Source organism: Streptopelia decaocto, assembly GCF_964273445.1.
Source record: "Streptopelia decaocto genome assembly, chromosome: 4".
NCBI lineage: Eukaryota > Metazoa > Chordata > Aves > Columbiformes > Columbidae > Streptopelia > Streptopelia decaocto.
The window spans coordinates 30,875,727-31,123,680 of record NC_138658.1 but is presented as its reverse complement, the minus strand read 5'-3'; the positions used below and the strand labels follow the sequence as shown (position 1 = coordinate 31,123,680).

The 247,954-nt window shown below is 43.1% G+C and overlaps 3 protein-coding genes across 9 annotated transcripts in view; 1 reads left to right on the top strand and 2 right to left on the bottom strand.

Moving 5' to 3' along the window:
• The window catches only part of MFHAS1 (multifunctional ROCO family signaling regulator 1), a gene marked incomplete at its 3' end in the record, with an annotated part of 36,455 nt that extends 11,064 nt beyond the window's left edge, over nt 1-25,391 (bottom strand). For all 5 annotated transcript variants that reach the window (XR_014183966.1, XR_014183967.1, XR_014183968.1 and 2 more), the window contains exon 1: nt 22,062-25,391. Coding sequence is in view for 2 of the 5 variants with exons in the window: in XM_082051799.1 (XP_081907925.1) it covers nt 22,062-25,248 (3,187 nt within the window). The remainder of the gene's footprint in view (nt 1-22,061) is intronic.
• Nucleotides 25,392-32,412: 7,021 nt separating this feature from the next.
• TNKS (tankyrase) lies at nt 32,413-181,013 on the top strand. 3 transcript variants are annotated; one of them, XM_082051951.1, is made up of 27 exons: nt 32,413-32,954; nt 43,926-44,150; nt 74,159-74,254; nt 113,013-113,049; nt 113,891-113,966; nt 132,795-132,889; nt 135,730-135,796; nt 136,255-136,441; nt 138,479-138,600; nt 141,162-141,253; nt 141,348-141,426; nt 152,276-152,447; nt 156,220-156,299; nt 156,711-156,856; nt 157,852-158,017; nt 160,429-160,648; nt 160,923-161,032; nt 163,602-163,790; nt 165,166-165,403; nt 165,968-166,050; nt 168,544-168,664; nt 169,294-169,391; nt 170,757-170,831; nt 172,083-172,188; nt 173,037-173,223; nt 173,959-174,115; nt 175,933-181,013. In XM_082051951.1, the coding sequence occupies exons 1-27, from the start codon at nt 32,456-32,458 to the stop codon at nt 176,017-176,019; spliced, it is 3,810 nt and encodes a 1,269-aa protein (XP_081908077.1). In that variant the 5' UTR covers nt 32,413-32,455; the 3' UTR covers nt 176,020-181,013. The 3 variants fall into 3 exon arrangements, with proteins under 3 accessions (XP_081908077.1, XP_081908076.1, XP_081908078.1); XM_082051950.1 differs by having other exon boundaries at nt 165,166-165,439; XM_082051952.1 differs by lacking the exon at nt 163,602-163,790 and having other exon boundaries at nt 165,166-165,439.
• A 124-nt stretch (nt 181,014-181,137) lies between these two features.
• DUSP4 (dual specificity phosphatase 4) lies at nt 181,138-187,009 on the bottom strand. Its single transcript, XM_082051953.1, has 4 exons — nt 186,441-187,009; nt 183,410-183,546; nt 182,810-183,029; nt 181,138-182,583 (listed from the first exon to the last, which is right to left on the bottom strand). The coding sequence occupies exons 1-4, from the start codon at nt 186,835-186,837 to the stop codon at nt 182,198-182,200; spliced, it is 1,140 nt and encodes a 379-aa protein (XP_081908079.1). The 5' UTR covers nt 186,838-187,009; the 3' UTR covers nt 181,138-182,197.
• Nucleotides 187,010-247,954: the final 60,945 nt, after the last annotated feature.

The following is a 247,954-nucleotide window of genomic DNA, read 5'->3' as shown; positions in this document are numbered from 1 at the left end:
ACTGTTTTATCGCAGAACAGACACAGGCACGGCAAACTTTGAGCTACTTGTGCTGGGTTCCTGGGCCAGGCCAGTGCCTGTAGCCCACAAGGATAACTGCGTGTGCTGGAGAGAGCTCAATTGTGTATCATCACTCGGTGCACGAGGAACACATTTCTACTGCCATATATGCCCAGGAACACAGAAAAGCACAGGTGTACAATTTCTGTTCAAGTACAGAGCAAGGCACATTTTTCCTTCTGTCCCTGATTTACTGTGATTCGCGGAGGGATGCCTCCCTCAGAGCCCATGCCAGCCACCAGATCCATGCATGCTGCAAAGCACACTTCACTGGCCTTTAGAAAATACCCGTGAAATGCCAGATACCCATGACGAATCAGAGAGTTAGCAGGGAGGCTGACAGCAAGAAAAGCAAGAACTTGCAGGAGTGTTCGGTTACTCCATGTTGGCAACCAGACAAGCCCAGCTGTAAACCTACTTGGCTGTTTAACAGTGAGAAGACTTTTGCATGCAAGGAGGAAAATCCCCCCGGACCATTTGCCTTCACAGAGTTCCCACTGCCACGGCTGTGCTAAGTGGCACAAAGTTTCCTGTTCATATGTCAACAATCTGCAGCAAGGGCACAGGGGTGAGAGACTCTGCTCCAGACTGCCATGCCACCTCCTTTCTCTCAGAGCTCCCAGGAGAACACAATTGGTCAGTATGAGCCTGATGGCGTTTCTCATTTTCATGTTGTCATTCCTGGTGTCAGGATCTGGGCTCCACAGTGACAACCAGAAAGCAATGGATGAGCAGGACCCCGACCCTGCCTCTATGGTGCTGCTCCTCTCTCTTCAGCCTGCTTGGGACCTTGAAGACATTGCCCATGCTTCATAGCAGGGGCATGAGACAGCCAAAACCAAGCTGTTCCTACAGCATGCCCTGCCTCAGCACTGTCCTACTCCCTCCACCGCATGCTTCAGAGCTGCTCCAACCACATACCCACTGTTTTTTGCAGCCCCACTGCTCATTTGCGCTCCTACCTGAAATCCCTTCTCATTCTTCCACCTTGCTGAAGGCCTTCAGACACCAACCAATACAGGTGGGGTTGGCACAAGATAGACTTTACATCTCAGCCTCAACTGCTCTTCTGTCAAGCCTCCTTTGACTAAGCTGTGCTTGTGACATCTGTCTGCACAGCACTCAGCAGTCATGCCTCCAGAAAAGTAGAGACTAATACACCAACACTGTCTGTGTACCAAAACCATGTGTCCTGTGCTTGGTTTCCAACAGCAGTCAGAAGGTAGGGCTCACAAGACAGCTTTATGTTCCAGGACACCCTTTTGCTTCACAGGCAGTCCTACCTCCTTTTGTCCATACAACTGCAAAGAGACTGGGGTTGGAGAAGCTACAACTTCTTTGCCTGGCTGCTGGTTGTTTTGAAGTTCACCATCTGGAGCACTTACACAATCAGATCAAACCAGTCCCAGAGGCAGGAGGAATTGAATAGCCACGTGCACACATTTCCCTCTCTGCTGGAAGCACAGGCAATGCCTTCATACACCAAGACTTTGCAGCCAGCTCTACAGGAGATGAGAAATTTGCCTGGAGTCTTGGCAGAAGGAGAGGGAAAAGAGATGGTGTCTCACACCAAGCCTGCTTCTACCCCACACCATTTAAACCTCGCCTTCACCACCCTCTGCTTGGATGAAACAAATGAGTGGCTTCCTGCAAATGTTGCTGTGCATGATGCATCAGCTTATTCTCAAGCACTGCGCACTGAGAATACTGCTCTGTATTGGTATGAATTTTTAATATGCTCTTCACAGCACTGCCTGCATGTCACGCACAAAAATATTTCCCAGAAAGTTAGATCTCTGCACTTTCCATGTTTTATTTCTGGGGTCCTGAGTGACTTAATCTATCTGGCCTACTTGGAGCAGGGGAATGGGTAGAGAGAGACCTCCAAGTTAGGACTTCATTTTATTCTCAATGGAATCTAGTCTCCTGGCTGCAAACACAACAAAAAAAAGCAGCTGAAAGCAAGAGGCATCACAAAAGGGAGCAGAACAGGGTGAAACCCACACTATGAACAGAAAGTTTCAGGATCCTCACATTGCAGCCCTGGTTAAAGGCGACTAAAAATAGCAAACAAATACAACAACAAAAATCTCAGCCTGTGAAAGTGTCCCAGTGGGAGGGACAACTGTGGAAAAAAGCTATAGAGAAGAAAACTCTGTTGGTAAGCACTGAACACAACAGCAGGCTGGTGAGCAGAACCACCCATCAAGTACAGCACATGCTCAGGAACAAATCAGCCTCTGATTAAATATAGTTAAAAAAATTAAAGCTTGAAAACAAAAAGAAAAGCTTCCTCTGGAAATGCAGAGTGGGAAAGGTAGCCAGTCACAAGGCATAGCACCAACCTGCAAAGATGAGTCTCCAAAGACCAGAAGCTGAGAGCACAGAGGAAAGGATGTTGAGAGCAAAGAAGAGGGTTAGAGGTTTCCAAAATATGCAAAAGGAACTGATGGCAACTTGCCATTTTTCCTTTAAAAGGTCCAAGATCAAAAATGTCAGCAGAGACACCTTCCTCAAACACAGAGCACTCTCCTGTGGGTGCCCAGCTCCACTCCAGAGCATCACCGCTGCTAGAGGGGCAGGCTCAGCCTTGGGGCTGCTGGCTGACACAACCACCAGACAGCCTTCAGCTCTTGCACTCAGAGCACCAGCTGCCTCTCGAGCCAGCACCTCATCTCTAGGCCTCACAGCTCTGGGCTGTGAATGTGTATATGGCTCACCTTGAATATTTCCTCCAGCTCGCTGCACAGGAAAATGTTTTCCCAAGGCTCTTAATTCATGCCAGATGACAGAAACATGAAACAACCTCTGTGCCAGATCTCTGGAAACAGGCAGGAATGCTCTTCAGCTTGGACCCGATAGGTCTAGGTCAAGCTTTAGGACGTACATCCACAGTTTGCCATGCCGGTCACCCCAGACCCGCTGCAGACGCTGTCCTCTGCTCCATTCAAGCTCAAGCAGCTTCCCGCACCATCACCGAGGTTACCCTGCACTTCACCTCCTACCCAAGAAGCCACCAGACTACTCGCCCTGGTGGGAAGCCAGGGCCATGCCAAAGGGTAAGGTGCTCTGCAAGATCTGCCCAGGAGACAGATGCTGTACCTGGCAATGCTACCTCTAATTTTAGCCAGGCAGGGAAGGGGAGAGGACACACAAACACCAGATAGAGACTGGAAGGCTTTAGGGGTTAAATACCCTCCTCCTTTCCCAAGTCATGACAGGGTCACCTAGCTCTTAACCCCTTGCTGTCCCAGCAGAAGAGGACATTGACACACCTCAGCGCTTGCAGAAGCTCTTAGGAAGCCTTTGGCACTGGACCGAGCACACCTCTGGGTGAAGAACTTGTGTGGAAAGCATTTTGGATGCTCAACTCAGCAGCTAAAGGAGAGTAATTATTCAAAATGCTAGTTTATCTTTCATCCACTAGTTTCCCTAACATGAGATCATCCCTTATTGGTGTGGCAGTACAAGGTTTCCATGTATAAAAATTGGAAAACTTTATGTTTGTTCCAAAACATTAGTCAATTATCTTTTTCTCAGGAACGTAGAAATTAATTACAGTTAGAACTGGAATTCAATTAAAAGCAAAACAAAAACCCACACACACTCCTCAGACCACACAGCTCAGTACTTCCTGTCTCCATAGTTATAAAAACCAGAATGGAGAGAGCAGTAACAAATAATCAAAATAACTCCATCAAAATAACTCCAGCAGCAGTCATGAAGGTTTGCGCCCTTCTGACAGTATGAAAAGAGCAGCTCAGAGAAATAAAGGGTGGTTGACATCTACCTAATTCCCAAGCCAGTGCAGGTAGCTGTTTCACCATCAGTGTGGCTATACGATGCATGCAACATTTTTCTCCTCTTTCCATAACTCGTGAAATACTGAGCACAGAAAGCATTTATGCCAGGTAATTCTGTCGTCTCAGAAAGAGACTTGCCATAAGGAGCAAAGGCTGTAACTTTTGACACTACCACTCCCCTCCGAAAGAATGAAGAAGGATGAACATGATGCCATTTCTCTACTTTGTCCCATCAAATTAAATCTATTTCAAATAGTACTTCAGCAGGAGGAGTCTCCCTCATCTAGTTTCATCTCTGCCTATTCTGTTGAGCACTCCATCCTTCTTCTCCCTGTGGCGGAAGGTGGAAGCAAGGCACCTCTGCCCATGAGTGACCAGAGCAGACACTGGAGAAAGGAAGTGACCACAGGGGGCAAGTAAACAATACACTATAAAGGCTCAGGAAAGGGAGAGGGAGCATTAGGGAAAAGCTGAAACAGAAAACAAAGCATCCTCCAAACTGCTGAATATTTTACTGCCCTTTTAATATCTAAAAAGCTCCTTGAATTGTCAGGCCGCAACACAGCACTTTCAGACAACTGCAATACAAAGCCATGAAAAATTGATTTGCTTCATTAACATTTTAGGACCTTATTAGCTGGAACGAAATTGACTGTCAAGTCATTTTAAGGAAGAGTCGTGGTGTAATGAGCTCAGTGCAAATTATCCTCATCCCAGAATAGAAACAGGCCTGTCACTGAGTAACCAAGCCCAGGATCTACCTTTTGGTTATTTTTAATTCCACCTCTTCAGCCGTATCTGCCACGAGCACTTCCTCATTCTGCCAAGGCAAGGCACCAGCTGGAGATAAAGCTGCAGCCAGCCCCAACCAGTCTGCTCTCACCCAGAACAGCAAGGCACTACCGCAGGCAGAGCATCCACCTGAACACTGGACACCACCAGCTGCAGCCAGTCCAAACAGCAACAACTGGAGCTATAGTAAAGAGACAGATCCCTGTGAAGACACGCAAAGGCTGGGAGAACATCTGGGACAAGTTTTTTTCTCAGTTGCCTTGTTCCTTCTTCACAAGATGTCCATGCATGCCCCAGCTGAAGGTAAGGATCCTGGCTATGCAGCCCTTCCCTCTTCTGTTACAAGCATTCAGCAAAGTCCAGCTGGGGAGTAAAAGACCTGCAGTTTCCCTTGTAGTCGCCTTTTACATTCTGCCACAACAACCCTCCCCGTGCCCCGCGCCCCCCCCACCCCCGTTTACCTGACTTTCACCAGCCAAGAAAAACAACAAACCAAAACACACGTGCAAGACATGTGTGTACATGCACTGCCCAACAGTATTCCATGAGATTAAATGAACTCCTTCCTGAGTAAAAGCAACTTGGTTCCATGAATTGCTGCTGCCTTAGGGCCATTCCAAGGCTTCAGTGTATTCAGCAAACTGAATTGGGGGAACTGTATTTTCAAACCTGCATGGTAAGTATTATCTTTCAGATCATTTAAGGTGAAATGCATGTGCAATACTCCTCTGTGAAGCTATTTTGGTTACATTTAAACCCTTCCTGTTCAGCAGGACAACCACAGAGCCCACTTAAGCAGAGTAACATTATTTTTTTCCCTTCATTATCGACTGGCCTAAAGAGCAAAGTCTAAACACTGTAAGTCCCACTCAGGCTCACACATTAAATCAAGTAAATGTTTTACCTGTTGATTGAACCAGCTTGAACATATCCCTGTTTGAATCTACTAATGTGACTTTCTACTGAAGCCACTTCACTGTGGAATTTGATCTATGCGTGTGCATCACAGAATTTATTCTAGACTCGTGCTTAATTGGAGCAAAATGCCTCCTTGATGCTTCTCCTACAAAGCTATGCATTTCCTGCTAGTTAATAAGTAACACCACACTATACACGCTGACCACAGGTATGGCTTCAGCTGAGTAAGAACCTGCAAGATCACAGGAGTTTCCTTAATTATGGTGGTATCAGATCTAACCTGCTTCTCTGCATGTATTTCCTCCCTTTACACTGAAGTTTCACAAGTGCATCTTTAGGTCAAGTGTTTCTTCCTTGTGACACAGAGTGTGATGTAGATTTGGGTGAAGCCATACGGCTGAAATTAGAGAAGCAGAGCACTGAGGCATGCAGCCAACTCTTGGTCTCACAGGTAAGGCTGGTGTCTTCTATAAAAGCATTGTTGGTGCACATCACCGTACCCAAGCAGCACTCTGCAGAGCTCAGAGCCTGAGCTTCACTATGCCAACAGGGGTGGAGAATTGATTTTTGTTTCAAATCTTCTCCATTAGTTTGGTTTAAAGTATTTTTCTTATTACCAAAATTGACATGTTTTAAGTCTCAGCAGGCTGCTAGCTTTGCATTACTCAGTAGTCAGGAAAAAAGCTCTGTCCTTTTAAGATTAGGAGCTGTACAAAATCTTTTTCTACTTGTCCCCTTTTCCAGAGGGGATAAGAACTAACCTTTTATTATTATTTATTTTTTTTAAATTGTGGTGATTCCTCAGTACTTTCAATTATTTAACCATTCTTCTCTGAACCCTCTCATTCTCTAATATCCAAACAGGGAACAACCAACATCTGTAAATCAAGGCAATAACTAGCTTATCCTTACAAACACCTTTTCCCCATGGGAAAGTGCTTATTTATGGACTTAACATCATAGACTGTTTTAATACCTCTGCTGAAACCAATTCTTATTACTTTTTATTCTGCCACTGGAATGCCTTCCAAAATGATAAGTCATGCAAGTTCAGAAACAATAGTGTTGCTACTTAACTCCTGCAGTGTTCATTGCCTGCTAAATGCCATCTGCTCTGGGGTTCTCAGTACCCAAAAATAAACTGCAGCATCCGTCTCTGCTGTCTAAAAATCACTTCTATGGCAGTCATGTTTGCTACCAAAACAGGAAAGAGCTTTGGGGGCTGTAAAGAACTCATCAGCCTCCCAGGGAGGCAGCAGCATTGCCAGAGAACATTTCACTCCTTCACCACTTCCTCTACCCCCCTGCCCCTTCCCAGATGCTGCCTGTTCCACCATGGGACTTCAGGGCAGTGCTGAGCTCCTTCCTGGCCCCCTAACTATTTGCGCTGCAAATCTGTATTCCAGGTTTTCTCCAAGCAGCTTTCTACTAGGTGGATGATTCTGAAGTATTTATGCCCCAGTGTCATTGTAACACAGCCCTGGCCCCCTCTCCTTCAGGTGTTTCAACGTCCCATCGGAGCTGCAAGCTGGGTGGCTCTACTCTGGACTCGCCCAGCATCGATCCCCTCAGAGGGATCTGTCTTGGGAAGAAATAACCTTAAAACTTCCCAGACATTTACCTGTACTGATCAGAGAAGAGACTCGAGGAGGTCATAAGCATATAGCCAACAGACCCCAAGACCAAGGATTATTGGAACTAGAAAAGCAGGAGCCAGCAGGACACTCGCTCTCAAATGCTGTTCAGCACTGGAGTTCAGGCCCCACCAGGTTTGCTCTGAGGGGAGGTGCAACAGACGTGGCAGCTCAAAACATGGCTTCTGCCAGAAAAGTGGGCAAAATGCTGGCATACAGGAGGAAAAGACAGTACTTTTCAGAGATACTCAGAGATTATGTGTTATTTTAGACAGTGCACTTTGCACAACACAGTGGCAGGGCAACAACCAAAGAAATAAGGTCAATCGCACAAACTTTCACAAAAGGCCATTACAAGAGAGGCAAAGAGCATCCTCTCCTCTTCTGTGCTTTGTCCAGGATCACAGTTTGTTTGGAGATGCAGGAGGCCCTGGATGACCACCAATATTTTGGACATAAAGAGTTTAAACGGGAAGCATAAGCCAGACTAGACTAGAAAGAGCCTTTCCTTCCTTTGACAAGCACCAAAGGTTTGCTCTGTGAGGGAAAAATTCAGAGAAAGCACAGACCTACGGGCTGCTCCTACTTGCACATGTAAGGGTTTTTCATCCTTGGTGCTAGTGGAAACGTGTCCCACAGCTCTGGACTTCACCACCAGCACCCAAGGAGCCACACAGAGGCACTTGTGTCCCTTCTCCATGATCTGGTTCCCTCACACCCCACTCAGTCTCCTGCATTTTTTCTTAAACACACAAGCCAAGATAACAGTCCTCCAAGCAAGGGAAAGCTTTATTAAATATGACTCCGACTAAAAATGAGTTTTAAATCCTTTTGTAGTCATGACTGGATTATCTGCATCACACTGCATTATGCAACTGGGGATAAGGCAGCGCAGAGCAAGTTGCAAAAATGCTGTCTCTAGCAGAGCCACAACTTTGTTGGCAGCTCCCAGTCCCAACAGTCACTTGCAAGGCTCAGATGGCACTGGGCACACTTAGTATAGCCCAGAGAAAAAGAATCACATGTGAGACTTGCATGATACAGCAGCTGCAGAGCAGAGGCTCTTTTGCCACACGGCTTTCAACCAGAAGTGCTGTTTCAGGGGAATACTGACATTAAATACTTCAGGAAAGGCACGTAAGAATGACATATCTCTGACCTGGAGCCTGGCCACAGGTCTGCCATAAAACATGACAACTTGTCATGCCATATCAGCAATGAACTAGAGGCTGGGCAGGAACTGCACTGAAGGAGCCCAGCCTCCCTACAAGGGCCACGCAGTCAGCACATTTTTAGCACTTGCAAAGTGTTATGCCAGAAATCCAAGTCACAGATTCAGATCGAGCCTACTGTGCTCCCCAAACCAGCCCATCAAGCATCTCCTCTCATCACACCCTCTTCAACCTTTTTTTTTTTTTCACATCAGATCCCTGTGTGAATCACTAACTTGAGCATGGTGTTGCCTTGTTTGGCAACATTTTCTTAACATTGTGTTTGGCTTCACTGCAGGCTCTCAAAAAATGTGCATGTGTGTATGTACATAAAGTCTTAGTCTCTCTTTTGTCATAGAGGAAAGATGTGATTTATTTCAAAGAAGGACAAGGAACAAGCTAAAAATAACAGGAAGCTTCAAAAGCTTCATGGTAGCTTTCTGTTACAAAAGAGGACAGAGAAAGGTGTTGTGGTTTTGTTTGTTTGTTTATGTGGTGGTTGTTTTTTTGTTTTGTTTTTTGATCCCAAAGGAAGGTTCCCAGACTTTTCTTTCATCCAAGAAAATCTTTACTTTGGCTGAGCCTTTGAGACACAATTACATTGCTTGGGAAAAGACACACACAAGACTCAACTCTTGATCGTGTATTTCAGCATCTTACACTAGGAGGGCTCCAAGCTGACCACAGCAGCCACTTGCTAAACCGAATTACTTGCCCAAGCAAGCATCAGTTAAAATCTTGCCAAAATCCAGTAATGATCACTTCAGAGTCTGAAGAGCTCTCTCTGGGCACAAGCAAGCCCAATCACAAACTTCTCACTGATTAAAGCTGACATGAAAATGTCAGCAATATTAGCTCACAGGCTTCTGGGTCACCAGCATGAGCAAGACTCCCTGCTGAAAACCCCTGGCAGTACAGGTTCAGGTACACAGATCTGACTGCACTTGTTAGCAAGGACAAAGCACACAGGAGCTTCATTCCCCACATAGCCCTCTGGCACCATCACAGAGCTGGGCAAAAGTACCTGGAGATTACAACAGTTTTAGAACGAGGCTTGCATCACCTCTGTTTTCACCCACTGAATGTACCTGCACAACTGTCCACCACAAGCTTTAAAGAAAAAAGAGAGAGAAAAAAAAATAAATAAATTCTTGCTCAGCATATCTCTGGGATATTGCAGCCAGCAAGCAGTGGCATCTCTTCTCAACATCCCAGAGTTGTGTGGTTTTGCCCTCATCTCAATGTGAAAGCAGGCACAGGATGTCTGGAACCAGGTCAGCAGGCAGGTGAAGCAGAGCAATCTGATATATTAAAATATGAGCTCAAAGCTCCACAGAGCCAGCTTTAACAAAGAAGCTAGCTTAAAAAAGCCCAAACCAACAAACAAACAAACAAAAAACCAAAAGCAAAGCCAGTAATAAACTTTGAAAGCTTGAATTATATATTCCTGACACCAAGAGCTCAAGGTGTTTCAGTGGTGCCTGATTCCAGCAGTGTGTTTCATGCCTGGGATGGCTCAGTCCTGGTCTGTAATGGGGTACAGTGAAAGGAAGTCCATGTATTACAGAGATCTGTGAAACCAGAGGTATGACTGGTTCCGCACAAACTTCCATTGCATATGCAGTTGTGTCTCTACTTTGGTGACAATGAATCTTCCCTATGCTGTCCTCCTAGAACCTGGGATGATGGAGATTGTGTTAAAATATATCACCACTGCCAGGCACTACACCCCCAAGATGCTGAAAAAGTTAACCGCTATCAGAGCAAAGGGTTTATTTTTAAACAGAGCATTGAGCCCCAGAGAAGGTGGGGGGGCCCAGAGAGCCTCTGCAAAGCAGGCAGGGCTGGAGCAAGCCAGGCAGGACTGCCAGGAGGTCCCGACACGGCGCTGGCACAAGCTCCGTGTGAGCAGACTGCCCTGAGAGCCTGGAGCTGCAGCACGGCCGCCTTACTTCACGGAAACAAATGTCTTCTTTCACACTGTAGCCATCACTTAGTGCCCACCCAACACAGATTTAAGCTGTTCCATAGTAAAAATAACAGCAACCAAGAAATGTTATGTCAGATCACAGGAAGGGGAAGCTCTTTTTTGATAGATTACCTAAATTTAGCAACTTTGATAAACCAGAATCATTTGGACATGAGAATTTTCTATATCCAGTGTGTGCATCGTTATCTGAAATAAGAGCATAAAAATCTCTCTGAGAGAAAGAGACTGTTCAAAAGGAAGATTTAGAGAAATGCACAGGGATCTGAAAACTCATCTGGTTACGCAACGCATGTAAGTAGGCCTGGTGCTTGCTGCTGACTCCCTGGTTTGGAAACCTGCCACGAAGCACATTCAACCCCATCCAGCAGTTCTGCTATAAAATACAGTCGTCACAGCAAGTGGGCAAGAAGCACCACGCAGACCAGGAGAGAAAACACAGAGAAAACCCTTTGTGTGTCTCTTCCTCTCCTTGCAGCAGCACAGACATATCAACAGGGTAAGTCTGTGCCTCCCTCCCCACCTGCGATGCCCCAGCAGAATGGTGAGAGGTCTGCTTGCTTGCTCCTCTCTGGACACAGCATGATGGCTTCCTGAAAGATACAGCCCAGATGAGGCTTCCCCAGGAAAGCCAACCCACCCAAGAGATGAGGGGCCTGGAGCACAAGTCTTTGAGGAGTGGTTGAGGGAGCTTGGGCTGCTTAGCCTTGAGAAAAGGAGGCTGTGGGGAGACCTTATCACTGTCTACGACTACCTGAAAGGAGGCTGTAGCATGGAGGGTGTTGGTTTCTTCTCCCAAGTAGCAAGCCATAGGATGAGAGGAAGCGGCCTCAAGTTGCACCAGGAGAGGTTTATATTGGATATTAGGAAAAAATTCTTCACGGAAAGGGTTGTCAGGCATTGGAACAGGCTGCCCAGGGAAGTGGTGGAGTCACCATCCCTGAAGGGGTTTAAAAGGCTTTTAGATGAGGTTCTTAGGGACACAGTTTAGTGCTAGAGTTAGGTTAGGTTATGGTTGGACTTGATGAGGTGTCTTCCAATTGAAATGATTCTAAGATTACTTAAGGACTACTCTGGACCAGCACTGATCATCCCTGTTCTCACTGCTTGCTCCTGGTCCAGCTCCCCAGCAACGTGGTGGGGCAACATGGAGGCACTCAAAAGCGGTAATGGTGGGACAGAGGCTGGCTGCCCCAGAGACCATGTTAAGGCAATGCAGGCCAAGACAGGAGCTGTACCCTCAACCTACAGTGCTGTTCAAAACCAGTTTGCTCCCAGGAACAGCTTCCTGTCATTGAGTGAAAGTTTGGCACCACCCAGCTGTTGCTCAGTCTGACACCAGTTTGTCTGGATTTACAATTCCCTGTGCCCTTGGGCAACTCCCAGATGAGTGTGCAATTTGCAAGACACCTTCCATCATACAGACCTCCCTACGTGCTGAGCAGCCCAGCTGACTCCTTAACACCTCTTCTGCTCCAGCTGCTATGGGTCTCATCATGACTAAACCCCTCCAGCTAAGGAAGGTCATAGTTCCTGTGAGCCACTCCCCACTTCACACACAGAGGATGAAGAATTACAAAATGAAAGGGACATCTAATTCATGTAGCTGCCCCAAGTCCCCTTTGCTCTCATACAGACGAGGATCCAGCTGCTCAGACCTTTTTGAGGTAAAAACAAATGAATTGGACATAAATAGCTTGAAACATTCCTTATCACGTATTGCAATAAATACAGCTGCATCTCACTATCTGTTGAGGATGTAATCCTGAAAAGTGCAAAGGTTAGCAATCTGTCAAACAATTATGCTATTTTTCCCCATTATGTAGTAGAGGAAAAAGTGTGTACAGACTAGTGAGTTATACACACTATAAATACAGAGGGATGGTGGAAAGATACAAATGCAGGTATCAGGATGGTCAATACGAGATGACTGCTTTTCAGAATGGATCACTATCCCCAGCCGTTACCCCATGTTGGGGTCCTTCATTCTTGATTGATGTCGATTTATCCGAGAATTTTAATGAGCGCGATGAAAATGCAACCGTTCAGACACAGGCAACAGGAATACTTACAGTAAAAGGCTGATGTCAGGCAGCCAGTCTTAGACAGAGGTCCCCGCCTCTCCATCCTCCACACTGCACGTCCTGTACCTTTGCATTTCAGATCTGCACGTTGCTAAGTCCTTGCTTTCTAACATTATCTGCTCAGAGAATAACTGCTTGCTATCTATACCTGACTGCTGCATCTGAGAAATAGGCCACAGTGAGCGGAGAAAGGTATTAGATGGTCAGCAACAGAGGTCCACAACAGCTAGAGGCGCAGCAGGGCGATGCTGTACCATGCAGCACTCTATCTGTGCTGCAGGACAATTTTACAGTTCTGTTGTGTCCACCACAATGTTTCAGAGGCCAAGCAAAGACACATGTTTGTTCTGCTGCAGGAAGCTCACCCTCTGCTTGTTGACCGTGTAGCAAGGGGCCTAACTAGACGCAAGGACACTTGTTTTGAGGTAGGTTTGTGACAAATCAGTCCCTAGCAGTCCTCTGCATTGATACAAAGGCACCAAATGTGTTGCACGTCTCTCAAAGTCAAGCAAGATGCAATCACTGCGTTCACGTTCAACAGTTTTCCACAGTGTGGTTTCATGTGGCAGAAACAGCAGCCAGATACCTGGGAAGCAAATTAGGTCAAGCACCTCCATCTCAAGCCAAACCTCGCAGATTTTGGTGTTGTGGAAGCCATGGTCAATTCGTTTTTTAGAAAGTTCATCAAGAACCCTACCCTGCTACAGGGCAGGATCCATCCCTTATCATAGGCCACGGCTCACTCTGTATTGCTGGAAAACACCTGCAAAAAATGTGAAGAACATGCTCTGAGAGGAATTCAACACACACAAATTGTAGAGTTACTACACACAGATCATTCAAGTCTTAAGCAAAGTATGCCATAATCTGCATTATTAGGACAAAAACCTACAACATTAATTTTTATCATAAATCTCAGCATGAGTTCCAGAAATCCCTGTCCTACCATTGTTGTGCCTCTGTTATGCCATAACTAGGAGAGCCTGAAAACTCTACAGAAAGTGACAGGTACCAGATGAAGGAGGAGGGACATCTCCCAGAATGGTTTGGGAGGTCTGGGTTCCCTCGCATGTAACACAAATAACAATGCTTATCTACACTGGACACTTGGCAAGCATCACCCTACAACCGGGTAAAGGGGAAGATATCCTGGTATTGCTTTCATAAAGGGCCTTGGAGAGATGCACTTAGCCAAGTTTGCGAAAACACAGTACAAAAGCCCAGCAGAAGCCTCCCATCATCTCATCAGCACAATTCAGTGTAAACCTACACCAACAATACATCCCCTTCCTGGAGTATTAAAGCATCACCTCCAAGTCACCATGTGGCAAAACTGGGCAGGTGTGAACAGGATTTAAGATGCAGCTTTGTTTTGCTCTGAAGGTTACTTGCCTCCGCAGTTCAGTTTAGCCTGATTCTCACAAAGCGGTAGGTTTAATGGGCTTCCCTACAGAGTGCCTAGCTCATCTCAAAGCTGTTGTCTGGTTCATGCAGAGCTTGCCATGCTGAATTGTCAATTCAAAATTAATGTTACCTTGTAAAGTCCGTAGGTCTTAGGCCAGTTTCACACTCTTCCCCCGGGAGTCCCACCTAGCCACAACTAAAACTAGTAAGCAGGTGTACTTGGCACACCTTTGGGAGAAGTGCAGAGCTCTTGAAAACAACCACTGGGAAATATAGAGAAAAACACAAAAAATCCCAAACAAAAACCAAAACAACAACAATCAACCCACAACAAACAAACAAATCTGAAATTAAGGTTTTGCTTTAAACTACAGCCAACTCAAGCAGGCAAGCACTCCAGCAGTCACGGCTCAGTCTGCCTACAGTCTCCATCCACTGGCCACAGGCAAGTCACTCCTAACCATGGAGTCTGAATCACTCCTAAACCATACTGCCACTGACCATGTTGGCAACTCGATCAGCACATTCAAAACCAAGCGTTAGCCAGGAAAATAGCACAAATACAATATGGTTCAGCCTCCAGCAGCCTGCTGGGGCAGAACCATAAGCTCTCAAAGATGGTCCAGCTGAACCCCCAAACTAAGTTTCTCCCAACGCCAAACAGCCAGTTGTTTCACAGGTCTTGAACCTCACAACCCCAGTTCTTACACCTGGTTCCCAAGAAAGAAACCACTAGAGGACAGCTGCTCAGCTGGAACAAAGGCCACATCCACACAGGTAATCTACAGACTGCACCCACTCCACAGCTTCTAAACCCACCAGGGCCTCCTTGCTCTCTGTACAAGAGCTCCTTACTGTGGTCACCAGAACCCCATCAGCTCTCCTGCTGTAGGCAAGGACATCACTGTACAGCAGACCAAGGAGGCAGGCTGAGACTCCTACAACCCAGCTGCATTACTTTCTCAGACCCAGATACATTCTTAGCTAGCGAAAAGCACCAACACATTTTGTTTGCAGCAGCAGGAGGAGTTTGATTTGTTATAACTGACAGGGTACTTTAAGCACTCCCTCCCTACTCCTCATCCCTACAAGGCACTCCCTTAAATAGCACATTCTTACACTGGCATCCCACAAGCTCACCTGAGAAGAGGTGACCTCATTTGGCACCAGCCAGCCAGCTTATTCTCACAGTTGTCTGCATCTATACAGCAAGCACAAGTACCACAAGCAAGGAGAGGGAGATAAAAGGACATAACTGATCACCTTATATTCATCCCCAGACCACAGTTTTATTTACTTATCAGCAAGGTTATTCCTCCTCTACTCACAACAGGGGTGGTGGGGGGGAAAGGCAATAAATTTTTTTTTTTTACTCTGACTTCCAAGAATTCAAACACGACACAGAATTTTTCATTAAATACATTTTCTCCCTTCTCCCTTGGCAAATTACTTTCAAGAGCCAAACAACTAGTCTGCACTATTATTAGCAAATCACTAATTGGAGAGAATACTAGGCTACCACAGTTACCTGCTTAATACTGTCAATGCAACAAGACTCCACAGCATACAGGAGAATTACCTACCAGATGTACTAATATTTTACTTCTAAATTTACACTTGTTTTTTCACAGCTCTATCCCAATGTCACATAACATGTTCACAATGTCATCAAAAGGCAACAAAGATTCAGTGCTGTTGGTGATTTTCTACCATCTCAAGATGCAAAAGGAGTAGGAACTTACATCTGCATGTGGATCATGCACATGATACATCTCAACCAAACTTACATGGGAGAACTTTTCACACTGAAGTGTTTCTATGAAGAAAGAGTGCATGCACATAGCAAGCAGCAAAGCATGTTTTGTGACACCTCTGTCCACAGCATGCAGAAGGAGGGCACAAATCAGTCCTGATATAAACAACTGACTCTGGAGACAGGAAAACCTACATCAAAATTTTATCTCACTCCTGCAGTCAGTAGCTTTCAAATAGTTCTCATGCAATGAAACAAACAATCATCTGGTACTGAGCATCTCTTTCATAGGTCATTTCCTGCAAAGACAAATTTCGGCAACTGTAAAAGTAAAACACACAAACAAAAAAAAAAAAGTAATGCACTAAAGGCCAAAAACTCTGCTTTGCTTCACTAACCAAACCAAAAAGGTCCAGTCAACCAAATGTAGTGTTTCCCTAGTTCACTGACAGCAGCTCAAAGTCCAGAGGCCCAAAGCCCAGAGATGACTCCCACAGGGAATGGGGCAGGTGTGACAGGTGCACTCAACCCCTTGACCAGGCTGGCGATGGTTTGGTGCAGGCTCTGGAGCAGCAAAGGCAAAGGCCTGAGCCGTGGCTGGGCCATGAACTTCCCCAGCTCCCCACAAGAGGAGCAGAGTGGCACAGTGAGCATCGATGCCCGCGAGCTTGGAACACCCATCATGTGAGAGATGGATGAACAGCGGGCAGCTTTTCCAAGACTCATTTATCAACAAACAAAGTAAGTTGTGGGCACGAGGAGTCTCATGCATACCTTTCCCATCACATGTGATTTGACTACGAGCCAACTACTTTATTCCATAAATAGAACAGCCTGGGTGAGCCGCCTCTGAGCTCTCCCTGCTCAGCAGTGTGGTTGAACAGTGGTCACCTCCCCTTGAGCTGGGACACCTCTCAGGGTTACTCCTTGAGGCACAGAGACCTTTTACCAACAGCAGATCGTTGTTAAGTGACTGATATCGCATATAACCTTGTAGTATAGTAACGTTGAGCTTGCCTTGATAGTTTCAATTCAGCATGCAATTTAAGTTAACAAAACATTACCAATCCACTGCTATTCAGTATTACCCTTATTTCTTGTATCTCTACCCTTAGACATAAATCATTGACTAAGTCTGGATCCAGCCACACCTATACTCCTCTCTGAGGAGGAGTTTAGAAAGCAAGAGGGTCCATTCAGAACCTTGTGAATCAACAGGAGGGTCTCCCTTACTCTGTGTATTTATTCTCTACACTTATGTATAAACAGTTGACCAACTCTGGGATTAAGAAGGGACCTAGCTGAACCTAGGCTCCATAAGGAGTTTAGAAGGCAAGGGAGTCCATTCTGAACCTTGTGACTCAATGGGAGGGTTTACCTTACCATTTGCATCTCTGGTCTCTGTGTAAAACATTCTAACGAGGCTAGCTCAATTTTCCTGTGTATATTTCCTCCATGATGATGAATCTTGCCATTGAACATGTTGAACCTTGTCAAGCCACTGTTAACTTTGTTAAATTCCATCAAATTTACTAAACTCTGTCAAATTATTATTTTACCTCAATAAAACATATTGCTAAAGAGAGAACGTTAGAGTGAGGTGCATTGCATTCATCTGCAAAAGCAGGGCAAGACGAGCTGTGAAGGTACAAACCAGAAGGGTTTTCTTGTACCGGAGTTGACATACCAGAGAATCTTTCCTTTAGCAGAAACACGTAGGAACTTTGTGTGTAAGGACAAGGGTTCCTTCAAACAGTGTTAATCATGCACATCACGATCCTAATTTCAAGTAATTTTAGCAAGTTCCATATCTGTGTCCTGTGCTGAAGTCTCCCTTCAGTGTCTCTGATTATGCCATACTACTCTCCTGAAGCCACTACTTTCAGAGGAGGATGACAACAGCCACGAAACAGCTGCAGCACCTACTTTGGAAGTCACAAAATAAAGACTCCACCCTCAAATGGGGAAAATAAAAGGCTGTGAAATGCTAGCATCAGGCTCTATTACAAGTAGGTGTTGCTCTACTGCAATTGTCTGTGAAAAACACCCCAGCCGCTTACCATTTAATTACGAAGAACAATTAGACACCTGACATCAGCCTTTCATTGAGAGGCAGCCCAGATTTTGAAGCAACTTTTGAGCCTTTCTGACAAAACCAGTCCCACCTTCTCCCTCTTCACCTTGCACAGGACTTGACAGCATGACACATCATACGATCTCTCTATCTCCTGACTCCACTGCAGCCATCAAGAGAGTTCATGCTTGCTTTTGACTCCAATGCAGGGATGGTGAGCATGGTTCACTTTGAATTACATGAATAAGTTGGCCTAGAATTAGCTCTGTACTAGCCATGACAGAGAGTCTCATAGGGGAACTATGCTACGATACCTCCATCTGTACCCCTGAAGGTGACTGGCATACAATCCTTGCTTCTGCTCACATTTGATGTGGGAGATGGGCACAGTGGAGGCTCATGATCTCCTCCCTGTTCCGATACCCTGGGAAGCGGTCAGCAATTCAGACAGGAGATATATATTCCCTCTCCACAGGAGAGCTCTTGTCAGTCCCCCAGCTCTCTCAAAGCTCCCCAACCCCTTTTGGAGAGGGGCTGCTAGGCTCATACACAGTACCTTTGCCCGTGGCTTTGTCTGTTGTAACATTTTTAATCTCTGAAAACACAGATCACCTTGTCTTGCTCATGACAGCATTTTGCCCTTCTTCTGCAACAGAAAAAGTCTTTGGCCTTCTTATGTCTGCATTCTTACTAACTTCAGAGGCAGGAATAAAGGAAAACCACTGGTCAAGCACAATCCCTCCCCCCTGCAAAACACCTAAAGGATCACACATTGGGCATCAGGATACCTCGTGCAGACAGCAGCCTGGAAGAGCCCAGGGTGGCCTAGACCCGGCCTCGCACAGGGCAAGAGGAGACAGCAGCAGAGCAGTTAGCTGTGCACATCAAGGCAAGCTTGGAAAATCCAGTCATATCTGCCCAAACAAAGCACATATGTCTGCTATCAAATAGAGAGCAAACCACCCCCCCACCCCTGCAATGCCAAGTCACTTAAATAGTTGATGGGACATGAAGAACCTAAAAGCCCTTCAGTCCAGGGGCTAAAAGAACAACACACTAATAAATAAATAAAATCACACAATTTCCTAATGCCTGCAACAACCCAACTGAGGACTCATTGTCTTGGAGTGGTGAACATGCTTGGTCACTCCAAGCAGGGCTATGCTCTCCTTGGCCTGGCAGAGATACTTTTATTCAGATACAGTGCAAATATAAAAGAGAAAAAAAAAAACAGAACTCAACACACCACTTATCAGCCAAGCAGATAACTGCAGCCTCAAAGTGCACTGAGATTCCAGCTCAGATGCCAATTCATTTACTATTACACCCAGCTACAAAACTGTTTCAAATATGAAAACTTCCTCAAAAGGTCCCCATCAAGGCATTTTATAACACTTCTGTTCACTGTTTGTTTGCAATAAGCCCTCAGAAGACTGAATCCAGAATCTCAATTCTTATTTAATCATTTCTATAAACACTAGCTTGTTCTTAGAGAATTTCTGTGTGTATTATCAATGGAAGTTACAGAGTGTGTGCACACACAACTGAGAAGAAAAGGAAGGAGAAGAAAAGCAAGGATTAATCCTCAGTTCATGAACAACCAAGTCCCCTTTTGGAAGGGGATTCCAATGAAAATTTTGGACGATCAAAGAATGCACCATGGGTTTCATGAGTGATGACACAGATTGCACAACCAGACACACAGCCAGACTGCACTTCCATTTTTGAGCACAAATTTGGCAGTGTCTTCAGAGAACTATTTCCCTTATTAAGGTCAACAGGCTGCAAAGCAGTTCTTCAGTACAGCTCTAAAAAGACCACAGCCCTATTTAAGAATTAGGAGCATTGTAATTGCCAGGGATTTCCTCTGAAAAACCTTGGAAAGATACACAGACATCTCCCTCGCTACACATTTTCATAACATTAGACCCATCTCTTTCGTACATGCTGTCAAAAATGATGCCAACCACTCTTCACCTGCATGAGAGCAAGCCTGGCAGCATGACTTTAAACACATCTCCTGATTAACAAAATCAGGGGGGGGGGGGAAAAAAAGTCTTCAGTTTCACGATTGCCATTTTTGGGCTCCTAAACAGGCTTTTATTCACAGAGCAGATACACAGCAAAGAATACTAAGAATATTTTAGATTAAATGCAGGCATACAGGCCTCCACAAGCCAAATCATGGTTCACATTTTTCATACAATCCAGGTCATAGCTGGGTTAGATTCAAGCATAATCCAAGAAGACAAGCAGGTTTCTCGATAAACTGCAGCCTTTACTCACTCTTCAGCAGGTCCACAGATCAGACCTGCTGTTGAAACACATTTGTCTTCTCAACATTCTTTCCCCCAGCTAGACTCACATGGCATTCCTCTTAAGACAGTCACCCCCAACCCCAAGGCAGGGCCACTTGGGATGCTAAGTCTTGTGCTCCTAGCAGCAAGGCCTGGCTTCTCCCCTGGATGCTGCAGCCCCCTTTCCACAGGCAGCACCACTCAGGCAGGGTTTGGAGGTCTGGCACACGAGCCTCCACTCCTCCTATGCTCCACATGCGTGGCTGACCTGTGCCTCCCCTTTCCAGGTGAGAGCAATTCCTTCCCGGCTCTAAGGAAACACATATGGCACAGCCAAACCGAAGGGAAGCCCTTCAATTTCAATGCCACCCTTTTGCTTTAAAAAAAAAAAAAAAAAAAAAAAAAGGAGAGATATGTGCCTGCAGACCTGAATTATTCACAAGATAAACCTTCAGTAGCCACCATCACACCTGCACACACAGTTTGTTGTCTTGGCTAATTTTGGTGGAGTTTTGGTTGGTGTGTTTCATTTATTTTGTATGTTTGGGTTTGGTTTTGGTTTTGGTTGGTTGGGTTTTGTTTGGTTGGTTTTGTCTGTTTGTTTTAGGGGTTCTGTGTTTTATTTTTAGTTTTAGTGGTTTTTTTTTTTTTGTTTTGGAAAGCAGATCACATTGCGCATAGCACCATGTCAGGAGCAAGACCCAGCATGCAGATACCACTCAGCAACACACACAGCATGGGTTCACCCCGCCAGGCTAATGGCTCTTACATAAGCTAGCACAGTTAGAGGGAGACAATCAGTGGAGCCAGGATGCAGACTGAGGAGCAAACAGTATCTCATTCTCAAGGTCCAGAGGGGGAAAAAAAAAAAAAAAATCAAATCCCAAAACATACCTTATTATTCACATTTTCCTACAAACCAATTTAGCACCACTGTTTGCTTTAATCTAATCGTACTCCAGTTCCTGCACAATTTCAGGCTATGTGTAAATAAAGAATGATCCAACATACTTCCAAACATAGGTGCATGGTGTGTGTGTAAAAAAATGCACATTTCTAGAGTGCTGCTTACAGTCCAGGGTGTGTTTTTGTTTCACACAGATTTACACACCAAAGCACCTTTCCCATAGCAAACCCAAAGAAAGCAGGGAGGACACAGGCTAAGAGGCAGTACCTGCATATGTACAAAGTAAAATAGATGCTGCTGGAAAACACCACCGATAAAAACATGACTTCAGAGGCATCTGCTTTGAAAAAGCACCACGACTAGTCACGTTCCAGAGGAGAGAGATGATGCTTTTTTCATTAGATGAAGGGGGAGAGAGGAAGGAAAATAATTACTCTCAAAAATAGCTCCAAAAAGCACAGTCTGGGAATCACTTATAGGTGAGACACTTAAACAAAGAAGATGGAGTATCCTCTCTGTTCAAGGAGGAATTCTTCCTGCTAGAGACAGGGCTCAGATATGAGAAAGTGCTTTTTATATAGGGCTATGGAGACCAACACACCCATTGTCTACCAGCAGGAGCTTTCCTGCTTTCAGAGAGGCTGCAGCACAGGCCAGGTTTTGGGGGCAGAGGATGTGGGACACCTGCGGTGTTTTAAGCATCTCTCTCTGTGTTTACAAATAGCCGCAAGGAAGGGGGAGCTGCAGGGTAAAGTGAATTAGGAAAAAAAACCCAGTTCTATTCAAAGGAATCAAAACAAGCAGGGCAGGCCAGAACCTTTTCAACAATAGCACCATCAATGCTTTGGGCCAAAACCCAGAAAGCAGAGAGAAAAGGCACAGACAATGGGGGATGTAACACCCCCCTCATCTCAGAATAGGGTTATTTTAAGCCTGTCTCCTTGGAGCTACCCTAATATTTTCTCTCATGACTCAAGTCACCAGGGAAAGGAGGTAAAGCAGAGCAGGGAAAAAGGAAAAAAAAGAAAAAAAAAAAAGGAAAAAAAAGAGACAGAGCTACAACTAACACCGTAAGACCCCCATCTAGAAGGGACAAAGCCCCAGAAGAGACGAAAGGCAAGCGGGGCTGTGCCTTACCTGGAAAAGTGTGTGGGTTGGGTGACCCTCTTTTAAGGCACTTTGAACAGAGGACGTGCACAGTGTAGTACAGGCCCGGCCATTCCTGAAGCAGAACATTCAGTTCTTCCACTAAGGGGGTAATAGCTTGCCAAGCTGTCCAGATATTTGGTAGGGACGCATGACTAGCAATAGACAGAGTATCTGGCTGCAGAGATCCCCTGGCAGGCCGGTAACTCACCACCACGGGCACCTTTCCCCGGTAGGCATAGATCTGGTATTTGCCATCTGACCGCTGAACCACGTGGCTGTTAATCTGAACACTGTAGCGTGCAAACAAGCCGGGTGGGAAAATGAACGGAAAGCTATATTCAATCTGCAGCTGCTCCACCACGAAGGACTGTCCACTCAGGTTGGCACTGTTGATCCACGCCTCTGCATGGGGCACCTTATTTTTCACGTAGCAGGGAAACTTGTACCAAGCAGCTGCCCCATTTAGGGGCTTGCATTTGGGTTTGTTGACACAGTAACAGAGCCCCATCTTCTCCAGCAGCTCCAGGATGAGCTGCAGATCCTCCCGGCTCTGGATGTGGGGCTTAAGGAGGAGACGGATGACATGGGCAGGGAGGAGGCCGTGCAGCAAGAAGCCTTCCACATAATGATGGAGCTGAGTGGCCCTCAGTTCGTCAATGTGGGTGTCGCTGAGCAGTTTCTGGAGCAGCACAGTGGCATCCCGCTGGCAGAAGATGTTGAGGATGTCAATGAGCAGTGGCAGGTTGTGGAACACATACTCCCTCAAGGTGAGGTGCTCCTCGAAGTAAAGCAGCTTTCCACTCTCATGCAAGTAGGACAGGGCACTCTGGAGCCGATCCTCTGTCAGGCCTGCCTGCAAGCCCAACCGAGCGGAGTCCCACCAGCTAAGCCACAGCTGCTGAGCTTGTGGCTGGAAGTGCAGCTCCTCCAGCACTTGCCAGGACCTGGGCAACACCCGGTGCAGGTTCGGGAAGATATCCCGGTGCTCAGCCACCGAGAGTAGCTTGTCTCGCAGGCGACGCACCTGGCAACGGTCCCGGCAGCTGAAAGGCAGCACTGGAGAGAGGATCTGTGGGCGGTGGTTGAGAAGGTACTGAAACTGGGCTTTTTTTCGCCGCAGGTTCTTGTCCGAGACCCCATAAAAGGCAGCATGTGGGTTGGAGCAGCGCAGGTCAAAGTCCTGTCCCAGAGCCTCGTCCACCTGCTGGACCAAGCTCTGGAGGCCCTCAGCATCCCTCTTCTCCTGCTGAGCAATCTGATGATGGATGTCCAGGCACTTCTCTTCCAACTCCCGCTCCGCACAGAGGTCAGCATGGGTTCCCACCATGCACACCACAGCATGGGGCACCTTGGAACCGAGCCAGTGCAAGAAATAGCCCACAGAGGGGTAGAAGTGCTGAGGGACGTAGGCACTCAAATTCACCACCAGCACGTACAAGGCTCCAGGAGAGAGGAAGAAAGACTGGATCACATCATAGCTGCGGTCCCCTGCCAACTCATACACAATGAATGTCAGGCCCCTCTCTACATCTGCTGTCCAGTCCATTACCTCAATGCCCTTGCTGCCTCCTGACAGTCCCAGTCCTGATGGTATTTGTGGGGCATTCAGAGGTAGTGACAGCATAGGGCACGGTGTTTCCCCTTTCACTCGGTGAGAGGGCACATGAGAAGGGAAGTCCTGCTGCTCAATAGGGAGATGTTCCAGCTGCTGCATGGCAGGTACCTGGGCTGAAGAAGCACCCCGAGGCTCCAGGGAGGGGCAACACCCAACTGGCACTCTCCCAATGTCCTGCAGCTGCCTAGGGCTCTCTTTCAGCTGGATGCCCCCTGCCTCCAGACTTCCCACATCATCCCTCTGCCCATCCTCCTCCATGAGGCACCGTCTCAGCAGGGTCTTTCCTGCATCCTTCAGCCCCACAAGGACCAGCTTGAGGCGGGGTTTGAGGGCAGGCTGGGAGTGGGCCAGCTCCTGCTGGTAGGCTGCAATGTAGGGGATGCCTTTCATGCACACCTCATAGGGGGGCTGGATGAGGGGGTTGTCTTTGATCTTCCACAGGGTGACACGGGAAAGCTGCCCGAAGCCCTCTGGCAGGATGGCAATCTGGTTGCCTTGCAGGACCAGCTCCTCCAGGCTGTGGAGAAGCACAATGGAGTCAGGCAGGTAGCGGATGCGGTTGTTGTCCAGCCAGAGGGTGCGAAGCTGGTGGAGCTGACAGAGTCGAGGCGGCAGCAGGGTGAGCTGGTTGCGGCTCAGGTAGAGCTCCTCCAGACTGGGCAGCGCCAAGATGGCAGCAGGGAATTCCCCCAGCAGATTGGAGGAGAGGTTCAGCATCTTGAGCCGCTGGAGGCTGCCAAAGCCAGCGGGCAGGGCCTGCAGCCGGTTGCCATCCAGCATGAGGCTCTCAAGGGCGCTCAGCTGGCAGAGGCCCTCGGGCAGAGCTGCCAGCCCCGTGCCACTCAGCCAAAGGATCTTGAGGCGGCGGAGAGCAGAGATGCCCTCGGGCAGGGCCCCGAGGTGGCGGTTGCCAGAGCAGTCGAGCTCCTCCAGGGCGCCCAGCTCCAGCAGCAGGGTGGGGAAGGAGGGCAGCAAGTTGTGGTCGACGTCGAGGGCGCGGAGGTGCCGCAGGTGGCCCAGGCCCTCGGGGAGGTGGCGCAGGCGGTTGAAGCTGAGGTCGAGCTCCTCGAGGCAGCACAGCTCGGCGAGGCAGGGGGGCAGACCCGGGCCCTCGGCGCCCAGCTCGTTGTGGCTGAGGCTGAGCTTGCGCAGGCCCCGCAGCCCCGCCAGAGCCCCGCCGTCCCCCAGGCCCCGCAGCCGGTTGTGGCTGAGGTCCAGCTCGGCCAGGCGGCTCAGGTGGCGCAGGGCAGCGTCGGGCAGACGGCTCAGCCGGTTACGCCGCAGGCTGAGCACCCGCAGCCCGCTCAGGGCGGCGCCCACCTCCTCGGGCAGCTCCTCCAGCCCCCGCCCGCTCAGGTTCAGCGCCTCCAGTTCCCCCAGGGCCGCCGCCGGGGGTGAGCGGCGGGGCGCGGCAGCGGGGGGCGACGGCGGCCCCCCCGGCGGCCCCGCGTCCGGCTCTGGCTCGGACTCGGGCTCGCCGGAGCCGCCCCGCAGCTTCCGTGCGCGCAGGGCGGCGTCGCGCCACAGCCGCACCGCCTTTGGGGGCTCCGTCTGCGCCATGGCCGGGGGAGCGGGTTCCCGCCCCGCTCCGCCCTACCTGCCGCCGCCGCCGCCGCTCGCCATGGGCGCGGCCGCGCTGAGCGGCGCCGCCGCCGCCGCCACCACCGCGACGAGACCGGGGCTCCCCGCGGCTCCACGCCGGCACTACCAGCCGCGCCGCCCCGCGCACGTAACCGCCGCTACCGCCCCGCCGGGGGCGGGACGCGGACAACGGTCCGCCCCGCACCGCCCCCGGGGGCTCCTGCACCGCCCCCGCCGCGCCGGGGAGCGCCGGCCCTGCCGTGGGGGCGGGCGGCTCCGCGACTCCCCGCCCCGGCCTCTGCTCCCGGGGAGGAAGGGTCCCCATGTCCGGCCTGAGCCTCCCAGCTCCTGCCCCTTGCTCCGCCTGGCACGGCGCAGAGAGCGGCCCCGCCGCCTCCCTGGGGCCCCCCGGGTGCCCCCGGTGAGGTGAGCACGCCGGTGCCGGCGGTTCCCTGGATCCCCGGCGTGTGGCTGCAGCCGCTGCCGCGGGATCTCTCCCTGCCCTTGGTCTTGCTGCGAGGTTTGTGAACCGCTCGGGTGACTGAGCACAGCTCACCCCGTGGAGTAACAGCAAAAGCTGTTGTGGTGCTGATCCCCGCACCAGGCAAAGGGCGTTTTTTGATTTTTTTTTTTTTTTTTTTTTTTTAATCCAGCCCCGCATGAAACCGAGATTAACCTTAGTCGTATCAAATACGGGTGTTTCCGTGTTGGAGGGTGAGAAAGCCGGTGACCTTCTGATTAGTCAGAGCAACTCTGCCACCTTCCTGCCGTGCTTTGTTTCCGTTGCTGTGTACATCTGGCCAGACCCTAAACACTGCCTTCTTCACGATCCTCAGTCAAGCTTTGCTCCTAGGGCTCGAAGAAATATGCCCAGAAATGTCCACCATTGGGGAAACAGTGATGGAAATAGAAGGGAAAACAGGGTCGTTCTATAGCAGGGCGGTGAGGCAGGCTGACGGAGGCTGTGGACACTCCGATCTCTCGAGTAGTGTGACGTTATCCTTACAAATGCCAGTGATACACCATGCCCAAAGGTTCAGAGGTTTTAAAATGTCACTGTCTTTGTACAGCACTGAATAGACCAGCCTGCTTTGGGGGCTTGAGAACAGTGGCTTCCTCCCACTTTGTCATGTTGTAACAGCTACCATTAAAGCATCCTGTCAGCTATTACTTCAGAGCCACGAAGAGACAGCAAAGGATTTGAAATGAAGGGTGACCCATGGGGAAAACAGTTTCACAGCCTTTATTCTTTTTTTATTGTGGAGAGCCCTCTACAAGAATGACACCTTCTCTCTTGGACAGCCCTGCACATCTAACCACATTTCCCACTTGTGCAGAAGAAGAGAGCTGAACTGACACGGTGCAGAGCCATAGTTACTGCACCAAATTAGTAAATTTACTCACTACTAAAACTACAGATCACAAAGGCTCAGGTTCAGTTGCTGTCTTTGCCATCAGCAACAGACATGCAGGGGCAAAATCGTCTTTTCAGGCCCTTTGAATCTTAACAAACCTTGAGCAGGTTTCTGCCAAATGCTTTCCTGAGCATTAGGTCACTCCTGTGTAGGGAAAAAACTGCAGTGTTGGCTGCTAAAGCCAAACAAAGGATGCAAAGGAAACGGAGGAAAGCCCACGGGCCTGTGAGAAAGCATGGCTGTGTGAAGGTAAGACCCAGCTTCAAGCCGGGTTCAGGATCTGCCCAAAGCCAGCAGAGGCAGCCATGGGGTCTGGGACCATGGTTTGGTTCCATGGACACCACTTGGGCTCAGGGGGAACAGGTATGCAGGGAAACTCATGAACCAGGAGGCTCTACTGAGAGGGACTGAACCTGGGGATAAAACTCTTCCCATTCTTCCTGCTTGGCTGGTGTCTGATCCTGACACCAGGAAACAGATACTTCACGGCCTCTTGCTTAATTGTGCCCATTTAGAGCTAGTTTCCAGGCTTGCCTTCATTTATTTTCAGAGCATCCTGGCATTGGGTGAGTACATCTTTTATTTGGGCTAACCCAGTTTTTGTGTCTTTGCTTTTCCCAAAGATCGCTTGGGAAATAGAGCCCTCCTCTGTGTGCTGAAAGGAGCTGTCTCCTTCCACACTTCAAAAGTAGCACATTCAATTCCTCCTTGGGAAAGAGTAATTATCTTCTCACATCCTCTTCCCCAGTTGCTGTTGTGATAACAGGTCAGTCAATGGTTTCACTTCCAGCTCTCTACAGGCAAAGCCACTCAGCCTGTCACTATCAAAATCACATTTTAAAATCAAGATAATGCTTCTAGAAAAAAAAGATCTCTGCAGGGAAAATTGACTCCAGCATAAAACTTGCAGCTAATTTTCTTCCTCCCTGTGTCTTGTGAAAGACAAAGAAAGCAGCATTGGAGACCACTCACCCCATGACGTCCATGGGCACTGCAGATCCTCTCTGAAGCCAAGGCAGGCACTCAGTTGTTCTATGATCTGCAGCAAATGTAACCTGAAAGGCTGCCACTCTGCACTACCATGTGTTTCCCCTGGGAACACTGTACATACCCCTCCAGCAGGGACACTTTGAGCAGCTGCTTGACTCAGCCAGCTGAAAAATACCAGAGAGAGAAGCACTTATCTCTGTTTGCCTGCTACTAGAGGTCATGGCCTGTATTAAATACATCTTTCTGACAGCATGCAAGGACAGCCAGGGATCTGGTCTAAGCAGCAGAAGTTTTGCCTGTGAAAAACCCTATCACAAAATATGCAAAGCAGCAGGAGCTAAATGCCTCCCAAAGGTAATGAAGAGGGGAAGAAAAGTCATGCAGCACGAGTCAACCTTTGGTGAGCTCCTGTAGGTGGTGAAAGAAGCTACGCCAGAAAAAACATGATGAGCAGCATGCTGGCACAAAGACACTCCTGGTGCTGCTCGGAGGTTGTCCAAGGAGGAAAGCTCTGGTGCTTTACCAGGAACCTAACTTTTTAATCTACTATACCTGCATGGGTGTGCAAATCTGTGAGCAACTTCAAGCAGCCGCAGATGATGTCTCTCGGCTTCTTCAATCCATTCAACATGGCTAAAGCTGCCAGGTGTGATTGAGATACTTTCTGGAGAAAGGGAAGATTTTATTTCTCAGATAATGTATCTTCTGCTACAGATCTAGATGATCTTGTCTTTCTGTCTGTTAAGGCACGGGAGATGTGTTTCTCCAGTTTACTTCCTCACTTCCTTGATTTACTCATCAGTATTACTACAAGTCCATTAAACATGAGTACTAGCACTCTGGATGTTAGTTTTGGAGCCGTTTTCTATTTGCTGGAGCTTAAAAATATTCAGAAACCACCCCAAGCCTCTCTTCTAGCTGCCATCAGCTGGTGCTGATAGGCAGGTCACTGTAAAATTGGCAGCAATGCTATAAAGCACTTTGGTATTAAAAAAAAAAAAAAAAAAAAGAAAAAAAAGAAAGAAATAAATCCAAATTTAGTGCATTCCATTATATACCAGAGTTGCATTTGGAGTTATTCATTCTAAATAGTGGCCCTGGAAAGTCCTATTGACAGCATTCAATTATTCAGCTGAAGTCCGAGTTGTCTCCACTTTACTGAGCCCTGCAGCTGCATCATTAATGAGATTTCTATCTAAAGCACCTCCCCCCTGGGTCAGGTAAAAGACACTGAGTTATGAACGGCATTTTAGGGCCTGACTGGGGGTTTTGTGGGAGGAGAGTTGCAAATATAATCAGCCACTTGTGACAACACATCACAGTATCACAGTATCACAGTATGTTTGGGATTGGAAGGGACCTCAAAAGATCATCTAGTCCAATCCCCCTGCTGGAGCAGGAACACCTAGGTGAGGTTGCACAGGAACATGTCCAGGCGGGTTTTGAATGTCTCCAGAGAAGGAGACTCCACCACTTCCCTGGGCAGCCTGTTCCAGTGCTCTGTCACCCTCACTGAGAAGAAGTTTCTTCTCAAATTTAAGTGGAACCTCTTGTGTTCCAGCTTGATCCCATTACCCCTTGTCCTATCATTGTTTGCCACCGAGAAGAGCCTGGCTCCATCCCCATGGCACTCACCCTTTATATATTTATAAACATTAATAAGGTCCCCCCTTAGTCTCCTCTTCTCCAAACTAAAGAGACCCAGCTCCCTCAGCCTTTCTTCATAAGGGAGGTGCTCCACTCCCTTAATCATCTTGGTTGCCCTACGCTGGACCCTCTCCAGCAGTTCCCTGTCCTTCTTGAACTGAGGGGCCCAGAACTGGACACAATATTCCAGATGTGGTCTCACCAGGGCGGAGTAGAGGGGAAGGAGGACCTCTCTCGATCTACTAACCACCCCCCTTCTAATACACCCCAGGATGCCATTGGCCTTCCTGGCCACAAGGGCACAGTGCTGGCTCATGGTCATGGTTCCCGCTTCAGCAGCAATTGAAGAAGCCATATTTCCAAGGGCTCGGTGGCTGGCCAGGGAACAAGCAGTGGGTTGACTGAATGACTTTAAAGATCTCCCCCATGTTCCTCCTCAACCTTTAGTATAAAACCTATAAGAACGAGGAAATTTTGCCCAGAACTGCATTCCCTACACTGTTTTGCCCACCGTTTCTGCAGAAATTATGTGAATCTACCCCAAGGCACACCAAGCCATATACAAATGGAGATGGCAGCACTTGAAGGGGTCCTGGTCATACTTTGGGAAGGGGAAAGAAAAGGGTTGGGGTGGACAGCACTGCTGTTTGCTTCATCTCTCTTGAGGGGAGCAGTGATGCTATACATGTGGGGCAGGAAGGTGGAGGCTAGGGAAAATTTGAGCTGCAATGGGATAGGGACCTCCACCCGAAGGTGGGGGTCTGAACAGGAGGTACATCCCCAGAACTGCTTGGCATCACACTCTGTGAAACCCATGGCCAGGCCTCACTTCCCCACAGGCAGGTCTCATACTGTGCATCCTAATCCCTTTACTTGTTCCTTCCCAGGCACAGCTTTCATAAAATCACAGAAAGGTTTGGGTTGGAATGGACCTTTAAAGGTCATCTAGTCCAACCCTCCTGCCATGGGCAGGGACATCTTCAACTAGATCGGGTTGCTCAAAGCTCCATCCAACCTGACCTTGAAAAGTTCTGATGAAGGGGCATCCACAACTTCTCTGGGCAACCTGTTCCAGTGTCTCACCATCCTCATAGTAAAAAAAAATCCTACTTAAATCCACAGTAAATCTACCCTCTTTCAGTTTAAAACTGTTGTCCCTCGTCCTGTAACTACAGGCCCTGGTGAAAAGTTTCTCTCCATCTTTTTTGTAAGACCCATTTATATATTGAAAGGCCTTAATAAGGTCTCCCTGGAGCCTTCTCCAGGCTGAACAAGCCCAACTCTCTCAGTCTTTCCTCATAGGAGAGGTGTTCCACCCCTCTGATCATTTTTGTGGCTTACTCTGGCCCCTCTCCAACGGGTCCATGTCTTTTCAGTACTGAGAACTATAGAGCTGAACTCAGTTCTCCAGGTGAGGTCCCACCAGAGTGGAGTAGAGGGGCAGAATCACCCCCCTTGACCTGCTCGTCACGCTTCACTTTATGTAGCCCAGGACATGGTTGGCTTTCTGGCCTGCAAGTGCACATTGCCAGCTAATGTCCAATCTTTTATCCACCAGTACCCTCAAGTCCTTCTCTGCAGAGCTTTCAGGAAAGGCTGACCCAAAGTGTAGCATTTCTCATTTGGTCCTACAACCAACAATGAATTTTTAAGGCCACCATGAATCCCAAATCTCAAAAAATATTACTTGTATATTTTAAAATCTTTCAGGAAGTAGAACAAGTGCTTCCCTACCAATACACAGAAGTGATGCTGTCTGTAACCTTGGTTTACGGGAAATACAGAGAGGGGCAAATGGATGTGATTTGTTTGCCACTGATGTCACAAAAGCAACTGGCTGGTAAAATATAGGACTGCAGGAAGCCAGTGGTGAGCTGAACAAGTGCACACTGATGCTCTGACCTCTTAAATGTCTCGCAAAGCTCGGGCCTGACAAAGAGGCTGTTGTAATTAGCTTGCAAAGTCCTTTGGGGAGTCCTTTGGGGAGCAACTATCTACATTTGGGTGTCTGGGAAGTCTTGCCAAGCTCTCAGTGCCTGGTCAAGGCCGATGGCTTCAAAGTCATGACACAAGCAAGAGCTGAGCCAGGCACATTTAAGTGGATCTTCATGTGCTGTGCCACCAGTCAGGGCGAATGATTTCATGTCATCACTGGCAGATAGGTACTTATTAATAGTAGCACTAGACCAGATCCAAATTTCTTCTGAATCTCTGTTTTCTGATTTTCTGTGCACCTAGCATTAGACCTGGTCAGCACTTCTCCAGCACGTCACACGGTGCTACACAAACACTTCCCAAAGCCCTTCTGCAACCAAGCAACTCCAGCATATCTGTTTGCCAGGATGAGGCTGGCTGGCACCAGCCGCAGTCCCTCCCTTTCACTGGAATCCCCCATCGCTTTCCCCATTCCCTGACCTGTCACTGCTGCTCCACCAGCACTGGGAGCCCCAGTGCCTGCTGTATGGGAATTCTCCAGGAATTGTTGCTGTTGATATTATTCCTGTCACTGGAATCTCTCCCGTGCTCACGGATTAAAGTTATGGTAAGTGAACCAGAGATCTCTTGGTGACAGTTATTGGAGCTTCCCAACTTGAGCAGTTTATCTGTAACAAGTGTTCATGTCCCCCGTGGACATGAGTGATCCAGGAGCATTTTGGTCTCACCCTCCAAATCCAAATGACAAAACCCTTACGGGAACGGTGCTGCCCGTTTCCCTGCAGTTCACTCCCCGTGGGGCTTACCGGGCTCTGTCGGTCCCGGACGCCTGGGGTTCCTGTTTCTCACTCTCGGCGCTGGCAGGCGCTGTCCGCTGTGCCGCCCTTCGCCTCCCGCTTCATGCCCCACGCGGGGCTCGGGCGCGCTCCGGCAGCCGCGGCGGGAACTCGCGCCCCGCCCGCCCCGCGCCGGAGGGGCGCACCCGGCGGCCGCCAGGGGGCAGGCGCGAGCCGCTGCCCCGCCATGGGGCGGGTCCCGGTGAGGCCCCGCCCTTGCTCGCCCCGCCCCGCTGCCACGACGGGGGCGTCATGTCCGGGCGCCGTAGGTTGGGATTGGCCGGATGCGGGCGGAAGTGTGGGTGGAGGTTGCCGCGGTTGCTGCAGTGACAGGGGCCGGGAGGGGGGCGGAGGAGGGTGAAGATGGCGGCGCCGCCGCGTCGCTCCCAGCACCATCACCACCATCACCCGCCGCCACCGCCCGGACCGGCTTCGCCGCCGGCCGCCGCCTCGCCGCCGCGCAGCCCCAGCCTGGCACCGGCTGACCTCACCCCCGCCGCGCAGCGCCACAGCCTGGCCGGCCCCGAAGGCGAGGCTCCCCCCGACGCCGAGCGGCCTCCGGCCCCGGAGTGCTCGGAGGGTGCGGGCGCTGCCGCCCCGGCCCCGCCGCCGGGCTCGGGCAGCAGCTCCAGCAGTTCCTCCTCGTCCTCCTCCTCGTCTGCATCGTCGTCCCTCGCGTCCAGCCCGGCGGCGGAGAGTCCCGAGGCGGCGGGCCCGGGCGCGGCGAGCGGGGCGTTCCGCGAGCTGCTGGAGGCCTGCCGCAATGGGGACGTGACGCGCGTCAAGCGCCTGGTGGACACGGGCAACGTGAACGCCAAGGACATGGCGGGCCGCAAGTCCACGCCGCTCCACTTCGCCGCCGGTGGGTACCGGGGCTGGGGAGAGGCCGGGGCCCGTCCGGCCTCCTGTCCCTGGCGAGGGCAGTGCCGGCCAGTGTGTCGGGACAGGGAGGGCACAGCTCCCGACCTGGCTTCGGGGAGTGGATCTCCAGCATTTCGGGGGGTCGGGAGAGCTCGAGCCTAAGCTGAGAGGGCACAGTGGGCACAGTGCCCCGGCGGCATAGTGCTGGAGATGGTGGGGAGACAGCTGTTACATCGCTTTTGACTCAAAATGGAATAAGATCCTTCCTTTGGGTGAAACGAGTGGCAGAGGAGATCCTGGAGGCTTAAAGGAAACTGTGTGATCTAAAAGTAGATACTTTGTGTTTGACACATAGGTTGCAAACTTGTGCACATGTGCTTGGGAAGTGAGAAACCGGAATTCAGGATAAGCTTGGCTGGAAGGTAGGGTTTTCACTTGTAGTACTTTTTGAAAGTCAGGAACCCCTCTGATGCATGTAGACTTGGTAGGATCGTACTTAGTAAGTTTTTAGTTCTATTTGGGCATAGCTGCTGATCGATCTCTGCATCTCTGTGGTCTGAGTGGGCTGGGGAAAAGATTAGCGTAGTCCATAAGGAGAACATTTTGTACAGGGCATGGTCTTCACTGGAGGCACAAGACATGTAAAGTCTGTGATAAAAGTAAAATGAGGAAAATATTTTAAATGATCAGCCCTGGCTCAGGACTTGCATCAGGACTAGATCTGTGGTCTGGCTGAGGGCTTTCTGATGTGTGCCACAATGTTAGGGGACTGGACTTCATGTAAGTAAGGGACATAGATCATGTTTAAGTTGTGCACTGGTACACATAAATTAAGAAAATTAACAAGCCTGTGCTGAGCGGTCAATATTTAAATGCTTTAAAGCACCGTGATGAAATCTGTTATAAAAATGAACATTTTATGGCACAATGTTACTTGGAACTCTGAATAGTGATGTTCAGTTTATCAGTCAGATAATACTCTCTGAAATTGTGTGGGTTTGTTTTCATTTTCAAAGTACAAGTGTTCCCCTAAGGGAACTGTTGGTCACGAGCAGTTTCCTTTTCATTCTTCTCTGATCCCTGAGCTTTAGCACTTGCACAAGTGGCATTTAGAACACAGTGAACTCCTGGGGTATGGAGATGAACTTAATTTTAGTGAACTCTGGAACATAACACTGGTACAACTGCATGTGTCCGCTTGAAGTTATTAATATTTTGGAGGGCTCATGTGGAGTCTGCTCTGCTTGTTTTTGATTCAGACTTAAAATTAGTCCTTGCTGTTTACTTTTAAACTCTGAGATCTTAAGTTGTAACTTCAGTGCTAGTACAAATGGTACTGCTGAAGCTGCAGTGGTAACTTCTCTTTTGGTTAGAGAAGAAATGGACAGAACTTAAGGGGATAAGGCTTTGAAAGTTGATAGTGTCAATAAGATGTTACTGTGATAGCAATGGAAAGCGCTTCATTGTAGCATGAGGTTGGTCTGTGTAACAAACTCCTGTATCTATTTTTTTCTAGACTGAAAGACTTTCCTTAACTACTGTATATATTTTATCTCAAATCACTGCAATATATATGGTCCAAATGGATTTGATATGTTAATAGCATTAGGCAGATTTCTTATTACAGAAATCTTTGGGTCCTGGATTTTGGAAAGGTCTGTAAGCACATATTTTGAATGTAACTGATCTTGGCTAGTATATATCTGCCAGTGATGCAGTGTGTTGATTTGATCGCCTTCTTCTTTGTGGGCAAAAGGAGAAATAAAACTTGTTTGCTTATGAGCATAGACGTCTGCTGTGTATTTGAAGATGTGTTATGGATAATAATTCATGTTTTATGAGCCATACTTCAGTGTGAGTTATGTGGTCTTCACTAGGGGATCAGGAGTTGGAGAGTGCACTATGCAATGTTTTAAACATCTTTCACCCTTTGAAGCTAAACTTTGAAATGGTGACAGAGTTCTACTTCTGATCTTGTGATTTGTGATAGAGAAATTTGTCTCCTAATTTCTTCTTCTTCATTTCTTTCTAATTTCTTCTTCATTTCCCTAGCTCACTCTGGTTTTCTCAGATGACCCTTTTAGCAGCAATGCTGGGCGGTTAAGTTACTTTTACTTTTTTACTTTAATAAGGAAGAACAATTTCCATAGTTCTAGTTTCCTGTAAAAAGCATTAAGTTCAGTTTTCCATATGCTTTGTGAGGTTTCTAGTTTCAAAATTACCTTTATTTCCTTCTCATGACAGAGGAAAAAATAAAAGGAATGACTTCTGAGAGCATTCAGAATCCTTAGCACATATGTAAGCTTGGGATGAGGTGAGAACTGAAATCTCTGTAATCAATTACTTTAAAAGCTGGGAATAGATCTCAATCTGTTTCTGGAAGTTGGGGTCATCTGTCCATTATCCACTTCCAGATAAAATGTGCACAGCCACATGAAGTTGAAGCAACAGTGTGATCCAGATTTTCCTTATCTTGGTGTCTGAATTGTCAATTGATCTGAATGAAGACGAATCAGTTCTTCAGCTCTTTGGAATGTCAGCTAGTATGCTGAATAAATTTGACCTGCTTTGGTTAGCTATTAATAAGGCAGAAATTAATACTGAGGCCACATCAGGACCTCTCTTGTCAAGCAGAAAGAGGTCAAACAAAGAATCATTTTCCTTTCATCCTCCAACTTGACCATTATTCTAGCAGACCCTCTCTTGAAATTCTGAGTGTCTTTCAGGATATGTGGTGTTCAGCTTTCCCTTTGCAAGTGATTTGAAGAGTTCTTCTACAGAGGTGTACACATGCCTGGAAAGAAGAAAATTCAGTAGTGTCTTGACTGTAGTGTGGGTTGCAGGATATTTGGGTCCCTGGCACCAGTGCAGGCTTTGGATATTGTTCAGCAGCACCCAAGAGTCAGAGTAAGAAGCAGATTCTAAAGACTTGAGAGTGATTGAGTGACTTTAATATACAAAAAAGAAATTAAGTGGTGGTATTGATGTATTCATAGCTTTGCATTCAGATTTTTCAAATAAAACTAGCTTGCTTATAATTTAAAAAAGAATAAAAAAAACCCAAACAACTGTGCTAGGCACTAACAAAAGTATGTTTGGCTCAAGGTTTTATCCATGCTGGTGACCAAAAGCAGGTGTCTATGGAAGAGTTATACACTTGCCCTCTTTGTGTATGATACCTCTCAGAATGCTCTTCCTGCAGTTCATAGCTCAGCAACTATTTGAGCAGGACCCGTTTCTACATGTTAGTAGAAACTCATCCTGTGGTAAAGAGTGCCACTGAATAATTGGAGTGTTAACTGGTATTTAAAGTAACTTGCTGCTTCTTGTATTTTCTGCCTCCTTCACTGGAATATCCTGTGTTCTGCTTAATGGTTCTCTTCTTCAAACTGTATTGAATGAGACAAACTGTTCCACTCCCTTTCCTTTCTGTTGCACTCCTTCTTTGATCTAAAGATGTGTTACCTTTTTTTCCTTGAGAAAGATCTTAATGTTAATTTCACCAGATGATGAACACATTTACTGTGTTATGCCCCTTACTAGTTGAAAAATTTTGTTATGCATGTGCTGTATGTTCCTCTGTAAACTGGTTTTATAATCCTGCTTTTGGTGATGGTGTTGTTTTTAGCCAGCATAACCAAAAGAGCTGATTGTTCTGTGTGTATGTGAGAGGTAGATTTCCCCCACCCCCCTGCTTTGGGGAATGCTATTAACTTCTTTGACTTCTTTTTCCTTTTTTTTTTTTTTTTTAATGGTTTCATGATTTGAGTCTATGTGATAATGTGTCACTTTGCATGGGGTAGAGTGGGATTTGCTCTTGGCCTACATATTTCCTGTGAATCATTATCTGGTTCGTGGGGAGGGGATGCCTGTATTGGTCCACTGTGTTTGAAGCAGGTTGGCAGCAATACTTTCATGGCTCTTCTTTTGTGTGTCACCCTCCATTTGTAGCTCTTGCATACCAAGGTTGGCTTTCCAAGACTTTTCTGCCTTTAGTATGACTAGATGGGCAGGATTCCTGTGACCTTTTGTTTGAAATTCAAGTTTTTTCCAGAGCCAGCAAAAATTTGTAGGAGCCGGTTTGGTAATGGACTTGCTTCTTCCCTTCTGAAACAAGGTTTAGCCTCACAGAAGGATGTATATGTATTCGCTGATGGCGCTTTGATTCATATGTTTAGGCCTGGGCCTTGCTGGCAAATCGTTAGTAATAGCACCTCTTTCAGAAATAACTAGGTAGTTGGACCTGATAGAAATAAGCTGAGTCCTAGCTAATTTCTTCAAATAGCCACAGTCATAAGCTTGTCCAGTTCCACACCCATTTAATGAGAAGTTAGCCCCTCAAGTTCTTAAACAACACATTTTTTTTTAGCTTTACAGTCATTATCTCTCTAGTGTTTAACCCAAGGATGTAGAGAGTACTAATAGTAATTGCTGAACTGTGGCTTAATGCCCACTTCTGTACTGAGGAAGAGGTGGAGGTTTCCAGAGTGGCTTTGGGAACGTATGGAGTTGGAATCACAGGGTAAAGTGCTCTTGGTGGTATCAGCACAAACTCAGGCTTGGAGAAACCTGATCTAAGGTGTCTTGTTAGAGTATCAATGCTTTTCCTTCTTTTTTGTTCTGCTTGGGTCTACAGTAATGACAAAAAGCTGTTTGGGAAAGTAGTTTTCTGTAAGCATGCTAGTAATAACTAGCTAGTAATAACTTGTTGGAAGTCAAATCTTTTTATGAAGGATAACATATATAACTATTCTTTGGAAAATTTATAGAGTATACAACTTAAATCCTGAAGGCAAAGAGATCTCACTTGGGTTGGGAAATAGTCAGTGGTCAGAGTTTAAAAGAACTGATCACGTATATTCGTCAATTAGTGAACTCTTAGTCATAAAAATGTAAGCTGCTTCAACATGTGTGAGATAAGCAACTGAGAAGGCAAAACTAAGATAACTAGCTACCGAGTGTTCCTTGAGAGAGAGCCAGGAAAGGGCAAGAAGTATTTGGCAACTTATTACACATTTCTGCTCTATGCAGAAACACCTGAACTGACCACTCCACCTATGGTGCAATGTACAGTAGGTTAGCTTAAATTGCCCTGGAAAGCCTTGAGATACCATTCTTAAACTACTCTGACTCAATTTGTTGCAGTTGTCTGATATATCATTGCCATAGAAGAGATGTCTGACCTTACTCAAACAGTTGTTTGTAAAGCTGAGTCACTGATTAATTCTGCCTTGTGCAACTTAAAGCAGGAGTAATAACAATTTTCAGCTGGATTCTTGTAGACAGGATGAAAAGTGCAGATTGTGTAGTCAAGTAGGAAACATCCTGGCAGCCTTACATGATCAGAGCCTGTACAATGCAGGTTTTCTGATGTAAAAAGATTAATTGATAAATTAGTGGCCTTGACTTTGGAATTCTTGCTTTTATGTTTTTGTAGCACTTGTAGTACATGAACTCTGTTAGTGCAACAAGCGTATTACTTCCTAGGCAATTTCAGCTCACTTTCTTTGTGATTGGTAACTTGTCCTCTTGAATGGTCTTGCAATACTTCATACAACGTATTGTATCTCCTTGCCATTTAAACTCCTTTGATGGAATTTACAAGAGGATACAAATGCAAAATCTCAGTCCTTCAGTAATACTGAACCAGATGTCTTTTTTTTTTTTTTTTTTTCCCCAGCTTGAAGGCTCTGCAGGTTAGTTAAATCACTCAGTTTAACTATGTTCTGACTATTGAAGTGGCAGAAGTGCTGGTGGCTTTTGGAAGAGAACATTTTTGGGAAAAGTCTTGTCCCAGAATGTGCAGAAGAGACGTAAAATGACTTAGCTTGAACTTCTTCCACCCTTTACTTACAGTTTAAAACCTTTATCAAAAGGGTTATATGTCTCTAAGGTCTGTGTGTCTCCACTTCAAGGGCTTGTATTCTCATGAGATATGTTCAGTTCTCTTAACAAGTGGGATTACATTTAGTGAGAGCATCTTTCCTGCTTTGCCTAAGATCACAGTAAAACCTGCAGGTATGCTTAACATGTGGTTATATACTTTTGAAAAATTTAACTCCTTTTGGAGTGTTGTGTTCTTAAGAGCAAGCAGGAGGAAAAATGTCTACTGAAAGCTAGAAGTCTTCCATATGATAAGTTAAATTCTGTACATAACAGCAGTGTTGCGGAATCTGGAATTGGTGTTTGGAGGAGTTCATGCCATGTTGTGATCCAGTGATGTTAATTAGGTAGTGGAAGGAACAATACAGCTCTACTACAACTGATCAAACTGGCTACTTGATGTATTGTACTCACTGGGGAAAGCATTCTTCTAATTCTAGTGGGAAATCCATATATTTATTTGGTTGTTACTTTTTACCAAACTTTCTGAAAAGAGTCTTGAAATCAGGCAGTGAATTATGTGGCTTCTGGGAATGTTAGTGATTAAGTGTCTTTAAACAGTTGCCAAGAGAAAGCTTATGACTAACTGATCTCAGGTTTAACATGGAAGCATTAATCGAAGCATGTAACAGAAGGTATCAACTGGTGCTCCTGTTGCTTTACTTGCATCGTCTCCTTTATCAGTCATTCAACCTGCTCATCCTGTTGCCTCTTGTTACTTAGGTTCAATGCCACAAGAAGAGATGGGACAGGACAAGTTACTTGGGTTCAATGCCATGAGAAGGGATGGGACAGGACAAGCTTGCAGATTGGGAGCCGGGTGTGAAGAAGTAGGACAGATCTTCTTGGCAGTAGTAGTAAGCATTTGGTGGTGTCTCTGTGCTGCCTTGTTTGATGACTTTTAAAAGTTCTATTTAGCTTAATTTTCAAGCTTCCAGTTTACTACTTAAAGCTTTTTTTTTTTTCCCTCCCTCACTTTCAGTCTGAAGTGATATAAATTGGAAAATATGAGAATACAGCGTTGGCAAAGAATTAGTTAAGTGGTGTTTTCAATGAGTTGTCTGCTTGTCTCTTGATTTATGTAAAGCTATCATAGCTATCTCAATCTCTTGGCTTTTGTCAAGCCTTGGTTTTCAGTTGTTTCTGTGAGATGACTGGAGAAATGAAGAGCCTGTCAGTCACTCTGAATTTTTGCCTTTTCTTTGGTTTCACCCTTAAATTTCAGATGTCCTCTTGCTACTGCCTTTTTATAATGGGATTGCTGCTTCCCTTTTCTCCTGGACAATATATTTTCTGAGGTACTGTGACTTGTGTGAAACTGCTAAATTTTGTAAAGAAGCCTGTGCATTTTACTTGTGTGAAATAGCCCGAGCTAATAAGGGACCCTGCCCATGAGTGTCTTTGGAAGCTCGCAGGTGAATCTCATCAAAACAAGCTTCCATGCCAGGCCTTCAGATCTGCCTCTCCTCCATAGCTGTGCTGGTTTTGGATGTTTTCCATAGGAACCTTCTATTTTATTGTCTTTTGGGATCTTTGCTTGCAAGTCCTTTCTTAGGAACTCTTCCTTAAGATTTGTGAATTCAAGTTGCACAGGAAATGTACAAGAGTAGGATTTTTAAAGTAATATCAAACGGCATCACATCAGTTTCTTCAGTTTCTTACATACTAAATTGTATGTGCTTCATCTGTCACAAATGGCATGGCATGCATCTGTTGTTTTTCACAAAAAGTGACCATGACACTGCAGGAGTTTCAGTAATTACAAATGCTTTGTCAGATTGTGTTGTGTGATTGTTTTGAAGACTTCCTGGCACTTTGTCAATTCAAGTTTTTACAGGTTTGCCTGTGGTGGCAGTGGGGGAAGCTATTCCCGTAGTTGCTTACTTTTTCTCTGGAAGATGCGTCATCTGTTGGGTTAATATCACACAGTATCCTTTGCTATGTTTTTTGAGGACTGATCAGAAGAGCTAATTTTCACCAAAACCTCTGAAGTGTTTATTGCTGGCATTTCCAAAGATACCATTATCAATGACCTCGTGTCCAGCAGTACTTTGAAGAAGTATGTTTTTAGTCCTGAAAATCACAACACTGAATTGAATTTGAAAAGGAATCTGGGTTTTCAGGCACTGTCAGATTGTTTTTCCTCGAGAGACAAGAAGTACATGTAAAGCAAAAAGCTCATGCAGTTTCAGCATTGTTTTTAGTAGTTCAGTCTATAGAATTAAAGGCTAATAAAATCTGTTTACTGTTTAGTTGAAAGCATCCTTTTCTAATTCTTGTCTTGCTCAATTTTCCTTTGCCAGTCAAATGAACAATACAAACATGGGAACCTTGAGAGCTGTCTTCTTGGTATTTATGCCCCAGGCCAGTTAGCTTTGCTGTGGGACCAGGTACCCTTTGTTTGCAGTTGTACCCATTTAACCTGTCATTTTCTATTTGAAGAGTTACAGGTGATTTTCCTTGGCTGTTTTATAACCAAAATAAACAAATTTACAGTCGCAGTGGCCTTACTGACAGTTCAGTTAAGGAAAAAAGTGTCTTCTGGTAGCAGTTTTGTTGTGATAGATAAGCATTACTTTAAATAATACCAGTTTTAATTTGCATGCTTCTGTTTCTATAGTGTAAATTTTAACATGATCAGTGTATAATGTACCAGAAAGATTTGACTCATCTGCAGTGATGGACTAACATTGGATTCCTGAGTGAGGTGCCAGTCTGGTTGTGGGCCACTCCCTGCAGCTGGCGCGGCTCAGCAGCTTGGGAAGCAGCTGCTGAACTGCTGTCCAGCCTCATATATTAAAGAAAATTCCACTTTGGTATCTGCTCAGTGTGTTAATTTGTAATTTGTAGAGGTCCAGCATCTGTGCTGCAAGCAGCTAAGGGCACTGTGCAATGGGGATGGGGGAATCTTTACAGCTATCCAAAAAGAACCAGGCTGTACTTGTTAACTGCAGCCCTTGAGCTGCATTACCATACAGGATTGACTGAGGTGTAAACTGCTAGTCTATACTTCATGTGAGCATGTGTGTGTGCTTCCATGATGGCTTCCCCAGACTGTTCTTCCACCTGCTTGCTTGTGTCTCATAGAGCAATGCTTCTTTAGGCAGAAATAAAGGTGTTAAACTGTCATCAAAACTCTCAAACCATGATAAGCCTTGGTAAAGGAACTTTTTGTTTTGGCCCTGCCTGCCTTAACCATAGTATTAGTCACCTTCTGGAAAACTTGTTATCCTTCAGAAAGGGTGTTATGGACTCCAGGCTACACTGAGGAGACAGTGTAAGTTCCTATGGAATGGCTGGCCTGCAGCTTGACTGAAAGCTGGATGCTGAGCCTTAACTGGATAAGCTAGTGTAGATACAAAACTGCTAGATCTGGCTTAGAGATCTCACAGTATGGACTGTGGGCATGAAAGCATGTTAGTTCTGCACCTTAAGTCTATGTAGCTGTAACTAGTGTACTACTCTGGCAACAAGGGGGCTTAACTCATTGAAATAGAGGTCCTGTCCAGGGACTGCAACTCTGGGGTAAAGTCTTTTGATTTGTGAAGTCTTCACGCATAAGTTGTTGCCTTCCATAGGGTGTGCTAACTTTTGAGAATTGTTTCTGTCACTGTTCTAGCAGTATTTTGCTGTGGTTGTGTTACATGGTCACCTGGGGGAGAACTAACAGCTGCTTTGCTTCACTTGAGCTTTGTATTTGCCTTCTACAAGGAAAATGTCTTTAGTTATGTTTTTGATCAGTGATCTGTGGAGTAAATACAATCTATAAGCTGCCAGTTAGCACCACTGTGATGGTATTTCACTTGCTGCAGTGTTTAATTCAGGGTTTCATAAACATAGTTCATCTACATGGGATTCTTCATGCTTAAACTGGTTGGTATCCATGATAATCAGAAGACATAACAACTCTTAAAGTAACAGTCTTTTGAAAACTAGAGCCACAATTGCTTTTAACCCCAAGGTTTATAAGAAATGCAATCCAAATTTGAGATACAACCTAGTACAAAAATGAACACTTGTGTTTTAGTTCAAAGTGGCCCATCTGGAGCCTGATACCTGATTTTTGCTCCTGTCCTCTAAGGTAGGGATTTCCAAGGTGGAGTGTGCAAGATATTTCACTGGGGTGCAGGAAGAACCGCTAATAAATGTAATATAATTTTTTAAACCGTTTTTGTTTCATCTTTATCTCAGCCTTTTAGAATTTCTATTTCTGTGTATGCTTGTAATATACATGCACTACTGTAGTGTTATGTAGATGATATTTATAAACGTATTAGGGGCACATGCTTAAAATTTTTTTTGCTGATGGGGTGCACAATCAAAAAACTTTGAAGGCTGCTGCTCTAACACATTTGGGGCAATAGGAAGCACATGTAGGCACTTGAATCTTTCCAGGTTCATTGTGAACAACAAGCTAAAGGTGCAGGATTTTGATGTGTGTTATTTTAATGATGCTGGCTTTATGGTGATATTTTCCCTAGCCATAGCAGAGGTGGTGTTCCTAGGCTGGGACCTTCCTGAGGTATTATTTCCCAGCTGAGGTCTCAGTTCTACTTATCTGTAACTTCTTAGTCTCTCTGTCAATTGGAGGTAGTCAGACTTTTTGAAAAAGTTCAAAAATGTAGTTTGGGTTAAGGTAAGATGGCTCTCCTTGAGTACTGACAGTGTCCTTCAGTCTTTGTTAATATGAAGTCTCCTCCTAGATGAAAACTTGTATCAAGAGATAGTATGTAAGACACTTGCTTTAGGTACATACAGATTATATTAATTTTTTAAAATTAATACAAAGCTTTTCTTGAAAAAGAGTGGCAAGCCTATTGTAGAACTTCTTAGTGAGACAGAGTGGCAGCCAGTCTGGCTGATTATAATACAAGACACTTCGCCTCTGCCATGAGTGTAAGTGAATCTTCCAACTGTTGTTTGAGCAGGTGAAGAGAGTATCACTTTCTAGTGAAAAGAACTGAAAAGCGGAAGAGGGGCATGAATAAGATCATTTGACGTCGATATACCGGACTGAGAGAGAACAGTTTTAAATGTTAAATCATGTTGTTTTACCAGACAAATAAGCAGAAATAATGTTCTCTTGCAGGTTTTGGAAGGAAGGATGTTGTAGAGCACTTGCTACAGACAGGAGCCAACGTTCATGCTCGTGACGATGGAGGGCTGATACCCCTTCACAACGCCTGCTCTTTTGGTCATGCTGAAGTGGTGAGCCTGCTGCTGTGTCAAGGGGCAGACCCAAATGCTAGAGACAATTGGAACTACACTCCTTTGCATGAAGCTGCTATCAAGGGGAAGATAGATGTGTGTATTGGTAAGTGTCTGTTACTTCTTATATTGAAACTTTACCAGATCTATGTTTTGTGCAGTTGTAGTTGTTAATGTGCTGGACTTGAGAGGAAAGATACTGCTTGTTCTTAAAAACTAACTTATTGCAAACTAGCAAGTAAGTGTAGTGATAGTCATTTAAGGCTAAGTTTTTCACAGTATATAATGCAAACTTTACTGGACTTGCATCTGAAAAACTAACCCGGGAGGTTGGGTAAAGTTTCTTTGTCTGTTAAATTACAATATTCAAAATCTGAATATGGAAGTTTGTCTTTCTTTGTCACTGTCAAGAAGAATAGCTTTACTATGGAAAATCTTTGCTTTTTGGGCTGCTCTAGATGTTGTCTTAGTGTTTAGGAAGATGATTAAACTTTCATTGTATACAGTATGAGAAAACTTTGGAGCTTTCAGTTACAAATTACAGGACACCATTGTCCACAGTGATTATATATCTTCACTGTATGTGCTGTAGCCCGGAGCCAAAGCAATTTCAAATAAAATTGAACACTTCAATCATTTAAAATGTGTCTAGAACACATAAAGAGCTTTTCAGTCAGGATGTCTTCAACTTTTATGGGTTTTCTTTTTTTCTAAATGGGAACTTCTCTTTTTATTTTTTACACTCAGATCAGTTTCTTGAACTTATTTATCAATTCTAGTTCTTCTCACATCTAACCTGAATAAAATGTTCTGCTCAACATTCTGTTTTTTTTTGTCAAATGTGGAAAGGAAAGCTTGATTTTTAGCAACCACAGTTAAGACTATGAACATGAGATTTGTTCTACATGTTATCCAGGTAACAAGACACAATTGTCAGAATTTCAGATAATGTTTATTTACTTAAAGACTTACTACATAAAATTCCTGCAGAGAAAGCTGCAAAACTTATAGGGCAAGTTCTTGCATTAGCTTTCTTGCAATACTTACATAATTACTTCAAACAAACAAACAAAAAACAACAACAACAAAACAACAAACCAACCAATCCCCCAAAATACCTCAAAACCACCAAAAGAGCAACAACCACCAAACAAACAAAACCCAAAAACCAAAAAGAAGAAACAGAAAACCCCAAACAAACAAAACCACACCAAAAATTGAGGGAAAGAAAATGCGAGGAAATGCCAAAATATATTGTTTTAGTCTATTTCTTCTTTTTACAAGGGATGTGGTGGACTTAATTCATTTTATCTCTGTGGATGAAGTAAAACACATGGAGAATATTCTGCAGAAGTACTTAGTATAGCTGATTATGCAGCAGTACTGTGGGAACAGATCCAGTGATGTAGTAGGTCCCAGTAATAGTCTACTAATAGTGACAATGGCGAATGGAAAAGGAAGCTTAATTCCAGTCAGTAGCTGAAGTTTCGTATGTGATGTAAAGGAAGTAATTACTTTAGTCTGTTCAGTGCTGGAGTCTGCCTGGCTTTGGGAACTGCTGACTGAAAATACAAAGTAACTGGAGGAAGCTGACAGTGAGAGGCTGAGGGCTGACTTGTAAAGGAGGGCTGGATTTGTTTGCTTTGGATAAGATTTCTCTTAGTCTTAAATCCCTGTTATAAAGCAGAAGTGGGTGCAGCAACACACCTTTGTGTTCAGAGGTGATAGGATGAAAGATGGTTGCAACACAAAATTTTAGGATTTGGGAGGGGCAGCATGGGTAGTGTTGCTTTGGGTGGTTTGTCTAAAGACTCTTCAGTACTCTTTGGAGGAGATTTGGCAGGTCAGATCAAGCTGGCAGATAATGTGGTACATCAATTTTTATGTACAGCACTGGCAGTAATTTGAGATTATTTAGACCTGTTTTCCATAATCAAAGAATGGATGATAGCTTTAAGGTGTATTCTAATTCAGCAAGAAGTTGTGGGCTTGTTGAAAGAAGGTACAGAATCAAATTTATGGCTTGTATTACACAGAACTTCATTCTGTATTCCATGCGCAGGTTAGATCTGTGACTCTTACTGTTTAGCTATGGATATCCATATATGTCATACTTCAGTCAGATATTTGATCAGTGCAGGAGTTACTACTGAAGGCAGTGTCACCAGTCACCAGATTTAATATGTACCATAGTAAGATGTTGCTTTGGGCTTTAGTTGATTCCATAAAACTGTTAGGACATGAGTACAGACAAAGAAGTCTACTCTTTCTTGTTTGCAGTGAGTTTCTTTACAATTTATATCTGGTGGGAATGCATGTTTTGCTGTTTTTGGCAAGTTCCTGTTTCTTTTCAGAGGATTTATAAATAATTTTTATATTAAGGTCTTCAGCTTTTTTCTCAAAGTCCTTTGAAGGAACATATTATACACAGGGATAATGGAGCTATGGTTGCTTAGGGCATAAATTCTGATGAGGAATATTTGAATAGCTTTCTGGAATATATTTTACATTGCTGCTATTTACATCTTAAGTGTAGACTGTTACAGTAGATATGATGGAATAAATTGTTCTGTTTTAAACAAACAAACAAACAAAACCCACAACAACAAAAAAGCCACAAACAAAACCAAAAAACTCCCCACGTGCTTAGTGTTCCTTTTTGAACAAGCCTGCCACACTTTCTGAAAAGCATTAATTGAATATTAGTCTCTGGAAATCCTGGCATAACCTAGAATATATTGCCAAACTTAGATATCTGTCTGAAAAGCAATAGACTGTGTAGGAATTGGTCATCTAGCCTCATTTTTTGCGATCTGTTCTTGGCGTCTTCTTCCACCGATGTAATGGGAAACAATTTTCAGCTTATCTTCTTTCCTTCCCTTCTTCTATGCCACTCCAGTCTGCATATTTTCTTTATCATATCTAGTATAGAATACTGTTATTTTGGCTACTTTATGGGTCAAAAAGGGACAAAGTGATAATTAAACAAAGTGTGGAGATGCAGCATGTTGATGAATAGTGATTTTTTCAGAGGAATACTCAAGGCATTGAAGCAGAGTGAGAAGACCAGCAAAAGCTAGGTAGTGCTCTCACTACAGCTATAGAGTGCTCTTGTGTCTCGTGCTAGCCTTGGAATGGAGTAGACATATTTATGCTAAAAGTACCATGAGTGCTCAGCTGTACAGCTGTGTTTAGACTACTAGGTACAAACCCTGCCACTGGGATGCTTATGTGGAAATAAGAAGTGTACATGAACTGATGAAAATCCTCAGACTATGCACAAACTTCTATTTCAGGAGACTGTAGGGCAGCAGGTGACTGAGACAATTTCTTGTGCTTCTGTTTTACTGGTTGCATATTGTAATCATAGGACAGCGTAGGAACTTCAAGGGAGAGAATGCAAAGGTGCTGAGTTTGAGAGGAATATGGACTGTGGTTCTTTCAGGTGGCAGTCGCTTTTGTGTCCCAAGTCTGGAAGTGGAGGACATCCTGAGGATGATACTCAGCTGGTTTGGTGACCACCCTTTACAATATGTTTAAGTCACTGCAGATTTGTTTAGTTGCTAAGTAATTGAATCCATTTGAAAGTGTTGTTTCCTGTATGTAATCAATTTTTGGACAAAAGGTATTGAAGCATTAAAACCAATTGCTAGATAGTGTTCTCCATTATTTATGGCTTCTAAGATTGCTTTATCTGTCAGGAAGATGCATTTTCAATGTCTGTGGAGTGCTTCTAGAGATAATGAAAAGTACCTTTGTTCCTCAGTGTTGCATTTGCCCATGGAATAATGAATGAATGGTGAAATCTGCCAAGTGTGTTCAGAGGAATGGTGTGAAATCAGAGTAGTTACTGTTCTGCAGGTTGTGCTGGGGAGAAAGGACAATGTATTTCTTCATCTGAAAGTCCATACAGTGGTCAGACCAGAGTTACATGCAGCTCACTCTTCTCCAACTGTGACATGTGATAGATCCTCAGAGACTGTAATAAGTAAATGATCAAAATTGTTATTGTTGATCAAATCAAGTGGAACTCAGTTGTATTATGTATGTTGTGTTATATTATGCATATTGTTGTAAGCAGTAACTACGCTTGTGCAAGATTGATTATGTTTTGTAGAACTTTGTAATAGTAATTAAGCCAACATCTGGAGGAAACCGGATAACAGAGCGCCCGGATAGTGCAACTGATAACAGAGCGCCCGGATGGTGCACCGATAACAGAGCGCCCAGATGGTGCACCAGATAACAGAGCGCCCGGTAGCGCGTGGACATTGTCGACTAGCCAACCAGGAACTAATTCGTCAAAGTGTCCCAGCGCGTGAATGGGTGCATAACAAATATAAGCACACATGAAAAGTTGAGTTGGTGTGCCGTTGGCGGAACCGAGTTCCCCCGGTCACCCAGCGCTGTTTTGCCTAATTACCGCTTGCTTTAAATTCGCTTGCTTAATAAAATTAACTGATAAGCTCAAAAACTCGTCTTCATTTATAACAAATTTTGGTGCCGTGACTCGGATTAAGGACTTCTAGGAGGGCCTTCTAAACTTCGGGGAGGCGCCCCGTCCGTCCCGTTTTTAGACGGCCCTGGAGTGGACGAAGGATCGCCCTGAAACCTTAACCTCCGAACCCTAAATTCAGGTAATTAGGCAAAAGAATAAAAACCCCGTAAATTTTGTGCACAAAGAGCCGGACGAAGACCCGAGGGAGGGTAAGTATAGAAAGTGATTCCGTTCGGTTGGGGTGGGTTTCCTGGAGTGTGCTTGAACGAGACGCCCCCCCCTTGGGGAGGAAGCGAAGCGAGTGTGGACTCTGCCGTAAGGCAGAGCGGGACCTTCTAGTAGTGCGGTTCTCATTGCCCGCGAGGGCGTGAGCCACGAACGAGGGGTGCGTGTGTGTGTGTGAAAGAAGGCACTCCGGAAGATGGGACAGAGGAAGAGCAAGCCCTCTGATCTCATGGGGAAGGGACCCAAGGAGAGGTTTCCAGATATTCCCCGGGATTCCCCAATGGGCTTTATGCTCAAAAATTGGGAAGGTGCATCTTGCACGAGAAATAAGAGTAAAGAGAAAATGGTATATTATTGTATGTATGTCTGGGGTAACCAGCAGATTAGACCAGATCATTTATTTTGGCCAATTTTTGGTTCATTTGAAGATTGGATTTGTCAGGCCCTAAATCTTTATGTAAATGATAAGGAGCCCTTTAATCCTGAGGAGAGCGAATATGCGCGTTGTTGGTTACCTTCTGCCACTCGCGCTGGTATTTTCGCTTTAAGTGAAAAGAAATTTGGCCGCAAAAAGAGGGTTCCTGAGGAACCTCCACCCGCTCCCCCTCCTTATAATCCCCCGTCAGCAGCAAATCCAAGACCCCCCTCTCCCCCAATGCCTTCGGCCCCTGAGGAAGAGGAGACCGACTCTTCAGGGTCAACGGGAGATACCCGAAGACTCACAAGGAGTCAAGCTAGGCAGCGGATTACGTCAGAAATAGGACAACAGGCACCCTCAGAGACGGGGTTATATCCGTTGCGAGAAATAGCGATGGGAGGTCCACAACCCGGGGTAGGGTTTGTGTCAGTGCCTCTGAATTCGGGGGATGTGAGAGAATTTAAGAAGGAAATGGGGAGTTTACTAGAGGACCCCCTAGGAGTGTCGGAAAGGGTAGATCAGTTTTTGGGGCCCAATTTATATACTTGGGATGAGTTACAAGCAATTTTAGGGATATTGTTCACTGCAGAAGAGCGGGAAATGATCAGGAGGGCGGGAATGAGAGTCTGGGACCAGCAACACCAGCAAGGGCCGGGTGCTGACATTAAGTGGCCCCAGCAGCGCCCTAATTGGGACAATCAAAACCCGGAACACAGGGGCCATATGGGAGATCTCCGCACTATAATCGTACAAGGGATTAAAGAATCGGTCCCTCGGGGGCAGAACATAAATAAAGCTTTTAATGAACAACAAAAGAAAGATGAGACTCCCACAGAATGGTTAGAAAGATTAAGAAAGAGCTTGCAGCTTTACTCCGGGATAGACCCTGCGACACCGGTCGGGCAAGCTCTTCTAAAAACTCAGTTCGTGGCGAAGTCATGGCCGGATATTAGAAAGAAGTTAGAAAAGTTGGAAGACTGGCAAGAGAAAGGGTTGGACGAGTTGCTAAGGGAAGCGCAGAAGGTTTATGTGAGAAGGGAGGAAGAGACCCAGAGGAGACAAGCTAAAATTCTGGTAGCGGCAGTTCGAGAGGGACAGAGGACGGCTCCACAGAAGGGGGGGCCACCACGCCTAGGTGGGAACGGGCCGCCTCAGGGGAGCCAAGTCGGACCGAAGGATTTGAGAGAAATAGAATGTTTTTACTGCCAGAGGAAGGGACATATGCGTATGAATTGTAGGAAACGTATACAGGATGAAAGGATGTATCATGTGGAGTAGGGGTGTCAGGGGCTCTATCTGCTGGGGACTTCTAAAACAACAGAGCCCTTGATAAAATTGAAGTTAGGTCCCCAGCGTCAGGAAATAGAATTCCTGGTGGATTCAGGGGCAGAAAGATCTACTGTCCAAACTGTGCCCCGGGGATGCACCCCCTCCTCGGAGAAAATACAAGTAATAGGGGCAAAAGGAGAACCCTTTTTTGTACCCGTAATGAGAGGAGTAGAAATAGAATCCCCATCCCGGACAGGGGTAGGGTCCTTTTTATTAGTACCTGAAGCCGAATATAACCTATTAGGAAGGGATTTAATCGTTGAATTGGGAATTAATTTGGAGGTAAAAGATCAAGAATTGAAGGTAAAACTGTACGCTTTAACAACCGAAGACGAAGCTAAGATCAATCCTGAAGTATGGTACACTCCCGAGTCGGTTGGAAAATTAGATATTCCACCGATTACAGTGACAATAACGGATCCGGAAGTACCAATACGTGTTAAACAATACCCTATATCACAGGATGGGAGACACGGGCTGCAACCGGTAATTGATCGATTATTACAGCAGGGGTTGCTAGAACCATGCATGTCGCCCCATAATACCCCCATATTGCCCGTAAAGAAATCAGATGGGTCCTATCGTCTAGTACAAGACCTCCGTGAAGTAAATAAAAGAACGGTAACTAGATTTCCGGTAGTGGCCAACCCTTATAACCTATTAAGCCAAGTGTCCCCAGAATTGACCTGGTATAGTGTAATAGACCTAAAGGATGCCTTCTGGGCCTGTCCTTTGAGAGAAGAATGTCGTGACTATTTTGCCTTTGAGTGGGAGAACCCTGATACCCATCGGAAGCAACAACTTAGATGGACGGTTCTTCCACAGGGATTTACTGAATCGCCAAACCTCTTTGGGCAGGCCCTAGAACAAGTCCTGGAAGATTTTGAACTGGAACCTGGGGTAGTTTTGGTACAATATGTAGATGACCTATTAATAGCTGGCAAAAGCCAAGATAGTGTGCGAAGCACCAGCATTAAGTTATTAAATTTCTTGAGCCTAAAGGGTTTAAAGGTATCAAAATCTAAACTGCAATTTACTGAGGAAGAAGTAAAATATCTAGGGCACTGGCTGAGTAAAGGGACTAAGAGACTAGATCCAGAGCGAGTAAACGCTATTTTGTCCCTCCAGCCTCCCAAGAATAAAAGGCAAGTGCGACAACTTTTAGGTCTTTTCGGCTACTGTAGACAGTGGATTGAAAATTACAGCAACAAGGTTAAGTTCTTATATCAGAAGCTAGTGGGGGAAGGTCTGATGAAATGGAGTACAGAGGATGACAAGCAATTAGAAAACTTAAAAACTGAGTTAGTAAATGCCCCAGTACTGAGTCTGGTGGATACCCGGAGGCCTTTCTATCTATTTGTTAACACGGAGGGTGGAACGGCCTTCGGGGTCCTAACGCAAGAATGGGCTGGTAAAAGGAAACCCGTGGGGTATTATTCCAAGTTATTAGATCCAGTCAGTCGTGGTTGGCCTACCTGTTTACAGGCCATAGTTGCTACTGCCCTCCTAGTCGAAGAAGCTGGGAAAATAACTATGGGAGGAGAATTAAAAGTGTACACCCCTCATAATATACGAGGGGTATTACAGCAGAAAGCTGATAAATGGATTACGGATGCTAGGTTACTGAAATATGAAGGAATCCTGTTGCACTCTCCCAAGTTAGAGCTTGAAACTACTAATTTGCAGAACCCAGCTCAATTTCTATATGGAGAACCGAGCGAACCCCTTTCCCATGACTGTATCAGGGTAATAGAATATCAAACCAAGATAAGGGAGGATTTAGAGGAAGAGGAGTTGCTATGTGGAGAAAAACTGTTTGTAGATGGATCATCGCGGGTAGTGGACGGAAAAAGGAAATCAGGATATGCCATAATAGAAGGAAACAGCTGGACAACTAAGGAGTCGGGTCCCCTTAGCTCAGGATGGTCGGCGCAGGCTTGTGAGCTGTTCGCAGTATTGAGGGCATTACAATTGTTAAAAGATAAGAGAGGAACAATATTTACGGATTCTAAATATGCATTTGGGGTAGTTCACACATTCGGAAAAATTTGGGAAGAGAGGGGCCTAATGAATTCTCAAGGTAAGGGATTAATACATGAGACCTTAATAAAGCAAACTTTGGAGGCATTAAGAGGGCCCAAACAAATCGCGGTAGTTTATGTAAAGGGCCATCGGAAGGGAACCTCCACGCAAATAAGAGGGAATAATTTAGCAGATGAGGAAGCTAAGAAAGCTGCGTTACTGGTAATAAAAGCAGTGGAACAAGATCCTGTACAAACTAAGTATGCTATGAGATTTACAAATCAGGAAAAAGGAAAATTGGAACAAATGGGAGTAGTTGAACGAGAAGGAAAGTGGTGGCTACCTGATGAGAGGGAAATGCTCCCGAAAGGAGTAGCTTGGCGAGTTTTGAGAGAGTTTCATAGGCAAACCCATTGGGGAGTACAAGCTCTGGTAGATCAATTCGCTAATAAATACATGACCCTGGGGGTATACGATTTAGCAAAAAGAATCGTTGGAGAATGCTTAACATGTCAAAGAATAAATAAACAGCGTCTTAGAGAAAGAGTCCCTGGGGGGAGGCAAATAGCCAAAAAGCCATTCGAAAGGATTCAGGTAGACTTTACGGAGCTACCAAAGGTAGGCAGATATAAATACCTTCTAGTTATGGTAGACCACCTAACTCACTTCGTTGAAGCCTTTCCGGTAGCTCGGGCCACTGCAAGGACAGTAGTAAAAATATTATTAGAGCATATCATACCTAGATATGGGATCATGTTAGCTATCGATTCGGACAGAGGGCCCCATTTTACTTCCAAAATAATTAGAGAAACGTTAGAAGCTCTGGGAACCAGATGGGAGTATCACACTCCTTGGCACCCCCAGAGTTCAGGAAAAGTTGAAAGGATGAACGGAGAAATTAAAAAGCACCTGACCAAATTAATGATAGAAACCAAAATGAACTGGGTGAGGTGCCTCCCCTTAGCCCTCTTGAACATAAGGACACAACCGAGGGCCGATACAGGACTTTCCTCCTTTGAAATGTTATATGGAATGCCCTATGATTTGGAGAAACCAATTGAACACCCTAAAGTGGAAGAAAAGATGTTACAAGAATATCTTATAGAACTCATGAAAAGGAGGCAAGAACTGTTAAAGCGAGGCCTGGTGGTTCAAAGACCACCTTTAGATATAGCAATACATAGAATTAAACCAGGAGATCAAGTGCTCGTAAAAACCTGGAAAGAATCATCGTTAACCCCTCGCTGGGAGGGACCTTTCCTTGTTTTACTCACCACAGATACCGCAGTCCGCACCGCAGAAAGAGGATGGACACACGCTAGCCGAGTAAAAGGTCCTATCCTGCATACAGACTGGGAAGTCGCCGGGAACCCGGACGAGTTAAGGTTGACCTTCAGGAGGAAACAGACACGTGACGTATAACCATAGACACTAAGCTTCGTACGGAAGTCACATATCGCGTGTCCTGTATGCAAACAATGTGATCCTTGAGTATGTCGTGTGTGTAGAGGGTGCGGGGTACAGCAGTGGGAAAAGCTTTTCTCAGGTTGAACGATGGTATGATGAGTGTTTGAGAGAAACCATAAGGACTGTGGAAATATTGAGAATTACTGGACGGGAGGATTGGCCTAGATACGAACATTATAGAAGAGAATGGTACAAAACTGTTGCACAGTTAGGAGAGGAGCTTATAGTTAAGAACTTAGAGTGTAATAAAAATATTCAATACTTTTCGTATTATAACCCGTAAGTCCAGACCCTGTGAGGATTCGGGACAGTGGCCAAACCCTGGTATTCAAAATAGCCCTATTGGATTGAATATGGAAAGGTGAGTTGCGACAGAATAAGGAGAGAATTCAGGAGGCAATTCCCTGAAGACTACAACTGCTGCCGAGAAGATAACTTACCTGGCTATTCTGAAGCGACAGAATAGGCCTAGGGCAAGGCAGAGGGGTATCCTTGTGGGGATTGGTAAGTGCCTCTGAAAACTTCTGAAATAAAGCAACTCCGTTAAGTAAAACGACCTTCAACAAAATGAACCTCTACTGGCTGATTTCCAGCCGACCAGGGGCTGGGTCGCTCTCCCTAATCCTCTTTATCTTACCGGCAATAATAGCAATAGACCAGGGGAGTTCCCACCAACCTTTTAAATGGACCCTCTATCGATGGGAGGACCAAATGATAATACAACAACAGACCACATCAGGGTCACCCTCTTTTACTCCAATCTTATGCCAATTAGTTCGGGTTGAGCCATGCCTTGACAAAACGGGGTTCTATATGTGCCCCAGCACAGGGCCCTCGTATTGTAATATCCCAGGACACTATTACTGCGCTTACTGGGGGTGTGAAACAATTGCCTCAGACTGGCCAATTCCTCCGGCAAATACTGATAAATTCTTAAAGGTTGGATGGGGACCTGTAGGATGCACTCCTCCTTCAGTTACGAGCACTATGCAGCTGGGTTACCGTAGGGACCCCGACCCTGATGCCAAAAACAACTGTAAACATATATTCCTTAACGTAACAAATCCTGAACATGGTGGATGGCTTGTTGGGAAAACCTGGGGAATGCGGTATTATCAGGCAGGTAAGGACAGAGGAGGTATGTTCTTCATAAAGAAGGAGGAAGTTAAACCGACCCCTCGAGCAATAGGCCCCAATCCAGTAGTAAAATCCCCTCCCCCTCTAGGTAGGGAAATAAAGACAGTAGAAAAAGAGAATGTAATAGTAAGAGAAGAAACTGTCACTGAAACATTGAAATCTCTAAATACTGAAGCCCCGGAATCTTTAAATCCTTTATGGGAAATTATCCGGGCTACTTATCAAACCCTAAACTATACTCAACCCAACCTAACCACTGGTTGCTGGTTGTGTTATAACGTTAATCCACCCTTTTATGAAGCTATAGGGGATAATCGTCTGTATACCATAAGCAAGGAGTCTGCGCCTATCCAGTGTCTTTGGGAAAAGCAGAAAAGAGGGATAACTATGCAACATGTAACTGGGACAGGGACTTGTATAGGTAAAGTACCAAATTCCAAGAGGTCACTTTGTGGGAATATCATACCGAGCCTTAAAGAAACCACAGGATATGTTATTCCCCCGAATGGAACAAAATGGATATGTTCCAGGACGGGACTTACTCCATGTGTGTCTTCAAAGGTGTTTAACAGTTTCCGAGAGTATTGCATGTCAGTTATCATTATTCCAAAGATAGTATATCATCCAGAAGATGTGATGTATGATATTTGGGATACAGGGTTCCATCGTACCAAGCGAGAACCCATTACGGCAATTACTATAGCCACGTTGCTAGGGTTAGGGGCAGCCGGAGCAGGAACAGGGATAGCTTCACTTGTTCAACAAAATCAAGGATTCAATTCCTTGAAGATTGCGATAGATGAGGACCTAGAGAGAATTGAAAACTCCATAACCGCCTTAGAGAGATCTCTAACCTCACTATCCGAAGTGGTGTTACAAAACAGGAGAGGAATGGATCTCCTTTTCTTACAGCAAGGGGGACTATGTGCAGCCTTGAAGGAAGAGTGTTGTTTTTATGCAGATCACACAGGAGTAGTCCGAGACTCGATGGCAAAATTAAGGGAGAGATTGGAACAGAGAAAAAGGGAAAGAGAAGCTGCAAAAGGGTGGTACGAGTCTTGGTTTACTCAGTCCCCGTGGCTAACTACATTGCTATCCACAATAGCTGGACCCTTGATAATATTATTACTTACCCTAACCTTTGGACCCTGTATCCTAAATCGACTTATTGGACTAGTTAAAAGCCGTGTAGAGCAGGTACACCTTATGCTGCTACAGAAACAAGGTACTGATAAAGAAGCTGAAATTACCTTACTAGCCCGAGAAGCGGTAACTCGATTTGATCAACAAATAAATGAGTAAAAAGGAAAGGGGGGATTGTAATAAGTAAATGATCAAAATTGTTATTGTTGATCAAATCAAGTGGAACTCAGTTGTATTATGTATGTTGTGTTATATTATGCATATTGTTGTAAGCAGTAACTACGCTTGTGCAAGATTGATTATGTTTTGTAGAACTTTGTAATAGTAATTAAGCCAACATCTGGAGGAAACCGGATAACAGAGCGCCCGGATAGTGCAACTGATAACAGAGCGCCCGGATGGTGCACCGATAACAGAGCGCCCAGATGGTGCACCAGATAACAGAGCGCCCGGTAGCGCGTGGACATTGTCGACTAGCCAACCAGGAACTAATTCGTCAAAGTGTCCCAGCGCGTGAATGGGTGCATAACAAATATAAGCACACATGAAAAGTTGAGTTGGTGTGCCGTTGGCGGAACCGAGTTCCCCCGGTCACCCAGCGCTGTTTTGCCTAATTACCGCTTGCTTTAAATTCGCTTGCTTAATAAAATTAACTGATAAGCTCAAAAACTCGTCTTCATTTATAACAGAGACTGTGAATGGTTTGAGTGTATATTTCTTTCTCATGGCGATCAGCAATTTAGGAACTTGATGAAGTAGAGGCTGAAGCTGGACTGTGTTGTGTATCCATTGGCATACAAAATTTTTGAAAGATAGATCTAATCACTTTTTAAATGCTCCTGGACTTTTGGCTTTGAAAGTGGTTTGTGGCAAGAGAATTATGCAGTTTAATAGTCCTGCAGGAAGAAAACTGCCCTTCCTTTTCTTTAAATGTTTTTATTGATGACTTTTATTGCAAGCCATTCAGGACTTTTGTAGAGAAATATTGAACAGTCATTGCTATTAGTTCTCTGCATATCCTATTTTATAGGCCTTTATCTCTTCTCCCCTCAGATATCTCTTTTCCAAGCTGGAAAATCTAGTCTTCCATCATGTTATGTTGAATATTCTTGTATTTTTGTTTTTATTTTAAGGGTGAGGGGTTGGTGTGGAGGGTATAGATGTCAAAAGTGAGTGTAGTAGATTTATAGGGTAACTTAGTGTTCTTTCTGTTTTTGTTTTCTGGTTGCTGAGCACTGAATGGGAGTAGCTCCAAGGCATTTCCTGAGAAGTAACAGCACCTTTAAAACCTTACAGAAGCTGTGCTGCTGCAGTCTGTCCAAGCTTACTTTGCCCTCCACTGCTTTTTTTTCTCCTGCAGAGGCTGTAGCTCTTCCTGCAGTGAGGGTTTTTTCTGTTGTTGTTGTTGTATTTGTTTTTTTTTTCCAAGTGGATCTCCAGTTAAATGTTGTGAGAACTGTATGACTGCCAGCCTAAAGGTGATCTTGGGTGTCATGCACCTACCTAGTTTTTGAGGTCATCCTTCACAAATATGCAGACTATGAGCATCTTCTATGGTGATGCCCTGATTTATGAATCTGAACATATAGGATACTTCAGTAACTTTTAGGAAAAAAAAAAAAAGCTCCCTTTAACACTGTACAAAACTGTAAAAGTTTTTGAAAATTACTTTTAATCCATGCGGTGCTAAGGATCCATCGGGAATTACTTATTATGACATTAGACCACTGTTCTTACTGCCTTCCTCTGGCTAGCTAGAAAATTTACTGCAAAGATCCTGTGGCAAGATGAATTTACTGTATCAGTGCTATGAAGCAATCACGAATGGTAGTGTCAAGGTGCATTTGTGTCTCTTTTTTGACTAAAGAACTTCTATGGAAGTTGATGGTATTTTTCTGATTAGCTTTTTGCACTAAAACATTTTTAAGCTAGCAGGTTTTCCAACATACAGGGATTACTCTTATTTAGATGTCTCTTTGTTAACATGTCAAAACATTGCTCACCCTGCTGTTTCCTCATGACTGAGGAAGGAGAAGAATTCATCGGCTATTAGCTTCTGCTATTACATACCTTTAGGCTGAAACATGTGGAGGTAATATGATGTGACCTTTTCCTGCAGGGCAGATAAACCTTCTGTCAGGATTTAAAAAAAAAAAAAAAAAATCTACAAAAGGTAGTTTATGGGTAGAACTAGTGCCCAGTAAACCTTACAAGAATTGTAGAAATGGTAATTTGCCCAGTAGCTGATCTGCTCATTTGTTTGCACATGGCTTCTTTGCAAGGTGACCAACGAATAGTGAAGTTCTTACAGTTTACAATATTTTTGTCACTTGAGACTTCAGAATACTCAAAGCATTTTGCCTTCCAAGTAGAGGAACTGTATCACTCTAAAAGTTAGAGCTGTGTCTGATTTTACTACATGAAAATAAATAATTTTTAAAAATCACAGGAAGTGCTATCAAAGAACAAAATTGTGCAGCAGGCAGTTCATTTTGGGGGTGGGGAGTCAGGTGGGGTGAGGTGAGGGGGAGCAGCTTTAGCATCTTAACTGAAAAATGATTACAATGACTATAGATTTAGCTGCTGGATTGACAGAAGTCTGTCAGAGGACTAGTAGGTTCTTAATAAGTATTAGAAGGGGATATTGTTAAAGTACATTGAGACCTGTTTATGCATGTTGTTTGTTGGTGAGATGTACTGAATTCCCAAAGGCTCTCTTGGAGAGCTGGTGTTCTAGAAGGAGGCTGAGATTCAAAGTGGCATACTCAGGGACTTCTAACATCATTGGAAAATGCTCTCAAGTGAGTACTTCTAAATACTTTGTGTAAAATGTTTAAATTTTGCTGCTGTTTATATCAGACATTTTTTTGAGTATTGTTAATATTCCTGCTTTGACTTTTGAGCTACGGAGTTGGAGCCCTACTGATACTATGTATAATGTGCAGTGGGAAGATGGTGACTTGCATTTGGACTTCTTCAAGCTGCTGGACAGCCTAAAGAAGTTTAGACTGTTCTTGTGTACCAGAAATGTGGGATTTGTTCCATTAAGAGGACATGAATTAATCCGTTCAGTGAAGAAGGTATCCTGTCTGGTTGCAGTTAACATTGATGTACAGAGCAAAAGGAACCTTTTTATTCTATATGCTTAAGGCCAAGCAGTACTTGTTAATAGCAGCTATCTATTATCTGTCCAGATACACAAAATAAAAATCCTGGCTATTCTTAATAATATTTATTACTTGGATACTCACTGATCAAAGCCGAATCTGTTGTTGTGGAAGCAGGCTCATCAGACTGTTGAGGTTATGAATTCTTCTGGTATGTTTCTGCTGTGTGAGTGATGGTATGTGTGCGGAACGCTGCTTCTTTGAGTAGCAAATGGTTTTAAATCCTGTGCATACAAAGTGGTTCAAAGACCTAATATGCTTAAATCTACTCGTACTGTTTCTTCATGGGATCTTTCTCAAATGAACCTTGCGTGATAGCAACCATAGGATAAAAATTCTGTGTTTTAGGTTGAGTGGAAGAATGCTTTCTCACTGGAGTTCTTGTTCATAGTTGTAAGTAGTTTCATGTCCTCTAAGCTCTTATTTAAGCTATGTCAGCTTCTAAGCATTAGCATTTACCACAGAATTTAGTTTCTAGGGCTGAATCTTGCTACATTTCCCACTCTGTAAGTCTGTGGTACAGACTTCTCTGTCTGAACCTGAGAATAAGGGACTTGAGAATAAAGGTGCCTTCTCTGTGAGCTGGTGGGGGTGGAGGAACCCATGATTGAATCATACATTGGTAATTTGGAGGCATTATAATACTGTCATCCCAGTAACAATGAACTGTAGTGTGAGACAACAGGGCATTTGTCAAAAGTGTCTGCAGAAAATGGTTTGGGATGTTCTACCATGGCTTATACAATCAAAGTGCTCCCTGGTGGTATTCGGCAGAAGGACAGGAGGGCAGTGGATTATCACCTCCTGGATGTGAAGGACACCCCTTGAGTATATGTATGAGCAGGCAGGTCTGATAACGTAGTGCAGTCTACAGGAGTTACTGTTATGGGAAAAGCTGCCAAAATGAGATGGGATCGTTTGCTGTAAAGGCTCCAGGGAATCCCTTCTACTGGCATTTTGCATCTGTGCACATGTAGCTGTGATAGATGCTTTATGAAGAAAATCCCAGTGAGCAATGTCAGTCACCCATGTGTGTTGGACTGAGGTCTTGGGGTGCCAGGAACCTTGAAATGAATGGATCATTGGTGCAAGGTGGAAGTGCCCTACCACAACACTTTTTTGTGAGAGGACCAAGCATTGAGCTGGATTAATCCTGAGGTTAAATTCTTTGCAGAAATAAAATCAACAGTAAACTTGATAGCAGAAAAGATGATACTTTGTATGAATCAGGTGAAAATGAGCCTTACTTCTGGTGAGGAAGAGCTGTCTGCAGTTATACCAATAAAATAACTTATTGTTTTCCTATCTGGAGCTAGTGGTGCTGAAGGCTTGTGAAACTTGTCATGTTACTGTATTGCTTACAGTCCTTAAGGCTATTGTTTATATTATGGTATGTGTATTGCTAAAAGTTGATTGAAATTGAATTTCATGAGAAGGATTGCCTTGTCTGGGGTTTCATACACTGTGTATATTTTGGAAGCTGTCTGTCTTTTTGTTAGGTTTGAATTGTATGGAGAGTTAATAGGTTGAAACCTATCTGTTTGTTTTAGACTTTTTCCCAGCTCTATTTCTTCTTTCCTAAAATTCAAATGTCAAGAAAACTAGTCTTTTTGCCTTGTTTGGCTGCTTGGCATGGGAGAATCTGTGGAGGACAAGAAAAGTAATTTATTTTATGATGTTTCTTTACAAATGTTGATTAAATCAGAATCTGCTTACTTACTGCAAAGTAGTATGATCATATGCAAAACACTATTGGAAAACCTGCTGTAGGGCATTTACAGGAAGTAAGGTCTTTCAAAGTACTGATGTTAAATATTAGCAGATTGACTGGGAGGAGAAGAAGAAGTTGCATATTATCCAGAACAGAGTAATGGAACAGATACGGCACTTTCAGACACTGGAACTGCTTTCAGGTGTTCAATACTAGTTCACAGCGGCTTTCTAAATGTCTTGCAGAAATACTTAATCCTATGGGACTACAGTTCTGATTACTGTAGCAATATCCGCTTTTAGCTTTTCAGAGGAACCATGTGGTCTTAATGCAGTTCATATGTGGTTTAAAAACTATGTCTAGATATATGTCTAGCCTTTAAGGCATAAATGAGTGGGGCCAATTCTAGCAGAGTTCTTGGATGTTTGATTGGTCTAATGGAAAACATTGATTTAAGTACTACTGTAAGATATGAAGGTCTTACTTGTAAAAACGTGCAGCCGAATAAATATTTGTCATACAGTGAACAAAGGAAGGTATCTCTTTTTAGTCTTTCTGCAATGAAAAGCAAATGCACAAAATGAACTATGGGTGATTGAAACCTACTGAAAATACTGAGCACTCAGGTGTGACCCAGTAGAGGAGCCCACTCAGATTGATCTAACATTCATGCTTCCCTACTGTGAGACCCACAATAGTGATGATATCTTACCTGACAGGCTCTGAGATTTTGTGCAGTGTAGGATGTTTGCTTGTCAAGGACCTAATGCTAAATAGGATGAGACTTGCACTGCTCTGTATCGACAGGGCCTGGTGGTGAGCAGTTCTGGGACTGGAGAAAAAATGGATAGAGCTCTGTCCTTTAAGAACGGAAAGCAATTTGACTGTTTTACATAATAATATGATCTAAGTGGCTGGGGAAGGTTTTCAAGACTGATATATATAGTACTGCTAGCTAGTCAGTTGTTAGGAGTATTTGCTTGAACTTAATGTATTTTTAGCTTCCTGATGTTTACTTCAGAAAGGGCATTTTTTGAGAATGCCCATGTCTTCTGGCCAGTCTGTAGCTTTAGCCAAATTTTGTGGACTGATCAGTTTGGCACTCTTAATTTTGTGTACTTCTGGTATTTCTTAAATATTTGGTCACTATGCTGTGGACTAATGATGAGTTTACAAAACTGGCACAAGGTTCAAATTTTATGCAAAATATGTGAAAGTTTTTTGTCATGTTGGTGCTTCTTTAATTTTAAGAGTTTCAGCTCTTAGTAATGTTTTGATGTGATTGTGTGTGTTCCATTGGGTGTCTAAGATACCATCCCCAAGTTGTGTACTGTTGAAGGCTGGTAGGCACTGAAGTTCACTTCTGTAAAAGCCTGGATAAGGTTGTGTCTTGGATTCTGACAGTAGTTTTGTGCTTTGATTTTTTATTTGTTTTTCTTTTTTCTCTTTCCCTTCTTGTGCTCACCTCACTTAGTGGTGGGTGGAGAGCTGCTGCTAGGGTTTGAATCTCTTCAATGCATGTTTCTTCTGGTGCCAAAAAGAAAAACTAGTTTTGATTGTGCACGCCCCTACTGTTTCAGAAAAATGGTATATCCAAGACAGGTTCTAAGAAACTTTTAAGACTTTTCAGTCTGTTGCTTCCTGATTACTTTAGTGCACTGGCAAATAATGCATTCTGATAGCCACATAGCGAATTCTACATACTGTCAATCACCTGACTTCCACTAGGATTTTTTCTTTCCCCAAAACTTCACCTGGAAGAAATGGCTAGCATATGCAGTAGGAGATAGTAATTGGTCTTTTGTTTCTCTTAACACTTTTTCCTCTTAGGATGCTACTTGTTGACCTGATTTGCCTTCGTGGCTACTTTTGCTTTCCAAGGACACTGAAAGCAGGACTCTTAATCTGTCAAGTGGGATATCAGAATTACAGCTGACATTTATTTGAATAAAACTTGAAGTAGAAAGGTGAATTCATTCAGAGAAAAGTGAAATTGGGACAAAGCAATCAAAGCAGCTTTAAATTTGGGATATAGATGAAAACACGAATTGCTCAGACAGTAGGGCAGCAGTTAAGATTTCTAGATGTTCAATATATAGTTTCTAAGCATTCATTTTAGTTACTAAGTAGCTGCAGAATTGTTGCTTGCAAGGAAAAGGGGTGTGATTTAGTTGTGGTATAGTGAGACCTCAACCCATACCATCTACAAATGGGTTAAAAGTGTGGGGGGGTTGTTTGTTGTTTTGTTGTTTTTTTGCTTGGTTGTTTATTTTATTTTTTTTTTAAAGCTTGTTTGGTTAAAGGGTGTTCTATTCCATTTTGCATGCTAACAACATGCATGTTTCAGATGACTACTTGAACACAGTTGAGTGTGATTCTTAAGCCCCTGTGTGAAATGGGCACGAACTGACGTGTGGGTTTCCTCTCAACATCAGGAAACTTTTTTTCTTTTTTTTTTTTTTTTTACTGTGAAGGTGACAAATCTGGGCACAGGTTGCACAGAGTGATTGCAGAGTCTCTGTTCTTGGAGATTTGAAAAGCCATCTAGCCATAGTCCTGGGTTACTGAATGTCGGTGGTCTTCTTTCAGCAGGAGGGTTGTTCCAGATGATCTACAGAGGTCCCTTCAACCTCAACCATTCTGTGATTCTGTGAAAAAGGAGTGAAGGTTCATGGCTGCAAATAAATTAGATTAAATAATCACTAAGTGTATTGTCTTTAATTGCTACTAGCTCAAATAATTTTTTTTTTGGTAACTTAAGTGAAGCTCCTGGATGTCTTATATTTTGCACATTCATTGTGGAAAGCCCAAAGCTTCCTTTACGCAGCACAGCTTTTGGTGAGGATTGTGTACTTGGGGGTAGCATTCTGGAATGACAGAGCCATCTCTTGCATGATGCAAAAAAACCCCAGCAAACAGAAATCTGCAGTGACACTAAGATTTTTAAGGTTGCTGTCTAAAAGACTGCATTCTGCATATACTTTTGTTTTCTCACCATTAGCTGAAATGGAAAATTTTAAGTTAAAGTATTCTATCCAAAAAAGGAAACAGGAATATTTACTTAAGTCCAGGCAAGATGAAGGCTTTGAATTGCTGTTCATGTGGGCTGAACAATTGACCAACTCTAGCTCTTTCTCTAAGGGCAGAAGGATATTATCAGCCCACTGTGCTGCCTACAGGCTATGGAACTTTCTGCCTGTTCTCTCTCCCTGTGTGTGTTTAACCACCGGTAGGCAGAACTGGCACAGCAGGGAATGATTTTGTAGTGCTTCCTACATATAAAAAAACTAATCATAGTTAAGATGCACCTACTTATGGGGAAACACTTGTGAACAGTTACTGAGGGAGGAGGGAGCCTTTTTAAAAGGCATTATCTTGCCCTGCTGGAAGAGCTCTGGCTGTTGCAGTTATGCTTGTGGTTTTGGTTGTCTGGTTCAGATCCTTTCCCCCTACTTTACTTTGATTAGATAACTGTGATCTCTGGAACATCTAATGCAATCTTAACTCTAGAATACATGGAAGTATTTTGTAGTGTGTTGGGAAGTGAGGGGGGTGTGTGTATATATATATACAGACCAGGAGTCAGACTCTCTTGCTAAGAGGTTGAAATTTCAGTGAGCAAAGTCTAAAAGTACTTCTGGGGCAAACAATGAAGAAGTTGGTACAGGGAGACCTTGTTCATGCTGCTGCTTTGATTTCTTCTTGCTGCCTTGAAGCCTGTTTCTGTGAATTGTTCACCTAAGCTGAAGGAAAGTCTGACCTGTAAGCATTGTTTCCGTGTTTTACTGGGCCTCTGCTCAATTTAGTAGTTGCATCCTGTTACTGTAGGAACTGGTACAGTTTCTGCAGTTCATGAATGTGAGAGAACCTGCCTTTCATAGAGCAGATCTGTGTCAAGAAAGTGAGATGTTTGATATGGCTGTCCTTTGTCCCTGATGGACCAAGCAGTCACTTCAGCTGTAAAGCAAGAAGTGCCTCTTCTAGGAGCCATATTCCAAGGTATGTATAGCATGTATAGTCTCCTAGAATATATTAATGACCCCAGTAGTTGCTACCATTGCTTGCCTAATGACGAGGTAATAGAAACATGCAAGCAGGTGTGATGATTTAATCTAGGTTACATCACATTTGGCCGAAGTACCATTTCTTTACTAGAGGTAGCTTTCCTGTACTTAGAAATAACCATTTAAGACCATATGTCTGTATAAATTGTAAAACTCTGTATCTCCAGGAACTGACCTGCTGGATTAGTGTCATGGGATGGTTTGGATTGGAATGAACCTTTAAAGATCATGTAGTCCAACCCTCCTGCCATATGCAGGTTGTTTAAAGCCTCATCCAACCTGACCTTGAACACCTCCAGTGATGAGGCATCCACAACTTCTGTAAAGCTGGAACAGTTTTCCCAGAGAAGTTCAGGTAGATGACATCTGTAGCTTTTTTCCTTTGTCGACTGATGCAAACACTCCACCATAGAAATTTACCAAATTAATTAGACATGGTTTGCCCTTGATGTCTCTAATCAGCTCCATGTCTTCCTTGTGTTTTGATATTTCTTCCAGGAGGATGTGTTTCTTGATCTTGCTGGGCACAGAGGCAAGACCAACTGGTTGGTTGTTCTCAGGGTCCTCCTTCTTACCCATTTTAAAAATGAGTCCATGTTTCTCTTTTTCCAGTTGCTGGGGATTTGCCTGACTGCCATGACTTTTCAAATATGATTGACAATGGCTTGGCAACTACATCAGCCAATTTCCTCAGGACCCTGGGAATACATCTTACTGGGTCCCATGGATTTCAGTATGTTCAGGTTCCTCAGGTGGTCTTGAACCTGATCTTCACGTGAAATGGGAGGCACTTCATTCCATAGTCCCTGCCTTGAGGTTCAGGGGCTTGAGAGATATGAGAAGAGAAATTACTATTGCAAACTATGGCAAAAAAATTGGTGAGTACCTCAGCCTTCTCCATATCGGTTGTCACTAGTTTTCATGTCTTACTTATCAAGGGGGTTATGTTTTCTTTCATCTTCCTTTTCTAGCCAGCATTCCTGTAGAAGCCCTTATTATTTGTATCCCATGCCAAATTCAGTTTCAGCTGTGCCTTAGCTTTCCTGATTGCATCCCTATACATCTGGGCAGCATCCCTGTATTCTTCTGAGGATATGTCCCTTGTTTGACTGCCTGTCCACTTCCTTCTTACACTTCAGTTTGATCTTCATTACCCATGTTTGTCTCCTGCCTTCCTTGCCTGATATCTTACACGTGGGAATCAAGAGCTCTTGTGCTCTAAGAGAAGTGTCTTTAAAGCTCTGTTCAGCTGCTTTGCCCCTGAGGGTCCCATCCATTAATTCCTTAAAAAACTGAAAGTTTGTTGTCCTAAAATTCTTTGTGTAGCCCATATCCATCAAGGCTTTGAATTCCATCAGAACATGACCACTGCAGCTCAGGCTGCCACCAATCTTGACATCCCTAATTAGTTCATCTGTGGTGGTAGGCAACAGGTCTAGTAATGCTTCTGCCATGGTTGCGCTGTCACCTGGATTAAGACATTATCCTCAGTGCACTCCAAGAAATCTCCTGGACTGCTGACAGTTTGTGTCATTTTTCTGGCAGATGTCAGGGTGGTTGAAGTCCCTCAGCAGGATCAGAGCCTGTGAGTGTGATGCCTCGTGTAGCTGGAGTAAGAACTCTTCATCAACAAGCTTCCCTGGGTTGGGCAGCCTCGAGTAAACATCAACCATGAGGTTTCCTTTGTTGGCCTGCCTCCTGATTTTTACCCATGAGCTCTTAAGTTGTTCATTGCTGTTTTTCAAAGGCAGCTCTGTGGACTCAATCCATCTTTTTTACATAGAGGGCAACTGCCTGCTCCTCTTTCCTTGCCTGTCCCTTCTGAACAGTTTCTGGCTGTTGATTGCAGCACTCCAGTCGTGTGATCCTTCCCACCGTGTTTCAATGATAGTGATTAGATCATACCATTCCAGCTCCTCCTGTGTGCTACCTATGCTGTGTGTGTTGGTATAGAGACACTTCAGCTGGGTCATTGACTGTCACCTTTCTAGACCAATGCATCCTAATGTCTTTGAGCTATTTCACAGCTGTTTCCCTTTTGGTTTTTAGTGTATCAGCTGTCTCTGGCTTTTCTCTGTTGCTCAAAACTCCATCACTTTCCTCCACAACTTGTCTGCTGCTTTCTCTTCCTGTCAAAACTCTTGTTTCTGTCTATGCAGTTGGAGAGCACTGTTCTAGTTCCCTTTATAATTTTTTTTTTTTTTTCAGCATACCGAGGCCTGGCATTGCTTTTGTAAGCTTCTTTTCATCTACTTCGTACTACTGTGGTCAACTAATTTGTCTCTTGCTCTGTTTGTCCCCAACAAAGAACAAAACCAACATGCTGGTTTGTTGGGAATAAAACCGCTGTCTGGGGTAATGGGAAACTGGGATGCCCTGAACATGGGGACTAGGAAACATAAAATGATGGGAAGTGCTTGGAGCTGGCATTGACTTACCAGGACTTTGGCTAGGGATGTTAAATATACTCTTAACTGGAACAACAAAACGATCCTTTTCAACTCATGTCACTGGCACGTGTTCCTGTACTGTCATTTCTTGTGCCAACCGGAGCATGTAATGTCATCGCATGATGAACTGGAATGGGCGAGTTATCATTTTTCTAATCTGCCTTTTTGCCTGACTGAACACTTGCAGCAACCCAAAGCAGGGTGGGAAATACAGCGCTGGGGGCGGTGATTCTGCCAGCCTGGTTGGTCTAGGTGAAACTCTAGCCTGTGACAGTGCTTCTTTTGCTGTGGGGACCAGCTTTATAATTCTTTTTTAATTGAAAGGGGGAATAAAGGCTGCGTGTTCTTCTGCTCTCTACCTTGAAGTGTTGTCTGTTCTCATCCTACTAAAGATGTTCCTTATTGCCCTGTAGTTTGATGTTTGGACCCTTGCTTTTCCCCTTCAAGCTAAGCACTGTTCTGCACAGTCCATTTGACCCGGGGATGTTGAGACTAGCTGGATGTAATTTTTCAGCTTAGTGAGGTCCTTAGCCTTTGCCTCAGACAAAGCAACTCTCAGCCTGGAATAGTCTACTCTACTTGTCCATCTGAGCAATAGAAGCCTGTAAAGCAGCTGTGGTAATGCAGATCTTTGAAGTCTTCAGAAATAAACTGTTTGCAGATACTTTAGTTGCTGGAAATCCAGTGTTCTGCAACTTTTCCTTATGTGTCCTACCTGCACTCATGGGGTCTTCTATTGTATTTCTCCTTGAGTTCCCTTAGGGTTTAATTGCTCACCCTGCCATTATTCTTCCTCTTTGCTGCTTCTGCATGCTCTTCCTTTTCTTTTCTCTCTCGGTCTCTTCTACCAAATGTATTCCTGTCCTTCTATCCCAGAACTGCCACCTGGTTATCATCTCTTCTTACCAGTAAACCACCTGCAGTACTTCCAGATATTCCTGGTTATAGCCTCTAACCTACCCTGACTCTGAACTAAGTTCTTCTGTGTGCTTAGCCTCTCTGGTCCATAATCCTATCTAGATTCAGCTTTGATGGCTTTCACTGTAGAGGGCCAGTCAAGAGCATAGGACCTGCTCCTCTCCTTTTTTCCAACTCCTGGTAGCTGAGCTGGCAGTGGCATTTGAGGCCATGAATGTCATCAGCTTAAATAGTGATACTCAAACCTTTAGAGCGGTGTGCAGCCCCTGTAGTATTACGGCCCCTCTTGCTTTCACCTTGCAGTTCTGTTGGCTGGTGGATATAAACTTTTACTCATGCAGCCAAGATCAGGACTGCTCAGCGATTAAAGTTAATCAGTGATCTGTTATGGGGTTAGTTTTATTATCTGTATCTTGTATATTCGATCTTAGTGGTTTGATTTACATGTAGAAGTAGTTGAGGGAGAAGATGCATTTAGCATTGGCTGAAAACAATTAATAGTTTCGATTCCAGGGTGTTGTCTAGGTGTTTTCAGAATGTGGGGGTAAATGAGCACATTCTGTTTATTGTCTAGTATAACTTGGAAACATCCTGTATGGGACTAGTACTGAGGTATAGGTGTGTGTGTTCCTGGCACATAAAGTTAGTGAGAGACTGGCCAGCTTTAAAGGTTTCCTTTAGGGAGATGGAAGGTAGTGCATATGTTGTGAGTCAAAAGGAGGGCTTTTTCTTAAGCTGTTTTCTCTGTACCTTGATACTTTGGGAGTAAGTAGACACAGCTACAGTAATATGGTTTGGAAAGGACCTTTGGAGGTCATGTCCTAGAAGGTGAAGTTGAAAAAGGGGGAAGAAAGGAGATATACTGAAGCTAGGATAGCTGGAAGGGACCATGAGCACAAGGCAGTGGGACACAGGGATAAAAGAACTGGTAGAGAGAGAGGAGACAATGGTAGAGCTGTGAGGAACTGAATATTCTGGAAATGTAACTAAAAGCAGTAGGCAGCTTTAAGTACAGATACTTCTGGAAGGTTCACTCAACAGTCAAAGGCTTGGATGTACCTTTTTTGTACTTAATGTGCATCCTGTTTAAAAACAACTGTGAACTTTTCTATCAGCATTCCTGTAAATATACTCAAAGTTTGTGGATGTTGAGCCTAGACAAACAGCAACAGAAATACTCCAGCTTTTGATTGTGACTAATATTGGAGCAGCCAAATTGATTTTTTTTTTTTTTTTTAAATTCCTATTCTGTTTACATTATATTTCTGTCTTTCAATCAAAATGTTTTCCTTTGGTGGCCTTCTGAGGCAGTGTGAAGGAGGTAGGGCTAAGTATTTGGGTGATGATTTGTCTGTAGACAAACTCCCTCACCCCCCCCCCTTTTTTTTTTTTTTTTCTTTTAGTAAACCTTACTTCTCCCTTGTTGCTGTATAGCTGCTGGGGAAGGTATTGCCATACGTTGCTGTTGAAGATGTGAAGGCTGAAACTGCCAAAAGCAAAAACGTTTGTTCTTGGTGGGTTTATTATTTGACAGCCAAATGAGGTAGTGTTGGTTAGCTTCACAGTTCAAAAGCCCTATGCCAGAAGGCTGTAGGCCAGGAGTTTCATTTTAGCATTCATACTGCTGTAGCAAGTTGGCGGTAATCTGTAATGAATAGTTGTTGTAGTTCATGCTCTGTGCAGTACTGTAGCTTTTTTTTATTTGGTGGGAAGAATGTGGCCTTTCTTATTTCTAGTACTGATCTGGGTCTAATGGCAGTGTAATTAAATAAACCATTTCAGATGGTATGTGGAGGTCAGAAACTGATCTATTTTGTCAGTTGCAGTGAGGGTAAAAATATAATTTTGTACCAAGCACAGTCTAGAGCTTGTTTGAGAGTAAAGCTTACAGGACTTTGATGGCCATGTACAATATGAAGATTCAACTATAAGAAGGGCTTCTTTACACCATTAGTACAATATGGTCTGTAGGAAGGCAAGGATAGCCAAGTAATGGTATTGCTAGATTAAGGGCTCTGCCTGCAGTACAGGAAAAAAACACCCCCCAGTGTCCCCACTGTCTGGAAGAAACAAACCAGCATATCAAAATATGCTAATCAACAGGGTTCCAGGAGTGAATTTGTGTGTATGCTACCCTTATGCTTGCCTGTTAACAGTAGTCTCTTGATAGAAGCTATTGCCACATTTCTTTTCCAGGCTGCTCAGAAACCATCCTCTAAAATAATTGTGTAGTGTTTGAAATCCAAAATAGCTACGATTAGCTAGAATGGCTTATTCTGTTGTGCTTCATTAAAAAGGGAATGTTTTGCTCAAACAGGAGATATATCTTGACATTTTTACACCTTCTTGGTGCATTGAAAAGGAAATTTAGAGAGACACACTGTGTCTAGATCTCAAACACCCTGTGGTTAGAAGAGACTTTGTGTTGGGCTGAAGTGTTAAAGGTTTTGAACAAGCAAGGGAACATTCAATTAAAAGCTACCTGTGGTTTGCTGGGTATAAAAGTACAGCTGCATTACACTGATAGGCTAAACATCAAGTGCTGGATCTCTTTTGTTAATTCATGCTAATGACAACATTGCTCACTTGGATACCTTTTTGTAAGATTATGTGCTGAAAAAAGTATGGAGAGGGTAGAACCAAGTAGCCAATAGAGGAAATATAAGATTGCCTTTGTGACCTGAATTTACTTCCTTTATTCATCTGCATCCTAATACAGTCTTTATATGGTTGGTTTCTCCTCCCAAGATGCTACTGCATTGATTTCACAGGGTAGATCTGTCTAGGTCTGAATAAGGGACCTGTCTGCAGGATCATACCCTTGGCTGTTGGAGGGGCTGTATGGAGAGTAGGATGAGTGATTGCAGAGACAGGAAAGATAAGTCTCACGGTTACAGCAATTGAGTTCTGACAGGGTCTTCTTCTCAACCTAGTTTGGCCACTTCAGGTGCATGTTCCACAAGCAGTCACTAATTCAGGGCATTTGCAGGCAACCAACTTCAGCACTGTTAGTAAATTTTTAGTGTATTATTTCCCTAGGTTTTTAAAAACTAAGAACCTGACACAGAAATAGCATGTTTTAAGCCATGCCATAATTGTTCATGGTTCATTAGCATGACTGAACAGGTTAGATACGCTGCATTATCCTTTGTCATTTTAGCCTGGAGAGGAGCTGAAAGGAGTACTGTGTTGTCATCTTCTGTGTGTGCCAGCAGAAGTAGCAGAGGAGCGCTCTTGTTTGCTTTGCACAGGACTGAAGAATTAAGAGACTTGAAAAATCTATTATTCTGTTTTAGCCTTGAGCTCAGGCAGTTGCAGGTCCCTTTGACATCTCTACACCTGCTATCTCTCATTTTTCAAAATCACCTTTCGTGTACCCTAACCTGCCTCAGCTTTGCTTCACGTGATAGTCCAAACTTCCAGTTATTCCTTTCTACTGGTCGTTCTTCCTGGACTTTTTATCTGAGCTATCTTTTCCCCTGCCACGTCATCTTCTTCAGTTCTTTCCCCTAGCTCCTTGTCTCAAGGTTTTTGCCATGTGAGTCCTTCACTGTCTTCTCACCCAGCCTGTACCGTTTCATTGTGTTCTACCACCTGCTTTCTCTTGATAGACAGTTCCTGGTTCCCTCTTTTAGGGTCCTGCTTTTACCCTAATGCCTTTTGTGACAAATGGCTTCCCTCTCCTCCAGTATTTGGATTCTCTAGCATTCATCTAGCATAGTCCAAGAGAACAGAGACAGGATATACTGAACATGTCTTTCCATACTTACTTTCTGTACTGCCTGCTGTGTTTAAAAAATGGGCAAAAAGTCCTCCTGCTAGAGTGTGCTTGACTGGCTTGTGAGGCTGGCTCGGAGTCAAACCTGTCTGTGAGTAAGATCTCGACGGGGGTGGTAGCATATATAGCACAGATGGCATCTTCAGAAGTGTTCTTAACAAGCTTCTCTGAGCACGTGCTAGCTGATTATTTTTTTTTTCCCCATTTTGGTGTCTTTGTCTTGGCATAGGGAAAAAAACAACCACCAAACAAAAAACCTCCTAGGAAAATCCCAATCTGCCCATTTGAATCTTCTTTCAAAAATGTGGAACAACTGCACCTTCTTGGCAAAGCATAAAATAAGTCAATTTACTTCATTAAAGCATCAGACTTCGGGAAAAATTCAGCTTCGGACAAGCAGGTAGCATCATACCCTGTAAGGTGAAATATATGAAATTTAGCAATGTTAAAAGCATATCAAGTCAGAATTGTATAAGAAAAGAGATTTGAATAAATAATACTAACAGTTAAAATTTTAATTTTGAAAAAGTTTAGTTCAGCCTTTTGCTGATTAAAGTGATATGTGTAATATAATACTGGTAATTACTTTTGTTCTGGCTTGGGTTACGTTTTTTCTTGGAGAATCCTGTCTGTGAAGTGGTTTTTGTACCCTTAGTGACAAGGGTACAAAAGTGCAAGTGTTTCTTTGTCTTGACTCCTTCAGTCCCACTGTATCTCAACAGACATGGTTACATGAACAACCATAAATATCTGCTGCTCTTCATTATTTGTCTCCTTGACATTGAGTCTCTGCACCTCTGAACGCTGTCCTGGTATTCACACTTGTGCCAAGTGTGTAATTGTTGCTCTGAAATTGTGATATGTTCTGCTTATTTTGCACAACATTTGTGAAAATGGAGAACTGGAACCCTTTTTGTTAGGCCTCCAACCTTGCTGTGGATGTTGTTTTCCAGTTCTGTAGAAAATGCCTTGATCTAGGGAGGGGGTGGCCTGAATTGCATTGTTATTACATTGTTTCTGATCAAAAGAGTTTAGAGGTGAAATAGTGCTTTCCTTTTTTATAAGCTTTTCTAGATGGTAATTTACTGTATCAATGCCTTCCTATGCATTCTGAGTATTTTTATGTACTTGAATTTTTATGTGTTCATAGGCTTAGTAGAAAAAAGAAATACCAATGAGAATAATAGCTTCTGAACATCCAGACTGCAGGGTACCAGGTTACACATCTTACCCTATTTGTTACACTTCTTGAAGGCGAACTGGTATGCTGTGGTTATGATTTTGTGCACAAGTGATGAGCTGGAGTATTACTGATTTACAGAGGCGGAGTGACTGGGGATATTCAGCAGGAAAAGGAAGAGGAATGGTAACAAGCAGCAGTAGGGGTAGTAAAGGCAGGAGCAGGTTCCACAGCAGATTTCCCACTGTGAGGCAGTGAACGCACAGCTTCCCAGCTGGCTGTCAGCAGGAACCCAGAACTGAGTATTGCAAGAGATTTGGGGTGCATGTTTATCATGCGAAGTCATGTGATCTTACTATATCTTAACTTGCCAACTTAACCTTACTCTGGAGAACATCCTTTGCTGCAGTGCTTAAAAAGAAAAAAAAAAAAAAAGAAGATAAAAAAAAAAAAAGGAGGGAAAAAAGAGAAGGGAAAAAAAAAAGGCAGAAGGAAAAATAAAATTGTGCGATGTGTGTTTATGCCTACATCATGCCGAGGAGACACTTAACAGTAAATAATCTCTGTATCCCTGAGGTGAGATACTGTTTCTGCTTTCCCTGCACAGTGCTGCTGCAGCACGGAGCTGATCCAAACATTCGGAACACTGATGGGAAATCTGCGCTGGATCTGGCAGACCCTTCAGCAAAAGCTGTACTCACGGGTAAGAGGCATACATCTCTCAGTAGCATTACCTGTAGTTGATTTTGTGTGCATAAGTTTAGCATTGTTAGAGCCTTCTACCTTTTTGGATTTTCTGTTGTGTAAGAGCACTTTAAAACTGTCTTTTACCAGATTTCATATTGATGTAACTGTCATTTGTTTGCTATGCTGCTATAGGTTTGCTTATTCTACTTATGCTAATGCTATGATTTTTCTGTTATTATATCATTCATTGTTTACTGTGTTTCTGTGTTTTGTTTTTCTTTTTAATTGCTATCAAATATACAGATTGAACAGGAGCCCCAAACCCCTGCAAAAAAAAAAAAAAAAAGAAAAAAAAAAAGAAAAAAAAATCAGGTCGATTATTTTAAGACCTTCACTGTTGAGCAAGCAAGGACATTTGTATAACTACAGAAGTACCTGTGATCTGAAAGATGACCTGGTAATGATTGCAGAGATCAATAGTTACGTTATATTTTGCTGCAGATTCACATGCTACCCTTTCCTTCCTCTTCCTTGTTAGTCATTTTATGTAAAACTCTTTCTTGCCCACCATTCTTTTCCTTTTTAGGGTCATTAGCTGATGAACAGTATGTTTCATGAAAATATTCTACAGATACAACTTTGGGTTTACACAGCTTTTTAAAAAAAAAAAAAAAAAAATTAACTGTTGTAGCATACCAGTAAGCATTAAAAGTATAATATAATAGCCTGTCAAATCTGTATTGAGAAGTACATGGTCCTCTGTGCTGATTTTGACATCTAGGAAATAATGTTTAGAACAAAGTAATCTTTGATTTAAAAATATATACAATTAGATTTATAGAAAGGGTTTCAGCAGTTGAGGTTCATTTGAAGAAATAGCTATTTTTCTCCTTTGCCTTTATTTCTGATATTCTCTCTCTTTTTATTGACAGCTTAATTTATAGGTTATGTGCTATGCAACACCCATATTCTTTCTTCAGATTATGTTCAGAGCACACCAGCTCCCTTCACTTTGTCAGAAACATTTCCTCATCACCTTTTTCCAGTGTGCTGACTGCTCTACATAATTATCTACAGCTCTGCAGTGATTTGAGAGTGCCTTTGGAACAATGCACTTTAAATACATATGATTTTGTTTAATTACTCAGTGTCAAATTTAAACACGTTCCTACAGTAATGTTAGCTGTGCTAGGCACATTAATCTGACTTTCGGCTGTTAATGGGTACAGTTGTACAGATGCTGAGGCTGGAAAGGGCACCAGGGAATCAAGGTACCAGAAAGGTGTTAATGGGGTTCCAGGCTGGGAGCAGATCTTCAGGCTGCACCCTAAGGTCAGTTTCAGAGGATAGCAGGAGACTTGTGAAGTCACCATCACAGACCTTCCTCTCTGCTTCACTGGGTTCTCGGGGCACTAGATCTCCACCTTGTGCTTTGGGTGACAGAGAGGGCAATGTGTCACAGCAAACCAGCGGAGGCAGATTAGAAGCAGCCTGCTGAGAGTGTCCTGCCAAGTGCAGCAAGTGCCCTGTGTCCCTGGCCTTACTCTAATGCCTCGCACACGAGCACCCATTGAGTGGAAGCTTCTGCAGCTGGTGGATGTTACCAAGTTGCGCATATAAACATGCATGCACAGAGCCCCTTCGGCTGCTATTTGTTTTATTGTTCATAACAAGAGGTAGTGTTTGTATGTGCTTATTCCTCCCAGCAATAAAATCAGCTTTTGGTGTTATCAGCTTTGTCCTCAAGGTGGCTCTTGGCTACGCTGGGCTCTCTCTGTGCTGTGCACCTGAGCTCCAAGCTGTGTAAACAGGGTTTGATTCAGGCTTTAGCTGCTGTATGATTCAGAATAACTGAAAAAGCTGACACTAGATGCCATTTAAATGGAAGCTTTCTATTAAGAGCTTAATTTTTTTGGATGCTGCCCTGCTTTCTAGTATCACTGTTAGGCTGCTGCTTTCTCGTGCGTTTTCCATATGTTGTTACCTTCAGGTCTTGCTTCATCCCTCTGAAGAAAGGGGCTTAAGGGATTTCTTAGGATCTATCTGGCTTGGGATAATCTTTAGCTACAGCAATGCTTTGCAATTAGGTGCATCAGTACTTAAAGGTATTATTGGATTAAGGATGAGTAGGATGTATTAACTTAATTTGCAGTATTTAATGTTGAATGCTGGGATTTTAGAAACACCCATATTTAGAGCTTTTAAAACCAGAATGATTCTGAAAAAACAACCTATAGTTGTTGCTGTATTTGCATCTCTAGATGGCACGCATGTCAAGGCTGATCTCATGATATCATTTTGGGTTCCTTTTTCTATCAGTGTCTATGACCATAATAGACTTTTCCACATTGCTGCTGTTGGAGAACAAGGTTCCTCGTACTACTTTTTTGACCAAGTATTTGCATAAGTTCATGCACTGGTGTTAATCACTTTGCAAATGAACTGCAATTATAGTCTTTGACCTCCAACTTAGAAAAAGTGAACAGAACACTTGTTGGAAATTGATTTAGTTTTTTCAATTTGACAAAGAATTCTCTATGTGTTTTAAAAGGAACCTTCCTGCTGTGTAAAAAGCGTTTCTGGTGTTCTGGCAGCAAATGCGGAATCCACAGTAATTTGTTCTTTTCTGTCTGCCAGTCTAGAATAATGTAGAGTGTCTTTTTCTCCTGAATTACAGAAAGATATATCATGCAGTACTTTTTTGCATTACTTGCAGCCATTTCTTGCAACGTTTTCTTAAACAGTGTGTTTTATAAAGGATACATAATACAAGTGAAAGGCTAATATTTTTATGGAAATAGACTTTGGAAATTTCTTTGTAGGTTAAAGTGAATTTTATAGGAATTAAACACCCAGTTCCACCTTCTTAAAAAAACATGTATATAAAATTAGGGAATCTGCTTTTTACTACTTGAACAGGAGAGCGGTCTTTTTTTTTTCCCATTTTGCAAGATAAGCAGCACTCGTGTGAGCCAAACTCTTCATGACCGAGGGGGTGAATATTTTTTTCTTCTTCTTCCTTAGCATCCCTTGCTGTTCCTGAATCTGGTTGTCAGGAAGAAGATTGTAATTCTTTTTTTCTCTAGGCTGAAGTGGTAGTACAGACTCCAAAAACATATTGCATCTAAACCACAGAGCTGTTACACACATCAGATTAATATCCTAGTTAATTTTATTTTAGTTTAATTGCCTTGGGGGGTGTGGTTTCTGAGATGGGGACTCATCTTTATTGCCATACATAGCACTGTGGGACTCCCATCCAGAACAGGGCCTTTGGGAGCTTTTGCAGTCATATTAGTCTTCATTATTCTCCTACCCTGCTTATTGCCTATTTAAACATTAATATCCTTTTATATCTTTCCTGCACAGCATATGAAGAGCCAACAATATTGTTAATGATTTCTGTGAATGATTTGTTTTGATTTTTCATACAGTGATGCCTTTTTGGCAATTGCCCATATTATCTGCTATTTGGAAATGCTTTCTTTACGTGAATGGTCATTCTTTATACTTGAGCAGTTTCCAAAGCTGTTAGCAAGACTGAAGGCACTTTGGTTAGATAACGTCCTTGACAGCTCCATGCCACGGTTTTGCAAAATTGGTGTTGGTTGGTTTCAAGGATTACTTGCTTGAAACAGGTCAAAATGAAAAAAGTTTGGAAACTGCTGCATCTTCAGATTGAAGTAAGATTTTTGGGGTATGAAATAACGTCTTGTTACTAGAATCAATTTTCAAAGCTAAACAAGACTCTGATCTTTCCACTTAATATGGAAATAATGTCTTTTACAAACAAAGTGCTTGGGTCCTATTGAACATTTCTCACTTCTGTGTTTTGGATGTGAAGGACAGCTTGATGATTGAAGGTTCCAGAAGTGTTAATGAGGATTCATGTTTTCATCTGTTATGTCAATTTTTTGATTAAAATGGGGAGAGCATAGTCCATTTATTGAAATATATTTGCACAATTTTTTTAAAGTGAACTGCCATCTAGGCATAATTTACCTGCAAGGAAGGGAAAAATCTGATATTTCACTACAAAAAGTTTACTGAACTTTAGAGAATGAAGAATGGATCCTAGGTACAATTCATCCATTTCAAAATTAGCAGGAAGAGAATAAATTACTTTACTTTGGGTTATTTTTAGTGTGGCACCTTTACAACTTGACCATCTCAGATCCCAGACTCTTTCCTTCTGGGTTGGTGGTTTTTCCTTTCAGGTACTCTTAGGATTTTGAAGGCATTCTGGGTAGACACCAGCACTTCATTTTTGGGTGGTACCAACCTCCTCCCCACTTCCTTTTGTTGATCTAATATAGTGTACTCCAAAATCAGATCATTTGGACAAGGTGTAGCTTCTGTCTTCTAGAAATTGTATAATCAACATTAGTATAAAAGGAGTTTTAACGGTAAGGAGGGCAGATGCTGCTAGAATGGTTTGGACCATTTATCTGGGTCATTGTCCTTTCTGACAGTGCCACTGGGTTCTGCTGCCTTAGAGAGAAGTGCGAGAAACCCAGCAGCTGAGGAATATCCTTGCCTTGCAGAAACTCCCACCTGATTTCAAATAGGCTGTTGGTATATGTCCTGAAGCAGGAGGTCTGAAGAGCCTTCCCCAGCACTTGTTTGTGCTTTGAATATTGCGGGGGGAGGAGGGTGGGGCTGGTTGTGTTTGTTTGGTTTTGTTTTGTTTGTGATTCTTATTCGTTTAGCACCCAGGTATGTCTGCTCTCTTTTTTTTACCAAGGCCTTCTCAGGGGAAAGCAAGACGTCTGCTCTAGTTCACTGGTATTAGTCTCACGTGGTGCTTTTACGTTTGGAGTCTGTAGGGGTACTTTACGTCTACTCTCTGGAGAACTGTAAGGAGTATCAGTTTTCCTTCAGGAGTGCCAGGGCATTGCTCATCCAGCCTTTGGAAAGACGTGGGCAAAATGTACTTGTGGCACAGACCTAATGTGAAGTCTACCTTTTGGATGGCCCTCATCTAGGAGCTCTAACTATACAAATGTGTAAGTCTTGTCTCAAGTTCTTAGAGAATATTATAATTGTGGCTATCTTGTTATATTTGTAAATACATAATTAAAAAATCTTATTTAAACTGTGGTATAGTTCCCACTTTCCTCTTTGAAGGAAACGTGTTGGTTGCTTGGGAGGTCGGGAAGGAAATGCTTTCCTTTCTCAGTTCTGGCATGGTCACGTTTCAGTTTCATTTCACATTTCCTTGTTTTCACATTGAGAGGAAAGAGGAAGAAACAGTCCTCCTTTGTCCTAGATGCCATGCCATTCGTGCTTCTGTTATGTTGCCACCTCAGGGAAAGCAGTCCTTGTTCTTTAGACTGTCTGCATACGAAGTATCACTTTGGTGAAAATGAAGTTTCACTTCAGTGACACTACCAGTGTCACTGAGTCTCTTTCCACTTGCCAGCACTGCATTTTTCTTTCAAGATAGAATATCTTGAGTTGAACACAGTGCTCTGGTATAACATCCAGTTGACTTCCGTAGTGATGATTTAATAGCTTTCTTGGCGTTTTTTTATGCCAGGTTTTTTTCAGGTTAAGTTTGTTTTTTATTACCTCTGTGTTTGCAGAAGAGCTAGGAGTTTTATGGAAGCCTCCAAAGGAATTCTGAATTCTTAAGTTTGTGGCTTAGGTTCTAGTATAATTTCAGATGATGTATATTACATATGCAGTGCTTATTGTTTTAGTTTGGCAGTTCTCCTTTTGTCTACCCATTTTATTGCCCTTCAGTTTGTTGTAGTTCTTTCTAATTTCTTCAGTTTTCTCTGATAGCTGGATGATTTAGATGTTTCATTCAATGCAGTAGATTATTTAACAAAAGTTCCAGTGTGTTTTAGCACAAAGTAAACAAGTTATTCCTGCTTTTAAGTGTCTAATCCTTGAAACTACTGATTCTGATTCCATGACTACAAAATTTCATTAATCTCTTAGTGGAGGACTTATGCAAGGATTTATGTGAGCCAGTATGTAGTTCTACTGCCTAAATTTTCTGTTTCCATGCCTTAATGTGCTTGGATTTTGTCCTACTGTAACTTTAGCTCTGGATGCTCTTGTTTTGTAGGGCTTAGTTTTAGGATAATGAGCACTTCTCCTCTCCTTCCTCCTGCTCCCTGTTTTAGACATGAATGCTGTCATCCTCATCTTCTGTTTCTTGCTGTGTTGTATCTTGAAATAGCTTATTTGGAACGTGGCTGGTTAGATCAGACTGCGTCCTCCTTGTTTGTATCCTCTATTTAGGCAAGGAGTTAAAATCCTGTAGTCTGCTGTGGAAATCCTCAAGGAAGAAGGGGCCATGTGGGAGTCAGGACTTGTGCTTTTATGAAAAGCATGGGTTTGATTTACACCCTCCCTTTTGCCAGATTTTTCAGTCTCTCAGCTTTCCTTTTTACCATGATACCCATTTAGGAATATTTAGTAACAGCTCTTTGAATGGAGTCAAACTCTTAACTTGTCAAAGGAACAAATTATCCCTTCAAAGCTTTCATGAAGCACCTAACTGCAGTATTTCAGCTCTCTTGATTCTCAGCTCTGCTATTATATAGAGTTTTGGATGCTTTGAAAGCTTTCAGAAACCTATGTACACAAATTTATTTAGTTGATACTACACACTGAACTTAAAAAGAAAAGCTTCTTTTGACTTTGATGTTGTTAAAGACTTCTTGTTATTCAAATGGACAGAATAAGAAATAAGATAACTAAGCCTTGTAAGTGAAGAGCCCAAAATGTATTTCCATGCCCTAGGAAAAATAATTGCAGAAATGTGTAAGAAGTATTTCTGTTTCCATAGTGCATCAGAGCATTCATCTTCTTTTTGTTTCTTTGCCTTGAGCATGGACCAATCTTAAATAAAGCAGATGTCCTGCAATTAAGATTTAGTTTGTTGTGCCATCCTTATTCATATACTGAACACAGGCCATTGTTTTGCAGAGAGTGAGTCAGGGATCGTGCAAGAGGGGAAGTGTGGTATGATCATAGCGGAATGAACATATATGCAAGTTGAGTTTAGTGTGCACTGGAAATCAACCAGATATTGCAGGGGAATGTGTTTAATGTAAATAGACCCCTGTAGCATCACCTTTTTCAGACTTTGCCCAGCATTGATTTGCCTAGGTGTCTTCTTGCCTCTCCGCTGACCTGTCTAATTCAAGCTGCATTCTTCAGCAACCTACAGTTTGGACAGGTGGGCTTGGATTTTCCAGATTTGTCATACTAGGTGTTTATTCTAACTTTGGATGATGTTCTGTCACACTTCAAGTCTCTATTCTGAAACACCTAGATGCTAGAATTTCTTCTCAAAGTTAGGAGAGGATCTATATTTTGTTCAAATACACAAAACATTATATATTAGTTTTGTGGACAGCACAAACACTCTTTGTCTTGTAGATGTGGTGCAATTCTTTTAGTATCATCTTAAAAATTAGATGGAGATAGGCAAGAAGAGTTTCAGCCTGAAGGATTCAAAGTTGGCAGAATTACAATGGAAACGAGTCTTTAAATCATAGATGCTAAATAACTTTTAGTTTCCTAGCAGCTATCAGCATTGCTACCAGCTCTGTCTATGATGAGTATATTGAAGGGAGTCATATTTCTTGGATGCAGCTTGTTTTGCTTTCATGTGCTTCTGAGCTTAGACCACCTACATTGAAGTCTTTCGAAATGAATTTCAGGGTGTAGGGGATTTTTTTGTAGTTGTAGAAATATGTAATGGAAATGGAATTGACCCAACTTATTGGTTGAGGTGATCTGATTCAACAGGCTCAGATGCAGTTTACATTTCATGTGGCCATGGGTTAGTTCTTTGTTGTGCTGTACAAAACTTTCCAGAGGTGAACAAGGAGATATAAGCAGCTTATACTTAGTATCATGTAACTTACACCATCACTTCGCCTGGCCTGTATTGACAGGCCAAGTGCCACAGGTCTGATGTGGCTCATGTTCTGTGCCTTGACATGAGCCTGGTGTCCAAACAGTGAGACCATCCACCGCGCTTGTTCTGCTGAAGCGGCAGCACATTGAGGAGAGGAGAGAAGGGGAGGAAGGTGACCTGAAGCAAATACCTGTGACTTCTTCTCTGTTGGACAAGTTGCAAAGAATAATCTGAGCCTGTAACGGACTCAGTTTTCTTTCTACAAATATTCCATGTGTCCCTCTACAGTTGACTGTAGCACCATTTGGAGTCTGAACGTGGAGGCTTGGTGCATATATCTCAAAGAGTGCACTGTGCATGAGTTTGAAATAGAACTGAATTAATGTTGTTTAGATTGTTTAGGTAGCACTAAAAAAAAATATTAAAAAATCTTAGATTTGTTCAAGTAGCTGGACATTTCAGTTTTTAAATTTGTGTGGTGCCAGTATGTGGATCTATGACTGAAGAACATGGAAAGTTTAGTTTGAGATGGAGAAAATCAGTCTGAACTGTTTTTTGAAAACTTTGAGTACTTTTGTTTGTTGGAAATTTCAGACTCAACAGAAGATTTATTAGCTTCATTTCATGCTTTCTAACTGTTCATTGTGATAGTTAAATAACAATCAAGGCTGTTTCTGTGTGACGAGAGATCTCTTGTTATATTTTAATTTTCACAGAGAGGAATACGTATTAGCATTTAAATTGAAATTGCTAATTTCTCCTTGTGTATGTCCTTAGGGCTCGATCCTGCCAGATACTGAGCATTCTAGTTGTGATCCAGGAAAGATCTGATGTTAAACTGGGTTTTTTTCAGACATTTTAATGGCATTTGCTGAAGCAGGGCCACAATGTTCATCATCTCTGGTGTGAAGACAGAGACCTTTCCAATGAAGGTCTCACAGGGTGCTGCTCTGCTCTAGGGTACTATGAGTGACTTGAGGGCAGTGGCTGTTGTCTCCATCTTGTAGACAAAGCCTTGTTCCAGATTTTGTAAAATAAAGCAAATTACTTGTTTAAAGCATTTTTTTTCCCTGAATGCAGTTATTTTAGGAGAAACATAATATGTGGGTATAAAGGAATAATGCAGGTCAAAGCAGTATTTCACATCAGAGTAATAAGCAGGCAGACTCGTTATTTTGAACTTTCTATTTTTACTGTCTTCACGGACAAAGGAACACAGGCAGGTTTTTCTCTTTAAAAATTTAAGTTAAAGTTTATAAGCTGTGAGGAATGTGTCTTTAATGTGATGGTTGATGGCTCTTTTTGGAACTATTGTGTCCAGGTATGAAAAGGTGGGTCCTTCAGACCTCCTGTGTCTGTATGAGTCAGCCCTTTTTGTGCGTCTGTCCAACATAGTTCCTGGCTACAGGGTGTCTGTCTTGGCGCTCTACGTAAAAATGTGGCCTTTAGTTCAAAGGCCTTTAGTCCTGGGATTAACGTGGGATCTCTTTCCTCTTTAGCTTTCCCCCACAGCCTCTTGTCATCACTGCAGTGCAGTCTCTCCTGCTTTGGGGCTGTGGTTCTTGGTGGTGTTGGCAGGAACCTCTGATGGTTCAAGGGTGTACACCAAACCTTGGAAATCATCCTGCCTGGATTGCCCTTCACTGCATGCAGCACAAGGGATATGCACAACAATAACCTTCTCTGTCTGCATCTATATTTGGTCCTCTTTTGCAGAAATGAACGTTGTTGCTTTTTCTTCTTAAGAGTTCAACAGTTCTTCTGATTTCATGACTGGAGTTCATTTTTCTACAGGGCTGTCACTTTCTTCCCATACTTACTGTTCATCCAAGGCCCATCTAACAAAGCTAATGGCTGTGGGGGGAGGGTGTGTGTGTGTGGTTGTGGTTTGGGTTTGGGGTTTTTTGGTAGTGCTTTTCTGAGGGTAGGGGAGGAAGAGGGTTTTACTATGTGTTGAGGCTATTGTCAGTCTCTTGTGGATGTATTAATACTATGTGGAGACTCGGGGCTATAGTTTTCTCTGAAATTAGATTGAATTTGTCATTTGTATATGGCTCTTTATCAGGCTGTCATGAAGGTTCAAAGTTTAATTTATAATACAACAAAAACCAACTTTGTTAAGACTTATGCTAAACCTCTATGTAATCACGTTGGAGGTGATTTTAAAAAGTATGACCTCCTTGGGAGGTAAGAAGTCGTTTATGCCTTTGAAAATGCTTCAGTGATGGTCTTTCTTTATCGTTAGTTCTTTCATACATGAAAGAGAAACTGGCAACAAAGATTCAGCCTTTCAGGTCTCATGAGCCTGTTTGTTTCCAATATGCTTTAGAGATTTTTTTAAAAATTGTTTTTCTTTGTTCCTTATACCCAATTCAGTTGCATTTAATGATATGTTTTATAACTTTCCCCTGTAGTGCAGTGGGACTGTTCCTATGCTTAAAAGAACTATGTGATTAAGTACTTTACTTGGTGGCATTAAACAGTTTCTAATTTTAACGTAATAGTTAATATATTGTCATCCTTGCACCAAGACACAAAATTTTGAATTGTTACCACATTATTAATGGAAAATTTTTATGCATCTGGCAAGCTATAACATAAATTAAGCAAAATCTTTTGGTACTTTGGAAATGCACTGATAAATCATACTCAATTATGTTGCAATGCTTGGAGCACCAGAATTAAAAAACAGTAGAGCATAAGGTATGAATGTAGGTGTTCTATGCTGTTGATTATCTTCCATAAATAGTAAGCATCAGAAACCTTTGTTTTCACCAATGCTTTTTCTACTCCTATCCCACAAAGGTAGCTACATTTTTGTTCAGAGTAGAATAATAGCTTTTAGTGGTAATTTAGAGACCAAGTAGCTGAGACTTATAGACATACTATAGATATGATATATAGACATTGTTGTCACTTTATTTTTCCTTGGAACTGCTTAGAGGCCCAAAACTTTCAAGAGAGGGTTTATCCTCTGTTGTAATTCCAATAATCTATTTTCTTTTTAATAGCAAAAGCTGTGTCCTGATATTTTATTAGTCTTAAATGTTTTAAGGTTAGGTTTCCTTTTTTATGGATAATAAGCTTCTCTGCTGCTTTGTTAGACTCCACAGATCCTGCTGCTTTGAGTGATGAAAGTGTTTCCATAAATGTAAGGACTTATTAGGCCATACATGACTCATGTATTTTTCATTGTTGCATGTATTAGTCCTTTTAAAGAGCTTGAGAGATGATTTGTGGCAGCAGAAATCCCGTGCTTAGGTCCACTAAGTTGGATCTTTGAGGGCTGATCACAGGAAGCAAATGGCACAGTTAGGGTCTGCATTAGCAGTAAGAAACACAAGCGGTCTCAGTGGACAATAACTGTTTCATAAAACAAAGCCAAACAAATCAACTCCCTCACATTTATCAAGTAGATAAAAGGAGCACAAAATACTTTTTCTCTTTTTGAGGACATGGAAGAGAGCTTCTGAGTTAATTCATTTCCCTTGCTTATATGCAGGTATAGATATATTGCTGGTTGAAGAGGACTGTGTCAATGAGCAACCTGTTTTTAATTGTCTCCTTGTAGCACTTCATTGTGAAATTGTTTTCATATCCCCAAGCTTATTCCTTTGGAAATGGCAATTTATATAGCTGTGGCTGAGAGAGTTAGGACAGCTTGGTTGTGTGGGAGGAATGCCCTAGGCTCTACAGAACAAAGGGCAATAATGTCTGTGTTAAGTCTGGGCAAAGTCTTTAGAAATAGAAATAGAATGGCGTTGGTATTTATTTGACCCATAGATGTAATGGTCCACCTCCACTAATAAACTGGAACTTCACTTACTAAAACCTCAGGTCAATGATCATTTATATGGTTATTTCAAGCAAGTTTCTATGAAGCTCTCCTTGTTACTAGTTATTAAAAAGTTGCACCCTTAGTTAATAAGCGTATGTCCTGGTTTTGTTAAAAACAAGTTTCTTTTTTAGTGAATTTGCCTGTCAGCTAAAGCCTTCATATTAGCTGCATTTTCCTGGAGAACCAGACACATGTTTTGGTAAACCTAGCAATGGAATGCAAACTTATTGATAAGCACAGATGGACATCTCGCCAGAGGGGCAACCAGAAACAGGTGGCCAAGAAACTGACCAACTGTGTATAACATTCCATTCATGTGAATACTTCATATAAAAGTGGGAGATCACGAGGATCTCGTCCCTTTTTCCTTATGGCCGACATTAGGAGAGGACCTTGCTAGTCGTCCCTGCGAATTGAGGCCTAGTGAGAGACTGAATCCAGCTCCGGTTGGCTGCAGAGTCTAATCCAGGACTTTGGTTGCTGGCTCTGCAGTTGCTGAGACTTTCAAGATTGGTTTTGTATATTTTGTATTATTTTCTCTATTCTTATTAGTAGCATTAGTAAAACATTTTTAATTTTTCCAACTCTTCTCTCTGTCCTTCTTTCCCTCCCAATCGCCTGTCCTTAGTGAGAAGTGGGGAGAGGGAGGCAAAAAAGGGGGAAGGGGGTTGGGGGGGAGGTTAACAATACATCTGCCAGGGTTTTATTGTCACCCCGCAATCTAAACCGACGACAGCATAATAGAAAGTCCAGACCTTGGAAGACATGCGTGGCAGGCTCCATGCAAGCAGCAAATGGACAGCGAAGTTTATGTTGCCAGGTCTGTCCCCCTGCACCTTCCTCAGTTTCCTGCAGTGCCTTTATTGTTTGCAGAGACTTGGCTTGGTTAGCAAAGACAGGAGGACCCTGAGGCTATTCCCTGCCTTGCTTCTCCCTATTATCTCTTCACATTTCTACTTGATGCACCTTGTTTCTGGACAAGGTGCCTCCAAAAATTAGGTGCCTCTTTTGTCTTCAACAGACCATTTTACTTGCTGACACATGGAGAAGTCAGCCAGACCTGACAAGCTGGAAGATAACAATACAGGGCTTGCCTAAGATTTATGAAGTACCTGTTGTGATGAGCATATTATTTACAGCAAAGTAGCTGTAGATTTAATTAGAGTCGCTAGACAGTGCTGTTGTCTTGAAATTTCAGAAAAATACAGTTTTATGTAAAGTAACTAACTTTGTTTCTGGTAGATAGAAACAACACTCTTCTCCATGCTCCTAAAAACAGAGAAGGGAGCCATTGAGCAAAAGAAGCTGGTGATCTTCTGACCAATCCAAAAAAAGTCTATATTGCCTTGAATAATGATATTAACCAGTGCAGGAATTAATATATTCTGTGCTGTTTGTCAAAATGGTGAACCAAGAGTCTTTTGGGGAATAAACAGATGCAAATATGTAGACCCAAGGAAAGCCTACACAGTGCTAATGGACATGTTGATTTAAAAAAAATTTTTTTTTGCTTTGTACGGCCAGCTGTTTGAAGAATCTCACATATGTTTAATCCTGGAGATGTAGTAGATGGTGAACTCTTGAGGTGTTAATTAATCTTGAAGTTAAAAGAACCAGGCATGTTTCTTTTTAAGAAGAATTCTTAAACAGGTCCAGTAAACTCAGCTCACTTCATGTGTAAGTTATAGGATGATAGACATCTGAAAGATTGACCAAGACCTGTTACTCATCCCCTTAGTAACTTGTTTACTGCTCCACTGTGGGTTCCTTCCCCACAGGTTGCAGTCCTTCATGAACTTCTCCAGCATGGGCCCTTCCCACAGGGTGCAGCCCTTCAGGAACAGACTGCTCCAGCCTGGACCCCCCACAGGCCACAGCTGCCAGAAAACCTGTTTCTTGTGTGGGCTCTCCATGACCTACAGCTTCCTTCAGGGCCCATCCACCTGCTGTGGTGTGGACTTCTCCATGGGCTGCAGTGTGGATGTCTGCTCTGGCATGGTCTCCACAGGCCGCAGGGGAATCTCTGTTCCAGCACCTGGAGCACCTCCTTGCTCTTCTCTTCCTCTGACCTGGGTGTCTGCAGGGCTGTTCCTCTCACATTTTCTCACTCATCTCTCATAGCTGCTGCACAGCGTTTTTAAAAAATGTTACCACAGAAGTGCCACCAAGGATCTCTGATGGGCTCAGCTTTGACTGGTGGTAGTTCTGTTGGATGCAGCTGTAAGTGGCTGTGTCCAGCACAGGGCAACCGCTGGTCTTTTCTCAGAGAGGCCACCCCAGCACCACCTCCTGCTACCAAAACCCAGACACCCAGTACAACTTGAAAGCTAGATAGATGAAGTCTCCTTTTGGCCACATTGACACTCAAGTTTGCTAAAGGTGTTGTTAACTTCAGCTCACAAAATGAGCTTCAGCTGTAATGATTGATGTCTGCTGTGTACCATGTATTACATATACAGTGTCATCAGCCTAATTGGAAATACAACCATTTGGAGTTCAACCTCAGTTATTTAACTTTGCACATACCAGAAAGCCCCTTGGGTCCATGGCATGAATATATCAGTCATTCTCTTTCTATCCAGCATGTAATTTTGTCTGCAATATATTTGTGTCATTTTTTTTTTTAAATGATATTATTTATGTGAAGAATAGTTTAATCTCTTTCTCACTGTAAAACAGCCTAAATTTACAAGTGCCTTTTCTTTGTATTATCATAATTGGGGGCAGTGTAAAGATGGATACAGCTCCTCAGGTTCAAAACTGTGCAACTCACCTTTTCTTGTTTTGCATGTAGTTTTTTGGAAACATTTTTAAAATGGGGACATTGGATTTTCTCCTTTACATTGTTACCTATCCTGGAAAATATTTTGGCCCTGCAGAAGTTACACTAAAGATTATCTAAATATTTGTGATTTGAGCCCTCAAAAGAATTACTGGTGAATATGAGTAATGATACTATTTTCTCAAATCATATCTGTCCCTGGAAGAAATATATACTACTCTAAAGAAGTAAATATCTTACTTCTGCAGTAATTTGTAAGATTTCCCTGAGAGTTTTAGCTGTAATTAAACAGAAAGCCTTGACCATTACAAGTAGCATGATATTTCAGCTCCTCAATGATGACATAAATACAGAATGTAATAGTAATTTGTTACTGTGCACTAAGACCAGGTGTCGTTTTTGGAATAGTTGACTGCTGCAAACTTTAGCCGTTTGTGTTGCATTTTGCTTTATAGCGCCACCTGCAAGTCAGGTAAGTATTTTTTAAATGTACCTTGATTTCACTTGGCCTTGCAGCAGTGAGGGTGATCTAAACAACACTCTATCTAAACAAAAACCTCTATAATTTTGAAACCAACATTTAATGCTAATGAAGATAACGTTGTACTTTAAAGAAAGCATCTACTCCTTCATATGTATCTACATATAGAGAAAATGTAAATAAAACTGAGGATATGAAGTATTGCATTTAATAGGTAAGGAAAATGTCATGCTGTGCAACAACTTACCAGAAATTTTATTTCCTGGCATTTTTCCTGCCACAATAAGTGGCAGGAAACATTTTCCAAATGCTTCAGAGCAAGTACTTAAGCTAATTTTTTTTTTTTTTTTTTTGGCATCACAGCCAGAATAATGATTTAGAATTTCACAGGTATGCTTCTAAAATGCCTTCTACTCCCTCTTTCTCCATGGGAGATCCCTAGGAAGCACATAGTTTCCTGTCTATTATTGTGACTTTTCCATGTCCATTCTGGTCTCTAGGATAATAGGAGAGGGGTCTTTAAAGAGTTCTGTAGAACCATTCGTAATCTGTATATGCTGAGAGCATGGAGAAAGCTGCCTGTGGCTGCTTCTGGTGCAAGAAGAGAACCCCATTCTGGGACACAGAGGCCAACTTATTTGCCATGGAGGTGAGACTAGTTAATATATAGTTACCAGTGTGTCAAAACCTACTATGACCCAAGAAGCAGGTTGTCCTCTGAAGTACGTCAGGTACCATTGAGTGCTGAAAGAGAATTCTTTTCCAGGGCCAGCTCCCAGGGCTCAGGGTGGTGCTACCGCTTGTGTTTCCTTCCCTGTGTTGCCAGCATTATCTTGCGCTGCTTTCTGCAGAGCAGCATACTTCTACCAGGAGGCTGCCCCTGCTTGCCGTGTGCCAGTAGTATTCTATGCATCATGTATGCAGTCTGGTAAACTTACTTCAAAGGTATTGTAAAGTGTTAAGTCTGGGAAGATTTGTACAGAATAGGCTTTTAATCTCCCCTTGTTGTAGATACTTCAGCCTCACTAGGCCAGGTATGCAAGCAGGTCTAATTTGAATACTTGCTACAGGACAGTTGGTGTTGGTTTTTTAACCAGACTTTGGCCAACTAACTCTTGTCTGAGGTAGTCCTTCTGAAAACATCACAGGCATGTAAAAGATGTTATTTGGCATGAGGCTCTTGTATCAGATTCTTGTTAGTGTGCTGCATGATCTACGAAGATATATTTTTGAAAGGCTTCTGAAAAATGTCTTCTCTATTTGAGCCTCTATCTCTGCTGCAGTGTTCTTGTGGTGTTTTCTGATTTTTGGCTCCATAAATGCTTGTCCTGGTTTTCTCTACTTGATCGTTAAAACAAAGTGGTGTCATCAGGCCGTGCTGTTTAAATCAGAAATTGCTATGGGTCTGTTCAGACAAGTTTGCTTAAATATTATAGAAGTACTGAAATGATATAGTTCAACAATTCTGCTTGATCTCCTTTCTTCCTTCTTAGGTGTCTGTTGCTTTTTGGTTTAACAGAGAAATTGCCTGAGAACCAGAAACGTCTGAGATTCATTTATTGATGTTTGGTTTAAGCCTTCCATCAAAGTTAATTGATTTATTTCATTTTTGTACTTTATAGTTTGGAGACCTGAGATGTAAAAACTGGTTTCGTGTTAGAGAAATTCTCAGGGACCCCCAGAGATAGTCTAGTGCAACCCACCTGCTCAAAGCTTGGTCAGCTGGAGCAGATTGCCCAGGTTTTGAAAAGCTCCAAGGATGGAGACTCCACAATCTCTCTGGGCAGCCTGATCCAGTGTTTGATCACCCTTACAGTTAACATAAAAAAAAAAAAAAAAAAAAAAAAAAAGGCAGAAAAGTAGTTTTCTTGGTGTCTGAAACCAAGTATTTCTGTTGAATTGGTTTTTTTTGGAGTCGGAACTTGAAATTTGGCAGGTGTTCATAATGGGTTCAGAGGTGCGCCTTAGCCGCCCCTATGGAAGTCCACCTCAGTTTGGCTAAGCTGTTAAGTTTGTGAATATTTTCATTTGCAAAGTGTCCAAATAAGTTATTATCAACTGAAAGTTGGATATTTCATTGCCATAGTATTTGTTGCAGTTTACTTCCTTAAGCTACCAGAATATGCTACCAGGTGGGGAAATGGTGGGAGACTGAGGAAATAGTGCAAGTACAAATCAACAAGCTTTCAGTCTAAATAGTTTTTACCAAATTTTTGAAAGCAAATGACATTGGAATGCTTCAGCTTGGCCATGAGTTGCTAAAGACCTGTTCAAAATATGCATTCAATGTAAATAAGGGTGTATAGAGTTAACTAATATTTGGTGAAGTGCTTTGAGCAATAAAACGTTTAACAAGGATGATTTTTAAAGAATTCCTGTTGTCTGAGGGATATTCAGTTGAAATGAAAGAAGAAATAAACTTCAAATGAGTTTCACTCTCCTGTGTAGTCTCAGACAGGAGAAATGCCTTGCATTTCTTTCCTAGCAGCTTCTCTCTTGAAAAAAAAATAAGATGAGATATTTTTACCATTTCTTGATTTCTCCAGTTATCAAGGAAGAACACCAAACGTTGTGAATGACATTTGGTCAGTCACAGGATTTAGTAGCACTTCTCTGAGATTGCTACTTCTCGTTATACTTCTGCTCTGGAAAACATATGTAAACTGCTAGTAGGAAACTACATGATTAAAAATTTGTCTGCCTGTAGCTTTGCTTTAATTTAACCACGCTCAGAAGTGCATATAGTGGTGGGGGCAGCATAATTGTAGAACTACTTCAAGTCAGACGTGAACATGCTCAGAAATGTCAGAATTGAAGTTGCCCAGGCAACCTGGGCCCAGGTTTCTATGTTCTTCTCTATCCGGGCCAGTAACTGGGACATCTAATATACTGAGTGCTTCAGATCTAGTTGGGGTAGAAGGAATCAGGTCTAGAATAGAAGTCAGTTGGTGAATGGTAAGTTGTAGGATTTGCACTTTGATTTAAGATACACCAGGAGTAAAGAGGTAGGGTGGGAAGCATCAGCTCTATTTTTAAGTAACCAGGGTTTGTAAAGATGTTATTGACAAAGACTACTGCAATGGCAATACTCCTTTGTCCCAGGCATTTAATTTTCAAATGGTGATTTCAGCATTTGGAAGCATCGCTTTTTTTCTCATTGTTGCTCCAGGAAGCCTGTTGAACCGTATCAGAACGGGCAGGGAAGGGCAGCTAAATACTGTCAGACTTTGCAGTGATGTACTAAGTAGAAGTGCACCATGGAAGAACTTTGGATGAAGTTTAAGTTTCTTATTGCTAGGAGACAGCTTTGAAACAGTCCGTTAGCATGCTTTGCTGTTGGCCCTCTTGGGCATGTTAGAAGAACTGGCCTTGAGCAGACAATAGCATCCCTCTCCTGTACATACTGGTTAAATTTAGTTTCTGCCTCATCTCCTAATAAAGTGTCTATTTCTGCACTTTCTGTTTCTATTACAAGGTGAGATTATATAGAATACTGAAGAGCCTTTTCTGTCTTTTTTTTCTGCTTTGCCTGAAAGTTTCAAATGACAGCTCTTCCTTTGCGTCGAGTTGGTAATTTTTCTCATCTTAACATGCCTGGAATCTATTTTCTGTACTTTTTCCCTAATTCATGTTTCTTCTCCCATTTCCTCCTCTGTTATATTTGGTTGTTTAAAGTTAGGCTTTTGGTATAGTGAATTTGTGTATTGTCAAATAAGTCTTATCAAGAGTCAGGTTCAGTTCCCTGCTTTGGAAGTACAAAGCCTTAGAAGCTTTTGCTGACTCTCTTGTCAACAACTCTGATTTTTATTTTTTAAGTTGTTTTGGGTTGGTTTGTTTTTCAGTCCAGGGTAACTCTAGTCTGGCCCAGTCCTGTGGACTCAGCACCCGCTAGTGGTTGGAATGCATTAAGTAAGGGTCTGGAGTGCATCCTTTTGTGGATTTTCTGAATGGGGTGCACTTCTGGACTGCTACAGCATATGCACAAAACTGCAGTAAGTCAGGATGATGAAGTTTGCTTTGAAAGCATTTTATTCTAGATCTGGAGAGGGCTTACATTAAGTTCACCAGACTTCAGAAGTATCAGAGACACCTTGTCAGCCCTCATCTTACAGCCATCTGGTAAAACTCTTCCAGGTCATTGAGCTAACCCAGACTTTTATAGTAGTTTTACAGATTGCCATATCCTTTGGCAGAAATTAGGAGAGGTTTTTCTATGTGTAGCCAAAGGTACTTTCTTCTCATAGGATCAGCTTTTTTTCAATCACATTCATTTTCACTCTGTTAATGCCTGATTTATTGTCCCTAATTATTTTGATCCTGCCATGCTATTTTTAATACTATTCTATGTTACTGAAGCAGTAAAAGCTTTTTTAACAAGTTGAGGTGTGAATTTGCTGGCACTTGTGCATTCCATAAAGAATGCAGGTTGCAGTATTGCTATTGCTCTTATTCTCCCAGTCTTTGCAAGTGTTTGCTAAATATATATACAGGTGCTATGAATCTTGCTCTTGTTTAGAGGGGTGAAGATTTTGAAGAATGTCACTAGATCCTGAGTATATTCACCTTGTGATGTTGTCCTTGCCATTGAGCATATGCTTGCGGGTATCATAGCTGTCAGATCAATATGGTTTAAAAGTCTGGCTTCTCTGGTGTAGTTTGGTGAGAGAAAGGCTGCCTTGAGCAGTCTTACTATTGGTGAAGACATATAGAAGAACTTTACCTGTAACAATGCGCTTGTCAGTGGCCAGTGTTTTATGAGGGTGTCTTAGTGTTTTGAATAGGTTTGGATGCAAAGTCACTGGTTTTAATATTTTATTTTGTATATATGCCAACGGTATTCACTGAGGTTTGCTGCACACCAAAGAAATATTTGTACACCTTAATTGACTTGGAGGATTCTTAATATCTCTCTTGATTTTAAAATAATTCCTGTCTCTAACCCTACTTTTTCTTGTCCTGGCCAGCTCTGTCCTGTTCTGTTTCTTTTCCCTGCCTGTCATACTTCTTTCTAGCGTGGCTTCTTTCTAGGTTTCTGGGTACCTATGTACTTTGAGAAAGTTATGTCTGAAACAAGTAATTTTTTTTCCTGTTTTCCTCCTCCTTCAGTGGTCTCCAGAGGGTTAAAGTACACCTCTTCCCTGCCTGGCAAACAAAGAGAGGTTAGAGACGTTTGGAGTGAAAATGCCTGACAGAATAGAATCTGTATCATGCGGAAATTTGAAGAAGTGCTTGTCCTAGCTTGTCTGACATGAAGAAGATTTGGCACTCCATGCAATGCAGAAATAATCCAGATTTTCTTAATTCTGTACTCACAGTAGCTTATTATTCCTATAGAGTACCAAGTGCTTTAGAGAGACTGATAACTCTATTATTATTGTGATGCACCACCATTATACAATGCATGCATAAAGCATTTCCGGAAGGGAGGCTGGCTGTGGTAATGGCACCAGGTAGAGCAATTGATTATGTGGCTGCAGAGGTGTCTTTTACTTGGGGTTTGTGCTGCTCAGTGAGCCTTGCTGAAAAGGCAAAATGACATGAGTTCAACAGATTACTGAAGTAGCATGCAGATGTGGTTTCTGCATTCTGAAAAAAGCGACAGAGTAATGCAAAAAGAGGTCAACACATACTATAGTCTGGTAGTGCTGTCATCCTTGAGAGCAGAGATAATCTGACATTCACTGAAATAGGTATATGTTTGCAGTGGAGCATGGCAGCGCAGTGCAGGGCAGCAGGCCAGAATTCTTTCCAGTGCAGGTTAGAACTGAAGAGCTTTTTTTTTTTTCTTTTTTTTGCGGTAAAGAAACTTGATAGCCCTTCTTTGTAGCTGCAGTTCAACAAAGCACATTAGACGTGAGAATATCAAGGTCAGTCGGGCTGGTCACACTTACATGCTTGAAGTTAAACATACTTACTTTAGTGTGTTCCAGCCATACTATTTTTGGGACTTAGAATAGACATTTTATAATCTGCACCTTCTCAGTACTGGAAAACCATAAATAACATTTGAAAAGTTCAGATGAAAATGAAAAGAGCAGAATTAAGCTTGAAAAACTGAGGATAAAAGGTAAATTGTTTTTAATTAATTTGTTTAAAGTCATCTTGTTACTACTTTGGTGGCCTAAAGGATCATCTAATCTGACCTTCAGGATTCTTTCACACTGCCAGAGTAGAGTAAATGAGTCTTTGTACCTTTGAGGGTCAGATATATGAAAACCAGGGAAGCAGAGGCCCGTAGAGGAGGAGGTTGTACCCAATGGAACTTTCTGCATCATCCAGTCTTAAGACCCGTGTTCTTAGAGATGATCATGACATATAATCTGCTTAATAAATTGGCTATGCTCTAGCATGCCAGTATTGAGACTACTGGGGACAAAACATCTGCTGAGAGCGCAGTTCAGAAATCATTCCTGTGCTAGTTATGAACCTAGTAATTTCCAGCCTAAGAAGGTATTAATGACCATTTTATAGTTACTATAGTTCCAGTGCCAGCAATTACACTTAGCATACAGAGATCTTCTAGTCCTCTCTCTGTTCACTGATTTAGGGGGAGGCTTAAAAGCAGTTGTGGAGTAAAGACAGATAAGTGGCCTTGGGTCAAAGTAGTGGAGCATACAAAATACCTCACCGCATGATCTGAGCTTGAATGTTCAGCAAAATTTGTAAAAGCATATTATGAATGGTGTTTGTATTTTTTTTAAGTATGTGCAAATAATAGTCACGGAGTTAATGGCATAGTGCTATTGCAGAGACTTGAGCAGTTAATGATTAAAGTCCAGCAAGGAAAAAGGTGGCTCTTCAGTATAAATATGCCGAAGAGGTGAGGACTAATAGAAAGTTGTGATATGTGAAAGGCTTCCTGGCAGGCTGCACTGTTGAAAGAAAAATTATTGTTATAGTAGTGACCTATGGAGCAAAATCCCCTAACCTTGTCTGGCCTGGTTCAGTTCCTCCCATGCGGACAGACAACATTAATCTTGATCATTCTGGATTACTCGTCTTTCCTTTGTCGAATCACAGTTTTGTGAGGTTTGTTTGGGTTCATAATGAGTTTTTTTTTACTTTGCTGTTGTAATTCAATCTGTAATTCAGTCTAATGGCAGCCTTGACACTGCTGTGGCTAATGTAGTGAAAGAACCCTGCCAGACCACTGCATTAACTGAAGATATTCCCATGGGACTGAAGGTACTAGGAATAAATAATCCAAGCCATGGCATAGGCTGCTCTCATATTTTAGCCCAGTGGTTTGTATTTCAAGGATAACCTGATTTGTCTTCCCTTCAGATTCTTTAACGTTCCTGCAATACCTGTACTAATCCCCATCCAAACTGATAATTCCCCACTTATCTGCCTGGATAAGGTATCCTGTGTTTTCCTTTTAAGCATCAGTAATCGCATCAAAGGTTGGTTTGGGGGTAATTTACTGTTCTGATGCTGTCACATATTGTGTCTGTCATCTTTCCCTGAGAATTGTTTTTGACCAGTACATGTTGTTGAAGTCAAGCATGTGGATCTGAAGTTACTTGAATTGATCTCCCCTTAAAAGGAGGCACTGAACAAGCAATGTCATCCATCTTGGTAAATTTGTGACAGTTTCTTGCCAGGACTTCAATAAAAATGCTGTGCTGATTTCTTCATTGTTCTTGGATGGTGCACAGATAGGGATGCGTTTAACTCTGTTTTCCTTTTGTGATATTGTGTGGTTTCCGTTTCTGCATACTATTGCTATTTTTCTTTGTCTCTATGTTCTGTATTGCCATTCTGATTAAAAACTGAGGCAAAGCTGGTGTGAAAAAAAGAGAGTTCTGCCAAGTGGAGAAGAAGGATGTTCTGTCTTCAGCTGACATTCAAGGCAAGAATGAGTAAAATATTAAAAACACATAATTTCTTCACGAAGGAGCTTGTCTTTTATATCCATAAATTGCAGATAGTTGTCTGTAGCAATGAAATGTCTGTAGCGCTTCACAGATGAAGCATCTTTCAAGAGCGAAGATGGTGAGGTACCAATATAGAGTCAGTGAAGAAGCTAAAAGACTGACAGAAGAGCAAAGTGTTATATTCCAGAGACAACATCATCATTTTTCAGGTGTTGGGGAAAGGCAAGCATGGAGTTTTGCTCTGGAAAGAGTACAAGCATTGATTTGAGTCTTTTTGGAGGATGCAGGGAAGGAGGCTGGTGATATAAATGTCTCAATACATAAGGACAGTTGAAAATAATGTACAAACCAAAAAATGTACTAAAAGTTATCTCCGGGACACTACTGTTCATAGATGCCATTCTTTTTTGTCAAGTATCCTTTGAATAGAAGCTATATGCAGTCCAGTGCTGCACTGCATTGAGATAAGAGGACTGCTGCTATAGCATTTTCAAGTATATATTTTTAAATGTTGTAATCAGAACATATTTTGAAATAGTTACCTATTCTGTAGAGTGCAGATTTTTGAACGGGATGTTTCCTTTCTGTAGTCCTATATTTTTCCCTTGCTCACCTAAGTAAGCACTTCACTCTTTTGAGGGCATTCCCTTGTGTTTTGAAATGAAAACATCTGTATTTTTTGCTCTTTCGTTAACGTTTTTAGCAGATAAGTTCATATGATTATTTATTGACTATAGAGCATCATGTTCTATCTCCTTCTGTGCTCTGCAAATTTGTTTTTGCTTGCCTTTTAAGAAGACAATGTTCTTGTGTGTTTGAACTTTATTTTGTACAATGGCAAGAATATTTTGGTGTAGATTCAGAATTCAGTTTAGTCTTTCAGTTTGGGCAGGGAAGTAGCTCTATCCTTACACAAGTAGCAGACTTGTGGAATTGTAGCATTACTAGCAACATTGATCTGACTGCCATCTTCAACAAAGTCATCCACTCTTGCTATGCTTGTGTGTCTGATGTAAGCCAAGCCAGATGATGTAAATGGCTGATGAGGCTGCCAGCTGTTCTGGGGAATAGGCATAATATGACTGTAGGTAGAGGAGCTTGTCAGTATGACTCTTGTGAAGACAGCAGGGAAAAAAACAAAACAAAACAAAAAAACCCAACTATGATGTACATTGGTGTTTTTTTTAATAACTCTTGGATCCTCACGTATACCATTATCAGCCCTAAAGCAGCTGCTTCCCATGACAAATGGCTGATTCAGTGCAGAATCCCCCAAGTTTCTTTACACAGTCTGCTTTTGTTTGTGGGATTATAATGTGGGGAGGGGGTAGGTGTAACAAAACAAACATGAGGTGGTATAAAAATCCAGCTAAATAGGGCTATTCATTTTTTAAAAGCTTTTGATTTGTGAAAAGAGCTGGACTCAGTAAAATATGCACCGTGCTTCAGGAGCTCTGTTCCTACCAGCAGTGGAGAAAGAAGGCAGAGCCTTGGGAACCTCCCCTGTGAAGAGCTGAGAGCTGACTATATTTGAAACTATTTCTTTTAAATTAATTCTAGCCTTTACTAATAATTTTTGAAAGCCATTTCTTTATGGTCATATTATTCTTGCTACTTTATTATAGTAATAGTAGTAATAAAAATAATTATAATAATGATAATTACCACTCTAATATACTCTGCTTAGAGGATTAATCACCATGACTCCTATAGCTAAATATTACTTTCTTTTGCAGTCAGTGACATGCCCAAAGTCTTAAGGAGGTTGTGTGTGTTCTGCTCCTCTGAACTCCTTCTGCTGACTTCACTGGAATGGTGGGGTCTCCACTCCTGTCCCTGGCATGAGACAGGGTGTAGGCTGCCTCGGCGTCTTGATTTACATCCACTGTTAAACAGCCCAGTCAACGGCAGTCTGACTTCAATATATACTCAATCTGAATGAACTTTCTTCAGGAAGGACTTCCTTCTGTGGCCAGGCTATTGCAGAAAGGAATGCAGGAAGTAAAAATTTTAGCTATCCTTTGTCTGCATGGTAAATCTCACCTGTTAAAAGCAGTTAAAGCTGAACAGAAATGCTGGTGCCAAGAGACTGCTGTCCGTTAGCACAACCATCCAAAGACCTGAGCATCCATTTTGCACTTGTAGAGAAACAGTTTTTTGCCCTTGTTAGGCATTCTAAAAATATGGGGCAAAGCAGACCTGAGTGAAGAGACGTTATTTTCTCAGTGATGTACTATTTCATGTGTGGCTTTGCTGGTTGGTCTGTTGTCATCCATTGCCCTGGAAGGGAAAGATTTATTTTCTCTGACAGAACACAGAAAAATAACCTTTCTTTTGAAGGAAGGTGTGCAGATTCTAATTCATTTTTAGCAGCCATAGCGCAAAAAAAAAAAAAGTGACCAACTTTTCTAGTTTCCGGTAAGGCAACTAGTAAAAGGCAATCTTTTTTTTCTTTCTAATATGTTAAAAAAAAAAATAAAAAATAAAAAGCTTGATGATAAAACTAGAGGGGAAACAGCAAAGTAAGACATTTTTAAAAAATCAGCAGCATATTCATATATTACATCTGACACTTGTTTAAGAATGGAGAGAGTAACATTTCTGTGTTTGATTTGCAACTCATGCTGGTCTTCCCCGCAAATCTAAAAGGTATTTTAAGTGATTCCTTTTCAAATTATGCAATATCCTCAGGGAGCTGGATGAGAGCTCTCATCAGTGTTCTAGAAATTGTTGGTCTAGTTACCCATTAAATCTTGCCTTTCTTGGATCTTTTTTTTTTTTCTCCTCTTAAAGCCATGTTGAGCTATATAGAAACCTGTTCCTGATCACTGACAGGGAAAATGTAGCTTCATCTCAAGAATCCACCCACTTTTGTCTGTCTGCACTGTGGCAAGATGGTAGATGAGTGTTTTCCTACTGGAGAGCTAGCAAGTCAGAGGGAAAATAATCTATGACTTATGTGCCTTGTGGTTCTTACCATACGTGTCTGTACCTTCCCATATGGGGTATTCTCTGCTTGCTAAGGTAAGGAGCTGCATCTTGCAGAAAATGAGAAAAGGGGGAAGAAAAAGAGGAATGTGACTGTTTGCTGAGACCCTGCTTCTTAGCTGCTGGCTGGAAATACGTCCCTAAAACTTGGAAGTATAGTTCACATTGCCACAGAAACCACTGATTCTTAGAGGGAGATTTTTTCTTCCGAAGCACCATGTGTACGTTCAAGAAAGGGCTTCCATATCTAAGCATAGCCTTCTGTTTGGGCCAAAATGGTAAATATAAAAACTGTCTTGACAAAAACTAGAGGCAGACTTATGTTTTGCACTGATGACTCCTAGATAGCTCACAGCCAGGGGTTCAGACTGCTGGTGTGCCTGTTGAATGGAAAAGGGAAACTAGAAACTTGTAGTGCTTTCCCTCTCTGACTGTTTCCTTGCCTGTTCCTTTTCAGCCTTGTGTCCTTCATCCAAATCCAAAACCATTTTGATTTTGGTGAAGCAGGTTATGCTAGAACTGTTTTAATGGCACAATGTGATCCAGCAAGAGCTTCCCTTTCTCTGGGAGGTTGTTCTTCCTCACTGTGGTTTTCATAGTCCAGCTTTCTGAAGAGAGACCCAATTCCTCTATAACCTGTCTTTGCTGAGGTATGCTCAGTGGATGCCAAAAAGAAAGGTCAGTGTCAGGAAGAAAGATCTTTCACCACCAGATCCACCATCTCCTGCATTGGTAACTGGGCTCTAACAGAAAGGGATAGGCAGGAATCCTAAGCTGGTGGTGGGGAAGGTACAGTATTATTTCTCCTTGATGGTATGTACTTTCTGGAAGGAGTTGTAATACTGGGTTAGCTTATGCTGAACTAATAGGCTGAGGACACAGTAGAGAAAAGTTACGTTGACTCTTAAATGGTCCTTTTCATTTTAGGTCAAATGCATGCTTAAAATACCACTTTTTTGGAAGTTAAAAATGAAGCGTACATCAGAATAACTTTGAAATAAAGCCACTGGCAAAATAGTCTGGCTTAGGAGCTGCTGGTAATCCTCTTAGCTAATAAGAGGATCACTGAAATGTATTTTCTTGGGGATAATTAAGATCATTAATGGTTGTGATGAATGAGGAATGTAGGAATACTTTTCGGCCAATTATATTTTTAATTATTTGAGGTAAGCAGAGTCTTTAAATCTAGTGAGAATTATTTGAAGTAACTGAGAATGGAAAGCAGTATTTTTTCCTACTTCATGCAGAACATAATTAAACTACCTTTCACTGCAGGTCTGCAGAGAAACCTGCAGAGCTGTCATGCTGAGGGTACGTGCAGTTCATTTATTTCCTTTCTAGTGCACAATGAAGAGTGAACATTTGGTTTGGAGGATGCTTTATTCATGGATATACCTGTGACAGTGAAGTCCTGGTACTTGGTATTCCAGTGCAATAGAAATTAAGTGCACATGGTATATCAACAGTGTCAAGCTGGACATAACTGGTGACTGGTTTCCATGGAGTCATCTTGTGTAGTGTGTCGTGAACAGGCAGCCCTGTATTGCATCAAATGAAACTTTCTGTGCATAAATGAAAAGCTGAAGAACAAATGCTCTCCTTTGGAGGTGAAACATATAATTACAGCAGTCTGGTAAACCCTAAAGTTCTTGTATTTAATGAATTAATTGGTATCTCTTTCCTTCTATCAGTCTTTTTTCCTGTGGTGCAGTTTTATTTCCAGACTTTGTAGTGAACCCGATTGTCATTTAGGGCTACCAGTTATTTTTTTGAAGAAATTATGTGTGTTATACTGTTTTCTGTTAGAAGCAGCTAAGGAGTCTGGCTTTGTCTAGTTTGGAGACAAGGAGGCTGAGGGCCAACCTCATGGGTCCCTACAGCTTCCTGAGAAGGGGATGTGGAGAGAGAGATGCTAAGCTCTTCTCCCTGGTCTCTAGTGACAGGACACATGGAAATGGCACAAAGCCGTATCAGGAGAGGTGCAGACTGGAAGTTAGGAAGGATTTCTTTACTGAGAGGGTGGTCAAAACTGGAACAGACTTCCTCGAGAGGTGGTCGATGCCCCAAGCCTGTTAGTGTGTAAGTCATCTGGAGAATGCCTTTAATAACACACTTTTAACTTTTGATCAGCCCTGAATTGGTCAGGCAGTTGGACTAGGTGCTCATTGTAGGTCCCTTCCAACTGATCTATTCTATCAAACATTTGAGTTGCAAGGCATTTGAAACAATGATATTGGTACAAGGGACTGAAAATGTTTGCAAAACTTTAGTTGTATGTAATACTTAATTATTCTTGTGTTGACAGTAAATAGTGTAACCCTTCACTGCTAGACCTCCTGCATATTGACATTAGATATTATTATTGCTGCAGTTCTATCTTGTGGTATGGTATTCCAACAGACATAGCAAAAAGTGCCTGAAAGCAAAGAACAATTTCATTTTCCCCCAGCTGGTGTTTTAATAGACATTTTTTATTGAGGACAACAGTTTGCTGATTTAGATTCCAAATATTTTCCATAAATCCAAACTTGCTTTCCTTCCTCTTACAAAACATCCCAGTCTCATGCAGGGCACAGAGCAGCTCCTTGCCTGAGTTGAGTACCCGGAGACCACACCACTGCTCACAGCTGGCAAAGCTTGAGCTGAGTTACTGTGACTGACCACTGCTAGTGCAAATGTGTGTTCAGAAAAGGCATTAAAAGCAATTTTTAAAAAATCAGACAAAACAAAGGGAACCATCACTTTTAAGTATATGTTCCCTATATAATGAGATCTGATGGGATGGATAAGGGAAGGGAAGGATCTAAGTCAAGCACAGCTCTTCTTTACTCTGGGGTGCTAGCATAAGGCTTTCATATCAATCCACATATCTTGTTTGCAGTCATGCAGCAGTCTCCTCTCTCCCTCAAATTGTACCAAGCTTTTCCTTATTTTTCCATCTGTTTTAACTGACAATTAAAAACCCACAGGGAGGGGAAAATTGCCTGCAGCAGCAAGGAAAAATTATTTGAGTTATATGGCTTTAATATAAGTGGAAAAGCACTTGAATTATTTTGTTACTTTCTTTTTGTTTGGGGGAAATGAATATTTTTCAAAATATTTGAACTGTTGACAGTTTCCAGTTTTGCATGACAAAATTGTTCATTATAACAAAATCTATTACCTCTGTTTTGACATTCTTTTGGTAAGGATTTACTTGATGTACTTCACTTAATTGTTGCATAAAAATAAATTGACTCTTATTTTATTTTTTTTTATTCTTTCTCCTTTAATGATATCTCCGCTCTTGGCGATAATGTTGTGGCAGTGTTTTCTTTAACTTCCAAAATGCAGCTGGGTGGTTTCATTGCAGTATGTTCAACAGGTTTACTGTGTTTCCTCCAGTTACAAAGGAATTCCTTCCTTCTGCTTGCTACTCAGTGACCCAGCAGGCATAGGAAATGTTCTGTGTTTTCTGTCTAGGAGGTAGAGAAGTGATTTAACTGAATTTGAGTTCCTTCCAGGGATGTGCTGCATGACAAGCATGGCAACGCATGTGCATTTTTACAAGATGGAAGCTTCTGTTTTCTCAAGCTTGTAGAGTAAGTTTAGATACGTTGGGTAGCTTCAAATGTATAGAAGAAGGATTGTACTGTCCAGTAAAAAATTTAGTTGATAAAAAAATATTTTGGTACATATGTACGTTTTGTCTCAAATTTCTTAGCAAATGTTAAAAAAACAAAAAACACTTTTTAAAATCCGTACAAATTGTTAGTACAAAATCAGTCATGTTTGCTGTGTCTAAGAGACTGTAGTTTTTTTGGTTAAAATAAATGCTTCAATTTTGAATCTAGCTATAGATTTTTCAGACACAGTGTCCTCAGCTTGCTAGCATGTTTCATCTACAATGGGAAGATCAGAGAGATTGCAGAATGTAGTCTGCTCATATTCACTCTGAGTTCTTTTCAAAAGGCTAGACGATGGAACGGAATTTTGGAGCTTGCTTTCATACAGTATGTCTTTCCTGAGGGTTATAGGTGTAATTTTCTTGCTAGTAGTCTTCCATGCTTTTTGTCAATTATAAACAGGCATTTCTGTGGTTTCTCTTCAGATGATATTCTGAGGGATGATACAATTTCCGTGTTTGAGGAGATTGTTTGAAAGGACGGGGAGGGACCTGCCTTTTGAAAAGGACTCACTGATATGAAAGTGGCGCATTTCTCATGCTCAGTTCTGAGGCTACTACTTGGTATCTATCCACCTCTACTGTACTCAATTCTTCGTCAAAGAGTTTCTTAGTCCTTTGTCTTCCTTTGGAAAGATTTCCTAGAAATTCTGGAGAGAAAACACATACGCAGACATATTCCAGAAATGAGAAAGAAGTAGTTACTGGAAAAATGGAATAGCACAATGTAGTAGTTATTAATGTGGAGCATGGATGGAGTAGTGGGAATTAGAGTGGACGTTTGTTTTTGCTGATAGCTGGAATTAATACAAGAAATGATGAGGGAGAGCCGTGGGAATGTTGCCTTTGCATTAGGCATGAAGGAGTGGGTGATGGAAAAAAAAAAATAATCAAATTTCCTTTTCTATGTGTATTTCACATTATATCTCATGAGTACTGAACTTTGAAAAGATGACCCTCAGCCCCTTCAGGTTTTCCCTCTCACCAGTGTGTTTGAATTGCAAAAGGTTTGGTTGTTATTCCCAGTCTCCTGAAATTCTGCAGTTCTTTTTTTTCTTCCAATGTCAGTCTGATGACCTGACAGACAAGAGTGGTGGTGTGTCTTCAAGAATAGTACAGCATTCTAAAATAGCACAGTTGTATTGAAAATGATATATTTTTCACACTACAAATAAAAATGTGTGCATGGTGTTTGAGTGGCATGCACTCACATGAAGAAATTGAAACTACTTGTACAGGTCCACTAAAGAGAATGAGTTTTAGAAGATTAGTCAGATTTATTATTTCAAAAGAAATTAGATTGTAGGGCATGATAGCATTGTTGAAAGTAAGGTAATTATATGGATTACCACTTGATGGGTGGTTTTAAGGGGTTTTTTTGTTTCTTTGTTGGATTGTTGGTTTATTATTATTATGGTCCTGCAGTGTGATGTGTCCTTTCCCTGAACATTCAGGAAGGTTCCTCTGACTGCTGTGATTGACTTAGCTTTGTCTTTGTATCCTAAGAGTTGAGAAATTTGAAACCCCCTGTCAAAGGGACTTTCTCATCTTCCTGCCACTTTATGGTGAAGGAAATCTGATAGCATTTTTTAACAAATAGGTCAGCACCACTGAAAAGAGCTCCTCTGAGAAACAGAACTATGTTGTGTGCCAAATGTAAACTTAATGGTACTATAATTGCACGTGTACCAAAGACATGTTTTGACATACCACCTTGTCCTTCTTAGTGGCCAAACCTCATAACATACATGCAATTTATACTTGAATATCAAGATATCATCTAATAACTGCTGTAACTTATATATGCTTATGTAATATGTGCACTTTGATGGCATAATAGACAAGAGCTTCTTCCATCACTTAAGACCGCAGCAGAGGTTTTGCCAGTCTGTGCTGTACAAAGCTGCAGATTTCCCAACCTGCTGCTTCCTGACAAACCTTAGAAGAGATCCAGCTTTCTTTTTCTAGAAGACTAAATCAAGACTGCTCCAGATTCAGCCTCTGTCCACATAACTGGAAGTTATTCCAGGTAGGATGCTGCTAGCTCAGTGGTTTGGTAGAGTTGTGGCCAAAACCAAATGGTTATTTATTTTAATATCCATTCCCCATTTAAAACATGTCTCTAAAAGCACTTCCCTGTTAGCTGAGCCATTTTCCCTTTTAAAATTTCTATTACAAATGGCTAATTTCAATCTGCGTGCACAGTTCCTGCCTGATCTTCAACAGAAGAGGCAGAGTCAAGCTACCAAACCTTTCCTCCTTGGTAACATTCCCCTTGTCTGCAACTTGCTCTTGGAGATGTTGTCTCTCGAGTTGCTTTTCTGTCATTTGTGCGTATAGTAGACTTGCTAGGCATTTTTCATCTGTGACAAGATCTTAGTATTAGGGTTTTGCTGTGTTTGTGATCGAGCCTATTAGACAGCTTATAAAATCAGCCCATTTACTTGTAAGAAACAGCTGAGTGAGGAAATGCAGGAGGCATGAAGAAATTACCCCAAGCAAGTGGGAAGTAAAGGAGTATAACAAAATCTGAAATTATTATTTTTCTTCCTCTTCCTTCCCATATGTTTCTTGTACTACCCCAAAGGATGTTACTTCAATGTACCTCTCTTTATTGTTGAAGTTTTTTTGCTGTGTCAGGGAGTTATTCTCACAACCTTGTGCTTTTTGGGTGGTAGAAACACCTTGCTCTTGTTTAACTCCTTTAGTCTCACCTGTTGCTTTACTTAAAAGCAAAGTTAAATGCAGAAGAAGGAATTGATGAGTATTTTAATGGAGTGATTTAACCCTTCAAAAGCATCCACACTGAAAATAAAATGAGTATGCTAGGAAAATAGTGTTGAAAACAAAACACATACCAAACAGTGCCACACCGTCCCCCTGCCACATCTAGTAGTCTGTCACAGGCACTAAAAGCCTCCTGCTCTGATTATGTTGAATATTTGCTTAAATAATTACTCCAAAGATCAGAGTGGATTAAAAAGGATAGCCTACGTGGGTGTGTGAATATTGATTGCTCATGGATCTGTGAAGTCCGGGAGGGTCAGAAAAAAGGTAGATTTTAATTTATTTCTATGGTGTTTATTTCTTTGTTAAACTCTGGATTCTGATCTGTAGATTGCTTCCTTTGTAGCAATGCCAGCTCAAATGCAGAGCCTCCGTTTCCCCTCCCTCGTCTCTGCAGCATCTTGCCCAAGCTTTTCATTCTCAGGGACCTGTTTGGGTGGCCACAGGCTGTGCTGGGTAAAGAAACAAATCTGATGGGAAAACAAGTTCTCGGCCCCCCAGCTGCACTGGGACTCTGGGGCTGTTTCCTCAGCAGCCACATGCATTCCTCTGCTAGCAGAGTACCTGGTTGGAAAAGCACCAGAAACACTTAAATGAGGAAAAAGGAGAGATTCAGGTACCTGCTGTGTCTACTGCTGTGCCAGAGAGCCCACATCCACTGTGTTGCTGGATCATTATGAATGCTTATTTGAAAAAAATCTGCAGGGCTGTTCACAAGTATCTTGTCAATCTTAGCGTGGGACTTGTATTTTCAAAAGTGTTAGTTCAGGTTTTCAGGGTATGCAGCCAATAACAAGCTGAATTCTGCACATGGTCAAAGTCAAATGTAGAACTACCATGTTTGCTAGTGGAGCAAGATTTTATTCCCTGGCTTCCAGAGCTGCTAGGCCTGAAGCTGCCAAGAAAGAAATGGGAGGTTCTGAAGAGGTCACCACCTGGAAGGTTAATGAGTTGAGCTTGGTGGGACTGAGCATGGGCACAGGTTGCCCAGGGAGGTTGTGGGGTCTCCATCCTTGGAGATATTCAAAAGCCATCTGGACACTACCCTGTGCAGGCTGCTCTAGGATTGGACAAGAGGACCTCCAGAGGTCCCTTCAACCTCAACCACTCTATGATATTCATGAATCCTCTTTCCACAGGCTGTGGCCACAACTGCATATTCATCAGGCCCTTGTCCTTTTGTCAGATATCTCAGAAGCAGAGTACCATTGTCTAGTGTAAAATTTTTCACTGTTTATTGGTAGTCTGGGGACTTAAATTTGTAACTGTGATTCCATATGATGCTCAACTTGTTCATCCCTTTTAGTTTTTCAGTTTGGTTGAAAATATTTTCATCCAGTTTTCCCCCTGTTATTTTCTGCTGTTGAATAATGATGATGTGATTTAATCTGTGTTACATCAGTCTTTTTAGGAAAGTCCTTACTGTGGAAAACTGACACATGATAGTGTGATAATGCAAAAATTGCTTTATCCAGGTTGATATTTTGGCTCTGGCTGGGTTCTCTATTAGCTGATGTGTAGGTGAGGAGAGAGAGAGGAGAGGAGAGCAATTCACCTTGTTTCTTAGTGTAGATGCATTGAAAAAGCCCTGTTGGTTTATACCTTGTGTTCAGCTGGGTTTTTCAACTTGCACTAGTCAGATGAAATTTCAGCACTTTTGGGAGAGAGTAAAATAAAACTATATGTCTGTAAAGTATACTGTAGAACTGATTAATTATGGGTTTTTTTCCCAGAATTTGGGATTTTTTTCTTTTCTCTCAAACACATGCGTATATGATGGTCATGTTTCACAGGTTCATCTAGCAAGCTTAAAATTTAAAGGTTACTAGTGAATTAAAGCTAGAAGCGGATTGACTGATTATTCCTTGTAACTCTGTAATAACAGAATTTATTTATGCTGCACCTAGATTTTCAGTGTGACTTGGTGTAACACCACATGATATGTCGCACTAGTAACCACAAAAATAGGAAGATGGCACCCTGAAGGTGGGGAGCAGGAAGAAAGGGCTGATGGCAGAGGAGGGCTCATGGGGACTGGCTGCAACAGGCTGGCTGTGCTTTTCTGGCTGTGGCTTTTATCATGAAGCTGGAAGGCACAAATGGAGGGAATATATTAGGAGCTCATAAAGATTTCAGCCTGTCACCATTGGTGCACACCTGTCTTTTGTTCTCCCAAGTATGATGTTCCTACATCTGCCTGTGTATGTCTCCAGCTCAATACTCCACTCTGCTTTCAGTTACTTTCATCAGCTTCACTTGGGTTCAAAGTGGCTGCTGATCAGCATGTTGCCTCCTTGCAAGGAAAGGTCTGCTGTCTTCCACTGAAATCTCAATTGAGCTTCCAGCTACTGATGTGCTGAACCGCTGGGTGCAAGCAGTCGCTGATGTCTGAAAGTTAATAAGCACTTGCTGCTAATCAGCTACTGCAAAATGCAGCTGGGGTCAGGTACGGCAGTGGCTGCATAGCCTGTGTGGAGCTGTGGTCGCTGTAGTTTGCAGCAGCTGATCAGAGGTCTTTGAGATAACTGCTTTTCTCCTTGGAGGGAAGAGGGATAAGGGCTAGCTAGCTGCCTTGATGGTAGCTGGGTTTTGAAACACCAATTATCTGTGGTTACTAGTGGTGGCCTCCTAGTTCCAGCATAGATGGAGCAGCAGTGGTGCGATCTGGAGCTGGGAGCAAGAAGAGAACTTGCTGGTTTAAAGGATGCTGAGTGAGCTGTAAGTAATGAACTTGTTCAGATGCAGTGAACACCAAACACGGAGCAATTTCTGCTTGCCTACCAGCTTTTGTCTGATGAGATTTGACAGGGACACTGCTTTGGTATAGCACTCTCTGCCCCCCATTTCACTCCATTTCTGTACTCACCTTTAGAAATTCCCAGGCCAACTGTCTCTGGGCTACCCAGCATGCGGAGGTGAGCAAGTCCAGTACTCTCCCCATGGGCTGCAGCAGCCTCTCCGAGTTGTCATTCCAGGCTCTCCTGTACAGAGAAGAGAGGCAAACCTGGCAAGTTCTCACCCACCCATTGTGGCAGGATCTGTCTGGTGCTGTGGCCATGTGTTTTTTGGACTTGCCATGAAACACAGAAAAAACAGGTTGGACAGAGATATGGTGAAAGGGACAGATAACAAATAGATGAAAATTGTTTGCAGCCTTCTATTTCAATTTTGGTTTTCTGTAGCGAGGTCTAACAACGTTATCTTTCACACCTCTGGCAGACAAAGCTTTGTGCTATCCAAAATATTGCTGCCAAAAAATCCTCTGTGTTGATGCTGAGATTGGAAGGATGTTTTTCTCTCCAAGCTAGCAACTTAATGGTTGGACTTGATGGTCTTAAAGGTCTTTTCTAACCAATACGATTCTATGATTCTAACTGCTAAGAGATTTGGAAGAGTAATTCAGGGTGTTACCTGCATTTTTTTCTGCAGATGCCCTTCTGCAAAACTATAAATCCTAACCTGCCCAAAGGAGTTCTTTAAGTGATGTTGTTAGCTTGGTTCAAGTCAAACAGTTTGACGTTCTTTGATCAGAAGTAGTATGTGAGGCTGATGGTCAGTATTCCTGTACTTCAGCTTAGAACTTGAAATTCATCAGTGCCACAAGCACACATGGTTGGTTTTCAAATTCTTTGCAAATGCTTATTTTATTAGGCAGCTGTGGCCAAACACTGCAGGATGGCCTTTGATATGCTCTGTAGCCAAGCAGCTTTAACCATGTTGGCAAAGCCCTCTGAAGTGAACACCGCTGGGGCCAGCTGCAGCCGCTCCTGTGGGCAGCGCCACCACTTCCCTTGGGCCATCAGCCGCCTGCCCTCACTCAGGGACACCCATCAGCCATATGCATCAGTGGCCAAGGGCTTCCCCTTCACCCTCTTCCTAGCCAGCAGAGCAGAGCCCTGTGGAGCGCACTGGGCTTTTTTCTAACAAACTGGTGGCATGCTGTAAGCACCTGTGAAAATTTGGGTGTTGCTTTGCAAAATGCGATGGCTCTTTGAGAGTGGTAAAGTTAACTAAGTACAAGATAATATTTTCCGTATCCATATCACAGTGTGGAAGAGCTGTGACAAATTTCAATAATTGTTTTTATGAATTTCAGCAGTATCTGTAAATACCTTTTTTTAAAACATACCACTTAGTAGAAGTAATGGATTTATTTAGGCATACAGCAGGATATTTCTAAATCAAGACCCACAGCCTGCCATTTCGGTTGGTCAGTAAGGCTTTTGTTAAGGTATTTGACGAAAGGGCTTTTGTGTTTTAAGGTGCCAACTTACTGAGCATGAAGGTAAAAATGTTATCACACTTGTCTAACCTAATAGTATTCAAAAACCTGTTTAGGACTTCTAGGTGCACTGCCAAATCAAAATGTGCAAACAGGTCTTTTAATCTGATTAGGTCTCTAAAGTGTTGATATAATACAGGCCAATAACTCCTGCAGGAAATCCCGCTGTTTGAGATTGTTGCACAAGTAATGCAGTAGTAATAAAGTGTCTATCTTTTTTTTTTTTTCTTCATAACATGCTGGCCAGAGCTTTTCACTCACCATTGATTTGGAACACTCACAGCTGTGCCCAGTATTTTATCTTAATTAAAATAATAAAAGAGGAACATACACCATGGTTTGAAAATGCAATTGCCTGTGGTGGGCATGAACTCCCTCTGATGAAGTTGGAGAGTGGTGGCAAGACAAAGGCAATAGTATTTTTGTGTCATTTTACTTGTTTGATGATAGAGTTGTCATTAAGACAGACACATAAATTCTTCCAAAAGCTAGATTAACCTTCATGGCCTACATTTGAAATGCCAATTTAAGATCTTCACCTTTGTGTTGAACTTACCTGCTCCATCGCTGGGGTTCAGCAACACAGAACTGCTCAGTTAAGAGACTTATCATGCGAGAGGCACTCAGGTGGTTGAACTCCTTGCTGAAGGTTGTTGTGAATTTCCAAAGCTGAATATGTTTCAGAAAGCAATTAAACACGCTTGTGAAAGGAAGATTCACTAGTATGATGAGATGCAGGTACTGCCTTTGTCTGAGAATTCCCCAGCGAGGGGGATGGGCTGGGAGGTGCCTGGCTGTCTGTACTACTCCTCCTCGTCCTCTTGCTCCTTCCCTTTGAGTGGGAGCAAATGCTGAACTCAACGGGGCTCCTTAAGGCCCTGGAGAGGGCTGGGTTTGTTGTGCTTCTTGTCCCCTTCTGCTGATAACCAGAGGAGCTGTGATGGGGGAAACAACCAGGCTGTTTCTGATGGAAGAGGACTCTGACCCTCCTCCCGCAGCCGAGAGAAGTTCTTTGTTGAGGAATATTTTTTTCCAGAGGAACCTTCCTGTTTCCCTGCAGTCTGATCTGGCATTTCCCATGGTCCGATGGCTTTCCTCACGTGTAATGAGAGTTTCACTGGAGGCTTACTGCAAATACACATAGGAGGCAGCACAAAGGTTTTTTTTTTTTTTTTCTTTCTTGCATGGCAGTTGCATCTTCCCATTTTCTTATAGCGTTGTGGTTAGAGGCTTTAATTCTCTGGCAGGTGGTGTATGGTATGTTTTTCAAGCCCTGCGTCTTTTGACTCTTAGGATACTCTCTGCTCTGTGACTTTATGAAGCTGCTTAAAAACTGTTTCTAATTTCTGAATTGAAATTCCCTTAAAATTGTATTGTGCGATGTCATCATGATTCAGCTTTGTACAACACCATCCTACTTCCACAAGTCATCTTGTTCTGTGCCTTTTTTTTTTTTTTTAAGATATTCATGTGCAATTTTAATCCTGTGATACAATGACACTCCTGAGTTCTCTGTTGTAACTCAGAATTTCAAATGTAAATGTTGCTTTAACATTACTTTTGGTTCTGTCTAATCTCAGAGTCTCATAACAAAATCTCTTGGAGAGTTCATGTTCTTTTGTATGTGCTTTTTATTTCTAATGCATATTTTCTTGGAAAGTGGCTGATGATATAATATGTAGAATTTTTTAAATCTTCACTGCTCTCTCTTCTGAAGAACTTGGTGAAGTCTAATATTACCCTTCAAATAGGCAGGTGAGAGCTTTGGAGATGGGTAATTTGTACCTTTTAAAAAGCCGCACTGCCTCGCTTTTGTCTCAGAATTTATTATGCTTCCCAAGTATAATGTGACATACTGAATAGGGCAGGGGGTGGGGACATTGTCTTCAGCTGACACGCTGTTATCAGCGGGACTGTGTTTCTGGACATAAGGTTTCGCAGTCATTGGTCATCCGAAGAAAGCTTTTCCATCGGAGGATTGGACAAGAAGATGCGTCAGTTTGCTGCCCGTCTCCAAGGTACTGGTGATGCTGCCTCCCTCCACAAGCTGGCTCACGTCACAGCTCCATCACCCAGCGGGGTGTGGGCTTTTTTTCTCCTCTTCTCGGTTTTAATTCTGTATTTGCTTCCTACTGCATTTCTTAATCTGTCTTCTGCCAAATGCTAACAGCATGATATTTTGCAATCATTTAGGTGAATACAAGAAGGACGAACTCCTGGAAGCTGCTAGGTGAGTGCTGCTTAGAATATAAAGCATATTTTGTGGGTGGAAGCAGGAGAGGAAAAGGGATTTTTAAAACAGCGATGTTTTGTCATTGCCTTTCCATTAAATGATGCAAACAAACCACTTCATTAACATAAATCGCTTTGGACTTTATGGTCTGATACAAACGGAAAAGCCTGTTTATGTAATTGAAATCCCTCCCTATGGTAGTTATAAGGTTAATATTGAGTTTTTGTCTTAAGCTGCTTAAATCCTCTTTATCATTTCGTGACTGTTCTTTTTAGGAGCAAATTAAACATGAGAATTTTTCTTTTCTTTTGGTTTTTACTGCTATCTTAGGATAAATTTTGAAAATAGGCTTTATCAGAACAGAACATAAAGAAGCCTATACAAAAGGTGTAAAGTTCAGTCATATATTCCAAAGATGCTTTCATGCTTCCTTCTGACAGCACAAAACCATTTTATATAAACTGTTAACCCTTTTAAAAAATTTCTGGATATTGGTATGTGGTTGTTTCAAATGTTATGGGCTGTAGCCTATGAAAATGTATTTGATTTAGAGCATTTAATTCAGCAAATGGCTTTCAGAGGATCTGTAAAATTAGATGAAGGAAACATAGGATGAGGTTAAGGAGAGAATTGCATGATCTGTAAATTTAATATTATTTTCTGTATTTACCCTTTGTCTCGAAATGTTCATAAGATCCTTTAGCTAGCTGACATTCTACCTGGCAAAGTACAAATTTCAATATACTCTACTTTTATATCCAGCTTCTTAGCAAATGTTTTGCACAGGGCTCTGCCCCTTTTTCCCCCCTTTCAGTAATCCTCTCCTTTCCATTTACAGGAGTGGTAATGAAGAAAAACTGATGGCTTTATTGACTCCTTTAAATGTAAACTGCCATGCAAGTGATGGGCGTAAGGTAAGTTAATACCTGCTTTATATTTCTATTATTCAAGAAAGACCAATTTAACCTGTATAGATGTATAAACCAAGAGAGTGTATGGGGGAAAACCTGTAATGTCTTTTCACTATGAAATTAAATGCTGTTGTACTTGATGCTGGCCGTTGTGACAGATCAACAGTCAGCAGATGTGGATTTTGTGTGTCTTGTCTTTTACATGTCAGACCCAGGTGTACACATAAAGTGAATCCTTAAGACCTTTTATAAGAAAAACAAAATGTACTGTTTTAGATGAATAAAATAACTAAAGGAGGAAAGTTATTTGTATTTGAATATCATCTGGGTGAGGTGGTTGGTATTCAGCTTAGTTCCTAATGCCCTGCCACGTAGACTGGCACTGTATTGATACGTTTAACACCTTCTGCATTTCCTTAAATTTTACATTATTGCTTTGACTTTCTCTGGCAGGGATGTTTGAGTTATATTAAGGATTAGGCTGAAACTGGAGGAGGGAAGAACATACGGAGTGAGAAGTAGATCCTATGATTTTTTGATATTTTAGATATCAAGAGGATGGTCTGTCTAGACTGATTTACAAACGTTGGTTATTTTTTTTACCATGTACCAGAATGTTCTTAATCTGCATCTCTTAAAAACATCTCTCACGTTTAACAGTACATCTCACTCAAAGAATGGGAGTGTTTACCTTTATAGGTTTCTTTATTTTTTTGTGGAGTGTGTTGGAGTGTGCTATAAACCTCATTCTGAAGCTGTTGTGGAACAGCCCAGTTCCACTGAAATCTATGGCGATAATCCAGTTTATTCTGCCTTTGCATTAAGACATGTTATTGCTGTTTATAAAAATGTAGCTACATTGTGAAAACATTCCTATTTTTAATACACATTCTCAATTGTGATGTCTATGATACCTACTACGTGAAAGAAAAAACAGCCAGTTTTTCACTTGTTTACATTTATCACTGATGGAACATTTATGAATCATCCAGTTTTTTAAAACAATTTTATGATCTGAGGACAGGGAAATGAACAGGGGCTTTATTCAGTTGCGTTGGAACTGATGAAATACTCCCCCCATTTTTAAGGTTAAACATATTGCCCATAGTTCTTCGTTTTCCTTTTGTTTTTTTAAGACTCTACCACTCTAATGAGATTGTATTTAGGTATTAATAGCGCATTGTGTTGTAATAATTAAGGATGGTGGTATGCAGCAGTGCATTACTGAGTAACTGGGTCCCCTTCGCTATTGATTTAAGGTCAAAGGCCAAGAGTTGTGATTTCTGTCAATATGAAGGGGAATAAGCCCTTGCAGATATGTTATCTAGAATATTTATCACTATTTTTTTTTTTTTTTTAAATAAAGCTTTTAGAATTCATACTATGCTAGTGGCAAACATTTACGTATAATTGCAGTCTCTGAATTACTTTGAAAATGTATGCCCAGAGCTCAAAGCATATTGCAGTTAAAGCTAATCAACGTGGACACTTTGATAATTTGCTTGTCTGTTTGGTTGTTGGTAAATTCACTTATTATTAAAACTCCTTTTAAGATGGCTTGGCATTTATATTAATTATTTTTTTAATGATGTCTACTAGATATTTTTTCCCCCACCGTATGTGTGCAGACTATTTACAGTGAAGTAATTCTCTGTAGCAAGTGTGCTGTATAATTGTTAAGTCTTTCACTTGCAAGGCAAAGATTCCAGGTCCTGCAACCAGTGCAAGATCACTTTTGGGGTTTAATCATTCTAACCTGTCCTGCAAATTAAGTGAATTTTTCAGCCTACAGCACAGCATTCTTGTAAATGAAAGTCTTAGCTGGTGTAGCTGCCTCCTGATTGATGTATGGTGATTTACACTAGCTGAGAATTTGTCTATTTGGGAAGTTGGCTTTTGCATTTCTTGATGCTTTTCGTAGTTATTTTTTGCATATCCCTTGAGTTTTCAAGCCTCAAACTTACCACAGTGTGAGGCACCAGAGTCAATGCAGCAGTCAGGGCCAGGAAGTACAGACCCTGGAGTAGCCCGAGATTCTCAGCATCGTACTTACTCTGCAGTGCAGACATATCCACAAACTCTTGTGTACATCCTTCTCCAGTTTGTGCATTTCTCAGCTTTGCACATTTTTGAGATGCCCAGGATTACAGTGATAAGGGAAACATTTCCCCTTGTAGGGGAGGAAATTGAGTCCCAGTACTTAATGGGCAATTATTTTTCCTGTATAGCATGTGGTGATAGTGGCTTTTTTCATACTTTGGAGTGTGACTTTCCAGAAGTTGTCCTCTAATGCCCACTGCACTAGAACTGAAAAGCAGAATTGTCAGGATATTGTTAATCACACTATTATTTATTTCATTGCTGTATGCAGTTTACCTTTTTTTTTTTCCCTCTTCTGCGTCCCACATATGCTAACATCTGGCGTTCCTGGATTCCCTGAATACCATATCTGCTGTGAGGTTGTGCTTCATAGAATGGATAAAAGGGATGGAAAATGATGACAGTAGCTTGCTGTTTTGATGGCAGTTTGAGTTGGATATAACAAAAGCTTACTGCATTTTGTGTGCTGCTTGTAGCCTTTTTGAAAAGTATTGATAGCCAGAGTCTGATTCCTACAGGATAAGCATCCATGCTGCTAAAACAGCTGCAGCTGGTGCTGATAACCATCAGTCCATCTGCTTATTTAGCATAGAGGTCAAAGACTGAATAGGAGTGAAAACTGAACTTGCTTCTTCTCTCCCAAGTCACAGTTTAGATAGATCATGAGCATTGTAGAAGTGTCCACATTACTGAAGCTCTTCAGGTGATGCCTGAAGAGGGAATTCATTCTCTGTTGCTACTCTTGCAATTATTTTCTGGAGTGAAAAATGAAGGAGTGTGTGCAAAAAGAGCAATTTTATATATTGGCTAAAGCATTCCTGCATACCGAGGACCTATGTAATTTGTAGGATTTTGTTTTGATGACCAAGAAAAAACAACAATAATTTCTTGGAGAAACAACTATTTCATTGAGCTAGGTAACGATTAATTTTTGAGTAAGACTTATGTGCCTGTTGAATATATATGAGGGCACAAATAATAGTGCACAAGTACTGAGCCATGCAGTGCAGAGCTATATGGTACAGTGTATGCAAATAAGTGTTATGCAAGGGTAAAATTTCACTAGAACTTGTTTTTTTAAACTATCCCCTTTGTTTGCTTTTTAAAAAGCAATGCCCGAGCTGAAATATAATAGTAATTTTTCATAGCAATTGGTCTTGTTTTGTTTTTTGTTTGTTTTTTTTAAAGAAGAGATTGAAAAATCACAGAATCATTAGTATGTGGTGTGTGTAGTGTAAAATTTGCATGTTACATCACTTCTGTTTAGATAGCTTCCTAAAGTATTTGCTCTGTCAAAACAGAACTTAGCCAAAATGCACATCACCTGCATATTCCCAATCGATTTGGAATTTCACTGTGTCCAGCCTCTGAGCTCTGCCAAACCATTTGCTCCTTATGTAATCTATAGAAGTAATAACTTCTAGAAGATATGCTGTAGTATTGAAGTTAACAGGTGGTACCGAACTTTCACACTGTTAAAAAGCCAAGGCACCTATTTACATCTTTATCTACATAAAGCTATGTAGGCTCCAGAAACATGCTTTACAGCCCTCATTATTTTCCCTCAAATATTTTTTTTCTCTGGGGGCATCTTTTTTTAAGACTCACTTGTGGGCGAATTTTCAAAAGATGTTTTTGACTATTTTAAAACAACATGTTCCTATCTGCTACTGACAGCTAAAACTGTGTTATTTTGTCATGGGGGCTGGATTTCTGACTCGGTACTACAGTCACAGTTTACCTAAACCAGTAGTTAGTTGCGAGAGACAGGCTTAAAATAGAAATGTATCATGGTTGGAGGTTGAGTGGAAGCCATCTCTTAGCCCCCTCATTTCCTTTGGAAAGCTGTTGTGGACACTTGAAAGAAATTTATGTTGCCACCATTTTTAAAATAAAGAAGTATCTGAGCTAATATGGAAGCGCTGTTTTGTGCAATTCAGATGAGACCTCTTCTTTACACGGCAGGCTTCCCAGATCATCTCTTGACAGCTTTCCCAAGTGAACTGCATCTGGCAGACATGGTAGCTGTTAGCAATGGGAGGGCGATTTTTGTTTTGAAGTTTGATTTTTGCTGGTATATAAACTCCTGCCCCTGTATTGCGTTATGCATTCTCAGATCATGCTGGCACTAAAATACTGGGTTGTCAGTTGAATAAAACTTTCTCTTCATGCAAAGGAACCCAACTCCTCTGGTCAGACATTACTGAAAAAAAAAAGTTTGCTTTGCTCCTTTTCTCAAGGTTCATCTCTTTCAGAATAGAGCAGATATCTGAGATTTTGAGATCTTTGGAGCACACCACAAATATTTTTCTGTAGAATAAAATGTTTGCTTCCTATTTTGAAAGTATTGTTTCCATTGATCTGTTGCAGCTGCATTTTGCATTTGTGTTTTTGCATGAACCGTATGAGAAACAAAGAATACCATGGCATTACCTGTGAACAGCTTGCTCTCAGGTATTTTTTCAGTACGAGGCAGTAATTGCTACCAGAAGGCAGCACAGGATGCATTTCCTCCACAGCTGCATTGGTTTCCTTCCTTCACCTTCCCTTCCTGCCTCACTACTTGGAAACCAAAAATGTAGAAGGTCCTTTCCAATCCCTAACATTCCGTGATTCTGTGATTCTGTAGGGAGCCTGCAAACAATGCACCTCTGTTCTTTGAAAGGGCGAGACCATCCAGCACTGTGGATGAGGCAGTGATCCCATAGAAAAAAATAATAGGCAATTATTTACTAAGAGGACATTTCTAGCATGCACTCGGTCCTACTTCATTTTATTTCACTGTTGTCTTCTGGCTCCTAGTGCGCCTTTCTTTGCTTATTCCCACTTTTCAGTCCTTACCAGCTCCCAGTACCAGTCCTTAATGCTTGGTATTACGCCTCTGCCACACCATTGCATTTCCAAAACAGATGTCGGCAACCCTGGATCCGGAATACCAGTTACAGACCTTTGCATCAAACTTTGTGAGTCATAGGAAATGCACTTGCTTCTAGAGTTTGAGGCTGTTTCTTCAGGCCACTCCTTTCTGCCATACAGACATTAATTCTTCTTGTGCATGGCATCATCCAGGTTCATGGATGCAGGGTACAGATGTAAGAAATCCAACTCTAAGGAGGTCTGCAATGTGGTGCTGAGTACCAGCATCCTTGGCCTGAAGCAACCACTGCACAAGATGCGTGCATTTTTGGGGGAGGACAGAGTGCCCCGCAGCTCCTGCTATGAGACATCTCTGATACCAAGTAATGTTCTGTTGAATGGAGTTGCAAATTCTTTCTCTTGCCTTTTCTGCTCCTTTCTATCTGCAGCCAGCTTGATCAGCCTGTGAACAAAGGGCTGATAACTAGAAATTGAATTCTAACAAGATCAGGTGAAACACGTCTCCTCTTAGCAGGGAGTCTCCAATTTGCTGCTGGTAAATGGATTTGCTGGTCCCTGTTCCAGAATTCTGGTTGTTCTCAACCATTTTCATGAAAAATCCTGCAGTTCAAAAGAAAATTGGCTTGCCTTCCAATTTCTGAGTCTGTATGGAATGATCGATCCATGTTTTCACAAACTTATTCTTTACAGCTATTAAACCTACAGATCTGAGCAGAGGTTGAGATTCTCTTGGCTCTAGGAGCTGGGGATTGAAGAAGAATGTCGTGCGTTGCAAGACTTGTGAACAGATTGTGTGCTAGTGACACTATAAACCTTTATAATTGTGTGCATTTTTCTTGTGCTACAGTGACAAAAATGAAAATTAATACCACAAACCTACAGGTCTGTTTGTTCTATACATTTGTGGTGTACAGATTGTATTCAGATGAGCGTGGAACATCTTTTGGAAGAAATTTTCTTGCGTATAATAAAGATTGTTGTTTAAGTGTTGTGAAAATACACTTTATGCAAACAAAAGCTGCATATTTGAGCAAAAAACTTGTGAGCAGATACTTGATGCAAGGCATTTTTGTCATATACCCAGGGGTATTTAATAATCTGTCTCCTTGATTAGTCTAATAAAAAAAAAAATTTAAAAATAGATTTTAAAGTGTTTAACTAGAAAATCTCATTTTCTTCCAGAAAAAGACATCTCCATGTGGAGTAAAGCCAAAACAGTTATTCCAGAATAACTGGGTAGACAAGCATTTGCTGAATCTGCTCACTTGCTGCTTACTAGCATAAAGGGTCAGTCTGGTTTTGATGAAGTAGCATAAAAGAATTAAGGGATGATACAGAGCACGTCTATTTCTGTTTAAAACAAATCTATTATTCTGAAAGCATATTGTTTTAAAAATTGGGGATTTAAGATCCTTCTTTACTGTGGTCAATGACTGCTGTGTTCTGCAAGTGCTACAATTGTTCATGCTTCTTCTGCAGCCTCACCAGTGACCTGTATTGGGTATGAGCGTGTATAGAGTCATGGGAGAACTTGTCATCAAATGCCAGCTGCTCCATGGCAACTGGTGTGTATAAGCTCTTATGCCACCTCAGCTATGAAGTCATTCACAGTACCTGAGCAAACTCAGGGCAGCCGGGGGTTGGACTACAAGTTGGTATCCAGAGCTCATTTCCAAGCTCAGTTATTCTGTTATACCTGGGTGACCCACAGTAATGTATTTGTATGGTCCATACTCCCAACTTTGATTTTGGTGAAGGGCTTCATAACCTTAGAGCCTGTCCCTGTGTATGCTAGGTGGACTGAAGGAGGGAAGAAGATGGGCAGAAGTTCTAAGCAACTTTTAGTGAATATGTGCCTCAGTGGTGAAAATAAGTACTGTAGGTCAGATGCAGACATTTCTGTTTTCTTTTCAGTTATAGCTATACTTCCCCATAATTAAGTTAAATGTTTCAAATAAAAGTCTGCACTCAAAATTAAGGGTCTTTCCTGGGCCTAGGTACTGGAGCGCTGTGATAAAAGGTGGCATTTCCAACATTACAAAAAGGTTGCAAAGCAAATGCTATAATGTTTGTGATGTACCTGGGACAGAAGTACGCAATGCAGTACACACATAAAAACAACATTTTTTAAATGGCCACAACTGTATTTTGCCTTTAAAATACCATTTTGGTAGCTCTCAGGATTCCTGCATATCAGAAGTAGTGACAAGTTATGCTCTTTCTTATGCTGTGATCCCATCCTGTTTCATCAGCCAAGCATGGTAAAAGTGGATAACACAAGAATCTGTCCCCTGACTTCATGCAGTGTAGGTGATTGAGCTTAATTTCTCTCTGTGGTGTCACTTAAGACCTTCTATAGCCAAAGATTATATGTTTTGAATAAAATGTAAAACTGATCTACCTGCTCTAAGTTTCTGTTATGACACCTTAAATGTTTTCCCAAAAAAAAGTTTAAATTAGTTCATTCACCTTCACCTGTTTTCATTTTCTTCAGGACTTATTTGAAGTGTACTCTGTCATGTCCATAAATAGAAATTGTGCACTTGAAGGACTGGAAAGAAATTGTTTACTCCATAGCCATTCTCTCTATATTGATCTCTGAAAATTAGGAAGTCTCAATTGTTAGGTCTTAATCAATATGCTCTTCAGGAAATCTTCAAATGTATTAAAGGTGTGTTTGTCGAGGTTTTTTTTTTTTTTTATACCTGAATTGTTTCCCCTTGATTATTAGCGTCACACAGGGGACAGTTTCTTGCATTATGCTATTACACATCTGTATAGAAAAAGAGAAAATAAGTCAAACTTGCAGATTTGGGCAGAGCTGCCATTTACTATTTTATGCACATTAACTAAGTGCTGTGGTCTAGATTTAGCTCTGTCAGCTCTGTCGAGTACTGCTGGTTTTTCTTCTGTGATCTTGAGAGTGGGGTCCTTTCCTTCACAGGGCTTGCTGAGGTTATGTTTGAGTTGAAATGTAGCAGCTCAATCCGTGGACTGTATACCTTTGATTTCTGAATATGGTCAACTATAGTGAATACTGTAGGTGCCATTTCTATCCTTAGTGTCACTTGCCTCTCAAAATCCCTGCGTGTGAGCATGAGAGGTACTAAGAAGTAAACCATTTTGCTTTCTTGTTGCTTTTCACTTTTGAGTCTGACATTGGAGTACTTTATGACTCCCTCTATCATTAGACCTATCATTTAGCTGTACATAATGTTTTCCAACTCTGCATGCCTTCATGTAACCATCTCAGGACCTAACATCATCTTCCCTAAAAACTATTCATGAGAGTTCAGTTAAAACTCTGTTCAGCGCCCATGTAGACTGTATCAGTTGGTTTAGCCTTATGCACATGTTTGTTGACTGCTTCAGAAAACTCCAAGAGTTTTAAAGGTGGAACTTCCCTTAACACCATTTGACTCTTCTTAAGCAGATCATGTTTATCCAGGTGTCTGCTAATTCTAGCTGTTACTATATTGTATTTTTCCTGGTACAGACGTGAAGATTACAGGCCAGTAGTTCCACAAAACATGTTTTAATGATTGGTTTGTAACTTCCAGGTCTTCGTGTACCAAGACAGTCTTAAGTGAAGGTCATATACCACTAATAATTCACCTGTTTCATTCTCCAGTGCTCTCTTGGGTGAATGCAGTCCTGGCAGTTTGTTGATGTTCATTGTGATTATGGCTATCATTACCTTTTTTTATGCTTAATTTAGTTTCAGACAGAGCCTTTGCCAGGCTTTACCATGCTCCTAAATACACACACGCTCACTCATTAGGGTCCTGGTATGATAGTTACTTCTTCTCAGATGTATACCATGCAAGCAGTTCCTTTAGCTCCTCCACAACGACTTCTTGCCTGCAAGAGCTCCCTTTCTTGCCCTTGTATCACCTTGCCCCCCTGGACTGTCTGGTAGATTTTGTACCCCTGGTGGGCTGGAAGAAGGATTTATGGTTGGTTTTAATTCCTTTCAGTAGTCACTGCTTAAACTGTTTTTGCCTAATTGTATTCTTACCTTTAATCTGCTGAAGTTTATGGTCCTTGTGATTTTCTTCAGTTTGTAAATTCAGCTTTTTGGATGATGCCTGCTTAATTCTAGTAATCTCTTTTAGTTTGCTGGTAGTCACACTGGCTCTTTCAAGCCCTTCCTAATATGAGGTATGCATTAGCACGGCAGTTCCAGTATTCTCTCCATTAGTAGTCATTATGCTGTCTGTAAAGACTTAATTCTCTTAGCTACCACTTTTAGCTTATTGTTAACAAAACTTACAAATTTTTTATAACTCCACTTTCTGAAGGTTAGCACAGTCATACTGGATTATTTCAGCAAGCATTTCCCCTGTAGATAAGACATGTCTAAGTGTCACTCTGTAGTCACTGGTGAAGAGCAACTTCTACTGCAAGGTTTTGCACCAGCTGTCACTTGTTACTGGGTACCAGCTCAGCAATTGCATTTATTCCTGAGGCCTCTCTAGCCACCTTCTCTGTCAAACAGTCACTGGTAGCACCCAAAATTTTCACCTGTGCAGTCAACCAAAGCTTGTCTGTCTGCCCTTCCTACCCCTCTGATTTCTCTCAGCACATCACATATCACTTGCTGATACAACCCCATCATTTATTTCATAGCTTGTGTGGATAATTTAGAGTGATCAGTTTAGTTCTAAATGAAAAGAACTACAAATACTTATATGCAGGAAGAGGTGTATTTACATAACCATTTCTAAAACTGTTGTGTAAGCTGATTGAGCAGGCAGCGGGTGAACAATAAAAGGGGAGGAAAATGACAAAACAGGGCATTGTGGTTGCTGATAGGTGTGTCAGTGATGAACAAGAAAATTTAGGTTATTTGATTAGTCTTTTCTAAGTAATGTAATACACTTACAAAAGACACTTTTTTCTTACAGATTAAATTATTTAGAATACTCATATTCTAATAACCATAACTTTTCAATTTTTAAATGTACTAAAAGGAAGTACAAGATAAATTCTCTGCCTTTCTTCCTGTATTTTACAACACTCTTCTTCAAAGGAACAGTGAAGTCTACTTGGCTGGATTTATAAAGGCATTAAATTCTAAAATTTGCAAATTACCCCTATAATGCAAAAAGAGCTTTTTGTATATTTAATTTTGTGAATTATTTTATATTTTGTGTTTTAATTTAATTACAAAATATAATGCATAAATATTTCATACTGAGCACTGGAGCCGAAATGCAATCTGTTCTTAACAGAGTTCATTCTGACCCCACTTTCAATAAAATGAGTGAATTTCTGGTTTGAATGTCATTTTAACAGAGGGAACGGTTGAATTAATGTATTCTGAGAAGCTTTCTTCTTTCTTAATAGTGTGAAAATCGTATGAACTGAAGCCTGGAAACTTTCTAGGTGGAAAAAGGAGGAGAAGCAAAGTAAATATATAAAGGTGGAGTAAGATAAGTGATAAAAATAAGAGATATAAAAAGAAAAGGCAATACAGGATTGTTAACTGACTGTAATAAGAAAAATATTTTGATAGTAAGTGGAAAAAGAAGAGGCTGAAACAGCAAAAACCAACAGTTTTGGTTCTTTTACATTCTAGCATGCATCCTCTTCAGATGGTTTTAGTGTTATGTGCAGGCCTTCCCCAGTCACCCACCATGGCTGTTTGGAGGTGAGCCTCTTCTTAACACTTATTTGTGCTGCTGGAGCAACACCAAAAAAAAAAAAGATTAAAGAGAGAGAACAGCAACCTGAGCAAATAATTAAAGAACAGGGTTCCATAGCTTCTGACAATGGCTGACTAGACAGATAAAAATCTATGTATTTGTGCTGGAAGAAGGGAGAAAGTTGTGACATCCTCCCCTCTTGGAGCGATGAGCATTTGCAGCTTGCAGTTTGGCAAAACTGACAGGTTGAGACAGGCTGCAGACTGTGCTGGTTGGAGCTAAGATGCTTTCAGAAACTCCACAGAAACTTGGCTGTCCCTGCCCCTCTGCTCGTATCAGCAGCAGGAGCATCTGTTCTTCCCTATGCAACAAGCTGGAACCACAGCATCCGGTGCATGATTTAACAAATCAAAGTTCCATCTGTTGACATGGGACAGTCCTGCATGCCAGTGTGCTCGGTCTGCCAGCCCTGATGAGTTTGTTCCCCAGCTGGCAGAGGTTACCAGCTGCTCCTTAGAGTACTAGAGGTTTGGATACCCTCAGATGACTAGTTAATAACATCACAGGGGCAGTTTCTTCTTGCCCTTGCCTCTGCGAGAGCCAGGCATGCCTCAGTTGCCCCACTTTTGACTTGCATTTCTGGCAGGTTCTAGGTGGTGGAAAGAAACAACAAAAATGTCCACAATGATCCTGGAAGTAATTCCTGTGTAGTGTCCTGCCATATCTTTCAAGGCAGTATTCATCTCTGTTCAGTGTTAAATAGCATTAACAGTGTTCCCTTAGGAGAAGAGAGTGGGTCTTTACTGTCATTTCATCTTTAGGTAGCTCAGCAAGCCACTATTCCCTCAGGTGCCAGCATCTGTCACCAAAGAAACAATGTATACTCCCCTGCTTCCTTGACAAACCAACTCAAAGTCCATCTCAACCTGTCTTCAGTGCTGCCAAAGATCTGTTCAGTGCATCTGAATCTGGGAGAACTGCATATGCTACTTCAGAAACTCCAGAGTTTGTTTTTCATATTGCAGTTCCATCCCCAGCCAAAACTTATTCGTTCACATGAAAGAGATTCTTGTGAGGAAAAGTTTTCTGAGAATACCATGGGTTTGTAGGGATGTTGCTCTGTTTTTCTGACAGAACTCTGTGGAACTGTTTTACCAAATGGGTGGTAGGTTAAGATACATGCAAATACTCCGAAGGGGCTGCGGGGTGTGTGTGTGTGTGTGTTACATTTTAATTCTTACTTAGGAAGAGGTCAAGGATCACTAGTGCCCCATTTATGGTGGTGTTCCCATTTAAAGATTTAAGTCTCTCTCCCAGCACCTTACTGTTTCCCTCTATAGTCTCTGCTTCTAGACCAGTCTCTGAAAGTAATGACAGCAACTTAGTATGGAGTTGTTGGGAAACTAAGCTTCCTAATTAGTATTTGAGGAGCTGAGATCCCTTTTATCCATTTGCCATACCTGCTTTTTCTTGTGGATCAGACTGATCTTTGCTTTTAAAGTTCATTCCAAACATGGTTCGTGCCTTCTGTCTCACAATATATTTGTCTTCTGGCCTTTCTTTTAGCCCTTTTTCTGCCAGGTAACAATGCTCTGTCTGTTTGACTTTTTCTTTTCTCTGAAGTAATCAATTTGAATTATTTTCTTTTTTACATAGCTACTGTTAAGAGAATAGCTTTCAGAGCTATCTACCTGGATTAAGGATTTGCTTTCCTGTTGTCAAAGATAATGATCACCATAATTTTTAAAGTCAAGTGTCATTGTCTAGAGAAGCCTGCTGGGCAGGGAGACCAGGTTTTTCTTCTGGGATTTAATAAAGCTTTTATATGGTCATCTTTAATAATCCACCTTAAGCCTTCCTCTGCAGATGAAACTTTCCTTTGTTGTGTGGTCCTGCAGTTCTTGTATGTTTTATCTCCTGTCAGAAATCATATCTTTGCTCTTCACCCTCTTCTGCTTTTGGGCATATCTTCTTTGCCTCCAGGTCCCTACCTTCTCTGGGGGGGTGCTGTTTCTATGCCAACAGGAGGGGCTCCTGAGCAGAAAAGTAAAAGCACTCATTGCTTCTTCCTTCTTTTAACCTCCAAGAGACAGAGACACTTAATTTCTTTGTCTACGCCTGTGCAAGATGATGTTTGTTATCTTTTCTGTCCTTTCCTACCCCAGGAATCTATGTGATTGAAGATCTTCTCTCATAAATCTCCCACCCCTTACTTGTCAACACTTAGCCCAACTTGCAGTACAGCAGGGTCACTGTGTTAATGTGTACAACTGCTGCCAAGCCTTGTCACCTGGTCTTGAGGTTCAGAGGTACATTCAGAAACTTGTGTTGTCTCTCAAAGTTCAGATCTATTAGAAAAACAGTAGTCAGTAGTTTGGACATTACAGCCTTCTGAGAATTAATAGTCACTGGAAATCAGAAGAGTCCTGGTCTGTCACCCAAGTAAACCTTTTCCAAAGAAGGGCTTATTCTGCCAGTGTATTTGCATTATTTTTGTTCTGCTCTTCCTATGCATTTTAACTCTCCAGCCATTTAATTAATTCTTTCCATTTCAACTTTGTTATACATCCTTATCTCTTCTTCCAGTTTATGAACATCCGCCTGGTCTGGAGGTGTCCAACACTAATTTGAAAATAACATCCCGGCTGTGGTTTCTGCACAGTTGAAAATAGGAATGTTCCTTCAATCTGTGATCCATGACGCAATTCTTTGTAGCTGGCACACATTTCTAGATACTTCTAGGAGGTATGCCATTCCTGATATCTGACCGGCTCTGGGCTTTGTATGGTGACCTGGGTGGTACGATACCAAAATGAATTTCTGAAAGGTATTCAGTTGCAAGGAAGAATTTCTTTTTAATGGAGATGACTTATTTGTTCTCCTTCTACCAAGTGACAGGATGAAGAGGAATGCAAACATTTCTCTCTGTATGTAATCCTCATTTTTGCCCAGTGATGCTCTGCCCTAGCACTACTGTCTGTGTATGTGAAATCAAGCTGGTTTGGTCTTCAGTGGTTTACAGCTGAAAACAGTGAAACTTCCCCCTCCCCAAGAGATTGTCTGATATACTGGAGCTCTAAACTGAGTTACTGTGTGACTTACAGATTCTGAATTGGTGAGCTGTTCAGTTCATTTTCAGTCATTAGCTGTTACAAAGCACTGTGTGAAATTTCTGACTTGATGTTTGTCTGATTTTTACTGTACTAAGTCTGTCCTGTTCAACAGTCCAATTAAGCACTACTGGCTGTGTTCTAAAGATGAAGCAGTTAAATTACCACTGGAAGTGCAGTGGAGTGAGAAATGTCTTCTTACGCATCTTGTAACCTTGTCCTTAGGAAATGTTTTTTGTGGTTTGTATTTTTTTTTTCTTTTTTACATAAGAAAAGTAGTAGTAGTTTAAGTTCTTCATCCCTGTGCTTTTTTATCTGTAAAGTATAAACTTGTTGCAGCTAGCTCGTCTGCAGTCATCAGTCTGACATTACTTATTTTCCTGAGCAGCATCTGTAAGTTTGTTTCTAAAGCATAATTGCCAACCATGAAATTAAATATCTCAATGGTGCTATAAAATGACCAAGGAAATTGCACAATTGGGTGGCAGAAGGTGACAAGCCATGTGGCTGATTAACAGGAGCACAGGCCCTTTCCTGCTCAGGAAGAGTATCATTCTCTAGCTGAGGTTAGGGACCTTTACTTCTGTAGTACCTTGTGTGCAAGAGCATTTGTGGCATGAATATAAAATAATTATTTTGAGTTATTTGAAATATGTATTTCTAGAAGGATTTTTTTTTTGTATTGTATATGCTCAGCCTTGACACCAGGCAAACACATGTCAATGAGATATTTTCCCAAGAAAGCTTACAACTGAGTCCAAAAATGAAAAAATATAAGTTAGGCACACTGCGTAAAATTGGAATGCAAGTTAGTATCTCAGCAGCAAAGGAGAAGTCTTTCCACAGTGGAAAAGTTCAGGAATATCTCTTCAAGATTGTTATATTGTTGCAACTTGTTTTCTTACCCCATTAGTCAGAATGATAAAGTGGCGATAGGAGATATTCCATTCACATACAGGATGCCTTCCCGATGTACGCTCATGATTGATGCAGTTAATTTTAGAGAAGTCTGTAAGAGAACGGCATCAAGCAGACACAGACTATTGGAACTGGAAAGAAAGATTCTGTCATGAATTCTAACCCAGTGAAGCGACAGTTGTTTGCCTGCGCAGACGTTTTTCCGTAGTGTGCCAAATTCAAATAGTCATCTTGCCAGGAGTCAGGACATCTTTCAAACCAGTCACTTCTATGCAAAACTGTCAAACAAAGGTCCCTTCTGGGGTTGAAAACCTCTCTGCTCTTCCCTTAATTTAGTGGAGGTGAAACACTGTTTTGAAGGGAGCTTGTAAGACAAACTACGAAAGTTTAAGATACTATTTTTGTTGCCACTGCTCTCTACCAGCAGCTGGGCCTGATTAGAATAAAGGTTTCATTTGACAAAGGTTAGATGGGAGTTTGCTGCATACCTGCAATTTCCAGATCTCCCAAACCTGAAGATATTTAGAGAGAAGGTAAAAATGTCAGGTATCTGAAAGGTGTACTTGAAACATTTTAAAATCCCTCTTCCCTGTCTTCTTTTTTGACATCCTGAGTCAACAGGGTGTTGTAGAAGAGTTAACAATAAACATAGCAAGTGTCCTTTGGTATTTTCTGTCATACTTTTGTGTCTGTCTGTGTAAGAGCCTCCCTTACAGCTGCATGTCATGGGGACCTTCTGAACATGAGAGTAGACATAATATGTCAAGGCCAGAGCTGGATTTCAAAATCAGGGTGTAACCTCTTTATTGCAAGAATACCTTTCTTATGGAAGATTAAATTAAATTATGATAGTACTAAATTACAGTATAGTGTCATAAATTAGATTAATTATGAGAAATCATGTATGTGATAAGAAGACTGTTGATTTTAATAGCCTTCAGGATGACAGCTTGAGAATTAAACAGAGTGATTAAGATTGTTATCAGATAGTATTATGTAGAGGCTTTTGGCAGTAGAAAGCAAGAACGGGCAATATTAGTTCTCAATACAGTTCCTCCAGATGTTATTGATCATGCAGAGAATGCATGATGTAAGATCCTTACACAATATCCTTCTGTTGAAATTTGCCCATAAAATGGACGATTAATCATTTAAATCTGGGAATGCAGCTTTCTTCAGAGGCTGTGGCAGCATTATCATCAAAGAGTTGCTGAAGACTCTAGCAAGATAGCAAGAGAAACAGATGGTGCTTGGAACCAGCTCTCCCATGTTGCCTATGGACAATTTGTTGAAACCAGTTTTCTGATTTCAGTGGAAGCAGCTCAGCAGCCCCTTTTGTTTGATGCAGGTGAACAAGACAGCAAGTCCAAGGTGGCTGACCTTGAAAATAGGGGTCATCAAATTGGCTGTTGGTAACAAAGCAGTGGTAAAATACCTAAGGATCAATGAAAATAGTATCAAACTGCTGTATGTGCATTTTTTAAATCTAAAAAATGCATTTCTCATATTCCCAGGCAACACATTTTCAAAAGAACTGCAGGAAAAAATACCTGCTTTAGTATAAATTGTAGGTATATGGGTTGACAGTGATTGCCATCTTGTGTACAGTAATCTTCCTTGAAATGTACAGTACCTGCTTTGACTCAATTACAGCTGCCATAAAACTTTAAAGTAATGTGAGCATCTCACATGAGGGTCTACTTTACTTAATAAAAGTGGAGTTGTACTCTTTTTAATTACACTAGCAAGTAAGACAGTACGATTGGCTTGGTAACTGTGAATGTGAGTCTTGGAAGGTAAGTGCCCTCTAGGGATTCTTGTTAGTAAGTCTCTTGCCAGGTATTGAAAGACATGGGAGGAGGGGTTAATTGATAGCTCAATTAAATCTCTTAATATTGAGTTATTAATTTTTGGTTGGAAGGCTAATACTCCTGTAGTTCATGTAGTGTGACATTATCTTTTAGGTACTTAGTTTCTGTAATTAGCATCCAAGATCGTAATGCCAGAGTAGTATTTTTAACTATTAAATCTGTAACATGAATGTGTGTGCATTCAGTTGTGCTTGCCCCTCAGTCCAGCATTCACCCTGACACCAGGACAATGTCCCCTGCCCTGGCCGAAGAAGGGCTCATAGCTTGCCTGGCTGTGTCTCCAGCACTGTGTGGTTTGTGATTGCACAGTCAACACATGAAGAGTGGTGGAGATCTCGGCCCCATCTCTATGGATGGGTGCAGGGAGCACCAGTTGGCTGCTCCTGGGAGAGGCAGCTGCAGTGCGGCAAACATCAGGCACCTGGCTGCAGCCAAATAACTAATTCCTGGTGTGCTGGGAAAGATGTGGTGTTCTGTGATTAATCAGGGGACTGTGGTGTCTCTGTCACTTTGCCTAAGGAGATGGAAGTAGCTCGCCTTTCTGAAAGGCAGGGGTATAAGTTATCTGAAGATTTGGGATGATGCTGTTTTGCTTCATTTATGTAATTTGTCTTGCACATATAACCTTGAAATGTTTTGGTTTTTGTCTCTAATTAAGTTGTTTGGCAAAGGCAGGTCTGATAGCCCTAGAAATACAAAATGCACAGTCCCAGCTTGAGTCATAATAGATTTTCTTTTAATTTTAAGCAGTGAACAAGACTTCAGGGTTGATGTACCTTTATTGAGAATCTCCCTATTAATAATGCTTGATATGAGTAAAGCATCATCTTGGAAGTCTGCTGTCATTGTTTTAGAAGTAGCATGCAGACAAGAATGGATGTAGTTTAATTGTAGCGAGGTTAAAGGATCCTCCAGTGGTCCAAAGATTTAGTGTTTGCTTCAATTTCTTCTGGAGTTTAGGCCTTTCAATAGACCGGCTTTTCCGCAGTCCATTTCAAATTCCTTTCAGGTTTTCTGAGTTATTAATTCAGTTGATTTAGTAAACAAACCAATGCACTGTCAGAATTAACAATACTGAAGTATTCTGCTAATGTAAATAGTAGCATAATCTTTATCAACATTTTCATGAGTGTTTCTGATATGTGTAAGGATCTTTTAATGCTGACAGTAAATCTGTACTTGACTTAATACTGTGAAATATGTAAGTCTTTCCATGTGTTCAAGCTGGTTTATGTATGAGGTTTTACGGTAATAAAATTGTGTTCTTTCGGTTGTGTGCCACAAAATAAAGTGCAACAAGGATCCCTTTAAAATCCTCTGCTCCTCAGCCTTGGGAAGGAGGAAACAACATCACGCATTCGTGTAAGAAATCAGTTCCTTCAGATTGAGGCAGCACTTTTTTTTTTTTTTTTTTTTTTTCCATAACAAAAACCTTTTAAAATAAACTGTGAGGGGAATTAGTGTTGTCAACTTCAAAAGCTTTTGGTTAAAATTATTATGAATTAGCTGTGGAGAAGGTGCCACTATTACTCTGTTCGTATGCAGCAAAGTGCATTACTGCTGCAAATGTATGTTTTGCAAGAAACTGAAAACTGCATAGTTTGCTCCACTTTTCTTGGCACAGTACAGAACATGTACGACTGCTTGTTTGGTGCAGAGCTGAAGACAGATATTCCTGCTATGGGATAAATCCATTATTTCTTGTTCTGCAGTCTGCCTCTTGTGCACTTGTTGCAACAGGCAAACACACAAACCGTTTTGTAACCTGTGAGTGTGCAGCCTGAACTGCATAAATTTGCTTAGGAATTAAAAAAAAAATATAGCATTTAAAAAATTAATTGAATTCTAGCATTTAAAATAAACAAACAAAACCACACACCAACCAACCAACCAATCAATCTCACAAAAACCCACCAAAACAAAAAAACAACCAAAACCAAAATAACCAAAACCAAACCAAAACAAACCCCTGACACCCAAACAAAACAAAATTGGGCAATTATTTACATTAACTTTAAATTATGACCTTGTTATTGCCTTAGGAGATACCTGGATTCTTTGCCAACTTAAGGACTGTTTATTTGGTTTGACAACAGGAAGGGCAAGCTGTGCTGTGTATTTGTTGTTTTGGCTAATGACAGAAGGGAACCGTAACTTATCTTGATCCAATGTGTAAGAGAAGCTAAGATTATTCATTTATCTTCATCCAATGTGTAAGAGAAATGAAGATTACTTACATTTCAGGAGATGCAGGACTTGAAATTTATGTGCTTCCTTTTATTTATCTTGTTTTGTTTTACATTGCAGTCCACTCCTTTACACCTAGCAGCAGGCTACAACAGAGTTCGAATAGTCCAACTTCTGCTTCAGCATGGTGCAGATGTTCATGCAAAGGACAAAGGGTATGTAAAATGAATTTATTTATTTATTATATGTTCTCAGCAGTGGTTTTGTATTAATCAAGATGAATTATTTCTGTTTCGTGTTGCAGCATAATCTCAGATAGTTGGCTGAGAATGCAGTGTTTGCTTCCAAAATCTGAATGTGGTTCATCATAAATAAACTTTTGTTAGAGCCTCGATAACAAATTAGCTGTAATTGCTCTTGTTTTGAGCCTTCTATTACACCTTTAAACAATTTTTTTTTCCAAACCTTATTCTTTGCTTCCACGCACAGACTACACTGTTAAACCATACTCTTCTAGCATTATTTTAGGGAAGGTGATGTGGAGAAGGTACATGGGCTTAGTGGAAAAAGTGCATTCAAAAATTTCTCTATGGCATCATTATATTGTTAAATATGTATGGATGTAATTCCAAGTAATATTAATAATTTGCATGCTCACAACTAGTGGTCCTTGGAGACCTATCTTGATTGCTGTTGCCAGCAAAAATAAACAAACAGTAGAAGCTAAAGTGTCTATTTTTGCTGTAAGGTTAGTAGTTACATAAGACACCAACAAAAAGTGCATAGCAGTCAGAAATCTGGAACAATATATGTTGTACTTTGTTCTCAGACATATGTTTCTGAACTCTAAGGTGATGATTCTCATGGCAGTCTGATAGGAAGGCTTAGTCCTAACATTGCAGAAATTGGGTCCCTGGTTAAAGGCATTCATTTTGTATTTAGAGTCCATAGAGGTAAGATATTAATGAGCATGTGTTCTGTCTCCATCAGCAAACCTGAGGCACTTCCTATATTTTCATTTTCTGCTCAGTCCAACATAGTGTTAAAAGAGATTTTAAATTATGGTCTTAGGTGTTTGGGTATTTTTTTTCCTTTTTCTTTCCAAAACAAGCATACTTAAACTCTTGAAGATTAACTAATTGTAGTGCTTTTATTTGTACATTCACCCTTAATGACTTTTCGATCAGAATTATCATAGAATTATTTCGGTTAGAAGAGACCCTCAGGATCATCAAGTCCAACCATAACCTAACTCTAGCACTAAACCATGTCTCCAAGAACCTCATCTAAATGCCTTTTAATGCATGACGACACATTATGTTAGTCAAAAAACCCCAGAGTGAAACCGCATGTGCTGCCTATTCAGGTAGATCCAACACACTTAAGCAACTTTTAGGGATTTACACCTTTCTGAAATCTGAGTACCACTTGGTAGAAAATTTCAGCATAGATGCTTTAATAAGGTTTGAATGATCTACTTGAAAAGTATTAAAAGCATGAGAACTAATTAAGTCAAGCTTGAGTAGGGGCAGGGAGGGGATGGGGAAGAAAAATGAAGAAAATAAAATAAAAACAATACACTTACTTTTTATTAAACTTTTAAACTATGCAAACATACTTAAAAATGTCTCACAGTCTAGTAAGCTCCCTCTTTTTTTAGCGGCATCACACATTTACGCTCAGTGTGGTCTTTTGATTTTTCTTGCTGTTTCTTATTTATAAGTAAATGGGCTATAAATAAATGTCATTTATCATTTATAAGCTAAATTAGGTTACGTTGATTTTATAGATATTTTAGATTCTCTTCAATGGTGTCACTTTGGAGAGAGTCTTGAGGAACTGTGACACATCTTAAAAATGGTCATAACTTCTTGTTACTGTTGAAGAGGACCAGAGCCAAGGCAGCAGCTCTTTTTCAGCTCTTCCTTTCTTTGCCTTACTGCTGTTGTGCACAAAGTCACAATGTGCTAAAAAATAAAAGGGGAGGGTGTGCTGAAGTGCATGGCTGCAGTGATTGTCTTTGCTGATGACCATCATTTTGGAAGAGGGCAGGTTTTTTGAGTGCTCTGTGGACTGCATACTCTCCCTCTGTCTCAAACGTACACCCATAAGTTGTAATTAAGAAAAGTAACAATGGAAAATAACAGTTTGAAAAATTTACCCTGTTGTGTAGTACTTGCTGTTGCAATGCTCTTTGAGTTGATTTTGCAATTCAGGGAAACATCCCCTCTATTTTTCATAAATGATGAAGAGTTAATTATTGTTTTTCAGTGTATTATGCATCCTGATTTGTTGAGCCATAGCTAGCCTGTCTTGCTTGGCTTGAATTAAACTCATTTTGTCCTCTGTAATAACTGTCCTCTTTGTATCTCTCTTCCCATGCATTACTTTTTTTATTAAGTCTTGTGCTTCTGACTAGATCCCTCTTGTTTACTTTGCTAGTGTCATTTTTTAGTAGGGCCTCCAGTAACATAGCTGTACAAAAATTACAGGGACCCTCTTAGAAGTTTCTTGCACAGTTAAATAGGTTGTAGTGTAAAAAATGGAGTAAAATCAGGTCATTCCACAGCCTTCAACAGCAATTTCATTCTACTTTCTATGGATATTTGTGCATCTTCATAATATACCCAGAAGTTATGTTAGTGTTACCTGGGGAGTTTTGCCTTTCATGTGGCTTTTCAAATAAAGAGGAGTTCATACTTAGGCAGAAATGGAACACTGACTTCTCTTGAGCAAATTGAATGTGGAATGGGACTTTGCCCTCCGTTAATAGCTTCAAGAAAGATCATTTCAAAGCCAATTAATGCTAATTTTAGTGGTAGATTAAACCTCTGTGGGCTATTAGGACCAAAAAAACCCACATTTTAATGCCACTCTTAAGTAACGTGTTGTTTGGGAAGGTTAGATTTTTCCATTAGTTTGTGAATCTTAATTTTAAAATTTTTGTGTATTTAAACATTTTAGATTTGATTTCTGTTCATCTTTCAGTAAAGAAGAAATCTCCTTTAAAAATGCTGCTTAACTAAATTTGCCTTCATTTGCCTTTTTCATACAGTGGTCTTGTGCCTCTTCATAATGCATGTTCATATGGACACTATGAGGTTACAGAACTGCTGCTTAAGGTAAGCGGAAGGATGGAAAGCCTAAGTAGACTTAGATGTGTTAGGTGAAATACGAACTGTTTGTACCAGAGCTGAAAAGGAAGATTTTTTTTTTTTTTCTGTAGTAACAGGCTTCAAATATCCTGTATGTCATTTCAGAAGCCTGCAACTTCAGGCCTTTATGTGTGGGTTTTTCCACACCTAATTTCTTTGGACAGATAGTAGAGTTTCACTTATTTGAATTTTTCTGTGGAAAAATCTGTTCTACTGAAAAACTAGCTTACAGAAAATCCTCTTTTTTTTTTTTTTTTAAGAATTCAACAGTATTTTTGTATATACAGATACTTTTATAGTTTTGTTCGTATGTGTGTTTATATATGAAAGATTGGAACCAGTTTTCGTAACGAAATTAAAAAGTGTAAGCATTTAGTTGTTGAAGATGATTCCTTGCTGACATAAGGCTTCCTTTGCTGTGCCAGCATGGTGCCTGCGTGAACGCCATGGACCTCTGGCAGTTCACCCCCTTGCACGAGGCCGCCTCGAAGAACCGTGTGGAGGTCTGCTCCCTGCTCCTGAGCCATGGCGCGGACCCCACCTTGGTCAACTGCCACGGCAAGAGCGCAGTCGACATGGCCCCAACGCCCGAGCTGAGGGAGAGGCTGACCTGTGAGTGTGCGCAGACGGGGAATGGTGGTCGGTGGGTGAGAAAGGTGCTGGTTTCAAGCCATCTTCCTTGTGCTTTGCACCTGGATGCAAAGCCATGGAGTAACTGCAACTGTGCCTCTCACTTTGAACTGTGTTGGTACCTCTAATAAACCGTTCATGATATTGTCCAGTTTTCTTAGGTTTTAAAAGTTTAAGACACTGACCCAGTGACCATGGGGTTTTTTCATGCTTAAAGCACAGTTAAGTCATGCAGGAGCCTGGATATTGAGGCTCCATATCACACTTGAAGAGTAATGGCCAGAAGGTAGGTAGCTTTGGTGTGCAAACCTGGAGGTGGAAATTCCAGCACCTGCTTTTGTAGTCTTTGCAATCCATGTGCTATTTACAAAACAGTGTTTCAGCTCTAATTTGAATTTGTCGGCCTTTGTTTGCCCTCTTTTTGGGGATTTGTTTTCTCATGGTTATAAACTGTAAAACATTTAAATTAGACAAGTATGGAAACAAAAACAATATGAAGTTACAGAAAACTCCTTCTTGAGAAGCAGATTCTGAACTCAATTATAAATAAGCTTTTTGTTTTGTCTGTCACCTTTCCAGAAGCCCCATGACACACTAAGAATATGGTCCTGTACTACTCAGTCACAGCTAGTCAGGTTGTCTGTCACTATTCTTTGCATGTGAAGGTGGTAAGATCATGTGCAGCAGAAAACTTTGCTCCAGAAGAAAAGAAGAGGGAGTTAATATCTTTTAGCTACTTTGCTAGTCTCTATTCTGGGCTAACTTGGGAGATGCTTCTGGCTTTGAGGCAGCATAATTTACCATTTGTTTAAAATAGCAAGCAAAAACCAAAACAAAATAAACCAACTACATTTAAACTTTGTTTTATTCCTGTATTTATAATTCCTGGAGAGGGGCAGGAAAAGATTCGTGTCCATTAATATCCACTGAAATATGTACACAAACATGAATGTTACACCAAATTTGACAGCATCTTGGTGGGCCATCATGTATTTGCATACCCAAAACAACATGTTTAGTATATTCTTGAGTTCTTTGGTTTTCTGATTTAGGAATAATATTACATTTATTTATTATTTCAAGATTTATTTGTACCTGTGCTTTCAGTAGTGCTGTGTTTACAAAGAAGTTTGAAATGAAAACTGTAAAGTTACTGTATTTAATTTTATTTCTAAATGCACAAATGCACTAGATGTTAAAACAAATGTGGGAGAAGAAAGCCTTTCTTAACAAGCTTGGCATTTCAAGCTTGCTTATGAAAGAAAAATACTGATATTTTTACTGAGATTGTTGAGCTGCTTTTTTTTCTAGTTCTCAGGTTCAGACGTCATTCCTGCTAACCTGCCTTTCATTTGTGCAATTTAAGAGAAACACTTTTAGTTCTTCTTAAATTCAGAATGATTCAAAACTGAAATGAACTAGTTGCTGAACTGAACAAGATATGAAACTGAAAATACCATAATTACCTCTTCATACTTGCAAAGATACAGCTCCTATCAAAACCTGTTTCATTTTTGTAGCAGACTGGCTTCAAATGCTTAGCCGGTTAGCTTTCTTTAAGACAAATAATTTAATGTTTTATATTTAAATTATATATTATTTTTATATATTACTATATATGAAATATCTATTTATTCAGGCTTTACCTTGAATTATTTGTAGTTATAAATACAATAAGTTTTTTGAAAAGCAACTGTAATCCTTTTTTTCTGAAGAACATGTAACAGCATTGTGGTCACTTCAACACATACGTAATTCAGAAGTCACATATGCATTTATTGTGAAGTGTGTGGCAGATAAGAGGGAGAAAAGCTACAAGGATTTTACTCAAGGAATCACTTCCCCTCTCCTTTAGAATGTCCCTTTGGTTTCAGCAAATGTTTCACGTTCTATGTCCCAGGTCAGTTACTATCGGAAGATGTACAGAAAGACTCTTATTTCCTCTTAATTGAGTATAGCTGCCTTTCTCCAATGACGTTGATATATGTGACTATTAAATGCATCTTTTTCCTCTAACAGATGAATTCAAAGGACACTCTTTACTACAAGCAGCCAGAGAGGCAGACCTAGCCAAAGTGAAAAAGACACTTGCTTTGGAGATCATTAATTTTAAGCAGCCACAGTCCCATGAGACAGCACTGGTGAGATCATACAGTCAATCCATTTGTTTTATGATAAATGTGCTTGTAGTGCTAGCAGAGGTGTTTTGTTTCTACGCAATGAAAATATATTCATCATCTGAGATTGAGGATTTGCCATCAAACACTCTATATATGAAAATTAAATCACACTTACAGAAAAAGCACCATATAATTTTTTAGCATTTTTATTCTTCTTCCTGGTAGATTACAGCAGCTTTCCAGCAGCTCCTCACCTGTTCATTTTTTACCTCTCTTCTGCCCCTTTTCCCCATCACACTTTTTTTTTTACTGGTCAGTTGCTGTGTTTTTTCTGGGGTTAAATTCTATTTCAATGGCCTGGTGCTTCCTGAATGTTTTATGTGAGCAAACCTGGATTACAAATTTTCTTCACAGAGTATGTAAAATTGTGGTGAAAATAGATGGTAGGTGTATATCACAGGGTCTTAGAGGATTGGAATAGTACTGACAATACTGCAATAGCTATGTAAACAGGGGTCTTTGAGACTTTTCTGGCAGTATCCTGCTCTTATTTCATTGTTTGAAGAAGCAGTGGAGGCAAAGAACACAACCAGTATCCCAGATGCAGTGAAAATGTTTAAGTTGGGAGGGACTGATGGTATTATAGAAACCATTATAGTTATGATACTTTATTCCGATGGAACACTTTCTTCACAGTGGTAGGTCTCAGCTGCAGGCATACAACTGCACGTTTAGTGTTACAAACATTGCGATTGTGATCAGAACATTGTGTGCTGAGTACCAAGCATCCATACGCTCTCTTCTCTCTATGGAGGGCTCAGCATCCTCGCCTGAATTTAGAAGCAAGACAGAGAAGAGGTATTTAGAGGCTGAACATGAAGGCAGTAGGAAATTTGGAATGATGTTATCCTTTTCTTCCTGAGTATGTCAGCTGCTGGTATGCGGCATCTCTGTAGCTGTGTAATTAGGACTTTGTAGTCCTGTGGTGTTCTTTGCTCTTCTCTGCCTGCTCGTTCTGTAGAAAAAGCTTGGCAAAATGGCATATTTTAGCTCTGTTGATGTTTTTGGTTCACTGTTCAGTTGGTGTTTGACTGTCATTTCTCAATTTTTGTGTCCTATACTCAAGATTTCCAAGTGGTCTCACATCCAAGTGGCAGGACTTAGCTTCCAGAATCAGATGAGGTTTTGTGCAACCTAACTGAGCCATCCCTGTCCTAAGCATGGGATCTTTTATTACAGGGCACTGGGGTCTGTGCCCTATTACCCCACAAAGGCCAAAGCAAGGACCTGGTTTGTGCTTCAGTGTTACTCTGAGGTTTGGCAATATTTCAGCATGTGTGTTGCTTCTAGTGCTGGTTTATCACATTGTCTGGAAATACAGATAAGTTATTATCTGAAAAGCCTCAAAAATACTACCACTCTTCAAAGCAAAAGTTGATCCTAATGTTTATTTACAAAGCCTGCCTTTGCAGAACTTGGCCATGCTCTGCTGACTAAGAGCAGTGTGGAATCTTGAGCGACAGTTACTTCATAGTGAAGGCTGAAACTGGGCAAAATATGGTTATCAGTACTATTGCTACTTATTAGTAGTCTGTTTGGGGTCTATCTTATTGTGTAAAGGCTCTTGTTTCACTGTTGGAGAGTTTGAGAACTCTGCTCCAGAAGACTATCTGCTTTTTACAGTTTACTGATTTAAAACATGGGTAAACCTATAAACGAAAATATTCAAAATGATCTCATACTTTTCATAGTCTGTTGTCTTGAGACATCAATACTTGAGACTGAGAAAGCATTGATAGGACCACTGTTGAGGAAATGCCAGGATGAGTTGAGTCTGGTCTCTGTAGAGGATCAAAGGAAAAAGGGATGAACAAAGTGCTTGCTTCTTGGTGCCAAAGGCACAGGCAAGCCAACCAGCAGACCCCAGGCATATTCAGGAGAATGGTTATACCTAGCAGAGGGCTAGATGGTGTTCCCGCAAGGGCAGGCTTAAGCATTGAAAAGCCCTGTGTGAAAGAGAGATCTTTCTCACAGCGTGGAAAAGAAGATACTGTAAGAGAACGTTATTGCCTGTTTGCTTATTACAAAATTCGTAATTGGGTACATAACAGAATTTCCATTAGGTTAACAAGTTCGATACACATTGAAATAGAAGTAAAAACAAAGCAACATTCGAGTCATGTAAATCAACATGACAACAGCAGCTGAATCTTAATGAACCATTTTGGAGTCCCTCTGTAGAAAATTAGGCTGTTTCAAGCCCTTTTTCTTTACTTCCTTTGTGCATTGTGCTGGTTTTGTCCTGATACCTAGTTAATGTAGTTGGGAACATACTGCTTTTTTTCATAAGTGACAAATAGTTTTAAAGTGAAAATTGTTTTTCTGAGTAGAATAATATAGCATTGATCACTAGCTTGTATTTCGGTCAGTACATTATGTGTTTCAGCAGAAATGTGATGGATTCTGTTTGTAAATTTTGCAGTCTGATGTTTAGCGGAATAATTAAAGAGATGAAGTCATGGATCTTAAAGCTCTTTGTCTTCTGTGTAGTTGAAATATAATTTATATTTACTTTTTTGCAGCACTGCGCTGTGGCTGCCGTGCATCCGAAGCGGAAGCAAGTTACGGAACTATTGCTCAGGAAAGGAGCAAATGTTAATGAGAAAAACAAAGAGTAGGTTTCTGAAATTCTTGAGTTTTCCTAAGGACTCTGTCATACTAGGAATGTAAAACTTATATCTTCCTTTTTTTTTTTTTTTTTTACCTAGTTTCCTGACACCTTTGCATGTTGCAGCTGAAAAAGCTCATAATGATGTCATGGAAGTTCTGCATAAACACGGAGCAAAGGTAAATGTATTAAAATAAATGTAGGCAAAAGGCAAGAAGGGTTATATTGGTTAAATACAGTGTTAGTTTTTACGATAGTTGTTGCTTTTTCTTCTGTATGTTTTGTGTTCCTCATGTTAACCTTAATGTTCATCTTAAATCAGTACAGAATGTTCAGGAACCCCATTTGAAAATCACATCTTCTCTTCAAGCAACTGAATACAGGCTTTAGGAGTCTCGCTTGCTAATTTTTAATGAATCTTGCTACTAATTTCAAATAAATGTGGTCACCTAGGTGCCTCTTGTTGCATTATCTTATTGGTTTGAAAATATCCAATGTCCCAGTTTGCTGATGCTGAATTTAGTAGTCTAATGCTGGGCATCTCCCTTACCCTTTGCTTGCTTCCTGTTCTCTTGATCAGATTGCCTTCCCATGCCCTTTAGCTGACCAAAGTGATTTGTGAGCCTATGGTGAAGCTTGCTTAGAAACACATGGTTAAAGGCAGAGAGAAGTATAACTTTCCTTATTTAGGATGTGTTTTAAGCACCTTTCAGAAGAATTTCAGAATGATCTTTCTCTGAGTTTTAGCAGCAAACTTGACATTCATGGTCATGGTATACCTAGCTACTTAATTTTCTCAGAAATTCTTCTTAATGGGTACATTCTTCGTCTTGGTTAAAATATAAATGTTTTCCTTATTTTTGCTTTTGAGGGGGTCACACTACTCTCTTTGAGTCTTCATCTTCTTTCAGGTAGCTAGAAATGAAGAAATACACCCTGCAATAATAATCTGATGTGTCACTCTTGATGTGATACGATGTGCAAGTAATGTAATCATATGCATAGTTAATACTAAGTCTTTTTATTTTGAAACAAGTTGTAGTTTTTAAGCCTGTATGAGAGCTCATTGCCAGATTTCAGTATCTAATTCACTTCCATAGTACTTTAACGGCATCATAAAATAGCTTAACAACAATAACATGACAGAATTTATCACATTTGAGAATTCTGATTGGTAACATACCAAGATCTTCCCAGAGGGGGAAAGCAGAGGTTTCAGTTACAGTCATCAAAACCATTTATTATCATTTTCCTAGATTCACTCTTAGTAGCATACCTATGTATTGAAAGTGAAAAAAATTCATTTTCCCACAGGAATAGATACTTTGTGGCTTTATGGACCTGATTTTGTACAGCAATTCAGTACTGCTGGTATTTGGGTAGGCACTGAACTGAACAAGCTGGAGTTTCAAGTGTATTGATACCCAAGTACTACCTGCTTTGAAACACATGGAATTTCTGTGTGCTGAGGGTTTCTGGAAAGCCTGCTACTATATACTGTAGGTATTTAAATTAGTGCTCCCTTGAAAATCTAGCTCTGTGTAGCCAGGTTAAGAGTAAGCTCAAAGATGTCATCTTTTCTGGTATGGCTCAATTTTATTGTTTGTGTCAGCAGCACATTCTGATGATAGCTTGTAATTGCTTTATGTCTTGAAGCAGGGGTTCCTAAATCATGATCCCACTTGTGGACTGTGTGATGGTGGTGAGTGGCCCACAGTTATCTATAGAACCTTGCTGAGTGGTGTGTTCTGTTGTTTTTTCAATTGACAGTATGCAGATAGAGGTACATTGTGATGATTAAAACTCATTCTTTGTTCACATCCTGATGTATGCTTGCTATGTTATTTTGAGGATAGACAGTCATGTTTAAGATCTAGCAAAGCACTTTAAGTGCATGGCAGGAGACCATTCATTGTTAAAATTAAGCACATATTTCCATACTGCAATGGATCAGGCCCCTCGTTATTGGTGCCCAAAGTTCCTTAGCTCTAAAACGGTACATAATGTGATCATGGTTTTTCATGAGAGGTAGGTCATTAAGGCTTATGAAGCACTTTGAAGTTCCCAGATGGGATATGCTCTAGAGTATTAATTAGTTAACTAGGCATTTTTAATCACTGTAAAATGTTTGTCTTGCTTGTATATTATCATTTGACCTCTTCCTTGTGCTTTGACTGTAGGCATTCAGTCCATCAAACACTCTTAACATTGATATTTGTTTGTTTCTGATTGTTGGGACATGGCAGCTTTAATCCCTGAAGCATGATACAGGTTTTTGATTTTTTTTTTTTTCATTTGTTGTGTTTGAGGAAGCTTTTTCTTCCTGTTTACTTTTTTTGTGCCTTGAATTTCAATTACTTCATGAGATGTGGTCAGATGTACTAAGCTCTTTGATCCTGTCTAGTTGTATTTTTTACAAGAGCTGGTGAATCTCATCGTTCTGCAATAGCAGCCTCACAGTGGATATCCATTTGTTCCTTGAACAGCACGCTCGTGAGCAGTTTAAATACATCTCTGCCATTTTGATGCTTTTTTTGCTGAGGTATTTACAGTGAACAAATTGATTCTTAGCCTTTGTTTTTGTGGGCTAAAAGCCTTGAACACTTAGTCTTCCTTCCCTCATAAGGCAACATTGCCACTTCCTAATCTTCCCTATAACCCTTGTCTTTACCAGCACCAGAGGAAATCTTGGAGCTCAGGCAGCAAAAATGAAATTCATCCCCCCATGGCCTTACATGATGGCACTTCCATATCTTTAATATAAATGCTGGACTAATATCTACTGGGATCGTGTTTCCCTTTTTAATACACATGACACAGTAGTACTCAGACCCTTCATGTAGTCTTATGGTACACAAAGAATCTCTATTTTTTTTTCTTGCTATTTTTTTCTATTCGTGCCTTTCACACAATTCTCCTGTGCCAAGATCATTAATGAAAATATTAAAACAAAAGTATCCCATAACCAGTCACTGAGCAGAGCCCCCCTTTCAATGTGTTCAGTTCTTCAACCAATCTCTATTTTTCCATATGAAATAAATAAAAATTTCCAATGTGATCCCATTGCAAATCGGTGTGCTCGGCATACTCCCTGAAATGCCTGTACACTAATGCACGCAGCATGGGGAATAAGCAGGAGGAGTTAGAATCCTGTGTTCAATCAGAAGGTTATGATCTGGTGGCAATTACAGAAACATGGTGGGACAGCTCACAGGACTGGAATGTGGTCATGGATGGCTATGTCCTTTTCAGGAAAGACAGGCCAGCCAGGCGTGGTGGTGGAGTTGCTCTCTATGTTGGAGAGCAGCTACGATGTACTAAATTCTGCCCAGGAGCGGATGAGGAGCGAGTTGAGAGTGTATGGGTCAGAATTAAGGGGCAGGCTGGCAGGGGTGATACTGTTGTGGATGTCTATTACAGGCCACCAGATCAGGCTGAGGAAGTTGACGAGGCCTTCTATGGGCAGCTGAGAGTGGCCTCACAGTCTCAGGCCCTGGTTGATGTGGTGGATTTTAACTTCCCTGATGTTTGTTGGAAGGACCATTCAGCCAGCCAGCCACAGTCCAGGAGGTTCATCCAGTGCATTGATGATAACTTCCTCATGCAAATGGTGGAGGAGCCGACCAGGAGAGGAGTGCTGCTCAATCTCATCCGCACTAACAAGGAGGGTCTGGTCGAAGCGGTAAAGGTTGAGGGCTGCCTGGGTTGCAGTGACCATGAGATGGTGGAGTTCAGCATCTTGTGTGGTGGGACCAGGGCAATAAGTAGAATTGCAACCCTGGACTTTAGCAGGGCTAACTTTGGCCTTTTCAAGCAACTGCTGGGGGAAATCCCATGGGCAAGGCTGCTTGAAGGTTAAGGGGCCCAAGATAGCTGGGTGGCATTCAGGGATTGCTTCTTCCACGCTCAGGATCAGAGCATCCCCACATGCAGGAAGTCAAGGAAGGGAGCCAGGAGACCTGCATGGTTAAATAGGGATCTGTTGGGTATGTTCAAGCAGAAGAGGTGAGTTTACAGGTCATGGAAGCAGGGGCTGGCCACTTGGGAGGAATATAAGGCTGCTGTTAGAGGATGTAGGAAGGCAGCTAGGATAGCCAAGGCCTCCTTAGAATTAAACCTGGTGGAAGAGGTCAAGGACAGCAAAAAGAGCTTTTTCAAATACATAGCAGATAAAACTAACACCAGAGGTAATGTAGGCCCACTGATGAATGGGGTGGGTGCCCTGGTGACAGAAGATACAGAGAAGGCAGAATTACTGAATGCCTTCTTTCTCTGTCTACTCTGCCGGAGGCTGTCCTGGGGAGTCCTGTACCCCTGAGATCCCGGAGGAAGCCAGGTCAATGGAGGAGTTTGCTTTAGTCGATGAGGACTGGGTTAGGGAGCAATTAAATAGTCTGGACATACATAAATCCATGGGTCCAGATGGGATGCATCCGCGGGTGCTGAGGGAGCTGGCTGAAGTCATTGCTAGACCACTCTCCATCATCTTTGCCAAGTCTTGGGAAATGGGAGAGGTGCCCGAGGATTGGAGGAAAGCAAATGTTACTCCAGTCTACAAAAAGGGCAAGGAGGAGGACCTGGGTAATTACAGACTGGTCAGCCTCACCTCCGTCCCTGGGAAAGTAATGGAACGGCTTGTCCTTGGTGCCATCTCAAGGCATATCAAGGATAAGAGGGTTATTGGGGCAGTCAGCATGGCTTTACTAAGGGTAAGTCATGCTTGACCAACCTCATAGCCTTTTATGAGAATGTAACAAGGTGGATGGATGATGGCAGAGCAGTGGATGTGGTCTACCTTGACTTCAGCAAAGCGTTTGACACAGTCTCCCATAGCATCCTATTTGCTAAGTTGAGGAGGTGTGGTCTGGACAATAGAGTAGTGAGGTGGGTTGCAAACTGGCTTAAGGAGAGAAGCCAGAGAGTGGTAGTCAATGGTGCAGAGTCTAGTTGGAGGCCAGTATCTAGTGGAGTGCCTCAGGGGTCAGTACTGGGGCCAGTATTATGCAATATATTCATTAATGATTTAGACGAGGGAATAGAGTGTACTATCAGCAAATTTGCTGATGACACCAAGCTGGGAGGAGTGGCTGACATGCCAGAAGGCTGTGCTGCCATCCAGTGGGATCTGGACAGGCTGGAGAGTTGGGTGGGGAATAACCTGATGAAATTTAACAAGGGGAAGTGTAGAGTCCTGCATCTGGGCAGGAACAACCCCAGGTTCCAGTATAGGCTGGGGAATGACCTATTAGAAAGCAGTGTAGGGGAAAGGGACCTGGTGGTCCTGGTGGACAACAGTGTGACCATGAGCCAGCACTGTGCCCTTGTGGCCAGGAAGGCCAATGGCATCCTGGGGTGTAGTAGAAGAGGGGTGGTTAGTAGATCGAGAGAGGTTCTCCTTCCCCTCTACTCCGCCCTGGTGAGACCCCATCTGGAGTATTGTGTCCAGTTCTGGGCCCCTCAGTTCAAGAAGGACAAGGAACTGCTGGAGAGGGCAACAAAGATGATTAAGGGAGTGGAGCATCTCCCTTATGAAGAAAGGCTGAGAGAGCTGAGTCTCTTTAGTTTGGAGAAGAGGAGACTAAGGGGGGACCTTATTAATGTCTGTAAGTATATAAAAGGTGAGTGCCACGAGGATGGAGCCAGGCTCCTCTCGGTGGCAAACAGTGGTAGGACAAGGGGTAATGGGATCAAGCTGGAACACAGGAGGTTCCACTTAAATTTGAGAAAAAACTTCTTCTCAGTAAGGGTGACAGAGCACTGGAACAGGCTGCCCAGGGAGGTTGTGGAGTCTCCTTCCCTGGAGACATTCAAGACCCACCTGGACATGTTCCTGTGTGACCTCCTCTAGGCGTTCCTGCTCTGGCAGGGGGATTGGACTAGATGATCTTCTGAGGTCCCTTCCAATCCCAAACATACTGTGATACTGTGATACTGAAGTGTGGATGGAGGAGACTTACCATATTTCCTTCACGTTGCAACCGTTTCTTCTGTCAAAGGAAAGGTACTGTGTAAGTCAGCTTTAATCTACCTTCTCAAAACCACTGCTGATTACAGAGTAACAATTTGAAAAAGATGAGTAGCTGGGGCTTCAAAGAAAGTGGAACTTTCTTCTGAAATACAGCGCCAAAAGGCAGACAGCTGATCCACAAAAGATCCTCTAATAGTGGATTTAGGAGACAGAGTCATATAAAGTTTGTAGATTGAAGATCATTTGTGATTGTCTTAGTAATAGAGAGAAAGCTGCTGTTTTTATGAGGAGCAGCTGTGATCTGTGTCAGACAGCAAAAGTGAGATAATAGGATGTATGTCTGAGTAGGCTTTTCTTGTTTTGTGAAGTGGGCTGAAGCGTAGTAAAGACTAAGATTTAGGGATTTTGCTTGGGAGGAACAAGGAAGGGTTTGTGATCTTGATTTTGCAGAATTTGACTGTCAACTGTAAATCTAAAGCACAGGTGAGAATCCCTGGAATTTTTTTAAGAATGTTGGTCATAAATGTATATGGTTTTAAATGCCATACCCAGTTTTTACTTGTTTGCCTAAACTGCAGTGTGAAACAGCACTTCACACTGCTGCTTATTTGATATTGAATATCCTCAAAGTACCTTATGAAACAGAAATGCAGAGTATCTTTAAAGAATCCTCCAACATAAACTATTTTTATTAGACCTGTTAGCAAATCTTCAAGTGCATTGATTTTATCTTTGAGGATGGTTGAAATCCTTGGCTTAAAAATAAACTTATTTGGAGGTGATGATCTGATGAAAAAGTCACTTCCATCCTGTTTTGTTGTATTGCTAGATAGTTGGATACCTCTTATAACTAGCTCCTTGTCTGAATTTACAGATACATGGGAAATTTAATATGTTTAAAAAGACGTTTTACTTTCTAGCAGTGCAGAAGAAAAGGATTGAAGTCTTTTCTGAACTGGGATGATTGTTGGAAAGAAAGACCTGCAAGCATGCAAGTTCACTGGTGTCTTGGGCAAGTGTAGAGATGCCATGAATGCTATTGGTTTGACTGTGTTATGTTTCTAAAGGATACTGTTGAAACTGTTCTTCTGCAAGAAAAAAATGAGCCTTTCTAAGGTATATTAGGCAGATAGTGTCCTTATTCATGATGGTAGCAGAAATGGCTTCAATCTGCCCTGCTAGGAAGGTCTTGCTTTGTGGATCTTTGCATAATAAGTTATTTCTGTGCGTTGGAGTAGCAAGTTGCCAGCTTTTCATGGTCATGGATTTGAGAACAGTCACCATCTATCTAGACCCACACAAGAAAATTGAATGGTTTTGAATAATATTGTTGTGTAATACATTTGCTTCCAACATTTCAGTTAGAGGTGTGATTTTCTCAGGAAAGAATAAGCATTGAAAAATTAAATTTCCTTTCAGAAATGTGGCAGGTTCTGGACTATCTTGGTTATCAACATGAAGAACTGTGTCATCTGTTGTGATTGCATGGTTCAACTTTTCTCACTGCTTAGACATTCAAACTTAATTACATTAATCTTAAGCTTTTATGCAAAGGAACAACTGTGGACATATGGCTGGATCATATAAGAGCTTTCAGAGTGAACCTAGATTTTTGTTGTTTTGTTGTTCCTTTTCTTTTTTTCTTCCTTTTTTTTTTTTTTTTTTGGGCCTTTTTTTTTTTCTTCTTCTTCTGACAGAGCTTGAAATTGCCACCAGCACCTCTTCACTCCTATCCTGTTTATTGTTAGTGATGAACAAAGACACAAGACATACTGCATGTTGTCCTCAGAATAACCACAGGAGGGGAGCAGTTAGAACACTTGCATTGCAGAGAAGGATACCATGATACTGGAACTGCTGACAGAGCAAAAGTTTCACGTGTGCTTTTAGGATGTGCATCCTCTAGAAGGATCTTGGATGAGATGATCTTTTGAGATCCCTTCCAATCCCTAACATTCTGTGATCTCACAGAGAAAAATGCAGTGCTTGGAAGCTGTTGCATTTTGTGCTGCTGTAGTGTCAAGCAGTAGGAGGATATTTAGGATATTTGATACCAAGAGAAAGCAGGTATGCTTATGAAGTCTTATAAAAAAATGTTTCATGAACAAGTCCCAGCTGTTGAGCTGCCACAAGTGCTTGGCAGCCAGGGGAATGTTGCTGTAGCTGTGTGTGCTTCTCTGAGACTGCGGCAGTGCAGGAGGAAAAATCTCTTCACTGCCTGATGAGACGTGACCATTTTGATTTCTCTACTGCTTCTATGCAGGATGAGGAAAAGGAAATGAAAGGCATACAAGGGAAGAACAGAAGGAATTCTCCATTGGGAAATACTAAGATGGTATCTTTCAATGAAAAACCTTATTTAAAAACACTTTTTGATAACTGCGCTCTGCTTTTTTTTTTTTTTCTGCGGTTTGAGCAGTGGAATGACTGCTTTCATGCTAAAAGGTGAAGAAACTGGATCCAGAGCCAGCGTGCTGTAGAACAAAAGCTGTCATATCTGTCATTTTTAACTCCTTGCATAAAACCCACCTGTAAAGTAGTCGAGAGCTGCAGCCTTCTAATTTCAGACTGCTTATAAAGGGGACTAGTTGAGTATTTATGGGTTTTTTTTCTTTTTGATTAGTACAGCTGGAACAATCTGCCTTCTCAGCACACAAATAAGGTGGTACACCTAGGATATTAACATTTTGTCAAACAGAGTTTAAAACTTTAGCTTTACATTTGAAAGGGCATATGTGTTTAAACTTAGTGTTGAGCAGTGGTTAACCCAGGCATATGTATTACCAGGTTTGATTTTTTTTATGAGAGTTTAATTCCAGTTTGTATGTCAATTTGTAATGCTTAAATTGATTTTCATTTGGAAATAAATCCTGTTGCTTTTTGCCTTACTGCAGTACATTCTTGGGCTGGTTTCAGACAAGTGCTGTGTGATTGGCGAGAGCAGATCTGTCTAAAAGTGAACATAGTCCCCATGAAATTGCCTTGCAAAGCCTAATTCTACTCTTGAGGGAAAGAACAGCTTCATTTGGCGCATGCATCCCTCTGTCAGCTGCAGCCCTCTTTGTCCCAGGAGAAAGCAGGCATTTCTTCATATGGCTGCTGTTCTTCTGCCACAAGAATTGGTTACTGGCAAAGATAATTATTTGGAGGCAAAAGGAGACCTGCATGAGACATGTGAGATGACAGATCTGATGACTCTGCCAGTGTTCTTTTCAAATGAATATTAACATTTTTTCCAGGTACACAGTTGGTATCGAATTGTGCAGTGTGAATGCCTTACTGCTGTTCTTTGACAATTTGTTCAGTACAGACATGTTTAACACAGGAATTCAGTGATAGAGAAGACATTAGTTATGATTCTCTTTCTTGGGCAAATAGAGTGTTACCAGCTACATCCAGAATCCACAAGACTAATTTCATTCTGCCTTTACCATGACTGAACACCTGTAGCCCCAGACTTCTGCTTTTCTCTGTGCCCTTATCAGTGGTGAAAGGTATCCAGTGTCCTGAAACTGAGGATCATCATCTGAACAAAATGATGGATTTGGGACATTCAGCATCTAGTTAATATTTATGATAGCTGTAAGTTTTTATTTAAAACAAAACTTTTAGGGAAATCCCATTAGAGTGCCATGAGCTGAGCACGGTTAGAAGAAAGCAGAACTGTTCTCCTGTACATCTTCCTGCAAGAGAGGTTTGTGATCTGAGAAATTCCTGCTTTATCAGTCTGTAGAACTGTTCAGGGATATAAAAGAATTTCAGACAATATTGGATCACAGTCCACTTTATTTGTGGGGTAGCTCTTTGTTCTTTCCTGTGGCTTGATATTGTTGTATTGCAGGTATTTTACTTTTTTTTTTTTTTTACCGTATCTGGTAGTAGATATTTTCTATATAGATACTCCCTAATTACATTTCATTTAGTTACAGAATATGCATCTTACCCAAAATGTTTTTTCACTAGTTTTCGTGGAAAGGTAGTAGGATTTGCAGGCTGCATTGTAGGTGAGAAATAACAAGCAAAACCTTTGTTCACTGCCACCACAAAGATTTTGAGAAGGTAAAAAGGTGGGTTTTTACAGCAACAGAGTCTATTATGCATGCGGTTCACAGCCTGCAATCCGTAGGCTTGGAAACAGATAACAGGTTCTGAGTTGCTTGCAGAGAATATAGAGTAGTTCTGTATTTCATAAAGTGGTAAAAAAGCTGTTGGATATTTGCATTTAAATTTGTCATGAATCGCTGCTAGGTACAAAGTATCTTCTTGAAAGGTTATTTTCATGAGGGTTTTTTTCTGCTTCTTAAAGCTCTCAATTACTCTCTTCTTTCTCTGATAGTGAACCCATGGAGATGCTTCTAGTTATTTAGATACTCTCTTAGATCTCCACAGACAGGTTTCCATTATATCATACTCTTTGAAAGTGAGACTCCATTTCACCTGTTTATACAGTCTTGTATTGAGTAGAATTATATCTAGTTATACTTAACGTGTCTGTAAAAATACAAAAAGTGAGGAGGAAATGGACTGTTTGTATCCAATCTTTTTTCCCCCACTCTTTCATAGAATTCTTAATCTGACCTCTTTGTTTTGCTTTAATTCTTGGTACTGAGTAATGCTGAGTTAATTCCCTTTCTGAAAATGACAGATGGTAATTTCCTTAAAGCTAGAAGATCTTTGAATTTTTTTTAGTTAATTATTTACCTCTTTCTCCTCTTCTGTGAGAGTTTTGCTTTTCTTGCCCAAGGTTGATCTTCATGGAATTTGTCAAAAGCTTGATCACTATTTCAAGTATGGTTTTAAGGATCCTGTGTTGTCTGTTAGCCATGAAAATGAATAGCCTGCATTGTTGAAAGACAAGAAAGCATCTGCAGTAAATAATCTTGAGACTGGAGTGTTTACTTATTTTGTCATTTGGTTTTGTTTAGTTGCAATGCAGAGGGATTGATAGATAAATTTGTATGCCAGAAAATTCATGTTATTGCTCTTCTTATTAGCATAGGGACAGGTGCAGGCTTTTAGTTATAACAATGTTTTATTTGATATTGCTGCTGATTTTTCAGATGAATGCACTGGACACACTTGGTCAAACAGCGTTGCACAGGGCAGCCTTAGCAGGCCACTTGCAAACCTGCCGGCTCTTGCTGAATTATGGCTCTGATCCCTCCATCATCTCTTTGCAAGGCTTCACAGCGGCGCAGATGGGAAATGAAGCGGTGCAACAGATTCTAAGTGGTGGGTAAAAATAAAGGCTTGTGTATTTGAAGTTCAGGTTCTTCCTTTACAGCTCTGGTTCTTATTTATTTTTCAATGCAAGAGATTTGCAGTAGTTTTCTCATCCCTCCCTCTGCAACCAAGTGCACACATCTGCGGTATGTACTGTGAGATGCTTTTCAGGAAAAAAAACAAAACAGCAACAACCACCACCAAAACCAAACAAAAACTAAAAACAACGACCAAAAAAACCTGCTCAATTCATTGATTTTGCTCAAATCAGCAAGAAAATAAACATCATGGGGATTTAGAGCATGCTGCTGCACAGGAAAACTGGAGGAAGGCAGATGGGGAGTTTTAAGGTTTTTTGGTAATAAGTTCCAAGGCAACTGGGATATTGCTGAAAATGTGAGAAACCTTTTTTCTCTCATCAGCCACCCTGTTAGGTGCTCCATACTTTAGCTGTCACAGAGTGTTACTGGTAGAAAAATACTGATAGTTGCTAAACCGTTTGAACTTGTACTATAAACCTCTTGTCCATCAGAGAAAGATGTTATTGTGAAAGTGTTCTTGATATTGTTTAAAAAACAATTTGTTTATATCTTGCATTAAAAAGGTGCCACTGTGGCGGTACCACTGTTTTTCATGTAAGTGCTTGAGTTTTTGCATCCTCTTACCCATGTCACATTTGAATTTTTGTGAGCAGAGAGAAGAATAATTGCATCAGTAGCTACTACAGAGCAAGTAACTGACAGTGGGATATGCATGTAGTCAAAGAAAGGAAGATGTCCAGATAAATGAGAAGACCCATGGTAGCTAGAAACTCCATTTCATTGAGTATTTTCAATAATGTTGCCTTAAAACAGGGGGTGCAGGGGAAAAGGGCATTTTACAGCAGTGCAAGGAAGGACTGTTTAAAGTGTACCCACGCCTGAGACGTAGCTGGTTACATAAGGCTGGATAGTATTATCTGTTTACAATATGTCTGTGACTGTGTGTATGTGTATTGAGAGAGAAGTATGGTAACTATGAATCAGAAGAAAGTAAACGTATCTCCTGCTGTTAAAGAGAATGGAAATTTGATTTTAAAAAAACCAGTAAACTTACAAGTATTCTGAAAACACTCATTTGTTTTTTGAATTAAAAATTTGTTTTCACTGATGTATCTTTCCTAGGAAAACTGATTTCAGATGTCATACTGTACTGCTTTTCATTGGAGAGATAGCAGCCTTCCCCTTACATCCACGAAGGTGTTCAAGACTGAAAGATTCAAAAGCTGGAAAAATGCTTGTAGTGTAGGGTTGTTGACACTATGTTTTCTGTATTTCAAAGCTAGCAAATGAATGCTGAAATAATTGACTAAATATTACTGCGTGATAATTTTTGTATTATTGTGTTAAAGAAACTTTTTTTTAATATTGGAGTTGTTTTGATTGTTATCTGACCCTTCAGTTCACAGCTTAAAATATTTTCCATATAGTATTGGATTTTTTTTCCTCACACTTGATTACTGAGCTACATCCCAACTGGGAGATAACAACCATGAAAACAACTTTCTGATGTCTTAGTGGCCAGTGGATACAACTTTACTCTAGCTGCGTGTGATTTTGGTTGCAACTGGTAGGAGTGTGGCCATGTAATATAAGAAAGCTCATAAAGTGAGATTGTTATTTTTTCAAATGCTTATTAGAAAATGCTTCTAGTTTTGCTTTTCTTGAAGAGTAAGATGTGTTTTGTATTTTTGCTCAGTGCAGCCTTTTGGTACTCAAGTTCTAATCTAGTGGAACTGAAGTGTCTGCTTCCTGTAGTAATCAGACTGTGTTTCTCATTTATTTCCTTTTTTACCGTCACTAAAGTCAGACTCTTTGCTGCCTTGTGAAGACAATAGTAGGAGCCCAGAGAAAAGAGCGGAGCTTTGGGTCCAGTACAGGACTTAACCTCCCCCTGCCTCAGGACACCAAGGTGGTGGTGCTGTTGGGGAAAGCAAGGGAGGGCAAATAAATAAGATGAAGATGCGAGCTGAAATCTGAACCGAGTCCAACAACAGGAGTTAGATGCGTACTGTGCACTGCCCACAGTCACTAACATGTATGTCAAACCCCTGCTGCCAAACTTCTCTTGCAGCAGGTGTTTGAATCAGTTAGAATCATACGATCATAGAATCATTTAGCAAGTTGGAAAAGACCTTTAAGAACATCAAGTCCAACTGCTTGCTAGTGGAATTGCTGCAGGGGATCAAGGTATACTCAAGGAAAGGAGCTGACAGCTTTGGCTGTATTAAAGGTGCCACTGTCCCTCTTCCCTGAACTCTCTCAGCCGTTCCTTCAAAGGAGAGCATTTCTTCGCCTAACAGTTGAGCTTGTAGGAGTTACTTCTCTCTTCCTCCTCCTCATCCTCCTCTTCCTGCAGTGAGTATGGAGGCAAGGAGGTAACAAAAGGCCACAAAACACTGATCAAGAAGAGAAAATAGGGCTGCAGTAGGTGAACAGATAAATTGATGTCCTTCTGTAAGGATAGCTAGTTAAGAAAACAAATATCCTCTTCTGCCTGTTTTCCATTCCCGTGAAATGTCATAGGTGATATTGCAAAGTCAGGAATTCACTGGATTCTGCAGAGACTGTGTTAGTCTGTAGGAAGTACCTTCTCACGTTGTCTCTGCAGTTTGCTCCCAGGATATAGTACCAGTTCTCTATGTTTAAAGAGGTCATTGAAATATTTTTAATGGAGTTGCATTGCCATCTAGAATGAGTTTAGTCTGTTACAACACTCTGACTTTCTTACAGCATTCTTGCAACCCCAAGTTCACCTTACTCCGTTTGTTTTGCACTAGGCTGTCATTTCTGCCACTGATTGGGCAACTTGCTGCCAAAACTTCTATTCCATAAATCCTTGAGCTTGAGAAGGGTGGCTTCTACCATAGAAAGCAGTTTCTATTAAAAATGAAGTGATCAAGATTGCTGTTTCAGCTCCTTTTTGAGCAATATTGAAGAGCTCTAGGGACACTGCTCCTTTCCAGCCACTTCTTCCTCTTCCCTCAGTGCATGCTTCCTCACAGCCATATTTCTAATGAGAAGTGAGGTAAAAAAAAAAAGAGGTTTGAGGCCAAAACTTGTAATCATCTTACAGTAATTTAAAGAGGAAAAAAAAAGGCCTCTCTTTAAAGGCCTCCTGTTAATCACTATTGTCATTCTTCTGATTCTATTTTTACCTCCCCGTGTTAATAACAAGGGACAGATCTCATTGCTGCTATGAAGTGCAGTACCCAACTGGAGCATCATAAAGCAAGCAGTCACCATGTGGCTGGGGCCATCTTAGAAATCCCAGCCCTTTGTCACTGCCCCATGGTACAAGACAGATCACAAGTGCAGAGGGCAAAGGCTGTAATTCCGCTGCTGAATTGAACACGTTTAACTCTGGCTGTGCACTGGTGCCTTGTGCAGTTTGCTGAAATTGTCGAGAAAGGTGCTTTTGATATTCAGCAAAACTCTGCATCTGTCCCAGTGAGCACATAGATTTTTTTAAATGCAGAAATGATCATTTTTACCAAACATTTCAAATTCCATTTGGCAGAACAGTGTCAGCTGTAGAGTCTAAATCTAACTGGTTTATGCTGAAACTAAGGCTCCTTATTTGGCCATTTAGGCATTATGAACTCAAACATCACAACTCCAGTTGCATTTTTACGAACAACAACAGACTTTTTTTTTCCCCCCAAGTTTGGAAAACACGTTGAATGCAAGTTAATGTAACTTAATGATCCTAAGTGATCCTAAACCATCTTTCCCCTATGTAGAAAGTACACCTGTGCGCACATCTGATGTGGATTATCGGTTGTTAGAAGCATCCAAAGCTGGGGACTTGGAAACTGTGAAGGTAGGTTTGAGCAATTTGTGTTAATTTTCCACTTTGCATTGCTGTGCAAGGCTTGTGGAAGCCTCTGCTACAAGAGTTGTGCAAGTAGTGCCGGGTGGCTAATAAGTCATAAAACAACAGGAAGGCAAATATCTTCATTTTTTTCCTATAAAGTAGTACATTAAGATATCTTGAGGTGTTTCTCTCAAGTATTTGATTGTTCATTCTCCCAGTTCTTTACACAGTCATGTCTTCAATGGTCTCAGAGGCAATGTTGCAGAAATTGATCAAATTTTGTGTTGGGGTATTTGGGGAAGTAGTCTGGGGTTTTTCCTTTGGTTTTGTTTGTTTGACTGGGTTTTGTTTGGTTTGTGGTGGTTTTTATTTGTTTGGTTTAGTTCTGTACTTTGTTTTCTTCTTTTATCTTTGCAGCAACTTTGCAGCCCTCAGAATGTGAATTGTAGAGATTTGGAAGGCCGTCATTCAACACCACTGCACTTTGCTGCAGGATATAACCGCGTATCAGTGGTAGAGTATCTGTTGCACCATGGGGCGGATGTGCACGCCAAAGATAAAGGGTACATTTCATTCCATTATATACTCCACTGTTTTCTGTTAGTGTGAGACTTCTACCCCCCCATATTCATTTTGCTTTGGATTTCAGTAACCATTATGTTTTTCTCTTGAAATTTTTTAATTTTCTTTCCTCTTGTTCTGCATTGTTCCTGGCATTCACTGTATGGAGACTTATAGACCATTAAGGCACACTTGGCTTTCTGGCAAAGCCATTGTCAAGTACCTATCTGACGCTGTAATACATGGTCCTTCTCATTTCCCTTTTGCCCATTTTGGAGATTTTCTTGTGCGTAAAAGCAGCCTTTAAGTTATTTCAGGTGATCTAAAATTAGTTCTTAATTGTATGGGGTAAAATACCAGGGTTATCTCTAGTCATTTTTCTAATTCTGTTAGGTAGCTTTTATTATTAAGTTAGTTATTTATTCAGTTAAATGATATGAACCATTTACAGATTTTTGCATTGTTTGCAAAGCAATCATGTAGACTAGCATGATTATGTTTGATCTTTCACTCCAATATATTGGTTCAGGGTGGGGGAATCATTCATTTCCAATACTGAATTTTCAGACTGTCTCTGACAGAAATGTTTGGGTATCTTTCTATATCTATCAGGTGTACAGTCCTTACTAATAACTGTACTTCAAACCTGTTGTATAGTGTTAAACCTTTTCTGAAATTTACACTCAAATATCTGAAGTCAGAACATCAGTGATTCTTGAAATTTAGTTTTTGGGTGTTTTTAACAGTGTTGAAGTTACTTACTTGTGGAAGTAGTAACATGGGTGCTTGCTAAGTATTTAAGTGTCTTGTGAATGAGAACTAAAGGAGGATAATGAAGTTTTAATTGATGTTTTAATAGCAGGGAAATAAAGCCATGAAAATTGGAAGGACTGAAAGATACCAATAATGTCTGGTGGAAGCGGGAGTTTTATCAACTGGAACTTTGTATGATTGCCTACTGATTTTCTGTAGCTATTAATACTTTCTTTTTGATTAGTGGCTTAGTTCCCCTGCACAATGCCTGTTCTTATGGACACTACGAAGTGGCTGAGCTCTTAGTGAGACACGGTGCTTCTGTCAACGTGGCAGACCTGTGGAAATTCACTCCTCTACATGAAGCAGCAGCAAAAGGAAAATATGAAATCTGCAAACTGCTTTTAAAAGTATGTACTAAAGGTCTTACGTGTGTCTTTAAATGTGTATATGTTTAGTTTGGCTGAAGATTAATTAATACGAAGCTAATGGCATTCAGTGAGTTTTTTATGGTGTCTTCAAATCTATTTTAATCTTACAGTTGTCAGATGGTTTCTTGTGTAACGTCAGTTCACTTAGAATCATCAGCACAGTTACGTTTTCCAGTACGTGTATTAATGCTATTAACCAAGTAGAACAAGACTCTCACACTAGAAAAAGCAGCTGAATTTGTGTAAAAATACAAAACCCCTACCTTATCCTTTTTGTCCTTTTCTGGAACAGTTACTGCAGTTGAGTAAACCTTTGTAAATACGCAAGAATATGTTACGGAGCAATAGATGAAGGTGGGTTCTAAGTGATGTCTGCTGTGCGAGAAATCTAAAACAGTTATGTATAATTTGTCAAGCTCCTGGAGGAAATGTATGTTTGTATACTGTGGAATACATATTCGTTATAATTAGTGGTAGAGCCTGTAAAAAGCTTGAGGTAATGCCAATATGTTTCCAGTGAGAAATGTGAGTTTGGAGTTTGAGAGACTTCTTAACCTAAGTTCACATCCTGTCATGAGAGGGGAAAAGAAGGTGCTAGAGTAGAATTTCCTGCCAATCCTATTTCCTGTTTTAGCCTTGCCTACTTCATGCCCCACTGAAGCACAGTGTTTAAAATAGGAGTAAGTCAGAATATGGTTCATCTTAAAATGATGCAGCTTTTCCCTGTCCACTTCTTTTCATTTACTGTTGCAAAGCCCTGCTATTTACCTCCTATCTTATTCATTATTTAATTTGATTACCAAAAAACCATTCAGAGGGGGTAGAACATCAGTTCAAAACACATCTACAGTAGAAAACATAATATATTCAAAGGTGTCTGTGGAATAGGCATGATGATGGCCCTGGTAGCAACACCTGGATACAGATGTTAGTTCAAGCTATAGGAGCACTCATCAACTCTCAAGCACAGCAGCACTTTATAGATACTGGAGGTCTCTGGAGTTTTCTGATCATTCCACTGGGAATGTAGCCATTTTTTGTGTTCAAAGGATCCTAAATGGATGTACAACAGCAAAAGTGCTGAAATATTTCTTTTTGAAATCACACTTCCACAAGAGCTAAATATGCCCTTAGGTGACACAGTTTTGTAAAGGCTCTGGGTGTCAGTGGATATGTGCTCATGCTGCAGTTTGCACAGCGCTTCTCCTGCTGTGTCTCTTATGCCAGCTGGCAGTGCTGTCAGTTCTGCTGAGCCCTGGATGTTGAGCTTAACTCCTCCTGACTTAACTCCTCTTTCTGTCCTGATCTGCTTAAAGAAGGAAACAAAAATGTATGGGCATTTGGAGAGACTTTATTTTTTTCAACACCTCTCTTTAAAATTGCCACACATTGCTGTGCTGCTTCCAAAGACAAGGCAGTTAAGTCCTTCTGCTCTCCTCATCCCCAGCTCATTCCCTGTGGCTCACGCTAACACAGCTTTGCCAGCATCCCCTGTGAGAAATGGCAGAGTAGGCTTGCTGGCAGGGCTTGGACAACTGTGTTTGATTATTCTAAAGGGGCCAGCCAGAGAATGCTGCCTCTGCCTTACCTATCTTTGTTTTTTCCTGCTGCTGCTGAGAATGAATAAGGAAGGAGCCATCCCCCCACAAAACTGTATGTGGTCATGACTCACATCATATGCTGGATGTACACATATGTTCCCCTCCTTGTCCCGTGTTCCAGTACTGTCTTGTTATCACTGGCTGATCTGCATGTTTTACAAGCACAGATAACTCCAGCAGTCATCTAAATCCACTTTCCCAACAAAATGTTTTCTTCAGCGCTTTCCAGGACCTGTAAACTGCTTAAGATGGTGCTGTTGTCTATTGGAAAGTGTAGAAATTGGTATTTTTCTAGTTCCATGCTGAAACAAGTGCCTTTCAATAGCAGGGTGGCATTTAGTGAAACATAGGGCCTGGCTTCATTGGCTCAGAAAGGTGAGCTGAGGGAACACCTCTGCCAGCCGGTTTGCAGGAGAAAGAAGGGACTGGCTGGCAAGGTATTTGCAGATGGCTTTTCTTTAACATCTGCTGTGACAGTATAGATATATGCAGGATATATATGCTCCTGAACGTACTGCAGTTGCAAGTAGAACAGTGGCAGCTCTCGCAGAGGGCTGCCATTCTTGCCTGTGGAGTTGGGATTCACACAGTTGTGTTGCAGACTAGTGCTTTAGGCCTCAGCCTCCTGGATTTATTCTCATGTGCCTGCTGATCTATACCGTTGTTACTTCATGATGGCTGGTCAGCAAAATCCCCTGCCTCCTGTCTTGTGCCACAGAATAATGGCACACTTATGTGCACTGCTCTGCACATGGTTATGACAGTAGCATTCCACTTTACTCTTGGCAGCATGGAGCTGATCCAACAAAAAAGAATCGAGATGGGAACACTCCGCTAGATTTGGTGAAAGAAGGAGACACAGATATCCAGGACTTACTGCGAGGAGATGCTGCCTTGCTAGATGCTGCCAAGAAGGGGTGCTTGGCACGAGTTCAGAAGCTATGTACTCAAGAAAATATCAATTGCAGAGACACCCAGGGAAGAAATTCAACACCACTACATCTTGCAGGTGGGTGACTCACCAGGTTTTGAAGGCTTCTATATTTATGGTAAGGCTACAGAAGTTAATCACCAAAACCAGGATTGGTATCGTAGGAGTTTCTCAGAGAATTGTCCTGTAAAGTGAATTGTTACCTGTGGCAGCCGTATTTCAGGAGGTAATATTGTTACTAGGAAAGAGGAGCTTTTGCAGTAAAAAAATTGCTTTAGCTTTTCTATCTAATAATTTTTGTTTCGTTTACCTCTCCTAATACCCAGTTTCTTTTCCTATGCCTTTTCTACAGCTGGTTACAACAATCTGGAAGTAGCTGAATACCTTCTTGAGCATGGTGCTGATGTTAATGCCCAGGACAAAGGAGGACTAATCCCCCTACACAATGCAGCATCCTATGGGGTAGGTGCAGATATTCTTGCCATGAGTAGACGAGCAAGGAACTCCTTAAAATCATATCCAAAGACAATTATTTTGCAGCTGTCTTGCTGTGAACATAGCTCAGGTTTTAACGACGTGAAATATTTGTTGGGCTAAGTTGCTGCTGTAAGTCCTGTTTGCAGTCCTACAGATCTGAATAAGACACAGATTCAAGTGTGCTGTAGCAGTTAAAGGCTGCAGTTTGGAAAGATCACTAGAACATAGCTTTTATGGAGGCAAGCAGCATTGAACAGTGTTAAATTTGGGGTGACTGTTGAAACAGGAAAGACTTCAAACTATCACTGAAAGACTTGGATGGAAGGAAGAGAACAGGTGATGACAGGGAAGTGAAGGTCTGTTACAGCTGGTCTCTGGTGGGGAGCTAAAGCTGAAGTGTTGAAAGGCCACTGAGTTTGTTGTATAGGTGTCCTCCTGGGCAAGCTTATTACTGCAGTGGGGGTGCAGTGGCTGATTCAAACCATTTTGGATGAGGCAGACCCTCCTTCCTCCATATAGGAGGAAACATTTGTGTGCATAGCTGTTGCACAGATGCCTCATAGATTACTTATAAGCAGTTGTTAATTGTGGATGAAGTGAGAAAGAAATCTCTTGTGAACAGTTGTACGGAAACAGTGCTGGAGAAGCTCCTAGCAGCGTGCTTATGGTCAGACAGAGGACATGAAGCTCAAGAAGCAGTGTTCTTGATGGTCTTATGCTATGCTTTGTTACTCCCTGGCCCAAGAAGAGCAAAATCAGGGAGAAACGATCCTAATAGGCTCATGATTGCTTTTATTTGAGAGCCAGATGAAATAAGTACACTGATCACCTTGTTTTTAAAGAGAGTGTATGAATTAAATTCAGCCTGCGTCATTTGCATTGGTTCTCTGCGTCAGTCGGGGACCCCAGCGTCCTAAGAGCAAAAAACTTCAAAAGCAGCTGAAGGATTAGAAGTAACAGAGAATTATTTTATGCTTCTTTGTAATAATACCAAGCAATATTGTTCATCGGCATCTGCCATAAGCTTTACATTCCCAGGATGTTGCTTAGCTCTAGAGATAAATTCTGTTGCAAAGATTGTGTTCTTTCTTTTCAAGCATGGGAAACCAATACACACATTCTGCATAAAGGCAAAACATTCCTTCTCAGCACAGGAAACTGTTAGAGATCGGTTCAAGCTGATTATCACTTCTGAAAATCATAATGCAAATCTGATATGAGTTGCCTTACTTTCTCTAGGAAAGGTTAATGTGACAGTGTTTGGTGCTTTTCCATAAGCTTATTTAGGTAAGATTTGCTATATATCTTTCCTGTGACAGCCCACTTTTCTCTCTGAGCTGTCATCAGCTCATTCAGATCTCTGTGATCGGAGGTGGAGACGAGATGAGTACTGGTTTCTCAAGTCCATAGCTGGCAGGTTTCACAGGCTCAACCTTTTCCTCACAAAGTATCTTCACTTCTCCCACCCAGCACTTCATGCTGTGTGTCCCTCCATAGGGTTTCATGGGGCAGAAAAGTCACAGGAGCAGCAACTGCTTTAAAAGTTGGGCAGAGAGGAAAAATGAGGTCAGCAGCCTTTTCAAATCACACTTATTCAGAGAGCAAAACCTTTTATGAGAGCTGCTGAAAGTCACTTAATTGCCATTGAGAGGAAAAATTAAATCCATTGGCAAGTCTTGCGCGTCTGCTTACGATTTCAGTGTTTCATGCTCCTACTTAATCATTCTGACTACGTGCTTTTTTATTTCTTAGCTGTATTGCACAAGTAATTTTACTGGTCAGAGGCAGCCAAAAATTTTATTTGCCAGTTTTTTGTTCTCTTATTTTAACTTGGGAGACTTTAGGGATGGGATATTGATGGAAGTGTAGGGTTATGAGATCATTATTTTATAGCCCATGTAAAACAGTTGTCCTTTATGACACTCATAATGCATTTTATCAGTTATAGTTCTCTCACAAAATATTATTGGAGAAAGAACAAATTTGTGCTGCCAGGGATGGGTTCAAGGTCATGCAAGGAAGAAATAAAGTACAATGAAGACTTCTGTGTACTGACATCTAAGTGGTGGCACAACAGTACAACACATTGAGCTTTAGAGCTTCTAGTATCGTATTACAAATGTCACAGCCCTGTAAATTTGTGTTGCCCATTCAGATTTTTGTACACATCTTTTGACAGTTAACTCTTACCAGTTTTATGATGGATCAAGTATCATGTTTGCTCCTGCAGTTTACACAAACTTCATGAGATGTACTTGTGGTGATTTAGCAGAAATATAATTCTGTCCCTGATCCAAATTATACATGTGCTGGTGAATGATCTGGTAGTGCACAGATACAGATGATCTGTATTTGTGTGTAGCTGATATCTGTGTATCTGCAGTATAAAGTGTTACCTGAAGAGGTGCACTGCTACATAGACAGAGGAGGCAGAGAAGTGAGTTAAAGGAAAGAGAAATTACAGATATCTCTAAGCACCATTATCTCCAGCACAAGAAAGAAAATATGTATTTTATCAGTGTCATGCTGATTAAGATCCTCTTGTGTTTTCCAGCATGTGGATATAGCAGCGCTGTTGATCAAATACAATACATGCGTAAATGCAACAGATAAGTGGGCATTCACACCATTGCATGAAGCTGCACAAAAAGGAAGGACACAGCTCTGTGCTCTGCTCTTAGCTCATGGAGCAGATCCAACCATGAAGAATCAAGAGGGTCAGACACCACTAGACCTGGCAACAGTAAGTTGACATTAGCATGCCAGCCACAGGCCACTCTGGAGGATTTGCTCTGCGTGTGAAGTGGCTTTCTATGGGTACCTCAGCGATTTCAGCTTTTGCTGTACTGAGGTAGAGAGAAATGAGCATCTCCAGGGTGCCTGTTTGTGACTCATGGGTCCAGGCTTTTTCCTTTGACTGAGGTCTTAATGTGATTTAAGGTTTGCTTCTGCTTAAGGGTCCTCTCCTGGGATTGCCAGAAATAGACCTCTCTGAAATATCCCGATGATGGCCAATCTGTGTACTGTTGATTATGTTTTTTGAACCTGGGAGGAGAATCAGATAGGCCTTTACAGGAATGGGATCACTTAGAGGATGATTATGCTCAGTGCCTGCTTATTATCTCAGTTCTTTTTTGTCTAACTCCAACATTCTAACGTTTGCAGGTGGCTATTAAACTTTTTCTAAAGCTGGTATTTGGTTCTTGTTAGTGGTAGCAGTGGTGGCTGGTTAAAAAGCCTAATAAAGTTATATGAACATACATGCCCCAGGTTAAACGGTGTTGGTGGAACAGATAATGCAACCAAATTGGATGCTGTGTCTGATTATAGCACCAGTATATTTTAAGGCCAGTGATTGATTTGATTGATAGAGAGTTCAAGAAATATCCTCCAGAATAATTTGAGCTCTAGAAAGCTTGCTTTGTGATGAGGGATATGAAAACCATGTCATGTCTCAGGGAGACAATAAGGATGTCTTAATCATGTTCTGCAAGAACATGCAAGAAGGAAATTCTTAAAGGTGAGGGTCCTGCTTAATTTAGTCAACAAATGTTAAATCCAATGGTTAGCTAAGTTCATATTTCTCCTGGAGCTCTTGTCTTCTTTTGTGGTTTTGTTTTGGTTTTGGTTTTGGTTTTGGTTTTTTAATAACACTGTAAGATGTGATTATAGCAAAGGCATTGGTAGTCACAGAGTCCCAGAATGGTCAGGGCTGGAAGATCATCTAGTCCAGCCTACCTGCTAGTTCTTCCATTGGAACCTTGATCCAGTGCAAAATGACATGGCATTGCCTGGCCTGGGTTGTGAAGGATTTCATATAAAGTTGCTGCATTGCTTTTCCTGGCTTTAATACCTATAGAGTCATTTTGTCAGAAAGGAAATTAGACATGCCTTATTACATACCTTTATAAATGGGGAGAACCTGATTTATCAGTGTCTGAGCAGTGAATCAGAATGTTCTTGCAACCATGAATTCCTGTGTTACAAAAGTTGGCAGTTTTCTTTTTAATGGAAGAACAGAGCAATCAATTAAAACAAATTAAAAGAAAAATTCTTTCCAGAGATTGGTGTCTTGTGATAATAGAACCTCATGTTGAATTTTCCTTCTGTTTTTTCAGGCTGATGATATCCGAGCTTTGCTGATAGATGCAATGCCTCCAGAAGCTTTGCCTACGTGCTTTAAGCCTCAAGCCACTGTTGTTAGTGCCTCCCTGATCTCACCAGCATCTACGCCATCCTGCCTCTCCGCTGCCAGCAGCATAGATAACCTGACCGGGCCACTGGCAGAACTGGCCGTAGGAGGGGCGTCAAATGCTGGTGATGGAGCAGCAGGAACTGAAAGGAAGGAAGGAGAAGGTGCATTTGCTGCTGGACAAGTTTACGTTGCCAGAAGTACAGTAGCTTAGTATCACAATAGGCCTCGCTTTATCTGAAAAGTATTTCTGACTAGCCAGAAAATATTGTACAGCTTCCACTGTTACCTGTGTTGCAAAGTGTCTGGTGCTTGCTCTGTTCTCATGTCCTCTGCCAGCAGCATTGTTGGCTGTTCATCTGTTTGCTATCGGTGATTAGGTCTGATTACAAAGGCAGATCTGATTATGTGCCCAGATGTTCGGTGTTGATTTTATACAGAAAATCCAATGAGAATTATTTTGATGAAGAAATTGATTGTGATGGCTGGGAGATTTCACTAAGGTTTTTTAAACCCTGTGATTAGTATCTGGAATGTATGCTCTTATGTCAGCATCGAGGTGATTACATAGCAAAAAATACACCCACCCTTCCTTTCCTTCTCTTTGCAATATGAGCCTGTATTTGCCACAGATGGTTTGTGCTTTTTAATAGTTGTTTTGTGCTTTTTCATAGTTTGTTTTTAAATTTGGGTACATAAGAGATAATGACTTGTTTCTTCTCTTATAGTTTCTGGTCTTGACATGAACATTACTCAGTTCCTAAAAAGTCTGGGTCTTGAACACCTTCGGGACATCTTTGAGACAGAACAGGTCAGTGGCAAGCCTCATCTCTGTTTGTATGTATGAAACATAGGCTAATCTAATAAATTTGTGTGACATTTTATTTCCCTAATTTAAAAAGGAAAACAGAAAAACATGTCTGTCCCAGAAAACTGCAAATGAGTCACCAGACACTTTATGGTGAAGTTGAGAAACCCGTGAAAATGTCTTCTGTTTGCCTCAGATTTCCAGTGTCTTTTGCTTTCTTATGCATACATGATGATGATGAGTGCCAATTTGGTTTGTATTCTGAGAGTTACACTGGACCTTGTGAACTTTGGACATGGTGGTTTTATGTTGGAATGTCACTTGCACTTGTCCTTCAGCAGTCTTGCTATCCAGACAAGCCTTTGGCCACCTGTAGTGCTGCATGTGATGCTTTGATTAGACCTAGGAAACCCTCCAGTCTGACTATAAGCTGAAATAAAGATCTAGTTTACCAGGGCGTAGTCACACTGGAGAATGTAGAAACTGTGTTTCCTAAATGAGTAGAACTATAGCATTAACTGGGTGTTGCAGGGCTAACAAGGTTCAAATTGAATTCAGAGATAGGGAAAAAAAAACCCTGCAGATTTATCAGTAATTCACAGTATATGAGAATACAACTAATGTAACAGTTTATCAAGCTTACATTACCTTTGTGAGCAGAAGTACCTCTAATGTATTTGTAGACTCTTTTAATGTACTGTTTCTTAAATTTAACACGTTACACTTAAATATTTGTTTGCATGAGTGAGATGCAGTGGTGGAAGTGAAAGGTACAAGATTGGATTTGATGACTATTTTTTTTCCTAGGCCTCTGCTGCTAATCTTTTATGAGAGGTCAGGAAATAAATGTTCAAAATGTAACATGTTGCTCACAGAAAACGTTTTGACTGTTTCCATGACACATAACTTTGGGGAGATACCTCCTGTAAAAATGCCATATCTTTTTCCCCATCATATATGAAGTATAAGCTCTTTAATTTGGAACTGCTTCTATTAAGAAGCAAACCAACCTCAAACCAGCCTGTATTCTACTCACATTTCTTTTTTCTTATTATTTTTCACACCTTCTTGTTACCATGCTGGTTTTGTTCTACTTTTGCTTCCTTAGCTCCTAACCTCTTTTTAAGGTCTCACCCTGCATAATAAGATTTAATAATGCAAATAGGATTCAGTATATTCATTCATCATTTTGAAACTGTTTAGCTCCTCTTTGTAGTGAAAACAAGCTCAGCGTCCTTAAGCTTACTGCTTTAAGCTGTTTTTTCCAAGCACTGCAGTACCTTCATGTGCACTTTTTCACCTTGGCTCTAACCTCTTGTTCATATTGGATTGGTGCTGATGCTTTCTAATATCTGGGTTTCTTCTGTTTTTTTTTTAATGTTCCACTGCACGTGATGAATGTCTTCAGTGCCTTTTCCACAGGAATCCCAGTAGGATTGTTTTCTGCTCAATTGGACAGATGTTCAGTGTAGCTTTTAATTCCTTGCTTGAGCACAGGAATTCAAAATTCTTTTGAATTAATGATATTCAATTTGTAGTGGACAGAGTTCATACCTTCAAGTCCAGTTGTGTTAACAATCCAGCTTCAATTGAATCGAGTTGTATGGTTTCCCATTATTTCCTGAGCTTCCCATTCTAGTTTAATGTGTAAATTTGGAAATAGATTTTATATAATTATCTCCTCCAGATGAAGCATTTTTGGTTTTCACAGAATCACCTCAGTGGACAATGGCTTTATACTAATAAAAATGTGTGCTTTATTTAGCCTTTATCTCCTGTTCTTAAAAAAAAAAAAAAGTTTGTTTGACATAATGTTTTATTACCTTTCTTCTTCCACCAATAATCTCTGTGACCTTGAAATTTAAAACCCAGTCAAGTGATTGTAGATGTATTCATATATTGCAACCAAATTAATAGTTGTATGTGTCCTCACTAGGCTGATTATTTCCAAAAATAGTGGAATAGTTGAGCATGACTTAGCTGACCCCCTGGTTTGATACATATGCAAGTGCACATGTGCATATATGCACACAGTAATAGTACACGTCATAATAATGTTGATGTGAAACACAACCTTTATTAGTAAGCCTGTGAAATATTCACTTCTGTTTGTATAGTGAAAATAATGACTTGTACAACAATATGAAACTTTGAATGCTTCAGAAATATTTCCAAATTTGCCCCAGCATTTTCATGCATCCTCCTTCTACAAAAGTAAAAATATTTTTGAGAACCTCCTGTGAAAACCAGCTCTTGTAATTGCTGTAAGAGAAGTAAAACTGTTGCACAGCTTCAGGCTGTAGCATCTGGGTATGGTCCTGTGATAGGGAGAGGCTTGCCAGAAGGTGGCAGCAATTAGAAGTGCAGCAAAACATAAAATATATATGGTCTTTGGTTTTAGGATTAATACAGTCCATTTTCTGAACTGATGAGTCTTCAGCCTTGGGAATCGGGTCAGGTTTGGCAAGTGATTTCTGTGGTCTTTCACCTTTCCAGATAACCCTGGATGTGTTGGCAGACATGGGGCATGAGGAGCTTAAAGAAATTGGTATCAATGCGTATGGACACCGCCACAAATTAATAAAAGGTGTGGAGAGACTTCTAGGAGGGCAGCAAGGTAAATATGAAACTTTTGCTGGTTACTCAAAGCGTAGCATACAACAGGCTCCCAGCAGTCACCTTCTGTAAGTGTAGGGATTGTCACCAGGACTTGAAAGAAGCCGAATGTCAGGAAAATGTCCTTGTTGGCAGACCGGATGACTGAGTGGGTTGCAACAGGTAAAGAACATACTGAGGAGATAAAGGGCAGAGTGATCACTTGCCTTTTCAGAGAGTGGACGCCCCTAAGGCACCTGTGGAGGCTATGCCCATTTCCGGGGACTCTGTTTCACCCAGGCAGGAGCTTATGGATCGATTTACACTACACAGGTGCCCACAGGCCACTTGTATCCTGAAGTGAGGACCTGATGGAGTTTTTTGCTGCCCCATACTTCTCAGATGCTTTTCTTGAAAGTGGAAACAATAAAATGCAGTTACATCCCACATGCATTTTCCTCCTCTTTTAAAGCCTCTGCTAGTAACAAAAACACTTCATCTTTTCAAGGTTGTGCTTCTGCCTTTTGTTTCTTTTGAATTTCCTGCTGTGCTCGGGTTATTTAAGAAGAATAATGATGATGCTGGATACAAATAGAGCTGGTATTGTTTTCCCCTGTTGATTTTTATTCCTTTAATTCCTCCTCTTTGCAGGCACCAATCCCTATTTGACTTTCCACTGTGTGAGTCAAGGAACCATTCTCCTTGACCTTGCTCCTGACGATAAGGAATATCAGTCTGTAGAAGAGGAGGTATTGCAAGTACCTTTCTTGATGCTCCAGTGGCAGTATATTGCTCTCTTCACTTATAACCCCTCAGAGCTAAAGCATGTAACACATGTTGAAAGTGAAAAAATATGCTTTGGTGTATGAATTGCATGAAGTTTAGGGCTCTTCATTTGTCTTTTTATATAGAGCAATGATGGAAATTATTTTGCTGTATTCTGCTAATTTTTTTTAGGAAGTGGTCAGTTTGCTCACTTAGTGTTATCCAATTTTGCCTTTTTGGTGTTGTGTTTTGGATGTCATCTCATAGCAAGGGCTTCCACAGCTTTCTCTGGAGATGGGTGGACCTGTGAAAGTCACAGGCTGTGAGTGAAGACCAGGGGACCAAGGCCTGGCCAGTCTGTGGGCATTCTCTGTGCTCAGGCTGTTTCTGCATGTGAACCAGCTTGTTTTTTCTTATCCAGTGGCTTAGTTAATCTGTAACCCAGATAAACAGCTCTCGGATAATTGAGAGTTCACTGTAATTTTGCCTCCCACACACACTTTTTTATTTAAGTGAGCTACAAGCAGATACCATTTTGGAAGAAAAATCATAACAGAAGAGACTTCCTGAGGAGTTGTGTTTGGAAGAAACTCCATTTTACTGTGCATTTGCTATTTCTGTAATGTTCCTACACTGTAGCACAGAAGTATTCGGAATCTTTTAAAAAATCTAGATATTCAGGATTGCTGCTGGTTTAGCCTGGGATATTTTTGATTAGTAACTCTGTAAACTGGAGTTTGTGCAGATCTTTTGTATAAATTTTTCTGACAGAAAGGGTCACTTGTCTGCTATAGTAAATTGGGATATTTATTTGAGCTGTTACTAAATGTTGTTGCTGTAGCTATAAATACCTCTGGAAAAGACATGATGAAACTGTTGAAATTCTCAGGGACTGCTAATGACAGGAAAATTTGCAGTGCAAGCATTTTCCTATCACTAAAAAATACAAACTGTACTCACTAGAAACACATCAGTTGTTACTCCAAAATGATCTTTCTGTAGATTCATTTTCAAATATTTTTTTTTCTAATCTAAAGCAGGTCTTCTAGTTGCACATTATTTTATAGAAAGTGTCACTATTCTCCTTTTTTCTGTGTAGATTTTATTACAAGATTGGATAATTGCATCATCCAGGTTCTCTGTGTGGAACAGCATAGTGCACTGGATGCCTGAGAAATAAGGGTGTATCTCAGTTTAAAATTGAGTCGTGTTTTTTTTTTTAAAACCTTTTAATTAATTTTCAATCAAGATTTTCTGTTCTTGCCAGTGACATACTGAGATATTGCATGAATATTTTGACTTGCTAGCAAGCTTTCTGTGCTGAACATTTGGTTGTGTTGTTTATGTAGATGCAAAGTACAATCCGGGAGCATCGGGATGGTGGAAATGCTGGTGGGATCTTCAACAGGTACAATGTCATCAGGGTAAGTTTCAAAACCTCATAATTCTATGTGGTAAAATAAGTTGGTACTTGCATAAGCAGGCAGAATTGGTTTAATGGATCGCCCTTTTATATATAAAGTTATTTAAAATAATAGTTAAACAGTGTTAATAAAATTAAAGCAAGTGCTAAATGCTAAAATCAGACTGATGGTGTGCTCTGCATGTTTATGAGGGAAAAGTATCCGCTTGTACTCTTAAAGGAGTCTGAAGAACTGATATTGAAGACGGAAGAGGTGAAGAGCCTGACTTATGTTTGACAGCCTGATTTAATTTCAGAGACCTATAACTTCTGGTTCTGACTGCAGCACAGATTGAATTTATTTTTTTTTTCCCCCTTTTTATTTTTTTTTTTTTTCCAGTGTAGTCTTTTCTTGCCTTTTTAAAGGAAATTTTTGGGGAGGGAGGAAGGATGAGCATGACTTTTAATAAAAAGTTTCTATCTCCCTATGCTACTTTGCATCTTGACACCTTCTTTGCCACTGCCAACTAGAAAAATACCTTTTACAAGCCCTGACATATCACAAAATGGAATGTTGTCTTTCTGAGGGAAAGTACGCTGTCGGGTTCCTTTTTGGGGGGAGGAGGAAATAGAGGAAATCAAAACACAACTCAGTTCCTGAGCTCCAGCAGCCCCCTACTGTCTATCTGTTTGAAAAATGAGCCTGCGCAGAACCTTTGTGGCTTGGCCCAGCAGATCATACGTCCTTAAGCAAACTCTGCTTCTGTCCTATTCCCAAGCAAAGGTGAAGTTCTTTACAGAAACCTCAGTGGTATTAGAGCACGTGGCTGGAACGATATCTCAAGATAGATTGAATAGCACATCTCCTAATTTCTTTCCTCAAAAGCTGTTTCTTTTCATTGAAATTCAACCTAACCCAGACAGCAAGCTTCAAAAAGCTAGCCCATATTGTTCAACAGAAGTCAAAGCACAGAGGGAAGGAGTCTCAGACAGCTTGTAGTTCTTGGTGGTATTGCAAGCTCTGAGTGAAGAGGCCTGAAAGTCTTCCCTAAACCTGAGAACTGAGGCTGCAGTTTCGCTAGAGTTTTAACCATCTGTAAGCCTGTGCTACTGACTTGTTTGAAATACAAGTGTGCAGAACATCCATGGGGTTTCTTTATTCCATTCATATGTCTTACTCTCAGTTTCCCCGTCAAATTTATGCAAACTCTGTGAATCTATATTCCATTTCAATTCCAATTCAAGTATGGTTGCACCTGTTGTACCACTGCAGATTCAAAAGGTCGTGAACAAGAAGTTGCGGGAGAGATTCTGTCACAGACAGAAGGAGGTCTCAGAGGAGAATCATAATCATCACAATGAGCGCATGTTGTTTCACGGTAAGGAAGTGATCTCTATTTGTATGTACTGGTATTAAAAAAAAAAAGCTTACAGGGACCCACAGGCAAAGTGTTAATGTTGCTGTGTCACCATCCTGTACAGTAATTGTTTTTCTACACTAGAAATGCAGGGGTGTGGAGGTAGTGGACTTAGTCTGTGTGGTTACTGCAATCTGTAAAACTATGCTAGATAAAAAATACTTAAAAAAAAAAAAACAACACACGTTTTTTGCTAAGCCATATCTTAGTCATTTCCAGTAAAGCTGCTGGAAGGATGCTACATTGCTGTGAGAATGACAGAGTGTCTTCTAAAAGAGAGGAGCAGCACACAGTAAAAGCGTTTTACCCTGGCACTTCAGGCAACCATCAGGGAAAAGAATCAAAACCAACCGTGAGTCTCAGCAAGATGTTCTCTGGAAGCATCCAGAAATGCCTAAAAATGACAGTTGCCTGAGGGTCCTCCTGCCCTAGATCCTTCTTTGATGCTGCATAGGAAATTGGTTTTGGGTATGATCGTTGTGACATCTTGTCTCATCTTAACCAGTACTGACTGCTGGAGAAGGTGTGCATTGACAAGATAAATTGTGCTGGAATCTGAGTGGGGGGAAAGCCATTTAATGAGATCTGTGAAATGAGTAAGAAATGAGTCACACGTGGGATTCTGTTATATAGTGATAAACACCACATATCACAGTATCCTGCTGGGTATCACCCCCTTCCAGCTGACTGAGCCACTTTCTCGTATTTAATGATTATTTGGGGCAGAGAAGCTCCTCTCAAGTCCTGTATTACTATAGAACTTAACAAGTATGTATAATAATACATTGTTTTGTGTCATTCTGTTCTAGGGTCTCCTTTTATTAATGCTATCATCCACAAAGGATTTGATGAAAGGCATGCATACATTGGAGGAATGTTTGGAGCTGGAATTTACTTTGCTGAGAATTCCTCAAAAAGCAACCAATATGTGTATGGGATAGGGGGAGGAACAGGCTGTCCCACACACAAAGACAGGTCCTGTTACATCTGCCACAGGTATGAGTCCAGCAGAGTTCTCTATACGTAACTCTGGCTGTCCTGTTTTTTACAATCCTGGCATAGGATGAATTGCAGGGAAAGAATAACCACTTGACCTTGGTCATGGCAGGAAAAATGCAGTTTTCTGTTCGTCAAGGCTGAGCAGAAAAGGGTATAAATGCAGTGAGTCCCACAGAAAGGTCAAAAATTACATCTGAGCACACAGTGAATATAAATCAAAGTGAATTGTGGCTCAGGAAAGAGGCTTGAGACAGCAAGTTTGAAAATGAAGTGTCAGGGGAAAATAGCAATTAAACTCCAGGCACTCTCAGAACAAAACTGCAGTGCAAAGTGGTGGTTAGCAGTACAGTGTTGTACTGCAGATCAGATAATATTGGAAGTAGTGAACAGGCCTTTGTTTTGTACTGGAGCAAATCAGTGTGCTTTTTGCAATTTGGCACCTGTCCATACCTGCTGGTAGAAACACAGAGCTGATTTCTTTGAACAGTTACATATAAAATGAACTAGAACAGGCCTCCATGAGAGGGCTAAACAAAGTGTGTGTTCTCCCTTCTGTGTCAACAAAATTTTTTTGTGACAAGTTTTATACAGCCTTAGAACCAGTTTCTAAAAGTGTTTCTCGAAAGAACCTTGAGAAATTAATTATAAAAAAATAAACTCAAAAGTCTGAAATTATTTTAGAAGCATACTACTCCTAGTAAGATATTTTAAAATTATGTTTTTTCCTTTTAGACAAATGCTCTTCTGTAGAGTGACCCTTGGAAAATCTTTTCTTCAGTTCAGCACAATGAAAATGGCTCATGCCCCTCCAGGGCACCATTCTGTTATTGGCCGGCCAAGTGTGAATGGACTCGCATACGCTGAATATGTTATCTATAGAGGAGAACAGGTATGTGGAGTAACAGGGCCTGCGTTTGTGGAAGAGCAGAGCTTGGAGCTGGAGAAGGGGGTGTGACTGGTTTCCGTACCAGCTGTGCTGTGATAACCTGGTTGATTAGATTTTTTTTTTTTTTTTTCATTTAAATGTGGAAATGAACAGCAAACTGTATCAAGCCAGCAAATGCTACTCCTACCGACTGAGCTGCTCTGATTTACACCATGCAGAATTGCCTAATTCCTCCTGTGTAGTACTGCTAGAGTCTGTTAAGAGTTGTAGTTTCTCTCAGTAGGCACTGGTTCTCCCATTGCATTTTACTGGCATTACTTAACAAGAACGTGTGCATTTCTGGGACTCTTATAGCTAATGAGGAATCTGGGCTTTTTACCTGTAGATTCCCAGCTGCGACAGTGTCCCTATCTGCCAGAGACTACTCTTAAGTGGCAACTGAAGTAGCGTAGCAATCTCTGGGAGCTGATTTTTAATCTGAATAGCTCAGCTAGACCCTTACTCTAGAAAAGTGGTTTGCTTACTACCCTGAATGACTCCAAGGTTATATAATAAATTCAGGTTGGAACGAACCTTGAGGAGAACACCACGGCCAGCCTCTTGTTCACACTGATTTCAGACCAGATTGTTGAGGGCTTTTTTTGACCAGGCAGGTCTCTAAGGCCTTGAAGAATGGTGTTTCACAGCCCCTCTCAGCAGTTTGTTCCATTGTTTAATTATCGTCAGATCAAAATATATGTTCTTTGTATCCAATAGGAACCTTTATTAATCTCATTTTCCTGCTGTGCAGCTCAGAAAATAATCTGGCTCTGTCTTCTTAGTAGCCTTCATCTGTGATGGAAGATTGCTGTGAGGGCCCACAAAGCTTTCCCTCTTCTGGACTGAGCAAGCCCATCTCCCTCAGCCTCTTCTTGTTTGTCCTGTGCTCGCTCCCCTGACTATTTTACTTACTGGTCCTTTGCTGAACATGGCTCCAGTTTGTTGGCATCTTTCTTGTATTAGAGGTCCCAAAAGTTGTATGTGGTTGTCTAGATGTGGTCTAGTGAGTACTGAATAAACAGTCGAGCAGCTGCGCTGCTGTGTGCTGGTAGCCTTTATTGCTGACAGGACACACTGCTGATTTTGCTTCGGCTTGCTGTCACACAAGCGCCCACAGCATCTTTTCAGCAGAGCTGTTTCCCATCCTGCAGTGTTATAAGGAATTAGTTCATCCCAGGTGCATTTGCCCTTGCTGGGTATCATGAGGCTTCTGTTGGCCCAGCCTCCTCTCATCTCTCTAGGTTCCTCTGAAAGGGGCCCAGCCCTCCGGCAGCTTCAGCTTTGTTCTGGGACTGACCCTCCTACCAGCTCTCTTGAGAAAATGCTGGACAGATGCCTGGGTTTCGGGTTTTGGGTGTGCCAGGTTATTTTACTGCCAGTAAAGGCAGGTCATACAGCAACTCAGTGAGCATTTTAGGGTCAGACTGCATCGGTCATCTGATATTTGTTAATAACTTACAGACATTTGCTGATCTTGTAGGATTAGCTAACAAGGCAAGTAACTCTGATTGTGTGTTCCTGTTGCGCTCGCAATTTCTGGCAGTGTCTGCATGGACGAAATGTCTTTCTACTAGTGTTTTAATGAAGGTATTAACTACAGTGAGCAGTTCCCACTTGGTGCTGGCTAGGTTTAAAACCTGCTTTTCCTTTTGTACTCTGCAAACATAAAGCTGATTCTTGCACTGTCCTTCCTGATCACTGTTTAGTGAAATCCAAAATGTGAGCTTGCTGAGCATACCTTGGCATAAAGCAATGTTTTTTTTTCTTGACTTTACTTTCAGGCATACCCAGAATATCTCATTACGTACCAGATTGTGAAACCAGAAGCTCCCTCACAGACAGCAACAGCAGCAGAGCAAAAGACCTAGTAGCTACAGAGCAGTGAAGAAGGAAGTGACTTCAATCTCGGGCTGGATGGATACATGTTTCAGAAAATCAGTATCATATAAAATCCTTAACAACCTGGAAATAAGCTGTATGTCTTTTATAAAGCATTGCTGTCTTGACGAATACGATATGAGTAACTCTTGCATACTCAACTGCTACTGTTCCTTCTGAGGAAAGTTTACAAGGGACTGCCTTTTAATAATATATCTCAGGCTCCTAGTCTCTGCAGTTACCATGTGTAAAATAATATTTTGATCTAGACTTTGGGAACATTATTGTGCAAATGGAAATTTTATCAATGCCATCTCACATGCTAAAATTTCAGACACTACTACTCTAGTTATTTTATTTGCAGATAAATTGCGTATAAGCCCAATACTTTTTGTTTCAGCGTACTCCATTCATTTTATGTTTTCAAGAGATCCTAGTCAACTATTTATTTCCCTTTTGTATTCTGAAGTTGAGCCGAAACCTTCTTAAAGATATTTTGCACAAAGTCGATTTGACTAAAATCATTAACAATGCAATATGAATTTCACCTGAGAAGTGGCTAGGTCCAGTTCTTCAATATAGGCTTTTTTAGCATGCTTCTGAGCAAACAATAATATGAGTGAGGGTAACTTCAGAGTGGAAACAAATGTCATTTGACTGCCCTGTCTGAGTTTTCTGGGAGAAGCCCTGGAAGTGTTCACAAGGGTAAAACCAGCTCTTGTGCTTGGAAAAACTTCATGAAGCACAGATCAATGCCCTCTGCTGGCATGTCTAAAAGAACATTTTACAAGGCTCCTAATAAGTACTTGCAGTTTGCGAAATATTCTCCAGTTACAGTGGCATATGGTTTTGCTGGGAGATACGGGTGAAAAGCCAGAAGGTTTCATGCAGGAGGGTGTATCTGGTTCATGCCCCTCTGTAAGATGAGACCCGGGAGATGAGTTTCAAAGCGGTAAGGGAAGGGTGTATTGTAGCAGTTTGTGTCACATCTTTATGTGTGACATCACAGTTGCAGAGTGTAAGGGATTTACAAAAATAATAGTGCTTTTAAATATAGATTTTACATTTTGTTGAAAATGAAGTTTTAAAACATCAGTTGACAAGTGGATTTGTTTACAGGTATACCGGAGAACAAAGCTGGGATTTATTCACTCTAATCCCTTTCTCTGCAAGTTCCCAGGTTTATTTCACTGGGTAGGAGAAAGTTGTTTTTAAGCATTGCGTAGCACAGCATCAAACAATTTCAAAAGTCCCCCTCATGGAGGATAAGCATTTAAAAAAAGTAGAAACAGATTCCTTTTTTGTGTTGGTTTTACAACTTCAGAGAAGGCTGGAAATCGAGCTGTGTTAATTTTTTTCTTAACAGTTAATACCAGGAGATGTGCTTCAGTGTTGAGCATGTAACGACTGGAGAAATAATATTCTTTTGAACACAACACACTGTACTTTTCCCTATCAACCAGCACTGTTTAGTATCTGATGATCCAGTTCATGCATTCAGGTTTTATTGCCCTTAAAGCAAGGAAATTACAGAACAGTGTGCTTTTAGTTTACAAAAATTTATGTGCTCCCCACAAGTGGGATTTTGCTGACATTTTTGGATAAAACAAACGTAAACCTGAAGAGCTTTTCACTTTCAGCATTAAGACACAGAATTTTAATTTTTAACATTGAGACATCAATGTTGAAGTAAGTTATCCTCACAGAGGAACTTCACCCACTGTAAAATCAGTCGTGTGATGCAGTCTGGCTACCTGCAAATCATCTGTTTGTAATATCTCTAAAGAAAACCTTAGAAATAGCAATACTCCAACAGATCTTGAACTTTGCATTTTATTTTTCTTGAGCTGGCAGTGGATACATGGTTCTTGCTTCATTTTGTGAGCTGATTGAATCTGTAGCTTTGAAGTCCAAGCCAGACTCCAGCCTAGTTGTCCTTTTAATCAAATTTTATTGATAAAACTGGGTGCTTGTATTTTGGCTACTTGTTTAATAGTGTTAGGATTGCAAAGATCACCACTAGGCTTTGAAGCTTTGTATTCATCATTTAAGTTTGGGGTTTGTTTTTAACTTAGTTAATAATGGAGTGAAAGTATGTGCCTATCTACACTAGGGTTTCAGATAGTGTGGAGAGTGAGTGCTCACCATCCCCAGTTAGACATAGTTTTAAATGGTAAAACAGTTGTGCTGCTTAGGTGAGCAAAATGGTTGATGTGGGTGTGGAAGTTAAAAGCTTTACATCTTTCAAAAACAAGAACAAACCTAAAAACAAAAACCCCACCAAGCCCACACCAGATTCTGTTCTTGCTTGTTGTTTCCTGTGTGCTGATTGAGCTAATGGCTACTCTGGATTTCTTCTGCAGCCTTGAACTTCTAGAGGATAAAAATACTGTGCAGAGTAAAGGTGCTGTGTGAGGAAATAATTTTGCAGTGGTTTTTGTCTCGTAATGACGTGATCTCATATCTGTTTGTGGCCAGACAGGGGACTACCCAGGTCTGATGATGCATCTGGGTGTTGCAGAAACCCGTGCAGGAGTAATATCTGCCCCTCCTGGTGTATATTGTTTTGGCTTCTCTTACAGTTTAAAACAAAGTGAGGATCTGCCCATCAAAGTTACCCATGGAAAGGCTGCTCATGGTTTCGGTAGCAGAGCTGCAGGTTGTTCATGGTACAGATGCTGCTGCTTTATCTGAGGGAGTTAACTTGATGCTTCCTATTTCTAGAGAATGGGACCTTAAAAACAGCCTGCCCCCATAACCAGGCAGCTGCTGCCTCCTGAGGAAGTTTTTTGACTTCCTGAGAAGGGCAGTCCCCTGACAATGGATGCTCATTTGCAGCATTGGGTCACCAGCTGTGGCACGGTAGGAGCTGAGGATGCAAGAACACGCTGGGCTAAGCCACCTCATTGGCGTGGGAGCCTGCTGGACACCTCGCAGTGGCTCCAGAAAGAGCTGCTCCCACTGGGACAGAACGTGGTGTCTGCTGAGGAAAGGGACGGTTGTCTCTCAGGCCTGTTGATTTTTGTCTGTGTCCCTTTGAGAGGCAGCATTTTGAAACGTCTCTGCAGTTTGTGACAGGACCTTAATAGGCAAAACAGAAGGAAACTTCACCATGTAGCAAAGAAGGGAGGGTTCTGCTCTCTGTTGCTGAAACTGTTTCCATGAGACAGATGATTTGGATACCTGGTGCAGGGTGACATTGCAGTCTGAATGCTGTCAACAAGACTTCTGTTAGGATTAAAATACCTTAATAAGGTGTACCTAATTTTCTCATCCCTATTTTTATCTATCAGTCTATTTTGATTCCAGCTCCACGGAGACTGTTAGAAACCTCTTTTACTATTTCCACCATTTTGCAGTCACTATTGGTCTATAGTCCAAGGAATGAGCAATGTGTTTTCTAACCTCTGTTTAGAACGTTTACACGTGATGCAACTGAATCCCACTGCATTATGCAGCAGGATTTTATCTTGCTTGCAAACTTTTGTACTTACTTTGTTGATAACGGAATACCGCGAAACAAAATTCTGCACTGAAGCAAACAGCCTTGCAAAATATTATGCACTGCAGGCTTTGGTGAGCAGCAGACACAGAAGAGGCATGTGAGAAACAAGTAGCTTATGGAGGATGCTTCCGTGGCTCTGGAAACCAGCTCCTTGTAGGTTAGAGGAGACTTCTGCTCCCCACGAATGCATGAGGTGCTGAGGGACGCCAACACGTCATGCCACTGTGTGCACGGCCTGCGGGAACTACTTAGTGGCGAATCTTCTCAAAAAAGTTTCCTGCATCCCTGCAGTGAAGTCAGAGCTCCTGCACGGTACACACTACCTGGAATTTTCACATAGGACTGTTAACAGAAATTACCCAGAACAGTTTTTCTTTTCCAAAAGACTAGGAAAAAGGAAGGCTCCAACCACAAAACAGATTAGTTGGAACATTGCTAATCATTTTCAGAAGCTGAAAGTCAGTAAATGCACAAATTTATTTTTATTGGGATTTTTTCCTTTCCGTGCTACTGCACCACAGAAAATCTAACTCAGAAATTTAAGAGGAGATGCATCTACTGCATATTTCATTCATGTCAAGCTATGCTGCAGAGCTGCTGGGGAAGACGTGGGGAAGTAGAGTCCCCTCTAGCCAGTGACAGGGAGTGCGCCCTGTGAGCCTCCACAGCCTTGAATCCAGTGGTGATGGGAGGTGGTGGCTTTGGCACAGGCTAGAGCACACTCCTGATCTTTCAGAAGCGGGACACGCATAGGGGTGGAGTGGCAGTGTTCCCTGCTGAACACGAGATGTGCAACCTAGAGAGGATCAGGGCACAGCACACGTGTGGGAACTTGTGCAGTAAGGTGGAGGAGCCCGTGAGTCAGTAGGGAGCACAAAACACAGGTGCATTTCCCATTACACTAACATGTCTGCCTGGCAGGTTGTGTTATCTGACTGGCTTTGATTATCTCTATTTCTGTCTCACAGAACCTGTTGGTGGCAAGTTTTAGTGTTGGTTCCGCTAATTACTAAAGTAGTTTGATTAGTGACTCTGTATTACAAGGTAATTTTGACACTTTCCTCTTAACATCTGCAGAACTTGCTTCAGCTTTGGAAATTGAAATGGGGATTTTTCTGTGTCACAGTCCCATAAGCTTGTGCATCTTCATTCCTAATTTCTTTCTTTGCCAACCCAAATGGCAACATACCTGGGGGCTGAGTTTTTAGACCTATTTTTCTATAACTTGTTCTCATAACTAGCCCTGTATGTTTCCTCTCTTGGTTGCTAATTACCTGGAGCTGGGATATCATTTATTTATTTCCTCCTTTACCCTCTCTCTCCAAGAAGACAATGGGCAGGTTCTCAGCCTACCTACATGGTGGACTTAAGGTAACATCGCTGTAGCAACTGAGTTTGATCTATAAATGTGCTTGGCTAAATGTCTGATCTGCAATACTTGTAATAGTTTAAAATTCAATAAATACATTTTTAACAGTTGCTCTATGAAAGCTGAGTGTTTGTACAAACTGCTATTCAGTCTTGCTCTTAGGACAAACCTGCTCCAGCCACAACTGTTGAAAACAGGTTTATTTTTATTTTCTCCAAACAATTTGTTTTCTCCCTCCCTCAGGAAATAAATAAAAAGTTAATTTCTTAAAAAAAAAATAAAAGAACAAAACCATACATATGTACATCACTCACACAGGCATCTTGTGTGTTGGATTGGGCTCAGGGGAAGGAGTCTGGTGAGAAATAAGGCTCCAGGTGGGTTGAAGCTGAGGCATTTTCTAGTCTTGGACCAAAAGCTGCAGCCATGTTGCACAGGTGAGCAAGACCCAGCTCAGGTGGAAAAGGGCCTGTCATGAGGTGGAGGAAGTCTGACTGTGCTGGATGGGTCATCTCTGGGCCAGCCTCTCCTCCACGGGGCTGCTTCTCCACGACAGCCCAACCAGATCCCAGACTGCTGCCCCCCCATCTTTCTCTTCTTCAAGCCATGGGAAACTGGACCTAAGTTTTGCAGGAACCAGAGATGCACAGAGGCAAGAGAAGAGCCATTTAGGACTGCATCACCCCCTCCAAACCACAGAGGTTGCTCTCCCCACCAGGAACAGGCTCAGCTGGTGATTCAGCCCGTGTTGGCTCCTCCAGCACTGGTTGGGCTGAGGCTGAGTGCAGGCAGTCCTGTGTCACCACTCCTGCCTGCAGCTCAGCTCCTCACCCAGTGTCACTGACTCAGGTGAGCAGCACCTGCAACACACACTTGTGTCTCTTCTTGCAAGGGCAGGGGGGAAACTGCAGCACAAAGAGAGAATGCTGCCTTTTCAACCCAAATGACCTAGGGTCAGAAACAGGGGGAAGGTGTATCTTTGTCTAAAAAAACAAGACAATAAAATAGGGATGGAAAGAGATGAAGACCAGGCACATGAAACCCAGCATACTATTTTTTTTTCATCCCCCAAGGAGCCTGGACAATGTCAGGGTTTGTGGCTTTTACAACTTTCGTGCTTTCAAAACATAAAAAGCAAAAAAAAAAAAAGAAAACAAGATGAGGTAAGAAATTTCTTTACGAAAAACACTTTGAGTCCAGGGTGAATGGCAGTGTCCGGCACTATTGCTTAATATCACAGGGCTCCACAGTCACCTCCACGCCTAGCACTATCTGCCTGGCCTCAGCCCCTGAGCTAACAGCTGGGTGACGTGGTGATGGGGCTGTGCAGATATGGGAGGCTGCTGGGGGTGGCATGGACACCGACAGAAACTGGGAAGCTGAAGACAAACGGGGAGGTGGGAGTGGAGGTGGACTTGCCCCGCTCCCGCAGCGTCCCGGAGGGGCTGACGGCTTCCACTGCACATGAGGTGGCCAACACCTGCGACTCAAACTGCAGCAGCTGCCCCATGAAGCTGAAGTTAGGGGAGATGATGCTCCGGCGCTGCTTGACAAACTCAAAGGCCTCCTCCAGCTTGACACGCTTCTTCATCATCAGATAAGCCAAGCAGATGGTGGCAGAGCGGGAGATACCAGCCTGGCAGTGGACAAGGACCCGGCCACAACACTCCTTCACCGAGTCTGGAGGACAGCAGGGGATGAAATGTCAGACCAATGCCCTTCCAACAAAGCCCAACCCTTGCCAAACCTGCAAGTGGTGTCTGAGCTACCTCCCACCGCTGCAACGGACGGCCTGAACTCTTCTGGGCCCCCGTTCCCTCTGAACTAAGGTTTCTAGGTCTTTGAGGCAGGAACCTCCCCCATGGTGAAACACACATGGACACATCATCTCTGCGCAGGCACTCACCGATGTACTCGATTGCCTCCATGAACCAGGAGCTGATGTCAGCTTTGTGGTTGTCCTCCACGGGGATACACTTGTACTGGTAGTGCCCCTCGAAGTGGTTGGGGCAGTCTGAGGAGACGTTCAGCAGGGCTGTGATGCCCAGAGCATCAAGCATGTCCCGCCGGGCAGCGTGGTAGGCACTGCCAAGGTAGAGGAAGGGAAGGATTTCCACAGGACCACCCTGTCACAGAGGAAAACAAGATACGGGGGTGACCAGGGGACAGCAGTAGGCAGGACACATATCCAGATGGCTTGGAGGCCCCAAGAGGAAGCAGAGGCTTCAACAGCCTTTCTGAGGTGTTAAACCAATTTCATTCCTCCCTCTCTTCATTCCATTCAGGAACAGGCAGGTGTGGTTAATGGGATTTGGGCTCATCCGGTACCCAGGGAGCAGAAACACCCTGTGATCAGGAGGACCACCATGCTCTCCCACAACAGGAGAGGGAGCAGGGCTGTGGCTCTGCTGGCCCCCGCTGAGGGAGCACAGCGACTCCAGCAGGACCAGGTTGCAGTGCTGGAAAGAGCAGTGAAAATAGCTGAGCAGTAGGCTTCTAGACATACCTGGTCATGAAGGGGGGTCCCACAGGAACTACAGCCAAAATCCAGGGGCTCAGCGCTGGTGGGGGGTGACACATTGCTCAGGGACTTGGTTTTTGCACAGAATTCAGGGAACTCCGAGGAGAAACGCTCATAACCGCCTGCAAGAAGAGAGGCACAAAGCGTTATCCCAGGCTCCATTCACAGCACTGCAGAACAGCACATCCAGAGCTGAAGGACAGGTCTTGCTGTACCCTTCGCCACTAGATGATGCTACAGTGATGGAGTGGTCTCCTGCCCCAGGATGAGCAAGCAGGCTCCTGGCAGCAAGAGGGCAACCCTTGAGGCCCCACCACTCCCTCGGAGCCAAAGCTCCAAGAGCTCTGCAATGCTCTTGGCTACCCAAAGACTCAGGTCCAGGGTTTAGTCCCCTACAAACCACCACCCAAAACCCCAGACCGAGGCCAAGGTTGCTCTCTAAGATGACAGAGAGAGAACTTGTTGGCAGCATCCTCTGACTTCATTGGGAAAAGCTGCTCCCAGGCTAAAGGCTGTTCAGTTCCCAAGTTTCCCAGACATGGCAACCTGCCACAAAGCACAGGGGGGTCTCCCACTTTCCCAGCCTGACCCTCCATCCCAGAGCTCCTAAAACAACAGGTCAGGGAAGCCCTGACACTGGCAACATACCCTGAAACTAACCCCAAAGCAATGCCAGAGAGAGGTGTCCACTGGCTCTCAAGGACACAGGTCCCAGCAGAAAATGGTGGTGAGCACACTGTGAAAGAGCTCCTTTGACCTGCTGCCAAGGGGATAAGCAAACTGACCCCAGATCTTCTTAACAGCATCCAAAACAAGAAGAAGCACCTTTAACTTCCCAGGAGGGGAGAACTGCAGTGTTTGCTTCAAATAAACACCTCTGGTGATATTTCCTTCTTCTCTCATTCAAATCAAATCAATAACCCTGACATGTTCATAGAGTCTGACCTTGAACCTAAAACCAACACAAATCAGGTATTTTACTATCACCACAGGAATCTAGCTAGACCAAGCCCTGACTCCCACGACAGCTCCTGAAGACTACCCACAACTGCAGGACCTGTAGATTTGGGCTTGCCAGAGTACACACAGCAGGACACATACTCATCATCCAGTTTTAGCTCTGAGAGTCTCCTGAACAAGGCTGGATGTTCAAAAGACCAGCGGGCACAAGCATCTCCAGCAAAGCAGCCCAGGAATCTCTAGGCAGCTAGAGACCAATACTGCCAGCATCTCACTGTTCTTTATGGTTTCCTCCCCCTTCACAAGGAAGGGCTCAAGTACCTTGAAGCAGAAATATGCATATGCATCGCTGAATTTGCATTGTCCCTCCCACATGAGCAGGACAGTTTGCAGAGGCTGGGTTTCTGTGGCCTGACATCCCTTTGCAATCCTACTGGTTCGATTTGGAGGAGCAACCCAACACAAGCATCTCTGTTAGACATCTTCAGGAGGTTTGATCCTAAACTCCCTGGATTTACCACATCCCACACCAGTGGCCATCACACCATCCTGAAAAGGAGAAGCTGCACAGGGTGACGTACAGAAATGGGTAAAGCAACTCTTTCAAATAAAGATGTTTCTCTTTGATGTATCTCATCAGACCTAATGCCCGTTCAGGCAAGTGCCACATCCAGCAGCTCCATCCAGTGGTGTGCAGCTCCTGGCTGGGTGTGCAGGCCCTGCCCAACACAGGAACCACGCTGCGCGGGCACCCATCACCGAGCAACACCCAGCCAAGCTGTTTCACAGGGCACCTGGCAGAAGTCTGATATGCACAAAATAGATCTGGGTCTTCATCGTGACCTGCACCCAACAAATTTGCATGTGGATATGCACAGCGCTGAGTTAGTACAGCTCTTGTGAAATCAGAGCGAGCTCAATCATTTTAGTAGCTCTGTGGCAAGTGAAGAATAGGTCTCCAGTGTCAAGACGGACTCTCTAAGAGCTCGTTTCTTACAAAGGAAAGATTGGAAACCCCGAACAACCTCTCATGAGAACCACAGGGGTACCAGAAGCCCTCAGCTGATAAGGGCCACCCTTGAAGCACAGCAGTGTTTCCTGCCACATGTGCAGCTCCAGGCACCATGACAGCTCATGGCCAAGGACCCAAGGGCACGTTCCCAAGCGAGCCCTTGCTGCGCAGGGACTCCCACAGCAGCGCATCATATTGCATCCTTGGAACAGCTCCTGCTGTTTTTACTGCTTAGTACAAGAGAAACACCAGCTCCTCCATCTATCAAGCCTCTTAATGGATTTGCTTCTCTGCATACACATCCTCACCCCTGCTGTAAGTAAACCAAGGAATAAATTAACTCTCAGGCTGTAAACAAAAAAGAAAAAACCCCACAGAGCTCATTCAGGAACCCCAGCTGTGCATTCCCCTCCCCTAAATCATCTCATGGCAATTCTCAGGACCAGCAGGTTCAGCTGTTCACAGCATCTCATTTAATACAAGCGGACGCCCAGAGCATGGTGGGGGGAAGCCCTGGTCGCTGCTGTAGTCGGGAAGCAGCACAGAGGCAGCGCAGGGTGTCCTGCCCACTGCAACGGGGCATCTGCGACACCAGGTATTTGGTTTCGCACAAATACCGTATCTGCTCCGTGCGGCTGGGGATGAACTGAAACAAAGAGAGGGGATCTCCCCGCCCCGCTTTCAACGAGAGCGGCTGTGCCGCTGGGTTTGCAGCTCACCCCGGGGTCTCCGTGCCAGCCCGGCCCCCGCCGGGTCCCACGCGGAGGCCCAGACCTGCCCCACCACTCGCTCCGCTGGTGCCTCCGACCGCGTTTCTCCCGGCCCCCCCCGCCCGCTGTCCCAGGACCCTCCTCCGGGGCCACAGCCGCCCCGCCTCGCCGGGGGCGCCCCCCAAGCGCAGCGCCCACAACACCCCCTACCCGCCTCCCAACTTGAGGAGCAGGAGCGGCAGCGCCGGCGCGGGGCGAGAACGGGCCCCGCTCCCCGGGTTCGGGGCCGCCCGCCGCCGGGTCCCCCCCCCGCCCGGGTCCCCCTCCCCCGTACCTGCCAGGAGGCGGATGTCGGCGCGCGCCGTGTCGCGGCGGAGCGCGCGCACCACGAGCGCCACGGTGCTGTCCTCGCGCAGGGCCTCGGCGCGGGGGCTGCGCTCGTCGTACACCACCACGGCGGCGTACAGCCCGGCCCGCAGCCGCGCCCGCACCTCGCCCTCGGCCGGCAGGATCTGCTCCAGGCTCACCGCCCCCTTGGCCCGCCGCCGCACGATCGTGTTGCAGCGCACGTTGAGCGCCCCGCGGATGTGGCCGGCGCTGTGCGCCAGGAAGGGCCGGCAGTCCAGCACCAGGCAGCGCCCGGGGCCGCCGGCCGGGGCGGCCTCGTCGCGGCACACCAGGCGCCGCAGCGCGCTGCCCTCCATCTCCCGCAGCCCCTCGGTGGCCACCATGGCGGGCGGAGGCGGCGGGACCCTGCGACCGGTGCCCGCTGCCGCTCACGCACCCCCGCGCGCGCGGCGGAGCCTTTACTACCCGCCGGCGGCCGGCGCGCGCCCCCGCCCCTTCGCCCCGCCCATTCATCCCGCGCCGGGGCCGCATGAATGGACGGGAGGCGGGAGCGCGCGACGTCACCGCCTCCATTCACAAAAAAAAAAATCCGGGCTCTCGGCCAGCCGGCCATGTTCTCCTGGGTTTGTGAATGGCGGAGAGGGGCGGGCGGCGCCGCGCCTTTGTCACCGCGGGGCACGGGGCAGCTCTGCCCGTGCGCCGTGTCACCCCGCCAGGACCCCCTCCGGGTCACACGCGCTGCGGGGCACACGTGCGTGCAGGCGCACCGCTGGACACACACACACACACACACACACACACACACACACACACACACACACACGCACCACCCTGCAGGGCACACGCACACGCGCACACACACACACCCCCCCCGGCACACCCCTCACACGCTTCTCTTTCCGCCCTTATCCCTTAGCTCCCCGTCCGGCTGCCCTGGCTGCCGCGCAGGGGGCACTAAGCAGGGCCCACTGAAAGCTCCGCAGGGTCCCTCTGACTGTGTAGCTGCCACCGCCATGTTTTCCCTGACAGAAAATGACAGCTTATTAGCTGCAGAGCCTTAAAAACACCACAGCACCCTGTCTGAGAAGCAACCCTGCGGAAGGCTCTCCAATCCGATTCCTCACATGGCGGAACACCATTTTTGGCTAAACGCCAGAGGAGCAAATTCACAGCTCTGAAGACACCCCAAGAGGGTCTTCCCATAACCAACACCTAAATGTCAAGCACTCATTTCATCCAGAAGTCTCCTTCTGGGCTGCTCTCAAACTAAAGCAAAGGCACAAACCCCAACACCAGCAACAGTGCTCGAGGTGTTTCCGGCAAACAGACCTTCAGACCCATGTGAGTGTGCTGCAGAGGCCTGAAGGCGCTCAGCTACTTTGATGTGGACACAGATTTAGTGTGAGGTTAATGGCCCAGAGGTTATCCAAGACCATCTGTCCCAGTCATTTCTTTCCACAGAGGGCAACACTTGGACAGGCAGCTTGACTGCCCCTCCCTGCATGCCCAGTATCTGTTTATTTGGGCAACGCAGGGTAAGACTTTGCTCTGTGTGCCTACCTGGGAGGAATCCAGCCTACCGCTCACGTTTGAGGCTTACAGCCAGTGACACTCCTGCCTCCTGTTCCTGCCTCTCCCCCACACTCTGCTTTCTGCCTGCTGCCAGATTTTCCCCTCCATCTGTGTCAGCTTGATCTTTGCACCCCTGGCTGTTGTGTGCTGCACCAATCCTTTACCAGCCAAGCCGACTCAGATGAGCTATGGGGGAAAGATAACTGCCGTTTGTGTAATACACTCCACTCCGCAGTTTTGAGGCTGTTGCCTAATACAACAGGGGTGGAAGGCTATTTTTTCCCATTCCAACCTGTATCAGACACAAAAAAATTAATGAAACTCTTTCTACTGAAGTAAAGCAGACTCTGACTGGCCAGTGACTTGCCTTCTTCCTTTAGAGAAGGCTGTCAGAGATCAAAAATCTCAATCATCTGAGAGTCTGATTTCAAACTAATTAAAAATTATCCTCCTCCTGGAAAATAAACTGCACCCAGACAGGCTGCTGGAACTGCCATTGCGCACCCACACCAGCCATTCTCATGGCTGTGCTTCTGGCTGGTCACATCTGGAGCTGATACCATGGTGGGGATGGCAGTGAAGAAACTGAACCCAAAGGTCAGAGTGCCCAAATCAGACCAAGTCAGGATACTCTACTGGAGGAAAACAGGGATCTCCCTCACTGCACTTAGCTTAAAAGGCAATCTGGTTAATTTTGTCTGTGGAGCTGTTACATTGGGGCAACCAAGAGGCGACAGAAAAGCTTGCAAGGCAGAAGCCGCAAGGCAAAGAAGTAGCACAGTTATCTGGGGTGGGGAGGGGCAGGGGAGATAGAAAGGATTGGGGAAAGGGGGAGGGATGGGAGAAAGCCATACGGCTTCATGTCCTGACGTTGCAAACCTAGTGAAGCGTGAAAGTGAATATTCCTGTCAAACAGCATCCATATGGCACAAACCGAAATATACCCTCCTGGAAAACAGAGAATCAAAATAAAAGAGAGAGCAAAATATATTAATTTCCTTCATAACAGAGTCAAAGAATCATCTTTTTTAGGGCTGTGGCCAGAAGATGCAAATGTGGAAGGAGGCTGGAGGGAAATGAATTGTCAAAGAAGGTGCATATTTGAATGATTAAATGTCAATATGTACCTTGAATTAAGGAAAATGAATTTACACCTCATCTCACTATGGCAGTGAAAACCAAATTAGAGCAAAGCTGTAAATTTGCCAATAGATACCAATTTGTTTGGCTATCTAAATGCTTTTCCTGCCTGGGGAAATGCTGAAGCATGAGTCCCCCTGGGTGGGCAATGGCTGCTATGGGCAGCTGGTTAAGCTGCTGAGCTCTCTGGCCTCCTCCAAGCTTTCCCAGCCCTGCTCCCCCCAGCTCCTGTCCCCAGTGCACATACAAAGGATCCTGGCGTGCTGTATCACACTGCAGATCACAGCTACCTGGCAGACGTGCCTACCTCCCTGCCACTGGGGTTGGAACACAGGCTAGGATTTTGTTATGCTAGGGTTTTCCCAAAAGCTTGATTCCTGCTGTCCTCCTGGTCAGCTGGCTGTGTGGCTGCAGATGGACAAAGTGCAGAGCTGTAGCTCTTGGCACGGGGCAGAGTTTGCAGCGTAAGGATGCTGCTGCCTTCCCCCAGCAGCTCCCAGCCCAAGGACGAAGTTATTTACCCTGGCCTGTGCAGGAAGCCTTTGGCAGAAATGAAAGGCAGAATCCAGGTCTTAAAAACTTGCAAGGCTGTGCTTACCCACAAAACTCAGCCTTCCCAGAGTGCCACAGGGTCATTGTCCCCTCCCGTCTTCATGCCAGAACCTTATGGTTCTCCTTTCCATGCTGGGGAAAGCATCCTCCTCTCTGCAAAGGGCAGTGCAGCAGTGAAAGAGTTAACAGATTCAGGTTAATAAATTCAGGCTCTCTTTTCCTCTAGGGCATATTTGCATATTAATGGTGGGGAAGTGTAACAAACCTGTCTAGGGATGCTAAAGGAAAAATTATGCAAGGTTGGCTGAGAAGGTGGAGGAGGGGAGAATGTTAATTTCCAGTGCTTTCCAACCCCTCAGCTGCAAAAGCATGTGAACAACCTGAGCTCCAGAGCAGCACCTTGCCAAGCACAGGACAGCTTGAGAGCAAAGGGGGTACCTGAGTGCAGGTAGCAATTTGGACCCACCTGTATCCCTCCTGCACTGGCTTCTCATGACAAAGCTTCACATTGCCCCAGATATGCTTTTATTTTGAACCCAAGGCCACAACAGCAGATGTCAGCAATCATCTCAAATCACCACCCTGCCCTTCAAGGCATCCAGGTAAAATGCAGCTCTTCATGGGCTGTCACCAGAGCAGCTCATCCAGGACTTGTTTTCAGCAGAGGATTTCCCAGGGCTTTTCAGCAGCATGGTGCTTGGTGCAGGGGGCGATGGAGCCAGGGAAGGGGACCTGACTCAGGCTGGGCTGAAGCATTCCTCCCTTCCCATCCCCGCTCCTTCACATCAGGCTGCAAGCAGCTGCAGCACATGCTTGAACAGTACCAGAGTCTTTGCTGCCTCAAGCCCCAAAGCCCCACACACCGGCCTGAAAGCCTCTGACAGCACATGAAAAATGCCAGGAGCTTTGCCAGGTCTGCTTCCTCCGCTCTCTGCTGAGGCTTCAGTTTATAATCCCTACTCCAGTGAACTGTCCTACAGATTTTATCTCAAGAAGGACAAATAATCTATTGCCTTTGCCACGCAATAGCAGATAGAGCGAGAGTTCATAGTCATGGGGAAATCAGCTATAAATCACTAGATAGGAGACTAATCACTGGGCTGATCTAGACTAGGAGATGGAAAAGCAGCCTTTATTCCTGAAAGCAAAGCAGCTCTTCTTCAGAACAGTGATGGAGTGCTCCGCATATCCCAACAGCTGCAGCTGGTTTGCGCCCATGCAAATGTGATCAGGGCAGGACCTGCTCAAATCAGCAGGATGCAAAAGCGGCCCAAGCTGTCTTCTGCTGCAGGTTTGGTTTCCTTTCTCCCCCCCCTTGCCTTTTGCCACTGCCTCATCTCTGCCTGTAAAAGTCAGTAGGGCTCCAACCACACTGAGTGAGAAACATAATGTATGGTCCAGGATACTCAGTGAACAGGGTTTTTAAGAGGATCTATGGCTTCTGATAGATGGTTAGCTCAGGCAGTTAATTTGGGCTGGTGTATGGGGGATGTGTTCAGCAACAGGCCTGAATGCTGCCTTGTGGAAACAGAGAAGCTCTCTCTGCACAATCCCTAACCTGTTTCTTTTTGACCTGGTTGATTCTGGGGGGAGGCATGGAGGGACACAAACTGCAGGGTTTGGAGGTCAGCTGCTGGCAGCACCCCTAGGTCTGGATGGTGGGTAAGCGCCTATGGATGTGATGTGTCACTCCAGCTCTGAAGGACTGAGGAGGCTTATGATCCCACAGACATGCCAAACCTGCCCCTCAGCATCACCAGGACCCAGAGACCAGCCCTGATGAAGGACCCAGCAGGTGCAGAGCCAGCCTGGCTGTCCCCTGGGCTCAGCATCTTCCCGCACATGGCTCAGTGTGAGTGGTGGCCAGTTGGATGCAGGGTTGTTGCTGAACGTTTCTACATACCCTTGGCATACAAGGTTGAGCCACATCAGTCAGCTGCTTCCTGATGTAAGATTCTGCCTGAGCTCTCCTTGACATTTTGTCATTTCTGATACAACTGTGGTGCTGTGGCGGCTGTCAGACCTCATCAGTACCCTGTGCCCATCCCCTCACTCTCTTGCCTTCTCCAAAAGCCCTGAAGCTTTCCCCATGCCAGGTGCCAGGACGCACATGGTCTGTGATCATGTTATTACAGCCACAGATTATAAAGCAAATGTATAAATGAGGTGGATAAAACAAGCACATGGGTCCCCGAATCCCCAAATTTGAAGTGCTATGGGGATTAGACTAATATCTTTGGCTGGAGATTTGGGGATGCAGCAGAGCCAGAGAAGTGAGTTTGTGGAGGCAAATTGATCCCCTGATCCCCCCTTTCAGTTTGCTGTGAGACAGACTCAGTGTAAGGGATCAGGTTTGGAAAATGAACTGAAGCCAGTAAAGGTTACGGCATTTTAGCCTTTAACATAACCTGTGACATTTCGCCTTAACACACTTTGGATCCCATGTGGTTGCAAAGCCCTGAAAGCTTCCTGCAAGTCTCCTGAAAGCTCTCTAGCCCCAGTGCAGTATTTAATCACAGGCATGCATATCCTAGCAGCTGCCTTCTTTGGGGACGTTGCTGTTTGCAAGTTGAAAGAGAAATGACTCGCTTAAATTTCCCAGTGTTTGGTTAAGCATCTGGCCTCGGTGATAGGATTGAAGCTGAGCTTTGAATGACGTTTTTTGCTAAGAAGAAAGGGCTGGAGAAGAGACATTTCTCCCTTGGGCTTAAGATCATAAATAAGGCAGTGTTATGTAAGTGTGACTATAGCCTATTTATACAGTGTCAGACTCATACAATCAGGCTATGAATGACAAATCTGCCACTAATTTCTATGAATATAACAGTGGTCCCTACTTGAGTTTTGCAACAGCCGTGGAAATGCATGTTGTTCTGTGTCAGTGGTAACTGGGGCTCCACTCCAAATTATACTGAGGGAGGGGTGACTTACATCTGGCACTTCTTCTTATACAGTCACAGCGGGTTCATTGGCTCAGGCAGCTCCCTGGTGCCCACTCCGGATCCCAAGGCCCAAATGGCAGGTGCCAGGGGAATGGAAACTTGCTGCCTTTCCTGAGCTCTCAGCCCTCAGGCAGTGGGCAGGCGGGAGCGGGGCTCTTCGGAGGCTCTTACAGCAAGACTGTGCCCTGTTAGGAGGCACGGAGCTGCCAAGTGCTCACCCAGGGCTCAGAAACCAGAAGTGTCAGCTAGCGAGGTCAAACCAACACAAGGAGCACGAACTCACGCACAGAGTTAACCGGGGAAACACCTTGCTGCAGGCCCCTGTGCATGCTCAGAATTTACATGGATTCAAAATTAAAAGGATAAATTCCTGGAAGCAAAGCTCATCAGGGTTTACTAAACACAGGGAGATTGCTCAGCAAGTGTGGCTGGAGTCCTTACGGCATATACTTGCCTTAGTTCTGTATATTTGTCCCTAATATTGGTGCTGTTCAGTGTAAAGCTGCTGAACAGGGTGGTTTAAACCAAAATGGCCACACTTAGGCTAATGTGGCCTTAGCTGTGTGGGTCTAACTTGGCTGGCATGGCCTTATGCCTGCCTGGGATCAAGACAATGGTAATCACATTGAAAAAATCAAAGGAAGATTCAAACCCAGAATTTACTCCTAAGGCATAGAGAAGGAGTCATTGTAATTGTGACCAGGCAAAAGCCCAAATCAGGTTCAAGTTTAAAGCCAGGCTTTTTTTCTTATCCATCACCTCCCAGTCCAGGCTCTGCCTTGAGCACTGTCTCAGCATGGCAAACAATCGCATATCGCTGCTTCTCCCAAGGTCCTGCTCGTGGCCCCTGTGCCAGCAGCTGTGGATGCTGGAGACCTGAGCATCACAGCCGTCCACGGAGGGCCATGGCAGGAGGAGAAAATCTGAAATCCCTGTGGTGCTCCTTTGTGCCTCCATCTAATCTTCCTTTCCCGCTTCACAGATGATCTCAGCTCCCACTGCAGCCTGATCACACAAATCCGCTGAGGACGTGCGGCCTTGGCTTGTCATGGCCTGCTGTCCCCCGACAGAGATGAAGCAGCCACAAGGTCAAGCGTGGATGGCCCAGTGGGTCAGAAGCGACCACAGCTGCTGTGATGTTTTCCTAGACAACCTCAGCAGAGCCCTGCGACTGATTCACCTCCTGTCTTGGTGCATCAGGCATTGACTCACACCCAAAATGCGTCAGATGCGTCACCTATCAGTGAAGAGCTTCATGGGCTTTGCCTCAAGTGTCCCCAGTGAACTTCAAAGTGGGGCCTTCTTTTAGAGGGGGAGGCAGATGAGAGACCTTTGCTGGCGATGGTCTGGGCCTCCACAGGAACAGGAAACCAGGCCAAACGATTCTCCCAGCCTCCTACAATTGGCTTCTCAGTGACTTCCTCTGCCAGCCTGAGGTCCTTCTCACCAAAAGAAGAAAAAAGACCTGACCCGAGAAAGGCCTGATACTGCTGTCTTTGCAGTCATGACAAAGCCCTTGGTAGCTCCAGCAGGGACAGAGGGAAGAAGCAGAGACCTCAGGCTTTCAGGCTGCTGCCAAACAGATGCTCTTGCGGCTGAAATCAACTTCTACAGCAGCTGGCACACAGATGGACAGGCACATGCCACAGCCTGGCTGGCAAGAGCTTCTGCCCTTGAAAATCTCTCCCAAGAGCTCACTCTTTCTGCACTCTGCCATGAGTCTAATGAGCTCATTAAAGGGAAAAGAAAACCCTTAGCAGAATAGGAAACACTCCGACAGACTCCTTAAAGTCCAGGGTAGCCAATGCCCATCACAGACCTGGTGAGTCTTTCTGAGCAGCCACCCCCAAACTGGAGGGCTTAACCTCAGGAGTGGTGTCAGGCACCAGCAGCGTTGGCTCAGCAGAAATCAGGAAAAAAAACAGTAGAGACAGAAGCAGCTGAAGAGCAGGAACAGCAGAAACAGTAAAACTATGTGCTAAATAGATGCATTTACTCAATGTCGCAGCCTGTCCAACAACACCAGGAGCCCTCAAAGGATTTTTGTACTCCAACCATGGTATAGAGATGTAAAAAAATCAGCCAGAACAATGACCTGGCTGCAAATGCAGCCAATCTGCTTCAGGCACTTTGGAAACAGCATGAACACGAGTGAGTGAGCCAGCACTTCCCAGGAGACTCTTTCTGTCTCGTGCCATGTGCCTGGGAGACTTCCTGAGCCAGTGCTGGGATTTGTGTCTCTGATAACCCCGAAGAGATTTTTCCTCCATGAATAGACCTGGGTCCTTTTTGAACTCATGCAAATGTTCAGCATCCACAGCATCCTTCAGCAAGGAGCTTCACTGCTTCATTATGCCAGTGCCACTTCCTTGGGCTTGCTTTGAACCTGCTACCTCCTTGTTTCCCTGCTCCTCCCCGTTTCTGTCCTGGAAGAGACAGTCATTGCAAACCCAACTCCCTCCAGCCTTGAGAGCTGAAGAAATGGCATCTTACTTGCTGCTTTATTTGAGGACCTAACAGTGTTGCCCTGAATTAACTAGAAAGAGCAAAGTGTAACTCTGGCCAACTAATTGAGGAAAATATTGCCTTTTTTGCAACTCTTTTGCTTTGTCACATGAAGGATATATAGACAGGTTTCAGCATTTGTAGCCTGCTCTTCACCATTGAGACTCGCTGAATAATTTTGTCAGGACATCAGCCTCTGAGAATGACACTGTATAGCACCATGCTCCTCTCAGGGGATGGAAATGATTTATGAAAGTCTTTCTATGAAGCATGGGTTCCCCAGGTTGCTGGTCATTCAAGCCTTATCATTCTGGGCTCTGAGCTCCAGCTCAGTGAGCTCCTGGGGTGTAACATGATTAGCAGGGAGGAAGTTGTGTTTTTGCAGAGTTTGGCACGGCATGGGAGCCCATGTGCATTTCTCCTGCTCTGTGCTGCCAGCACACACTCACCAGTGGCTGATAATAGAGGGAGAAGTGGTCAAACAATCACCTCTGAAGGCAAAGAGGAATTAATAGATAGTCTCTAGCAGCTTTGCATAGAAGGCAAAATGTATGGGTGGGACAAGTCATGTAGGCACACAAATAGGTACATCATGTCAGGTCTGGGGGTTTTTTTTGCCTGTTTTCAGCATCGCTGCTGTAAGTCCTCGATACACAGCTCCAGTGACAAGGCCATCTGTTTCACCATGACAGCTGGCAGCTAGCAGAGGCCAGCATGAATAGTCTGCCTCCTCTGGAGCCAGAGCACTGCCAAGCTTGCTAAGAAAAGCAATTTTGGCTGTGCCAGATGAAAGCCACCTGCTGCCCTGGTCGGAGGCAGGGGAAGTGTGGGCGCCATGGCACTGGGCTCTCCCAACCTCACACCACATCCCTCCCAGGCTGCCAGGCAGCAAGGTCCTGGGGGAGGGGAAGAACCCACTGACATCTCCTTTCACCACTGCATTTCAGCAGGGAGAAGCTATGGTACACAGCCTGCATGTACCCTGGGTTCTTTTTTTTTTCCTTTTTTTTTTTTTAAACAAAGGATTTTCCTCTCTCTCTCTCTCTGTCAGTACCTTTGGTGTGACTATTACTCAGTGGCTGAGGGAGAGCGTGGTGAGTAAGGGTGCTGAGGAAAGATTGACATAGGAAAATGCAGCGAGGAGGAGGAAGGGGCACAGACAGTGTGGCCCCGCAGCCTCCCTGAAGGGCAGAGCAGTGGTCACAAAGTGCACAGAAGAGGAAGTGACGGAAAAAAAAATGGGGAACTGCCCTCCCCCTGGGGAAGGTGTCCAAGACCAAGTCCCCAGAGCACGTTAGCCAGCAATGTGTGGCCAGCTGATGACTGGGGACCTCACAGCTACCTGCTCCACCCCTACTGGGAGCCTTTTTGGGAAGCACTGCCTTCACCAATACCACCCCATCTGCCTACTGCTGATCCCACACACCTTGCTGCAAGGGGAGGGGGTGATCTCTAATCACAGGGTTCTCCTGGGGATGGCCACCTCCTTCCCAATATTTGCCAGGCTTTCTTGTGCAGAGAAGGGACCTGGCATCCCTCCTGGAAAAGCGAGCCCCAGGCGCTGGCTTTGGAGCATCCTACAGCTTCTCACCATCCTTGGAGCTCTCCTGAATAGAGAAATGCCCAGCTGGTGAGGCTGGCCAGGTCCGAATGCACTGCTCAGAGAAGTTCATCTGAACTGTAATTTCAAATATTGCCTTAAAAAGATGGCAAGACACTTTTTAACAGAAGTAGCCTTGAGACTATCCAAATAGAAATAGGGGCTCATGGAAATATTCAGGGGGGGAGGAATGGGCTCACAATGGTACCTGGTACCTCTCCTGCAGATGTCCTGGGCCAAGGGAAACCTGCCTGTATTTGGAGACCGAATTGGCAGGGATGTGCTTTTGCTTCCTCACATGAGGGCTGGCCTCCCTCTTTCTGTGTGCTTGGGAAAAACTGCAAAGGTCTCAGAACAAAGATGAGCTTTCTAATTCTCATCAAATCTGTTGTGATAATTTTCACCTTTCTCTCCCTGTGTTACACATGTCCATGTTAGCTTTGGGGCTGGACAGCTGAGGAAACGCACCCTGCATCACTGAGATTCTCCATCTCATCCTACCTCGTCCACCAGGAAAGAGCGATGGGGTAAGAGTCCATTTCTTATGCCATGCCTGCTTTTTTTCTGAACTTCCTTGACTGAGCCTGTTGGGGAAAAACAAAACAAGACAAACCAAACCAAACCAAACCATTCCAAAGCTCTAGGGACTGTAAACAGCCTGGAAACACTAAAACCATGAGGGCAGAGCATCCTTCCTCCCCAGGAAAGTGCAACCAGGGCATACAGCAAGCACTGATGTGCATGTGTCCATGGCGTCAGGGTCTGATGGGGAAAGGAACTAGGATTAACCAGTGGTTTTAATTATACACATGAATTTTTGCCACAGTCTTACCAATTCAAGGCTGAGTATTTTGGGGCGCGCGCATGCCTAACCATTGCCAGTGACTGTTGCATGGGGAGCAAAGGCACGCTTAGCCACCGTGGATTGGGTTTGGATTAGCCCATTTCCTTTTCCATGACACAGGAGAAATTTGTCTTGCATTAGAACTGTTTCCTACCCGCCCGGAAAGGAAGAAGTGGGTGGTGGCCACATCCCCTTCTCCAAAGGCTGCCCCTAGTGAAGGGGGCCCTGGGGCCAGAGGGGAGGGAGCAGAGGGGGCTGGCTTTGCCACAGCATCCGCTCAAAGCGTGTCAAACTCAGCTTTTAACCCGCCATCACACAGCCAGCCCTGTCTGCAACACAGCTTCTTCATCCTCACCTAACCAGCAATCCTGGCTGCAGACCTGCCATCCCACAGCTTCCCTTCCTTAGTTTGAAATCCCCAGCAGGCAAAATGTCCTCTTTGTCCCTTTCTTTCCCAGAAGCTATGCCATTCTGCATCGCTCAGCAGGAAGTTTTCTGGCGTGACTGCAGGTGCTGGCAGGGAGGTTGGGTAGCTACTGTGGCTACTGGCCATGAGACACAAAGTCCCCACAGGGAAGCCTAGCCAGGCTCATGAATGACCACTGCTTCTTTGATGTAATGAGCAAATATTGTTAACGAGCAGCTGCAATCTCCCAGCTTTGTGCCCTCCCCTTTGCACGTGAAGAGGCAATGTCAGGGTGTCAGGGCAGGCAGCTTCTGTGTTTTTTTTCAATCTGGGACCAGCAGTGATGGTCTCTGGAGCTGTGCCAGCTAGAGTGGCCTCTTTCCCCCTTCCCTTGGCCCTGCAACCTCTAGGCCAGAGCACCTATTACACCTATTGCACAGCTTCTCAGATCCCCCCCAGCATGTCATAGTGTAGCAATGTATGTGCTTTAGTCCAGACACCCACCCACGCAGACCACTCAAGTGTGGGACTGGGGGGGCCCCAGACCATTCGACTCAAACAGATATTCAGCCTTGCTGGCCTATCTGGGCCTTTATATGCCCCTCTGAGGCCCAGTGCTCTCTGGCATTAAGGGATGACTCTTTAGCTTTATCATTTTTTTGTCAGAAGAGATGGTAGGACTAGGGGCAGAGGAAAGAAAAGGTTGGAAATGCATTCCATTTCCTAGAGGCAGCTGCTTTTTCCTCCTCCCTAATTGCCCAGTCAGCCACACAATGAGTCACTGGTCTCCTGCATTTCCACCTGACCCACTTTTGGCTTGATGGGGCTGACTGCAGAGCTTTTGTTTTTAGGATGCACACACATACAGCCATGGAGCTGTGATGCTTTGGGCTGCTTCTGTGCGAAATAACCTGGAAGCAGGGAAGCTTTTCAGTCCCGGGCTTCCCTTAAAGGCACAAAGTTATGACCGTCCCAGGCCACCACCACCCAGGCTCCACTGGGAAAGTCCTGGGGGCTTTGCCTGAGATTTGACCACTGGCAGCTCCAAGCTGAGTCTGGTAGTTCAGGGCTGCAAAGCTGTTATCCTGCGGTACAGTTTCCCCCTGGGGAAGCTGAAAGGAATAAACAGCAGATGAGGCAGCTTGTTCTGCTCACCTGCTAATGGGTTTCAGCAGGCTGCTCCCAATTTGCATCAGTCCTGTCTGTGGAAGGGTACTGTCACGAGTCAGGATGCTTGCACAGGCTGAAGGAAAAGCATCTCTCAGAGGTGCTCAGATGACTGTGCCCACCAGGGGCCTGTGAGCCTCCTCAGTGCTGTGGCCAGCATGGACCTCTCCTTTTCCAAAACCAGGAGCAGCACTGTTTTGAACCACAGTTGAACTGGTCAGCTGAGAAACACAGATTAGCAGCAGAAAGCAGAAATGGCATCCCAGGCAGAGGAACAGCCCTGGGCAGCGGTATAAATAGACATGCTCTTGCTCTGCTTTGTGCATGGTGGTGTCATGATTTTTTTTCCACCGCCCAAGGAAAATTCCCAGGGGCAAAACATCCATCCCAATTGTATTTTCCATGTCCAACTCATTGTACTTCCTATTTGCTCAGACATCGCATCCCAAAGGATAGTGCAGGGGACTTGCCTTGTAACCAGATCATGCCTTGCTTTCACCTCCCTTTGCTGGTCAGTGAGGCACGGCTTGTTCCTCTGTCCCCAGCTACAACTGCATGCCTGTCTCTCTGTCTGGCTCCTAGTGCAGTATCTCTGTGGATGCACAAAAGAGCCCATGCCCACCCTCTGTCACCTGCAGCCAGCCCCTGGATTGCTCACCTCTCACCACGCTTTGTTGCAGTCTCTCACTGAGGATCCCAAATTCAGATAAATGTCTCAACACCTCAAGGCAATGGCTATGGCCCTCGTGACCAAGGTGCAGGACAGCAAAAGAGCCCCCGCAAACCTACCTGCGTGGTATGGTGGGACTCTCAGGAGAAACTCACTGAAGAGAGGCAGCGAAGGGGAAGCTTGTGCTTATTTGGCCACTCAAGGTACGAGGACCATTTAGGACTGCAAAAGGCCACTTTGGACCAGTACTTGTCCCACACAGGGCAAAGTCCAGGTTATCCCAGACCCAAATCCAGCTCCACTTGAGCTGAATGGAGGATGTTTAGTGTTAGCCTTAAAAACCTCCCGCGCATCCAGCTGCTGACAGCTGTACAAGGTCCATTCTCTACCCCAAAGATGCTCACAGCCCCCTACAGCCAGGCAGCCATGAAGAAGCACTTCTTTTTGGCTTTTCGCAGCACCTGGCAAACCCTGTGAGAAAACAAATACCACGGTTCCTGCCCACAGGCTGCAAAACGTGGGAGAAGGAGGCCACACACCTCAGCAAGCAGCTTCCCGGGCACCTGACCACAGCACGGGCTGAGGGCTGGGTGCTGGGTGCTGATGAAAAGGCCTGTTTACGTTTTCAGTGCACATGGCCCTAATTACTGGTGTCTGTGCACTAATCCATGCTCTGCGGGCAAGCCAGGAGGCGAGGCTGGGCACACCTGCCCCAGCGCATGGGACCCAGCCCAGAGCACCTGGCAGGGTCTGACAGGATGATGGGGTGCCTGTGCCCCGCTGTGCCCAGTTGTGTCCACCACCCCATGCACCACGGCCATGCTGCCCAGCAGGAACCCACCCAGAACCAGCCGGAGGGTCATGCTAGGCCTCATCTCCTGGATTTGGGGAAGGTTTGGGATGCAAGGGGTTTGTCTGGGCTGGAAACGTGCTGATCAAGGCAGGGCTCCTTGGCCGCAGCTGTGCCGGAGCCGGCCGCACCCTGGCTCCCATCCAAAGAGGTGGTGGCTCCCATGGCCAACGTGCACTCCTCCATAAATGCTTACAATATTTGGCACTTGCTAGGTCCCTAGCTCTCTGCGCCAAGATTTTGGGCGGTGTGACAGCTATTCGTTACACCCTGGAAAAGTGGGAGACTGCATTTGTTTGGAAATCAGGGGTTGTTTATTTGACTCTTCCCATCATCTCTTCTGACAAATCAGAAGCTGTTTAATGAGGCTTTTTTTCCTTTTTTAATGGGAACTACAACTTCTGACATGACTTTTCTCACAGAAGCCCACAATCCTAGTACCTACAATGAGCTGCAGCTACTTGTAGCTTCAGAAAACAAAAAGCACCAGGTCCTTTTCATGCCCTTTCCTCTGCCCTTGAGAGCAGCCTGTGGCAGAGTCCGGTCACATCCATCCTATTAAGCTCCTTGTCACTCCAGAGCAAGGCACCTGAACTGTAGCCCAGGTTTCTTTCCCAGCCACAGCCTAACACTGTGCCCCATTGCTCAGGTCGCTGCCTGGGAAACTCCTTCCCAGATGATTCACAAAGATAAAATCCACTCCTCCTTTCAGACCCTGAAAGTACATAGTGAAGTATTTGCAGGAGAGCGCAGATGTGCCTGGACTCACCAAAATACAAGCCACTGCACTCAGCCAAGTTTGGGAGCATTAATGAAGCTGACCTGGATTTACACTGGCATAACAGAACAAAACTCAGGCTCTGATTAAAAAAAAGAAAGAAGTCAAGGAAATCCCATGTAAATGGGTGGCAAAGGAAGACGATGATTTTTCACTGGTGAGGCATAAAAATTTGTACTGAAAAATCAATTAAGTGAGCAAGTAGAATCATATCAATTCCCTAAATGTCCCTTTGGACATGACCAGTTCCACTGGTAAATATCACTGCTGGAATTGCAATGAGAGGAAATCAGTGGTATTCACTGATATATGAACCTGCCAGGAGAGAATGGCGTTCATCTGAAAATGTGGCCATAATTCTTCTCCTTGCATTATTTCCCCGCTTCCTGCACTTCTCTGCCTCTCCCTTTGTACATTAGTTGTCCAGGCTGAAACCGTCAGCTCGGCATCCTTCGATTGCAGCGGGAGTGGAGTTCCTCCACAGATACAAGCCAAAGGGACACCCAAGAGGGACTGAGCCAAATTTGGGCTGAAGTTGCCATTTCCCAGGGCTCTCCTCAGTCCATGAGGCATAGTTGTTAAATACCCAGCACCTCCTTGGTGCAGCCCCCAGCCCCTGGAGCCCACCCTGCCTGCCAGTGTCTCAGCTCACTCTGCTCACCCCATCCTCTGGACAATGCCCGCAGCACACAGCAATTACTCATTTTTGTCAAGTGATTTAGCGGCGCCGAGTTGCTCGTAGCACAGTGAACATCCTGTGAGCGCCAGAGGCAAGGGGGGGACCACAGGATGCGAAGCGCAAAGCTTATCGAAAATGCCCCCGCAGGAAATGCAGTGATGAATATAGAAACCCGATCAAACCGCAGCCGGAAACGGGCTGCTGAAGGCTCCGAGACATGCTGGGCTCTCTTGTGACCTGCCAAATTGCTATCTGCTTCCTTTCAGCAAAATTAAAAGAGGGGATATGTTATCTGAGAAGGAAAGTTGAACGCATATGGGGAGAAGGCGTTCAGTCCAGCAGAGGCGTGTGTGTGTGTACCTGCTTTTGTAGGTACCTGATAAATTTCAGCCCTTTCTCATACACATGCCAACTCCAGCCTGTGCTTCTTCATTAGCTGCCGGGTCAGATCCCCAAAGCAGGAGGCTGGCAGTGCCATCTAGCACCTTCACAGCTGGCCCCAGCCCCAAGGTGCTGGACCGTCACCCACAGCCCCTGCAGCCGCCTGGGCTCCTCCATGTGCCAGGGGCAGGACCCACTCACGTTTGGCAGGGATGCTTCAGAGGCAGCTCGGCCCCATGGTGGGTGTCAGCAGGTATTGCCAGGAGACCTGCTGAGGCCACTGCCTTGACAGACTCTGACAGGTGCCTTGCTTAAGGATGGCACCCAGGAGCAGGACTGTCTGCAGGAATAACAGCCTCAGCAAGAAAGCACCTCGCTCACAGGATCATAGAACCACACAACAGTTCGGGTTGGAAGGGACCTTCAAAGGTCATCTAGTCCAACCCCCTGCCATGAGCAGGGACATCTTCACCCAGATCAGGTAGCTCAGAGCCCCATCCAGCCTGGCCTTGAATGTCTCCAGGGATGGGGCATGTACTGCCTTTCGGAGCAACCTGGACCAGGGTTTCACCACCCTCATTGTAAAAAATCTTCAGTCCCAGCAGTGGCCACTGAATGATCCCATCTCATTCACCCTGGGAACTCAGGACTCGAAAGCAAAGAGGGAAGATATATCCTGGCAGTCTAGGCTCGCAGGTGCCCATAATATGTCATTTAAAATGTTCCCCCTGCCTGGGGATAGTCTGTCCGTGTTGAAATTCATTTGCATTAGCTATTTTAGGTGCTGGCCTCTTTCTCCAAAAAGCCCTGGAGCTGGAAAGCTTCTTGGGTTACCTCATGCACAGCTCTTCTCTGCTGCATGCCAGTTCCTAATCCTTTCTGCCTCTCCAGTAAAACAAACAGGTTTTGCCTGCAGACCCCACGTTATCCATGGCATGCCATAACCACGTTGGCATTTGTCTTGAATGCAGTATTGTCTCTGCTTCAGCCATGGAGAACCATATAGTGACCTCCCATACTCATTCACTCAGGCCTAGTAATTAATCATCTAGCAAGGGCAATGGTTAAATGGCACTCAGTACCATACACAGGCACATAATGGCACAATTAAATCTCCTGAATAGATGTAAAATGACTTCCTTAAGGTAGCTGCTCAGCTCCGACAGTTCAGAGAATTTTTAATACCAGATGCTAATGGGCAATGTCCAAATGTAAGTCTGGCTTAATGAAATCATGCCACATCGATCAAGCATGAACGCAGCCTAGTTGGCATTTCCAGTTAATCGTTAATATGTGACCCCCACTAGGCCCAAAATTAATCAGTACAACCAATTATTCTGCCCCTACCAATAACACTGGTGCTCAGCGGGCCCAGACTTTAACATAGGCAGCTTGGCCAGCATCCATGGATTTTCTGCCTGAGAAAAGCAGAGTATGTGTGTGTGACTGAGACCCTGCAGGGCTCACTCTTAGCTCGGCCAGGGCTGTGTAAGCAGGACCTAGAGCCTCTCCAGAGACAGGCAGTTCTGCAGTGGGAAGATGATGGGGTGAGCCCATCTCACACAGAGGAGCAACAGCGGAGGGGGACGACCCGGGGGACACAGCAGAGACAGGTGAGCTCTGTGTTCTGCCAGAGGCTTTGAAGCCACGCGTCGTCAGACCTTTCTACACGTTTGTTTCCCCATCCATAATAAAGTAAGTAAAACGGCACTTAGTTGCCTCATAGGGTGTGTGAGCTGTACTTAATTGATATGTGCAACCAATTAAAAGGTTCTGGGAAGAGGGGAGAGTTGAGAGGAGCTAAATGGCATTCATGCTCCTGCATAATGCTGTGTCCTCATGTACTGCACCCTTCAAAGGATGAAGTGTCCCATGCCACCACCTCCCTTTAACAGTAAACCTAATTTTGAAGTCAGATGGAGACATCTTGCTCTGTCTTGTCTTGACACACAAGATGTCTTCATAACCTGGACACCTTCACCATCAACATGCAAGGGTCTGTTCTGACCCAAGGCAACAGATGTGAGCTTTGCATGCAGGAGAACACTGAGAGTTAAATCATCCTTCAAAACAATCCACCTCAAGAGCAGAGAGATTGAGGTGAATCGAGAGAAAGCTGTAAGGAACCTGGGTTTAGAGAGTGCTGCAGCTCCCTGCTCTACACTGCTGTCACAAGATGGTACGAACATATCACCGGTCCTTGCATGTGGCTTTCCTTTGCACTAATGTGTTGGTACACACTTATTCAAGACTCACTTAAAATATGAAATAAGCACTCTTTTCCAGGTGCTATAGTATTCAGCCTGTTTTCTATTATGGCTCTAGGCTGCAGTCTGGAATACATTATGACACCCTCTTCTTCCATATGCTACATCTCCCTGCTCCTCTGGATGATATCAAAGTTCAATTATCTTTTGACTTTGCCTCATCCTGGCCTTCAACAAGCACCAAGACCCTGCAGCCCAAGTTGTCTAAGCCACCAGAGCCGTTGGCTGCAGGCATGCCTTCACAACTTTCTTGAACATGCCAGTGCCAGGCTTGTATGCAGAAGACTAGGCTCTGGTGTGCCTATTTGATGAGGTACGGTGTGCAGAGCCATGGGTGCACAGGGAGGAAACTGAGCTTTCAGAGGTCTTCACTGCCACAGCTGTTCCTGCCCAATGGAAAATAATTGAAGAGTAATGATAGACATCGCTGGTACACCACTCACTGGTATATTGTCTCATTGAGATGATGGGAGCACTTCTCTGTAGGCTAGATGACATGAGGACCATAAAAGAAAACTGTAACAAGATAATGGGGCAAATGAACCAGGATTGCATCTCCCAGCTCCTTATGCAACATGGAGCCACACAGCGACACATGGCTCCTGACAGAGGAGCTGTGAAGCTAGGAAAAAAAAATAGAAGAAGACAAAAGAAAGAGGAGGTGATGAAGAAAAATAAAATCAGCTGATTCAGCTTAGAGCCATGCACAGGCAGAGTCAGTCCCTGCCACAGCACTGACTCAGAGCTGAACAAGTGAAGGGACAGGGCTCCTGCCCATGCTCCCTTGTATTCAGCCACTCATCAAACTCAGGCAGGACACTCTTTTTACACTCATGCAGGTAATTAATTCAGACATCAGGAAAAAGACACTGGATACTTATTGCTCACTTAATTAAAGAAAAAAAAATTCAAAGAACCAGCTCAACCTGGCCGGAACTCAGCTCCGCGCTTCCCAGGCAGGCAATGGCTCAGCCTTGATATTAAATGTCAACGGTTGCCAGGCAGTACCCATCACTGGCAAATAACTAGTACTCTGGGAAGGGCATCCTCTGTTCAGGGCACTCAAGACCCATCCTGTTCCTCCAGTGAGGCAGGAAAGTCCTTGGCATGGGATGGTGGGACTGCTAGCCATGTCTGGAGATGTGTAGGCTCTGGCAAGGGCTTTTCGAGACAGAAACCCACTCAACCCTATGAACTGTTGGTTCAGCAGTCAATTCCTCTCTGATTTTATCTTTCCCCTCCTTCAAACCCTGGGATGTGCTATTCCTCTGTATCTTAGGATGGAAAATCCAGCATGAACAGAGATCTCAAGGCAGTATCTAGAACTAAGTAATGGCTTGGACCTGTAGGATGCTGCTGTCTCCCAGGGCAACACAGCACAGGTAATTCAGCCTGCGTTCCAGGAGACCTGCAAAGGTCCATTCATGGAAATAAGGGCCACTGTAGGCCTAGGCTGCATTGCCATCCCACATGTCGTGGGCAAGAGAGAGACCCAGCCACTGCAAGCCAGTGATTCATCCTTCCTAAGACAGATCAGATGAATCACCTGATACAGACATCTGCTCCCCTGCATTTGCCACCAACAGCTGTCCTGCTTTGAGACACTGGCTGTTTGGTATTACCCATCTCATGTGAGACCTTTAGCAAGATCAGGTCTAGATTTACTAGGCATCTGAAGAGCTACTGGGACCTGACCTTCTGCACAGGCCTTTACACCAGCTGGTTGAAGAGGGTTGAATGCTGGGCTGAGACAGTGGGTTTGTGATGTTAAGACAGCTTAGCTGGAGGCCAGCCTTTAGCACATCACAGTTACGTACCACCATACTTCAGCCACAGAGGCTTGCGTGTGGATGGGACCCAGGCTGGAAGTGTTACTTAAGTTACAAGCCACATTGGCACACCACGGAAGACAAGCCAGGAAGAGATGGCTAGTTTATTATAGCATTCTTCAGACCAGTAGAAAACTCACCCAATTAACCAACACTTTGCTTTTTATGCAAGTCTTCTTTGAAGGTTTATTTTAACTACAACTAAACTGGGTTCCACGGCTATAGCTGGGGTATCTCTACCACTGGCGTCTGTTGCTTTGGGTCAGATGCCAATGTAAATGATCAGATCTGGCTGAAATGTGAAGTCTTAGCTTGTCTGAGGACAGTGCTCTGGCTTGTTGGGTGACTTCAGGTAAGTCAGACCCTGACTCTTTACCTGACTTTCCCCACCTGTCCAGTAAGGGTAACTGCTCCACCTTCAGAAGTGCACGGAGGCTGAGGGTTGTTCTCACTTGAGGTTTGCCCTTTGCCCCGTCCTTAGTGAGAACACTTTCCAAACCCCTGTTTTTAAACTTCTGTGGGAACTAGGCAGTAACTCAGGATGAGGTGGGCACACCAGCCTGGCCAGGGGAAAGGATGAGGAAATCCCCAAACTGAACATCTCCTATTCTCCCTGACACAGCTCATCCCTCCTGTGACACTGCTTAGTCAGCACAGCATTCGCAAACCCGTTGGAAAACCAGCTGAATCCCTAAAACCAGAAGCTAAACCCCTTCAAACCCAAGCCAGAAAATGCAGTTATCTTAGCACAGCTCACTCAGACTCTGGGAAAGGCTTTGAGTGCATCACATTCAACAGGCACATCAGATCAGCCATGCAGGATATAGAGAAAATGCAGAGCAGCTGCTACATACATAATACAGCCAGTTAGAAAGCATCATAGAAATTTCTTGCCACTTTAATACATTAATCTTGGGAGCTACTAAAGGCACATTCAGCATTAATAGTCCATGCTTTCCTCTACAACTAGGAAAAATAAAAAAGTGCAGGTCAACAGGGCATGATCCTTGAAGGTGTCCCCAGAAAGCCCCGAAAGCTCATTTGATGGATGAATCACCTTCAGCAACATGGTAAAACCTCCTGAATTGTGCAAATGGATTAGGACTTACAATAGATTTTCTGCAAAACTGTGCAACAGCTTATAGAGAAACTGGGTGGAGAAGCAGCCAGGGACATGAAGGACATCAATGTATTTAATGTGAAACAGAAAAAACAAACAAACAAACAACACACCACACCTTCAGCCAGGCAGATCATTTTAACTACACCAGAAAATCACTTTTTTAAAGAGGATGGACATTTAGGCTTGTTGACAAACATCCTCCTAAGGCAAGTCTTGCTTTTTGCCTGATCCTACTCCTAACCTGATGAGGACAGGACTGAGTATTACAGCAGCTCAGATTTGCACTTGGCACTTTACTACCACACAGTCCATTGCAGCTAGTGTCCAGGGGTTGCTTGTAGGTGATGGCATCAATAAGGTATAAGGTTTAGCCTGCAAAAAGAGGATTAAGCCACAATCCTTATCCTTATTGATGATTTAAAACCACCTACCATGCACCTTTTCAGTATGCCGTCAGCACACCATGGATGTGAAGACTCAGACTGATATTATGGCTGTGGTTACGGAGCTTCTAAGTGCAATGGCCTACCAAGACTCTCTGTAGGGTCCCAGACACATGGTCCAGGAGTCTGGCTTACTTCAGAAGAGATTGTTCTTAATAAAATGTTTCACTGCTATTCAACTGCTTTTGTGGCTCAAAGACTCCTCTAGCTTATAAATGCTTTGGCGATCCTACCCTGGACATGCTCATTCCACAAGCTGATTGCTGTTGCAAAAGCTGACTTAGACAGTAGGACCACAAAAGGAAACAATTTAGACTCAGAGCTCTGCACACTCTTAGCACTTGGCTGAATTACACCCACAGTGATGTCCAGCTCCAAGCTGGCAAAACTGATCATAGAATCATTTTGGTTGCAATTATCTTAAAAATATCTTGAATTTCCCTGCCGCATAAAATGAAGCTTGGATCCAGCAGAGCATCTTTTGTGTGTGCTTGTGGCTAATTTCTTGAAAGGCAGTACACAGGAGGAGAGTCATAGAGGGAAGCACACCCAGGCCTGTGCTGCTTGGCTGACACATTGATGAGCCAAGATGGTACAGGGGCTGGGAGAAGCAAATGACACTAGGTGACAAGTTCCAAACAAGGGACATCTTTGCAGAGTGCATAGTTAAAGCATGGACACAGCAAACCACAGATGTTGTGCATGTTAAAAGCTCTCGCAAGATCAAAGAGCAATTAGACAAATTCATGACAGAAAAATCCATCAAGTAGTATTAATTGCCAAGAGAGAGTCTCTGCTTCAGGAAATCCCTCAGTCCTACACACGTGGAGGCCAGGACAGTACCCTGGGGTAGTATCAGAACATGCTAGCCCCATGCTTTTACTTGACCTCCTGCCTATGAAGTCATCTCCCTCCAAGTAGCAATGTTGTAAGACTACAACCTAAACTTCCCAGAAAAACAAAACAAAATAAAACCAAAACAAAACAAACAAAAAAAACTACACACAAAAAAAAAACCAACAACCAAAACAACAGCAATAAAAAAATCCACAAACAACACACACAAAAACCCCAACTTTTTATCTTGGAGCATGCCCTATGGAAAAGTCTCCAGGAGCAAGATCTATTGCAAATGTGAGGAGGCAGGAAAGAAAACTATGCCATTTTGCCTGAACTGCCCCTCTGATCTACAGGCACCATCCCTGCCTCCTGTTGATTTTTTCTTCCCAGAGGGTAAAATGCACATGAATCATTAACAAGCTCATGGGGCCCATACGTGCTATCTTGATTTGCGTAATTAATCCTGAGCCAATGTGATTCGTCAAATTAATAAAATTGCTGTTGCTGGGGTGGAAATCCTGTTACCTGCAGCGGGGCTGGATTTGCTGTTCATCTGCATCTTTGCAGGTACCTGTGACCACAGAAGCAGGAGCTATATACAAAGTATGTAGACATGTGGTAAATATCCACAGAGCAGAAGAGAATGAGAAGAAACGCATCATGATCCGAAGTTTTAGTGGCTCTTCATTCCAAGAGAGACAGTTCATGATGGCTCCTGTGCAAGAGATCAAGTTTGGCCTGATGAGCTCATGTCCATGCATCATTTCTGGAACCTGGGAAGACATCTACAACACTTGGGTCCTTCTACTCATTCAAGTGGTCTCTCCTAATCACCTTTACCTGAGAGATCCCTGTTGACAGAGAGAACTAGCCCAGTTAAAGGGAAGCAGCCCTGCAGACCTAGGAGGGAGAAGTCCATGGTCCCTCATTCCCCTCCCTTGTCCATCTGTACTCCAACACATAGAAGAAAGTGGATGAGACGCTCAGGTTTTACCTGAGTAACCAAGATCTGTTTGGTTGCAGAATATTCAGCTGCAGGAACAAGTTTTCCATGCTCCAGACACTAAGCTTTATGCAAAACACTCTTCAACATTTGGTCTGTGATTCCTCCAGTACCATTGTCCAGGTGAGCTGTCTGGATGGGGCCTTCATTGAATTTAAGTCTGCCCTGCTGTTGAATGCAAAAATCCATCTGTATCTGGGGACATCAAGACCCCATTGACCATCTCCTCCTGGAGGGTAATTTTGTTAATTCCTGCTTGGTAGTTGCTATGGCAGTCTTGGTACTGTCAGTGATCTAAAGAGATCCCAAAAGTCCCAGTGAAGTGTTGAGGATCTTGGCTGGAAATGTTCAGTTTGATGGTACCCCGCTCCCATGCGTCTCATGCACTAGGTTAGATGTCTCTTGCTTTTATTGATCTCTTGTTTGTTCTCTCTCTCGAGTCAACAGACACTCGTGTCACCCAGCCAGCAAGCATGCCTGACACCGACCTGGCTGATATCCACCCCTCTCTGGGCACAGGGCCCAGCCATACGATGTGAGTGACGCACACCTACTTCTGACAGCAAGGCAGCTTTTCTCCATCAAGATGACATTGTGTCTTCAGTAAGTGAGCAAGAAAGCAGTCATATAAAAACAGTCACCCACCTTCCCTTCCCAACAAGGGCTTCACAGGCTCCTCAGTCACAATTTGCCAGATGTGGTCTGTCCAGTCAAGCAGGCAGGTGTGAGTGTACACAACTGTACGCAGTTTGAGATACTCTTCTGTTTTGTTTTTTTTTGTTGTCTATTTGGTTTGGGTTGTTGTTTTTTTCAATAAAATTTGTTTTCTTTTACAGTCAAAGTGAAAGCTGGGCTTGAAGTGTTGAAAAAAGATGAAGCACAGCAGTGGAGATCTTACACAAAAGCAGAGTGGTGAATTTTCTATCAGTGCTCACTCTGTTTAGTGACATAAAATCTCCCATGCAATACATCCTGAGCAGCCTTCTGCTCACCATCAAGGGAGGGAAATACGTTATTTGTTCTAAAAACAGATGTGGTAAAAACAGAAATTGAATCCTTGGCCATATTTAGCATTTCAATTAAATTACCTCATTTTTAATGAGCTTACCTAGATGATTCACATATTAGAAAAATCAGGCTATATACAGAACTGTCCAAATGGGAAAATATAGCATGCCCAGATAAAAGTGGAAGATGTAATGCATCTTGGGTTCAGCTCTTCACATTACTGACCAGATTCCAGTGATGGTCTCTCTGATGTTTCTTGCTTCTCCTTTTCCCAATAAATGTGACTGCAGTCTACCTTGTTCTAGGACAACCCATAGTTCCTCTCCCCAGACTCAACAGAAAGAAACACAGCCCAGCCAGGGTTGTTTGATCCAGAAAAGAAGGGAACAGCCTATGCTCAAGAGCCAAGCTGAGATCATGGCAAAGACATGAAGGCAAACACTGACAAGATAGGAGGAAATAAATCTGCCCCAGGAGAGCAGGGCAGCCCTGGATCAGGGCCCAGAGGCATGGTGACATCTCCATCCTAGGGGACCATGAACCATCAGACCTGACCTGGCTGTGAGGATGTGGAGGAGAAGAAGGGCACAGAGACCTCCAGATCTCACTTCCCACCTAAACCCTTCTGTAAGTTTTACAAACCTGTGTCCTGCCACATCTACTCCAAAGATGGGGTTGAATGCACCATTAAATGAAATCTAAGCAGCAAAACTTTGGTCCTAAAATTATCATGGAAATGAGCTGTGGAAACAAAATGGTTGTATTAGCAGGCTGGCTTGAGTATTAGTATAAACCTATCACTCTTTCAGAAAGGACAAATATTTCCTGCAGAGTTAATAGAGCTCTACTGGGTTGCTCTTAATAGTTGTTTATTTTGTTTTCCACTGTTCATAATAAACCTCTGTGAATCTGAAAACAGCTCTCTCTAATGAGTACTGTATGAGTACCCATGCATTATCAGTGTGCATGTTTGTCTTTGTGTGTGCTGATGACACCTCCAGTATATGTAGAGGGCTACTCAGCTTCTTTGAAAAATGTATATTCGTGAGAAATCTGAAATGGCTTTTGTTCACAAAAGTTCCACCAAATCTAAAACTGGCTTAGGACATGATTGCAATCTGTGGCAGTCACTGCCAGCCCTCTGTCTTTGGGGAGATGTGCATAGAAGAAATCCTGCAAGGAAAGCAAGGAGCAGTTAAATGGAAAAATCAGATTTAAAAAAAAAAAATTGTTTGCTCTGATTCATACCAAAATAAACTGTCAGAAGAGTTATGTTTCCCCTGAACATGTAGCCTTGCTCGTTTTGTTCAGTACAACTCCAGTGACATGCTCTGTCAGTCTTGAGATTTTTGTCATAAATTGCTCTCCTGATAAGATGCAAGATCCTGATGTGTAAAACCAGACAAAGAAAACAGATGTAGTCAAGTGGTGATTTCCACCAGCAAATCTCAGTGCAACATTAAAGTCTTAACTAAAATATGGCATGTCTTCTTAATGAACAAGTTGTTTTCTATTTTGGTTAAGGCATTTCAGTTCATTGAGGCACCTGGACAACAGCTGGGTTGTCTTATGAACAACAGGTGCTCAAAACCAGGGATCAACTCGAAAGTAGTCGGGGGGTTGAGGAGCTGAGAAACAAAAGACAAATTTGACTTAAAATTTTGCGCAAAATTTGGCCAATGCAGATCAAATCAGTGCTGGAGCAGGGAGATGGGTGAATGCTCAGCAGTGTGCAACAACCAGGAAGAATGAGGTTTTAACTGAAGGGGGACAAGGCATTTGTAAAGGGCTCCTGGCTGAGCTCCACATCTTTATTTTTGCTTGGTTGAATCCAGCTGAGAAACTAGTCATGGAAAGATTTGCACCTCAAGAATCCCTGGGAGACTACACCCAAAGTGACTGCCCCCATTCTGGGGACAAGCAAATTAGAAGAAGTCAGGGCCAATTTACTGGAAGGCCTTTTCCAAATCCAGCACTGTCTTTGGGTACACCAGTGGATTTTATCTCTATGCCCACCATGGAGCTAGACTAGCATCCTTGTAGAGGGAGTATCCACCACACAGCATTAGAAATGCTTCTTTCTCTCCACTGCCTTTTTTCAGGTGACTAATCTCTGGAGTGGCTGCCTACACAGGGATGTACAGCCACCTCTTTATTTAATCGAGGTATGTCAGCTGCAGCATGCTATCAGCCGGCTGAGTTCTTCAAAACAAAGCCCAGGACTGGAAATAATGATGGCTGCTGAGAAACACAGTACCAGCTGACTGCATTTTTCAACATGGCCTTGTCTTTTTTTCTGTCAAAATAAGGTTGGTGGGTTTTTTTGTCAAAATCGATGACTTCTTTGTGGAATAATTCTATCCAGCTCTGAAACATCCCTGAAATATTTCTAGCATTTCAACTAAAGCATCAACATTTCCTTCCCACTGAAACATTCATTTTTTTTCCAGGATTGCACATATGGTGTTGTATGGGGGTCATACATGTTGTCATTTGGTGATGGAGGCAAGTCTGAAAACTCCTGGGACACCGTTTGCTGTACAAGTTTCTGTGTGTGCACTAATGTATCTGTGCAAGAAAAGACAGAAACCTAACCATGGTGATGCTGGACACTTTCCATCTCTGTAGCAAGCTGCGATGTGGGTCACAGGCTGTTGTACAAAACCTGTTTCTTGCACTGTCTTTTCTCTGGCTGCTGGATGCTCTTGAAGCACCACCACTGGCAGATCACATTCTCTAGATGAAGGAGAGAGGTACCAGGTCCGTGCAGCCAGCTGGCTCTGCCAGCACAGCATTCGCAACAGTTAACAGTGTTGTTGTTCTGACTAGATGGAGGCAACTGAAAGCCAGAAAAATTTGAAAAAACGTGCAGGCAAGCACTGGTCAGTGCCACCGTGGTGGTGGCAGGGCAGCACAAAACCAGTAATTCAACTCCAAAACAGTGTCTAATACACCAGCAGAAGTGCAAGGTGCCCAGATAGTGGCCCTATAAGGACAGGGTACCTGAGAAGAGAGTACCTTCCAAAACAAAACCAGGAGATGACTGCTTAATGTGGGATAACAGGGAGGCTTCTAGGTTTTGAGTGATGTGAACAGACAGAGAGAAAAATCAATCCTTCACCTGCAAGAGCTGCTCTTCTGTGCCCAGAAAAAAACCCCAGTGTCATGGAGGCACCCCAAAACCAATTTAGTCAGATGATAAACTCCAAAAAGAACTGTTTAGTGGAAAACCAACTAGAAACAGTTTATCCAAAATTATTTAGTACTTCAACAACATTATAAAATACAGATTCAGATACTAGGTAGAAGTTCAATTACTACACAGCCAATTCACACTCAAGGGCTCCCAAAACTCTAGAATGATGATTCAAAATGTGCATGTTTCCATTATCTAAGTGAGGACTATCAAGGATACCCAAAAGATCACTTACCAATACAGCAAGGTGTCTCAGTCTTTGAAGAATTTTTCTTAAATGGCAGCCTAGCCTAAGAAGAAAAGTCTTACACTACAGACCCACCACTTTAAAAAAAAAAAAAAACAAAAAAAAAAAACAAACAAACAAACAAAAAAAAAACAAAAAACAAAAAACCAAAAAAAAACAACACCCCAATGACAGTCTACCCTCAGCTCCCTTTATACCCCAGTTGAATCTGAGCTGTGGTCATTTATGGTAGTGGTCCAGAAACTTCTCTCAATCAAGGTCTTTCATTGGTCAAGGGCCCTGTCTGACAACCAAGGGGCGTATACATGACCATAGTGGTCTATTGGTCTAGAAATTTCAGGTGCTTCTGGAGGGATAGGGGAGCTGGGCAGGTGGGAGGGTTGGAGGGGTGCATCTGTCACACCTGGTCTGGTGTGTTGTTTCAGTTTCTTCCCCCTGCAGAGCCTGGGAAGGGGCTGGCAGAGGAAACCCTGGTTCAGTTTCTTGCTCTGTCTCGCCTGCCCAGTGCTGGAAAACCTGTCATCTTTTCAGGAGAGCTGCTGGGTGGCAAGGATGTGTTTGAAGGAAAAGGAAGAAAAGACTGCAACAGAAGCACCAGAAGCACTGAGATATGTCAGCTGGCTAGTTTTTCATATATGATATGTGGACCAATAGGTGTTGAGAGCTGACTGATGAGTTTGTTAGGCATCTTGGAAGTCCTCTGAGAAGGTGCTTACCAGGCTGCTCTCCCAGTGTCCAGCTGGCTGAAAGCACACCTTAATTACTGCCCCTCTTCACATGATGACCTACTGCCATCTGCCAGAGCACATGCCCCTGCCCCAGGAATGATGTGTCAGGGAGGCAAAGCAGAGATGAAATTTCCTCTGAATTCTTCATGCACACTGCAAGACTTGCCAGTCTCTCAGGACAGTGAGAAGGCCCAACCCTTTCAGAGCAGTTCCCCAGAACCTCAGCTTCTCAAATTTGTCCCTTGGAGTCCACCATTAGCTGCTCCCAGCACTGCAGACTCTGCCACACAAGGATGCACAAATCATGTGAACAAATGATGTGGCATGGCTCATAGCTGGTATGGCACCTCGCTGTGGCCCGCACTTCATTGGAGAGGGCTTGGGTCAGCTAAGCGTAATTTCTTCTTCATAAATCTTTGCTGACTACTCATAATCACCTTCTCGTCCTTCACGGGTCTGGAAATTGTTTCCAGGATTAGTTGAGGTGAGGCTGTCTGGCCTGTAGTTCCCCATATCTTTCTTCTTGATCTTCCTAAAGACAGGAGTGGCACTCGCTTTCTTCCAGTTTTTAGGAACTGCTCCCAGTTGCCATGATCTCCAGAGGTACCTTCCAACCCCAACCATTCTGTGTTTCTGTTGATATGACAACAGCCACACCGAAGATGGGAGAAGCAGTGAAACTCCACAGAATCTGAAAGCACTGGACAGGCAAAGGCCCTGGACTTCATATCCGACAGTTTCTCATCTCCTTGCTGATATTTCCTCAGCAAAATTATGGGGATTCTGTGGTTTTTCTTGCCCTGCATGCTGCTTTCTGTGGAAAGCAGAGAACACTGTGAAATGCCACTCCAAGCTCTACTGGGTCTTGTCTTGCAGCTCATTAGGGGATGGGCTTGCCTTTAATTGACGCAGATGCTTAAATTTAAACACACAGTTAAGGACATTGCTGGATCTAGACCTAAATTTCTGAAGGGGAGATCTGCTGCTGTGACTGATCCCAGTGCTTCTCCTGACCACTTTTATCGTCTCTGCTCCTGCCAACACTCCTGACTGTGTCTGTACACACAGGTGGCCCCCTCTGCAGAAAGAAGACCAGCACTTTAAGCCTTTAAGGTAATTGTTAGTATAGCTTCAAAAGCACATACACCCTGCCTAAAAGAAGAGTTTTGAGCTCACACCCAAAGCAAGAGAAGCCACATGGGGATCTTTGGAAGAGCAACTGCTCCCGAATAGAGATGAAAAATATCTCTTTAAAAGTCTCATGTTTTGAGAAGATGAATAAACATCAGAAACTAGATGCCCAGGATTCACTTTGGGCTCTCTCCAGGCCCTATAGTGCCTTCCAGCTTCTGAGGCTGGAGCAAAGGCTGACGCATTTGGGGAGGATGCTGAAATCACGATGATTTTACTTGTGCAAAGGATCACAAAGCTGTGGCCATGGGGAAAACAAACATGAGAAGTCTGGCAAATGGAAAAAAAAAATCACAGAATTGGACCAGAAAGCCCCTTCTGTTTTTTGTTTTCCATGAACTACAGGCCTACGTATTACTGATTTTTTTTAATTTTTTTTTTTTTTAAATATAGCCTCTTGATTACATTATGGGGATCTGCAGATTTCTGATTGACCTTACAATTCCCACTACTCCTGTCGAAACAAATCAAAGCCCAAATCCTAGTCCTTCCTCCAAAATGCCTGGTTTGGACAGATGTTTTGGATCTGAAGCCAGATCCACAGGCCACGGAGCCTGACAGGCAATGGCAGGTCTCCTCAGCACGTAGGGCAACACGTGAGGAACTACAAGGCCCTGACAGGGCTGGGCGAGAGGGAAGGTATGTGGCAGAAAGACACAGTCTCCGTGACCCATGTGGGTGGATTTGGCTCCTTTCTTTGGTAATGCTGTCGACGGTGGCAGACACTCCCTCTGGATGCTGCAAGCCAGGCTCCCAAACCACCCTCACATGTGCAACGTGGCTCTGTCACCTTCTGCCAGACAGAGGGTCCCACGGGGCGATTCTCCAAGTACAGGGGGGACAGGAAGCAAAGTTGGCATTAGGGTCTTCAATATGTGCGTTCACTCTAGTCTATGGGGCAGTGACCTCAAGAATATGGAGAAAGAAAGGTTTGGAGCTGCTTTTTGCTCTGTTCCCCAGTGGTGTATGACCTTGCAGAGATTTTGCACTTTTGTACCAACAAACTGGAAAGTGCACTACACAAGCATTGTCCAGATGCACAACATTCAGAACAGCATCTGCCAGGATGAAGGTCCCTCAGGCCTCTCTGATGCCCAAGCTGGGACGTGTCCTCACCTTGGTGATACAGCTAGCAACACATGTGCTGAAAAGCCCCACCAATTCCACCCGTGGGAGACAGCAGCGATCACCTGGGACAGGTGAGCGCATCCTTGTGTATTTGCTTTCTTTCTGAAACCAGTTATTAGAGAGGGTGTCACTTGCTTTCAGCTGACAGTAAGCAAGGCGTTGTTACAGGAGTCTTCTTTGCATGTCAGAACTTTCTCACGGTCAGAAGTGCTCCTGGGCATGGGAAGGGTAGAGAAAGGAGTGGTGTCACCCTCTGAATGTATGTCTCATGCGTTGAGGAAACACTCACACAAGCCAGGAGGAACAGGAACTGTGCTGAGGTGATTGCATCAGGTCCTTTGCATCAGTATCTCACCATCCCAGCCATTTCAGTATGTCTTTCTCTACCCTGACCTGCATCTCTGAGAATGAGGAGGGGTTTCCTCTGAATTTCTCTGGTCCTGCTCCCTGCTTGTGGGGCACCTTATGCTCTGACTTCACAAGCCTGCCAGGCCCTATGGTACCATGGGAGCTGGTCTGCCTCTAGGTATCTCTGTGTCAGAGCAGTGGTAGCACCTCACAGCTGACCTGGAGAGGACAGGTCCAAGGGGCAAGTTAATGTTCTTTTTGGTGACTCCACAACATGCAGCCATCCCACTCAGGGTTACTCACAGACTCAATTCTCCTCTAGTAGCTCTTCTTGTTGATCTGCTGTGAATCCTGTGTTGTCCCGCCATGGAGCCAACTCTTCTTTCCAAACCCTGCATTGCTTCCAGGTCCTCCTCCCACCTTCCTTCAGCACAGCACACCTTTCTGGCCAGAATCCATCCAGTATCATCATTAGAAGGTTTGTTGATCCCCAGAATAACGCCTGCACGTTCTTTAGCAAGGACTGAATTTAGTTCATGGCTGTTTTGCCCTATGTGTACTGTTATTGAGTCACACAATGCTTGCTGACTCACAGAAAGCATTGAAGTGAAAAGTGGCAAGAATGGTAGGATGCAGACTGGGTAGCCTGTCTCCCAATGGGAGGTGGATGAGGCTCATCCCTTTAAGCTTAGAAAGAGACCTCATGCCTCTACATGCATCCATATGGAAGGAAGGTTTCTGACAGTAGAGCTTTCTAATCTGTAGACAAACACAAAACAGGAACTAGAGGTTGGAGATGGACACCAGACAGATAAATACAGGCTAAAAGAAAAGCCAAACAAGGCAGTGAGGTACCTGGGGAGTATGGAGGGCCCTTAATTATTTAACATCTCAAGCAAGTGCTTGTCATGGAAGGGAGAAAGGCATTTTATATATGAAATCTTCTCAGAAGCAGCCCTGCAACATGCTAATGAAATCTTCTTCCTTCCTTGTGTTCTGGTCAAACATTACTGTATTATGCTGATGGGTACCAGAGACATAGTACCTTTGATCTGAACCACTGCCAGAAGGGATGAGGCACTTGCAAGAGTCAGGGGACACCAGGCCTACAGCCCTCATCGACACAGGCATGACAACTCTACCAGGAGTAAAGAAGAAAGCCACTTCTATCTGTTCACAGGCACAGAATGCACTGACAGACTTACCGTAGGGTATGTCCAGGGCACTCCAACCCCGCAGTACTGGATCTGGGACTCTAATGCTGTGATGGTTCTTGCAAGCTCCTTTCTGTCAAGGTTTTGGCAAGACAGGACAACCTCCACCAGAATGAAGGCTGAAACCAAGACCAGATAAAGCAGGTGGAGTGATTTATCGTGCTGGAGTAGCTATTTCATATTTCCAAGCTTAGCCCATTTGCACGGCTTGCAGATATTCACCCTAGCTGTGTGTTTGATCCCTGCACCTGCAGAGTATCTATGCAGGCCCTTAATCAAAACAACAGAAGCAAAGCAGATGCAATTTCTCTGGCTAACTGTGTTAGAGCCTAAGGCCTCTGGAAAACTGTAGCAAGGTCCCCACAGCTTCTGGGATGAATGAGGGCAATGTTAGTGGCAGTGAAGGGATGACAGCCAGCTGTGAGTTTTGCTGGCTGCACGTGTGTTTACCCTATTCATTCACATCTCACATGTACGGAGCTGTGGATTCAATTAGAAGATAATACCTGTTTGCAGCTGATTGCCTGAGACATCAGCTTTAATAGCAGCTAGAGAGAGTTAGATGCCTGAATTGATTCTGAGCTGCACTTCCTAGTTATTATGCTTCTAATTATGGCAAACCTGCTATTTGTCAACAATGTTTTATCAAAGGTGTGGAGACATGACACATCTTTCGGGAGGTGGCGCAGACTTTCTATTAGGTATTACACAAGATGAAGTCTGCCATATACCTGCTTGCCTTTCAAAGAAGCATCTGGACTTTTCCTGTGGCAGTGAGGATGTGTAGACAGCATGGGAACAGTCAATCTGGCAGCTTGGTGGCATATCTGATTCTCTTCTGATGTGCAGGGGGCTTACACATATTCTTAACTCCATCTGGATCAAATATGTGAAAGTATATGTTCTAGAAGCCATTGAAACTTTCATTCCAATCAGAGCAGCAAACAGCTGGGAAATTGTTTAGAACCTAAGACAAAACTTTGCTAACAGGTTATGTACTTGCATAATAAAAAGAGAGAGTGAACAGTAAGTACTTCTTGTTTCTGTTGCAGCAATTCAGCAAGGTTTGGCTGGTCAGTGGGTCTTGATGGCTTGGTCTTGAGGACCCTCTGGGGCACAAGTTTTTCTGATGAAACCCAGTTCAAAGGACTGGCACTTGTCCATTATACAAGAGTGTGATATGCTCTGTCTGGCTCAATGTAGAACATACAGGCTGGGACACTCTGGTTCTCTACTCTGCCTCCTGCAGTCAGAGGCAACCATGGAGTAGTCATTGAGTCCTGATAGGGACACAGGGTTGGACTTCATGAACTATAGAGCAACTCTGATGCCCTTAAGCAAGCTTAAGATTCTGTATCAAAAATCCCACCCCCAAAAGCAACCAAAATTCCTACTCTAGGAAGACAGCAAGAGAGCTGAAGGTTATTGCCAGTGTCCTTGGACCGTGCAAGGCAGAGGAATTTGGTAAGTGAAATTCCCATGTGTGCTTGATAAGTAGATCACATCCCTGTAACAGAAGTCAAAACAACAACTAATCCCACCCTGATTTTGCTAGCCCATTTGATTTGAAATTCCTTCTTGACTCCACATTTGATGGTCTGTTTAACTGTGTGAAAGACACACTGTGGGAAACTGCAGCGGGTCTGTGGAATCCTTGACAGAAAATATGAGAGTAGAGATCAGCCTTGAGATATTAAGATTTACCCTTGAGAAGGATGGGAGTAAAGGAGTATCCGGAGAGAGGAGAGATGTACCCGTGAGAGAGAAGGGGATAGAAGAATAACATGGATGATAGAAAAATTAACCAATGAGATGTTAGTGCTGTAACTTGTAACCAATAGTGAAAAGACACATGAACTGGTAGAATTGTATGAAAATGCACTTGTAGCAATAAATGGCATCTATTACTTTCATCTTGAAAGAATTTGGTCCATGTCGTTTGTCCGTCTCAACCACGACAACACACCAGCCAGGCACTTGGAAAGTTTGCTAGCATCCGTAGATGCAGCATCATCCTCCATACTTAGCTGTGGTCAATCTCCAATGTTCAAGCAAGGTGTGTTTCACATCCTTCTTTCAAGCACTAGGTCTGCTTGCCTTTTTCGTGTGGCAGGTCTAATTGTGGGCACTGCCTCGGACACTGAAAAAGTCTATCTCAGGATGTGCAAAGACAATTTCGTTTGGAATGTCCTTGGTAGCATACCCCTCCACGTCTTCATGATGAACCAATATGCTCTTGCAAAGGGATACAAACAAGTCTATTGGTCATATTAGCTTTTATTCAGGACAAAAAAAAAAAAAAAAAAAAAAAAAAAGACCAAAGATCCTGGAGAACTGGAGTTTCAAAACAGCAGCACTAGTGCTTCCCAAAGAGCTCTTACATGGAGAACAAAAAACAGACTGTCCCGTGAAAATCACAGGAACCAGTTCTGGGCAGGGCAGAGGCATAGTAAACAACTTTCACCTTCCTGTGACCCTACTGCACATCACTGTAGCCCATGTGCAATATATTAGAGATATAAAGTAATCCCACAAAGAACAGGTGACTATAAAACTACAGAACACCAAAAGGCATGTAGTTAAACCATAAGCTTAAGTGTTAACATCTGATGAGGTCTCATGGTATTTCCTGCAACATCTGAAACCCCAAGGCCTGTGGTTCTGAGACAATAACAGCATTTTATTCAAAATATCCTAAAGACAGAAGTTTCCTTCCCACTTTGTAGAAAAACTCGAATTTCTTCTAAAGGCATTTGTTACCTCTTTTAGATCTCATGACTTTTTAGGGGCTGGCAATACATAAACCATCTTGTTCATTAGCCAGATTTATGAGACCGAGCATCATACTGTCTCCAGCCTCAAGGATGACTCCAAACCAGGGGGGGAGCAGCTGACATGCTGGCAGGGCTGTAATTCAGGGGGGCTGCAATGGGCTGGAGTACTGTGCCAGCAAGAATCTTACAAAGTTTAACCAAAGCAAGGGCAAACTCCTGCACCTGGGATGAAGTGACCCCTGGCACCAGGACAGGCTGGGGGCTGGCTGACTGGGAAACAGCTCTGCAGAAAAGCTCCTTAGGGTCCTGCTGGACAAGAAGTTGAACATGACTCAGCAGTGTGCCTTCACAATGGTAAAGCCCAACTTCATCTCAGTTAAGATTAGCAAAAGCACAGCGAGCAGAATGAGAGAAATTGTTGTTCCTCTCTGCTGCACATTGATGAGGCTGCATCTGAAGGGCTGCGTCCAGTTTTATAGAATCATAAAATCATAGAATCATTTAAATTGGAAAGTATCATTGAATCTAACCAATAACCTAGCACTGCACTAGGGTTTTGAGTCACTTCAGTGCAAGAGAGGCACCAATAAACTGGAGCAAGTCCAGCAGAAGCTATCAAGATGGTCATGGCCTGGAGCACATGGCAGATGAGGAGAGAAGCTGAAGGATTTGTCCTTATTAAGCAACAAGATGAGTCTGACTCTGTCTTCCCTGTAATCCCCCATTCAGCACAGGCAGACAGCAGCTAGATTCCCCCCGTACACACACGTCTTTCTCTTCTCCAGGCTGAGCATACCCAGCTCCCTCAGCATCTCCTTGTATGTCATATGTGTTTCTCCTCCTGCTGACTGCATCTGCCCTGCTTGTGAGAGCTGCCAGCACGCCAGTTTGTGAATGTCACCGCAAAGCAAAGAGCGGGCAGCTAGGGGATGAGGGGAAGAGGGACAAATGAAATCATTAATGAAGCACTGATGCTAGTCTTTGTGCCAGGTTCCCTTTGCTTTGCAGAAGCTGAAGGCCATGACTAGAAGAGGCAGAGAAGCCACTCAGCTTCCCCCAGCCCCATCACTGATGTGCACCCATACAAGTTGCCTCTCAGAAGAGGGTGAGGTTTTTTCTCTGTACTTCAGGCACACCACGAGCTATGAGCAATCATTTGGAGTGGATGGCTGTTCTGCAATCCACTGCCTACTCTGGAGGATTAGCGTATCTAATGAGTCTCCTGCCTCTTCTAATTGTTGCCACTGTACAATTACTGAAAAACCTGCCTCAACATGACCCAATATTCTCTCCCCATACTTGCTAATTGCCACAGATCCTTACACTTGTGCACGTGGCTATAGCTACTGGGGAATGTTCTCTTGCTTAGATAAAAATTGTAACACAGGCATTTAAACTGGGTGGCTTTGTTTATTCATTCAGCTAGAAAAAAATAGCTGGGGAAAGAGCCAGCTGAGCTCACAGCGTGACTTGAGGTGAGGCACTAATGTTTGGTTTAGGCCTATGCCATGCAGTAGAATCCAGCAGATATGTTCCCAGCAAGGGGCCCCAAAGGTAAGCACTCTTAACCTCTCTGTGGTCTAAGAAGTGGCCTGTTTTGGCATACTGAACATGGAATGGGTCCAGAGAAAGCAACAAAACACTAGGTGTTAAGCTCCTCTGAATGAGGCTGAGGTGGGTGAGTGAGTCTACTTATGGCCAACAGCATTGACATGACTGAGAGAAGCTGGAATAAGTCCTTGAGGTCCAACACAGGTACTCCAGTCATGGGTACCTCTATTAGGAAGCGTTGGCCACAACTCATTTGTATTTTTTTTTTTTGTCTACTGAACCACCTCCCCAAATTCCTTATCTCCCATGTCACAGCTCCAGCCAGTTGCTCTCCAAGGTTGAGAAGTGAGAAACCACCTGACAATCTTCCATTTTCTGATAATCTCTTGCAGCACCCTCAGATATTTTACCAAAGACTGATGAAAAAAGACAAGGACTGTAAGCCCTTCCCCTCCCTCCCCACCCCCCCCAGGTTTGCTGTTGGGGTGAGAAAAGTGAGGGAAGAAGTTTACAGACACCACTTCCTACAATGCCCCCTTCTCACCTCTAGTTATGTTGGCACCAAGCAGCAACCTTAGATTGCAGACCCATGAACCCAGGTAGAATTACTGCCTCTCTGAGATATGCGTCATGAGGTTTATGTGAAACTGAAGCCACATCCTTTTTTTCTCTCTCTTTTTTTTTTTTGTTTCATTTTCATTCAAGCTTTCAAATTAAAAACAAGCAGTAGGCTCAGGTGTACCACTAGGTACCATATGTATTTTTAGAGCACTGTCCCAGAATCTTGCTCAGATTCATTGGAAAATTCCCTTCTGCTGCCCTAACAATTTGGATATCAATCAGATTTGGTAGTACAAATATGTGCAGATGCATATATGTTTCAGATACAAAGAGGAAACAACCAAAAGGTGCCTGTAAGAGGAATCGCCACATCCCCATTGCACACTTATCTTAATCTATCTTGTTTCTACTTCAAAGGATTGGTGCATTTTACAGAACAGACCATGAGCTCACCAAGTGCTGTGCCTTGAGAGGTAGGGTGAGCTGTATGAACCATACAGAAACCTTTAGTGCATGCTGGCCACCCATGCATCTCAGCAATGATAGTTCAAATTACACCTTGAAGAGAAAGTAGAGCCACAGTATGACTCCTACAATAAGCAGGCTTCATCTAAACATAATAATTAAGGTATTGTGCAACCACTCTGCTCCTTAAGTATCTGTAATAATTATGCCTCAGGAAAGTAAGCTCAACACATGTTCACAACCTTCCCCTAACATAAGGGTTGTTTACACATTCAAGTTCCCATCCTATCTTCTTGGCAGCTTAGGAAAAGCATTTAAAAATATGAGGGCACATTGCTGAAATGGTCCTTTGACAATGCCATTCAATTCAAAGGCTTTTGAAAATCATCGTTGAAAGCAAACTTGGTGGTAGGCTCAAGGTCTAAACATGAGCTTCTGTACTCATACCTTTAAATAACAGCCAACGTTCCATACACACCAGTGTCACCAAGTCTCGCTGGTGTTTTAGCCCAAGCCCTGTGCTCATGTTCCCCTAGTGACTGTCACATGTGCACTCTCAACCAAGAAGTCGTGGGGATCTGTCTTGCAAACTCCAGGATCCCACCTTGAGTCAAGTCTGGAAAAGATGGGAAAGTTCTGCCTTCTCATGGAAAGGCTCAGCCATTGGGAAAGGGCAGTTAAGAGGATACAGAGAATTGGGCTTTTACTTGAGCCCTGCTGAGTGCTAGCAGTACAGCCACAACAAGCTCCCGTCAGTTGTGACTGTCAACTGAAGTCTGTTCAGATAGCTAGTCAGGGTTTGGCTGAATCCATATGACTCTGATAGCCTGGAAGCTGACAGCTGGTGCAAACAAGCCCAATTTCTTTCTCATTTTAAGCCTGTGGTTACTAAGGTCCTCCTGCCTCTTTTCCCTGTTTGTGGTTTTGAGGTTCAAGACTAACAATTGTGACATGGGAACACATCCAAAAAGCCCACAGGTAAAAGACGAAAATATACATCACCAAAAATACAGAAGCCCCCAAATGACAACTACTTTGGAGGCCCTAATACTGATCCTTATACATCTTTCTTTCCTTCACATGTGGACTTTTTCATTTGCATCTCTTACAAATCTTTTCCTTTTTAAAGACTGTTTCACATAGCTGGATTTACACAGTGGTGTAAGCATGGCAGAAGGTAAACACATGTAATATAGACTGCACTGTTTGAGTAATCAGGGAGAAGAGGAATGGGGCTTGTTGAATTCTTACTGGCATAATTTCACCAATTTACTGCTTGTGAATTACCTACAAACCTATTTTTTATCCACCCCAATATCTGCTAGATGTATATCAGCCAGTGGATGCTCAACTTGATCTGAGTGCAAGTGCATTTGTTATTTAGGCTGTATGACTGATCACTGGAGTCACCCATCATGTCTTCCAGCTCACTGCATAAAAATAAACCACAAATAAGACCAGTTCCTGCTGAAACAACCTGAGCTTGCCCACAGACCTGAGGTTCTCCAAGTAAGACAGCCTCTCCCCAGGGGATACTTAGAAAGTTATCATAAAACCTCTGCAAGATGAACACCAAGTATTTTGAATTTCCACAGCAGTAATGCCATGAGCCTGAGCCACAAGAAAACATAGCATCAGGAGGAAACCCTTCCTGGAAAAGTGAACTCTGAACAGATGGTAAGGAGATGAACTCATGTCATGCCAAAAAATGCCCCAGTTGTTTGGAAGAACATGGCTTTTCCTAAGCTAATATTTTGTATAGGTTTGGGCTGAACAGTGAAGTCTGGAGATCCAAGGGACATTTTTACTTAGCTATCCCTTTAATCTCTTGCTTAATAGGAAGGAAGGAGAATATTTATGTCAAGTCTGGGTTTTCGTATTCTTGTCACCATTGTTTTTGTATATAAAATAGGAAAGGAAGAATCACATCCTGATTTTCTCTGAGCATTGCTGCTCTTTATCACATCAAGGGCAAGCCAGAGGAAAGACATTGCAATATTTCATTGATTTGGTGAATGTGGAAACCACTCGAGGTCCCTGGGACTCCATGATGCCTGCCACCACTTTCTGCTTGCTGCATGCTCCATGCCATGTGTTGCCTTGAAAGCAAGATGGACTGGCCATACAGAGAGAATGCAAAACATCCCAGACAAATCCAGATAAACTACCAAATTTGAGAATGCCTCATGCAGCCCAGCCCACATTCCAGGCCTTGTTGAGGTGCACTCCTCTTGACTCATAGCACAAAGTTGGGACTACCCACAAAGACCTCTGAACTCTCTCTGTAATTAATTAGTCAGAGGAAAACCTCAGAGAAGAGAGAAGGGATCAGTTTAAAACAGTTCTCAGAATGACACAGGATGCTGAAATGCTGAAGAGTTAGGCCTGTCCCTTCTTCTCACCAGCCTGCCACTTAATAAGGTGTCCCAGAGGCCACCTCTCTGAAGGGCAAGGTCCCAGCTTCAGGACAGATGGTGATTTGGGGGTTAGCTCTCTGAGTCACGAGTCTCGCTTCCTTCCACCTTGCAGGTTTTATTCAATAGACAATAAAACCAAGCAGTATTAGTCAATGGAAAGCTTCTAATCAACTTCCATGGCGATTGAAAGATGCCTCATACTGTTGCTGATCTTCCTGAGATGCCATTCCTGAGATATGGTCTGTCCCTCTGCTGTCCCAAACACCTTCTGATGTCTGAAGATCCAGATCTAAACAATAGCATGTCTTGTGTGCAAAACTCCTTACTTCTTTCCCCCTGCCTCCATCCCATGGTTTCATGATACTAGTCTGGGACATGACAGGAGAGCTTTACTTACACAACTCTGCATCCACAATCATCTTCGGTCACATCATCCTATTAGGTTCATATTTCTTACAAATACATCTATTTAAATGGTTTAGGAATAATTTAAGTCTGCTGAGTGAAGAGGAACTTTCACTATGAGGGGAATTCCTCCTCTCCCCTCCGTCCTACATGTCTATTATAGTGAGTCCACCTCATTCTGGGCTTGCATTTGTAATCAGCTGTGACATTGAAGAAAAAGTTGAATGGATTCATCATCACAACATGGCATGTAGCAAAGACCTCATAATTTCCCAGCCATTTACTTAAATTACTATAGAATAAGTGAATTGAACTAAATTACAATGGAGAGAAGGGAGAAAATTGCCTTGTTGTCTTTTATTTCAATACTCCACCTAAGTGCCCAATTTACTACATCTTCTGACATGTTCAAGAAACAGGAAGAAGAGGGACATGTATATGCTTTGAACCACTTATCTAATCAAACCTTCTTCTAATTTTGGAGTCAGAAGGTTGGGAAATAAAATATACATTTTTCTCTTCCAAGTACATACTGCTAAAATGGCACCTGGTGTACATTTTTCCTACTGTCTCGGCCTATCCTACTGTCACATCAGTGCAGGCTGCTTCTCCTTGGGTGGATAAGCCATGATTTAGCATATTGTCCTGCCATGATGTCCAGTTTGGACAGATGTCAGTCTGTGCATTGGCTGCTCTGTGAAACCAGCCTCTAGGAGAAAAGGCATTGGAACAGTCAAAGCCCAGCAGTGGCCTTGCTGCCCAGGCTGTGAACATAAAATTTCCAAGCCATGGTTCGGTTGTGGAAGTGGAGCTCTGCAGCCACCCTGCTGGAGAACAAATAGCATCAGGCCTAAGAATACAGGGTCTTCTCTCTGGACAGTTTCTTCTAGGTTTCCTGTGCAAAGCCCCTGCTTGCAGGCACTAACATCTCTGTTTGACTCCTCTGTCTGACTCAGGCCACTCTGATTCTTCCACCGTTCTGACAAACAGCAGCTGTGTGGACACATAGCAGGTTTAAAATTGGTGGACTATTCCAGACGCTTGCCAACAAATTGCACCTCACCAGCCTAGTCTCAGCTGCCTTTCTACAAGCTTTTGCAGTTGTGTAGCTTGGTTTAAAGGTCCATCCTGGGGGGTACATTTGGTTGTTGCAGGCTGCTGGGCTGCTCTCCCAGAGCCCTCTTGTGGTGATGAGGGAGAGCCAAGTAAAGGCCCTTGCCTCCCTGAAAGACAAGAGGATTTGGGGAGGTGCCCTGGATGGGTTTTGCCATCCACTGATGGCACATCAAGGACTGAACTCAGAGCTGACCTCAGCAGACACATCTTCACTTGGCTGGGGCACAAATGTTTACACCACAGGTTGGCTGATGTAAGACCCAAACCAGTTTTCTGTTCTGAATGTCTTTTGCAGTCCTTCTCTCAGTTTGCCAGGGAAGAAGTTCTAGGTGATGCTGCCCATGTCTTTTCATGGCTTCACATCAGAAAAGGGAAAACAATGCAGTAATTTTGGATGGATTGGGAACTTTAAAAGGCTCATAAATTTTAAAATAAATGCCTCATCTGCTAAATCTCGATTTGGTGCTTTTCCAGGTTGACCTACATGTGACCACAGCCAAGGAAGACTCAAAGTTTACTTCAGCAAGAGATTAACCTAAACTTCACCCAAAATTTTTCATCCAGAGCCTACCTGAGATTGGGTAGACCATAAAAATAAAAAATACCCTTGCAGCTGTTGCACCACAAAACTGTTCCTTTTCTTCCACAAAACAGTTTGGTCTGCCAGGAAAGATGCACACTGCACAAGCTGCTATCCTTGCTCTAAGTTCTGAAGAGAGAAGGGAAGCATTTTTCTTCAGTTAGCATGAAGTTTTACATGAGACAGAAACTCTTGCAGCAAGACCAGAATCTTCAGCTGGAACACTGCCTCCGATAAGGACAGTTTGATTTTGAATCCAGAAGTCCACAGGACAGCGTCCTTCAAACTGTATCAGTATGCTGTTCCTGTGACTAATTAAATATTTGTGCCGTTAAAGATTCAGGTTTGCATTTAGTCGTATTGTGCAAATGATTTACTTCATGGGATTTCATTTGATTTTATTTCACAGGATTGGAGAAATGTGATGACATCCTTCATTTACTTAGTGCACCCTCTGTTAGCCAGAGATATCCCTTCATCATGTGATCTTGGGGGGAGGGAAATTTCATATTTAATGGAGACAAGAGGACAAATTTTCTAGGCCTCCTCCTGAATCAGAGTTTCTTTTTCTTTTGTCTCTTCAAGGAACACTAGTTGGAAGACAACAATGCTGTTAGTGTATCTCTGAGCCCTGCCTTGATTTTTACAGCTCACATTCGGTCTGTGTTCCTCTACAACCCCCAGATGCTTTTCTGAAGTACTGCTCAGACAGTTATTTTCCATTCATAAAAAAATCATAGATCGCACACTCACAAGGTCTTTAATTCCACACAGCTAGCTTGGCATTGGGAATTTGACTTCGCCTTCTGAAGTGCAAAGTACTACACTTGTCTTATATCAAATTTTATCTCATGGATTTTTCAGAGCACTGAGGTCTCCCAGCAGTTTATACATCCACTGAATTTTGAATGTTTGTTTTTTTTTTTTAAACCACCTTCCAGAGAACCTGCAAATTGCAACACAAACCTTAGAAGTTTTAGATTTGTTTCTTAGCTGGGACAAAAGACAGATTTCCCTCTGCCTCCCTTCCAGAAATGGCTGGGCTTGTTTGACTGAAAAAAATTCAGCCCAAGGCAGAGGGTGACACTGAGAATTTCACTTCTGACATTCTGACTAAGTTAGATGCAAACAAAATAGGTTCTTACAAGAAGCATCAAGCAATCATAATAAGAGGCACTGCAACCAGTGCAGCCTATAATACAGTAACACAATCAATTCCTGTGTAGTTTGCTCTTCCAGAGTGATTGCTGGGTCATTATCTTGTCAGCTCACTGCTAAATCAGAATGAAAGCCCACATCTAGCAGGAACAACTTTCGGCATCTAAACAAAAGAAATCAGCAAGGATTATGCCACACCATCTGACCTGGAGAGGAACCACAACACACAGAAAACAGACAGGAAGGATGTACTGTGCTGCGAAAGCTGTCTCAGTCCTGTCTTTCCACGGGGATGTGGTAGTTCTTCTCTGACTAGCATTGCATTATGAAAGGAGGTTTTTCCACCTCTGTGGCCTTCAGCTAGTCTCTAAAGCGCTTGCCTGATGTTATTTGATGCTCTGACTCAAATCCCTTGCATGCTTGATATGGGACATGGCCTTGAGTAGGAGCCTCCTGCTTCCCAGCAGTCTCATGCCTCTCTCTTGAGTCGTTTCCATTCAGAGTAATGCTGGGCTGGATTTGGTGAAGCCCAGTCTCAGCCTAAAGCCCAATGCACAGAAACTTTTGGGCAACAACCCAGGCTGGGGTTTAGTTATTGGAATTTCTTTTTTAAACAGAAGAACCTTCAAAAGTACCCATTTCAAAAGACCATTCAGTTGTGTTGAAGCTAGAGTACCTCCTTCATCCTCCACAATCTTTGTAGAACATACTTGTGCCAGAAAGCTCCCACTGGACTAGTTGGGATCTTTTCATCTTAGCCACTAATGCCTGCCTTGCTCTGCATGCTGACACAGCTCTTATCGGGAAAAAATTGGGGCGTGGAGCATGAATTTTCCCCAGCACTCAGGATTACAGCCTCATTGCCAGGCTGGCATCACCTCCACACCACTCTGTATCATCACCTTTTTTTCCTGAAGTGACAGCTCTGCATTTCTACCTCCACAGGCAGCTAGGAGAGATGAAGACATGTCAAGCAGAGGTCACCAAGGAAGGAGTTTGTGACACGCAAAGATGTTCACAAGCAGATGAGAGTGGGTTTTACACAGAGACCCAGCCACAGAGGCAGTGGCTGATTGTACCCTGGCTACAGAGGGCTGTATGGACAGGGGGGGACCTGTGCTTGTGGAGGACTCTGCATTCAGAGTGAGCCCTGGGAGTAGGGTGGGGGGAAGATGCTGAAAGATGCCGAAAGGGTCTCTGGTGCTGCTCCTTAAAAAGTCCTTTATCCTTGTCACAGAGGCACCCCAAAGTCAGTTTTAGGCAGATGACAGGTTCCAAAACAGACTTTGTTCCAGCCAGAGAAGCGCAGCAAATAAACCAACCAGAAACAGGGTTTATACAATTAGTTGGCACTCCGAGAACATAAAATACAGGTTTGGATATCAGTTGTGGAGATTATTGGGGTACAACAACATAAGAATAATGAGGATCCACAGCATGCATGCATACACTCACAAGAAACAAAACCAGAGCCCGCTGACTCCAGGGTACCCACAAGAAATAATTACTTACCTGGGTTAGACGAGGGCTTACACTTGCCTGGTTAGGCAAGGACTCATTCAAGGATATATCCAGTAAATAACCACTCACCCAAACGAGGAGGTGAACCGCTCTCAATCCCAGGAAGTCTCCTTAGACGGCATCCCAGTCTAAGGGGAGGGCTCCAGTTCACAGACCCGCTGCTCTGAGAAGACCACTCCAAAGGAGGCCTTCGGCGGGGACCCCGTTTTATAGTCTGGTCAGATCTGGCTGTGGGCGTTACAACATAGTCCAGAAACGTTGCAGCTACTCTGGGCACCTCCTCTGTTAACGACCCTGTCAACTGATTCCTCAACGGGACCCTGTAAATTGCCCACCCCTCCTGCCCCACCAGCTGGTGGAGGTGAAGTCACCCTGCCCTGGGGTAGGGGAGGATGTGATTATCAGCACCTTGGTACCACCCTAGGTGTGTACGTGGGGACATGCACAGTGGGGCACAAAAGGCGCTAAAAGAGTCATCAACTTCCCCATTGAAGGCTCCAGATCTCAGGGTGATGTGCAACTGCCACAATCCTGATATCAAGGTCCCTATGGCAATGGGAAGACAGAGTCATCACAACGGTAGAGGAGTGGGGTTGACATTGAACAATTCCCCATATAAGTCACTGCTTATGAACTTTCCCAGCTCATACCTATGCCTTTCATACCCTGGTCATGTATTTGAGGTGATCAGAAGGGTTTCAGCGCTTGCCACCAACTTTTAGGGTTATTTTGTCTTTCATATTTCAGCAGAAGCACTTCTGGGGCTGTTGAATTTTTATTTTTTTAAGATTTAAAGTATTTTTTTCCAATCATTTGTTCCCACTTTTTTCAAAATGGTGATTTAGTGAAAAGGAATTTAAAAGCAGTCCAAGTCTCAGTGACCGAGGTTAGCTGCTTGAGTCCCACACTACATTTGGAGTTAATGGCAACCACTGCCTTCCTCATAGGACCACAGAACATTTAGGCACCATAGGGACATTCCCTTCTTACTCTGTGCACAATGTGCGCAAGATCTGATCTGCTTTACTTGGGAATCAGTTGCTGAAAGTGTGTCTTCTGTTTCTGCCAGCAGGTGCCTGATGTCCCATCTGCTCAGGGAGCTCAGTCTGTCTCCAGATGCGCTACTTTTCCATAACCTGCTCTTTCATCATTGCCATTTCCATCAGCAATTTCCAGCCTTCCTGAGGGAACCACTGGGTCTGTTTGCCATCTGTCCTTCTCCTTCCCTTGAGAACGCTTGGACAATGTTTCATTTAGTGTTGTTTTCTTTTTTTTAAGTAAGTTCAACATCTTTTGATAATAAATTGCACTTGATATCCCTTGGAGGCACTTCCATCTCCTTTGATGACCTATTGCTCTTTCTGTGTATTACCATGGCTTAATGTTTGCCTGCCCTCTTGCCATTTCATCAGTCCACATTTGATGACAGAACAACCCCTGAGTCATGATCCTATTACTTCTCTGGAGAGTGCTTACTACCACCTGAGATTACTTTTCCCCTTAACATCATAGCATTACTCTTTTCTCATTTGCAATCTTTTCTTTGTGTGTTCTCCATTTCCTTCCTTGCTTTTCACTCCACATCTTTTGGCACTCCCCTTTCTTCTGCCCTTGAAAAACAAAGATAATAAAACCTACTACAGCTTTTTAGATAAGGATTTTTTTTTCTAATTAACTTTTATGGGTTTTCTTTAAGATCATAAAAATGATTTGTGTATACCAAATACAGAATACAGAAAGGGACAAATATGGATAAAATCAGAGATTCATCTAGGTTAAATAATTGGAAGAGGCGGACAAGATTACATTTAAGGTGATGAGCAGAGAAGGAGAGAAGAGCAGCAAATGAAAGCAAAATCTGGGATTGCTTTCACTTAACCAACTTCTACACACAAAAATAAAGCGAAATTACATTCTTCTAATCTTCATCTAAGACTGGATTTTGCCTCTCTGTCTTTTCTGTGTTGGGATGGACAGAATTTTTCAAATTTCCTTTAAAATATTATTTTTTAAAAAACAAAACAAACAAACAAAACCAGACAGCTGATGTTTCATCCATTAGATTACTGTGAAAGCTGAAACTTCAAGAAAGGCTTCAAGCACAAGGCTCGGACAAATACTGCAAGAGGTGGCAGTGCTGGAATTTGCTCTACAGCAGCAGTGTCACTTCATCTCCTAAGCCCAGATTTTCCTCTGAAACATTCAGACTGCATTGTTGAGACAAGAAAATGCAAAGTGCTGAGGGAAATACCAAAATGAAGCCTATGGAGGAGCTCAGCTAACCACAGGAAGCGCTTCTGAACTGGCTGCTCAGCTTCCATGGTTTCTTTGGTTAACACCAAAGAGAGATGTCTCCTCTTTCAATGTCCTATCTCTTTTTCTTCTTTCTTCTTTCATCACCAGTCCTTCTCAGAGCAGTGGGGGACTCTCCCCAGACAGGTACTGCCAGAGTGCAGAGCCTTATCCGCCACAGTCCTCTGCTATCATTCTTTCTCTCACAGGTATTTTGTTCTCAGTACCAGGACACGGTTTGTGGTCTGCTTGGTTGCTTAAGTGCTACTTAAACTAAAAACATTTAGATTGCTGGATGTTGTTGCTTCATTTGCAGAGGGTCTGTTGGGCTCCCATTGCCCAAGTGTGCCAATTTCATGCATCAGGGAAGTCATGCTAGTGACATTGCAGGAGACAGCTTTCCCCAATGATCCGAGGGGCTCCAAAGCAGTGCTTGATAGCCTATGCCTCTTCTGTGCTTCATATACTCAACATGTAAGTTGTGGTCTAGCCATGGTATGTGCTATGGCTTACTTGGCCTGAAGGTTGTATCTACAGTTCTATCCTTTTGAGCAGGCAGACTGGGAGCGACATGCATTATCAGTAGAGGGGCTCCTGAAACTGGGGTGGTATCCGCTCTGCTCTGCTACCTCTTACAAGGAAACCCTGACTGTGAGATGTGAAGGACACATCTCCTCTGTCATCCAGACTGCAGTACACAAACATGAACTAGTCTCCCGAGATTCATAAACTCATCCTGGCTCCCACACCGAGTCTTTCCTTGTTTCACTTTCTTCAGAGGCCTGCTCCTGGCTTTTTTATGCAGCTGGTGAGAGCTACATGGCTTGAGTCTCTGTGGGGCTGTGATGACCATGTTCCTCACCACACTGCCTCCATTGAGAGCTGACACCTCCTCAGCTAGCAAGCAAAACTTAAGCAGGCTGCCCTTCCAAGGAGCACATCCAGCTTTCCCATCCTACCACATCAACAGAGCCAAAACTGTTCCCCAGCTATCGCGTTTCAGTAGGAAATCACAATTATACCTTGCATTTTTTGTTTTGAGTTGTGAGGGGTTTTTTTTACAGGGAGAGGGAATACATTCTCTAGTTGTCTGTTAGTGCTCAAGCACCAAGCTGGTGAACTCCTTCTGGCTCAGGTGAGTGACAGAGAGAAATTCTGACTCATTTGTGACAAGGAAGGGAGTATACTGTGTGCTCAGAATTAGGGGCAGCAGGCAAGATTATAGCTGGGAAGGCTGCCTGCTGAGAGCACGGTGTATTTAGAAGCATCTAAAATTATTTGTGTGACTCAATACTGTTTTCCTAACACTGACAGCAGCATGTGGTAACTCTCCCCCTCAGGATGCTCTTTTTATCCTTCTTGCTTTTTTATTTGTGGAAGAGTGGGGGAGGAAAAATGAAGAAAAGGGAGTGTTTCTCTGCTGTTTAATCAAAAACAAACAACACTTTGCACTGCTGCAATTCAAGGTGTTTTGTAGATGAGTTTGGAGGTGTTGGACTTGGACCTGGGTCAGCATCACATGGTATCTGCTGTTGTACACAAGAGCAAAGTTGTATGATTATCTCTAAGCAGTTCTGATTGAACTGAAAGTTTGTTTGTCCTGGAACAAAGTCTTCTCTTTTTTAAAGACAATTTTACACAGTCAAAGCCATGGCAATGTGTGGGCACTACTATGAAACCTGGAATGTCTAAAACAACAATCTGGGGAGTCAGGAGGACCCAACAGCAGCAGCATGAGGAAATGATAAGGTTAAATGGCAAGGACTCTGATACAACTTGTTCACCTTCATATTATAGTGGTCCTTGGTGATCCAGAACTACCAAATAATATTTAATTTTCTTCTCATTTTTGCGAGCTCTTCAAACCCCATTCTTCCCTCAACAGTGTGCCCCTTCAGACAAATCTCACCTGATGGGATCATGTAGAAGGTGATACCTGCTCTCAATGCATGGACTTGAATGGGCTGTCCCAGGATTTAATTTCCTTCCCAGGTAATAAAGTAGGTATCTCCTGACTTTTCTTAGCTTGCTTCACATCTGGTTACAGTCATTACATTTGCCTCTGCCTCCTAGATCAAGCAGCGTTTGGCTGTCAGGAGTGTTTTGAGGGTTCCTAATGATTGGAGATCATGACTGAGCTACCTCTTTGCCAGCTCATTTGAGCCCAGAGCTTGCTGGGAAGCTTAAAGGAAAGACAGTTTCATGCCACAGTGTATCTCTGGAGGTCCAAATGGACCTCATGCCAGATGGGTGAGTGGGCACAGACACTGCTGTGCAGTCGTGATGATAACATGGCTGTGCCTCAGCCAGCTATTGCCTTCGGTGATTCATTATTTCCCCTCTTACCTCCTTCCCTAACCAGCTTTACTGACAAAATTAGCAGCTACCTGCTGTATGCTTAGTGTTACCATTCACAGAACAGAAGAAAATACTAATTCATCATAAATGGAAGCAAATGGACCCACATTAAGCAGGAAGCAGCTTATACTTGTATTATTGCATCAAAGTGAATGGTATGCTTTGACTCATCTAATAGAGGCTATCACAGAGAAGAACCTGAGAGGCAGAAGAGAGGAAGTCCAGATCTGGATGAGAAAGTATCTAGTGACACCATAAGCCATCTCTAAAGCTGTGCAAGCATCAGCCACAGCATGTTTCTTCAAATCCCCTTACATACGATATAGCTATCTGGGCTGGAGCTCCTCCTGATCCACCTAAACCACAGAAAAGGGTAAATGGGCCCACAGCAAGAGATGTCTTATCTTTCCCCCTTTCCCCAGCCACCTCCAGTGCCCAGCACTTGCACTTGGAAAACTAAAACTGCAGAGAGCAGGAAAATCCAACTGAGAAGGAGCATGTATTAATGTGCAACTCATGCATCTGGATACCCTATCTGCCTTCTTTTGGATCCACTCTTTGTCTGGCTACTTGTCATCTACCCAGGATCTGCTGGTGGAAAGAATCTACTCTCCATTCATAGGAAGGTCTCCCCCTAGCCCTAAAGGAAAGAAACCAAAAGAGCTATCTGCCAGGAGAGAAATGGGGGCTGTTCCTATGTGCAACTAACTGCTGTCGGCTCACAGCCAGAACATCTGCGGAGAGATCATCACACAACTGAGCGAGGCCTTAGTCAGGTCTTTCTCCAGACGTCTTTCAGTCACACTGCAGAGGATACAAGGAGTCACATTAATGTTCTTCTTTAGGGGCAGTCAATACATTGAAGAAGCAATTGTTCCAGCTCCAAAACTTCACCTTTTTTCCCTAAATTACTTTCTCCATAATTAGCATCCCAACAGAAGCATATTTGAGCCCACAAAGACACAAGCTCCAGACACAAGCTCTTGTTCATTTGAGGTCAGCTGCAGTCCTGCGGCACCAGCTTATTTTTTCTAACAAAGCGTTACAAAACCATGGTAATGGGATCGACCTCTGCCTGCAAGCTGCTAATGACTTCCTGGGTGAGCACCAAGGGAATGGATCCACTCTGGTCTGCATGCCGCTGGGGGAATTCAGTCACTGAAAGAACACTACTTAGCTGACTTTCAGGACTTTCACAGAAAAAAAGGAGCTCAGCAATGGCTGGCTGAAACCCACAGCTTGCCAGGGGGGATGGCTGTTGTCAGATGTTGTTAAATCTCACAGTGGTGCACAGCCACTGCATGTCCCTAGCAGATAGGGTGTTTTCGTTCAACAGTTATTTGGGAGCAAAGTGCAGCAAGTACCTTAGGCAAATGTTATTATTAACTCTGATTATTCACCACTGCTATTGCTATTACTCTACACCACAGTGATTCAGATCCCAGGAGGCCAGTGAAGGAATGAACAGACCACATGCTGAGCAGGTGCAGCAAGGCAGGTATGGCCCAAAGAACTCACATGTTGTCTGCAGTCCAGAGCTGGCTGCAGAGCCTTCCTAGGGCATTGGCAGGCATGCAAGAGCAGGCTGCAGCCCTCGCTTCATGTGATGTGGATCAGGAAAAGAAAAGGAAGGGAAGAGGTTTTCCTGAGAACAATACCCATCACAAATGAGACTGAGCCAGACTTGTGTGTTAAGCTGCATTACAAATAAGGTCTAGCAATTGAATTGGCTCTTCAAAAAAAATAAATGAACCAAAAGTATGCTGAAACCAGGCCGGTTCCTGTTGGCATTTTGGACCCAGCTCCTTTCTGAGCTCTGGCTTGCAGAGCTGTTCCACAAGCCCAGAGGACGGAACAAATAAACTTCTCTACTTCAAATTGTCCTGATAAACCTGACCTAGCAGTTAGGGTGGCCCTGCTTGGTGCAGGGTTTGGAGACAAATCTCCTGAGGTTCTTTGCCACCTAAATCTCTTTATGATGCTATGATATTTTCTGCTGAAAAATGTATGAAGGGAAAAGAACAATACTTGTAATTTTTGCAGCTCTGCTCTTTGACACAGGTCTTTTTAGGCTCTAACAGCCAGCACAGGCCTCTCAGAAAGTGTACTTTCCTCTCCAAAGAGACATGCACCTACCCTTCTAGTACTGCTCATTAGCATCTTTTCAGTGTCCTGTATTTTTTGCAATTACTGGATAAGCAAAAAAATCAATAATACTTTCTCTTGTTCTTCCACTGAATTCACAGAAGGACCAGTTTACCCCAGAATGACTCAACTAGCTTTGCAGCCATCCAGCTGCACAGGGATCCAGAGACCTACAAAGAAGGTCCAACTTGATATTGCAAGTCAATAAATATGGGAATTCAGTGCACTTGATTTTCAGCTTGCCTGGTTTATTAACTCAGCAGTATGGTCCAGTTGCTAGGACCAGTAGGTCCAGAGCTAGGCCTCCTGACTTGCCAGGGCCTTGAGTGCACATAACCATACTCAGATCCAATGGCTCCATTTAAGCCCAACCCTGGGCCTTCAATTCCTGTTTGAGCTGTGCTGTGCCTGGTCGTGGACCCTGTTGGTCTGGGCTCTTGTCTGCAGGGCTGGCTTCCTGAGTTGATTTAGGACATGTCTTGTCACCACGAACTTGCCTGATGATCTTCATTCTTAGCTGAACCGGGCTGTCATCTAGGCCTGCCTTACCTGGATACTGTGAGTTGGGGCCCTGGTTTGCAAAGCCCCAGCCGTGCTCGGCCCCTGTTCTTTAGGGAGGACCCAAGGCTGACCTTCACTGTTCCTGAACACTGACTCTGCTACTGAGGTCCTTGGTCACCTTCAGGAATGCTTGCTTTAGCTCTGGGGCTATTCAATGCAAGCAATTAATGATGGATGAGGACTGCAGCCCAAGCCACATCCTAGTCACTGGAGAAGCCAGCCAGGTGTGTGGTTGTCCTCCCTCATGTGGCTGTCTTCAGTCTAGCATTAGATTCTTGTTTGGGATTTGTACTAGACTTAGCTGTTGCTCACGTAGTGCAGAAAATGTGCTTGTTACATCTTGTCCCATCAGCACAGGGGACAATCAGGAGCACCAGAGTCAGGCTGGGCATTATGAGCTGAGCATTTAGTACCAGGAGGTTTTTAGGAGCTGAGAGATCTTTTGTGGAAACACACAAGATATGCACAGGCCAAAGTGATGCTTTGATTTCACCGTCTGTCTTTATCTGTGGTTTGAAGACACACAATCAATTATTTCAGTTTCGTCAATGTGCACCCAATGTGTGACTTTCTCATAGGAAAAAGGTTCAGCTAGAAAAAGAAAAAAAAAAAAAAAAATCAAGATCACAAGCCTGGTTCTAATACTGCTTCAGCTTTTAGGTCACCAGGAAATGCTGGTGGTTTTTTTTACTACTTGTGCTTTCAGGTGAAACCTCCCAGTGCAGGCAGATTTCTGCCTGGGCTGGGACCTCACTTCCTTTTTTCCCCACCAGTGAAATCCACATTTACAGCTGGTGGAATCTTCAAAAACAAAAAGAAAACAGTAAAACTAAAGCCTAGACTGCTATGCCAATGTGACAACTCTAAGTCTGTAACATTAGATTTGTTTATGAACCCTTTCCCTCATGTCTGATGGATCCCCTGACATGAGTGCATCTAAACTGAGTGAGTTGGTGTACCTATTTCCAGATGGGCTTCATCTTATCCCAGAGTGGGTGTATGAGCTGAGCAGATGATTCATTTGGTGCAAGTATTAGTCTTCACAGTCCTATCATAACCTTCAGAAATGGTGCTTTGTTGTTTATCAGCACCTGCTTAAAAGAAGAAAGTATGAAAACAGTAATGCCTCATTGAAACAAATCTTATCAAATTTGGAACTGAGCATTTACCAGCAGAGAGATGTAGATATGCTACACTGCCTTCCTTCTGACACTTGAAAAGCAGATGGACAAATGAAATTTTAATGCTATTGTAAATGGGAAAAAAATCCTTACTGGCAGGAAAGGGTTAAGTTCCAGTGGAATCATCCAAAAAGGAAGACCAGGGTAGCTTTCAAAACCTTTTTTTTCCCCATCTTCTTTCCCCAAACCTTTCTCTGAGAAGCGGTCTCTTTTTCGTCATTCCCATAGAGAACAACAATACTTTTGCTTGACCAAGGAAATAACAGATGCTTACAAAAGCAGAGAACTACCTTAAATTGCTTGGGCAGTGGGAGCGGTTGGTTCAATTAATTGCCTTAACTTCACAGAAACATCTGGTATGCTTTTTACATCCTGTGAGAAGCAGACTTCCATTAGGAATGGGGTAAAGAGGATGAATGAAAATCTGCAAAGACTCACCCACATATGAGCAAGCATAAGATCTTTAGCCTATTCCTGTGGAAACCACCCTGAAAAGTGCATCTGCTCACACAGTCAGAATTTCAGTGTATCACAGCTTTCAGGTGCCTACAGGAGCTTTGATCCTAAGAATGGCAGCAAATGGAGACGATGAAAAGAGTCTAATGATTATTATTGTTATGGCAGGTAGAGTTAGACTGTCTGACACTGGGAAGTGTTCTTGGACTTCATTCAGATGTGTTCCAGCAAGGACACAAGGACCAGAGACAACATGGTACACTCCAGGGAAGCTGGCTGTCTCAGAGACCCTTTTCTGACCCAGAGCACATAAGCTGTCTCTCCTTTCTTTGAATCACTTGTGAAACACACATCTTCCTGAAGGGTCTGGATAGTGAAGACTTGGATCAGAATAGAGAAAGTGAATCCAAAAGTGGTACAGACCCAGTGGGGCCCATTCCCAAACATCCTGATAGGTTAAAACTCTTCACACTCAATACTTCCAAGCAGGAAAGACATGGGTGGACTAGGAAATCTTTCCCATGTTTGCCAAATGCAAAGTGGCAGGGAGGGTACAGATTTAAAATAATTATATTGTAAATAATTTATTTACCAGTGGAGGGACCAATTCCTTCTGTCTTTCTCCCTGCATCTGGCTCTGCTGTTACGTTGAGCAGCCTACCAGCATAGAGCAAGCAGAGATGTGTCAATGGGGTGGGTTGGTATGGCTCTTCCCATATATCATCCACAGCTAACTGCTGGCACTTTATGGAGCTTGCAGGCTGCAGGAGATTTAATTAAGAAGAGACAAATGTTGCACTGGGGACAAGGCTCTTGCCTGGACATGCTGCTGTTGACACTGAACATAAATGTTTTTCCTTCTTCCTAACATCAGTTCTTGTTCCAGTAAAACCATTGCTTGACTGGTCCTGTGAAAGCACAAGTCCCAGTATACTCCCTTAATGTGGTGGGGAAGCCATTTTGACACCGTCAACCCCCCTTGTCCCTTTCTTTCGTGACAGGAAGGATGCTTTTAGCCCACGCTGTTTGTGGATCCTGCTTCAGGACAAAGCAGCAGGTGCAGAGCGAAGCCCACTGAGGTGTGGATCCCCCATGGGAAGCCCAGGAACACCTGCAGCTCGCTGGGTCACCACCACTACCTGAATGCTACCCTTTCAGCAAACATCCACTTCCCTGCGCCTCTGCACTGCCATGCAGGAACATTCATCATATGCAGGCAGCAATGCTGAGCTGCAATTAGAAAGAATAATTTCCGATAGACTCCTAAATTAGGAGTGTTTTTTGCAGGTCCTTCACCTGTGAGGGTTAGGAGGTGTTTTGGCTTCAATTTAGCCATGGCGTATCAATCATCTCACCTGGTGCCTTCCCTGATGTTTTCTAGCTCTGCATTCTCTACCCTTCAGACCTTTCAGCCACCTTCATTCATTATTGTTAACAATAATTTCAGTCCTCTTTCTTGAGGGCGCAGCTGTTGTACATAGCTACCCGATCCAGCTTCTGTAAATGAACAAGCATAGAGAAAATTGTTGTTCTGGGGTGAATATGGGGTAGCAACACACTTGGAGGACTTTGCTGACACCGAACACTGAGGCCACGGAATATGCTTTTGGAGAACCCATTCAGAGGTTCACCTCTCTCAGGGCTGGTTTCTATTCTTCTCTTTATTGATGGTATATTACTTTCCAAACTCCCCTCTGAACCAAAGAGAGATCACTTGATTTTAAAATGACGGATAATTTCAATGCCTCGCACTTTTGAACTCCCAAAGGAGCAGAGTGAAAGCCACAGTGACCACCACTTTGAAGGCTGTGTTGGCCACTGCATCAAGGTAAATCTTTATCAGGAGCAATCTCTCATTCCACAAGTGGGCAGAGATCTTCCACTGCCTGGAGTTCATTCCCAATGCTGTTTTAATGCAGTCTGTGCTCAGCCAGGGTATGACAGCCATCAGCCTGAGTTCAAACACTGTAAGTAACAGCTCATATCACCAGGCCTCATATCACCACAATTAGAGATCTCTCAGCAACCTTGGTCCTGGCATGCTTCTTGCAACCTGTGACCAACATCTTTCTCACTTTCTGTAGCTTTATCTTCTCAGGTCCCACAAAGCAGCTACTTGGAAACCAACCAGTACCACCAGCTTCTGCATCCAATAGCATCCAAGAGAAAAACCTGAGACAAGCCTTGAGACTTCTGACAGTTCCTCCTGACTGTTTGGCCCTGTGCTGCCTCAGTACCAGAGACCCTAGAGAGTCTGTAGCCTGTTCCCAAAAAGGATGGGTCCCAGAAACCTGTCCTCCTCTTGTTCAGGATCTTTGGTACAGATGAACTGGAACGTTGAGTCTCACAGCTGCTACCTCACAAGCCAAGGTGGCTGAGAGTCTCACCTGATTTCAGCCATCTCCTTTGAGTTCCGTCATGTGAAGTCCCTGGACAGAGCCAGGCACCCCCAGGTGGGGAATGTTACCCGATACCCAGAAGGGAAGAATTGAACCAATCTAGGAGATGAGGTATTTGCACTAAAATTGTGTCTGCGCACTCCCTGCTCTAAGGTGCAGGCTCCATGCCCTTCAAGAGTGACCTAACAGTAGTCAGCCCCCTTTCGAGAGACATCTTCTGGAAAGAGAGTAATGGATGAACTTTTCTTGGGTTTCTTCAGGCTTTCTCCAGGCTAAGGCTAGTCTCTGGGACTATGCCAGGTGCCTGCTCTTCACAGACAGGGCACCAGGGTCCTGAAAAAGCTCCACCACTTGCTGGCAGTCTCAAGCCCATTCCAACTCCTTGGGATCAGTGAACCCAGGCAGTGCTGGGCTTTTGCCTCAACCTGCTTCCAAGCAGTGATTAAAAAAGTGTCACCATGTATAGCCCTGGACTAATCTAGTTATGGAAAACATCTTAGTGTGTACGCCTTGGTACCAGCTATGACCTCTTTTACACATTCTCATCAACCCACTCTTCCCAAAGCACAGGCCAGAAATAGACTGTGGCAGTGACTCAGAAAGGGAGAGAAGAGGATAAGAGTCATTCTGACTCAAACACCAAGGTGGGCCTCCAGAGGATGGCACATGGGACTCTTCACACCAGCACTCGCAGCTCTCTGTGTGTCAACTGCCAAAGTTCCCTCCCCAAAACCTGCAGCATGCTGGAAATATTGCTGCTTCTCTCTCAGTAGAGGAGGTGATGCTGTGCTGACACTGCAGTGTGACTCAAAGGCGCCACTTCTTCAGTAAGTCTCAGCCATGGGCTGTAGTCTCAATAGCTTTATCTGGGCTGGCAAATAACATAGGCCAAGGCTCACTGTCTCGCCTAGAGGGCAAGCAGCACAGCAGAACTCACATCCATACACCTAACGTCTTGTCTCTATCTATACATCCTGGGAGCACTCCCTGTCCTGTTGGTTCACCTGAACCATGGCCAGGCACTGCTGCAAGCTGAGACAATCAGTGTCACAACAGAGATGTGAATGGTCTCACCACTGAGCTCACAACCCAGATCTAATTAGGAAAGCCAAGATAAAGGGCGCTCATGTTTAACTGCTTCCCTAAGCTTGTCCCACTCTTGTTAGCACCAACTGCCCAGCTAACAAGCATCTTGTCCACAGAAAACATCACTCCACTGTTCTGCTTGCTGAAGGCAGAGCTGAATGGGAGGCTTTTCCATGGGAAAGAGGGGATAATTTACAAACAGTAAAACAGACACATTCCATGGAAAGAGAGATCAGAACTTGCTTTGTAGAACTTAAGTGATTTGCCTTTTCTCTCCCTTCCCTTTTTTCTAATCATCTGTGCATTTTACCCTTTGTCTAGCAATACAGCTCAGACATAATGGATTCTCTGGATTTAGAAGCATACATTAGATGATTGGATAAAATAGGGCAAAGTATGCCAAAACATAAAGAAGGACAATCCCAGAGAATGGTCCTATCCCCCATCCTCTCCAAATCACCAGGAGCAGCAGGATCCCTTCCCAGTCTGCTCAACAAATCCACAGAGACTCAGTCCACCAGCCTAGGCCAGGCTCACCTGCAGCAGGGAAAACAGGTCCACAGAGGATGCAAATACATCCTCACCTCTTACAGGAACACATTTGGCTTCCCATGCTTTCCTCACCATCTGAAGCCTAGTCCCCTGGAGTGTTAGTTCCTCTGACTGGTTGTGAAAGATCAGCAGAGATCAGTCCGGGGTGGCACTGAAGGAGCTGGGCAGTCCTCTGGCTCCTGAATACTCATCTATTTAAATGTTCTTCTTTTTGCAACTTGGGGACCATGACTAAGTATCTTCCCCAGCCATCACTTCCCTTCAGTAGAAGTCAGGAGAAAATTCCTCCTTTGAATGAGTTATAGCAGCTCTGATACAAGTTTTGTGTCCATGACCACCTCCAGTCCCTTCCGCTCCTTGAATTGCTCTCCCCAAAACATTAAAAATTAAGATGTTCTTTGTGTCCCCCAAAATACAAGGATGTCTGTGACTGCACCTGAGCAGAGGAGTTACCTGCTTTCAGACTCTACCCTCATGCTTCATTTTTTACAGTAGGAGATTTTGACTCAAAAAAATTATAGCTATGATCAATGCAACCTCTAGATAGAGAGAGCTCGGAAAAACTGACCCTGAGCTGGCTTCCCTCTACCAAATATCACATTCTGCTTCAAAGCAGGAAGGGTCTTTAAGATGTCAGAGTTTTTTTAATGCATCATTTTACCTCTCCTCCTTCTGGGAAGCACCTGAGCCTCAACTTTCCAAAAAGGTCAAGCCTGCACCAGGCAGGCACCAAGGACATTGTTGCTTGAGTGAATAATGTACTGCGTAGAGATCAATCCCATCTTTTAAATGAAAGCATCAAGGAAATCTCCATGCACCTTTCTGCACCTGGACCAGTGCAGATCTTTCAGGGAAGGAAGCCAAGCTGCTGCCCAGCCCAGTTCTGCTGTGCAGAACCACAGCAAGAGGCTTTCCCAGCTGACAGTCCACATCCGTGCAGGCAACGGGCAGCCACTGCAATTGCTCTCTAATGTTCGCTTTTCCTGGCTTTTCAGAGGCAAGCAGCACCTAACATATCTCAAGAGCCAGGTCCTCTGATTTAAAAACAAAACAAAACAACAACAAAAAAACAACAACAAACCACAAATACATACAAACCTGACCAGTACCACTGTTCTTTAATTTTAAAAACTATTCCTGACAGGGGATTTGATATACGTGCAATGTTCAACCATCATGGACCACCAGCCTGACCTGATACACACAGAAAGATGCATGGCCCTGCTCATCCCAGACACCTGTGCACATCTCAGATACCTGACAGAAAATTACACCTGGGAGGACCAAAGGGTCTTACTTGCTTTGGAAAAGTTGGTTAATCCAGCTTTTTTGGTGTGAAATAACTTTTCCTACTCCTTACCAAAGGAAAGGGCTATAATGAATTATCTAAAAGAAATCAAAGGCTGAAACATTTTATATCTCAGGTACCCATAATGGGTTTTCAGTGTATCAGAAAAGGAAGACCTGGTATCATTAAAGGCAGTAAATCCATCCTAGTAAGGACAATGGATGTAATCTGGTTCTAACATTTCTGATCAGCCTTTCTCCTTAAAACCGCTTTTATTGTTTGAATCTTGCTCTTTTACTTACTGATTTTTAATGCAATTAATACAGATTTCAACATTGCCATTGAGAGCATCTTTTCATTGACTTTTACAAACAGAAATCTGAGGTTTGGTATAATCAAAAGATGCACTCAGGCACGTGAAATACAGTCCCATAATGTGCATTACAATGATCAATTGATAAAATTCCATTAGCTTGTCATTCCCAGGAAGGATTTATTCCTGAGATAAAAGGGACAAATGGTTACAGCAAGAGATGGTTTGTTTTTTCCTGCCAATTCACACAAAAGCTCTGTTCCAGCACTCACTTAAATGGAAGTGTTAAGGGAAGAATAAACTGTCATACGAATTCATACAGAGAAAAGCTGTGCAGCCTGCAGAAGAAGGAATGCTCACAATGCTGTCTTCATCATTAGTTGTTTCCACCAGAGACAAAAGTTGGGTTGTTAAATGTGGAGGTAAATGGAAGGAATAAAATCTTATCAAGAAAAATACCATGAAGAAAAGAAAATGAAGTATAAAAGAAGTTCTAAAAGCAAAGGGAAAAAGAATGGATTCAAAGTTACTGTAACAAACTTCTACCGTGTCAAGACATCTTTCTCTTTGTTGTCTCAGGAGATTCTTCAAGACCTTTTAATTTTCCTTCTGATGGACTTTCAAGAAAACACCAAAATCTGGAGAAATCTTTGCCCGATTTCCTCCTCTTGCCACTGACATTCTCAGCAAGGCTTGAAAAAGAGCACTGATACATTTTGTAAAGATCTCTGCAGCCTTTAAGCTGACCATGGATCCCCAGAAGAAATCCAGTCTGTCCCTCAGCTGCCTTGCAAATGCAGGCAGTACTTTGAGGCAGTAGTGGTTGTTACATGTGTCTGCATGGACTACACCATACAGACAGGTTAGCTAACACGTCGTGACCACAAAAACAGCAGGAAATTAGTATATTGAAGAGATCGCACCTACCCATAGCTTTGGCTGGAGAGCATCTACAATTCATTTTTATTAAGGTCAATAAGTGAACTGTCACATGTGGTAGGGAAACCTAGCGTGTAACTCCTGCTCCATGCCTTCTTGAGCCTTTCTGTGCCTTTCTGGGCCAACCTGGCTATATTTTTGCACTGTGCCTCATAATTTTCAAAGTACTGGACTGGACATTCAGCTAGGAAGCCATTCCTGGCTCCCCGCCATCATTTTGCAGTAACAAGCTATTGCATAGGAAATCACCTCAGCCCCAGGCTGGGGTCTCTCCTGGAGTAAATTCTCCCTGTCTCTTAGATAGCATCAATCATTCATAGCCTTGTCCTGTTCAAAGCATCTGTTTCCCATTCTCTTCCTTGGTTTCCTCCTGATTAATTGATGAAATTGTTGAGTGTGGTTGCCTGGGAAACTGCCATTTCCTTAAGCATTTTTGGCCCACTTTATGGGAGAAGGCAGGAAATCTTCACAGGAACCCTGAAGGGACAGCAGGGTCAGACAGGACCCACCTTTCATCAGGACAACAAATGCTAAGACACCAAAATAAAGCCAGGCTGTTCCCAGGCTGTCACAGTGTCAGAGGGCAGAGGTGAGAGCACAAGGAGAGGAAGGACATGTGCTTTTCCTGTCATACTCAGCATCCAAGTGGCAAATAAACCACTCTCCAAGCAGTTTTCCCTCAGGCAATGTCTACAATGGCTCTCAAACTCCTACCAATAACACCATATGGG

What these genes read in the sequence shown, in the direction of transcription:
- DUSP4 (XM_082051953.1), bottom strand. Translation starts at nt 186,837, where the DNA reads ATGGTGGCCACCGAGGGGCTGCGGGAGATGGAGGGCAGCGCGCTGCGG. An exon ending in GGACCCCCCTTCATGACCAG is followed by an intron (nt 183,030 to 183,409) that starts GTATGTCTAGAA and finishes CCTCTGTGACAG; the next exon opens with GGTGGTCCTGTGGAAATCCT. An exon ending in GGAGGCAATCGAGTACATCG is followed by an intron (nt 182,584 to 182,809) that starts GTGAGTGCCTGC and finishes GCTGTCCTCCAG; the next exon opens with ACTCGGTGAAGGAGTGTTGT.
- TNKS (XM_082051950.1), top strand. Translation starts at nt 32,456, where the DNA reads ATGGCGGCGCCGCCGCGTCGCTCCCAGCACCATCACCACCATCACCCG. An exon ending in GGGACTTGGAAACTGTGAAG is followed by an intron (nt 156,300 to 156,710) that starts GTAGGTTTGAGC and finishes TTATCTTTGCAG; the next exon opens with CAACTTTGCAGCCCTCAGAA. An exon ending in ACTTCTAGGAGGGCAGCAAG is followed by an intron (nt 168,665 to 169,293) that starts GTAAATATGAAA and finishes TCCTCTTTGCAG; the next exon opens with GCACCAATCCCTATTTGACT.